This window comes from Equus asinus, chromosome 14 (assembly GCF_041296235.1).
Source record: "Equus asinus isolate D_3611 breed Donkey chromosome 14, EquAss-T2T_v2, whole genome shotgun sequence".
NCBI classification, from domain to species: domain Eukaryota; kingdom Metazoa; phylum Chordata; class Mammalia; order Perissodactyla; family Equidae; genus Equus; species Equus asinus.
This window is the reverse complement of record NC_091803.1, coordinates 16,943,774-17,192,210: the sequence shown is the minus strand read 5'-3', so window position 1 is coordinate 17,192,210 and position 248,437 is coordinate 16,943,774. Positions and strand designations below refer to the sequence as shown.

The following is a 248,437-nucleotide window of genomic DNA, read 5'->3' as shown; positions in this document are numbered from 1 at the left end:
ATGCGGTGGTACTGTTCTGTTCTTCTGCTCTCTCTCATGAGACTCCATGGTGCAGCACGGAGGGCCCAGGACCGGGAGCTCGGAGACCTGGCTTGGTCACTGACATGACATGCTGGGTGATCTGAGGCAAGCCCCTGATTCAAACTGAGCCCCAGTTTGCCCTCTGAGTGACACAAGGCCTGTTGCTTTTGCTGAGTTCCACAGCTCATTCCGGTTCTGACACACCTGACGTCCTAGGGAGTGGATGTGAGTGCAGAGCCATTGGCGAGACCCTGCTGCTCACATCCCCTCCTGGAGAGCACAGGGAGTTGGACTGGCCAGACCTTCGTCTACTCGGGAAGTATTCACAAAGTGCCTACCATGTGCCAGCAGCCCCCCACCCCCACCCAGTGCCTGTCCTGAGCTCAGTCTTGGGTGGGCTCACCTGACATGCGATATTTGGGGGAGGAGGTGAAAGGGACAGTTCCTCCGAGCAGCCCTATGGAAGGACACACTTGGGCTCTGCCATCAAGCACAACTGGGTTCAAATCCGAACTACACTACTCATCAAATGTAAGACCTGGGTGACTGTGCTGTACTCTCTGACGTATGCTTACTGTGTGGGAGAAACAAACTAACAAACTCTCTGAGCCTTGGTGTGCTCCATAAACTGGGGACAGTCAGTCCTGTGTGACACGTGGTTGGGTGGATTGATAAGAGAGGACAACAAATACACAGGGCCCGGCAGCCCACTGGGATGCTTGGTTGTGGTACAAAGGGAAATACATATATTTAGTTTTTATCCCTGGTTTATAGCACACAGCTCCTAAAATCCTTGGAATCTCCAGAGTGATAAGAGTGTCTTTTGTATGCAAATGAGATGACTGGTGGCTTGAGGGGCCCCTATTAGCTTCAGGATGGGAGCTGGTCACCAGGAAGATCAAGGCTGGTCAGAGGGTTGGGACTTTCAACCCCACCCCCATCTCTGGGGAGGGAAGAGGGGCTGGATGTTGAGTGCATCACCAATGGCCAATGATTTAATCAATTGTGCTATGTAATGAAACCTCCATAAAAACTCCTAAATGGAGGAGTTGGGATGGCTTCTGGGTTGGTGCACACATCAAGGTGCTGGAGGGTGGTGCACCCGGGGAGGGCACGGAAGCTCCATGCAACCCTCACCCCATCCTTTGCCCTGTGTGTCTCTTCCATTTGGCTTTCCTGAGTTGTATCTTTTATAAACTAGTAATTGTGCATAAGTGTTTTCCTGAGTTCTGTGAGCCTTTCTAGCAAATTACTGAAACTGAGGAAGGGGGTCATGGGATCCCCCAATTCATGACCAGTCGGTCAGAAGTACCGGTGACAACCTGGACTTGTGATTGGCTTCTGAAGTAGGGGGCAGTCTTGTAGGACTGAGCCCTTAACTTGTGGGATCTGACACTATCTCCGAGTAGATACTGTCAGGACCTGGCTGGTGTCAGAGAATTGGAGAAGTGGTTTTGGAAAAGATATCATACATTTGGTGTCAGAAATGTTGTGAGTAAAAATTATCCACCGGCAAATGGTGGCCATTGACATTTTTACAGACTGACAGACTCCAACGTAACAGCTCTTCTTGGTGAAACACCAACTCCAGGCGGACCCCCAACCCTTGCCTTGCTGTGACACTGGTACACATTCTCCTCCCCTGGCTGTTCACAACATACCAAGAGGCTGGGCTGCTTCTGTCCATGTTACAGGAAGGGCAGCTGAGGCCCAGAGAGGGTGAATGGCTTGCCTGAGATGACACACAGATCCCTGATGAACCAGCCCCTGGGCCTTGTGCCCTAAAGAGAAGGCATCCCCCATTGGGTCTTTGGCCCGGCAGAAGGAGAATGAGTGTCCAGAGAGGCTAGAGTGGAGGCTGTGCCTCCATCTTCCCCAGTGTCCGGTCGGCCAGCCAGGGAGCCCATCGTCTTGTTTGGACAGCCATGATCTCTGGACTTTGGAGTCCTCAAGAAGAGGGGAGAGGGTTCCCAGGCCGTCATCTACCCCACTGTCTCCTCTTATTTTCCTTACTTTTTTGGAGGATTTATTTTTTCTGGTTTCAAAAGCAATACACAGGCATTATACAACTTTAAAACTAGTAGAAATTTACAAAGTGAATGTCTCTGTTATCCTAACCCCAAAGACCACCAAAGTCATAGCTTGGTGCCTATATGTCCCAACTTTTCTTCTCTTTTCGTATGTGAATGTTTACTATTATAAATTTTCACTCAAATGGGATCATACTTCGCATAATTTTCTGTAACTTTCTTTTTTAATCGGCACTGCATCTTAGCTGCCTTCCTCTGTTTCTACACCTATGATGATAATGATCACTAGCATTTACCATCTAAGTGCCGTGCAGGTATTAATTTAATTAATCCTCATACAAACTGTGAGAGGTGGATTCTGTTATTATCCCCATTTTACAGATGAGGTTGTTAACAGCTCCATAGTATTCCACTGTAGGGATTTATCAAAATTTATTCAACCATTCTCCTGTTCTCAGCGTTATAAACAGTGCTGCGAGGAATATCCTTGTACATCTTTGCACGCTCATGGAAATATTTATAGGACAAATTCCCGCAATTGAACTTGGTGGGTCAAAGAGTACCAACATTTTTGGTGTAACAGATTTTACCAAAGGGTCCTCCAAAAATATAATCCCGTGTTACCCTCCTACCAGCAGAGTAGGAGAAAGGCCTGTTGCCCCTCCCGTGTCATTCCTGCTTCTCCCTGGCCTGGGATGGGGTTCTCAGGCTGCCCAGGAGGCAACCAAAGTGCTCGAGAAGGGAAAGTTTCTTGACAGATAACCCTGCTGGTCATGCCATGTGCCACTGGTTTTCTTCCTGCACAGCTGGCCTCGCACACCACCCACCCTGCTCCAGCCCCACCATGAGCTGCACCCCAGGGCCCTATGGGAATGGCTTCCCTCTCTTCTCTACCATTTAACCCTACTAGTCAAGAAGTCCAGGGTCGGGAATTAGAGTCTTAGATTACTCACTCTGTGACCTCAAGCAAGTGACTTAACTTCTCCGGGCCTGTTCCCTCATAGGTGACAAGGAATAATCATAATCCCTGTACATCTAGTCTCCCCAAGGGACAAGATGAGAGAATGTGTCTGAAAAGGCTGTGGTTCCTGCCAAGGGCCAGGCAGAGACTGGTGGTTTTGCTGGCTAAAGTTTGGGCTGCCTTTGGGAGCACAGATGGATGGGCCAAGGCCCTGGCCTCGGGGAGCTCCAGGCTGCTGGCTGGGAGCAGGAGGAGAGGAGGGAAGAAGATGGAGAGGAATGGAAGTGGGCTGGGCCTGGAACTAGCCTCACTGCGTGTTCCCAAGCGGAGATCCCAGTGGGCCCGCCTGGTTCTTCTAGGACCATCTGGGGCAGCCCAGGCTGACCCTCAGCCTCTCTCCTCTGGCCTCCCTCAGTGCCCACAGACACTCTAGGACAGTCACCTCACTCCCACCTTGCCTTCTGTTCTCTCTCCAGTTGCTTCTCTCTTCCTCTTCTGGGCAGTAACCACCCCTCCCCAGCTCAGCCTAGCCTGGGGCAGGAGCTCCTGGGAAGCTGCCTGATGTGGAGTCAGCCCTAAGTTCACATCTCAGCCCTGCCGTTCACCGTCTGTGAGAACCTTGGGCCAGTCATGCTATAAAATGGGGATGAGAGTCCTCGCCCTGCCCGCACTCAGGGAAACGAGATAATGATCGGGAAGCCACTTTGGCAAAGCGAACATGAGCGTGAGCTGTGCTGTCTACCGTGTTTCTCAAACTACCTGCAGCCCAAAGGAAACAGGCAAGGGGCCCATTTTCATTTTCAATCTGCCACAAGTACGCAAAATACAACAAAAAATGAATTATTAGAAAAATTAAATTGAAAAAACATACAAATTATAAACCCAGTTTTTAAATTATATTCAACTCTGTTAAATTGATATAAATATTTCTAAACACTCTCAATTTATGTATTTATCTTGTCACTAACTAATAAAGGAATCCACGGCCTGGCGCTGGTCCACGGTCCACACTTTGAGTGGCACTGGTGTAGACACCACAGTGCCCACTGGAGCCAGGCTTAGGGGCAGGGCCAGAGGGTAGCTGCCCGTGTCCTGCCCCAAGGGAGCTGGGGAGCATGGCAGCTCTGTGGGCTTTGCCCCTGCTGTTCCCTCCCAGAACACCTTCTCCCCTCTCTGCATGGCTAACTCCCGGTTTGTCTTTCGAGGCCCACCTCAAGCACACCCTCTTCTTGAGAGCCTTCCCTGATGCCCAGGCTGCAGGTCAGCCCTCCCTCCACTGACTTCCACAATCCCAGGCACTACGTCCGCCCCCTCTGCGTTGCTGGTGGGTACACTTCATTCTCCCATGCTGCGTTGCTTGGAGGCAGGAGGCAGGTTATAAGCATCCGAGCATCCCCCTACTCTCCCACCCCTGGCTTAACCGAGGGTTTGAGACCAACGGGCAGTTAATGTGCGTGCTGGATGGGCAGACAAGTGGGCATGTGGGTGGGTGGATGGATGAAGAAATGGAAGTTTGGGGAGATGTATAGATGGAAGGATGGATGGACAGGTGGACAGATTGACTGATAGGAACTGGATGGATGAATGGATGGACAGAAGAAGAGACAGATGAATGGACTGACAGATTACGAAGGGATAGACAGGTGGATGAACAGACAGATAGGTGGACAGATCGACTATCAGGGGATGGATGGACGAGTAGGGAAATGACTAGATGCACAGATGAATGGATGAGTGGACAGATAACTGGGTACTCACTTGATCTCTACTCTGTTGTGCTTCCTCCTCCCTCACCTCCTCCTCCACTCTCACAATCTCAGGGCACAAAGATCAGTGGTTCCCATCTAGACCAGACTGAGTAGTCTACATATGATTTTTTTTTTACTTGGTATTTTCATAATTTAAGAGTGTTTGAACAATGTGACTGCTACTTGTAGTATCGCTAAACATGAATAGAGAAACAGAAAGTCTATAAAGGTGACGTGTGCTTCTTGCAAAGGGAAGTGATTTTCTTCATTCCTAATAGATCGAGACTCATATTTTTTGATAAACAATTGGGTGCCTCTGATATGAAAACTAATCTGGTCCAACTTCCTCACTTTAATGTAGTCATGTTTAATGATTTTTTCCTTCATGATTCTGTTCATCCATTTTACAGATGCAGAAACTGAGACCCAGATAGGGGAAATGACTTCCCAATATGCTGCCAGTTAGCAACAGAGCTAAGACTCCTCTTCCTCACTCTTGTCCACCTCTCCATCCTCTACTTCCTCCACTCACTCAACGATCTCCCCCTCTGCCAAATTCTCCTCTGGGGCCGATGCGTCCTCTCCCTCCTCCCCCCACCTACATGCCCATCCACCCCCAGCCATGGCAGGCTTGAGTGAGGCTTCCTGACTGTCCAGCCTGGTAACGGGATCTGAGGTGACTCCAGAGGTGGAGTGGCAGATTTTGTGTGTGTATGTGTGTGCGCATGTGGAAACTTGGTTTCTCTTTTAAAAAACTTTTAAATCTAACATACATATAAAAAGTGCACGCATCATAAGTATGCAGCTCAATGGATATTCGCAGTGAACACACCCATGTAACCTGAACCCAGAGAAAGAAACAGAATGTTAGCAGCACCCCAGAAAACCCTTCTCTAGCCCTTCTAGTTACCCTGAGGCTAAACACAGCCCTGACTCCCAACACCATAGGCCCGCCCACTTTGGAGCTTTAGATAAATGCAGTCTTACAGCAGATACACTTCCATGTCAGGCTTCTTTTGCTCAACATATTGTCCATGAGATTCATCCATATGGTTGCATTTGGTTGTAGAGTGTTCGTTCTCATTGCTGTCTTCATATTCCGTAGAGTGACTGCACGGCGCTGTAGTCGTCCGTTTGCCTGTTGATAGACATCTGGATTGTTTCCAGTGTTGAGTCAGTAAGAATAATGCTGCTATGAATAGTCTCGGATGTGCCTTTTGGTGCACATAGGCACACATTTCTGTGGTACTGCTGGGTCGTGAGGTATGTGGATGTTCAGCTCTGGCAGATACTGACAAATAGTTTTCCAAAGACATTGTGCAGAGTGACACTGGCAGCAGCCCTATCCTGGCGAGGCTCTGCTCGCACCACGTCCTCGTGAATGGTTGCTAGTCCTTCTCATTTGAGGAGGTAGGTACTTGTGAGGCAGGCAGGCATCAGAATGCCTGCATCCGAATCTCAGCTCTCTTCTTACCTTGTGACCTTCATTAAAGCCTGTTTCCTTGTCTACAAAATTGGTTGAAAATCATGGTGCTGTTATGAAGATTCCATAGACTGGTTAGGTTAGGCTCCATAAATATTAGCTATTTGTAATTAACTCTCACAATAACTCATTTCACCTCTCAGAGCCTCAGTTTCCTCTTCTGTAAAGTGGCGATAAAAATACTAACACACCCACATGCACACACAGTTGAGAGGATTACCAGTGAAGGGAATAAGGTATTAAAGTGCCTGATGTGAGATATAATACACATATTACAAAATTCACCTTTTTTCAGTGGCTATTAGTATACTCACAAAGTTGTGCCACCATCACTGCTATCTAATTCTGGAACATTTTCATCCCCCAAAGAGAAACCCTGTGTTCATTAGCACTTACTCAGCATTTCCCCACACCCAACTACTCCCAAACCCTGGCAACTGCTAATCTACTTTCTGTCTCTATGAGTATTAAAAGTGTTGAATCTTTGCTTTCTTATATTTTTTAACTTTTGCAAAAGTGAAATACCTTGCACTGGGACAGACACATAATATGTGCTGAATAAATGTTATCTCTGCGTGTGTGTGTTTGGATAGATGGATAGGCAGATAGATAGAAAGAATGAGCACACTAAGTAGACAGATATAATATAAACTCATTCACTCAACAGTTACCCATTTGCACGTTTGCACATGGAAGGAAAGTGGTCTATGGAGAGAAGTAGGATGTGATTCTTGCTTTCACAGAATTCGCCATCTAGTGGGACAGAGAGGCATATGCACCACTCACACGAATGCAAAGCCCAATGAAATCAGAGTTGTGTCTGAATCAGGGTTGTGGGAACTCAGGGAAGATGTCAGAGGTGGAGGTGGCGCTTCTAGGATGGGTGAGCTCTCCTGACGTGGAGGGGCAGCCTAGGGGAGGGACCTGAGAACAAAGGCTGGGAGACAGGGATGGTGTTGCGTGAGGCGGGATCGCCGCCGGGACAGCCAGGTCTTCACACCCCAGTCAGGACCTTGTGCTGCACCTCCACGAGAACAAGACTTGTCTGTAGAGAAGTTATAAGCACCAGGCAGCGAGTGAGAGGCTGAGTGGGAAAGGGAGCTAGAGGGTGAGCCGGGCTGGCTCACACAAGCCTGCACTGCCATCTGGGCAAGGGCACCCTGCATGGGCTGGGCCCACGGCTAGGCACGCCATGGTCCTCGTACCACCAGCTAGTTTGACTATGGCTAGCATCATATTTAAGAGGAGAAGGCGGCAGTCTCAGAGGTGAAGGAGCCTGGACTTCAAAGTCAGACCTGGCTCTGGCCTTTCTTGGCTGGGGACCTTGAGCAAATGTTCAGCTCTCTGAGCCTGTTTCTTCAACTGTAGACAGGAGGTAGGTGTTACCCCAGTAGGATTACAGATGAGGCTGCCAAAGAGTTGGACACAGTGCCTGGAATGAGAAGTGCATGCTTCCTTAGACGGCCGTACGGATGCCTTGGGGAGACTGGACAAGGCAGATGAAGCACACATTCAAGGCCCCAGCAAGGTTGGGGAGTTAAAACTTTTTTTTTTGGAAAAAAAATTTAGTAATTGATATATGTATTTTTTTAGTTGAAGATGTCATCATGGGAGAAATCAGAATTTCTGGACTTCCTTGCATTTCTTGTACAATGTAGTGCTGTTTTGTTTTGAATGACACATGGAGGGATTGTCTTTTCAGTGCTTCGGCCTCCAAAGGTGTCACTTGGCCCTGAGGAGGGCAGAAATGGGGTGCAGATGCCTGTCGAGGCCAGCCGATGGCAGGGGAAAGGGAGCCTCATGGAGCGAGGGAGACAATGCACCCAATGAGGCCTGGCTCAGGGAAGAGTCTCTTGAAGCGCAGGAGACAATGCTGAGAGTTTCTCCTGGGGACAGGAGGCCTGGGGGAGCACGGTAGGGTGAGCTGGGGACACTGAGAGCAGAGACACAAGGGTGGTGAGAGTTGCGGGACCCTAAGAAATCACTGAATTCAACTTCCCCATTTTACAGGTGGAAAGACAGAACCCCAGCAAGACAGCGATTTGCCCAGGGTCCTTCATGGAATTAGGGGCAGAGCAAGGATTAATTCACGTCTCTGCCAGCTAGGAGGTTCCAAGAGACCCTGCTTCCTCTCCCCGCCCTCCCCCCCACCACCGTGGCCACCATCTCCTCTCAGTGCACTAAGCACCCCCTGCTCCAAGCATCCCCAAATCCCTAGTGACCAGTGTGGGGGTTCAGACACTCTAGGGCCCACAGGCTGGGGGAGAAGGCAGACAGGCACCTAAGGGATAAGTAGTCATCCTGTTGGTCTCTGTGCCATGGGTCCCAAAAGGGCCACTTAGGGATGGCTCTCTCTCCAGAGGAGGCAGGCTGAGGTGGGCACCCAAGGGCCCCCAGAATTCGGCAGAGATGAGCAGGGGGAATGCACCCCCTGCAGAGAGCAGCAGGGAGCAAGTGGGGGAGAGCAGCTGGGGTTCCTGGGAACATGAGGTGACTGTTTGGCAGGGACAGAGGGTACCTGGCCAAGGGACATGGGTGGGTGGAAGCGCGGGCCTATCAGCAGCCTCTGGTAAGCATTTCAATATGTCAGGAGTTCCCCGGGCCCTCAGGGCACTGCTGTTTGAGTGTGGGACTGTGTGGCCCTACCATGGAAGAAAATGCTGTGTGGGACCCTTTTCCAAGCCTCTAGCCCCCAGCTGACCACCTCCTCCCCTTTCCCTCCTATGACCACACATGGACCACACCTTGCAAAAGCCAAGGAAGGTTAGCATTGCCTCCAGCCCTCCCTTGCCCCCTACCAGGGACAGCCCTGGGTGGGAAACCTCGAATCCTAGATCCGGCTTTGTTACTGTCCCTCTGTAGATCCTTGGGTGTGTTTCCTCCTGTGGACTCTGGTGTCCCCTCGAAGTGGGGCAAGAACCCCACCTCTGAGGGTTGTTAAAGGTGCCAGTGAGGGGACAGGTGTGAATACCTCAGACCAAACAGTCTGGTTTGTATCCTCAGGCTGAGAGGAGGGCCTGCAGAGCAAGAATATAAGCTGAACCTCATGGTCGGTGAGAGGACGGGTCCAGAGCTCCTGAGCAATGGCCTGCCTGGGGATGTCCAGGGCAGGGTGACCAAGGCTCCACCCTGCCAGCGTCACCCATCACCACTGTACCGAACCCGCCGGCGGCGCGGGATTCATGTAACCCTCTGGGGCCTCTGTGCAGGCGTAGTGATGATCATAATGGTAACTGGGGGTGCTGAGACCTCCCTGTGTGCCACACAAGACTCGGGAGAGGTGGGTGCTTCCAGCTTTGTGGAGGACTGAGAGGGGGTGAATGTGAGCCGGAGATCGGGGAAGTCAGGTTGGTAGTAATTAGGTGAAGGGCCTCACCGGAGGGCGCCCCTGGAAGCAGGAACCCCAGGCACTGAGGCGCTTCCAGGCTCAGGGGTGAACGACTGATAGTTGACTCCTCCAGAGACCCTTTTTGAGCGAAGTAGGGGCGGTTGTACCGGGACTCGAAGTGGTCACAGCAGAAGGAAAGGCGGGAGAGGAGATAGGGACCTCCTCCTCTTCCAAACTCCAGACCCGCGGGAACTCCCCGGCCCGAGCGCGCACACCTGGCGTATTGATTATGCTAATACAAGCCCCGCCTCGTCCGCTCCCTAGGCGGGGTCGCCCCGAACTGCCAATTGGGATTGTGGGGCGGGGCTATGCTAATGAGGCTGGTCTGGCCCGAGGAGCGGTGCCCGGGGCCCCTGCGTGCCCAGGCGAGGCGGCGGCAGCAGCGGTGACCATGGCTGGAGCGCTGGCAGGTCTGGCCGCGGGCTTGCAGGGCCAGCGGGTCGTCCCCTGCCCGGACTCGGACTCTGACACAGACTCGGAGGGTCCGAGTATCCGGCGCAGCGCGAGCGTGCTGCTCCGCTCGCAGGTCATCCACAGCGGTCACTTCATGGTGTCGTCGCCGCACAGCGACTCGCTGACCCGGCGGCGCGACCAGGAGGGGCCCGTGGGGCTCGCCGACTTCGGGCCGCGCAGCATCGACCCCACACTCACCCGCCTCTTCGAGTGCATGAGCCTGGCCTACAGGTGAGGGCGGCTCCGGGGCCCGACGGCCTCGGCCCTCCTTGGTGGGACGGCGCGCTGGGGCCCCGGACACCCCACCCGGCCCCGAGCCTTGGTCCCTGGCTGCCCTTGGATACTCCAGCCACACCCTGGACAACCCCTACCCAAGCCCCGAGCGTCCTCTGACCCTGGCCCAGCGCACCGGCCCCCCGACCGGCGTGCATACCGCCTGGTTCCCATTCCTCCCTCCCGAGGGCGCGCACCACCTTCCCTCCGCCTCGACCTCCACAGGCCCACCGCGGGCCCCTCTCCGCGATCCCGACTCCTTTGCCCCTCAAAGAAATGCAAGGGCAACTCTCGCGCTCCCAGGACCCTAGGCCATGCTGTTAACCCCACTCTCCACCCCGGGGCCACTCCACCCGACCACCTGCAGCCCTCTTCTCCCTCCCCTGCAGCCCCGGCCCAGAACCACTCTATTCCTGCACCCTCGAGATACTCCTCGTGCCCCTGGTTGTCCTAATTCATAGCAAAGTCGACCGAAACCCAGCCTCTCGTCCACCCCGCACCCCCTAATTGCCGGGACACCTGTTCTTGACCTACTAGGTCGAGGGTGGCGGGAGGAGGGTGCCCTGGGCGGACCCAGGGGGGCGCAGCTTGCAGAGGTTCCCAGCCGTGGCCCGGCAGGGGGTGCTGCAGGCGCTCGGGGCTGGTACCCGAGAGGCCTGGGCTCGCCTACCCGGGTCGCCGCGCGGGGCCGAGCGCCTAACGCAGCATGGGACCCCCGCCTAGCGCGTTGCAGAGCGCGAGGGCCGCGCCCGCCCAGAGCTCCACACCCGCGTCCCTGGGGAGGGCGCGAACCAGGGTCCTGGCCCAGTGCCCTGGAGCAAAGTTCCCTGGAGCGGAGGGGCCAGGATAAATTATCAACGAAAACCGTAGGGGAGAAAGGAGGATCGGCCAGCCTTGATCTTTTCTCTGTGCAAATATTCCTCTTCCTCCGCGGCGCCTCCTCCCCTTCTGAGAACTGCTGGCTACGGACTCGCACTTGTAGCTCTGACTGGGAGCCGGAGCCGGGGTGGAGATTGCGGGGGAGTGCGGCCCACCCCCAACCGCGGCCGCCCAGCCGCGACCCCATTGGCTGGAGCGGTGTAACCTTGGCCCACAAGCTCTGGCCCCAGCCCAGGTCATGTTGCAACCTGATCGTCCAGGGCGCCGGACGATGTGGAAAGTTCAAATTCCCGTCCCTTTCCTCCCTCCCCCACTCGGGCATCACGGGACGCTCGAGACAGGGCATCCAAGGTTCTGGTACACCGGATGCGGGCACTTCTCCACCCCAGGTCCTCCCAGGGCCCCCCATGTCCCACCCACCCCCAACTTCAGCTTCCTGCTTTATACCACACGCCGCTCCACCTGCGCTGGCTCATGCCCACCCTCCACCCTGGACCCTGGGTGACCAAAAGGCGAGGAGGCTCAGGGGAGGTGGCAAGGGAGGGGAGGGAGCACACTGCGAGAACGACCCCCACTAAGAGGCTGACTGGGGGCTGAGGTGACCCCAGTCGGGGCAGCTGAGGTGAAGGGGGCTGTGCTTTTCCCCTAAACCCCCGGAATATCCCATCTAGCTGTCCGGCCCTGGCTGGGGGCCTAAGCACAGGGCAGGGAGGTGGCTGAGTTCTAGAGGAACTTTCGGATTCCCCCATTTGGTAGAAGAAAACACAGGCTAAGACTGGAACAGTTTTAGCCCCTAAAGACCCCTAATTACAGGGGTTCCCGGGAGGGGAGAGGATTGCAGAAGCCAGGGTGTCCCAAGAGAGTGACTGGATGGGAAGGGGACAGCAAGGCAAGGTGCTGGAGGACTGGCCAGCTTTCCCTTCAGCAGGGCAGTGTGGCTGAGGGGGGCCTTCTCTTCTAGAAGCAGGTCCATGTTCCATGGTTCTGTGGGTGGAAGCCCCAGGGAGGCAGGTTCTGGAACCTCCAAGAAAACACTTACTCATGGCCTCAGGGATGTGGGGGAGCAAGCAAGACCCAGTCAGGGAGACTAAAGGAGTTCCTTAGGGAGATAGGGAGACACGGGGGCGGAGTGGGGGGCTGAGCTAGTTCTGAGTCTTCCCCATCCCATCCCATCCCCAAGATTCCCGGATTTTCTGTTGGTCTAAGAAGATCTTGAACCCTGGCCCCAGGCTTTTGCTCCAGGCTGGACCCCTCCACTCCCCTCCCCTGCCTGGCCCAGCACAGCCCAAATCTTTTCCTCCTGGGCCTGGATGTTGTCACTGTCTCATCTCCCCCAACCCTGCCTGGCCACAAAGCCACAGGCTCAGCAGGGAAATGGAGGAGAGAGGGCAGGCAGGCTGGGGGTGGGGCACTGAGTGGTCAGAGTGGGCTGGGAGGTTGCTGGGATACAGGCAGGCGCAACAAACTCAGGAGTCCCCCCAGGTGCCACAAAAGAAGCTGGCCCAGGAGGTATCAGAGTGCCCCTCCCCTCATGTCTCCCTGCTGGACAGATGGTGTTTATCTCATTCGGGAGGGAGAGGGCCGGCCAGCAGGCCTGGGTGCTTAGGCTGTGTACTCGATTTGGGTAATGAGGCCTGTTGTGCCCTGGGTGGCAGTCCCCCCCACCCCCCATCCCCAAAGCAAACACAGGATCCTGGAGACCAGAGAGGAGAGGGGATCCAGTGACCCATGTACCCAAGGGGTTGCAGAGTCAGACTACCACCCAGTCACCCCTCACCCCTAGGATGAGGGAGAGGTCCCTGGAGAGAGCAGGCCTGGCTTTCTGCAGCCTAAGCCTTGGGGCCTCAGCATTGCATGTGAGCAAGGGTTGGAGAAAGTGGGCCAGAGGAGACTTGGATACACCCCCGGCCTGTGGACCACGAGGAGGCCGGGAGGGAGGAAGGGACCGGCGGGGGTCTAAGACCCTGAACATCATGACCTAGGTCAGCTCCCGGCGGGTGGCAGGCTTGGCCTGTGCCTAGCAAGCTCCTCACCTGTGTGGAGCCCTTCCGTCTGGTGGATTTGATTGACTGCTAGGGTCAGAGTCAGGGTGCTGTCTGTCCACTGCCACCACTCCACCATCCTAGCTGCCTTCCTTTGGGCCCTGATTACCATTGTCTTGTGCATACCCCTGAGACAGGGCACACCTTCCTGCTTGGTCCAGATTGGCATCTTGGGGTTTGGGACTGGACAGACAGCAGAAGGGCAGTGAAAAGGCTCCCTCTCCACCTGGACAAACTTTATCCATCCCCTGGGCCTAAGGGGCCCAGCAGGACTGATGGAGAAAAAGCCACAGGGCCTGAGTGAGTCTCCCCCATGTGACCTTGGGCATGTCCCTTACCCTTCCCGAGGCTCAATTTCCTTTAGTAAGAAATGGGTCCCAGAACCCTCCCTCGCCAGCCTAGAAGACGAGGCCTGTGAGGCCGCTGGGCATTGTGGGTATGAGGACTGAGCTGATCAACAGGGTTCAGCCCTGGCTTTGGTTCTGGCAGCAGATTAACAAGCAGGTCTCACCAGAGAACACAAGGGCCCCTAGTGGGGACCTGGGAGGGTATTTTAAAGGTCTGAGTCTTGGTAGGAATCTCAGGTCAGTTAGAGTGAGGGGGTCCCTCAAATGGCCCACCCTAGGTGAGTGCCTGGTGCAGGGGAAGAGTGTGGAGCCAGCCCTGCAGAAGCGCCCTCCCACTTTCCCCTTTCTCCAGCACCCCCTGACCCAGCCCTCTCCCTCTAACAGCGGCAAGCTGGTCTCCCCCAAGTGGAAGAATTTCAAAGGGCTGAAGCTGCTCTGCCGAGACAAGATCCGCCTCAACAACGCCATCTGGAGGGCCTGGTATATCCAGTGTGAGTGGGCTGCATGTGGGGCTGCCCAGGAAACCCCCAGGGCCCTCGGGGCCGGCACCAGCAGAGGGCTGCTGGTCTTTTGGGGAGACCAGGCCCCCAGCACCAGGACAGCTTTGGACCCCCAGAGGGCCTTGGGGAATGTGAAGTTGGGCACAGCAGGGGTCACCCCTTGGAAGTCCTAAGGTGGGCTGAGATTTGGGGAAGAGTTCAAGACCCATTCCACATCCCATTAGTGCAGTCAGGCGCCTCCAAGGCCGGGGCGGAAAGAGGCGTCAGACAATGTCTGGGCCGATTGCATCACTTTGCAAATGGGGAAACTGAGAATCTTCCACTGGTCTCCACCAGCCTTTCATTGAAGTCCTTTCTGAACACCCAGTAGGAGCCCCCCGATGGAGATTTTGGGGAGGGCGCCCAGAGAGGTCATGTGGTATAGTAGAAGGGACTCTGGACTTGGAGTCACCCAGAGCTGGTTTCCCACCCTGTTTCTGCCTCTTGCTGGCTGTGTGACTGCAGGCAAGTGTCTAACCTCTCTGAACCTATTTCCTCATCTATAAAATGAGGCCAGTAGTCCTACCTTGCATGGTTGGCACAAGGATAATGGGTAGGAACGGGCCTGGCACAAAGTTAGTGCTCAATAAATGATGGTTGAATCCAATGTACCCTTGAGGAGGTCACGGTCATTTATTTGGGGATACAAGACTCACTCACCCCTGTGGCAGGGTAGCAGAGGCTGAGAGGGCTTGGACTGTCGGCCGTGTGCTGGGACCTTGTCCAGCTCAGTTCGGTGCTGCTGCAGGATCAAAGGCTGCACTGCAATGGGAAGCCTGGCCCAGGACGGTGCACACAGGGCATTCTCTGTACTGTCCCCCCTGGGTTCCATCCAAGCAGAGAGAGGGAGTGTTTTCTCGTCTCTGTTCACCTATGTGCCTGGCACTGTCACAGATCATCTTCTCTAAGGCTTCCTAGCAACCCGGGGAGATAGGTATTATCACCCCCATTTCATGGAGGAGTGACTGAGGCCCCGAAGGTGAGTGACTTGTTCAGGGTCACAGGGCATAAAAGAAGCAGAGGTGTGGCCAGCCAGTCAGGGCTCTCCAGCTCTCAGCCTGGCACTCCTTCCACAGCTCCCAGCTGGCTGGCTTCCCGTCCTCATCTGAGAACACGCAGGTCGCCTGGCCGGGCAGTGGGAGCTCTGTGCCTTTTGAATGTTTTCTTGGGTCTCTGCCATTTCTGAGAACTTGCAGGAGGGCCCTGGCCAAACAATAAGGCTTTTAGGCCAGGGGGAGTCAGTGTCCCCCCACAGAGTTTCACCCTGCCCCCCCAAAGCTGGATGGGACACAAATATCTGTCTCTGCAGAATAAATTTCTGATGCCACCGGGGGTCCTGGCCCAGACAGACAGACTCTGGTCTCCAGCTAGTGCATAGGGTGCTGGGAGGACTCCAGATTCTGAGACAGATGGAGGTGGGTTTGAGGCAAGTTCTAGCATGCGCTAGCTGTGTGACCTTGGGAGAGTCCCTGGCCTCTGCTAGCCACAGCCTGCTCACTTGTAAAATGGGAATAATAGGAAGCCTGCTGCTGAGGTTTGCCGTGGGTCTTCAGTGAGAGCATCCATGCCTCAGCCCAGGCCCTCATGCTCAGGGGCCCCCGGAAGGTGCGCTGCTGGCATTTATTGTTATTACTGTGGTCGCAGGGGCAGCACACGCAGGCACACAACAAATGTCAGGACGCCCCCTCCTCCCTGAGCACCCAAGGTTGGAGGGTGGGCTTCAGGAAAGGGAGACAAGGAGACTGCTGGAAGGCTGACTGGCCCCGCCTCCTCGAGCCTGCCACCCCTCCCCAGGCTCCTGGCCTCCCAGACGCCTTCCTTTCCCACATCCCAAACTCGTCTGGGTGTCCCGTGAGCCCCCCCGAGCACTGTGCGCCTCTGGGGGCCGACTCTCCCCATGCACTCGCTCATGTTGTATGTGTGCTCTCATTAGCTCTCCCACCTAAGCTCGGAGCGTCCTGACCCCCCGGGGCTACCCTGCCCCAGCGTGTATTAGGTGGCTGCATGGAACGGATGAACTTATCAGTGGTGAACTCATCGATAAAGCCCGCCCCAGCTCCAGGAAGCCACATGGTCACTGCCCTTCCGTCCAGAGTGCAGGATCCCTGGCAGGGGAGGGAGAGCCCAGCCAGGCCTGCTCAGCCCTGTCTCAAGAGTATAAGCCAGGGGCAGATACTCTTGGAGACCCTTCTTGCTCTCACCCCCTGGGCCCATCCTTTGTTTTCTGTCCAAGCCATGCTCAGCCACCAGGACAGACCCCCTCCCCCAATCCCATGGGAATAGTTTCGGAAATGTCCTTTAGGACAGAACTTTGTAAATGATGCTGAAGGTCCCAATAAATTTGATGTTTGGGTGGTCCTCCTCCTCTGTGTCCTCATTTGTCCCAGAGGAAGTTTGCCGAGGGCTGAGGCAGGATGGGCCCCCACCAACACCCATGAAGGGTGAACGATTGTCCTCTTTGTCAGGACTGCCAGGAAGAGTCACTGCTTGGGGGTTCCAGCTTTTCGAAGGCCTGCTGTGTGCCAAGCTCCGTGCCAGATGCCGGGATTCGGGGCCAAAGGACACAGCTCCTGCTCTCCTTCCCAGCGGGGGCCAGCACGCAGAGAAATGGCCAGGGCTGGGCGGAGAGTGAGGCAGACAGGACCATGGGGTTTCAGAGAAGGGAAGGCTTCCTGGAAGGGGGCTACCCCGGGCTCTCCTGACAGATGGGCAGATGTGGACAAGGCAGAGGAGGGAAGGGCAGTGCCGTGTAGAATAAGACCAGAGTGTGGGTTGTGTGGGGCAACAGCAAGACACTGTTTGGCTTCAAGGTGGCGCATATGAAGGAGAACGAAAGGGGAGGAGCAGGCAGGGCCAGTCGTGGAGCCTTGGAAGCCAAGCTAAGGGATATGGACTTTATCCTGGAGGATTCAGGAGCCGTGGAGGGCTTCAGGCCTGAAGTGCGCTTCAGGGGGAACTGGCCTGGCCACAGCAGGAAGAAGAACTAGAGGGTGTTGAGGCTGGAGACAGGGAGGTCAGGTGAGAAATGACACCAGACCAGGGGGTGACAGGGAGAATGTGGAGGAGGAAATGTCCCAGGTCCTTGGAACTGAGAGAGTGCTGGGATTAGACGGGAACCCCGGGCGTCATGGGGAGTTCCTGTGACTGAGAGGCTGTGTTGGCAGGGAGGCAAAGGCTTGGGAGGGATGCTCCCAAACATGTGAGAGGAACACATTTTGGGACATCCTAGTGGAGGTTCCCCAGGCAGCTGGGAAATGGGTCTGAGACTGGACAAGGGCAGGATGAGAGAGGCCGCGAGCTGGGCCTTGCAGAGGGGCCGGTGAAAAGCGGTCAGGGAGGCTGGGAAACAGAGGAAAGGCTCCCGGGGCTGAGGCAGGAGAGGGGTGGTGAGGGAGGAGGGGGCTGCTCAGCAGTTGAGGTCCAGGAGGATGGGACTGGGGAGGGCCAGGGCCCTGAGTTCAGGAGCTGGGTCGGTGGGACGGGCGTGGGGGTGGAGGCTGAGCTACAGGAGGTGAAGGTGGGACTGGGAGATGCAGAAGTGCAGGTGGTGAGTGACACTCTGCCAGAGTCTCAGGGGAACCAAAGAGGTGAGGGGAAGAAGGTGAACTTGTTCAGGGAACAAGGGAAGGGAAAGTTTGGGAGGTGACAGAGAGCCTGGCATGTGTTTATAGGTCAAAAGGATTGGAGAGGGGAGGGGAGTGGAGGAGGTGGAAAAAAGGCTCAAGTAGGTGGCCTGAAGGACAAGCAGTGGTTCTCTGAGATGAGCGAGGGCCGTACTAAGGAGCCTGAGTCAGGGGACCCCTGGCCTGCCAATCTGACCAGAACCTTCTTGGGGCAGCTCAGTTCTTGTGGCCTGCCCCACAATCCCATTCAGCAAGCATTGCCTGTACACCTACTAGGCTTCCAAGGAAGGCAGAGGAGGTGTGGGGGGTAGGTTTCACAGAGGGGCATAGAAATGGGAGATATGGCAGGGCTAGAGCAGGCAGGAAGGCTTCCTGGAGGAGGTGGCACTTAATCTGAGGATCCAAAGCCAGGCAGGATTTCACAGTGTGGCACTTGAGTCTTAGTCCCCTTTGGGTGCGAGACGGCGGAGCTGGGCACCGCTGACCTGGCCCCCTTCTCTTAGATGTGGAGCGGAGGAAGAGCCCCGTGTGTGGCTTCGTGACCCCCCTGCAGGGGCCTGAGGCTGATGAGCACCGGAAACCGGAGGTAGCTGAGACTGAGGACCACCGCCCACCTGCCTCCCCACCAAGCCTGCCCCTACTTTCCGTCACTCCTCGCCCTGGGCGGGAGGGTCTGGCCCAGACGCGGATTGGGCGCGGCGGGGGGACGACGCGTTGGTGTTGACCCTCGCACTGAGCCTCTCCCCGACCCTCCCCAGGCCGTGGTCCTGGAGGGGAATTACTGGAAGCGGCGCATCGAGGTGGTGATGCGCGAGTACCACAAGTGGCGCATCTACTACAAGAAGCGGGTCAGTGGGGGCCCGGGGGAGGCTCCGGACCTTTCCCCTGCGGCCGCTGCCACCGCCTCTCTTGGAAGAGCGCTGGAGGGGCTCTCCCCGACTCCGCCCTCCATTAAGATCCAGGCCGACAGCGCCACCGTGTGGCCACAGGGGCCCCTTGCAGCTCCTTACCTCCCAGGGCAGAGGAGCTCCTGAGGGGAAGTGGGGGATCTCCTTGATCTGTGGGAGCTTGTGAGTAGGGGAGGCCTTGGCGGGAACGATGGAGGAGGGGTCAAGGGACACAGTGTCCACCTCTCTGTGTTCCTGCAGCTCCGTAAGTCCAGCAGAGAAGGGGATCTCCTGGCCCCCAAGCAGGTGGGTGCTCCCTGGACCCAGAGAATTGACAGCTTCCTTCCTGGGGGGGCGGGGGCGGGGCGTGGCGGGAGTAGGACAGTGGCTGTGGGTGAGGATGGGAAGTGAGGGAGTGGGCGAGGCTGTTGTCCTCTGACTAACTGAGCCCTTCTCCCCTTGGGGAGGGAAGCCTTGGCGGGCACAGTGGTGGAAAAACACCAAGGCTTCTCGTTGACTGAGCAAGGGGTGGGGAGGCACGGGGGAACGGAGGGCCCTAAGAACTGGGGTCCAGATGGGAATAAGCACAGGGGCAGGAAGGGGACCCTTGTGTCTTCAGCGGGCCATCCCTGTCTGTCGCCTGGGGGGCGATGTTAAGAGGCCAGTGGGGTGACCCTAGCCTTCCAGGCAGCAAACTGGGCCCACCAGAGAGAAGCGAGGAGGGTCTGTGCAAAGAGAGGCCTTCTAGCCAGCTGATCATTTCATCTCCCAGGCCGGGGCGATATGGAAGGGCCTGGGGCAGTGGGTGACCCCTGTGTCCCCAGATGGGGAGGAGCGGGGCTGCTGATGGCTCTGTCTCCTAGGCGGAAGGCGGGTGGCAGCCACCGGAGCGATGGTGCGAGCAGCTCTTCTCCAGCGTGGTGCCCGTGCTGCTGGGGGGCCCGGAGGAGGATCCCGGCACGCGGCAGCTTCTGGACCTCGATTGCTTTTTGTCCGACATCTCCGACACACTCTTCACCATGACTCAGCCCAGCCCGAAGCCCCTGCAGCTGCCCCCAGAGGACGGTGAGGGCCTGCTCCCAGGAGAGGAGGCCTGTGGGAGTGCAGGCCGCCAAGAGGGGACAGCGGGGGATGGGTGCCCCTACTCCACCCTTCCTGCTGTTCCTGACGGCACCACTGCCCCCTCCAGCCTACGTCGGCAATGCTGACATGATCCAGCCAGACCTGACACCTCTGCAGCCCAGCCTGGATGACTTCATGGAGATCTCAGGTGGGGCAGGCCCCTCCCCCTGGGTGGGGTGGACGGGCAGGGTCAGACAGGGAACCTGGGCAGGGAAGAGGGGACCAGGGCATTGGAGCTGCAGGCTCTGGGAGTTCCCAGGAAAGCAATGGATGCTGGGACTCTCTCAGGGACTTTGATTTGTTTGGGCCTATTTATTATTTACATAATTAATTTTAAAAGCTATTTATTAAAGAACATTTCAAACATACACACCAGTAGAGAGAGAGTAGTTCAATGAATGCTCGTGGAACCATCACCAACTTCAACATTTATCACTCTTGGCCAGTCTTGTTTCTTCTAGACTTCACACACTTCTCCCCTGCTATATTATTTTTAAGAAAATCTCAGGTATCGTGTCTTGTAAGGCACTTTCTAAAGTGGTGTGTTTCCCTGCCTCCGTCTTCTGACCCCCAGGGCACCGGGTCACTCATTTCTTCCATCCCACCAGAGGTACTGATGTCTGTAATAGCGCATGGGGACAGATATCTCTTTCTATTTTCACAACCAACTCTCCCACGTTGCTTTCTTCATTCAGCCGCGGGTCTTGGAGACTGCTCCCGAAGTTCATACACTTTGGGGACTCCGGAGCCATTCTGGGGGTCAGGTAGACATCGGGGCTCAGCCTGTCTCAGCCAAGACCCAGGGGACAGAAAGGAGGTCCTGGCGTAGTTTCGGTGACCCCTCCACTCTTTCCCCACAGGGTCCTGGGCCCATCAGTCAAGAGGTGGAGGCCTGTGGGGCGGGAACTAGGGAATGAGGAACCACCCCCACCCCTGCCTCAGCCCTGGGCGGGAGTGGGGACTGTGGGGGCAGAAGTGTTGATGGCAGTGCCCTGGGAGCAAACCGGCCTGGGAGGGCAGCGGCCCTGTCTGGGCACACAGACCCCTGCCACAGGTAGGAGCCCAGCCACCCCCACCCCCGGCTCTGGGCAAACCTGGGGCTAGGAAGCGACGTCTCTCAATCCGGGGTGGCTGCTGGTGGGGGCGAGCATGGGCAACCTGTGGTAGGGGATGTCATGCAGAGGAGGTGGCTGGTGTGGCCCCTTCAAGAGCTCCATGCACAGGGAGGGCAGGAGCACAGGGGCCACCGGGGCTGCCTCTGATTTTCCCCAGGAGCTCCTCACTTGAGAGGAAACCCAGTGAGGGGGCCGGAACTCGAGGGAGGGAGGAGGCTTAGTGAGGGGAGGGCTCGGTGAGGTACAAGTGGTCTGGTGAGGGGTGCCGAGGGAAGGGGAAGGGGCTGATGATGGGAGAGGGGCTGGGGAGAGGACGGCAGGTCAGTGGGGGGACAGCGGCTAGGAAGGGACTCAGGCTCAGCGGGTGGCTAGGACTAGGAAGCGACTTCTCTCAAGGCCAGTGAGGACAAGTGGGCAATCTATGGTAAGGGGATGGTGGGCCTCAGTGATGGACCCAGCAGCTCATTGCACCATGAGGCCTGTGACACCTGGGGAGTGGGCAGCAACAAGAGCAGGGAGCTGCTCTGTGGCCGTCATCCTGGGACTGGGCTGAGTAGGCAGCTGGTTCTAGAGCCCAGACCTCAAGGGGCCTAGTGACGAGGCTTATCGTCCTGGGGGAGTGGAGGATCAGTGACTGCTCACCCTCTGCCACCCAGTCCTTCTGTTAAAGGGAGGCAGCAGGACAGCAAGACGATCCCTACCTTCTAACCTTGTGGCCGAGAAAGACACGCATACACACACACTCAGACACACAGACGTGAGCATAGAACACCTCACATCAGGGCAGGTGCACACAGACAGAGCTACAGACCATGGGACAGACACGGGGGAGACCACACACTGACACGTAGAGCCAGCTGCCCAGCGACACCCGAGCCCCAGAGTCACACAAGAGGCACACACTGGTTTAACCCTGTCAGGCTGGAGGTTCTGTGTGGTCATATCTGTCCCACTGCTGGGTCTCCTTCGAGGTGGCCCCTGGGAGAGAGACCTGACCAGCTCTGTTGGCTTGGGGCCTGGGCCCATCAAAGGCTGGTGAGGTCAGATCTGACCAGACCAGGAGGCCTTGGGCGCTGGTGCAGACCGAAGGCTGGTCAGGGTCAGAGAAAGGTGCCCGGAAGGGAGCGGGTGGGCGGGTGGCGCCCGGGCCGGGATGTGGTTAAGCCGCGGGCAGCTGCTTCCCCAAACCAGAATAGCCTGGGGCTCACACAACCCGCACCTCAAACAAGCCGTCGGCCCCCACCCCGCCAGCTCTTCCAGGCTTTCCAGCCCCCCACTCTGAGCCCACTCTCTGACTCCTGCTGTCACCCCCTCAGCCCCTTCACTCCACGCCTGGGCTCCATCCTTGTAGCCCCATCTCTTGACCTTCCAACAAAGCAACTTGTCCCAGATTCGCTGACTGCCTGCCCCCTCACCCCTAACTCACCCCTTGAACTCCTGTCACCCTGGGGCTCCTCCCCGTCCCAGACCTCCTCCCTTGGACCCCACCCCTTTCCCTCCCTGGCACTTTTACTGCCCTTTATGTCCCCAGCAGGGCTGGTAACAGGAGCAGACACGGGAGTGCCCAGGGCTGGGGATGGGGAAGGGGGCCTCATGAGTCAAGTGTGGGGCTCCATGGGAGGGCTGCTGCCTGGGGTCCTGCTCACAGCCCCACACAGTCCCCCGTTGTCTCCCACTCAGGCCCATCCCATTCGAGCCTCTGTTGCTGCTTCCCCTGAGTGAGACAGAAACTCTCCCAGTTTCACAATCTCCTGTGGAAGCCCCCCCTTCCCCCGCTGGCCCCCACCCCACCACCACTCTGGCCTGGGGACAGGGCACGAGGCCCGCTCTCCTCCCCCTGCTTCCAGACAGGCCTTAGCCCTGACTGCTGCTGCCTTGTGTGTCTCAATCACAGATTTCTTCACCAACTACCGCCCCCCACAGACGCCCATGCCTTCAAACTTCCCAGAGCCCCCCAGCTTCAGCCCCATGGCCGACTCCCCCTTCAGCAGTGGGATCCTGGGTTCAGAGGTGCCCCCTGCCTCCTCAGCCATGACCCACCTCTCAGGGCATAACCGCCTGCAGGTGAGCTCGCCACACACCCACCCCCCAGCCCTGTCCCACTCACCTGCCTATGTCCAGGAGTTTTTCAGGGTACTTCCCAGGTGCTAGTCCTGTGCTTGGTCGACCAAGAGGCTGGAGAAAAACCCCATCTCTGCCCTCCAGGAGGGTGCAATTCAGCTGGGGAGGAAAGACCCTGGTGAAGCAGAACTGACAAGATGGTTGTGGGAGGGAGGCTGAGGGCAGGGGAGCTTGGAGCAGAGCACCACCGAGGGCTAGGTTGCTTGTGGAGGGCTTCCTGGAGGAGGGGGAGTTCTGGGCCTTAGTGAACGGGTCAGGTTTGGACAGAAGAAAAGACCAGTAGAAAGCAAGCCAGATGGGAGGAGAAGCATGAATGGGAGCGTGGAGTCAGGAAGCTGAGCAGGCATGCTTAGGAAACAGTGAGTCTACCATTTTGGCTCAGGAACTGCCACACCCAATTCAGATGTTGCCTCCCTGCTGCTAGGTTAGATAGGTGCCATTTCCCTCCATCATTAGACTTTTCAGTTCATTGCTGAGGGGTCTCTCTCCTGGACTAGACAGTGAGCTCCTTGCTGGAAGGGCTGTGTTTTCCTCACCACTGCACTTCCATGCCTAACACAGTTCAAGCACATTAACAGCACTGGGTAAATGGTGACCCAATGGTTGAGCAAGTGATGAATGAATGAGTGTATGGATGGGTGTGTTGGTGAATAGACAGGTTGTAGATGGGGGTAGATGCTTACATGGGTTGGTGTGTATACATAGGTGGGTGAGTGGTTGGTTGGATGGATGGGCTGGTAGATGAATTCATAAATGAGTTTGGTGAATCAATGAATGGGCTGGTGGGTGGATACATGGCTGGTGAATGTATAGATGGTGGATAGATGGATTATGGATGGGTTGGTAGATGAATGAAGGAAGCATAGATGGTTGGATGGATTGGTGAATGGGTTAGTATGTGGTGGGCTGATGGAAAGATAGATGAGCTAGCTCATAGATGAGAATAAATATGTAGATGAATGGATAGAGGAGGGATGGATGGATGGGTAGGTGGGTGGATGGAAGGATGGATGGATGGATGGGTGGGTGGATGGAAGGATGGATGGATGGATGGGTGGGTGGATGGATGGATGGATGGATGGATGGATGGATGGGTTAGTGAACGGATTGGTGGATGGATGGATAAATTATTTGGTGAATGAATGGGTGGGCAGGAAGATTGATGCTCTTTCTTATGCCTAATTTGTGCATCAATGTATTCCATTCCCTCTTCTTATTAAATTATAATTTCCCTGGTGTGTGTGATGGAGGGCAGGGATCATTTCTCCTCTCTCTCCTAGTGCCCAGTCCAGAGTTCAGCCAAAGCAGGAGGCTGCCGGGGTGGCCGCAAAGGCCAGCTTTCTCCCCTGCTCTCTATCTGTCCTCCCAACCAGGCTCGGAGCAGCTGCCCTGGCCCCCTGGACTCCAGTGCCTTCCTGAGCTCTGATTTCCTCCTTCCTGAAGACCCCAAGCCCAAGCTCCCAGCCCCTCCCCCACCCACACCCCTCCTCGAATACTCTACCCCTGCCAAAGGGCCTGGCCTGGAGCCCTGTCCCCCACCCCACTTCCCTCCCATGGCTCCGCCCCCTGCTGTGCTTCAGGAAGAGTCTCTCTTCCCTCCCAGATTCTCCTTCCCTACTGTCCCTCCTGCCCCGGGAGTGTCCCCACTGCCTGCTCCCACTGCCTTCCCACTTGCCCCACATTCCACCCCCTCCTCCTTTCCCCTTCTCCCCTCTGGGTATCCGGAGCCCCCACTGGGGCCTCACTTCACAGTGCCCCAAGGCCTGCGGCCCAGAGGCAAGCCCCCCACCCCATCCTCTAGGGGGCAGAAGCCCAGCCCCCGCACCTTGGCCCCTGCCACTGCCAGCCCCACTGCCACTGCTGGGGGCAACAACCCCTGCCTCACACAGCTACTCACAGCAGGTGAGGCGCAGGGTCGAGAGAGGGGCAGATGGGGACCAAATGCAGAAGCAGGGATCCTGTGGGAGTAGAGGAGAAGGTTAAGGGGCAGGCTCAGCTGGGGGGCAGGGTGGCGAGGAATTAGGGACGTGGGCTCTGAACCCATAAGGAGTGTGGGTGATGATGGGGTTGGGGCCAGCCCCAGTGGCCCTCACAGTTCTGCCTGTGCACAGCCAAGCCTGAGCAAACCCTGGAGCCACCACTTGTGTCCAGCACACTCCTTCGGCCCCCAGGGTCCCCGGTAAGATGGCCGGCACTGGGAGGTGGGGGCGAGCCCTGGGGCTTCACCCCAACTCTCCGCCCTTCTCCACCCCAGCAGGAGACGGTCCCTGAGTTCCCCTGCACCTTCTTTCCCCCGACCCCGGCCCCTACACCACCCCGGCCACCTCCTGGCCCAGCCACACTGGCCCCTCCCAGGCCCCTGATTGTCCCCAAAGTGGAGCGGCTCTCGCCTCCAGCACCCAGCGGTAAAGAGGGGTTACAGGAACTGGGGGGCTCTCGGGGACAGAGTGAGGGAAGGAGTGGGGGACTGTATCTGGGGCCAGGATGAAGGGACAGACAATAGGACCCTCTCCCCTGTGTCGGTCTGTCTGTGGGTCTGTGTGTCCCTGCCACAGGAGGTGAGCGGCGGCTGTCTGGGGAGCTCAGCTCCATGCCAGGCCCGGGAACTCTGAGCGTCCGCATCTCTCCCCCTCAACCCATCCTAAGCCGGGGCCGTCCAGACAACAACAAGGTGGCACCATCCCCCCACCCCAAGATTTGTGTGCACCCCCAGGGCCTCCCGCACTCCCTCCTAGGCTCACCCTACTCGCTGTCTGCCCTCAAGACTGAGAGCCGGCGCATCACACACATCTCTGCGGAGCAGAAGCGGCGCTTCAATATCAAGCTCGGATTTGACACCCTGCACGGGCTGGTGAGCACGCTCAGTGCCCAGCCCAGCCTCAAGGTGAGGCCCCACCCAGGCTGGCACTCCTAGAACCCAGACCAAATCCCAGGGCCCTCCACATGCACAGTTGCCTCCTCCGGCCCCAGTGCTTCAGTGGGTCCCGGGATGAGGGGCCTCCAGCACCTGAGCCATCCCTGGTGATGCCCGCAGATGAGCAAAGCCACCACACTGCAGAAGACGGCCGAGTATATCGCCATGCTGCAGCAGGAGCGGGCAGCCATGCAGGAGGAGGCCCAGCAGCTGCGGGACCAGATCGAGGAGCTCAACGCTGCCATTAAGTAGGTGGAGGACGTGCAGGCGCTGGGACGGGGGGCATGCTGCCTGACTCCCAACCCCACCCCCCATTCCCCCAGCCTGTGCCAGCAGCAGCTGCCTGCCACCGGGGTGCCCATCACACACCAGCGTTTCGACCAGATGCGAGACATGTTTGATGACTATGTCCGGGCCCGCACACTGCACAACTGGAAGTTCTGGGTGGTATCCTCACCTGCCAGTGGCCGGGTGAGCACTGCAGCCGGACCAGGCTACGCCCGACTACAGGCTTGGTTCCACAGCCAGGCAGGGTCTCAGAGCTGCTCCCAGGGGAAGGGGCTCCGGTTCTGCCCCCTCCTTCTAGGCCCTTGGCATTGTGGCTAGCAGGATTGCCCAGTGACGGGCTGGGAGCAGAAAGAAACCAAGGGGGGAGCCCTTGGGTGAGGAGACCACAGCCCTTCCCTCAGAAAGTTCCAAGGCCGGTTTGGAAGTGAGCTGGGCCCTGGGGAGGACGTGGAAACTCTCCCTCCCTTACCTGGTCAAGCTCTTGACTGATCCAGGGCAGGAAGCCCAGGGATGGGGGATAGTCCAGCCCAGAAGAAGGGTGGTGGAGGGGCTGCGGGAGGGGGCTGAGAGCCAGAGAGCTGCAGGCCTTGGCAGGGTGGAGGGCAGCTACAGTAGGGGTCCTACGGGTTCAAGACTCCACACCGGCCAGGCCCTCCCCCTGCTTTGGGCCAGATGTCAGGCCTACATGTGAGGTGTGTGAGGGCATCGGCTGGACGACAGGCCTGCTCCTTGACCTGGGCCCAGTTCAGCATCCTCATCCGGCCTCTGTTCGAGTCTTTCAACGGGATGGTGTCCACGGCAAGCTTGCAGAGCCTCCGCCAGACTTCGCTGGCCTGGCTGGACCAGTACTGCTCTCTGCCTGCTCTCCGACCAAGTACGTGAGCCACCTCCCTCCCACCAGAGTGTCCAGGCCTCAGAACAGGGGGTTCCACTCTCTCAGCCCCAGGTCCAGCCTGTCTTTAACAGCCTGGAGTTTCAGCCATCCCACCATGCCCCCTCGATGGTCCTCCGGCCACCAGGACACCTGCAGACAGAGGTCCTAGGAGGTGCTGACGGTCTTGCCAACTAGTACCTCCCCCATCCTTTTGTCTTCCGCATCCAAGGGTGGGGCCCTAACCCCAGGAGGTGTCTCTCTCTTTCCCCAGCTGTCCTGAACTCCCTACGCCAGCTGAGCACATCCACCAGTATCCTGACGGACCCGGGCTGTATACCCGAGCAAGCCACACGGGCGGTCACAGAGGGCACCCTTGGCAACCCTTTATAGCTCTGGCCAGACCCTGCCGCTTACTCAGCTGCCCTGGGGCTGCTTTCCCTGGGTGTGGGCTCCAGGGACAACTTCTGGGCCCTCCCTCCTGCCCCAGGCCCTGGCTGTCCCCTTTCCTGAGGGTTGAGCCAGGCCCAAGTCTCTTCCCGCGTCCTGGAAGCTGGGAAGAACTGAGTTGCAGTCCCTGCTGTACTAGTGACTAACGCTGTGACCTGGGGGACTCATACTCCCTCTTTGGACCTCCATTTTCCAGTCTGCAAAGGGGGGATGGGAAAGCTTCAACCAGAAGATGATCTGGAAGCTTTAGCAGCTGTGACACTCAGAGGCCTAAGCCGGCAACTCAGGGAGCTTGAAGGAGGGACGTGGACAATCCTGTTTCCCTGTCACTCCCCCTGCTCCCCGGCCGGTGGGGCACAGGCCCCTGTTTCTGAGCAGATAAGCAGAAGAGGAGGTTCCCTCTCTGTGCCTTCACTGGTAGCCTGGAGGGGCTGCAGGATGGCGTCCCTGGGTGAGGCCAGGAAGGTCTGATCCCAGGAGAGACCTGGGCAGGGGGTGGCCAAACCAGGGCAGGCATCTTGTGTGTGTGGATGCGTGTGTATGGATTTTGTAAAGAACTTTTGACCAATAAAAACAAAAACTGTTGGGGGCTGTCAGCACGTCTCAATCTGGGAGGGAGAGAGAGCTGGTTGGCAGCAAGAGGTGGTCTTGCAGAGCGCCTTGCAGGCCATGAAAGGGCCTTGGCTTGTCCTCTGAGCTGGAAGTCACTGGAGGGTTTTGAGTAGAGGTGGGACAAGATCAGACACAACTTCTTAACAGGATCCCTCCAGGTGCTGAGTTGAGAACAGGCCACATGGGGCAAAGGCAGAAGCAGGGAGAGCGGTCATAGGCCGCTGCTGTCATCCAGCTGAGAGATGACAGATACTTGTCCTGGAAATCCTCCCTCCATGGCCAGGAGAGGGTTCCGAGAGGCTCACCACCTTCCAGGTTGGAAGAGGGCAGAGCAGGACCAAGGAGGGGAAGTGACAGGGTCTTCCATCAGAACTATCCAGAAGGAGAACATGCTGCCACAGGGGCTAGTGATCTCCCCACTCTGAGATGTGCAAGCAGAGGGTGGATGGCAACTGGTTGGGATGGCTTAGAAGGAACTGAAACTCCAGATGGGAAGTCGGGATAAATGGCCCCAATACTTCATTGATCCTTTCATTGATCCATTTAACAAATATTTCCTGAGGGAGTATTATGGACCAGGCGCTGGTCTCGGCTCTGGGATTCCTCACTGCTGTACCCTGTCCTCATGGAGCTGACATTCAAGCTCCGCGAGGCCGGTCTTCTCACTTCTTCTCAGACTTCTGGAGACGTTTGCAGGATATAAACAGGAGACGGTCTTCCGTGGGCATTGACTCTCCCTCATTCATGTGGATGATAATAATAACACACTTATCTAGTGTTTACTTCGTGCCAAGCACAATTCTAAGTGCTTTATGTATATTAACTCACTTACTCCCCACAACACCCGCCTCTCCAGGCCTGTTATGAGGATTTAAGAGTAAATGTACATAAAGCACTTGCAACAGTGCCTGGCAAATAGCATTATGGAAGAGTTATCACAATATTACTATCATCCTCTTTTTATAGAGGAAAAATTGAGGCACAGAGAGGTCAACTAGCCCAAGGATGCATCGTTGGGGAGGTGCGCAGCCAGACTGTCTGTCTCCAGAGCCTCTGCTTTCAGCCACTTTTTACTGTGTGGGTGACAGATGCACCCAGCCTCTTAAGTGCTCCTTGCTGCTGCAGACACAGGTTGTAGTGGCTCTCTGAAAGGTGAAATCCTGGCAGTTTGTGCTCTGCTGTCTTCATGCACTCACACCCTGCCAGGAAGGTCCCCATAAGACACCCCTTGACCCTGCGTTCCCTTCTAGATGCCATTTGCCCTTGAGAGGGTCACCTACAGTTGCTGTCTGTCCCTCCTCCCCTCCCACTTACCTCCAGCCCCCTGCCTTTGGGCTCCTCCTCCCCCCATGCACCCCAGGCTCACTGCTGCACAGACTCACTTGCCTCCCTAGTTTCCAAGTCCAACACTTGCTTTCCAGCGCTCTTCTTGCCTTCCCCTCAGACCTCCTTCTTGAACCACTCTTTCTCTGCCAATCCAGAATTCTCACCAGACTCTCCTTCTTCCTCGACAGTGCCTCTTCCTTTGCCTGTCCCTCATCGGCCTGCTTTCCTTCTACCCTATGGCAAGCCCCAGGCAATGCCATCCCCTTTGGCCTCTGCTGAGGACCCTCTATCCTCTATCTGCCCTGCCTTCCCCCAAAGCTACACAACCACATATCGCACTGCCACTCGACCTCTCCCTCTGAATGTTCCACAGCTCCCTTAACCTTGAAGGAACTGAAACAGACCTCATCATTTCCAAGACTGTAGCCCACAGTCTTCCTCCTTCAACCTGACCCTCATGCTCCCCATCCCCAGGAAAGGCACCACCATCCAGACACTTTGCAAGCTGAAAACAGTCATTTTCAGCTCCTCCCCACTCCGCACTGCCCTATGATATCTGTTACAGAGGCCTGGCTGGTTGACCTTGTAAGATCAATCCCCGTGGCCAGTGCCTGGTCCAAAGCCCCAGTGCACGGTTGCATATTCTAGCTGTAAGTCCTCTGGTTCTTCTGTGTGAGCTCCTGCCACAGCATGGCTACTGACAGACGGGTGGTGTGGTTCTACCACCGGGAAGCGAACCTGGAAGTGAGAGTGCCAAACTCTAACCACTAGGCAATCAGGGCTGGCTCTCAGAGCATCCCCTTTTATATATCCTCTTGCATTAGCTTCCTGTATCCCTTACAGCTGCTTCTCAAACTTAAATGTGCATTTGAATAACCTGGGGGGGGGGGGGACTTTAAAAACTCTTCATGACCAGGTCCAACATAGACCAATTAAATCAGAACTCCTGGATGTGGGGTTCAGACATCAGCATTTTTTAAGGTGATTGCAACATACAGCCAAGGCTAAGAACCACTGTAATAAAGACTTTGAGCTGCAAATAACATGTCTGGGGCTCGAGTTAGGTCAATCAGTGGCTCTGAAACTTTAGCATGCATCAGAGTCACTTAGCGGGCTTGTTACAATACAGATTGTCAGGCCCCCACCTCCAGAGTTTCTGAGTCAGCAGGTCTGGGATGGATTCCATGCATTTGCAATGGTGCTTGTCCAGGGCTCACACTTTGAGAACCAATGCTTAAACAATGAGGAAATTTATGGTTTCACCTAACACAGATGCAAGGGGTAGGGAGGGCTCCAGTTAGTGCAAGGTGGATCTTCAATTGCAAATTGAAGTTGTGCTTCCATTCATTCTTTGGCTCCTGCTTTCTGGTGAGGCCAAGTTTCCCAGCAGATGTTCAAGGTGCTTTGGGGCTGGGCCCCGCTACCCCTCCAGCCTCATTTCTCTCCACAGCCTCCTTCCCTTCACATTCCAAGGAGTCCTGAATCTCCAGTGGTTCTTGGGATGTTTCATTCGGCTTTGCCTTCGCAAGGCATGATCAGCCCAGGAGGGAGGCGGCATAGGTTTTTCTGTCTCCCAGCACATGCCCCCTCCCACTGCATCCTTTCCTATGGCACCATCTGCAACACTCACCCAGACCAGCTGGCACGGTCACTCCCTTCTGCACAGGAATCACTTACTTCTACCTCCACACTTTTGTTCATGACTCACTTCCCACCCAGAATTCCCTCCTACCCTCTGCTTCACCTTTCTAAATACTCACCCTAAAGGGACAGCCAAGTCTCACTGTCCCTCAGGATCCACCAGCACATCTCTTTCCCTGATCTGCCCAGCTTTCCCAAATCCTGCTTTGTGTCATTAGCTGTCCTTCCGAGTATTGGCCTTGGCCTCCAACTGGGCTGTATGACACTTGAGGGTGAGGGCAAGGCCTTTCCACAGCCCAGTGGCAAGGTGGGAGGAGCATGGATCTTGGAGTGTAGCAGACTCCAGTTGGACTCTGGGTTCTCTGGCTGGCTTCCTTGTTGACCTTGGGTAAGTTACTTGACCTGAGCCTAGTTTTTTTTCACCTGTTTACGTTAGTTCATAGCATCACTTGTCTTAAGGCCGCTCTAAAGATCAACTGAACTCATAGATGTGAAAGAATCTTGTAGTCTCAACTGAGCTGTACAGAGCTGAGCCCTACTCTTGCTTCTCCTTGTCCCCACATCAATAGATTGGAGTCACAGACCTGCATGTGTCCCTAGGTTCACTCTTCACCCGCACAACCTCTGGAAAGTCACTTAATGAGCACCTCCTAGAGCATCAGTCTCCTAATCTGTGGGATGGGAATGTGAGAAAATGCAATGGAATGCAAAGCTCAATAAATGTCACATGCAAAATGCTTGGTGAATGAAATTCTTCTTAAAAGTACAGCTTCGTCTCTAGGTGGTGGAGAAACTGGTCCATCATTGGGCCTACAGTTCTGAATAGCAAATTAAGGAGGAAAAATGCCAGGATGCTCTGGATACCTCCTCCCAGCCCTCCCCACCTCACTGCCCACAGCTGAGTCAATGCCAATCTCCCCTTCCCTCCAAGGACAAAAGGGAAGGAAATGAGGCCACTTTACTTGCTCTCTGACTGGATCTGTTTCCTCAGCCGGGGTTGCTGGCGTGTCTGTCTGTCATCTAGTCTCTGCAGCAGCCTCTCTCCTCAGAGAGTCCTGCACCATCTGGAGAGGCGCCCTCGTGGACATGGAAATGTTCAAATCTGGAATCCCTGGCCCTGGTACTTCCACTCGCTCTGGGGTGCGGGGCTGGGAAGCCCAAGGAGCATGCCTATTCTGGGAACATTCCCTCTCCAGTTAAGCAGGTCTAATCCAAATTCTATCAAATTAGTCTTTCAGAATAGCTCCTTTATGGTGAAATCCGAATAAGCTCTGTAGATGGTATCAACGCCAATTTCCTGATTTGGATATTGTGTCACAGTTATGTAAGATGTTAGCATTGGGGGAAACTGGGCGAAGGGTACATGGAACCTTCCTGTTCATTTTTTTCAACTCCCTGTGAATCTATAATTAGTTCAAAGTAAAAAATGTCCTGTTAAAAATCTCATTTTCAACTTCCTTTCCACTCCCCAGCCACCCATTATCACTTCCCTCTTGGATACTTGCGACCACCCCCTGGTTTTCCTCCTGTCTTTAGTCTTGGCTCACGCTGGCCCTCCCAGAGAATCTCTGAGACCGGATCTTGCCCTGTCTTGCCCTGTAATAACCGGCGGGGGCTCCTCTCTGGTTGCGGGAGTGAGCCGGCACTCAAGGCCCTCCAGACCCTTCCAATCTTATCTGCGGCTGTTTATTTTGCTGTGCCCCGATTCCCCACCGTGTCTCTCCATCTCAGGTCTTTGCGGAGAGAGTCCCGCGCTCGAGCCCAGGACTACCCTTTCCCTCTCCATTAACTGTAAAAGCCCCGGAGTTTCCCGTTAAAGAGAGTAATAACGCCGCCTTGCCTCCCTGAAAGGATCCAGTCTGTGACGGCTGCAACAACGCCTTTAATAAACGATTATCAGTAACTTGTTCAAGGGAAAGCCTGAGCGGGGCCTGCACATCTTCGCCCCAGCCCTCGGCGACAACAAGGCCTCAGCAGCCAGGCCCCTCTAACGAGCAGGCCCCGCCCCTCAAGACGCTCCAACAGCCAGGCCCCGCCCCCGAGGCGCTCCTAAGGCCAGGCCCCGCCCCCGAGGCGCTCCTAAGGTCAGGCCCCGCCCCCGAGGCGCTCCTAAGGCCAGGCCCCGCCCCCGAGGCGCTCCTAAGGTCAGGCCCCGCCCCCGAGACGCTTCAACGGCCAGGCCCCGCCCCCGAGACGCTCCAACGGCCAGGCCTCGCCCCGCGTGCGTGCGCGGCCCCGCGGAGGCGTGCAGGCGCCCGCGTAGCCAGAGGCTGAGGTGGCAGAGGCCCCGCCAACATGGAGCTGCCGCAGATCCCGGAGCTGATGGGGCTGTCGCTCTTGCTCGGGCTGCTGGCCCTGATGGCGACGGCCGCGGTAGCGCGGGGATGGCTGCGCGCGGAGGAGGAGACATGCGGCGGGTCGGCGGGTCAGTGGGGCGGGGGCGGGGAGGGGCCGCCGCGGGGACCGCGCTCCCGCCTCCGGGGTGGTCCGACCTGCGAGGGTGCCGGGGACCGCTCAGTTTCTCCTCGGGTGAAAGGAGCTTCGCTTCCCGGGACGACGTGCCGCCTCGCGCGCCGTCCGGAGGCCCAGTGGGAAGCGGCGTCCCGCGCTGCCGCTGTCGGTGGCCGAGCCCCGGCCTCTGCCCGGGCCCTGCGAGGGCCCTGCGAACTCACAAGCGCGCTGCTAGGTCGTTACTTCATGAAAAAGGGGGGCGTTCATTCATGAGCGCTCGGACTAGCTCCCCGACATGCGGCCACCTCCGTGGGCTTTGAGGTCTTTTCCTTTAGGGAGTCCACTGTCGGGGAAGGAGAGGAGCATCTGAAAGTGTAAGGGAAAGGTAGAGCGTAAGAGGGTTCATAGAAGAGGTCAGTACCTGAAACGGGAAACCCAACGGTGGCAGGTCAGGAAGTCTTCACTAAGAGACGGGAACATGTGAGAGGGGGTCCTGAGGAAGGATGTGTGGGAGTTTCCCCGGAGGCCGAGGAGGGAAGAACGCTGCTGGCAGGGAAGGCAGGGAGCCCTGAGACAGCACGTGGTGTGACTCCAGGGTGAGAGCAGAGGAGGGGGCTCAGCAGAGAGGGCTGGACAGGTAGGCAGAGGGCAGGTTGTGGCCATCTTTATGTGGGGGGCGCAGGAGTTGTTTTCCTGTAGGAATTGGGGAGCATCTGCAGCCATCTAACACATGCCGACTTTGTGCCTGGCCTGATTCTCACTTAAGTGAGCTATCTTATGCAAAAGTGACAGGCACTATTCCTGGCACAGGCTAGGTGCTCAACATGTTGACTACCTCTTGGTCCTGAATTCTCTGGGATTCCTTTGAGCCTTGAATGCTTGTGCTGGTACTCTGCTTGTCATTTTTGTGTATATTATCTCATTCAATTCTCCCAACTTCTCTTTAAGGAAACCAAGGCCCAGAGCAATTAAGTAACTTACGCATGGCCAGGGCCACCAGATTGGGTTGTGCACATTATTCCCTACGTAGGGATGACTGGCCAAGGATCTCTACTCCCCTGGCCATGCCATGTACCCACTGAGCTGCCCCAGCCCAGAGATGGTGCCTTTTCTAGTGTGCATCAAGGTTCTATATGGACTAACAACATGCAGCCTCCTTAGGATCACTCAGTGGTAGAGACACAATCCAAGCCCAGGTCTGATTCCAAAGCCTCTGTTTTTGCCCACATCACTGTCTTCTCGAGGATGGGCCACATCTTGTCATTTCTTGCTGCTCCACTCAATGCCTGGCCAATCAAAGGTGATCAGTAAATGCTTGTTGATTGAGTGAATGGATGGCTGACATGGCCTTTCTTTATAGGCCAAAAAGCAAATGGACTTCCCCTTGACAAGTCCTCGAGATCCAAGAAGCAGAAACAGCATCAGCGAATTCGCAAGGAGAAACCTCAACAACACAACTTCACCCATCGCCTCTTGGCTGCGGCACTGAAGGTACATGGGTACCCATGCACAAACACTCACACCCCTGCAGACTTTTCCTTTGTAGCATTCTGTGCATGTTACAGACCCCTCTGCTTCTGACCAAAATCAGTGGGGATGCCTCATACTGTCTCTTCTCATCACATCCCATCAGCAGCTTGCTGTTAATCCAGGCAGCAGGGTCCCAGAGTCATGGCTGCAGGTTGGGCTTTCCCATCTAGCCAAGGGGTCCCTGTTCACACTTCCTGCAACCCCTCCCCTAGAGCCACAGTGGGAACATATCTTGCATGGACTTTAGCAGCAATGGCAAGTACCTGGCCACCTGTGCAGATGACCGCACTGTCCGCATCTGGAGCACCAAGGACTTCCTGCAGCGGGAGCACCGCAGCATGAGAGCCAATGTGGAGCTGGACCATGCCACTTTGGTGCGCTTCAGCCCTGACTGCAGGTGGGACAGGATGGAGCCTCAGGTTTGCCTGCAGAAGCCCAGCTCCAGGCTTATGTCTTTCCCATTCCTGGTTTGGGATAGTGAGCGGGGGTACCCAGAGTCTCCCTTGGAGTGGCAGAAAGAGAGCATCCAGACGGCCTAAGCACTGCCCGGGGCTTCCTGAAGGGCTAAGCAGCTACACAGCAAGGAAGCAGAGAAGGAAAGATCTGTTCCCACCTGGGAAGTACCAAAGTCTGGGTCCCAGATTAGTCTTGGGAGCCATAATGGTTTTCTAAACCCTAGAGAGAAACCAAAGGAGCCAAAGCTATGAGAACTTTCTTCTGATAGTTCTAAGAGATTTTGAACCCAGGGGTTAAGTTCTGAGGTTGGACTGTAAGGCGTGAAGGGAGGTTTGGTTTTCCTCAGAGCCTTGCATAGGCCCTGGCACACACAGGCCTCCGTGTCCAAATGAGTGACTTGTCCACTCCCTGTCCCTAGAGCCTTCATTGTCTGGCTGGCCAATGGAGACACCCTCCGTGTCTTCAAGATGACCAAGCGAGAGGATGGGGGCTATACCTTCACGGCCACCCCAGAGGACTTTCCTAAAAAGCACAAGGCACCCATCATCAACATCGCCATTGCTGACACAGGTGAGAGGCATTGAGAGGGTGCAGCTCGCCCAAGGCAAGAGAGAACTGCCTCAGTTATATTTGCTGAATGAGTTCATGCTGCCTGAGAGTTATGCCTAGCCTCAGTATGGCAAAGGGGGTCTGCCTCTGGGCTCCCCTGGAGTCCTAGGAGCCACAGCAAGTCCCCAGGGGAAGCAGGTAAGAGCCACAGTCTTCAGCAAAGTCCTCATCTGTGGTGACCCTTGGCCTTGGAGGGGAGCATGCATACTTTGGACAGCAGAGGGCTTCATAAGCGTCTCCTTGGAGAATGACAGTTGGTCAGGTCATTGACCTCAGCTCCTGTCACTCCCCTCCCCACTCAGGGAAGTTCATCATGACTGCTTCCAGTGACACGACTATCCTCATCTGGAATCTGAAAGGTCAAGTGTTGTCTACCATCAACACCAACCAGATGAACAATATACATGCTGCTATATCCCCTTGTAGCAGGTGAGGAAGGAGAGATTTGGCATCTGGGACGGGCGAAGGTTGGGGCGAAGGTTGGGGCTGGGGGCCAGAGGCAGAGCGGAGAGCTAGCTTCACGTAGTGGAAAGAGCATATAATGTGGAATCAGGACACCTGGGTTCAAGTCCTTAGTCTCTATTTCTTCATCTGTTGTTTTTAAAAGGTTGGGCTGGGGGCTTGGGTACTGCGTATCTTATAGCATGGCTGTGAGGATGAACTGAGGTTGTGTATAAAAGCACTTTTAAAAGATACAGTGTCATTTAGATATAAGATTATTAACTTTCTCAGGAAAGAGGTTTAGTGGGTTTGCAGGAACAAGCTGCCTTTAAAATTAAGTTTCAAAGGAACCTGGGTTGTATGGCAGGTTTGTGGCCTCATGTGGCTTCACTCCGGATGTAAAAGTTTGGGAAGTCTGCTTTGGCAAAAAAGGGGACTTCCAAGAGGTTGTGCGAGCTTTTGAACTGAAAGGCCACTCAGCAGCTGTCCTCTTCTTCGCTTTCTCCAATGATTCCCGGAGGTGAGTGAATCCTCTCTGACTTCTTACCTGATTCCTGGCCCTCAGCCCCTCTTGGCACCCTGGGTCCTTCTGCCTGTCTCTTTGGCAGCTCTGAAGTGGGTGGGGTGGCCAGCCCTCAGCAGGAAGTAGACACAGCAGTGGAGCTGGCTTCCTAGCTGGAGCCCCTAGTGCTGTCCCAGCACCCTCCCTTCCAGGGTGTATTGGGCCTAGAGCTGTGATTTTCCACGCTGCAGGATGGCCTCTGTCTCCAAGGATGGCACATGGAAACTGTGGGACACAGATGTGGAATACAAGAAGCAGCAGGACCCCTACTTGCTGAGGACAGGCCGCTTTGAAGAGGCAAGCACCATGCCATGCCGCCTGGCACTCTCCCCTGACGCCCAGGTCTTGGCCTTGGCCAGTGGCAGCAGTATTCATCTCTACAATACCCGGCGGGGTGAGAAGGAGGAGTACTTTGAGCAGGTCCATGGGGAGTATATCACTGACTTGTCCTTTGACATCACTGGCCGGCTTCTGGCCTCCTGTGGGGACCGGGCAGTGCGGCTCTTCCACAACACCCCTGGCCACCGGGCAGTGGTGGAGGAAATGCAGGGCCTCCTGAAGCGGGCGTCCAATGAGAGCACCCGCCAGAGGCTGCAGCAGCAGCTGAGCCAGGCCCAAGAGGCCCTGAAGAGCCTGGGTGTCTTGAAGAAATGACTCTGGGAGGGTGTGGCAGGAAGGATCTTGCCTGCTGCCACTTTTCTTCCCAGGTGCTCCCCAACTGGAAACCTTTTGAAAAGAGTATCCTGATTTTCTTAATGGTGGCCCCTCTCTCCTTTTTCCCGTTGAAACTGTTCTTGCCTACTTAGATCTCTCTTCTTGCTGGTTGTGACTCCTGGCCTTACTAGACCTCCCAGGCTAATGACCAAGGTGCTTCTTTTTTTCCCGGGCCCAAGAGGTGGAATCTGTCTTCACCAGGCGCTGAGGAGAGTGGTACGTAGAAGAGAGAGAGAATGTGGTCTCTGACCTTGTGGCAACACACACCCTGGTACCCAAAGAAGTTTGTAGTAGTGGAGGCAAACCATAAGGAACACTTGAGTACTGACCAGCGCTTCTGCAGGGATGGGAACTGGGCTATCTTCCAGTTACAGGACTGCGGGATAGTGTCAGGGAAAGGCTAGACTTAAGCCAGGCAAAGCTCCTAACTCCATCACAAAGTAATTAAGGGATTTCATTCAGTGCCTCAGTTTTCTTATTTGTAAAATGGAGAATAGTCCTCTCTTGACCTCCTTACAAAGATGTTATCAGGGTAAGAGAGTATACAGTCCCTAGATCTGGAAGACAAGTGGAAAAGAGTAGTAATACATGTTATCTGTTGTCCACTATCATTTATTAACTACTGGGTGAAAATGGGTCTCACACAGTGTAGTTTGAAACTAAATTAGAAACACATGCCTTGAGAAGGTGAAGTTTCTGGAACTTGATCATGCATTTCGTATCTGGTTCTGCTTTAAGTTGTGTGGAGCAATCATAGAACCTGAAGATGGGGCTGCTCTCTTCCAAGAGTTATATCCTGTCTTCAGCTCCTCAAACATTTGAGTGCCTGTTCTGTGCCCATGACTGCATTAGGCACCGGAGAGTGATATGAAGAAGACGTGATCTCTACCGTCAGAGGTGGCTGGTGGGAGAGAGGGACACGTGTCTGTTAAGTGATTTCTCTTCACTTACTCATAGCTGTAGAAGGCTGTCGCCAAAGTCAGGGCAAGGGAGGGGTCTAAATCAGGACAGAGGCAATGGGTTTGAAGTTGAAGGGACAGGTTTGATGAGAGATTAGGTATTTAGAAGTCTGAACTTCTGGATATGAGGACTGCTTGGATGTGGGAGGTGAAGGAAATGAGGGATCTAGGAAGACTTGATTGAGTCTAGGCAAAATTTAGTCATCCAAAATCAAATTCTTATTCCCTCTCCCTAAAACTGGGACTTCTCCTAGTTGCCTCCAACTCATAAATTGTGGTTTGAACAAGCCACAACCTTGGAGTTCTCCTTAATTACTCCCTTTTCATTACTCCCTCCGCCCCACTGCCACTACTACTGTCCACCCCATCAGAAAATTCTTTTGGTTATAGTCCAGATTATATCCTGAATCTGCTACTTCTCTCCATCTCTCTGTTACCAGCCTGGTCCTAGCCACTAGCACCTACTGGGTTGCTATAACATAGCTTCTTGGGCTCTCTGCTTCCTCTCGTGCCTCATTAAATCACTTTTCTACATAGCAGAGTGACCATTTGAAAATATAAATCAGATTATAGTGGTCCCACACCCTTCAAAGGCTTCTCATCACACTTAGAATAAAATCCAAAATTCTCACCATGGCCTTCAAGGGCCGTATAATCTGGCTTCTTCCTTACTCTGTAATCTTGTTACTGCTCTCCCAGCCACCCCAACCTTGCTGTTCCTCAACCAAGCCAAGTTATTTCCAGCCTCAAGGGGGACTTGTGCCCATGCTGTTCCCTCTGCCTGGAAGCATTTTGCTTTTAGGTTGGCAGACTTGTCGTGCATGTCATAATTCAGTTCTCAGTTTCAGTTAGACTTCAGAGAGGCCCTCCCTGACCACCCAGTCTGAAGTAGCCCTTTCCACCAATCATATCACATCCATCACGTTAGCTTGCTTTATTTATTTTGTACTACTTAATGCTAGCTGAAATGATCTTGTTTGGATATTTGTTTGCTTCAGGGGTTTCAGCTTAAATGCTGTGGATATCAAGTGGGTAATGTAAATGCATGAATTGGGCCACAGTTGTCCGATATAAGACAGTAGGAAATGGGACTGAAGTGATCTCTGGGGGGGCGTGTGTCCTGGGTAAGGGGCAGGAGTGGCCGCTACTTACTATTAAGGAATCCTGCACAAGTTGCCAGTTGAGAGAAGCTAGGAGTTGGCAATTATAAAAGGAAAAAATTAAGCACCGTGTTGACCAAACAACACTAATGTGGGCCAGATGCAGCCCACCAGTCTCTCCTTGGCGGCTTCTGGATTGTTCATTAACCCACTGGAATGTGAGCTCCATAAGAATAGAATGCTTGTCTGTCTGACTTGCTCCGTATCCCAAGCACAGTACCTGGGACAGAGTAAGCACTCAGTAAGTGTTGAACTCAAACCAGGGGCAGCCGACAGACGTTTCAGTGCCCTCTGTGTATCCTCCCACTCCCGGTTTGCACTGTGGTTTTATGTTCCTGGTAAGAGGCTTCTGATTGGTAATGCTATGTGTATGGCTCCTGGTGAATATTTGCTTTCTGGTTGTCAGATTATGAGACTCAAACACTTCTTTGCCTATCTGCTTGGCTCTGGCTTTACTCTCACTGTAGATCCAGGAGAGCAAGTGCCCAGAGAAGGTTGAGTTACTGGAGTCAGAAGTCTTCAGTTTCAGTTTCAGCTGGGTCATTACTCGCTTGAGACCTTGAGCAGATCACTTGACCTCTCTGAGTTTGCTTCCTCAACTGTAAAATGGGAATAAATCCTGTCCTGTGTACCTTGCGGGGCTGTGAGTTTCTAATGAGCTCAGTGAAAGCACTACAGAGAAGTCATTATGGAGACTTCCTGAGGACAGAGCTCCTCTCACTAAAGATGAGGCTGCTGCTCTTGTAAGCAAGGAGAAGGCACCTGGGTATTAACATAGAGCTGAGGCTGCCGTAGGTTTTGATCAGAAATCCTTGTGAGTGAAGGCAGCATTAATATTTTAATATTACTGTTTCAACGTCTGTGGATTTGAAATTTTTCAAAATAAAAGTTGAGAAATATTAAAAATGGCGGTATATAGCCTATTTTTACCAGTCATCAAAAATAGAAAAAATAGGGTCCCGCCTGGTGGCACAGTGGTTAAGTTTGCATGTTCTGCTTCGGCAGCCCACGGTTAACTGGTTCGAATCCCAGGTATGGACGTATACAGCACTTGTCAAGCCATGCTGTGGTAGGAGTCCCACATATAAAGTAGAGGAAGGTGGGCATGGATGTTAGCTCAGGGCCAGTCTTCCTCAGCAAAAAGAGGAGGATTGGCAGTGGATGTTAGCTCAGGGCTAATCTTCCTCAAAAAAAAAAAAAAAAAAGGAAAGAAAAGAAAAAATAGGGGCTGGCCTGGTGGCATAGTGGTTGTTTGGCAGGCTCCACTTCAGTGGCCCGGGATTGGCAGGTTCATATCCCAGACATGGACCTACATACTGCTCATCAAGCCATGCTTTGGCAGCGTCCCACATACAAAAAATAGAGGAAGATTGGCACAGATGTTAGCTCAGGGACAATCTTCCTCAAGCGAAAAGAGGAACATTGGCAACAGATGTTAGCTGAGGGCCAATCTTCCTTACCAAAAAAAGAAAGAAAATATAAGCCATGAAAGTACATTTAGAGACCTATTGATAGTCAGTTTCCATCAAGGTAATAAGAATATCGTATGTAAAAGATTGTTCTATAATGGGAAATTATAGGAGGTAAGTAGGAAGGAAGCACATAGTACTGTGATGAGTTATCAGTGATGGTAGGTTATTTCATATAGCATTAGATAGACCCAACATTGCCCCAAATTAGCCACATGTCTAGAAACTTAACAATTTGGAGATTCATATACTCCTCCACAAAATTCCAGAAATATAGGCCTTCCAGTGAGCATGGCTTGGTTTCAGCACACAGCTCTTAAGACTGAGTCACACTGATGGGCACTGGTTGGCAGTGCAGAGCCAGCCACAGCTGCTGAAAGCATGATTCATACAAACCTCTGAATGTCTTCTGAGATTGTGACTGCATTTCCAAATCTTCATTTCTTCAAGCTTCCAGCTCTGATTCAGAATTCAGGGCACTTGGAAAATAAGTGCAGTTTCCACTTGCTTTCTATTCAGTATCCATCCTCCAGTTTGAGTCCATTTGGATTTTCTTGATCACATTAATAGCAGCCAACATTGAGTGCTGAGTGTTTATTTAATCCCTACCAATTCACTGGTGCCTCTGCCTCAGCCATTCTCCCAGTAACCACATCTTTGTTTTTATTTGGTGAACTACACTTCCCCAACTCTTAATCCATGTGATGTAAAGAGGATAGACCCAGACCCTCCTGGACATTCAATCAGCAGATCCCTGGACTTTCCTAGGACTTTAGGAAAGTGAAAATCTCTTTAATTTTCTGCTGGGATTGCTTAGTAAGTAGGATGTAAGCTTGTTACTATGTGCGGTCTTGCCTGAAAATGAAGCCAACACGGGAAAGCAGGGCCAGAGATGTAAAGAGACTACTTGCTAAGGATGCTGTTTACACTGCTGGATCCAGACACTCCTGAGGTTTCCACCATTGGTCTTGTCAGTTATAAGAGCCAATAAATTCCTGTTTCTGATTAAGTCCATTTGCATTGGGATATTCCTGCAACCGAAAGAACCTTAACATCAGTATTATTAGAGAGTCCAAGTAAATGGCCCAAGGCACATAACCAATAACCGGCATGCCCAGATATTTAGGTTTATGCCTATCTGGTGCTAAAGCACATGCCTTTAACCACTAGGCCCATCTCTGACATTTGTAAAGCCAGAGGCAAGACTACAGATGGAGGCCCACATGCCATGTCTTGATATTTAAAAGTTATAAATCAAGCTGAGCTCAAATGTGTTCTACCCTCCTATCTTGATAGAACATCCAGGAAGGCCAAGTTCGAATTTAGAATTCTCAGACTCAGGTCTGTGCCACAATACGGTGTCAAAGCAGGCCATCCCATGGCTCCACTTCTCTTCCCTCCTCATTCTTTCCCACATTGCGAGGGACACTCCAGCCCACACCTCCAAGTGCCATCACATCCTTGCAAACCACCACCCCTTGGCTGCCCACCACTCGGGCCTTAGGGTGTGCACCATGGTGGCATCACCTCTGTGAGAATGGACCTAGGGAGAGGCTCATAGAGGCTCTGGAAGCAGGTTTGAATCTGGACAGGGATTCCAGGGTCATGGGTACCTGGCCTGTGGTCTGGTGGGTGAGGTGGGGACACAAGCTCTGGGTGTCACATTTCCTTGGTCCTGCAAACTCTGTGCCTCATGGAAAGAGGCATGGCAGGAGAAGGGCCAGGACAGCTCTCTCCAGAAGTCCTCTTCCCACGTGGAGCCCTGTCAACCTCTCTGTTAACCACACTTCATCTTTTCCCTGCAGTTTCAAGTGCAGTATACTGAGCTCTTCTTAACACATCCAAAATTAAACACAGTATTTTATTGTGAGTTCCTGGGGGTTTGGCCAGGTTGTCTCAGAGCTCTTCTGAAAGTTCTGGATATGTGGGAGCAGCCTTGTATATTTTCTTAACCAGTATCTGGGTCCTGATTCTTGGCTCTCCATTCTCGCCTTCAAGTTCTTCCGAGTATGCCAGAGACCCAGCTGCAGCCAGGGTACCATGCAGAAACCGTTCACACTGTGGTCATTCCTGCATCGCATCCCGGGATCCATCTGACACGTTAGGAAGGAAGCCATGGGAGCTGAGCTCGCCAGCTTTCTCTCTGACACGCTGATAGAGCTTTTCCTCCTGCTTTCCTCGTAGATGTCCTCTCTGCAGCAAGTGAGCTCAGCTTTTTCATGCTTAAATGTCTCAGACTGCTTACTGGCTGGTCGTGTATGCCAGCTAATCGAGTGGGAGGTTTTTTGTTTGTTTTTGTAAAAATCTCAAACTTCTTATGGAAGACCCTATTTTATACTCTAATCTTCTGCGTTACTTTCTTTTCTTCTTTAATGGCACCTTTCTCCCACAGCTCAAACAGAGTTGATAATAGTGGCTAACACGGAGCACTCATTATCATGCAGACACTGTTCCCAGTGCTGTCCTGATAATAACTCGTTTCATCCAGCATTTCCATGAGATAGTTATGTTATAATTTCCATATCACAGATCAGGAACCAACAGCATTGCCCAGGTCACTTCTTAAGAGGCGTGTGGCTGAGCTGAGATTCAAACCCATAGAGTCTGGGTCTATGTTCTTAACGGTCCTTAAGCTGTGGCAGGTGCCACAATCACCTGGGACCTGGGTATTGCTACAAGGGTACGGGTCCTGTCCTGCCTCAACAGGCCCAGGCCTCTGTGGTCTTTATTAGCTCTCAGGTGATTCTGATGCCCAAGTCTGGGAACCACTGCACCGAGCTGTTCAGCCTTGATTTTGAATATTATCCACACGCCACTGCCCTGTCTGAGGCTGTGTTCCTATTCCTACGGGTGAGTGTTTTCTTGCTTGTGCCCAGGAGAGGAGAAACTGCAGGTGAGCCATCCAAGGAGCCTCTAGCGGGCTGTTCCACTCCCTGCTCAGCACCGAGAAATCCCCCGGCGCTTGTCCCTGGTCACACGGGCCATCACCTTGGCTCTTTCAGGAGTCTCTCTTTGGAAACTGCCTTTCCCCCATTACCGCAGACTTACTTAACGGCTCCTCAGCGCTTTCACGAGCCTTAGCATTCCTCCATCGCTACCCCACGTTGTACTGTCATTTATCTGTGCTACAGTTCTCTGGAGGGCAGGTGGCATGTCTGACTAATTTCAGTATCCTCACAGCCTGATAGAGGGCCAATCAGTCAAAGAAAAGAACTTCCGCCTCCCTGGAACCTTCCCCAGTTACGCCGGGCCTCATGATCCCTGGGTGCCCACTTGGGTGCTCGTTCTGGATACCTCCCTTCTGAAGCGCCCATTTCCAACACCTGATGCAAGGGCAGCAGGCCTTTACCAGCCTGTGGTTTCGGGCACATCCTTTAAACTCCCAGAACCTGAGGCTGCTGTAAGATGAGGGTCAGAAACAGACTTGACTTGTAGGTGTTTAAACCACACAATACACAGATTAAGATGGCCTTCCCATCCTAACAGGGGGCTCTTCCGTCCCAGGGACTCTTCCCTTCCTTCTCCCTGCCTCAGGCTGACTACTTTCCCAGGGGCAGCAGGGTCTTCTCACCCCTGCACCCAACCCCTCAGGAGCATCAAGGACACCAGCTCCTTCATTTGCTGATCTTTCTCTAATTCTTGAAGCCCTGGATAATGTCTTGCATGTGGACATATTTTTATAATTACAGCTACCCCAGTAAAGTGTTTCAGAGACTAACATCTTGGGAAAAGGTGCATAAAGTTCTGTGTCTGTGTTGTCCATGTTTTCCACAATGAACGTGTACTTCTTTTATAAAATCAGTAAGATCATCACATGATATATGGAAAATCCTAATAATAACCTCTCGTGACATATATTTTCTCACTCACTTCATGGCTGCTCTAGTGAGGAAGCAATTATTACTCCCATATTGCAGATGGAAAAACTGAGGCTTGTTGAGGTTAAGTGGCAAGCAAGAATTCAACCCTGGGATGGAGTATAGAGTTGAAGCTTGTTTGTGGTGCTACCACACACCGCCTCTGACCTTGCATCCGGAGGTAAGTCCCTTGAGAGCAGGGACTTTATAGTCTTAGGAGTGTGTCTTGCTCCTCTCTCTATCCCTAGTGCACCCACACAAGTGAGCACACAGCACCACTGCGTATTTGTTGGTTAACATGATGAACGCGTATACTTACTGCTCAGCAGTGAATGAGCTCACTATGGCTACCACTTACCCCATCCACCATGCAACTGTGCTGCCAATAGAAATCATTCCATCACTTTCTGGGGTCTCTCCGTCCTCTGTGTTTACACACTGGAGCATGATCCTCCCAGCGACTGACAGCTGCTGAGTGAGATCATTAAGGCTTCAGAACTGAAACGCCAAACCCTGGGGTTGGAGGCTACAGTCACCTGAGTACCTTGAGGACTTCAGCTCACCTTCATCACAACCAGACAATTTGAACTCTGCACATGGGCAAGAAAAGGCAGCAGCTACCAAGAAGCCTTTGCAGCTGTGCAGTGGGGGTGGGGCAGGAGCATCTGCAGTTGCCAGACCCCTCAGACCTGTTTGCTCCCCTGGTCTCTCCAAGACTGCCTGGAATCCTTGCAACCCAGAATCATTGTCTCCCCATGTGGTGATTCTGGGGAATCAGCTGATGGAAGCAGAGGGCAGGGGGGCTGTTCCACATCAATGACAAAGCTTCCAGAGGCCATTGTGATGTTGCAAGATTCAACAGCCCACACCCTGGTGTTTGCTGACAGCATCATCTCTTTTCCCTCTGTCCAATAAGTGGTCCCCCTTCTCACTTTCTCTCAAGTCTTTCAGATCCAACTAATCAGATTTTTTTTTCCCCTGAGGAAGATTTGCCCTGAGCTAACATCTGTGCCAATCTTTCTCTATTTTGTATGTGGGTCACCACCACAGCATGGCTGTCAATGAGTGGTATGGTTCCGTGCCTGGGAACCAAACTCTGGCCATTGAAGCAAAGCGCACCTAACTTAACCACCAGGCCACGGGGCCAGGCTTGGATCCAGCTAATCAATCAGATCTTAAATGAATGCTAAGTCCTCTGCCTTGGCATTAACAGTTTATAAAATGATGTTTAGTCTGAGACACAGGCATGCACACAAACCATCCCCATAGAGCCAGCAGGTTTGACAGCCCAGGTGTGTTTCAGAGGCTTTGGGAGCCCAGAGGCAGGAAAAATAGCAACCATAACAACAAACCCAAAATGAAAGAGGTGTTGATGATGTTGGAGGTAATGTTGATGACTGTAGTAGTCTCTGGTCCTTGAGTGCTTCTTTCATCCTAACAACGTGGCCTCTGCCCTGCATGTCTTTAAGCCTTTTGTGATCTGGAGCCCAGGGCAAACATGAACTTCCTGTTGTGCTGCATCCCAAGTTTCCCCAACCCCATGTTCATTCACTGGGAGTGGTAGTGATGCAGGCTCAGTGAGCTGAGCAGTCAAAAGAAAGATTTCTTGGACTCTCAAGGTCTGGCAGTAGTGCTCTTTTATTCAGAGAATAGCACGGAGCAGCATGGGGACAGGACCCATGGGCAGTAAAGAGCTGCAACATGGGGACAGGACCCATGGGTAGCAAAGAGCTGCAGCATGGAGACAGGACCCACGGGCAGCGAAGAGCTGCAATGGGTTGAGGGTTAGGGCTAAACTTATAAGGCATAGGTATGTGAGTTATTTCTTTACAAGACAAAGGGAAGATCATGTAAAAAAAAAAAAAAGTCGTTAAAATGGTATCAGAGCAGCTGGAGTCTGGTTATTGGGTGGCCCTATAACTTTGGATAAAAATCAGATCAGATCAAGTCAGGATGTCCTATGCTTCCCAGAAGATGATATAGATGAGTATGAAGGGCAGACATCTTGGGGTTCTCTTCCCGGGGCAGCCTTGATCCTCATCAGTAGGACTGCCAGGGACTTGCCCACTGTGGCAGAGATTGCTAGTTCTCATCGGTGTCCATGCTTCTCTTTCTCCTGGATACAAGCCTAGACTTGAGATTAGGAGAGGCCAGGTGCTGAGTCCTGGCATGTGTGCGGAAGTGGTCTGTTGAGTCTGGGACTGCTTCTAGAAACCCTCCTGTGGTTCTCCAGGCTCTCTCTTCTCTTCTCTGCCAGCTGGGAGCAGAGGATGCAGTGGAGATTGCTGAGGCTCTAGATGGACGAGCCAGCAGATGGAGGGAACCTGGGCCCCTGAATGACTAGGTGGAGCAGGTCCTCCCCGACCCCAGCGTTGTGTTGTGACCACGAACAGGAAATAAATTTGTATTGTGTTAAAGCCATGGGATGTGTGGGAGTTAATCTAGCCTATCCTGACTAATACACTTAGTAGAGAACACCTCTTCATTTATCCTTGTGATGTGATTTATAAGAAGAAACGCAGATTTTGGTCTTTTTCCATGGTTCCTGGCTCACAGGTCCCATACATATTGCCTGGTAATTTTCTAAGTGATTGGAGCAATAGGGGCAACTTTTGTTATAATATTTGGTTTTTGTTTGCTGCTCTAGAAATAGCTCCAAAGGTAAAATAAAGGTGAAATGGGTATTTTTTGTTATTCATAACGAGATGCTTTCAACCATACCTGAGTTTATGTTAATGAGGTGATTTTTGGAAAGCCCCCAGATAACCACAGGATGGGGGCTGGTTGCCAAGGGAACCAGCCACAGGATGAGAGGGTTGGAACTTTCAGCCCCACCCTACCCAACCTCCGGCTAGAGATTAAGGTAACCCTAATGGCCAATGATTTGCTTAGTCATGAATATGTAATGAAGCCTCCATAAAAATCCCAAAAGGAGTTTGGAGTGATTCTGGTTTGGTGAACATGTGGAGGTGCTGGGAGGGTGGTGCACCCAGAAAGGGCATAGGACTTTGTGTCCCTTCCCTGACCCCTGCCCTGAGCATCTCTTCTATCTGGCTCTTCCTGAGTTGCATCTTTTTATAATAAACTGGTAATCTAGTAAGTAAACCGTTTTCTTGAGTTCTGTTTGCTGCTCTAGCAAATTAATCAAACCCAAGGAGGAAGTCATGGGATCCTCTGATTTATGGCCAGTCAGTCAGAAGTACAGTTGACAACCTCGACTTTCCATTGGCCTCTGAATTGAATGGGGACTGGTAGGGGTAGAGGCAGTTTTGTAGGACTGAGCCCTTAACCTGTGGCATCTGATGTGCTAACTCCAGGTAGAGAGTGTCAGAACCGAATTGAATTGTAGGACATCCCACTGTTGTTGGAGAGTTGGTTGGTGTGGGAAAACCCCACACATTTGATGATCAGAATTGAAAGCTCTAGAGGAAGAAATCGAAGTGTTTTTCCTAAACAACCCCTGAGTCTGGGAGACTGGAAATGGTGTGGCAGCCAGATTTCTATATATCTAAACCATGATCCCTAATACCTTACTCTACCCTGAAACTGAGAACGAAGAGGTTAAAAACTCTTCCCTGGGCTAGAAGAAGAGGACAAAAACTTTGAGTTAAGTTTTGCTAACCTCAGCCGTGCATATTCAGCAGCATCAACTGTTGTTTGAAACTAACCACGTCTTTCTGTCCGTCCTTAGTATAACAGCAAACTGTCTTTCCTAGAAAGTCAAGGTCCAGACATCAAGATTCAGCCTCACAAGGCCAAATGCAGGCTGAAGAGGAAAACTAACCAGAAAAACCCAGACAGTCAAGGAAAAGAAATTCAGTCTTCAAGGCCAAACACAGACTGGTGGGAAGATGACAACCAGCAAGGCCACATCCTCCCCCTTCCCTACCTAAAACCCCAGCACATGCTCTCCCTCTCCTACCTAAAACCCCAGACAAAAAAGCCCTGCCTTTTTCCCCTCGAGGAGGAGGATCTGAGTTCTGACTCCCATCTCCTCATCTGGCTGCCTTTCGATAGTAAACCTCTTTCCTTGCCACAAGTCTGATGTTTCAGTTATTGGCCCTATTTTGCAGCAGGTAAAAGATCCTGTGTTTGGGTTCCCCACCCCAACTGTGATCGTGTTACTTACACCTTCTCTTCCAATTCAGGGGTACTTACTTTTGCTGCTGTACAGGCAGCTACAGCAGGGGAAAGACTTGAGTTCTATTTTGGCTCTGCCCCACACAGGTTATATGCAACCTTGTATAACTCATTAACCTTTCTGGTCTCAACTTGTTCAGCTGTTTCACAGTTCTTTATATCTAAGAGGCACTCAAGAAGTGTTGTTTTGTTTGATAAATTAACCAGAACTATATTGGGATTCCCTCAGTTTCAAGTGTCAGATACTTGACTCATCTTGTATTAAGCAAAGAAAAAGAGTTTGTTGGTTCATGTAATGAAAATTTTAGGTCTTCAGGCATGGCTAGATCTAGGCGCTCAACAGAGACCATCCGGAATCTGCCCATCTCCGTCTCTTAGCTCTGTTTTCCTGTGTGCTGACTTCACTATCAAGAAGGCTCTCCTCAGATGGTGATCAATATGGTTCAGTGGCTCCAGTCTTACAATCTTCCAGTTTAGCTGCTGGTGGAAAGAGAGTGACTCTTTCTAAAGACTTCCAGAAAAAGTCCTGCAGAGGACCCTGGTTAGTTCACATATCCATCCCTGAGCCGATGCTGTAACTGATGATATGCAGTGCTCTGACTGGCCAGACCTGAGCCACCTGTGTCCACCTGGGCCATCTGTGTCCATCTTGGAGGCAAAGGGCAGAGTCAGTCTCACCCAAACTCCAGGGACAGAGGTAGGGGAAGGTGGTTTTCCAACAAAGAAGAGAGAAGTTTGGCTACAGAGAGAGAGCTGCTGAGCAGTCAAAAGCATCAGATGACCACCACTCATAGCTACCTACATACATGTGACAAATGAAGGCTCTTGATGATCATTGTCAAAGACTCAGTGTGTGGACTCTGTTGAAGAAGTGTGCTCCCCTAGTACGTGGCTCGCCACACGTTAATTCAAAAGCCATCTTTTGCATAGTTTTTGCACCCCATACTCAGTGCTTGCCACTGGGAAGCAAAGATGGATGGATGGCATTCCTTCCATCCAGAAGGAGCCTGATCTAGCATCAGGAAATACAACAATAGCAGTAACATTGTGAATACTGATTATGGGGTAGGCAAGATTCGAAGTGCTTGATGCACATTAGGCTACTTAAACTTCGCCACACAGTTGGGTGGATCTTTCTGTTTCCGCCTTACAGATGGTGAGACTGAGAAACAAAGAGGTAAGGGACTTCCCCAAGGGGCAGAGTTAGGACATGAACTTGGCTCCAGCACTTGGGCTCTTACCCCCCTCTGCTCTGCAGCCTCCCAGCCATGCCTGTACCCAGAACATGGGCCAGAATGTGGTTACCTGCCATGGGTGAGGCACAGCCCTCTGCCCAGTATGGTACCTGGCACTCAGAAATGACAAAATGAGGACATCCAGGGTGTCATAGAGTATTATAGAACCCTCGGCTGGAGGGGCTTGGAAGTAGCAACAGGGCTGGGGAAGAAGAGAGAACAGGCTCAGTCAGAGGCAGGTGGGAAGCCGGCACACCCAGTGTCAGGAGGCGGGTAAGGAGAGCTCCCTCCTTCCCTTTTTTCTTTCTTTCCTTCCTGCCACAAATAGTTGCTGAGCACCTTCCATGGGCTGTGTGGAGTATACAAGATATTTCCTCCCTGTGGCTGTGGGGAGAAGGCAGGCCTGGCTGTACACACCTAGGTTACAAATAAAGGATATTTTTGTTGGTTTGGTTCTTGTGTAAGGCGAATATTTAAACAAATAGTGAAACCGGATCAGAGCTCCCTACTCAATCTTGCATACTCTTTCCAAGGAGGGCCCCAGCATTTGCTTGAAAACTGGGCTACACATAAGATCATCTTTTAAAAAAATACATTAAACGCATTTTCCCCGGGTATAGACAAATCTCTACAGTGTGGTAGCAGAATAATGCCCCCACCCCCAAAGACATCCACATTCTAATCCCCGGAGCCTGCTGTCTTAGGTCAGGTTTCCTGCGCTCTCAGTTCAGGCTGCCATAGCAAAGTACCATAACTGGCTGGCTTAAACAAGAGAAACTTATCTCTCATGGTTCTGGAGGATGGGAAGTCCAAGATCAAGGTGCTGGCAGATTTGGTGTCTGGTGAGAGTTTGTTTGCTGGTTCATAGATGGTCATCTTCTTGTTGTGTCCTCACATGGCAGAAAGAGGGAGGGCGAGTTCCCTGGGGTCCCTTTTATAAGGGCACAAATACCATTCATGGGGGCTCCACCCTCATGACCTAATTACCTCCCAAAAGCCCCACCTCCTAATTCCATCACACTGGGGTTTAGGATTTCAATGTATGAACTTTTGAGGGACACATTCAGTCCATCGCACATGCCAAAGGGGAGTTAAGATAGCAGACGGAATTAAGGCTGGTGATCAACTGGTTTTAAAATAGGGAGATTATCCTGGATTATCTGGGTGGGCCCAATGTAATCACAGGGACACAATGTCCCTAAAAGTGGAAGAGAGAGGCAAAAGAGAGAATAGGAGAGATGACAGTGTGAGGAGGACTCCACCTGATGCTGCTGGCCTTGAAAATGGAGGCAGGAGCCATGAACCAGGGAAAGTGGGCAGCTCCTAGAGGCTAGAAAAGGAAAAGAAAGAGATTCTCCCCTAGAGCCTCTGGGAAGGACTGCACCTTGATCTTAGCCCAGCACCGTCTGAGTCAGGCTTCTGATCTACAGGATAATACACTCATGCTGTTGAAGCCACGAGGTTTGTTGTAATTTGTCACAGCAGCAACAAAAAACATATGCAATGATATAGTACATAAAATATAGAAATTCAGGGGCCGGCCCGTGGCCGAGTGATTAAGTTTGCGTGCTCTGCTTCGTGGCCCAGGGTTTCGCCAGTTCGAATCCTGGGTGCGGACATGGCACCGCTCGTCAAGCCATGCTGAGGCGACGTCCCACATGCCACAACTAGAAGGACCCACAACTAAAAATACACAACTATGTACCATACCAGGGCGGGCTTTGGAAGAAAAAGGAAAAAATAAAATCTTTAAAATATAGAAGTTCAGAATAATGCATAAGTGTACTACAATTTGAATATGTATTTTTGTATGTATGTTTGTAAATGTGTAGACCAGTAGTGCCCAACCTTGGCTATACATTAGAGGGATCTGGAAAGCTTAAAAAAGAAGTCCCAATGTCCAGGCTGCAGGCCCCTAAATCAGAACCTCTGGGGCTGGAGTAAGGGATGGGGGAGAGAAGAACCCAGGCATCAGCATGTTTTGAAGCTTCCCAGGCACAGCCAGGTTGAGACCATTGGTGTAGACCATCTCTGGAAAGGTAGGCAGTGGGGAACAGGGCGAGTGCAGGACCACGGAGGGAAAGAGGGAGGGACTTGCTTTCTTTTCTTTAACCTTTGAACTTCACTATATACCTTAAAAAAATTTTTTTTTATTACGGAAAATTTCAGAGTAGTATATGAAAGTAGAGAGAACAGTGGAATGAACCCCCGTGTATCCATCAGCCAGCTTCAACACTTGCTAACATTTTGGTACCCTTTTAATTTTCCAGCACATGCATGTGTTATATATTAAGATAAATTTCAAAAATATGAAATAGAATACACATGCCAAAAATAAAATCCACAGAACTGTGGAGACAAAACCTTGGGGACAGGGCCCAGGAACCTGCATTTTAACAAGCTCCTCACAGTTGGGGGCAGCACCAGGCTCTCTCTGCCTCCGACTGGCCCTCACTGACTGTATTCTGGTTTCTCACTTCCCAGCACTCTCATTAGCAATGCATCACGGACCCACCTGTGAATGTTTTGAAGGCCTCCTTGAACCATTTCCATTTTCAGCCCATACAACCTCTCTTAATGAATTCCAGAAAGTTCGCTGTTGCTTAACAAGGCATGCAGAGTCCTTCACAACCTCTTACAGGTTTCCTTTACTCCTCAGGACTGTTTCTTGGGCCTCTGTGGCCTTACAAAGTGGCTTTCCTGGAAAGAAGGGGACCCTGATCCTGGTCTTCTGTCTTCTCTCTCAACAGGGCTTTTAACAGAACCCAAGAAGGAGGAAAGAGACAGGAATTTCAGCACAGCTCAGGCCCTTCTCTCTCCTCAAGGCTTCTCTTCAAACAGATCTTCACAGATACCAGTGTGGGAGCCGAACATGCAGGACTCCAGGCTCGAACCACCAGGTTCCTCAGGGCCTGTTGTCCGCTGAAGCAGCCCAGGTGAGGATCGCAACTTTTTGAGAGGTAAAATAAAAAGGGCTGAGAGGTGAACTCAATGCTCTGGGGGGCCTAATAAGGGTGGGATTGCATGCTTTTGGAACAATTGTGGAGGAGGTTGAGTCTTGAAAGATGGGTATTTCAAAAGGAGGGTGGTGAGTGGGTTAGGAGAGGGAGCGGCATTCAGGGGCAGAAATGGCGTGAGGAACAGCCCTGAGGCAGGATGTGCGGGGTCTGCTCAGGGGACACGGGACGGGTCTTGTTCAGTTGGAATTTAGAGCACAGGCAGCAGCAGCGGCACTGGAAGCCAAAAAGAATATTTCTGCCTGTAAGGCACTTTGCAGGTTACAAAGCTCGTCCACTCCCTCCCTCACCAGGTCCTCAGGTCAACTCTGTAAAGTACAGAGCCATTGTTATTGAAGTCATTTCACAGGAAAAAAACAAAAACAAAACAAAACTGGGATTCAGAGTGGTTAGGGAACCCACGCAAAGCCGCGAGACAAGTAAATGGCTGAGCTGGGATGCCAGCGCAGGCTTTCTGTCTCCCAGCACCCTTTCCCTGTGACTGGGATCATACTTGGAGCCCTAAGTCATACTGGGCTATGGTATCTGTTTGAACGTAGGCAATGGGAGCCACGGAGAGGATTTTAGAAGAGGCGTGAGAAGTTATCAGAGATGTGCTGGGCCTTGGGCAGGTGTGCTGGCTGGGGCAAGGACCGAGTGCAGCCACGGAGCTACATCGCTCTGACAAAGAAAGTGGGACGATTTACAGGCCACGTGGACAGGACAGAAAGGGAGACAACAGCTGAGGGTGGGCCCTAAAGAGAGCCCGTGGAGAAGAACCATATTCATGCGTTCACTCATTCATGTGATAACTTTTTATTAAGCGCCCCCCTCTGTGCCCAGCGCTGTGCTAGCCATTGGGGATGTAAAGGTGAACTTGACGACAGGGTCCCTGCCCCCACAGGGCTGACATTTCAGGGGGTGGCAGATAATAAAGAGCAAATGAAGGAAGAAAAGAACCTCAAATTGCGATTAAGCAGGAACATACCACGTGATCTTCAGGAACATATGAGGACATACACCCAAAGTTATGTGGTCTTTCAGGTGGCTTCTCCTGCCTGCCCTGGAATCCTCACCTCTGAGTGTGATGCAGACTGTATTCGGGGTCCTGTGGGGGTTCAGCGGAGGGAGGCTGGGGAAGGCCTCCTGGAAGGGCAAGCATTGAGGTGGAACATTCGACAGATATTTAATGAGCCCCCACTGGGTGCCAGGTTCTGTTCCAGACTAGGGATAATCAGTGAACAGAATAAAATAGGCCATGTTATTACCTTCATGGAACTACTGGAAGGAAGATAGATAATAAGCAAGACAGACAAATAAAATAGTATTTCAGATGGTGATGAATGTTCCGGAGAAAAATCAACTGGGGAAGGGGGATACCGAGTGTGTGGCGGCAGAACTGCAGTCTTCGAGAGGGTGGCCAGGAAGGCTACATTGAAAAGATAACATCTGGGTAAGACCTAAAGGAGGTGAGAGAGTAAGCCACGCAAATATATGCAGGTGGATGTTCCAGATAGAGGGGCCTACAGTGCAAAAGTCCTCAGGCAGGAGCTTGACTGAGTGTTTTCACGTGAGCGAGGAGGCCAGTGTAGTTGGAGCAGAGACAGCAAAGGGTAGAGTTGTAGAAGGTGAGGTCACAGAATTAATGAGAGGAGGTGTGGGGACAGATGGGGCATTGAAGGCCACTGTAGCTCTTACTCTGAGAAGGGAAGCTACTGCCTTGAGAGCAATTTGCCCAAGGCAGAGGTCTGGCCTGGCTCATGCTGGTTCCGCTCATCCACTCCCGGGTCAGGCAGATGCTATTCTTCCACCTCTCACCAGCAAGATGACATTTGCTATCAAGCCATGATGTTGGTAGATCATGAAAGGCTGAACAGTCGTAGTCAGAGGCTGCGTCAAGTTCAGGCTTAGCTAGGCATTTCTCTAGGCACACAGAAGGAAGTTTCTGTAGAGGTCAGAGAAGTAGCCACTACCAACCGATGCAAGCTGTCTCCTGTTTCCTTTATGTCTCCCGAAGCAGCTGCTACAGGCCCCTCCCTGCATCCTGCAGGCATCAATAAATGCCTGTGTGGTAGTGGCAGTGGTTGGGGGGAGACAAAGAGAAAGGACGCTGCACTGAAGATTCAACATTCCCCCGAACATTTATTGAGTGTCTTCAATATCTGAGGGCACAGTCAGGCCTTGGAGCAATTACATCTACCTGACTTTCAGAGCTCAGCTTCAAGGTCATTTTTTCCCAGAAGCCTCTGGACACTCCTCATCTAGCACCTTGTACCTCCCTTAGTCTAGCATTTATAAAATGGCATTTTAAATGCCTGTTTTCTGGTCTGCATGTTCTACTAAACTATAAGCTCTTTTAAAGCAAAAGCCCAGATTTTGTTCTCAGTACTTAGCACAGAGTCTTGCACAACGCAGGCATCATTTAATCAATAACTGCTGGATTAAATGAGACAGTGATGTAGCGTGCTAAGTATGAACGAACAGAACCCCGGGACATCAGGGGAAAGCTTCTCCGAGTTGAAAGAGCAAGTGGTCACTTCATCAGATGAAGAGGTAAGAGAATTCCAGGTGGGGAACAGGTGTGTGCAAAGGCCCAGAGGCATACTGAAGAAACGTGTGAGATTCTCTGCGGTTGGTTGGAGCACAGCAGTATTATCTGGGGAGGTAGGGCGCCAGACAGGACAGGAGGCAGGACAGGATGGTGCAGAACCGCGGTCCCATTAAGGTCAAACCCCTAACATATAGGTTACGGCCACGGCCCTGCCCAGAGGACAAAGGTTCAAACCCCCCGGGAAACAGCCAGGGACCTGGCAGGGCCTCGCACCTCGCCCTGCCCACAGCACGTGCCGCCGCTCTCCCCGCACCGGGCCCAGCGTGCCGGCTGAGGGGACTCCCGGGGCGCCCAGGGAGGGACGCCCGGGGCGGGGTGCGCAGGCGCGCTGAGGCCTCGAGCCCCAAGGGGCGGGCGGGTGCGCGCGCTTCCTCGCGCACGCGCGCAGGGAGGGGGCGACGGCCGCGGTGACGCTGCTGCGGCGGGCGGGCGGCGGCGCGTGAGGCGCGCGATTTCCCGTCTTGGGAGCAGTGCCCCGGCCCCCGCCGCTCCTCCGCCGCCATGTCGGGCCGGTCGGTCCGGGCCGAGACCCGCAGCCGGGCCAAGGACGACATCAAGAAGGTGATGGCGGCCATCGAGAAAGTGCGGAAATGGTGAGGGGCCGGGGCTGAGGGCGCTGGCCGGGGTCGCCGGCCCAGACCCTGAGGAGCGCCGGACTGGCGGGCGGGGCGGGAGCCGACCGGCAGACGCTGGGGGGAGGGGGAGCCGGAGAAGGCGGGAGGAGGGTGCAGCTCGCGTCGACGTGAGGTCAGAGGGTGTGCCGGCCGCGACCAATCAGCGGGCCGCCCGGCTCGCGGGCCCGCCCACCTGCCCGCGGCCTCGCGCCGCCGGGAGGAGCCACCGGGTTTCGGCCGCCCTCCGGCCCGGGGTCTGGCTCCCACGCGCAGCCGGCCGCGGGCTTCGTCCCCACGCCGTTCCCCCGGCGTTTGGATCCCTTAGAGTCCCGAACTTCCCCTCGTAGTAGACTGGCATCTCTGAGTGTCTCCCGCGGGCCATACTGAGCGCTCCACGTACCACCTGGGCTGAGTTTGCGGCGAGGTTCTCTGTGCCCCCGTCTGCCGCGGGAGTAGGCGTGGTCGTCCAAATCGGAGCCCTCTCTTCCCCTCGTGCCGGCCCCCACGCGGCGCGCTGGGTCGGCGTCTTCTTAGGGGGCCCTGGAGCCGTGAGTAGGGTCGTCTACACCTGCCTCGTTTGGGACCGGCTCCCGGAACGTGCGTTGCCGGCGCCGGCTGTCCGCGCATCACGTTAGACTTTCACGGCCGCCGGTGTGCGCCACCTTCTTGGCTGCTTTTCTCTAGTTGGTTACTACTGCTGATTTCAGAGCCCGGGTGGGTGTTGGCTCCCTCCGGGGAGCCTACCGCAAGTCCTCCCGCTGCCAGCCCTCCACCCCGTTTGGGGGCATCGGTACCTTGGACTTGATTTGCGTGTTTACTTGTCCGTTTCCCTACAAGACCAAATTCCTTCTCTCTTTAAGGGCTTCATATATAGTTGGGACTCATAAATATTAATGAGTGATAAGTTATTAATGATTTTCCCCCTCCAAATCGAGTCGTCCTTGGGTTTTGGTGAAACCTAAGAATTGGCAGGCGTTTCTTTCTCTTCTGGCCATCTCTGCGGGGTCAGCAGCCTAGGCCAGAGGAGCATCCATCCTCTCTCAGCTGAAACTGTGTACCAGCCTCCCTGCCATCTCCCTGCCTCAGCTCCTGTTTGTTACCAGTCCGTCCATGTTGTACTGAGTGATTTCATTTTTCTCAAGTGTAAGTCTGCTCACAGCACTCCACTGCTTAGGCTAATGCTTTAGTGACCTCTTGCTCTCAGGAAAAAGACGGAAGATGGTCCTTCCTGCCTCAGCAGCCTAGCTCAAACCACCGTCTTTCCCAGGATGCCGGCCATCTTTCAGCGGGAGCCACACTACTGCTCTGCTGCCTGGCCTCCTCCCTCTACCCTCCCCTCCCCCTTGCCTGGTTAACTCCCAGCTCTGCTCAAAAGTTGCTTCCTCAAGGACACCTTTTAAGATCCCCAGTCTAAGTCAGGTCCTCTTCATAGAACTTTCCACAATTGTATTAAGTTGAATCGCATGACGTTTCTTGTATTTGACTTTGTAACCTACACTAAAGGCGATTTGATATGGGTAAACCTAACGGTTGAGTGGCTGTGAAGTGAGTTGGTTGATGTCTGCTTCCAGCTGGAGCGCAGGCTCTGTGAGGGTAGGGACTGTGCATCCTGTTCCCTGTGTGCCCAGGGCCTAGCGTATGGTCTTGAATATTAAATATTTGTTGAATAAATGAGGAAATGGAGTGGCTTATCCAGGAATTAATTCCAGTTTCCTAAGTCTTTAGTCCATTCTTCTTTTTGTTACATCACAGTCTCTGCATTTCTGTGAAATCATTATTTGCTGAACACCATCGGCAATAGCAACAGTAACAGCCATTACTCTTTTTTTTTTGCTTTTTTGTAACCTCAAATTTGGACATGAAACTTTCAGAAATCATGTTTCAAGCTCCCCAGCCCTACTTGTCCATAAGCTACTCCTCTGTTCGAGGATATCACTTGTCTTTCCACAGGAGAAAAAAACTACTCATTTTTTTAAAGCTTTATTTCAAAAGTAACTTCCTCTGTGAAATAAAGCCTTAAAACAGTCTTTCCGTGGCTCATCCTTCACCTCTTCCTGAAACCAACGTAAGGCTCGGTTCTGTTAGCTGCAAGCATCCTATCCCGCTCCTGCAATTATTGTTAAATGGAATCGTGGTTCAACCCAGAGTTCCACAGGAGTCACAGGAGTTCTCCACATTTCCGTGGTATATCCTAATCTTACTCTGTCTTTCAGCCTCCTTCTCACCTTCCCTGCCGCCTTCATGTGTTAGAATGATTTGCTTACCTACCTTTTGCATTCTTATGAGCTCCCAAGGTACGGACCATATCTTACATATCCTTTACCTCCCGCAGGGCCCTGTCTCATAGGGCTTTATGAGTATCAATGGAATTGAGTTAGTTTTTGGAAAATAAATGATGGCCGGGTCGATACCTGAGTGTGAAAATGTGCTGGTACTCTGTATTGGTGCAGTCTTTGAGGAACAAGGCTTTGGTACACTTTACGTAAGGAAAGGTGGTAAGCAGAGGCTTCAGAGTAAAGGAGCTTGGTAGAGAAGTCTTCTGGAAGGGGTGATTTTGCACTGAAAGTTAAGGTATGATTTGACAGAGAGGAAGTTTGGAAGGCGTTTAGGATTGAATGGTCTGCTGAAAAGTAGAAAAGCACAAGTTGTGAACAGAAAATCAATTCTATTATTTGTCAGTTCTAAGAAGTGTCTTTCTTTTAGGGAGAAAAAGTGGGTGACTGTGGGTGACACGTCCCTTAGGATATTTAAGTGGGTTCCTGTGACAGACAGCAAGGAGGTAAGTGTGGAAGAAAATCAAAACAACAAAAAGGTACCGTTTCCTTTTTTTCTTTCTTTGATCACCTCTTCATTTTAAAGGAATTTATTTCCCCAGAATTGCGTTGAAAATACTTGAAGGCACCCTCTGTCATTGGTCCACGCAAAGCCTCTCTCACTTTATTATTTTCCCCTTTGTTCCCTTTCCTTAACCCATTCCTCTTTTCCAGGGCTTGGCGAACTCCAGCCCAGGTGTGCCTGCTCCCTGTGATTGTCAGTATAGTTTGATGGGAACACAGCTATGCTCTTGGGTTTCCCTGTTGTCTGTGGCTGCTTTTGAGTTGTAATGGCAGAGTTGAGTAGTTGCCCTAGACCTAATGGTGGGCAAAGCCTAAAATATTTATTATCTGGCCCTGTGAGAAGAAGTTTGCTGACTCCTGTTCTTATCCACTTAGCTACCCACTGTAGTGTATTTTATGTGTTTATTAAGCATATATTCCTTTCTAATTCCTCTTCCCTGGGTTTATTTGGACACCTGTGTATTCTTGAAAAATACATAGGGTTGTTTCATGTTTGTATTTTTAAAAAATTTACTTCTATATATAGCTTTGTCCTATAAACCTCTATTTCTTCTCTTTTGTTCAGCGTTGTTTTTGAGAACTCTCTGTGTTTCTGTAATTGTAAATAGAGTTGTTAACCTTTGACCCTTGCATTGTATTCTCTTATCTGCAGCGACTACATTTATCTACACATTCCCTGGGTGATCAACACCCAGATTGTCTCCACTTTTTTTCTCCCTACCTATTTAAAAATATCTCAAATATAAAACACATATAGAAAAGTACATAAAATATAAGTGTACAGTAAAGTGAATAATTATAAAGCTAATACCCTTGTAAAAGCCACCCAGGTCAAAACGTTGAGCATTGCCAACTCCCGCAGAGGCCTCTCTTGGACTATTCCCAGCACCCCTGCCTCCTTTCTAGAGGAAATCACTGTCCTGCTTTTGCTTTTCTTACCACTTCTCTGGTCATTCGTAAACATTTGTCACCTTATATAAACAGCATCATGAAGTATCTATGTTTGTGTGTCTTGCTTTTTTGCTCAGCATTACATTTGTAAAATTCATCCGTTCGTCTTCGGAGCTGTTTGTGCCTTTTCCTTGCTGTATGGAATTTTATTACAGGACTGTACCGTGATTGATCTTTCCAACTCTCACGTGGATGGATATTTGGGGTGTTCCCAGTTTGGAGTAATAGGACCAGTGCTCCTGTGAACATTCTTATTCAGTATGTGGGTCAACATGTGCATGAGTTTTCCCAGGATATATTCCTAGGAGTGGAATTGCTGAGTCTTTGGTTATGTATATTTTGACCTATACCAGCTATTTCCCAAAATGATTGTACCAATTTATATTTCCACTAGAAATATGAGTTCTCATTGCTCCAATCCTCATCAGCAGTTGGCATTGTTGGACTCATATGTAAAGATGTCTCGTTGTGGTTTTAATTTGATGGCTAATTGTGTAATTACTAATGAGATTGAGCACCTTTTCGGTATTTATTAGCCTTTTGGATTTTGTCTTTTAGGAAGTGCCTGTTTAAGTCTATTTGGTTGTAGTCTTTTTCTTATGACTTACAGGAATTCTCTCTGTTCTGGACACAAATCTTTTATTGATTATACTTTCTGTATCTTTGCCCATTCCGTGGCTTGGCTTTGCACTCTGTTTATGCTGCCTTGAGTAACAGAACTTTTTAAATTTTAATGTAGACAAAATAATCTTTTTCTTTATAATTAGTACTTTTAAATGTCTTAAGAAATCTTTCACTTTTTGAGGCCACAAAGATATTCTTCCTGTAATCTTCTACAAGCTTATTATTCTGTAACTGTTTATAACACACCTGGAGTTGATTTTTGTATATTTTGAAGTAGAGGGCCCAATTTCATTTTTTTCCATGTGGATATGCATTTGTCCCAGAACCGTTTTTTGAAAAGACTATTCCTTTCCTCCTGCCCTGTAGAACCACCTTTGTCATATTTCAGGTGTCTGTCTATGGGTCTGTTTCTTTGTGTTGTCTCCAGCTTTTTACTAGCACAGATGACTGCAGTGGGCATCCCTTAAACCATTCTTCTTGAGGACTTGTGGGAGGTGTTCTCTGAACTGGATGCCCAGGAGTGGGATTGCTCTGTTACAGGGTGTACGTATGTAATTAGTTTTACTAAATGCTGCCAGATTTCTCTCCAGAACAGCTGCACCCATTTTTTTTTTTTTAAAGATTTTATTTTTTTCCTTTTTCTCCCCAAAGCCCCCTGGTACATAGTTGTATATTCTTCGTTGTGGGTCCTTCTAGTTGTGGCACGTGGGATGCTGCCTCAGCGTGGTTTGATGAGCAGTGCCATGTCTGCGCCCAGGATCCGAACCAACGAAACACTGGGCTGCCTGCAGCGGAGTGCACAAACTCAACCACTCGGCCACGGGGCCAGCCCCACAGCTGCACCCATTTTTGCAGTGCCTTTCACGTCTTTACCTTTCTGATTTGCATGGATTCTTTGATTGATATTTTAGATATAAAAAAACTGGTCAGTTTTGTACATGGCAGATGTCTTTGACATGTCACCTGTCTGATAACTTTGTCATAACGTCCTTTAATTTTTTTGTGTCAAATTAATGAATTTGTCCTTACATTTTTTACCTTTTGGGTCTTGTTTCTAAATTATTCTCTGTTCCATGGTCATTAAGGACTTCTGGGGCTGGCCTGGTTGCATAGTGGTTAAGTTCACATGCTCCACTTCAGCGTTTGGGGTTTGCTGGTTCGGATCCTGGGTGTGGACCTACACACTGCTCATTAAGCCATGCTATGGCAGCATCCCACATACAAAATCGAGGAAGACAGGCACGGATATTAGCTCAGGGACAATCTTCCTCAAACAAAAAGAGGAAGATTGGCATTGGATGTTAGCTCAGGGCCGATCTATCTCACCAAAAGAAAAAAAGAACTTCTGTATCTTCTGTTAGCTTTTCAGTTTTAACTTTCACATTTAGATGTTTAATCCATGTAGGTTTCTTGGGTTTTTTTCAATAGTGGAAATATGGATCTAATTTTCTTTAATACAGTGAGCCATTTCCCCAATATTGTTTATTAAGTAATCTATCCTTTCTCCACTGATTTGTGATGTCATCTCTGTTGTGTACCTGTTCCTATCTATATCTGTTTGAACTCTATATTCTGTTTTGTTTTATCTGTTCCTGCACTGGAGTGACTGTTTTATGTACTGTCAGTTTTTAGAATGGCTTAATGTCAAGTAGAGTGAGTTTTCTTTCTTGCTGTAAGTTTTTGGGAAGGTGGCCTTTATCAAAATAAAAAATTCCCTGGGATGGGGCTGGCCCGGTGGTGCAGCGGTTAAGTTCACATGTTCTGCTTTGGCGGCCCAGGGTTCACAGGTTCATATCTCGGGTGTGGACAGGGCACCATTTGGCAAGCCATGCTGTGGCAGACATCCACATATAAAGTGGAGGAACAGGGCCAGTTTTCCTCAGCAAAAAGAGGAGGATTGGCAGCAGATGTTAGGTCAGGGCTAATCTTCATCAAAAAAAAAAAAAAATTCCCGGGGGCTGGCCTGGCGGTGTGGTTGTTAAGTTCGCACACACTATTTCTGTGGCCCAGGGTTCACAGGTTCGGTTCCCGGGTATGGACCTAGCAGTGCTTGTCAAGCCATGCTGTAGCAGCATCCCACATACAATAGAGTAAGATTGGCACAGATGTTAGTGCAGTGACAATCTTCCTCAAGCAAAAACAGGAAGATTGGCAACAGATGTTAGCTCAGGGCCAGTCTTCCTCAACAAAATAAATAAGTAAGTAAATAATTCCTTTTTTTTAGTTTTCTAAGATTTATTCAATTTTATGAATAGGTGTTGGTCTTTATCCAGCTGCTTTTCCTGTATTTACTGAAATGTTCATGTGATTTTCCTTCTCTAATCAATAATCTATTAATATGGGGAATTATATTAATAAAGTTTCTGATGGTGAACCATTCTTTGATCCTAAGACAAATTCTATGTGGACATGCTTTGTTTTTGTTGGTTTTTGACACTTTTTTTAATACAATATTGCATTCAATTCACAAATATTTCATTTAAGATTTTGCATCTGTTCATTAGTACAATTGGTCTGTAACTTTCTTTTCTTATGCTGTCTTTACGTTGATTTGGTATTAAGATTACACCAGCCTCCTAAAACAAATTAGGCAATTTCTCTTCTTTTTTGATTTCTGGAACAACTGGTTTAAAATGAGAAAGTTTAATGGAACTCACTTTTACTCCTGTCTGAGTTTTTGGTGGGGGGAGTACAGTGGCTTTAATGGTAATTGATGTATTTAGGTTTTCTCTTTTTTTTGATACTTGTTTTGCTCTTTTATGTATTTTCCAGAAATTTCCCCACTTCACGTGTGCCATTGGTTCTTTAATAGAGGGCAGTGCTGGGTCTTCCCCACTTTCCCTGCCTCCCCAGGAGCGTTTAGAAATGAGGCAGGGTGTTTCTTCATTGGCCAGTGATGCTGAACTGTTGGCAGTGTGTCATTCAGTCCTGTGCAGTGAACAGTTAATTGGCCTGTCCGGAATGTCGGCAGTACCCCTGCTGAAGAACGCTGGTCAGAGCTTCACGTGTACTGATACATAGTTACTTATCATATTCTTTTGTACTTTGAAGTCCCTGTTATATTGGTAATTATTTTGCTGTTTTCACATTTGTTATTTGCATTTTTTTTCCTCAATGTGATCTGTCTTGTCACCTCTTCTAAAATCTTTATGAAAAATCATCTTGTAATTTTGTCAGTCTTTTGTTTGCTATTTCATTAGTTTTTACCATCATTTCCCTTTTTTGTGTTTTATTAGATTAACTCTGTTGTTTTCCTAGCTTCTTGTATTGAACACTTAGATCTTTTTTCTAGTTTTTCTTGTTTTTGAAATACATTTCACTTCTTTAGTAGTTTCCCATAACTTTTGACATATATGAATGTCAAAATATCATTGATGGTATCATCAGCTAAATTTTTTGTAAGTTCCTCTTTGGTTTCCTCTTTAACCCAAAGATTATTTGATAGAAAGATTTTTAGTTTCTAGATATGTGAGGTTTTTTTAGCTATCCTTTTAAAATTGGTACTCTGTTTTATTAAATTGGTAGGATATTAGTTCCTTGGGATTAGTGGGACTTTTTTTGTGACCTAGTTCATGATTTATTTTTGGACCATTTACTTGTGATTAAAACAAATATACTCTTAGGTATGAAATGAAACAATTGAATCATTTATCATGATATCCAAATCTTCTGTATCTTTGCTTTTTTTTGTATGTTTTTTTCTATATGTTTCTGAGACGAGTGTGTGAAATTGTGCGTTTGTTTGCTTCTTTGTGGCTAAGTCAATTTTGACTTTATGTCGTTGACACTCTGTTTTTGATGTGTGTATGTTTATGTCATGGTTGTTATATCATCTTGATCTGTCATTCCTCTTACCAGTGTATAATGTCTCTCTTTGTCCCTTATGTCCACCTCTTTTTGGCCTCAGATTCTATGTTGTCTGGTATTATAATTTCTACCCTGTCTTCTTTTGATTTATATTTGACTGCTATGTCTTCTAATTCAGTTTTTCCCCCCTTTTCACATTTTCTGCTTTTTGGGCACATTAGGATTAGGTTTAGCTGTGGGTGACAGAAAACTCAAAATGACAGTGGTTTAAGAAAGAAGTTTAGGGGCTGGCCCAGTGACATAGTGGTTAAGTTCACACGCTCTGCTTTGGTGGCCCGAGGTTCGCGGGTTCAGATCCCCAACACAGACCTAGCACCGCTCGTCAAGCCCTGCTGTGGTGGCATCCCACATAAAATAGAGGAAGGTTAGAACAGATGTTAGCTCAGTGACGATCTTCCTCAAGCAAGAAGAGGAGGGTTGGCAACAGATGTTAGCTCAGGGTCAGTCTTCCTCACAACAAAAAGAAGTTTATTTTGTTCTTTTTCTTAGAGGAACAGAAGTGTACAGTCCAGGGCTGGTGTGATGGTTCTGCTCTAAGAGACCCAGGTTTCTTCCAACCTTTCTACTCCTTTTTTTTAAATTTAATCTTTCAGAGAGTAATGACTATTCATGTTACTTTATTTTTAATTATGGTAAAATACATATACCATAAAATTTACCCTCTTAACTATTTTTTAATTTTTCTGCCTCTTGTTCCCCCCAAAGCCCCCCAGTCCACAGTTGTATATCCTAGTTGTAGGTCCTCTGGTTGTGCTGTGTGGGACGCCGCCTCAGCATGGCCTGATGAGCAGTGCCATGTCCGTGCCTGGGGTCTGAACTGGCAAAACCCTGGGCTGCTGAAGTGGAGCGTGCCATCGTAACCACTCGGCTATGGGGCCGGTCCCTAACCATTTATTAAGTGTACAGTTCAGTGGTGTTAGCTACGTTGACCTTGTTGTGCAGCCAATCTCCAGAACTCTTCATCTTGCAAAACTAAAACTCTTTACTCATTGACAGCTCCTCATTCCGTTGCTCCATTTGTTTTTTCTGAACCCCCTTCCTTCTGCTTCATTTTTGACCTTGTATTCCAAGGTTGAGCCATTCATTCAACACATTCGGGTTGCAGGCAGCAGGAGAAGTGGAAGGACGGGCAAATAGTATTTTCGTGAATTTAAGGAGTTTTCTAGAATTCAGTTCAGGATATATACACTCACTGTATGTGCTCATAATAGCTCGTGGCTCGCCTAGTGGCCAGGAAGGCTGGGAAAATGTGACCACCTAAAAATTTCATTAATATAGACAAGAATTTCTGCCATGATACACTTTCTTTTTTTCTCTCTCTTCACCTCATGATGACTAGACAAATTTTCTTATGATTTGAAAGTTCTGCATTCTACTTTTGTTTTTCTATTCGCTACCTCTAACTTAGTAAAACTTATACTTATTATTTATCCCTATCAATGTATAAAGCTTATCCAAATCTGTGTTTTCCCTCTGAACCTGATAACACTCATAACACATTTTAATTAACTCTGGTCTCTGCCCCTTCCCACGTCCATCCTTACGCTGTCCTTAGTTTTGACTAGGATTTCAGTTCAGATATTTCAGTTGTTACAGATATATCTTGTTTTAGTCATTGTTTAATTAGACAAAATAAACATTACTAAGTATTTACTATCCCTTTATGCCTATTTGTTATTGCTTTCTCCTGGATTCGTTTCTCTTCTTGCTGGAATACATCCTTCAAGAGTTTTGTCAAAGGGGGCTTTTGTGGAGAAAACTTTCTGAAAATATCTTTGTTTTACTTTCACGTTTAATCATTTTACCTGTATATGAAATTCTAAGTTCAAAATTATATTTTCTAGAGGCCGGCCCCATGGCCGAGTGGTTGAGTTTATGCGCTCTGCTTCAGCGGTCCAGGGTTTTGCCAGTTCGGTTCCTGGGTGCAGACATGGCACCGCTCATCAGGCCATGCTGAGGTGGCATCCCATATGCCACAACTAGAAGGACGCACAACTAGAAATACACAACTATGTACTGGGGGGCTTTGGGGAGAAAGAGAAGGAAAAAAAAGGAAGATTGGCAACAGATGTTAGCTTGAATGCCAATCTTAAAAAAAAAATTATATTTTCTGTCAGCATTTTGAAACTATTGCTCAGCTGTTGTGCTTCTTGTGTTGCTGTTGAGACTCTGCTGTCAGTCTAATTCTGGATTCTTTATAGGTGATCCTCTTGTATTCCTGGAAACTTTTAGACTACTTCTCTATCTTTGATCTAGAACTTTTGTAAGAATATCCTGTGATGTTCACGTCTAGCTTCTTTGTTTCTTAGCTTTCTCTCATTTGTTTCATCTCTTTGTTCTTTCCTCATATATTCTGATTTCTCAGCCTAGTTTTTGCGATTACTCTTTTCTTCAGCTGTATCTATATCTACTACTAAACTCACTCAGGTTTTATTTTGAACAATTAGATTATTCATGCCAAATTTCCTTAATTGATTCTTCTTCAAAACAGCTTTCCACTATCATCCTTATCTTTCTGAGGAGACTTGCCATGTTTTATTTAAATTCTTCTGTCTCATTAGTCTGCTGCTTCTGGTATACCTTGTTCTGTTTATTGTCTTTCATGGTGCTAATTTCCCTCTAATGTCTGGTTCGCTTTTTCTGTGCACTCATCTCTTACTCCCTCTGAGCTGCCTTGGCTAGTAATATGTAACTGAAGGGAGGATGTAAGCCTAAACTCTGGTTGCCCTCCTCTAAATGAATTCAGAGAATGGGGTTAGCCTCAGGGTTCAGCCTTTCCCATTCTCCCTCTCCTATCCTCCCCTGCCTGCCAGGGAACTCCCAAGTACTGGTCTTACACGTGCTACCTTTATCTGGGAGCAGCCACCCTTCCTGGTCATTGCCAAGCCCAAGGAGCTGGTGGATGAAAGTTGGGGGGGCTCTGGAGCCCCCCTTTATTCTTCATCCAGCCCTGGCTCCGCTGGTGCCATTACCCAAAGGTTGGACAGTTAAATCTCTTGGGTAGTGTGTGTATATTTGGGGGAAGGACAGTGCTGGAAAGTCTCCCTCAACCGACTTCTCACATAATAAGCCCCTGGCCCTTTCCTATTTCAAATTCTCCCTGCCCAGGGCTCAGGTCCCTTTGTCTCTCCCAAGGGCTTCTCACAGTGTTTGTGTTGATTTCTGAGCTGGGCACTGAGGTCCATCAGTTTATCCACCCTCCAGTGGTCCATGGTAGTGTGCCATCTCCTAAGGTACTAGCATAGACCTATTAGATTGGGAAAAATGGAAAATGGTGATCAAATTGGTAAGGAAAAAATGTGAAGGATACAAGGGAGTGGGACCCTGCTGATGGAAGAGTAAATTGGTGCAAACTTTCTACAGGTTAAGTGGATCATATATGTATGTTTACAAGCTTTCAGTGATGGATGTATTAATTGACTGGATGATAAGAATCCTTTCACAATGGATATGTGTATCAAATCACCACAGCATACACTTTAAGTGTCTTACAATTTTATTTGTCAAGTATACCTCAATAAAGCCGAGAGGGAAAAAAAGCTTTCAAAATATTTATCCCTTTGATCTAGACGTGTTACCTCGAGGAATTTATCTTAAGGAGATAATCATGATGTGTGCAAGGTACATCTATGGTGTTGAGCATTAGAATATTGTTTGTTGTATTTATAAATTGCAAGCAAAATAAAGATCTTATTGTAGAGAATTCATTAAGTTATTGTGTACCTGTATCTTGTAAAGGTTTGTAACCATTAGAAAAGATATGTAGAAGATTACTCAGTGGCATATGAAGATGTTTTTAATGTGGTGAAGGGGAAAAGGGAAGCAAGCTATAATACTGCATCATGATCCATTTTTATACAGATATCTGTATAGATTGTCTCTGGTTGTGTGGGCGGTTTTCATTTCTTTTTCTGTATTTTCAGCATTTCCTATAATGAATTACGTATTTTACCTGAACACAGAACATTAAAATAAAGATAAGTCAGAGATCAGAAAAAGAAAATGGTAAAGCCAAATGTTGGCATGACTCTTAGTGAAACTAGTACATCAAATATATTGCCATCATCCTTTAGAGAGTGGTGAGGTACAGTGTTTTACAAGAAAAATAATGTTTATACTTTTTGATCTAGAAGGAATATTCTTTTCTGAATTTATTCAAATAAAATAATCCAGGAAGAAGTAGAAGTTGAGCAATGGGGCTTTATTCCTAGTAGCAATAAATAAACACAATCCTAAATAAATTAAAGTTAAATGCCCCGTAGTTGAGAAGTGATTGAGTGTATTATGTTGTATGGAATGTTATGCAGCTGTTAAAAATCATGTTTATGTAGCTTGTGTAGTAAAATGGTGAAGTGTTATTACATTAAAATTATGTCTGCATGTGAAAGAATGAAGGGAAGGACATGCATAAATGTGTACAGTTGGTTTATTACAGAGGTAGGATTGTAAATTGTAATGCTAGAATGATGCATGTACAATAAATAGACATGTATTAAAGGTATGAATTAGTAATTTTTTTTTCCACCCCAGTACATAGTTGTATATTCTAGTCATAGGTCCTTCTAGTTTTGTATAAGCTGCCTCCACAGCATGGCTACTGACAGATGAGTGGTGTGGTTCCACACCCAAAACTGAATCCAGGTCACTGAAGCAGAGCGTACCGAACTTTAACCACTAGGCCATCAGGGCTGGCCCATGAATTAGGAAATCTGAGATTACCCAGATTTGAACGTTTTGCCTTTTGGGATGGTCTCATTTGCAAATGCTTAGATTATGTCCTTTCCCGGGTTGTTTGTTGCAAGTTAGTGCTTACCTTCCCACTGTGGTTCCCCTACATGTGTAACCTGCAACCTGCTTGAAGGAAATAATATTACAGGCAAAGGTGGACACGGGGTGATCATTTTGAATGGATGGGGTTGATTGGTCAGGAATAGAGCCAGCAGGGGCCCGTTTGTCCTGTCACTGCTTGCATTACGTATAAAGTGACTCCTTCCTTTGTCCAGTTAGAGGGCTGTTCTTTCACTTTTTTTTCCTGCTGTGGTACTAAAACAGGAATCTTTCTCAAAGGGGTATTTCATGTTTCTCACCCATCGACATAGTGAAAGGTTGGATAGAGCATTCTGATCAGGGCAGAAAGAAAGAGTACCACAGGGAGCTCGAGTAGAAGCTATGTCACTGCCTCTCACTTTTGAGTCATCATATTAGTTCTGGAAGGGTTCAGTTTATAGATAGAGACACTGAGGCTTGGGGGCACTTTGTCCAGGATTCTATTGTTCCTTGCGTCCTGGATTCTCAAACTGCTCTCATTATTCCTCTTCAGTCCTAATCCAGACGTCTGTGGTGTCTCAGCACCCTTCTCCCTCTCTGTGAATCTCCTGCTTGGCTCTGTCATATTCCTCTTTTTTTCCTTTTCTAGAAAGAAAAGTCAAAATCGAACAGTTCAGCAGCCCGGGAACCTAATGGCTTTCCCTCTGATGCCTCAGCCAATTCCTCTCTCCTTCTTGAATTCCAGGGTGAGTTGCATCCGTATGTCTTCCTTGCAGGAAAATGAAAACTTAGAGGAACCAATTAATAATAAGAGGAATAGTTGTATGGATCATTTTAGTGCCTACTATTTTGCTGGTATCTTGCTAGGCACTTTACATAAGTCTTTTCATTTAAACCTTACAATAACCCTGCAAGATAGATGATAATATCCTCAGTTTCCATTTAAGGAAACCTAGGCCTAGAGAGGTGAAGTTACAGATTGAAAGTCACGTAACTAGTGAGTGACAGACCTTGTGTTAGGTCCTGGTTTTCTGGATCAGAAGCTCTTTTCTTTAGACTGTATATTATAATAGCGCCTTAGAGGAGGCCACACAAAGCCGGGGCACCTGCTGTCCACTGTGAGCACAGGTTGTGCTCCTCAGCCATCTCAGTGAACGTCCTGCCTGTGTCAGCGCTGCCGGCCTCATACCACCTTTCACGCCGACGTGGCAGTTACTGTTTTGGAAGCACTTTCACTTCAGTTTCTCATTTGTATCCTTACATCAGCCTGTGATGTAAACCAGGCAGTTATCATTATCCCTATTTAAGGAAACTGATGTTCGGGGGAGAAAAGTGTTTGCCTAAGCTCAAAAGTGATGGAGCTTTATTCTTTTTATAATAAAATGCTACTTCCACCTAGTGTAGAAGGTAGTGGTCTTGTAGGAGGAAAGACTAGAAAGGACTTACAGTTGTCTCTTTGAAGCTAGACTGAGAGCCTGCAGGTAGCCCCTTCCCACCTTCCCCCGGCCCCCAAGGTCAGGGTGATACAGGAAGGAGAAAAGGTTCTCTAGCTGTGTGGAGGGTGTTCACAATCATAAGGTTCTGGGAGAGGTAGGAGGCTTCGTTTCCTCAGTCTGGCCACCATCTCATCCTTTTCACGAGTGAACATTTAATGAACCCCTACTGTGTGCCAGGTGCTGTGTAGTGCACTGGAGATTCAAAGACCAGTCAGGCACAGAGCCTTCCTGCACAGAGTATAGTGGAAGGAAACTGGTGTGTAAAATAAATGCAGGTGTACACAGGATACAACAGGAGCAGAAATGACAGGATGGTCATTTCCACCTAAGGGAGCCTGGGACGCAGGGCTCTGTGGAGGAGGTGATGCTTGAGCTGAATGTTGGCATGTATGGGGCTTTTCAGAAAGCCTGGACAGAGCGCGTCATACCAGACATCTGTGCACGCAGCATCTTTTAGGTCAGGGTCCAGCTTGGCTCGAGCCAAGGGTGTGTATAGAAGAACGCAGGCAGTGAATGAGCCTAGAGGTCAGAAGGGACTTTGTAGGTCGTGATAGGGCCATCTCATGCCTGCCTGGAGAAGCACTGGAGTTTGAATTTATCCTTTAGGCAGCAGGGAACTGTCGAAGGATTTAGAAAGGTCACTGTGGCAGTGGTGTGAAGTACAGTTGGGAGTGCATGAGACTGAGGAAGGGCAGTCAGTGGCTGTTGCAGGAGGCAGGCCCGAGATAATGAGGCCTGACCCAAGGCAGTAGGAGAGGAAGGAACGAACGCAAGTGCTGTCAGAGCAGTAGGGTAGAGCAGATCTGGTGGCTGGCCGCTGGAGATGAGGGAGAGGAAGGAGTCCTTGACTCCTGTGTTTTTAACTTAGGTGGTGACTATGCATTCAGACAGAGCTTTCCAGGTGGGAATCCCTTGATCCTCGAGGCACTCGGGTGGAGCCTGGGCAGCTAAAGAGCTGACCACCACCACACACCACCACCCTCCTTCAGATGGCCAAGAGTACCAGGCAGATTTGATCATTTTCTACTCATCTTGTGTTGTGTGGAAGGTTGAGAGGCACAGCTATGTCCCTCCTTTCCGCTGGACAGTGAGAAAACACCAGGTCCAATCTATAATTGGCAGGTAATAAAGAAGGGATTAATAAGCAGATCCTGATCTTCCTGAAATACAGATGTTGTATACACTTAAAGATTCTGGCTGCATCTGGTGCTTAGAAATACGTTGTGAAATAGAAAATGCTGAATTAGTTGATACAGACTCTGTTGATAATGTGCAGTGTGTAGAAGCCCCGTAAGTGCTGCCTTCGGCTCAAGGGGTGTCTGCAGTGATCCTGGTACCCTTTGGTGTCTGTGGCTGCCTAAGGAGACACCAGGCCCCTGGTTCTGTACTGAGTTACTCTCAAGGAAAGTGACCACCCTCAGCTGTTGCCTTTGTGTCATGTTTGGTTTTCAGATGAAAACAGCAATCAGAGTTCTGTGTCCGACGTCTATCAACTCAAGGTGGACAGCAGCACCAACTCGAGCCCCAGCCCCCAGCAGAGCGAGTCCCTGAGCCCCGCACACACCTCTGACTTCCGCACAGACGACTCCCAGCCCCCTACTCTGGGCCAGGAGATCCTTGAGGGTGAGTCTCAGTTGACCCCGGATGAGCATCTTGGAGGGACCTTGCCTCTTGCTCTTGATGCTTCTCTTTAAAGTAAGAGGTTAGAGGAGGTGCCTCAAAGCCTGGCAGTCTCAAGCCATTTGTTAGCAGTTTGGGCTGTTTTGAGGAATGGTTGCATTTTCTCCTTTCACAGAATAAAGGAATCAGGTACTCTTCATATTTGATGCCTGGGATAAGTCCCTCAAAAACCCTATGAAATGGCAGCTATTGTCTCATTTTACAGATGAGGAATTGGAGTCTTAGAGAGGTTAAATTGCTTGTCCAAGATCACGGAGCTAGTGAGTGGTGGAACTGGTTGTCTCCAATTGCATTCCGTCTAACTTCGGAGTTGATGCACTTTGCGTTATGTCTTACGAGTTTCTTATAATATATGTGGCTTCTCCGGCCAGTGTTGCCTCTTCGCCACGGCGCCTCCACATAGCTGGGAGGAAAGCTCCCCCAGCCTGAGGCAGAGATTCCACAGGCGTCTCCCTCAGGAGGCCCCGCAGTGACGCTGACCTTGCTGCCTTTTCAGAGCCCTCCCTGCCCGCCTCAGAAGTTGCTGATGAACCTCCCACCCTCACAAAGGAAGAACCAGTTCCACTAGAGACGCAGGTAAGGAGGCACTGTGGGTTTCCCAGTGTCTAGGAAGAAAGTAAGGGCTCTGCTGATGTGAAAGGATCTGCGGCGGCGAGTGTGCTGTAGTAGGGTGGGGAAGCAGCAAGGGGAACTGGTGTCTCCAGGTTAGAAGGTAGGAGAAGAAGTTTGGTTATCTGCGAGCAGTTGGGAGTGGGCTTCAAGGTTGTAATTAGGGTGGATGGGGAGGTTCTGGTCCAGAGGGGTGGCCCTATAATTTCATTCTCTGGCTGCTCCTAGATTGCTGAGGAAGAGGAAGACTCAGGTGCTCCGCCCCTGAAACGCTTTTGTGTGGACCAACCTGCTGTGCCGCAGACAACGTCAGAAAGCTAGCACCATCCTGTGCCCTTCACCTCCTGACCCCCTGCCTCTATTTATTGCATTCTGGTTCTGGCCGTGCTGTGTTGCTGGGGTAAGGGCAAGCCCTGGGGCCCAGAGCCTGCACATAGGAACCTTCTGGGCTGGAAGGCCGACACTGGACTTGGGTGGTAGCGTCATCTTCCTGTCCCTGGCATCTGTGTCTGCTTGCTCTTGGGAAGAGGAGCACTCATGTCCTTTTTCCACCTCAAGTAGGCTGGAGGTTCAGCCATCCCAAGCTTCATCTGTCACCTCCAGCTAGCAGTCTCTGCTCTAGAACCTCTGGATGGAGCTGCTGGCGCTTCTACAAGAGGAAGGAGATGTGGAAGGCGCCCTCTAGAGAAGAGAGGGCTTAGGGCTACTTGAACTTGAATGGAGATTGTAGATTCATGGACTTTCCCTGGGGCTAGGGGCCCTGTAGGCTGCTGTTGAAGGCCTGGGTAGAGATTTTGGAGGGAAGGGCTTTTCTCTACAGGAGGGCAGAAAAGTCCATATAGATTTCTTGCTGTCCTGGCGCTTCTGCCCATTCCTGAGGTTATCCTGCCTCTCGTGGGCTGTCTAGCTGCTGACAGTTCTTTGTCCCTTACCGTAACCATCCCCTTCCCCCAACACACACACATGCACACATGCAGCCTTCCCTGTTTTCAACTGCACATTTCATTCCGGCCTCCCCTGCCTCCTGCCACAAACTCCCCCAGCAAGAATTTGAGGTTCTGACAACAATACCCATCCCCCACAGTACTCCTTCAGCTCAGACTTTCTAGAAAGTTCCCTTTTCTTTGAAATCTGCATGTTTAATTGAACTTTATGATTTTATTTTTTGTTTCAAAAATTTAAGAAAATGGAAATGGGCAACAGTGAGTGAAGACATATTTTAGCACTGAATAGAATATTTTTAAAATTAAACTATTTGAAATATGTCTTGTTGGTATCTGAGTGCTTCATTCTGGAAGATTGTGGGGGCAGGGGCTGGGGGGTGGTGGCTGAGTGCTTATGAAGTCGCTGGGGGCTGGGCCCTGTCAATTCTCTTACTCCCACAAAGTGACTTTCTGATGAAAATGATTTGGAGACTCCCTTGGAAGTTGTCATGTAGTTTGAACTATACTTCTGTCCCTGTGTTGCTGAATGCACCCACTGGACATGTTTTCCTCAGCTCCAGGTCCTTGGGAGGCATTCATGAATTCTTTCTTATTTTTTTACTTATTTTTTTATTATGGTAAAATACACACAATGTAGAATTTACCATTGTAACTACTTCCGAGTGTACAGTTCAGTGGCGCTAAATACATTCATGATAGTGCGCAATCATCACCAGTGTCTAGCTCCAAACTTTTGATAGTAAAAAAGAAAGAGAAACACAAACTCCATACCCATTAAGTGCTCAGTCCCCATTGGCTCCTCCCTTGAGGCCCTGGCAGTCACAAATCTGTTTTCTGTCCTGAGTTCCTTTTTGCTCCTGATTCCTAGGAAAAACAACAGAGTCATGGTTGAAAAGAATTCTACATTGTATATGTTCAAGAATTTCATTTCAGTATTCCCTAAAATGATTCCTCTCATTTCTTTCTTTTTTTTTTTTTGAGCAAGTTTAGCCCTGAGCTAACTACTGCCAATCCCCCTCTTTTTGCTGAGGAAGACTGGCCCTGAGCTAACATCTATGCCCATCTTCCTCAACTTTATATCTGGGACACCTGCCACAGCATGGCTTTTGCCAAGCGGTGCCACACCCGCAGCACCCAGGATCCTAACCGGTGAACCCCAGGCTACCGAGAAGTGGAACGTATGAACTGAACCACTGTGCCACCCAGCCGGCCCCTCTCATTTCTCTTAGAGGCTCCAGGTGTCACGGCGAAGTCAAGAATCCAAGTTCTGCTGCCCTGTTTTGTCATCCCTAGTTTGCTTTTCCTTGAAAGTTTTAACGGGCTGACCTGTTGGTATAGCGGTTAAGTTCACATGCTCTGCTTCAGCAGCCTTGGATTCGTAGGTTCAGATCCTGGGTGTGGAGCTAGCACCACTTCTGAAGCCACACTGTGGTGGCATCCCACGTAAAATAGATGACAACTGGCAACAGATGTTAGCTCAGGGCCCATCTTCCTCACCAGAAAAAAAAAATAACATGTACTATCAAGTTGTCAAATGAATTTCACAGATACTGGAGTTGTATGTGGTACATAAAATAAGCATGTTTTAATGTGTTTAAACAAAGGAAATTATTGAAAGTATAATGACTAAGAGACCATAAAAATGACCAGGCAGATTTGGAAAAGGACCAAATAGAGTTTCTATAAATGAAAAACAGAATTATTGGAATCAAGTGTCACAAAAGGTACGCAGGAGGGAAAACTAACAAGAGGAGATAGCAGTTGGCATTCGTGGTTACTTTGTGACTAGGTGCTGGGACTTGGCACACAGGAGCCTAGTAGGCCGGCTAAGGAGCTAGACCTCTACACAGCCACTAGAGAATAGTAGTAAGTGCTGGACCAGAGGCCACAACGGAATATAGAGGATGATGAAAAAGGTGCACTAGAAACCATTTTCTTCTTTCGTTGACTTCTACTTTAACACCACTTCATTGATATTCTAAGGGATTCAGGCTAGCAGTCTCCACCATCATCTGAGGATCTTGATAGGGTAAGTTTTAGGAGGATGAGAAGGAAAAGAGAAGAGGAAAAGTCAGGAGATGATCGCAAGTGATTCGCAAATAGCTTGTAAATGCCCTCTGGGGAGTGGTAGGCCCAATGTGTAGGCACGTTTGAATTACTAAGAAAAATACATGAGTGGCTTGCCCATGGTCTAGTGGTTAAGTTCGGTGCTCCACTTTCACAGCACAGGTGCAGATCCTGTGTGTGGACCTACACCACTCGTCAGCCGTGCTGTGGCAGTGACCCACATGTAAAGTGGAGGAAGATTGGCACAGATGTTAGCTCAGGACTAATATTCCTCAAGCAAAAAAAAAAAAAAAATACACATGAGCCTGCTAACTCAATTCATTGAATATGAGTAAGCACTAAAGAAGATCAATAGAGCTTGAGGGATTTTGCCCAAGAGAATTTTGGAATATGCAAAAGGTGAGTGCATGGGAGGATTTTCATGCCCAAGTCACTCACCGTCTTGGAAAGTAGCATTCATTTATTTTACAAATATTTGTTGAGAACCTTCTGGGTTCTCTGTAAAGTACAACTGGTAGACGTGTGGTCTCCACCTTTCAGGAGCTGATGGTCTGGTGAGAAAGAGAAGGTAGACGGGAGTGTGTGCTGGGAGGTGGAGAGGGTGGAGTGTGTCAGCGTCCAGGGGAGAATCTGGGGGGACTCGAGGTCAGAGAAGGTTTATGGAAGAGGTGGCATTTGAGGCTGGGCCCTGGAATACCTGTGTGGTATTAGGAGAGACTCCTCGGGGCAGGTTTGCACGAGCTAACAATGCTAGGCCGTGAAGCCCAGGGTTGTGTGGGGAGTAACCAGGGAATTGAGTTTCCATTTTCTCCAACTTTTTATTTTGGGAATTTTCAAACTACAGAAAGTTGAGAGAATAGTTCAATAAACTATGTGTACCCTTCACACAGATTCACCAATGATTAACATTTTGCTGTATTTGTTCTATATCTCAATACACGTTTTTCTTTTTCTTTCTTTTTTTTTTTTTTTTTGAGGAAGATTAGCCCTGAGCTAACTGCTGCCAATCCTCCTCTTTTTGCTGAGGAAGACTGGCCCTGAGCTAACATCTGTGCCCATCTTCCTCTGCTTTATGTGGGACGGCTGCCACAGCATGGTTTGCCAAGCGGTGCCATGTCCACACCTGGGATCCAACCAACGAATGCCGGGCCGCCGAAGCGGAACGTGTGCATTTAACTGCTGTGCCACCAGGCCAGCCCCTGGTTTTTTTTTTCTGAATTATTTGAAAATAGGTTGTTGTCATTCTGACACTTTAGCCCAAAATACTTGAGCTTGTATCTCCTAAGTACAAGGACATTTCCCATCATGACCAGAGTATCGTTATCATATGTTAAATAATATTATTTAACACGAACATATTCAGATTTCCCCAATTGTCCCAATAAGGTACTTTATAGTAGTTCCTCTCACCCCCTAGATCCAGGATCTAATCTGGGGTCTCACATTGCATGTAGTTCTCATGTCTCTTTAGTCTCCTTTTAGAATCTTTTTTGGGAGGTGAGTGTCTTTCATGTCATTGATATTTTTCAAGCATCCAGTCAGTTATTTGTAGAATGTCCCACAATCTGGATTTGTCTCTTTTCTTTTAAGGGTTTCAGGTTAAATGGTTTTGGTTAAGTGATGTGTACATCTCATTGCCTTCTATCGAGAGCACATATTGTCAGTTTGTCTCATTTTTGGTGATGCCGAGTTTGAGCACTTGGCTGAGGTGGTGTCTGCCAGACTTCGCCACTGTTGGGGTGCTTTTACGTAAGTAATCTCTGGAGGTGATCATTTTAAACCATTCCCCAACAACATTTTTGCCCAGTGATTTTACAGACAAACAGATTGATCTGTTTCTGAATCAGTTACTTTATTGGAGGTTGCAAAATGGTCATTTTTCTAAATCTATAATTCTTTGTACATTCATTCACTGGCAGCCTTCTGTAAATACCAAGTTTCCCTTCTGCTCTCTGCATTTGCATTTCTTTTTTATTCTTTTTGAGTATTACTCCAAGCTCATGGATTCCCTTTATATTTAATGTGTTATAATACATCACTGTCATTTTTTTATTATTCATATTGTCCTAGGTTCAGCCAGTTAGGATCCCTTTATGCTGGCTCCTGTGTCCTTTTGACACGTCCCCATCATTATTTGAGCAGTTTCTTACTTTCAGGCACAAAGTGTTCCTGACTCACCTTGGACTTTCCAGCACCAGTCATTTTTCCAAGGAGCCCTGGATCCTTTTAGTGGGGAGTGATATTTGGAAATCTAGATAAACTAGTTTGTCTGCAGAGTAAGGAGTCAGAGGAAAGTAGCAGAAAGACTGGGGAGAGTGGGGAGGGCCTTGAAGGTCAGGCCAGAGAGTTTGGTTTTACTCTGTTGGCTTTAGGGAACTGACCATTGGCAGCCAAGAACAGGGGAGTGACATAGTGTGCAAGATGCCATGGAGAGGGAAGCAGGGGGACAAATTGGAAGGGCATTGCCCACCTTAGTGTTCGCACACGTTGAGGGGAGACTTACAGTTCTATTAGTTTGGGGATAGAGCAGTGATAGGTCCATAGAAAACGAAGTAAAAATAGACTGAAGCAAACCAGGGAAAACATTAGAAGAAAGGAAATGCCCCCAGTTCACCATGTGGATTATTTGTGAATAATACACAACCATAAGTCATACACTGAATATTGATTTAACCTATTGCAATATGATTATTTAGAGAATATGCTTGTATCTGTGTGTGGTGTGTCAAACTTGACTACACAGGAGCCATTTTAAAATGGAGTCAGAGCTGCCTTTCCAGAGAAACTGCTTTGCTGTCCCAAACCTTTGGACTGGGCCAAAATGATTTATTTTACTAGCAATTGTTTGAGAAGTCAATAGGAGAATGGACTTGCCAATCACAAAGACTGAGGATTGGGGACTTCCTGAAGATGGAATCAATAGTCAATCACTGTTTAGCCAAGATTAGCTCTCTGCCTCCAACTCCAATTAAAATTTTTTTTTTTTCTTTTTGAGGAAGATTAGCCCTGAGTTAACATCTGCCACAATCCTCCTCTTTTAGCTGAGGAAGACTGGCCCTGAGCTAACATCCGTGCCCATCTTCTTCCACTTTAAATGTGGGATGCCTGCCACAGCATGGCTTGATAAGTAGTGCGTAGGACTGCGTCTGGGATCCGAACTGGTGAACCCTGGGCTGCCAAAGCAGAACTTAACCACTGCACCACCAGGCCAGCCCCTCTGGTTAAAATTCTTTGTAGTACAATCTCCTTTCTTGGCCTTTAAAAGCCCCTGCCCTTCGGGGCCGGCCTGGTGGCACAGCAGTTAAGTGCACACCTTCCACTTTGGAGGCCCAGGGTTTGCCAGTTCGGGTCCCAGGTGTGGACATGGCACCGCTCGACAAGCCATGCTGTGGCAGGCATCCTACATATAAAGTAGAGGAAGATGAGCACGGATGTTAGCTCAGGGCCAGTCTTCCTCAGCAAAAAGCGGATTGGCAGCAGTTAGCTCAGGGCTAATCTTCCTCAAAAAAAAAAAGCCCCTGACTTTTACTACCTAGAGGGACACTGTTTGGGTTTCTACCTGAATTCATGCTCCCTGAATTGCAATTCTTTGATCCCAAATAAATGCTTTGTTTCTTAAAATGGCTTCTGTTTTTGCAGGTTGACAGGTGTTTGTGGGGGGATATAAGAAAGCAAAGGCCTCCTCTTCCACTGAAGAAAGTCAACAGCTAATTTTAAAACTGAAAAACTGAAAAACAGCAGAATATATGTTACTTAGAAATATGGAAGTAAATACCAGAGGAAAGAGCTTAACAAATTGAAAATGGATGCTTGGGGGGGTGGGAAGAGGATGAGGGAAGGGTGCTGCAGGGCTACTTTTTGTAGAACTAGTTGAGATTTTCAATTACTTTTTGCTGACGAAGATTTGCCCTGAGTTAACATCTGTTGCCAATCTTCCTTTTTTTTTGGTGAAGAAGATTGTCACTGAGCTAACATCTGTGCCAATCTTCCTCTATTTCACGCGTGGGTTGCTGACACAGCATGGCTGCCGAGTGGTGTAGGTCCACACCTGGGATCCGAACGAACCCTTGAACTTATCCACTATGCCACAGGGCTGACCCCGAAATTTTTTTTGAACTATGTTTATATGTGTCCTTTTTGGAACTATGTTCATTTTACCATGAAAAATACGTAATTTTAATGTAGTTTAAAACATTGTAAAAGAAGAAAGTCATTATAGTAGTTTTGGCCAGAAATAATAAAGGCCTGAAGTTGGATGCTGTGGGGATGACAGGAAGGAGAGAGTTTAAGATTTAGGCAGGCAGAATTGACAGTATCTGCTCGACCCTATGGCTGTGGAGCTCAGGAGAGGTCCAGGCTGAGCCTGTGAGGTTGTGAGGAAGCTAGGGCCAGTAATAGAAACAAAAACACCCAGATAGAGCAAGTGATGGAGGGAAGGAAGATAAGAGACTATGGGTTTGGGATGTTTTGAGTTTGAGGAACCAAGAGGACAGGCAGGAAAAGACCAGCCAGAAGCTGAAACTGTCTAAGCAAGGGTTTGTGTCTGCATCAGTGAAAGATGAGTGTGTGGCAGGGCACGGCTCCACATGACACAGATCACAAAACAGGCCCTGCTGACTGAGCTCATGTCATCAAACTACCCGGCGGAGCGCTGCACAGGGAAATGTACTCTGTTTCTTTAGAGAGTGCTACTCCTGGCGCTGGGCAGCCACAGCTGACTCTGAGCAGTGGCAGGTCTGGTACAGATACCTGGAAATCACACATTTTAATCTCTGCCCTTTATTATTAATTTGTTTATTCAAATGTTGGGAGAGAAAACACATTAAACAACAAACGTTGCTAAAATTATGATTTAAAAACTTGGGAGTTCAGTGAAAGCAGATGTGGAATGGAACAATTAGGAAAAAGCATTAGGAAGAAAGTGTGGGATTCAGACGCACAGAGGAGAAAGAAGCACACTTCTGGCAGTGGGTAGGAAGAAGTGTAGTGAATTCTGGAACTTGGGAGGAAATGGTCCACTTGGGGCTAGCTGGGAGTTAGGAGATGGCTACTGGACAGGAAGAGTGAACTCAGAAAGGATTTTCCCACAACAGGAGTCAGTGAAATTATTAGAGCAGGGAACTGAGAGTTGTGTTAACTTAGTCTCTCCCATTGTTTTTTTGTTTTTTTTTTTTTGACATTTTCAGGATGAGATGTTAAAATCTTGTTAATCAGCTCCATTGTTTGTAAATTTGAGCCACAGAAATGGAGGAAATCTACCAAGCAAGAGTCACATTAAAGTTTATTATTTTTTATATTGTAAACCTAACATATAACCAGTATAGAAAAACAAATTGAAAAATACAGAGATGAAAATAAAACCAACCATAATTCCATCTCTCCAAGGTAAGCCCTGCTCTTTATTTGAGGAGGCCCTTCTCAGCTCCTTATTGTGGGGCCCCAGCTGATAGGCCGTGCTCACAAAGCTCCGCCTCTAGCTTCCACTTCCGGCTGCAGAATTCCCAACAGTGTTCTGGATGGCTTTCCAGGGTACCTCCGGTTGTTGTTGCTGAAACTGAGCCCATCACTGACTCTCCCGTTTTAGATCTCTGCTTCACCAACACCAGGGCTGGAACCCAGGCCACAGCCGCCCCAAGTGCTGAGATGATGATGGTTGCCCATTCTCATGTGCAATTAGATGCTTCCTTTGAAATATCAACTTTTTCCAAAAAATTGTTTCTGAGTGTTTTGGAATCCTTACTCTGTGTGTAGTTACGTATCTAGTCCTGCAAATGTCCATCTCATTAGTCACCCAGTCTGTGCCTCTCAAATCTGTCTGCCTCTCTCCACTGATCTTGATCTATTTGAGGCCTTTGGAATCACCGCCACAAACTAGTGCCATTCCTTCTCAGTGGTCACTCTAGTTCAACCATCACATGCTGTGGTCATGATGATCACTTCCTTTGCCAGTCTCATCTCTGGATACTTTCTGCCTCAAAACCCCCATGTTTTAGGCATATTGTCCTGAATTTACCAAGTCTGCTGCAGCCCCCTCTGCTTAGAATATTCACCCCTCATTTCTCTTCCTAGTGAATTGCTACTTACCTTTTCATAATCAACTCAAATGCCATATCCTCTGAGGTTTCTCCTAATCCTCTTAGAAGAAATGTCTACTGAAAGAAGATGAGTTCCCTTCTCTAGTAGGTGATCAGAGGAGGCTCCAGAGAGGTGGCATCTGACCTAGAACGTACCTTTTAAGGGGGGTATACTTTTGACAACAAAGTGGGAAGAAAAGGAGAACAGGTTCTGGCACTGGCCTGCTGCATTCAGGGCCACCTAGCAGTCTAGCCCTGTTGAAGAACAGGCTGGGAAGGGATGTTCTGTGGCCACTGAAGATCTTTGAAGTGAGGGAGACAATTAAAATAGGGAGAGAATTTTTGATGAGTGTGTTTCTTATTGGACTGGATAGCCAAACAGATTTTGGACTATGTGGGTGTAGTCTGCTTGGAGAAGCAACTCAAATGTCCTCACTCCTGGCACAGTAATTGCTGTCTTCTTCCTGCGCACTTTTTTTTTTTTAAAGATTGGCACTTGAGCTAACAAGTGTTGCCAATATATTTTTTCTTCTGCTTTTTCTCCCCAAATCCCCCCCAGCATACAGCTGTATATTTTAGTTGTGGGTCCCTCCAGTTGTGGCACGCGGCATGCCGCTTCAGCATGGCTTGATGAGCCATGTCTGCACCTAGGATCTGAACCTGCGAAACTCTGGGCCATGGACCCTGAGCGCGTGAACTCAACCACTCGGCCTCGTGGCTGACCCCTTCCTGCGCACTCTGTACAGCACTCATCACATAGCATAGTGATGATCCGTGTCTCTTATTTTTTCAGGGCAGTCTTTTTTTTTTTTTGAGGAAGATTAGCTCTGAGGTAACTGCTGCCAATCTTCCTCTTTTTGCTGAGTAAGTCTGGCCCTGAGCTGACATCTGTGCCCATCTTCCTCTACTTTATATGTGGGACGCCTGCCACAGCATGGCTTGTCAAACTGTGCCATGTCCACAACCGGGATGTGAACCGGCCAACCCCCCACCACTGAAGCAGAACCCGTGCACTTAACCGCTACACCACCTGGCCGGCCCTGTTTTTCCTTCTCTATCTTATTTTTTTCCCCTATAGCACCCAGCACAGTGCCTTGAACATTGCAGGTGCTAGTAAAGACTACTGGAATGAGTGGGTGTATCTTTAACACTTAAGTCCTTTAATGTATTTTTCCAAAGAAGCTTCTGTATTACCCTTTCTAGCAAGCCCCTAGAAACAAGCATCAGACTAATATCCGGATCTCAACGACACCCTCATAAAGAAGAAGTTAACTTTGGGTGAGCAAGGCTGGGGCTCCTTGTCCTTCAGTGGAACCTTTGCTTGGGCAAGGTCTTAGAGTTGCTTCCCGCCAACCCCTCCTCCCATCCGCCCCACCCGCGCATCCCAGGGCGTGGCCGAGCGCGGCGCCTTTAAGGAGGGGGCGGAGCACAAGTGGAAAGACAAAGCCCCTGGCCGCGCGCTCCCCCTCCCCCCTCCGGCGCACCACACGGACACTGGTGCCCGGATGTCGGTGTCGCCGTCGGTGACAGATGGCGCAGAGTCTGTATGCTAGGGGGCTTCTCTGGCTTGACCTCCTTGAATTCCCGGCATTTCGGTCTCCGCTGTCCCCCACTTTCAACTCCGCCGCTGGAGGTCCGCACGCCTGTCACCGGCGCTTACATAACGTGACCTTTCACCTCTTCATACTGCCCTCTGGTGCGCTGCAACGCAACTGCGCGGCTGGGGAAGGGGGCGGGACCCAAGAGGAGACCGGCAGCTCCTCCGAGCCAGTAGACTGTGAGCACTGACCAGCTCTCCGCCTATTGGAGCATTCGCCACCGGCGCCACAGGGGAGCAAGTTAGTGTGTGCGCTGGCCGGGCGAGGGGGAGGAGGGGAATCTCCCGCCATTTTTCAATAATTTCCTCCGGTGCAGCTGAGGAGGAGTCGTGACTGCCGAACGCGGGGACCCGTAGCGAAGGTTGGCCGGAGGCTGCCGGGCGGCGCGGCGGCGTGCGCGGGAGCTCTGTGCCCCGGCGTCCGGTTGCATGGCCCTCGCGCGGCCGCGCCGGCAGTGAGGGAGCCGAGTTCGCGCCGCCCTCTCACCCCTCCCCTCCCCCACCCACCCCCGGGAGCCTGCGCTCGCTCCGGGCCGCGGGGCCTAGTGCCGCGCCGCGGGCTCGCGAGGGGCCGCCGCCTCGCCGCCGCCGCGATGGCGCCACTGCTGGGCCGCAAGCCTTTCCCGCTGGTGAAGCCGCTTCCCGGCGAGGAGCCGCTCTTCACCATCGCGCACACTCAGGAGGCCTTCCGCACTCGGGAGTATCCTTTCCAGCCGCGCCGGCCAGGCCGCCCGCGGGGGGCGGGGGGATGGGGGTCCGGGGCCGGCGGCGGCGCGGCCCCGCGCGGTGGCAGCTGTCAGCGCGCCCGGCGCCGGCGGGCCTGCGCCCGAGCCCGAGCCCGAGCCCGGCGTTCTGGGGGCTGGCCGGCCCCGCGCAGGCCGCCCGGAGCCCCGCGCCCTCCATCCTTGCCCGGCTCCGCACTTTGTCCCCGGGCCTCGGCGGCCGGCAGCGAACCCCGCGTCCCCCTCCTTTAGGGCGGCAGGCCTTCGGGCCCGGGGGGCGCGGGGCTGCCTTCGCTGCTGCCTTTTCCTTTTTAATCACACCGTCAGCTGAAGTTTTTGAAATGGGACGCGCGCGGCCTTGTGATCCGCTTGCACCGTGTCGGCTGCGTTTTACCCGGTCTCTGCGGGGGCACCCGTGTTTCTGTTCTCCCGGCGGGGCTGGAGGCCGGTGATGATCTGACAGGATCGGGAGGTGGGGGACCGAGAATGGGTTTCCAGACTCAGAGGAAAGGGAAGAGAAAGAGTTCCCTTGGAGGAGCTGATGCCTTGCTTCCCTGGGCATGCACGTTTGAAATTTTGACGATTTAGAAGATTGGGATTTGTTTTTGAGTAAAATTAGGCACGACGTATAAGTAGGAAGCATTGTCTTTTAAATAAGCATCCTCTCTTCTAATCGTTGTTTAAGATTTCTTGCGCAAGCTGAGTGTTTTAGTTATCAGTTGTATGACTTTTATTTACTTACCTTATGGATGCCAGATGAGTCCTTTTTGAAGTTAAAGTGTGAAAAAGAAGATTTCTGAGTTAAGCTTTCTTTAGTGTACGGGCAGCTTCAAGAGGGAAGGCGAATGTATTAGTATTTTGATTTATCAGCTTTTTCCCTTTGGAAGGTCTTGACTTCTTAGTAATTTCTGCTTGTTTGCTTCTGCGAAGGAAGTGCCCATGTGAGCGATGTCATTTCATTTCATTTCTCTTTGCTTCCCCCCTTCAACGTAATACTTTATAAGGTAACCTCATTCATGTTTGAGTGCAGTTTGTGAATATTGGGTGTTTACGTACAGAGAGACCTGGAAAGTAAGTCCATGCTGTAGGAATGCTCTTGAAGAAATAGAACTGTAGCATCTCAGAGCTGAAATGGACCTTGGAGGTGGTTGGGTTCTCCTGCCTGCTTTGCCAGGTGGGCCCAGGAAGTTGAGGTTGACTTGTTAAAGGTCACACACTGTAAGTGACTGGAGCTCGGAGTAGAATCCAGTGCTCTTCCTATCTCATCCCTGTAAGTAAATCAAAAAGGAATTTGAATGATGTTAGTGCATTTTTCGTATCAGTTTGTGGTCTAAGGTGCATTTAAGGGAGGAGTGCGGGTGGTAATCTGGTTCTTTTTCTTGTCTTGTTAGGACTTTTGGATTGCTTTGGAGAAGTACTCCAGCTCTACTAAAAACATACAGCATTATTCTAAAGGTGCCCTACTTTAAAAAATTTTTTATAACATTCGAAAACATTAGTGGAGTAAAAAATTACTTGTGGGAAGCTGCCATATCCTTTTCAGATGTCATCTTTTGAGCAGGTGATGGTTACTCACATACTAATATCATCGGACGTTAATTTTTCAGGTCTGGTTCTAGTGGAGTGTGGAAAACATGCGGTAGAGAAGAGGCAAGTTCTGAGTCTGTCGTAGGCCTGGAGCCATGTAAAAAATGGCCGTAGATAGCTAGTTTAGAACTGGCAGCACAGGCGTATTCATATCATTTACCAAAATCATTGAAATACAACGAACTATGTGAGCAGTTTCTCTTGATGACGGTTGAAAACTGAAACCTGAAGCTTTTTAAGTGGTATGTATTTAATAAAAATCTTCATTTTTTACATTTCCCGTACCATTATTTAGAACCCTTTTAACAAAGGAGTTCTTAAATGTGTTACTTATTGGGGGGAAATTGCTCCCTGGGGAATTTCTACAAGTGGAAGCACTTTGAGGATCGTTTTTAAACAATTGTACTGTGTGGTTGGCAGGTTGGCATATTTCTTTATTAGGCTATTAGTGATTTTATAGAGGAGAACAAGTATGTGGTTGGGTAACAGCTGCGTTTGAAGTATTGTTATTTCCAGTTCTTAATTTATATTTACTGTTATGTTTTTAATCAGATTTGATACTTTAATTTTCTCCTAATACCTGCCTTTTGATTGCATGTATATTCTATAGCAAATTTGTATGATATTTTATTGACTTAAAGAAAGTATTGTATACCTTTATTAAGCTTACAGTGGTGTGACAGTGATGCACACATTTAATGATTGGGTGTTATATATGGATGATTATGTTTATTGTACGGTAGCTTTGAGTCTGTGGTACATTACTTCCTAGGGAAGTACTACAGGCAAGACACTAGACATAGTTGGAGAAATTAACTATATCAAAATCAATTCTTGATGTGATTATTTGACAATAGGATGATAACACTGACTGTATTTTAAGTCAAGATGGATTTTAAGGAGGAACCAAACCTACATGCAGCCTGCTGTAGATTAGTATTTTTGTTGTATTGCTTTAACTCCTAGTTTGTAAAGCTTAGAAACAACTAGTTCATAGTCTTTGTAGCATCAATATATGAGAACTTTTAGAGATGTAATGTGGAGGGGCTGTTAGAATATACAGTTATTCTGGCTCTAGGCAAGAATAATTTGACTTGCCTAGAAAAACATGTCTAGAGCATGTCTCCAGAGTTGGAGTTAAGTTGTAGTTGCAAGACAGGATTTTATTGGACAATGGGACTACTGAGCTCTTACGTTGATTTTTATAGTTTAATTTCTTTAAAGTAACAAGTTATACCAGATTAGAGTTATTTTTAACTTAATGATAAACTGGTCCAAAGAAAGAAAATAGGATAAAAAGCAAATCTTGAGTTGGCACTTTGTCACCTTACGTACAACTCTTAGGGTTATAGTTATGCTTATTTAACCTCCATACTTTTCTGGGCCATTTCCTTTCAGGCTATCAAGTACTTTATTGAAAGAAACAATCCTTACAAAGCTAAAGAGAACAAAGCAGCAGCATATTGTGGTAAGGAGGTAGCTCTTGAACTCATGAAAAAGTAGATTCGTATTGAGATAGTCTAGGATTTGAAAATATCTTATCATTTATAGCTTTCACAACCTTTGGAGAATTACTTTGACATTTTGTCTGCAATATATGTGCAGCGGTCTCTGGAACACTGAAACCTCAATTGGCATTTGCTCTGAGTGGTTATTTGAGAGTGAGCGAATTATTTTGGTAACCTAAAATCTGAAATAGGATTTAGAGGCAGCTGACTCAGTGTCCTTCTAGTGGACTGTTTTTACTCCTTTCATTTTCATTTTTTCTCTCGCTTTCTTTTAACATAAGTCAAAGTAGTAACCAGAACATAGTTACATAAACTTAAAAATACCCAATGTTAGGGATTCTTGCAGGAATTTCAGTTTCAGACTTGAAATTAATCTAATTTAGATGACTAGTCAAACATTTTGTGTTATTGTCAGAGGACGTACATTCCTAGATGTAAACCTTAGGTTTATAGTGCTGTCCAATAGAAATATAATGTGAACCACATATAATTAAAAGTTTTCTAGAGGCCACATTTGGGGGAAAAAAAGAAAACAGGTGAAAAAAGCGAAGGACACATTTTTTCTTATTCCAAGATCCAGGCTGAAGGAGCAGTCCCTGTCTGCAGCGTGCTTTTCTAGTGAAAGTAAGAGCTGGAGGAAACCAGGATTGCTTTTTCAGCTTCTTCCGGGAGGTGGCATCTGTCACATCTGCTCACATCTATTGGTCACAGCAAGTCATGTGGCCAAGCTCAGCATCACTGGGAGGGGATGTATGTTCCTCTTCACAGGAAGCATTGCAGGCCCCATGGCAGTGGGTAGAGATGTAGAATTCTTTTAAGAAGGGAGGTGAGTATTTGGAAAGAATAATACAGTCTGCCATATTTCAGGGGTCAGGGAATGTTTCCTGGGGGAAGTTACTTTTAAGTTGAGATCTAAAGGATGATTAGAATTTAGTTAGATGAAGGATAGGGGACTTGGTTTTTTGAAGAGTTTGTGAATGTGAAAGTTCTTGATTTTGAAAAATTGGAACAAGTTTCATATGGCTGGAGTGAAGAAGTGGGAAGGGAGATGGAATTGCCTAGTCGTGAGAGATACAGAAAAGGGCTGCATCACACAGGTCCTTGTGAGATGGGCTGAAGAGTGTGGACTTTGCCTTAAATTTAGCAGAGGCTGTTGAAAAATTTGAACAGGAAAGAAGCAGTCTTTTAGGTCAGAAAGATCACTCTGGCTGCAGTGTTTAGAATGGATCTGCAGCCTTGAGACTAGCAGCAACATAATCTAGGTGATAGATAATGGTAGTCTGAATAAATTTACCAGCCCTTGGGGTGGATTTCAGAAATAAATTAGGTAGATTTGACAGGATTTGGTGGTTGATTGGGGGAGGAGTCATGGATATTATTTTGGTTGTCACTTGGTTAGTGGTGTCATTCTCTGATTTAGAGAATCCTGGAAGAAGAACAAGAGTTTATTTCTCTTTGTTTGACTGAGAATGGGGGGCATGGGAAGCGAAGTATTTAGTTTCAATGTTTTTTTTTTTTCTTTTTTTTGAGGAAGATTAGCCCCTGAGCTAACTGCTGCCAATCCTCCTCTTTTTGCTAAGGAAGACTAGCCCTGAGCTAACATTGTGCCCACCTTCCTCTACTTTATATGTGGGATGCCTGCCACAGCATGGCTTTTGCCTAGCGGTGCCTTGTCCGCACCTGGGATCTGAACCGGCCAACCCTGGGCCGCCGAAGCAGAACGTGCACACTTAACTGCTGCGCCACTGGGCTGGCCCCTAGTTTCGATGTTCTTATATTGAGTTGCTGTGCATATTCAAATAGAAATGTCTGTATTACTAGTGGATATATGGGCCTGGAGTTCAGAGAGAGACTGAGCTGGTGATAGAAATTGTTAGCATATAGGTAGTAGTTGAAGTGGGAATGGATGAGGTCACCCAGAATGAGAATGCTATGGTGATAGCAGTGATTTTACTTACTTATTTTATTTTATTTTTTCTGAGGAAGCTTCGCCCTGAGCTAACATCCGTGCCAGTCTTCCTCTGTGTTTTAGTATGTGGGCCGCCAGCATAGCATGGGGCTAACAGAGCAGTGTAGGTCTGCCTCCAGGATCCCGACCCAGGCCGTCTAAGCCGAATTTGCTGAACTTAACCAATAGGCCACCGTGGCTGGCCCTTTTGGCGGTGGTTTTCAAAGGAAGGTGGGAAAGATATGTTTCAGGGGAAAAGGGACTTTCATTGTTTGAAAAACTATGATCAATTTAAATATATTTTGTTTGAAAAAGTTTCCCCTTTTTCTCTTCTTAAAATAATACAAATCACAGGAAATAAAGCTCAACAAAATCTTGACTGGTGAAGTGATTTTCAGTACTATGGGAGCCAGAGGATTGCTTCCCTGTGAACATATTTGTATTTCAGGAGGCCTGAGGGCAAATGAGATTTTTAGGTACTCAAAAAAAGAAATGGGTTTAAAAACAAACAAAATTGAGGAAAAAGGATGCTAGGGTGAGTAGCACAAAGGACTAGAGAAGACAGGAATTACCAATGATGCCAATTAAAATGTTCTAAAATCTTATGACTGAGTGAGAAATGAGAATCTGAGGCTGGATTTAGGATCTGTTATTGGAGTGGAAGGACTGAATTGAGGAAAACATAGATGGTTGCAGTTAGGGACTGAAGAGATGAAGATGACTCTGATTTCTGACTTGGGCACTAGGGCCATTCAGTGAGGTTGGAAATATCTGTTAAGGAGCAAATTTGGGAGGGGGGAGGGATAATAAGAGTTGAGTTTATAAAAAGTTGGATGTGAGGTATCACTGAGGCATCTAGGTGATACCTGTCTTGTATGTTGTTGGCTATATGGGTCTAGGTATGAGGGGAATAGTCTGGGCATCTTATTCCTATTTTTTAAAATAACAGCTAATAGTAAGAACTTAATGTTCTCTCTTTAGGACATCTTTGCTAATCTCACATTCTCTCTGATTACACAGTGAATTTCTTCAGTGTAGCTAAATAATGTACTAGAATGTTATCAAGCTTTTGAATGTTTTAATAAATCCATGTACTGATTCTTTCATTGTCTTTATTTTACCTCCCCTCCTCCAGTGCAAACAGACAAACAAAAGGAGAAAAGGAATCCATGTTGTTGGTTAGTTATGATAATATCCCTCCGGAAGCCATACTGTTTCCTTTTCTCTCTCTATAGGTTTTTATAAATTTTCAGTGATTGGATTTACATAGCTTTGGATGGAAGTCTGACTCCTGGTTTTTATTTATACTCTCTTTTGTTGAATCATTTAAATATTAATACCACCCCTGGTAATGAAATAGACTCACTGCTTTGGTTTTGGCAGATCTGGAGAGTGATGTAGTCAGGGAAGGTGCTTATACTATTGGCTAAAACTGCTGTTTTGGATTACCTGTGGATTTGTCCTTGTCGTTTGTCTTTTCACTGATGATAACCCTGGAAAACCAAGAATCTCCATATATTAAAAATGAATTACTTGTTTAGTTGTGAGGTAATATTCCAGAGGGAGCTGTTTGAATACTTTTAGTTCAACCACTATATTCTGTTTGTTTTGAGGAAGATTAGCCCTGAGCTAACATCGGCTGCCAATCCTCCTCTTTTTGCTGAGGGAGACTGGCCCTAAGTTAACATGCGTGCCCATCTTCCTCTATTTTATGTGGGACTCCTGACACAGCATGGCTTGACAAGCGGCGCATAGGTCCGCACCCTGGATCCAACCTGACGAACCAGGGGTCACTGAAGCGAAATGTACGAACTTAACCACCGGGCTGGCCCTCAACCACTGTACAAAGTGTCACTTGGAAAGTACAGAGATTGGCAGCTAATTCTCTATTTGTGGTGTTAGTTTATTTTCTTGCATAGCATCTGTTGCTGTGCATAAAAGCAAATTAGTTACTTGTCACTTGAATTTGAATGTGGCTTGCTGGTAGTGAATTCCAGTTGAGATGTGTGGAAGGTTACCATATACCTGGCACTAACTTATAGGATCTCTTCTTCTATCTCCCTCATGAAGACTGAACAATGACTGGTAAATGACTTGTGAATGTAGTATTATTGGAGACAATATAAAGACTGGATCAATATTATTATATCAAAATTATTTTAAGACTTTATGGCATTTATTTATTTATTTTTTTGTTGAGGAAGATTAGCCCTGAGCTAACATCTGTGCCGGTCTTCTCCATTTTATTTGGGGGTCAGCATGGCCCAGAACCTGAACCCGGGAACTGGGCCGTTGAGGCGGAGCGCGCCAAACTTAATCACTATGCCTTGGGGCCGGCCCTTGGAATTTGTTTTTTAAACCTTACGAATCAACATGTGTTTCCAAGGTAGACCGGAAGGCTTTTAGTAACTGGATCAGAGCATATGCGCGAGGTTATTCCAAACCGCCTGTAGACTGTGGTCTAGTCATCTCCTCTCACAGCGGATCTGATCCTAAACTTGCTGGCCATCTGACGCCTGTGGTGATTTCACATACCTTAGCTTCTCATTCCTCATGACTTGTGTTGTGTTTTGCCTTTATTTTTCCTTACAAATTTTTGTACTGTGTAAGTCTCGTGAAATGAAACTTGAGTGAATTGAAGAAATCACATTTGTACTGAAATATTAACATTTTATTTGTAAAACAAGACAGACCATTCTAATCGTACTTTAGTCTTAATCATCTCATTTAGAGAATCTGATTTCAATTTTATCTTCTCATGCCATCCATACATTATAGAAAAGATACTGTAGTTTTATTTATATATATATAAGTATTTTATGGATATGGATTGGTTGTCTCTGTTTCTTGAATATTGTTTTCCTGAGCCACTGTTAACAGAGAGTATGAAGCCCGCTTGGAAAGATACAGTGAGCGCATTTGGACGTGTAAGAGTACCGGAAGCAGTCAGCTAACACACAAGGAGGCCTGGGAGGAGGAACAGGAAGTTGCTGAACTGTAAGTAATGGCAGCATTGCCCTTCTACCACTGTCTTCACCTTATTAGGAAAGGGGGAATGTTAACCATAAAGCAAACTTTATGTTTAAATTTGTGGGGCGTAAATTGGAATACATTACATTAGTATAATGTATTGGTGTCTGAGTGCCTTTGCCTAGTGATATTTTGCTAGTAACAGAGTGTTTGGAATATATAGTTGTATGTATACTCATTTAGGCATTTTCCAGGCTTTTGAGTATTCTTGCTCTGTACTTTTACCTTGTAAATACTCTGGAGATGTGGTTCTAAGCAAAGGAACCTGGTATAATCTAGCAGTAATATGGAGGCAGCAAATTAGCAGAAAGTTTTCTTTATTTTGTGGTCGTTTGAAATTTAGGACGGTATTTACAGCAGCTATCAAAAATAAATACACGGTTTGAGGACAGTTTATCTAAGTCGGGTGGTTGAATGAGGTCTTTGAAAAAATCCTGTGTTCAAAGTGCTTACTTGTCTGGATATTCTCTCAAAGAAAACATTCAAAATTTGTGCAGTAGGAGCATGCAAAAGATAAGTAGAAACTAGGGATGATAAAACAGTACTCTGGGGAATTTGGAATAGAAGCTTTTTCTGTGGACTTCTCATTGACTTGTCTTGTTAGCAGATAAGCAGAGAGCATACAATTTAGTAATCTAATACTGTTCTGCTGTTTGTCTAGTGTAACAGCTCTAGGTTCACTTGAGACCTGAGTTCTAGTAATGGCTCCATCACTGACTAATAATTAGTCAAGACTGTTAACCTGCTGCCTGTTTCTCCTTGGCCTGGGTCACTTACATCGTTCCATTTTGGATTAGTGTTATTTATGTGTATGCCTTGTTTAGTATACTAGACCAGGGGTTGGCCAACGTTTTCTGTAAAGTGCTAGTTAGTAAATGTTTCAGAGTTTGTGGGCCATGTGGTTTCTGTCTCAGCTATTTAACTGAGGTTGTACAGTGAAAACAGCCATAGATAATACATAAACAAGTGGGAGTGACTGTGTTCCAATAAAATTTTATTTGCACAAACTGGTGGCAGACTGGATTTGGCCCATGGGCTGTTGCTGACCCCTGTGGTGGCCTGTCAACTTCTTGAGGGCAGGTCTCATATTTGGCTTATTCTTGAATTGGTTATAGTGCCTAGGAATAATCCTCTGTACTGCATAAACACTAACTGTTTGTTCTTTCCAAATAGAGATTACACTACCTTCTCTGGGTGTCTTTTTGGGACAGAAGGATATGTGTGTGAAAATTCTGTGCAAATAAAAGATAATAGCCATTAGCCTACAACTAATAAAGAGTATAAAGAGTAGTAAGGAGGAGGTCAGTTATTGTTGCACGTAATATGATTATATACCTGAAAAACCTAGAGAGAATCAAGTGAAAACTGTTAGGAACAAATAAGAGAATTTGGTTTCAGAGTGAAAATAAATTGCTTTACTGCACATGAAGAGATAAAGTACAGTGGGAATTTAGAGGCTAGAGAGACTAACCTGGGGTTGTTTGGGAAAACTTCATGGGATTTCATGAAGAAGGTGCTGCTCGAAGATAGTTTGTGCCAAATTATAGAAGACAAGATGAGACTTTTGTATTTAATTCAGTAAACAGTGAGAGGACAGCAATAATTTTTGAACAGGAGAGGTGCATATGACAGTTTCATTGATTGGCATTGGGCTTTGAGAAGATGAATCTGGAAGCAGTGTGTAGGATAAGTTAGAAAGGGAAGAGGCAAGTGGGAAGTCTGTGTAGGCTAGCTAAGAGAGTATTCAGGTAGGGAATCATGGCATTGTTAGGAATAGAAAGAATGAGATGGGTTCTCTCATCCTTTCTGAAGAGAGAATTTTTGGCCATAACTTTGGAAAACCACTGCAAACTTTGTTCTTGAAAAGTCATAATACACATAAGCGTATTAAAGATTTTCAGAAGACCTATAGTAAAGAAACTTTAGCATGGTTTAATCTTGTGGGTTTCAAACTTATTTGGCCTTAGAATCCATTACATTGAAGGGGAGTTCTGAAGAACACACTTGGGGAATGCTTTATGTGATTTGATAGCTAATAATATAGGAGGTGATGGGAGCAATTATTGAAAAAGACTGAGGTTTTACAATTTTTATTCAAAGTAAAAATCTTTTTTTCTGATTATAACAGCAATGAATATCTGTTAAAGAATGTAAACAGTACAGAGTTAGTAAAAGAATCTGAATATCATTGTCCAACATCACTCCCCGGAAATACCACAGACAATGGAGTTTTAAAGCTGAGTGATTGGGAGGCTTAATAGAAAGAGTGAGTGAATTTATAGGGGCCAAGAAAGGCCTAATGGAATTAAGGAAGTCTGAGGGCATCTTGGAAGTATGATTAGGCTGGGAAGGAGGACAGTGAGGGGAAGACAAAGGTAACAGCCTTAATAAAGGCAGGGAGACTAGAAGCTTATTGATTGTGACTGGGGAATAGCAGATAACTTGGTATGTTAATTAATTGTAAGGGAGTATGATAAGATTTTAAGTCTAGCAATCAGTTAAAGGAACATCTGTAGTTATGAAACCTACAGAGAGTGATTGAGAATATTGTAATATGACAATAAACCTAATACTTGCATTCGATGAATGTTCTTGTGCCTGATCCTCTCCTCTGCCCCACAACACAAATATTAAACTATCTGGTCAGAATTGAATCTCTAACAGCTATCTGTTTAGGTTGCTTCCCATTTTCTGCTACCGTCAAGAATCCAGCAGTGAATATCTTTGTGCCCATTGACGGTTTTGATAATTGTTGTCGGACTGCCTTCCAAAAGACTTGAAACAGGCTACCGAGCAGTGTGTGTATGCTACTTTGCACTAATCACTTGCTCATATTGAGTGTGATAATTAAAATTCTTTTTGGCTAGTTTAATTGGTGGAAAGTGGTACTTCATTCTTTTACTTTGCCAAGGGCTTTGGTGTTCAAGTCATGGTTCCAACATGTTAACCCTTCCTACTTTATTTTCCTTACCCACAAAATGAAAATTCTAGGCATCTCACAAGACATTGTGAGAACTATTTGAATGAGTGCATGTGAAAGCATGTTATTGATTGAGACGTAACACAAATATAATCAAGTTCTGGTCTCCTAACCGAAAAATGGGCAAAGGATATGAATAAATAATTCATACCTAAAAAGGGAAGTCTACTGCGAAAACAAACAAATGAGAAAATGTGCAGCCTTACTAATGATGTGCCTATTATTTTCACTTTATAGATGAGAAAATTAACTTGGATAGGTCAGTTTGACAAAGCTATTTAAAAGTTCGTTCTTTTTCCTGTGTACCACATGGTTTTTAATCTTTTTATTCCCCAGTGCCTTGCGTACATTTGCTAGAGAAATGTTTAAATTGACTTGGGGTAAATCTCTGGATAGGTTTTTCTGCATTTTCTTGATAACTAATAACATATTTGTTTAGTTTGAAGGAGGAGTTCCCTGCCTGGTATGAGAAACTTGTTCTGGAAATGGTTCACCATAACACAGCTTCCTTAGAAAAGTTAGTAGATACTGCTTGGTTGGAGATCATGACCAAATATGCTGTGGGAGAAGAGTGTGACTTTGAGGTAAACGCCTTTTTTATTAATGTTATTTGACTCACTAACTATATGTCAGGATTGGAGCTTCCAACATATATGACAGAATGTGTTTCTGTGTGTGTAAAATTGTGTTGTATATGAAGATGGCTTTACTTAATATCAAATATTATGAGGACCAAACTTTTGAACCATATTCATTATTGGAAATGTTTAATATGATGATATTTGTTACACAGTGTACCATTGCACCCTTGTTTTCCCTGTTTTGTCCCTTTTTGATAACTCTCTGCTATCTTGGCTTTTTTTTGTTTGGTAATTTTTTTCATACTTTGTTTAAAAGACTTTCAGATTTATTTAATCCAAATCTATGGTACCAACAAGCAAAAGTTTCACAGTAATAGTGAGCGAGTTGACTTTTTTCTTTTTCTACTTAAATTTGTTTTTTAATTTTCTAGCCCAGGTAACTCAAGGATAACTGTTACTAAAGTGATAGCTAACATTAAAGCAGTCCGTATGTAATCCTTTGAAAGCTTAAAGTAAGATTCAGGGGGAAGGGTGCTAATATTTGTTAAATATCTGTGTGTGCTGGATATTGGGCTAGTCGCTTTACATAATGTCTTGCAGAATCTGCACAGGAAAGTTGAGGTAGTAAACAGTAAGATATTTAGATAGCTTGTTCAGGTTGATAGAATGTGTTAGTTCTGAGTGATTTCAGCTGTGTATAATGAAATAGCTGACTAACAGTGGCAAGTACTTCTCAAACTTTAGCTTAAATAAAATCATTTAGAGGGCTTGTGATACACGTTGTTGGGCCCCATACCCTGAGACTTTGGTTCAGAAAGTCTAGGGTAGGGCCTAAAATTAGTTTGCAGTTCTAATGAGTTCCTGGGGTGGTGATGCTAACACTCTGGAGACAACACTTTGAGTAGCATCAACTTAAGCAGTTAAGACATTTGATTATCTCACATAATAAGTCTTAGGGGCAAGTAATTCCAAGTTTGGTATAGAGGCCGAATAATACTGTCAAGGACCTAGACTCTGTGTCTTTCTTTTTTTTTTTTTTTTTTTTTATTCAAAAAATGAAAATTGGCTTCTCATAACCCTTATTTTAGTATATTTTTTGTCTGTCTATCCGTATTTGTTGAGTCAAAACACCTGATAATCTAAATGTGCTTAAAATATGTAGATCAATTTTAATTATATGTTAGATATTTGAAAAATTTTAGATATTAAAAAACTTTGATTCATTTACTTAATATCGAGTCAATTGTATGAAGTCTGTAAACCCAATTTATTTTTACTAGTAACTTATCTATAATTAGTGTTAATATTTAGTAGTCTCAGTCTCTTACTGACTTGGCTTTTTTTTTTTTCTGACTTGGCTGCTTTTTTTTTTTTTTTATTAATGTTATGATAGATTACAACCTTGTGAGATTTCAGTTGTACATTTTTGTTAGTCATGTTGTGGGTACACCACTTCCCCCTCTGTGCCCTCCCCCCACCCCCCCCTTTTCCCTGGTAACCACCGATCAGATCTCCTTATCAATCTACTAATTTCCACCTATGAGTGGAGTCATATAGAGTTCGTCTTTCTCTGACTGGCTTATTTCGCTTAACATAATACCCTCGAGGTCCATCCACGTTGTTGTGAATGGGCCAATTATGTCTTTTTTTATGGCTGAGTAGTATTCCATTGTGTATATATACCACATCTTCTTTATCCAATCATCAGTTTCTGGGCATGTAGGCTGGTTCCACGTCTTGGCTATTGTAAATAATGCTGCGATGAACATAGGGGTGCAACGGACTCTTGAGATTTCTGATATCAGGTTCTTAGGATAGATACCCAGTAATGGGATGGCTGGGTCATAGGGTATTTCTATTTTTAACTTTTTGAGAAGTCTCCATACTGTTTTCCATAGTGGCTGTACCAGTTTGCATTCCCACCAACAGTGTATGAGGGTTCCTTTTTCTCCACAACCTCTCCAACATTTGTCACTCTTGGTTTTGGATGTTTTTGCCAATCTAACGGGTGTAAGGTGATATCTTAGTGTAGTTTTGATTTGCATTTCCCTGATGATTAGCGATGATGAACATCTTTTCATGTGTCTATTGGCCATATTCATATCTTCTTTTGAGAAATGTCTGTTCATGTCCTCTGCCCATTTTTTGATCGGGTTGTTTGTTTTTTTGTTGTTAAGCCGTGTGAGTTCTTTGTATATTATGGAGATTAACCCTTTGTCGGATAAGTGGCTTGTAAATATTTTTTCCCAATTAGTGAGCTGTTTTTTTGTTTCAATCCTGTTTTCCCTTGCCTTGAAGAAGCTCTTTAGTCTGATGAAGTCCCATTTGTTTATTCTTTCTATTGTTTCCCTCAAGTGAGGAGTTACAGCGTCCGAAAAGATCTTTTGAAACTGATGTCAAAGAGTGTACTGCCTATATTTTCTTCCAAAAGACTTATTGTCTCAGGCCTAATCTTTAGGTCATTGATCCATTTTGAGTTTATTTTGGTGTGTGGTGAAAAAGACTGGTCAATTTTCAATCTTTTGCATGTGGCTGTCCAGTTTTCCCAGCACCATTTGTTGAAGAGACTTTCTTTTCTCCATTGTAGGCCCTCTGCTCCTTTATCGAAGATTAGCTGTCCATAGATGTGTGGTTTTATCTCTGGGCTTTCAATTCTGTTCCATTGATCTGTGGACCTGTTTTTGTACCAGTACTATGCTGTTTTGATCACTGTAGCTTTGTAGTATGTTTTGAAATCGGGGATTGTGATTCCGCCGGCTTTGTTTTTCTTGCTCAGGATTGCTTTAGCAATTCGCGGTCTTTTGTTGCCCCATATGAATTTTAGGATTCTTTGTTCAATTTCTGTGAAGAATGTTCTTGGGATTCTGATTGGGATAGCATTGAATCTGTATATTGCTTTAGGTAGTATGGACATTTTAACTATGTTTATTCTTCCAATCCATGTGCAAGGAATGTCTTTCCATCTCTTTATGTCATCGTCAATTTCTTTCAAGAAAGTCTTGTAGTTTTCGTTGTATAGATCCTTCACTTCCTTGGTTAAGTTTATCCCAAGGTATTTTATTCTTTTCGTTGCGATTGTGAATGGGATTGAGTTCTTGAGTTCTTTTTCTGTTAGTTCATTGTTAATGTATAGAAATGCTACTGATTTATGCACGTTAATTTTATACCCTGCTACTTTGCTGTAGTTGTTGATTATTTCTAATAGTTTTTCTGTGGATTCTTTGGGGTTTTCTATATATAAGATCATGTCGTCTGCAAACAACGAGAGTTTTACTTCTTCATTACCTATTTGAATTCCTTTTATTTCTTTTTCCTGCCGAATTGCTCTGGCCAGCACCTCCAGTACTATGTTGAATAGGAGTGGAGAAAGTGGGCACCCTTGTCTTGTTCCTGTCCTCAGTGGGATGGCTTTCAGTTTTTGTCCATTGAGTATGATGTTGGCTGTGGGTCTATCATATATGGCCTTTATTATGTTGAGGTACTTTCCTTCTATACCCATTTTACTGAGGGTTTTTATCATAAATGGGTGTTGGATCTTGTCGAATGCTTTCTCAGCATCTATTGAGATAATCATGTGGTTTTTGTTTTTCATTTTGTTGATGTAGTGTATCACGTTGATTGATTTGCGGATGTTGAACCATCCCTGTGTCCCTGGTATAAATCCCACTTGATCATGGTGTATAATCTTTTTGATGTATTGCTGTATTCGGTTTGCCAAAATTTTGTTGAGGATTTTTGCATCTATGTTCATCAGTGATATCAGCCTGTAGTTCTCCTTCTTTGTGTTGTCCTTGTCAGGTTTGGGGATCAGAGTGATGTTGGCTTCATAGAATGTGTTAGGGAGTTCTCCATCTTTCTCAATTTTCTGGAACAGTTTGAGGAGAATAGGTATTAAGTCTTCTTTGAATGTTTGGTAGAATTCTCCAGAGAAGCCGTCTGGTCCTGGACTCTTATTTTTGGGGAGGTTTTTGATTACCGTTTCTATTTCCTTACTTGTGATTGGCCTAGTCAGATTCTCCATTTCTTCCTGATTCAGTTTGGGGAGATTGTAGGAGTCTAGGAATTTGTCCATTTCTTCCAGGTTGTTCAATTTGTTGGCATATAGTTTTTCATAGTATTCTCTTATGATCTCTTGTATTTCATTGGTATCTGTTGTGATTTCTCCCCTGTCATTCCTAATTTTATTAATTTGCGATTTCTCTCTTCTTTTCTTGGTGAGTCTGGCTAGGGGTTTGTCGATTTTGTTAATTCTTTCGAAGAACCAACTCTTTGTTTCATTGATCCTTTCTATTGTCTTTTTTGTTTCAATATCGTTTATTTCTGCTCTTATTTTTATTTCCCTCCTTCTACTGACTCTGGGCTTTGTTTGTTCTTCTTTTTCTAGTTCTGTTAGGCGTCGTTTGAGGTTGCTTATGTGAGCTTTTTCTTGTTTAGTGAGGTGAGCCTGTATTGCAATGAATTTCCCTCTTAGGACTGCTTTTGCTGCATCCCAAATGATTTGGTATGTCGTGTTCTCATTTTCATTAGTCTCCAGATAAAATTTGATTTCTTCTTTAATTTCTTCAATGATCCATTGTTTGTTGAGAAGCGTGTTGTTTAGTCTCCACATTTTTGCACCTTTCTCTGCTTTTTTCTTGTAGTTGATTTCTAGTTTAATAGCATTATGATCAAAAAAGATGCTTGATATTATTTCAACTCTCTTGTATTTATTGATGTTTGCTTTGGTTCCCAAAATATGGTCAATCCTTGAGAATGTGCCATGTGCACTTGAGAAGAATGTGTAACCTGCTGTTTTTGGATGAAGTGTTCTATATATATCTATTAAGTCCATCTGGTCTAATTTTTCATTTAATTCTATTATTTCCTTGTTGATTTTCTGTCTGGATGTTCTGTCCATTGGTGTTAATGGTGTGTTGAGGTCCCCTACTATTATTGTATTGTTGTTGATGTCTTCTTTTAGTTCTGTTAAGAGTTGCTTTACAAATTTTGGTGCTCCTGTGTTGGGTGCATATATATTTATAAGTGTTATGTCTTCTTGGTGGAGAGTCCCTTTTATCATTATATACTGTCCCTCTTTATCTTTCTTTATCTGTTTTACTTTGAAATCTACCTTGTCTGATATTAGTATAGTGACATCTGCTTTCTTTTGTTCATTATTAGCTTGGAGTATTGTTCTCCATCCCTTCACTCTGAGTCTGTGTTTGTCTTTGGGGCTGAGGTGTGTTTCCTGGAGGCAGCATATTGTTGGATCTTGTTCTTTGATCCATCCTGCCACTCTGTGTCTTTTGATTGGAGAGTTCAATCCATTTACATTTAGAGTGATTATTGAGATGTGGGGGCCTACCACCACCATTTTGTGTCTTGTTTTCCGGTTTTCTTCAGTTTCCTTTGTTTCTCGTCCCATGGTTTAATCTGTTCTGATGTAGAGCTGCTACTCTCTGTTGTTGTCCTTCTACTTATCTCCTCTGCTCTTGGTTTTGTAGCCCCTTTCCTTTTTTGGATTTTTCAGGAATGAGGGTTTTCCTGAGGATTTCCTGAAGAGGAGGTTTTGTGGCAATGAACTCCCTTAATTTTTGTTTATCTGGGAAAGTTTTTATTTCTCCATCGTATTTGAAGGATATTTTCGCTGGGTAGAGAATTCTCGGCTGTAGATTTTTGTCCTTCAGATTTTTGAATATATCATTCCACTCTCTTCTAGCCTGTAAAGTTTCTGCTGAGAAATCTGCTGATAACCTGATGGGGGTTCCTTTGTAGGTTAGTTTCTTTTGCCTGGCTGTCCTTAGTATTTTCTCCTTGTCGTTGACTTTTGCTAGCTTCACTACTATATGCCGTGGAGTTGGTCTTCTTGCATTGATAAAGTTTGGAGATCTATTGGCTTCTGTCACCTGAAGATCCATCTCCCTCACCAGATTTGGGAAGTTCTCAGCCATTATTTCTTTGAATAGGCTTTCTGCCCCTTTCTCCTTCTCTTCTCCCTCTGGTATACCTATAATCCTTACGTTGCATCTCCTAATTGTGTCTGATAATTCTCGGAGAGTTTCTTCATTTCTTTTTAGTCTTGCTTCTCTCTCCTCCTCTGCCTGCAGCAATTCTATATTTCCATCTTCCAAATTGCTAATTCTTTCCTCCATATTATCGGCCCTACTGTTCAGAGCATCTAGATTTTTCTTAATCTCCTCTATTGTGTTCTTCATTTCCATTATTTCTGTTTGGTTCTTCTTTATCGTATCAAACTCTTTTGTGACATAGCTTCTGAACTTGTTGAGTTGTCGGTCAGAATTCTCTCTTAACTCATTGAGAATTTTAATGATGGCTGTTTTGAAGTCATCATCATTTAGGTTATATATCTCATTTTCTTTGGGACTGTTTTCTGTGTATTTGTTACTTTCTTTCTGTTCTGGAGATTTAATGTATTTTTTCATATTGCTTGATGTTGTTGATTTGTGCCTCCGCATGGAGATAGAGTTTAGTTGCTCCTTTCACTTGTTTCAGCTGCTGTGGTAGGGGAGCAGCTGTTTATACTGCACCAACCAGGACCTCTGTCTGCAGTTGCTAACTGGGCCTGGGCCCCTCCTCGTAGCCACAGTAGCCCTTTGGATTCCCTCCTCTGCCGTGGGGGCCGTCACAGGGGGGCTTCAGGCTGCTGGTGCCTACTGTTGCAGCCCACCTAGATGTGCTCTCTCCTTGGGGTCTGCAACGGTGTTATGGGCTTTTCCGGCGGCCAGGGGTGGGATCACTTATATTTGTCTCTCCGTTGCTGACGGCACCCACAAAATCTCACTTGTCCTCTATGGGTCGCAGGAGAGCTATTGGCATCTTCTACAGTCTGTGGTTAGTTCACCTAGCTATGCTGCTTTTGCCCTGGGGTCTTCCAGCCTTATGGCTGGCGGCTGGGTGCCTCCTACTGGTGCTGTGCAGAGGCTTTCCCTAAGGCTGCTGTGAGCCTGTAGGGTTTCCCCCTAGGCTACGAAGCTGGGTCTCTGGAACTCCCCCCAGCCCCAGTCCTCTCCGAGATCTCCGGCAATCCCTACTCCCTCAGGGCGGGCACCGGCAGCTGGGGGTTGCCCCGCCCTCTGGGATTCTCCCTGGGCCTCTCCCGGAGCCGTGAATGCTCGGAGCCGTGAATGCTCGGAGCGGTGAATGCTCGGCGTGGCCCCTCTGCTAATGGCAGATAGAGAGTTTTTGTCTGCTGCCCGGGCGGAACTCCGGCGCTTCCCCTCCGGGTCGCAAAGCCGGCCTTTGAAACTCCCCCCAGCCCCAGTCCTCTCAGAGATCTCCGGCAATCCTTACTCCCTCAGGGCGGGCAACGGCAGCTGGGAGCCCTCCGTACCCCCAGCGACTCTCTCTGGGACCCTCCGGGCGCCGCGAACACCAGGTTGGGTCTCGAACACCAGGCGGGGTCTCCCCGCCAATGGCGGGGAGAGACTCTCCCCGCGGGCTCAGGTGTGCAACTCCAAAGTTTCCCTCTTCGTTTAGGAGTAATTGCGGGGGGTTTAGGTAGGGTTCTGGTCACCTGTTTCCACCGTTGCTCCTCTGTTGTGTGCTTGCTCCTGCCCTAGATGTGTGTAGATCCTCTGGGGGCGTCCGTTGGAAGAAAGCCGCTTGCGGGTCTAGGCTGCTCGTCGGGGTCAGAGAGTTTTCACCTATTTCCACATCCTCCCGGAGGAAAGTCTGTCCGCCTTCCGATGTATAGTCACGTGGGTATCTCAGACGTCCTGAGATGCTGTCTGGATATCCTTTGTCAAGCGATAAGTGTCCAAATAGTTGTAGACTCGAAGGGGGAGAAACAAAGAGGACTACTCACGGCGCCATCTTGGATCCCACTCCAGACTCTGTGTCTTTCTGCCTTTCTGGTCTGCTCTTCTCAGCGTGTTCGGTCTGGTCCTTAGCTTTGTTGCCTCTTGGTTGTGAATTGTATTCAGAGTGAGGAAATGCTTATCTAAGCATAGTAAGAAACTCTTTACCAGGAGCATATTCTCCCCCACCCTCCTTTGTCTTTTACATGTTATTGGCAAGACCATGGCTTATATAACCACCCTTAGCAGTAAGGAGGCTGAGAAGGTGAATACTGCCTTTCATTTTTTTAAGCCTCAAAAGAGGCAAGCTGGCGCTGGCGTAGTGGTTAAGTTTGCATGCTCTGCTTCCATGGCCTGGGGTTTGTGGGTTCGGATCCTGTATGCGGACCTACACACTGCTCATCAAGCCATACTGTGGCAGCATCCCGCATGCAAAATAGAGGAAGATTGGCACAGGTGTTAGCTCAGGGCCAATATTCCTCACTAAAAAAAAAAAACAAGCTGGCAAGACAAAAGAGGGAGGGATATGGCTTATGTAGCCCAACAATAGCCAGTAAGTGATGGGACAAGGATTCAAACTTTTGTCCTTTGTCTGGTTCCAAAGTCTGTCTTATTTTCTTAATTTACTTTGACTCCCTGTATCTGCTAGCAACTTCTTTTTGTATTTGTGATGTCTGTGGGATCACCAGTGGGTTTTAATCACACACTTTATATCACTCAGCGTCCTGGCAGGAAACAGATGGCATATTCAAATGGTGTAATTGAATTGAGTTTAATAAAGGGACTCTAGATAACAGACAACATCTGATCTAGGTCAAGGAAAACTAACAAGGAAGGGTTAAGTACTCTCTGGCTGTCAACAGTGGAGAGACTTGACTACTTCTAGACCCCAAGGGAACAAGGGGAAGGTGTAGATATTGGAGCTAGAAGAGAGTAGTGTAGTTGTAGAAGAATACGTGGTAGTAACATATAACCAACCTGCTAGGAGATAGGGGAATAAATACCCCAGTGTCACTTTTCTTCCACTGTCTCATCTTTTGCTGATACTTCCTATGGGCTAAACTCGCTCAAATCTAGAGGACAGGGGAGTGAGCCCTTTGGTGAGGAAGATTGGCCCTGAGCTGACGTCTGTTGCTAGTCTTCCTTTTTTTTTTCTCCCAGTACATAGTTGTGTATCCTAGTTGTACGTCCTTCTAGTTCTTCTATGTGGGATGCTGCCTCTGCATGGCTTGATGAGTGGTGCTAGGTCTGTGCCCAGGATTTGAACATGTGAACCCCAGGCCACCAAAGTGGAGCATGCGAACTTGGCTACTACACCACTGGGCCGGAAGGGAGCCCTTTGATGTAGTCCATAGAGGTCAGCCTATTTAAGCACAGAGCAAGGCAGAGAAGAATGGAGATAGATTTGGAGCAAAAGGAAAATACTCTGCACACCTTTGCAAGGTGGAAGATGAAAGGTTTGAGGAAGGGAGAAAGAGATTCGGGAGATATGCCCATAAACATGTAAAAAGATGTTTAAATTCATTAGTAATCCTGAAAATCAAATCAAAACCATAGTGAGATCATTTTGTACATGTCAGATTAGTAAATATGAAAAAGTCAAAATAACACTAAGTTTTGACAAGAATGTACTACTGCTCATTCACTGCTAACTATTTTGGTAAAAACTTTGGCTTTACTGAATACAGTTGATATGCACATACTCTTTGACTAAGGATTTTATTCTTGAGTATTTACTCTTTTTAATAACTAATAATGTTGAGCATCTTTTTGTGTGCTTCTTGCTATCCTTTTATTCATATTTTCTTTGCAGTGTCTGTTTTAATCTTCGTCTTTTTTGTTTGTTTGTTTTGAGGAAGATTAGCCCTGAGCTAACTGCTGCCAATCCTCCTCTGTTTGCTGAGAAAGACTGGCCCTGAGCTGACATCTGTGCCCATCTTCCTCTACTTTATATGTGGGATGCCTACCACAGCATGGCTTGACAAGCGGTGCCATGTCTGTACCCGGGATCCGAACTGGTGATCCCTGGGCCGCTGAAGCGGAACATGGGAACTTAACTGCTGCGCCACCAGGCCAACCCCTTCATCCTTTTTAAATTGGCTTGTTTTCATGTTTTTCAGTTTTGAGAGTTCTTTATATATTCTGGATACAAATCCCTTATTCAAAATACGCTTTTGCTTTTTCTTCCAGTATAAAGCATGTGTTTTCCTTCTCTTAACAATGTCTTTTGAAGTACAGAAGATTTTAGTTTTGATGAAGCTGAATAGAAAGCAAATACACCTAACTGTTATCTATAATTACATTTAATATAAATGATCTAAACATTTTAGTTAAAAGGTAGGGATTGTCAGATTGGATAAAAAAGCAAAACTGCTGCCTGTAAGAAAGACACAAATAGGATAATAGTAAAAGGATGGAGAAAGAGATACCGTCCTAACATTAGTTGAAGGAAATCATTTTGGAGTGACTATATAAGTATCAAAGTAGATTTCAGGGCAAAGAATATTACCATGGATAAAAAAGCATTTCATAATGACAAAGGGGTCAGTTTATTAAGAGGACATAGCACTTCTTAATGTTTATGCATTTACTAATGAGAGCTTCAAAATATATGGAACAAAAATGGACAGAACTACAAGAAGAAATAGTCAAATCACAATTATAGTTGGAAATTTCAACACCCCACCCTTCTCCCTGAGAGAAAAAGTGGACAGAAAGTCAGCAAGAATATAGAAAACTTGAATGACATCATCAACCAGCTTGACCTAATTGTTATTTATAAAACGTTCCTGGGCCAGCCCTGTGGTACAGCGGTTAAGTTCGCACATTCTGCTTCTCGGCGGTCCGGGGTTCGCCGGTTCGGATCCTGGGTGTGGACGTGGCACCGCTTGGCAAAAGCCATGCAGTGGTAGGTGTCCCACATATAAAGTAGAGGAAGATGGGCACGGATGTTACCCCAGGGCCGGTCTTCCTCAGCAAAAAGAGGAGGATTGGCAGTAGATGTTAGCTCAGGGCTAATCTTCCTCAAAAAAAAAAACCCAAAACATTCCATGTAATAACTGCAGAATACACATTCCTTTCAAGTGCATAATTTACCGAGGGAGACCATACTCTGGTCATAAAAAAAGTCAATAAATTAACAGAGTTTAAGTCATAGAAAGTATATACTCTGACCAAAATGGAATTAAATTAGAAATCAATAACGTATCTGGAAACTGCACATGATTGGAAATTAAGCAACATACCTTTAACTTACTCATAAAGAAGAAATCAAAAGGGAAATTAGAAAATATTTTGAATTGAATGAAAATGAGAACACAATATAATTAAGAGTTTGTGAGATGCTGCTTACAGTAGTGCTTAAGAGAAATGTGTAGCACTCACCACTAGAAAGATCTTAAATCATTGATCTTGTCTTCTACCTTAAGAAATAAGAAAAAGGAGAACAAATTAAATCTAAAGGAAACAGAAGAAGAAAGGAATTACTAAGATCAGAGCGGAAATCAATAAAATAGAAAATGGGAAAACCGTAGAGAAAATCAGTGAAACCAAAAGCTGGTAATTTGAAAAGATCAATAAAATTTATAAGCCTCTCGGCAAACTCAGGAAAAAAACAGAAGACACAGATTAACCAATATGAAGAATTAGAGAGGTGATATCATTACGGAGTCTACAGATATTGGCGGGATAATAAGGGAATATTATGAATACCTTTATACCAGTAAACTTGACAGCTTAATGAAATAGACAAATTCCTTGAAAGACACAAACTGCCAAAGCCCACTCAAAACAAAATAGAAACCTTAATAGCCCTATATCTATTAAAGAGATTGAATTTGTATTTAAAATCATCCCACGAAGAAAACTCCAGGCCCAGTTGTCTTCCCTGGTGAATTCTACCAAACATTTTGGGAAGAAATAGTACCAATTCTATAAATACTTTTCCAGAAAATAGAAGAGGAGAGAATTCCTTGCAACTCATTTTATGAGGTTGACATTACCCTGATACTAACACCATACAAGCACGTTACAAGAAAAAACTACAGACTAGGAAAAAAGTCTTTTCACAAAACTTCCTTGTAAACATGGATTAAAATTTTAGCAAATGAAATCCAACACTATCTTAAAAGGACAATACATTGTGATGAAGTGGGGTTTATCCTAGGAATGCAGGGTTGTTTTAAATTTGTAATTCTCCTTATTGATAAATAAGAAGAAAAGCCATATAGGCATCTCAATTTACACACAAAAAGCATTCGACAAAATCCAACATCAATTCCTAATGAAAACTCTCTGGAAACTGCGAAGAGAAAGAAACTTCAACCTGATAAAGGATATTTACAGAAAAACCTCCAGCTAACATCATACCTAATGGTAGAAGACTGAATGTTTCCTCTCCCGCTCTATTTGGCATTGTATTGGAGGTTCTAGCCAGCGTAGTATGTCAAGAAAAAGAAAAGGCATCCTAATTGGAAAGGAAGAAGTAAAATTTTCTTTATTTGCAGACAACATGATTGTCTATGTAGAAAATTTCATGGACTCTACCATAATACTTAGTAGAACTAAGTGACTTTAGTGTAGTGGCAGGATACAAGATAAATATACAAAACCAATTTGTATTTCTACATGTTAGCAATAAACAGTTTGTAATTCACATTTCAACAGATCAGTACTATTTACATTAACATCAAAATATATGAAACACTCTATAGTAAATCTGACAAAAGATACAAGACCTATACACTAAAAATTATAAAACATTGCTGAGAGAAATTAAAGACCTTAAATAATGGAGAAATATACCTTGTTCATGAGTCAGAAAAAATATTAAGATGTCATCTCTTCCCAAGTTGATGTATATATTCAATACAATTGCAGTAAAATCTCAGCAGCTTTTTGGTAGGAATTGCCAAGCTGATTGTAAAATTCATTTGGAAATGCAAAGAATCCAGCCAAAACAACTTAGAAAAAGAACAACACGGGGCTGGCCCCGTGGCCGAGTGGTTAAGTTTGCGTGCTCTGCTTCAGCAGTCCAGGGTTTCGCTGGTTCGGATCCTGGGCATGGACATGGCACCTCTAGTAAAGCCATGCTGAGGCGGGATCCCACATGCCGCAACTAGAAGGACCCACGAGTAAAAATACACAACTTTGTACCAGGGGGCTTTGGGAGGAAAAAAAGAGGAAAAATAAAAAAATCTTTACCAAAAAAAAGGAAAAAGGACAACAGAGTTAGAGGCCTAATACTTTCTGATTTTGAGCCTTATTTTAAAGTGTTAAGATGGTATGAAATTGTTGTAAAGATAAACAGATCAGTGGAACAGAATAGCATCCAGAAAAAGACTCACATGTGTATGTACATACATATACACACACACTACTGATTTGTTTTTCTGCTTTTTCTCCCCAAATCCCCCTAGTACATAGTTGTATATTTTAGTTGTGGGTCCTTCTAGTTGTGGCATGTGGGATGCCGCCTCAGCATGGCCTGACGGGCAATGCCATGTTCACGACCAGGATCCGAACCAGTGAAACCCGGGGCCACCGAAGCAGAGCACGTGGCTTAAACCACTCGGCCATGGGCCCGGCCCCTACTGACTTTTGATAGAAGTGGAAAAGTAATTAAGTGAAGAAGAGGTAGTCTTTTCAACAGATATTTATGTGTATGGTTGATGTTTTTAAAAATGGAAATTCTTGAACATCTCAGGTTTGTGCAGTGGTTGCTGTTTGGCCTTAGTACATTGGTATAGGAATTATGAACTAGATTGTGATTTTATTATTATTTTTTTGTGAAGAACATTGATTTTGAGCTAACGTCTGTTGCCAGTCTTCCTCCTTTTGCTTGATCAAGATTGTTGCTGAGTTAACATCTGTGCCAATCTTCCTCTATTTTATGTGGGATGCCACCACAGTGTGGCTTGATGAGTGGTGCTAGGTCCACGCCCAGGATCTGAACCTGTGAACCCTAGGTCGCCAGAGCGGAGCGCGTGAACTTAATTGTTACGCCACTAGGCTTGCTCCCTCATTTTACTTTTTGAGAGTCAACCCATAAGTCTGAGAAATAAAGTTGGAAATAGGTCACTACTTGTCTACATTATGGCTTTAGTGAGTTTTTGTTAGGTAAAGTGGAATGTCTATCAGATAATGTATTTTAAACATCATCTTTAGGTTTCTAGTTCTTATCTATTATCTTTGATTCTCTCTACTATCTCCTTTATAGGTTGGGAAAGAAAAAATGCTCAAGGTGAGGATTGTGAAGATTCATCCTTTGGAGAAAGTGGATGAAGAGGCCGCTGAGAAGAAATCTGATGGTGCCTGTGATTCTCCCTCAAGTGACAAAGAGAATTCTAGCCAAATCGCTCAGGACCATCAGAAGAAGGAGGCAATTGTGAAAGAGGATGAAGGAAGGAGAGAGAGTCTTAGTATGTATGATGCTAGCTCTCCGTATTGAGTTATGCAACTCTGTTCATTTTATTATACACAAATCTTTTTGAGTTCTCTAGCGACTAAATTTGTAATTGAGTTTTGTAGATAGACATGCTTTTGTTCATTTATGATGCAGAAAACAACTAAAATATCCACAAAATGAATCAAGACTTAGATCTCCCTACACAGTTAAGACCACTGGGAAGTCATTTCCTCTAGTTACTTAGAAATCTCTGTGTACATACCTAGCTACTCAAGATGGCAAAGAAAGTTTACTTTATTTTTCTTTTTAAGTTGGAAATATGTATATATGTGTGGAGGGAGGTTTCAGAGTAGGAGGGCCAAATTCTAATCTCTGTTTCTCTTGGCAATGCACGCCCATGTGGTCGTTTTAAGATATTTCCTTTTATTGATATTCTTTAACTCAAGTCCCTCTCATATGGGAACTGCTAGAATTCTGAAACTTATGATGTCTAAAAGTAATTTTTGGGGACCTGGAGACTCTAACAATAATGTTTTGAAAGTTGAAGAACTTAGACATTCCCCAGTGGGAAATTTATTCAGCTTCTGAGGCCTTCATTTTTTTAAAAAAGTCTGTGTAAGTAAGGAATAGCATAGATTCCTTCGGTCTCAAAATGTGAGTGCTCAAAGGGTTTGTGTATATTGACCCCCCTTCTCATGACTGTTAGAGGATCAGATATTTTTACTTAATTATTAAACTGTTACAGAGTTTGAATTGGAATGTTATGCTGTCCTTCATTCTGTTTTGTATTTCTCCAGATGTTTTGGATGTGCAGATGGTTTTCAGAGGGACGTCCTTATCTGGTCCCAAGGAAACTTCAGAGACTTTGTTGTAGCTAGCCCACCCCAGTTGTTGATGCTTCGGTTTTGTTTCCCACTCTGTATTATGAATGCTAATGTCTATGTTTTTCAGTTTCTCTCTTCCTTCTTTTTGATACTGAAGTTTTTTATATGTGCATGACTTGTAATTCCCGAGACTTGAGGTCAATAAATGTTTTGGTTAGGTATTGGCTGATGATGTCTTTTGACACTTCTTTTCTTCTAAAATCAGATCATTGGAATGCCAGTGATATGTTAGAGTTGTTACTTATATGCCTTAAGCATTGTGTACCAGGAACCCCTAGTTTGAGGCTTTGGTTTTTTTGGAGTGTTAGGTGCCATAGTTAAGGTTTTAATTACTGGGACATAATGTTATTGTTAGTATGTGGAAAGAGTGCTGGCAGGCTAAAGAATTAATGGTATGATGTCCTCTGAATGTTTTCAGGGGAAACTTGATTAGAATTTCCATAGAAATATGATAGACAAATTCTAGTACCGTATACAAAATATTTTCTCACCAGGTGACCTTGCTTTCTTTCAGAGTTTTGTTCTGCCGCCTCCTTCTTTTTTTAGTACACATGTGCTGTTCTATTTCATTCATGCCCGTAGTTTAAACTCTTAATCTGTGTGTAGGCTGATGATTCCCAAGCCGAGATGAGTTTACTTTCTTAACTTTCAGCTAGTTCTCACTTGTATGTCCCAAGCAATTCAAATTTAACATGTAAAGCTAAATTGATCATCTCACTCTTTGTGTTGTCTCCCCAAGCAAGTAAACAAGAGCCCTCCTATTCTTTCAACATTCTCTTACTCAGTTAATGACACAATCATCTACTAGGTCTCTAAGGCAGGAAACTTGGAAACCTGTAACATTTCCACATCCAGTTGGTTACTGTCTTCTAAATACCTTGACTCTTCTCCGTTCCAGTTATATTAATTCAGATGTTAGTGTTGCCTCTTCTGATTTCCTTATCTTCAGTCTCACCTTCCCATTTTATTTGTTTTCTAACTGCTGAAAGTGTTCTTCCCTTTTTCACACTAGTGATCTTTCTGGAATGTACATCTAGTCAGTTAGACCAAAAGTCTTTTGTTTCTCTACTGTCCATAAGACAAATTCTAGTCTCTTTAAACCATATACAGGTTGTTTATAATTTGGCCCCTACTTCTTTAGTCTGATTTTTATTTTATTTTATTTTTTTACCATACTCTAGATCATATTCACCCATACCTCATTACATTGTATAATGACTTGAATAAGTTATTCTTTCTAGGCCTTTCCTACCTATCTTCCAGATTAAGTTAGATGTTGCTTCTCTCTGCTTTCATATTATTTTTCTGTACCAACCTCTATTTTAGTATTTACCACATTATATTATAATTATTGTTCACTCCTCCCATAGACTTTAGCTGTTTGAGGTAAGAACTTTATGATTCATCTTGGTGCCCCATCACTCAGTGCCTGGTGCAGGATAGATGTTCAATAAGATTGGTGTTAATGAATGAGTAGATAGAATAAAAAGAATTATTTTTTTTCTCACTAATTTTCTATTGATTTGACTAGATGACAGAGCACGTAGATCTCCACGGAAACTCCCTACTTCATTAAAAAAAGGAGAAAGAAAATGGGCTCCTCCAAAATTTCTGCCTCACAAATATGATGTGAAACTACAAAATGAGGATAAGGTTAGTCGGCACTTTATATTACACCTCTTACATGTAGTAGATGTTGTTTAAGAAAATATCCTGGGGCTAATTTTCTCAGAGAAAATGTGCTAAAGAAAAATGTAAATGAATGTTTTTACAACAAATTCTGAGTCTTAGTAATTATGACTTTAAGTTAAACTGTATTTTCTTTCCTAGGAGATAGCATGCTTTTTTTCTTTTTATTAGGAATCATTAGAGTGTAAGTAATTTGTATTTAAGCTTCAAACTCAGTTTTTTGAAAAATAAGAATCTGTTCCCAGTAGTTATGGACTTCCTGAGGAAATACCTCTTCTCAGTTAAAAGTAGAGCAGTTTGTGGGTCCGGCCCCATGTCTGAGTGGGTTAAGTTCACGTGCTCTGCTTTGGCGGCCGGGGGTTTCGCAAGTTCGAATCCTGGACGCAGACCTTGCACCGCTCGTTGCGCCATGCTGAGGTGGCAGCCCGCATGCCACAACTAGAAGGATCCACAACTAAAAATATATGCAACTATGTACCGGGGGGCTTTGGGGAGAAGAAGGAAAAATAAAATCTTAAAAAAAAAAAAAATAGCGCAGTTTGTAATATAATTAAACTCATAAACTGAGTCAACTCTAACCAGTGCTTTTACAAGGAATCTGTGGAGCTCTAATAATCTAAGATAGTAAATACCCTTGAAATAACTTAGTGTTATGTTTTATTGATTCTAAGATGTTCATCTTTCATATTTTTTAACACGTCCAGAATCAGAATATATCTTAAAATCAGTTGGCAAAAATTTTTCTCTTAGTGGTGCATATAATAATGTCTTTCATTAATAGCATCTTTGCTTCCATGAAGTAGGGCGTACTACTTCCAGGTACTCATATACCTGTATGTGTGAAATCTTAGAATTAGAAAGAAGCGGGATAGGAGGCTGGGTGTGGAAAGCAGCAGCACTTCTTTATGTTTAACTGGTTTATAGAAGAAACAGCTAAGGCCTGAGAAATTTAATAATTCTATCAAAGTTCCTAATTTAGTAAATGAGGTTGGGAAGGATTATATAACTCAGATGTTTTGCCTCTTCAGGGTGGTGGTTTTTTTCCCCCACCTCAGAATGTTGACTAGTCTTATTCCATTTTGACTTACTTGTTTTATAGTTAGTGATCTGAAGATGTGGCTGGATTTTTAGGATTTCTTTATATTTGAAAATTGGATGTTAAATACAGTTTTTCACTAAGTTTCTTACCTCCCATTCAGCAAGGTAGCTAGTTAAAACATTATTGCTGGGGAATCTCAACTACTTCCCTAATTATGGGAATTCTTATTCTTAGTGGGAATTCGCATTCTTATTGATGAGTGTAAATTGCTTTGTACACAGGTAGTAAATATAGTTTATAGGAAGATAGAAAATACAAATAAGAAAAAAGATATGTCTAACCCCGTACTCAGAGATGACAATTGGGTGAATATAGATGTGGTTAATGGTGGTTAGCTTTTAAGTGACTTTTAAAGGAAGGAATAATGTATGTACTCTTTTGTAACTTGCTTTTTTTGTTTACATTTCAGATGTATGGTAAGCATCTGTAATGTTATTAAATTTTCTTGCAAACAGTATTCTCAGGGTGTAGCATGTATGATAGTCGCCAGGGGAGTTTATTGAAAATGTAGATTCCCATGCTCTACCTCCAGGGGTTCTGTTTCAGTAAGTTTGGGATGAGGCCCAAGCACCTGCCTTTTATTAGCACCCTAGATTCTGATAAGTTTGTCCTGATTGAGAAACATTTTTCTCCCACGTCTGCTTAGTGTTCATTTTATGAATTTATTTTAATTTAAAAAATGAATCCCTTATTGATGTACCTTTATGTAGTTTTCCCTTCCTTTGTTTTTTTGCTTTTATAAACACTTGATGATGATTGTCCATTTACTTGTAAATTCTTAATAAGACGACTTTCTGGTTCAAGGGGTATTCACATTTTTAGGACTTTGATACGTATTGACAAATTGCCTAGCGATATCTTTAACATTCTGTCTCTGACAATTAGTCTACTTTTTCTTCCATCTAGTTTGTAGCCTTATTTTATAGATTGCATTATACTTTTTCTGGAGAGAACATAAATCTTTGTTCTCATTGGTTAATTGCGTTTTATCCCATGGTGACTTATTTATATTTGTTAACCTAGATCATCAGTAATGTGCCAGCAGACAGCTTGATTCGTACAGAACGCCCACCAAATAAGGAGATACTTCGGTACTTTATACGGCATAATGCGTTACGGGCTGGTACTGGTGAAAATGCACCTTGGGTGGTAGAAGATGAATTGGTGAAGAAATATTCCTTGCCTAGCAAGTTCAGTGACTTTTTACTTGATCCATACAAGGTAAGATCACTATTAGTTTTTGGACAGCAGGGTAGAACACTGTTAGATGCATTTATTTTCTCAGATGACTCTGATAGTATTAGATTTATAGCAGATTTGGAACTCTAATGTTAGGTAATGAATTAAAAAATTTTCAGATATATCTATTTCATCTAGGTTGTGATGTGGGGTTGGTAGGGGAGAGGCCACATTGATTATCTCCCCTAGTTCAATTTATTTTTTACTCTGGTTGCATAATTAAAAAACAAACTACATACATTTGCTTTTTTGCCCCAGTTCCTCCTTGGAATGAGGTATGGTATAAGTACAAAAAATATTTTGTAAATTGATTTCCAAAAATGAAAACTGATTTTGTATATCAGATAAGATGACCAAAAGGACTTGGAATAAGTACTACTTTTTAGCATAGGTTAGTAAAAAATCTAGCATTTCCCTTTTGAGATGTTTGTTTTTCTTTAATCATCTCATTTGATCTTCAAAACATTCTTGTGAAGTTGTATCTTATTTTCCAGATGGGGAAACTGAGGCTAGCCTAATTAGAACCAGCAGAAAGTGAATGACAAAAGCCAAGGCATTAGCCCTGGATTTCTTTTCTTTTCCTTTCTTTTTTTTTTTTTTGAGGAAGATTAGCCCTGAGCTAACTACAGCCAGTCCTCCTCTTTTTGGCTGAGGAAGCCTGGCCCTGAGCTAACATCGTGCCCATCTTCCTCTACTTTATACATGGGATGCCTACCACAGCATGGCGTGCCAAGCAGTGCCATGTCCGCACCCGGGATCCAAACGGGCGAACCCTGGGCTGCTGAGAAGTGGAACGTGCGAACTTAACTGCTGCGCCACCGGGCCAGCCCCTGGCCTTGGATTTCTGATTGTGTTTTCCATCTCAGTGTTTCTCCAGTAAGATTTTTTATGTAGGTTTTGAGAGTATTTATGCTTCCTTTGTTGCTAAATTTACTTATTTGCATACTGATGTTTTTCTCTTGGTCTCTGGGTCAGAATGGGCGAGGGCTGCTGATTGATTGAAACTAAGTCTGAGTTCCAGGATTTCTTTTTACCCCCTTCCTTTTTCTTTTTCTTTTTTTTTTTTTTTGAGGAAGATTAGCCCTGAGCTAACATCTGCTGCCAATCCTGCTCTTTTTGCGAGGAAGACTGGTCCTGAGCTAATAACATCCGTGCCCATCTTCCTCTGGTTTTTATGTGGGACGCCTACCACAGCATGGCTTGCCAAGCTGTGCCCTGTCCGCACCCGGGATCCGAACCAGCGAACTCTAGGCTGCTGAAGTGGAATGTGTGCACTTAACTGCTGCGCCACCTGGCCAGCCCCGCCCCTCTTTCCTTTTAATTGTGTAAAACAAAGGACATCTTGAGTCATAAAACTGAATTACCTTAGTTATCTTAGTTTGATTTTGCTGACAAAAGTATATTAAGAAATAATTTTATCTCTCCCAACATTGATAAAGACTTCCAACCATAGTTCAGCGTTTCGCTTGTTTTCTTATTCTAGACCAGCATGATCAAGCATTATCTTCCATTATGCTCTTTAGATTTTTATTATTTGCGTGAAAAGGAAAATTTAGGAATTAGTTGACTTTTTCTAGATCAGAACTGAATTTTCCATGGAACTCTAGTGGACCTAAATTTTTTCTTAAATATTTTTATTTACTGAGCAGAAATTGTAATTCATCGTTATTTCATTGCTGTAGAATTTTGGAACTGTGATATGGCTTTTGGTGGTTATAACATGAGATTACTATCTTTTATGAGAATCCTGTATAAAATCATCTCTGAATGGATTTTTAGACCATTGGATCATATGAGTCCTTAAATGTTTTCCTGTTTTTAAATATGACATCTGTCTTTTTTGTGTTTTAGTTTAGTGATTCAAGTATATGAATAATATGAAAGAAAAGACTGAGTATTATTTATGGGTAAAAGGTCTTTGGAGTTTATTAGAACAAAAAAGCTGATCCACACTTTTTGTAGGAGCCAGAATCTAGAATTCCAGGAACTTATATCTTGTGATTGCTGAAGAAATTAGCTACTCTCAAATTTTCTGATGAGGGCTGAAAATATTACTGAAATCTGGCTGTGATTCAGATTGAGGCTGGGAAGTGCAAGCTTGTTTAGACTAAACTGCTGTGAGAAGGCAGTGACTCTACTTAGAGAAATTGAGACTCAGGTAAAGGACCAGTTTACAACATTAAGGGAGTATACTTATCTTTTTGTTTATTTTCCCAACCTTAAAGAATAGTTGCTTATTCCCTAATACTATTTGACATTTCACTGATTTTTGTCTCCTGAGTTTTGCATAAAAATTGTATTTTTCTATTTCGTAAAATTAGTTTTCTTTTTTCTTTCTTTTTTTTTTAAATTGGTTTTCTTAAAGAACTTTTGGCATCTCAGCCAGGACAGAATATAATAAAGGCACAGATAAGCAGACCATAAAACATGGCTTTGGATTATATCCTCATGTAAAGGAAATTTTAAATAGTGCCTTGAGGATTAGAGTTGATCACATTGATCCACCTATCCCAAAGGCAATAAGTTAAAACAATTTTTTTTCTCTTTGTCTTCTCTTTGGTTTTTATAGAAATAAATGTTCTACTAGGCTGTTGAGTACAACTACTGCAGAGAGAGATGAGACCTGGAGAGAGGAAGCAAGGTCTGAGTAATACTTTTAGTAAAGGACTGATGGGGAGAGCTTAGATGGGAAGATTATTTAGAGATAATAGAAGTTTGGAGTGTTATCTGAGGACGGTCTAGTGTGATGATGAGGGCGTGTTTGTGGTCTTGTAAACTCTAGAAAATAAATTACTTGAGAATAAGAACTATCTTACTCATTTTGTATCCTGTGCTGTTTAGCGTAAGTATAACAGGTGCATGTCTAGTGAATTCATTTTTTTTGTTGTTTTGAATTCATTTCTTTAAGAAGTTCTATTCATTGAGGAGAAAAAAGCAACTGACAGTTTAGGGGTAACATAATTTTTTGTAGGCCTTAATGACTTGGAAGAATGATTTAGAAGGCAGTTGGGTGATTCGTAACTGTCATCTAAGCTGAAATCAGCCATCTGAGCTCATTTGCTTCTTGTGATACATCGCAGCTCTAGAGTTTTGTTAGTCTATCTGTAATGTCTGAACTCTTATTTTGGATTGGTGTATCCTAGTAGGGCAGCTTGTGGATAGAGGCGTAACAAAAAAATAACGCTTTTTAAGATATTTGGAATCCTGAAGTGATTTGGACTGATTTAATATAGTTCTTACTACATTTAAGAAACATTTTATTTTGAAATAATTTCATACAGAAAAGTTGACAAAATAAAGAATTTCCGTGTACCCTTCAAGTAGATTTCCTCAAATGTTATCAATACCACATTTGTTTTATTATTTTCTCTCTTTACAAACACAAATTATTTTTTTCTGAGCCATTTGAGGGTAGCCTGTAAGGCAGGATGCCCTCTTACAAAATACTTGAATATGTGTTTCCTAAAGACAAAGATATTTTCCAGCATAACTGTAGTATAGTTATTAAAGTCAGGAAATTAACATTAAAAGAGTACTATTATCTCACCTACAGTTCTTTTTTTTTTTTTTTAAGATTTTTTAAAATTTTTTCCTCCCCAAAGCCCCCCCGGTACATAGTTGTATATTCTTTGTTGTGGGTCCTTCTAGTTGTGGCATGTGGGACGCTGCCTCAGCGTGGTTTCATGAGCAGTGCCATGTCCGCGCCCAGGATTCGAACCAACGAAACACTGGGCCACCTGCTGCGGAGCGCATGAACTTAACCACTCGGCCACGGGGCCAGCCCCTCTCATCTACAGTTCTTTCTCAACTTTGGCCACTTGTCCTAATAGCATCCTTTTAGCCAAAAAAAATTTATTTTCATTTTAAAAGAATCCTGTGTAGAATCATGTATTGTATTTACTTATGTCTCTTCAGTCTCCTCTAATCTGGAACAGTCCCTTAGCTTTTCTTTGTCTTTCAAAAACTTTGACGTTTCTTAGGAATACAAGCCAATTATTTCGTATAATGCTCCTCAATTTGGATTTGTTTCCTCATGATTAGTTTCAGGCTATGAATTTTTGGTAGAAATAGCACAGAATTAATGTTGTATTCTTCTTAGTGAGTCATATCAAAAGGCACATGATGTAATTTTGTCTCATTACTAGTGATATTAATTATATATTTTAAAAGATGTTTCTTATCTCTCCTAATAACTGATGTTTCAAGTAAGTATTTGTAGCCCTAAGATTTTTCTTTAAATAAATTTTGGCTCTTGAAGTTTATGAGTTAGAGACTAGAGCAGAAGTACTTTTAAAAATAAATTACATTAATTTTCAAGTCACTTAAAAATAGTTTATAGTAACACATTTCACAAATTTGCTGATAAAGGCATCTAGAGATTGAGATAAGCCTGCTATGTGAATGTGTGTGTTGCCTTGAAACTCCTAATACGGTTTTTTGCGTGAATGAGAAGAGTGAAATGAGAATCAGAATATAAACTGCCATAGTTTTCTAATTTAGGTTTCTGGCTGCTTACTATTAAGTTAAATTTAGCATCTAAATGAGCTGCTATAAATAAAGTTTCTTCATTTTTATCTTGTTTATTAGATTTCCTTATTTGTGGTGGTGGTTTGTTCCAGATGACAGGGAACAAGTACAGAATTGTGTACACTTTTTCTTACAACCTCTTATGTTGCTGAGACGTTCATAAATATTTTTTTCCTGTTTAGCAGTTAGGAAGGGCCTTTGCCAAAAAACTATAATGCTGCTATTTCAGATACCCATTCTTTTCTCCCTCTACTCTAGTAGATTACTTATGCTGAATGGGGGAGGGGGGAGACCCTTAGCACATAAGTGGTTTTATACTTTTTCAGATCCCCCTGAGTCCAGCCATGCCGGCTCCCATTTGGCTGTGACTGCCCAGTATGCCCTATGCTGAGATGATCCAGTTACTGGAGGACTGCTCACGCGGGGAGCCGGCCTGTTGGGAGGGGGTTGGGTGAGTTAATTTCTTTCATTTTTTAAGAAAAACAAAAGTTATATGGTGTGGCTTGGCAAAAAACACACCTTATAAATAAAACTGGGTTGCTGGACCCTCTCGTGGCTAAGCCTTCCCACCTCTTTCTTGCATCATTTCTGCATAATACAGTGCTTCTAAGTAGAAGAAATTTAAAGAACGTTATGCTAAATTTGAGTGACTTTTTAAATAGAAAGATATATAATCAGCAAATTAAGAAGTGGCCCAATTATAATAGACCCTATTAAAAGATATCTATTTAAAATGGTAGAAATGAAACAGCTTCACATTAGTCTCCTGTTTAGTGATAAATTTCATTTTAGAATGACTTTAAATATAACTTGTTATCCTGAGTATTAGAAAAAGTATCAATTGGTTATGTCTATCCTCTAAAGATTTTCCAAGCTATCTGAAGAGGAGAATGGTTAACTTTTGGAAGACAGTTCTTGCCAGGGTAGTGTTGGGTCTTATTCTATGATTTGTAGGATGTTCTCTGAAATATTGTTCTCTTTGGAGTCTTGGTACTGTTACTGTCCACGAGGAGAATGGAATCTTACATAAGTTATCTTGGCTTATTCTTTTTAACGTTTTTAAATTTAGTTCTGGGGAACTAGAATTGGGAAATTCTGCTGGGGAAAGTATCCTCTGATTCATTGGTAGTGTTTATATTCTGTAGTCTGTGAAACCTCTTTCTCAGCCTGTACTGAGGATAATTGGGGAACAAAATATCCAGTTTTAGTCAGGCAATAAAAACAGCCAGTTAGAGGAACAATAACCTGCAATCACTTGTATTTCTTAAAAAGAAGATTGGCCTTTAAAGTTAGAGAACTTAGCCAGAAGAAGGATTTAGGCATAGCCCGCTCGTTCATTGCAGACCGTATTTCTGCTCTTATGCTGCGTTGGTTCTGTGAGTTTGTTTTTTTGATGGTTATATCCTTAATGTTTAAATCTTATTTGGCATTTTAGTACAGCTTATTAAATTAGACTGCACCTGTTTGTTTACTCCTAACAAGAGCATTAGATGTTCCTCTGTATCATCTCTGGGATTTATTTCACCATAGCCATTTCCTGATACAGTCTTTTTAAAGGGGCTCATAATTTCATATTCGATAGTCTTTAGTTTTTTCCTTGCCTCCAGTGCCATCCCACACTAATCTGTCTTGCCCATTGCCTGCAGACTGGTTCTTTACTGTTGCTTTTATCAAATTAGTCGTTTACACTCAAAAACCTGAAGTTAAGTTCAGCAAGTCTGTCAGTGCCCTCCATGTGCCCTCCAGCTGCTTTGGGTAATAGAAATCAAGTATTCTAGAGGTTATCTAGGCTTCCTCTTAATACTTGAAACAACAAATTTTTGTTTGTTTTTTGAGATTTTACTTTTTCCTTGCTTGGTTATTATTTTGTTTAGTTTGCATTTTAGCTGCCAGGCTTTTTTCTTTGCTGATTTTGATGCTTTAAAGAATATAATTACAGTGTGAATTTGTTTTTTTAAATACAAATTTAAACAGAAACAATGGTATCATGACGAATTGACTGAGTTCTAGCCTGTTTTCTAATTCTACATAATGGGGATAAAGTGGAGGTTTGAGGAGACAGAAGATGTATGTCTGGGAGACTGGGAAAGTGAATGGTCTAAGGGAATATACTGTGATTACTGGGGGGTGTTCAAGACCTACTTGAGGTACCTGGTGCGATGAATGTAAAGTAAGACCACACACTGTTGTTGTATCCTTTATTCTAGTCATGCTTAAGCTGAACATGTGTAGGCCAGGATTAAGTAGATACAATAGAGCAAGAGAGGCAAAGAAAGCACAGGTTTATGCAAGATTGATTATAATGATGGACTATGCAATTTAATCTGGGTAAAGAAAGATAAGGAAGTGAGCTTGGTGAAAATGTGATAGAATTAATGGATTTAAGGTTCTGGTGGGATTGAAGGATTGCAGAGTTGGGGTACTAGAGGGGGTGAATTTGAAAGATGTGAGGGGATAGTCAAAGAGAGAATTGTATGAAATTGAGAATTTAGAGGGCTTATAGTTAGTAGTGTATTCATCGGAATGAGTTCTTCAGGCATGGGGAGAGGAGAAAGAAGAGTTTGAGGAACCAGGAGTTCAGAGTCGGGAGGGTTCCTTATTTGTGAGCAGTGTTTTTGTTGTTAGCATACTCATGGATACTTTTAATAAGAAAATATGCTTCTGAATTTGGAGAAAGATATTTAAATAGTATACTTTTTACTTAAAAGCATAGAATACCCCAAGTTGGAGCAAAGTTTTAAAGAACAAAAGTCCAGTCCTGTCTTAGGAGCAATACTTTAAAAATTCCTCAGAGTGGGGCCAGCCCTGTGGCTGAGTGGTTACGCGTTCTGCTTTGGCGGCCTAGGGTTTTGTCAGTTTGCATCCTGGGCCCGGATATGGCACTGCTCGTGAAACCATGCTGAGGCGGCATCCCACATGCCACAACTGGAGGGACCCACAACTAGAAATACACAGCTATGTACTGGGGGGCTTTGGGAGAAAAAGGAAAAAAAAATAAAATCTTTAAAATTCCTCAGAGGTTGCCATTATCTAGATCCAGTATCCTTAATCTGGGATCCATGGATGGACTCTGAAATTGTATGTATACTTTTGTATGTTGTTTCTGGGGGAATGCTTCACAGATTTCATTAAAGTATTTAAGAACTGCTAATCTGTATATACAGAAAACTGTTTGCATAGCAAAAATAGCTAATATTAGAGTATAGATTTTTAAGTCTGGGTATCAAGAGAATTTTTTCTTGATATGGCTAAAACATTAGCTAACATTCATGTCTTTGTTTTTTCAGAGACATAATGTCTATGAGGAGAAGTGAATATATAGCTTCACCTGGGTAGCTGGGGACCAAGTCCTTTAGTTTGTTTAACTAGTGCTTCTTTAAATTAGTTTTTAAAATTAATTTTGCCCCTCTTCTTAAATTCTAGTACATGACTCTCAACCCTTCCACTAAGAGGAAGAATACTGGATCCCCAGACAGGAAGCCCTCAAAGAAATCCAAGACAGACAACTCTTCTCTGAGTTCACCACTAAATCCTAAGTTATGGTGTCATGTACACTTAAAGAAATCCTTGAATGGCTCACCACTCAAAGTGAAGAACTCAAAGAATTCCAAATCTCCAGAAGAGCATCTGGAAGAAGTGATGAAGATGATGTCACCCAACAAACTACATGCTAACTTTCACGTTCCTAAGAAAGGCCCACCTGCCAAGAAATCAGGGAAGCACAGTGACAAACCTTTGAAAGCAAAGGGCAGAAGCAAAGGCATCCTGAATGGCCAGAAATCCACAGGGAATTCCAAATCTCCAAAAAAGGGCTTAAAAACTCCTAAAACCAAAATGAAACAGATGACTTTGTTGGATATGGCCAAAGGCACTCAGAAGATGACACGAGCCCCACGGAATTCTGGAGGTACACCTAGATCATCTAGTAAACCTCATAAACATCTGCCTCCTGCTGCCCTACACCTTATTGCCTACTACAAAGAAAACAAAGACAGGGAGGACAAGAAGAGCGCCCTGTCCTGTGTTATCTCCAAAACAGCTCGTCTTCTCTCTAGTGAAGATAGGGCTCGTCTCCCAGAAGAATTGCGAAGTATTGTTCAAAAACGCTTTGAGCTTCTGGAGCACAAAAAGAGGTGGGCCTCTATGTCTGAAGAGCAACGCAAAGAATATTTGAAAAAGAAACGAGAGGAGCTGAAAGAAAAGTTGAAGGAGAAAGCCAAGGAGCGGAGAGAGAAAGAAATGCTTGAGAAACTAGAAAAACAGAAGCGGTACGAGGACCAAGAGTTAACTGGTAAAAACCTTCCAGCATTTAGATTGGTGGATACCCCTGAAGGGCTGCCCAACACACTCTTTGGGGATGTGGCCATGGTGGTGGAGTTCTTGAGCTGTTATTCTGGGCTACTCTTACCAGATGCTCAGTATCCTATTACTGCTGTATCCCTTATGGAAGCCTTGAGTGCAGAAAAGGGTGGCTTTTTATACCTGAATAGAGTGTTGGTCATCCTCTTGCAGACCTTATTACAAGATGAAATAGCAGAAGACTATGGTGAGCTGGGAATGAAGCTGTCGGAAATCCCTCTGACTCTGCATTCTGTTTCAGAGCTGGTGCGGCTCTGCTTGCGCAAATCTGATGTTCAGGAAGAAAGTGAGGGCTCAGACACAGATGATAATAAAGATTCAGCACCATTTGAGGACAATGAGGTACAGGATGAGTTCCTAGAGAAGCTAGAGACCTCTGAATTTTTTGAACTAACATCAGAAGAGAAGCTACAGATCTTGACAGCACTCTGCCATCGGATTCTTATGACATACTCAGTGCAAGACCACATGGAAACCAGACAGCAGATGTCTGCAGAATTGTGGAAGGAACGGCTTGCTGTGTTGAAGGAAGAAAATGATAAGAAGAGAGCAGAGAAACAGAAACGGAAAGAAATGGAAGCCAGAAATAAAGAAAATGGAAAAGAGGAGAATGGGTTAGGCAAAACTGATAGGAAAAAAGAAGTTGTGAAGTTTGAGCCCCAAGTAGATATGGAAGCTGAAGACATGATTAGTGCTGTGAAGAGCAGACGGCTGCTTGCCATTCAGGCTAAGAAGGAGCGGGAAATACAAGAGAGAGAGATGAAAGGTAAAGTCTTGTGTTGAGAGAAAAGGAGAAGCCCTTTAGAAGATAGTAAAAGGAAGGAAATTACTAAAGTACTGCTAGAGTCTCTATTTGTCATAACTGTCTAGTTATTTTTGTGTAATAACCCATACTCTATTAAGTATGTCATATAGCAGGAGCGTTCAGCCTGGCATTCTGCAGTTAATGATAGTTTGGCTTAGGTTAATGTGATGTTGGCATCTTTTGGGTTTAGTAACAGACCAAATCCACAAATAGGTGTGGTGGAAATAACATACAACTTGGGGAATTCCTGACATGGGTTCAGACTCTGCCTCTGCCTTAGCTGTCTTTCTTTGGGCAAGTTAGTTTATCCATGCCTCAATTTCCTCATAAGCTTGTTAAGATTGTTAGAACAATTGAATGACGAGGTATTTGAAACCCTCAGCACACAGCCAACTCAGATATTAGTGTTTGTCTTATTAAGATGTAAGAACATAAAAGTTTTAGGCTTTGATACACCATCACATCTTAACTTTTGGGGCCTGGCCCCATGGTCAAGTGGTTAAGTTCACTCTTTCTCTCTCCGCACTTTGCTTCGGTGGCCCAGGGTTTTGCTGGTTCTGATCCTGGGTGCAGACATGGCACCATTCGTCAGGCCATGCTGAGGCAGTGTCCCACATGTCACAACTAGAAGGACCCACAAATAAAAAAGATACAACTGTGTACTGGGGGGACTTGGGGAGAAAAAGCAGGAAAAAACAAAAAAAGATTGGCAACAGTTGTTAGCTCAGGTACCAATCTTTAAAAAAAAAAATCAACTTTTTTTGAAACAGCTTTATTAAGAAATAATTCATATATCATACAAGTCATCCGTTTATAGTGTACAATTCAACTTTTAAAATATATTCACATATATGTGTAACCTTTATTACAGTCAATTTTAGAACATACTCATTACCTCAAAAAGAAACCCCAAACCCTTTAGCTGTCATCACCCATCCACCCATCCTCCCCAGCCCTAAGCAATCAGTCAACTACTGTCGATAGATTTGCCTGTTCTGACAAATATAAATGTAATCGTATAATAAATATGTGATCTTCTGTGATTGGCTTCTTTCTCTTAGCATAATATTTTCAAGATTCATCCACGTTGTAACGTGTTTCGGTACTTCATTCCTTTTTATGGCTGAATATCTTCCATTGTTTGAGGCCGGCCCTGTGGCATAGTGGTTAAGTTTAGTGCTCTCTGCTTCTGTGGCCTGGCTTCGCGAGTTCAGATCCCAGGCGTGGACCTACACCGCTCATCAGCCATGCTCTGGTGGTTCCCCACATATAAAGTGGAGGAAGACTGGCACAGATGTTAGCTCAGAACAAATCTTCATCGGCCAAAAAAAAAAAATCCATTGTTTGGATAATACCACATTTTGTTTATCCATTCATCAGTTGACAGACATTTGGTTTGTTCCCATCTTTTGGCTACTGTAAACAATGCTGCTGCAAGCATTGGTGTACAAGTTTTTGTGTGGACATAAATTTTCATTTCTCTTGCTTATATACTTAGGGATGGAATTGCTGGGTCATATAGAACTATGTTTCACTGTTTAAGGAACTGCCAGGCTGTTTTTCAAAGTGACTGCACAGTTTTACATTCCTACCAGTAGTGTATGAGAGTTTTGATTTCTCCACTTGTCTGCATCCTTACAACACTTGTTATGGTTCTCTGATTTTAGCCATCCTAGTGAATGTGAATTGGTATCTCGTGGTTTTGATATGTATTTCCTTGGTGACTAATGACGTCAAACATCTTCTCATGTGCCTGTTGGTCATTTGTATGTCTTCTTTGGAGGAATATTAATTCAGATCTTTTGCCCTTTTTCAAATTGGGTTGTCTTTTTATTATTGAGTTGAAAGAGTTCTTTAGGTAGTCTAGATACAAATCCTGTATCAGATATACGGTCTGCAAATTTTTTCGCCCATTTTGTGTGTTGTATTTTCACTTTCTTGATAGTGTGCATTGAAGCACAAATTTTAAAAATGTTGATTAAGTCCAATTTATCCATTTTTTTCTTTGGTTGCTTTTGGTTTTAGTGTCATGTCTAAGAATCCATTCCCAAATTCAGGGTCATGAAGATTTATCCCTATGTTTTTCTTCTAAAAATCTTAACGTTTTAGCTGGTATGTTTAGGTCTTTGATTCATTTTGAGTGAATTTCTGTGTATGGTCTGAGGTAAGGATCCAACCTCATTCTTGCGCATGTGGCTGTCCTGTGATGTCTCAGTATCAATTGTTGAAAAGACTGTTCTTTCTACCATTCAATGATCTTGGCACCCTTGTCAAAAATCATTTGACTATAGACACATGGATTTATTACTGGACTCTCACTTCTATTCCTTTGATTTATGTGTCTGTCCTTATACCAGTACCACAGTGTCTTGATTATTGTTGCTTTGTAATAGTTTTTTTCCCCTGCGTTTATCTCCCCAAATCCCCCCCAGTACCTAGTTGTATATTATAGTTGTGGGTCCTTCTAGTTGTGGCATGTGGGATGCCGCCTCACCGTGGCCTGATGAGCGGTGCCATGTCTGCACCCAGGATCCGAACCAGTGAAACCTTGGGCCACCAAATCAGAGCATGTGAACTCAACCACTCAGCCACAGGGCCGGCCCCATGTAATAAATTTTGAAGTGGGGAAATGTGAATCCTCTAACTTGTTCTTTTTTAAGATAGTTTTGGCTATTCTGGGTTCCTTGTAATTCCACAATAATTTTAGAATCAGTTTGTTAACTTCCACAAAAAAGCCAGCTGGGATTCTGGTACAGAGTGTGTTGAATCTGTAGATCAGTTTTGAGTATTGCCGTCTTAATGATATTTTGTTTTCTGATCCATGAACATGAGTGTTTTCCATTTATGTAGATTTTTAATTTCTTTTAACAATGTTTTGTAGTTTTCAGAGTATACATTTTGTATTTCTTTTGTAAAATTTATTCCTAAGTAAATCTTGACACGCAAGGATTCTGCTTTGCTATTTCTTATTCTATATTTGTATGTCCCTTCTTGTATCCTGAGAACCTTGGCACCCATCAATATCAATACTTACTTGTGTGATCAATCTTACAGTGTACACAAAGTTCTAGTTGCTATTACCCACAATAAACCAACTAAATTTATTAGGGTTTTTTTTTTCTTTAAGACTGAACTATTTTGATCATGTTGTAGTTTCCAACCTTATGAAAGTTTTCAGCTTATGAAATAAAGATGGTAAAAACCATTTATTTGTCAAAGTTGGATGCTAAGTATTAGACAGATAGATACCTAGAAATAGTCTTAAATTATGTGAGAGATTTTAGGTTAAGTCAAACAACTTTGTTGTTTTAGTAGTTCTTTCATTAGAAAATACATATCTTTTAAAACAAATTTTAGTTTACACTACTTGAGGCCATTGAAATGTTTAAGTATCTGTATATGTGCATGCACAGTGTGAGTATGTATATATGTGTACTTTTCGTTTTTTTTTTTTTATTCTTTTCCCCAAAGTCCTCTAATACATAGTTGTATATTCTAGCTGTGGGTGCCTCTGGTTGTGCTCTGTGGCCTGATGAGCGGTGCCATATCTGCACCCAGGATCCGAACCAGTGAAACCCTGGGCTGCGAAAGCAGAACGTGTTCACTTAACCACTTGGCCACGGGGCCGGCCCCTGTACTTTTCAATTTTAAAGACAGTATAATTGCATTCCAAATAAAACAGCATGTAGATTAACTTTGTATATATCACACTTCAGCTGTGTTTTACCTGAACTGTAATGTTTTCTTCTTGAGTCCCTGAAGTGTCCCTCTGTGTGTTGTATTTATCTTAATATAGGAGAAAGGAAAGGTGTATCATATTCTATTATTGATATAGAGAAACAAGGGACAGAGAATATTAATATTTTGCAAAGACCAGTATTTGACTTAGAGTTCAGGTCTTTCCATATCTAGTTCAGTGCTGTAACCTCTGGAACTAAATTTGGTCTTCTTTTGATGACTTGTCTTAGATTGCTTTTGTTTCTTGGTGGCCTCAGGAAAAGGACTTTTTCTTTATTGTAATTTATCCATTGCTCTTGTCATTTACCTTTGTACTGATCTCTACTGTAATCATTGTTGCAAACATGCAGTTCATTCAGGCTAGAAAACTTTATTAAAGGTAACATATATCATGATGGTTTTAAATAAGAGAGATTTGTCTTAATTTTGTAAAGTAACATCTTTAAACTGATGCATTTTCCAGATCCTCACCATGTTGTAGATGTTGTCGTCAGTAGAAGATCAGCATGAAAAATTCTGACATTGTAAATAGCAGTGCTCTGTACTTATAGTAACAAAATTTGTGACAGTTATGGAAAAACTTAAAAGGCAAGATTACTGGACTTCTTTTGTTGTTGAGGGAAATTTGTATCTGGATAGAATAAACCCATGTAATGAATGATCGGCAACAAATTGATTATAAATTTCTTTTTTGCATCATTAACAGTAGTAACTTGCTAAGTGGGAAAATAGTATTCAATATGCAATAATTGTTATTATCCACAAGTGCTTCCCTGCCCTTTTTCTCAGTTCTTTTTTCTTGTCACCAAGGGTAATAGGCTGAATTACTGTCAGATTCCTCAGGACTAAAATATGTTAGTGTTTCCTTCCTCAGGAAAAAAAAATCAGTAAAATTAATTATTAAAATTAATAAGTTAAATTTTGGAGAAAAAAGATTTTGCATTGAGTTGATGATGAGACATCACCAGATTGCAAAGAACATAGGAGGACCAGATAGAAATTGCTGCTTTGTATGTCATTTTTTTAAATAACAGATTGGAATTAGGAGAAGGAAACTAAGGTCTGATGAAAATTATTTTATACCAAGCACTTTTCACTTCGTATCTTGTTTAATTTGTAAGAGTGGAATTTACTAGAAAAAAATCTAGTTGATTCTTTTTTATCTTTAACAGTGAAACTGGAACGTGAAGCTGAAGAAGAACGAATACGAAAGCACAAAGCAGCTGCCGAGAAGGCTTTCCAGGAAGGAATTGCCAAGGCAAAACTAGTCATGCGTAGGACTCCTATTGGTACAGATCGAAACCATAATAGGTAAGTTATTAAACTTAATTTTGTCATCTTTTAGGGCTATTATATTGTTAATAGTTATGAAATGGTCTCAAGTACTAAGAATAGACAGGCTTTCCTGTTTGTGGATTTGGGAAACAGAATTACTTAGCACACATTTATTGAGTATTGACTGTGCCAAATGCTAGGGTTACAGAGTTACATAGGACATGACTCTGTCTTTGAAGATACCACAGATATGAAGCTCAAATTGTGGTGATAAGTGAAATGTAATCCAAACAGAGGTCTTTAAAAATGGTTGTATATTTTAAATGCATACTTTGTGTAGAACCTACAGGAGAGAAATATTAAAAGTTACAAAAATTACAGATATTAAATGAATCTCAAATTCCAAAAATTGTGGTATCCTATGCTTTACTTTATAATATGTATCTGACTGAATGTTCAGTGATAGTCTATAATCATCTTCTCCAACAGTAAAGTCATCTTGCGCTCATGATCTATCAGTATCTTATTAATATGTGGTTGTGATTTGTAGATACTGGCTTTTCTCAGATGAAGTTCCAGGATTGTTCATTGAAAAAGGCTGGGTTCATGACAGCATCGACTACCGATTCAACCATCACCGCAAAGACCATACAGACTCTCCTGATGAGGACTACTGTCCCCGTAGTATGTACATCTATTAGTTATTCTACCCTGCTCAAATAGGGTCAATATTAAGGACTGGCTTACCTTTGTCACTTTTTCCATTTGCAAAATTTCTTTATTGCCTTCTTAGGTAGATATATTAGAGTGGGGTAGGAGGATGTGAAATGCATAGAAGAAGGAAGGAAACTAACCATTTGATTACCAACTTTGTTCTAGTCATAGTATGAAAAGTTAAAGAGCTTGAGTGTCAGCATGTTTGGGTATTAGATTATATACAAATAGCTTTCAAACTTTGTTCCTTGGAAATCTCTTTGTTGTAGGTCCCTCAGGGGCTGGAGTTAAGATAAGGGGGCCAAGAAGGCAGTTATGTGTTTTCTTCCTCCACTTTTAAATTCATTTATTCAGTACTTATGGAGCATGTCTTATGTGGCAACCCATTTTTCATGTGCTGTGATACAAGATAGCAAACAAGACAGAAAAGGTCCTGAGTGTCATTTTAAAATCCTAGTGAGCAGAAACACAGCAGATATCTGGCTAAAAACAAGTGACTGGGGATGGGTCATGAAGGGGCACTGAAAATGTTTTTTTTCTTGATCTGGGTTCTGGTTACATGGATGTGATCAGTTTGTAAATAAATACATAAGCATACTTTTCTAAATGTGTATATATATTGTTGTTTGGAGTATATATGTATAGTCATGTGTCACGTAATGACATTTCAGTCAGTGACAGAGACCGCGTGTACGAGGGTGGTCCCATAAGGTTAGTACCATAGAGCCTAGGTGTGTAGTGGGCTATACCTTCTAGGTTTGTGTAAGTACACTCTGTGATGTTTGCATAATAATGAAATCGCCTCATATTGCAGTTCTCAGAATGTATCCCTGTTGAGTGACACATGCATGACTCTTGAATATATATGTATAAAGTATTTCAAGAAAGAAATTAAAAGAAGAATTTTTGGGGGCCAGCCTGGTGGCTTAGTGGTTAAGTGCTCACGTTCTGGTTTGGCGGCCTGGGGTTCGCCGGTTTGGATCCCGGGTGCGGACATGGCACCGCTTGGCAAGCCATGCTGTGGTAGGCGTCCCACATACAAAGTAGAGGAAGATGGGCACAGATGTTAGCTCAGGGCCAGTCTTCCTCAGCAAAAAGAGGAGGATTGGCAGCAGTTAGCTCAGGGCTAATCTTCCTCAAAAAAAATAAATAAAATAAAAAAAGAATTTTTTTTAAATTAAAAAAATCACATGTTTAGGTTGGATCAGATTTTCTCAACCTCAGTGTTAGACATTTTGGGCCAGATAATTCTTTGTAGTGGGGGGTTGTCTTTTGTGTTGTAGGTTATTTAGCAGCATCCCTGGCCTCTACCCACTAGATACCAATAGTGACAACCAAATGTGTCTCCAGACATTGCCAGATGTTACCTGGGAGGCAACTTGACTCCGTGTTGAAAACATGGGTTTAGATGATCCACAAGCTTCCTTCCAGCTCTACTTTTTATAACCTAAAGAAAATTGCTTCTTGAATATTAGATCATTATATTTCTTTGAGAAATCTTTCTTTTTTTTAAGTAGTTTTCTTTCATTTTGGAAAAACTCATAACCCAAACTTCAAACTCACAAAAATATTAAATAAGGATATTAATATATAGCTCAAAACTTCAAATTTAAGGCATTTTCGTGTTGAATTATATTAAGTGTTAGATTGTAGCACTTAGAAAAATCTAGTTTTGGTAGACTTGGTAAATACCCAGGTGAGGGCAGTTATGTTTGAGAGCAGTAAATGTGAAGTCAGGATCTTCAGACTTGGGAGAGAGTCCAGCAGGATGAGGGACTATGATTTTATAAGGTGTTTTCAAAGTTTAATGGTTGTTGTTAGAAATCAGGTCCACTCTGTGACCTGAGAATCTTCTGAGAGAAGATGGGCATCTAAATCCCTTCACTTCTAGAGCATCCTGGTGGATGTTGTTGCTTCACGTTTTCTAGTTCCAGCATGGCGAGTCTCTTCAGAATTGCCTGACTGAAAAGACTAAACAAGGTTATGTGTTATTACAGAGAAGATGCTGTAGGATAAAGGGAAGAGAGTAGGAGCAGGGGAGAGAACCAATTGTAGTATTACGTAGGGACTCAAATATTGGCTTAAGATCTATCTATTTTAATGTCATATGTTAGTATATAGGATCTGGTTTACAAAAAAGTTAATCGTATTTGACATTTGAAGCCTCCAGGGGTAAGTTTGTAGAAAATATTTCAGTTGTCTCTCCTTCACCACAGATGCCTTTGGCTAAACATGGTACAAGGAGTAAATTTTTTATTTGCTTTGATATAAAGAGTTTAGTCATCCCTCTCCATTCTAAGTTGCAGTACTCTTGAAATTTGTACAACTATTCTACTGTACAGAGAGCAGGTATCTCAGGTAATGTGCTGTGTGTAATTTATTTAAGAGAAATTAGCATTTATTCTACATGTGGGTATATTTAATAGGCAACATCTGTGCTATTAGTTGTTGGATTTGTCACTATGTACTGCTTAGGTTTGAAACTAGGAATTGGGTATTTACTGTATTCAACCTGATGTATAAATTTTTCTTAGGTAAAAAACCAAACCTAGGCAAAAATGTAAGCATGAACACACAACATGGATCAGCAACAGAAATTGCTGTAGAGACCACCATACCCAAACAAGGACAGAACCTATGGTAATGTGAGCATTCATCTGGTTGCTCTTTCTGTTTCGTTTTCAATGTGAAGAAAATATTTAATGTAATGATACCAGTGTGTTAGTGATTATCTATCAAGATCATTTTGTGTGACTTTGATTTCTTGGATATGTAGACTCGTTGCTTTAAAAGCAGACTTGAGTTTTTGGTAAGAATATGTTTGTTTGTTTGAGCTTGAAATTTTATCCACCCCCAGCCCTCAGTGTTACTTTGTGTAATATATGGTAGATCTTACATAGAGTTGGAAATGCTTTTCAGTCTGTTTGGGAATAGAAGTGTTTAGGATTTTCATCTTTATTGATTAAAGAATAAAAAATTGTATACATAGCCATTAATCTTCCTTTATGTCACTTCTGCCTTAGGCAGGGAGTTAAGTTTGGAGAGGGTCCCTTCTACTTTGTGATTGCATTGACTGTTCTAGCTGGGATCACCCTTGACCTTTTGTCTTTTATTTTTGTATATAAGTTTACTCTTTGAAGGTGTATGGACAAATGTGCCTATTAACTTTATGAAATTTGTCTTATACTATATTTTAGTAGGAAACATTGACTCCAATGTCCTAGGTTAAAGTTAACATTAGACCTCATGGAAACAATAAATTATTTGTTGTACTTGTGAACGAGTATGAAATTCTGCTCTCCCATCTCCCATCAGCAACCCTCGATCCCTTCCTTAGTGTTTTGAGTTTTTTCAGATTTTTAATCAGATGTGTTTTGCCTCTACAGGTTTTTATGTGATAGTCAGAAGGAACTGGATGAGTTGCTAAACTGCCTGCACCCTCAGGGAATAAGAGAAAGTCAGCTTAAAGAGAGACTAGAGAAGAGGTAAGGATTTTCATCTTGCTGCTTGCATCTCACGTTTAGCATTAGATATTAGAAATATCTTAGGGTTTTTTTATTTAGCCATAAAAGCTATTAAAGTAAATTTTTTTTTTAAAGATTTTATTTTTCCTTTTTCTCCGCAAAGCCCCCTGGTACATAGTTGTGTAGTTTTAGTTGTGGCATGTGGGATGCCGCCCCAGCATGGCCCAATGAGCGGTGCCATGTCCGCGCCCAGGATCTGAACTGGCAAAGCCTCGGGCTGCCGAAGCAGACCGTGCGAACTTAACCACTCGGCCACGGGGCCAGCCCAAAGTAAATTTTTTAAAGTGTTTGTAACTCTTTTATCTTCTTTTGCTTGATATTTTCTTGACACATCATGCGTGTTTGGAAAAATAATGCTTTTAAATCATGTATATACAAGGTAGCAGAATTATTCAGTAAATGATGCATGACATGCATCAGGCTGAGAGCTTTATTGTAGTTAGGCAGCCTTGCAAATGCAGTTCCACATTGGTTGGTATTCAAGAATATCCTTTTAGTATTCAGAATAGTTAAAAAGTGAAAACATCGTAAATGGCTGTCAAGTGATGGATGGATAAACAAAATGTGGTATATCCATAAATTGAGCCGTAAAAAAGGAACAAAGTACTGATATATACTATAATGTGGATGAACCTAGAAAACATTATGGTGAGTCAAAGAAGGCAGACATAAAAGGCCACATACTGTATGATTCCATTTATATGAGGCATCCAGAAGAGGCAAATCTATAGAGACAGAAAATAGATTAGTGGTTGCCAGGGGCTGGAGGAAGGGGAGAATTGGGAGTGACTTCTAACGGGAATGGAATTTCTTTATGGGGTCGTGAAAATGTTTTGGAATTAGATAGTTTTGATGCTTCCATCCACAACATAAAAACCACTGAAAGTATATGCTTTAAAATGGTGAGTTTAGTGTTATGTGAATTAGATCTCAAACCAGCCCCCCAGAATAAAAACTGTCTACAAAATTAGCATCAACTCCATCTAGATTTGCTAGTGTCTTTCCAGTCCTAGCCATTGTTTCTATCAAAGCGAGCACAAGGTTTTGGCTTAAGGCCACCTTTAATATCTGGCTGCACGCTTTTGTGGTTGAATTTAGGTTTGATTGAAGGGAGAAGGAAAATACCATTCAGTACCTTCTCTACAACTTGGCCAGACTTTTGTGAATAATAATGGGTAAATCATACTGGTTTTCGCCCACTGCTTAATGTGTAAATTAATTAAAATTATATTTAGAATCATGCTGTCTAAATTCAGATGTGACTAGGCAAATTAAGAAAGACAAGGGAAAATGTCAATACATAGAATCACAAAAGAATACATTTTTTTTTTATTTTATTGAGTTATTGATAGGTTACAATCTTGTGAAATTTCAATTGTATATTAACGTTTGTCAGTCATGTTGTAGGTGCACCACTTCACCCTTTGTGCCCACCCCCCACCCCACCTTTCCCCTGGTATCCACTAAACTGTTCTTGGTCCATAGTTTTAAATTCCTCATATGAGTGGAGTCATACACAGATTATCTTTCTCTTGCTGGCTTATTTCACTTAACATAATTCTCTCAAGGTCCATCCATGTTATTGCAAATGGAATGATTTTGTTCTGTTTTGCAGCTGAGTAGTATTCCATTGTATATATGTACCACATCTTCTTTATCCATTCGTCTGTTGATGGGCACTTAGGTTGCTTCCACATCTTGGCTATTGTAAACAGTGCTGCAATAAACATTGGGGTGCACAGGACTTTTGGGATTGCTGACTTCAGGCTCTTTGGATAAATACCCAGTAGTGGGATGGCTGGATCGTATGGTAGTTCTATGTTTAGTTTTTTGAGGAATCTCCATACTGTTTTCCATAGTGGCTGCACCAGTTTGCATTCCCACCAGCAGTGTATGAGGGTTCCTTTTTCTCTGCAACCTCTCCAACATTCGTTGCTATTAGTTTTAGATATTTTTGTCATTCTAACGGGTGTAAGGTGATATCTTAGTGTATTTTTGATTTGCATTTCCCTGATGATCAGCGATGATGAGCATCTTTTCATGTGCCTATTGGCCATCAGTATATCTTCTTTGGAGAAATGTCTGTTCATGTCTTCAGCCCATTTTTTGATTGGGTTGTTTGATGTTTTGTGGTTGAGTTGCGAGAGTTCTTTATATATTAAGGATATTAAGCACAAAAGAATACATTTCTATGGTGTTACATCTGTTTGGTTAAAATATTTGATAGACACATGCGTTGGATTGAAAAGACTTGTTCCATTCACTAAATGTGAACAGATCAAATCCTTCCCTTAGAAGAGGTTAGAGATTGTCAGGATTGAAAGCAAATCTTACACTTCTTCCTTTGGTTTTACTGAATATTTTTTAAAAAGCCTTCTTTTGTTGTGCTTGTTTTTTTTAACTTGTTGAAGGCTATCAAGCAGGACATAGTCTTTTGAGACTCACTGGTCTTTGCTCAGCATTATTTTACTAAAGAGCCATCGTGTTTTCTATAACTGAACTCCATCATTTTCTTTTCTCTCTACTATTCCATGAATCTGTGCAATATTGGTGAATCTATCCCAGTTTGTTTGTCTATTTTCTTGTTGGTTGAGTTGTTTCCTCTGGGGATCCAAGGGGATAGGATAATGTATCACAAACCATTTGAGGTTCAAATTTATAAAACAAAAATATATATGTCCTTGACAAGAAAATATGTAAAGTGATGAAGGATATAAATAAAAGGATGTGCCGTCAATTATATCTCAATAAAAAAATGTTTTTTAAGTACAAAAGGATACTAGGTCAGTTGGAAACATAAAAAGAGTTTTTTTGTTATATCCATTGAACATTTATAAAAATTGATCATATACTGAGCCACAAAAACAATCTCAACAAATTTAAAAAGTAGAGAGTTTCAGGATATGTTCTCTGATCAGATTGCAATAAAATTAGAAATAAATTCTTTGAAGATGACCAAGAAGATCCTCACTGGTAGTAAGTTAAATGTATTCCTAGATGACACTTAAATCAAAGAAGCAAATAAAAGGGAAATGATGTATCTAGAAAGCAATAAAAGGAGAATCCTTTATAAGAAACCAGTGGGACACAGTGAAGTTGTACTCAGAAAAATAATATTAAAAACTCTTATTATTGAATGAAAAGGCAGCTTAGTACTCAACTTAGATGACCTTGAGCTTTAGTTTTCATCTTAGTATAAGAATCCGACAGTGAATCTTATGGCCCACCCAGGATGGAGAGTCTTACTGGAGTCTTTATTGCTGAGACCTCGAAGGGTTAATAATCTTGAGTGTGAGAGTGAACTTGAAAGTCTTTGTGTAGGTTTTCAGCTCAAATTCTTGCTGCTTTTGTGTTGTGAAGAATTCCAGGCAGATGATTTAAAATTGTCTCACGTTGGTTGCAGTTTCTGGCAACTGACATAAGCATATGCACATTCTCTCTGGAGGAGCACAGCCTCAAACCAGGCCTCAAAGAATTTCCACAGATAAAATTCCAAGAAACTCATGGTAAAAAAGTCACAAAAATACACAAACCAGGTAACATGAATGAGAACTAGGAAAAGCAACACACTTCAGATACTGGAATTATACAGAAAAAAATGTGTGTTTTTAAAATGAATGAATAATAAGAGAAATTTCAAAATTTCTGAAAGAAACATGAGACTTAAAAAACACCAAGAAGGGGCCGGCCCGGTGGCGCAGCGGTTAAGTTCGCATGTTCCGCTTCGGTGGCCCGAGGTTCGCCGGTTCGGATCCGGGTGTGGACTTGGCAATGCACGACAAGATGCTGTGACAGGCGTCTCACATACAAAGTAAAGGAAGATGGGCATGGATGTTAGCTCAGGGCTAATCTTCCTCAGAAAAGAAAAAAACACCAAGGAGAGATGAAAGAGATCTAAATAAGTCTTCTAAAAATAAAACATATCATTTAAGTAATTGAAATTTATAGACCATCCTCAAAAGTTCCTTTATCTCTCTTTCCTTTTGCCCCAACTTGTCTAGATACCAGGACATTATTCATTCTATTCATCTGGCCCGGAAGCCAAATTTGGGTCTAAAATCCTGTGATGGCAACCAGGAGCTTTTAAACTTTCTTCGCAGTGACCTCATTGAAGTTGCAACAAGGTTACAAAAGGGAGGACTTGGTTATGTGGAAGAAACATCAGAATTTGAAGCTCGGGTAAGAATATAAGAAAACACCCTTTGACATCTCTTACTCAGGAAAACTCATGAAATTGTTCCCTGATAGTGTTCTTGACTTGCCCGGATAACCCTGGAAATCATGTTTGGGTGTGTCTTGAAAGAGACGTATGGAACCAAAAATTCTCTATGTACACATGATATTTTTCCTTTATTGTCTTCTGCTGGTATCCAGAAAAATCTAATAGTTGACTCAGAACCTTTGGTCAAAAAGAGCTTTTCTATTAAGTTGAGTGAAAATCAGTCTTGAAGTCCTAGTCACATAGCATTATTTAACATACCTGTTCTCATGTGATGCCCGTGCTTTAAGGTATGAAACATGTTTGTGTGTCCTGCTTTTGTCCATTACTTTACACCTGAGCAGCTCAGTGGTTATGCTTTTGTTGGGTAACACTCAAGCTGTTAAATGGGTACCTTTCAAGGCCCATTAATAGTCCTGTCATTTACTGCTCAGAAGGACCCTTAGGTGATATAGTTGAAACAATTCGAGATCCGCCCCCCAACCTCCCATCTCAGAATCAGGAAGGTTTAGGTATCAAAGCTGGAGAGAAGATTGTAGAATACTTTCTCTCAGTTATTATTGTAAAATGTTTTTCTACTGATTTTAAATAATAAAGTCCATGTAACTTTAAACATACTCATATTTTGGGTCGTTTTAAATTATTCATATGCATTATAGCATTGTATTAATAGTTGTATGATTTTTGTGAGCAGTTGCATCTTTTTCCTCCATTTTTCCTAGTTTATAAATACTGTCCATTTCTTGTAGTCTTTATATCACTTTGGGGTACAGAATAACCCGTGGGGTCGATAGAATAAATCTTTTACTGTCAGGCTTTTGTATTTCTATTTCTTTACTAATAGAATTAGCAAATTATGTAGCAACCTTTTTTTTGTTTTTAATTAGTTTGGTGAATTCTCGGTACATTTCCTGAGAAAAAGGATTTAAATATTTTTTTTAATGATTTTTGAAGAATTATGCAACCCAAGGAATTTTGCCAATTTCAAATATTACATTTACTTTTTTGTTTATCAAATATTTATCAATTGCCTGCTTTGTGCAAAACCCAGGTCCATACCTTACTAACATTGAGTTATCATTTTTCTTTGTTTCTCTTTCTAGTTATAAAATGGTATCTTTTAATTGGTATGTTTTGTGTGACTGAGAAGGTAGTGGTCATGATTTGGATCAAAGTGATTTGGCCTCTGTTTCCTCATCCATAAAATGATTATGAGGCTTAGATGAGTTCAGGTCTGTAAAGCATATTACCTGGCATATAGTTTGTAAGCCAGTAGATCAGTAAATTTTTATTTTCCTTCTCAGTTTTTTTTTGCCTTGAGATTGTGGTTTGCACATAGTAGGTACTCAATTACTGAGTGAATTAGTGAGTTCTGTAACTTCTCTAAGTAGAGCAAGTTTCAGCATCTAGGGGATCCCTTCACCGGGGAAGTGGAAGTAGCTGGCTACTTTTAAAGGCGTTAAAGGCGTAAGCCATGCATTGATCTGAGGAACCCAGTTAAATTAATGCTATGAGACCCATTTGGGTCTAGGTTGACTTGAATTTAGTTGAGAATAGCCTCCTTTCGTCTTTCTCTTGGCCTTTCATTCAATCTGGTTTTTAAATCATACTCTGTAGGTGATCTCATTAGAGAAACTGAAGGATTTTGGTGAGTGTGTGATTGCCCTTCAAGCCAGTGTCATAAAGAAATTTCTTCAGGGCTTCATGGCTCCCAAGCAAAAGAGAAGAAAACTCCAAAGTGAAGATTCAGCAAAGACTGAAGAGGTGGATGAAGAGAGAAAAATGGCAGAGGAAGCAAAGGTATTTAGTTATGAAGATGTAGTTTTATGACTGAGTAGAAGCGTGTGATCTACTTTTAAAATAGTCCGACCTTGTGCTTCTTAGCTACTATAAGCACTGTTCCTGAGCCGTTGCTCCGTTGTTATCACCTGGACTAAACTTTGTGGTTTCCAAACTGGGGTGCGGGGCACAGCCCTGCCTCTAGGGCTGGATAAAGGGTCAGAGTGCCCCCTCTCCCTTTACTCAGCTGATTCCTTTTTTTTAAGAGGCAGTGGTAAAACATATGAAAAGAATAATTTAACTTTTTAACCATGTTCATGTCTACAGTTCTGTGTCCTTAAGTACATTCGTACTGTTCTGCAACTATCACCACCATCCATCCGCAGAACATTTTCATCTTCCCAAACTGGAACTGTGCCCATTAAACACTAAGCTACCCATTTCACCCTCCTCCCAACCCCCAGCAACCAGCATTTTCCTTCTGTGTCTGTGAATTTGACTACTCTAGGTACCTTATCTAACTGGAATCATACAATATTTGTCCTTTTGTGACTGGCTTATTTAACTTAGCATAATGTCTTCAAAGTCCATCTGTGTTGTAGCATGTGCCAGAATTTCCTTCCTTTTCAAGACTGAGTAATACTCCTTTATGTGTATGTACCACATTTTGTTTATTCATCTGTTGATGGACACTCGGGTCAATTCCACCTTTTGCTCATTGTGTGTAATGCTGCTGTGGACCTTGAGAGCTTGTAGCAGAGGAGTGCTGTTACTTGTATACCCTTGACCGAAGAATGGTCCTCCTCTATAGGTGAAGGTCACCCTCTCTAAGTGCACAACTTTGAGAGGGATGCACATGGAGTGGTGAAGGACGAAGGGGATAGCCAGCTAGATCAGCCAAATCAACCCTGGTGATCAATGGGGTGACAGATGTTGCAGTCAGATTGCCCTCACATTTAATAACACTGCTGTGAACATGGGTGTACAAATACCTGCTTTGGTCCCTACTTTTGAGTTCTTTTGGGTATATACCCAGAAGTAGAATTGCTAGATCATAGGGTAATTCTATTTAATTTTTTGAGGAACTGCCATAACATCTTCCACATTGGCTACCCCATTTGACATTCCTGCCAGCAGTGCACAGGGTTCCAGTTTCTCCACATCCTTGCCCACACTTACATTCTGTTTGAAAGTACCCTGGGTCCTAAAGGCTGTGAATTAGTATCTTCTGGTTTTGATTTGTATTTTGCTGGTGATTAGTGGTGTTGAGCATTCTTCCACGTGCTTACTGGCCATTTGTCTATCTTCTTTGGGGAAATGTCTGTTTGAGCCCTTTGGCTTTTTTTTGCTGAGGAGGATTAGCCCTGAGCTAACATCTGTACTAATCTTCTTCCATTTATATGCGGGTCACCACCACAGCTTGGCTTACAAATGGAGTAGGTCCACGCCTGGGATCCAAACCCACAAACCTAGGCCACCAAAGCAGCATGCTGAACTTAACCACTACACCACGGGCTGGTCCCCTGGCTATTTTTTAATTGGGTTGTTTTTTTAGTTGTTGAGTTGTATGGGTTCTTTATATGTTCTGGATATTAATCCTTTTATATATATGATTTACAAATATGTTCTCCCATTCTGTGAGCTGCCTTTTCATTCTATTAATAGTGTCTTTTGATGTGTACAAGTTTTAAATTTTGATCAAGTTCAACTTATTTGTTATTTTGTTGTCATCTCCAAGAAATTATTGACAAATCCAATGTCATGAAGCTTTTCCTCTGTTTTCTTCTATAAGTCTTATAGTTAGCTTTTATGTTTAGATCTTTAAGGCAGTGTGAGTTAACTTTTATAGATTGTATAAAGTAAGGGTCCAACTTCATTTTTTTGCATGTGGATATCATCCAGTTGTCTGTTTTTATAGTTTTAAAAGTAGCATGCACAGGCCTGGCCCTGTGTCCAAATGGTTAAAGCTCTGTGCACTCCACTTTGGCAGCCCAGCTTCATGGGTTCGGATCTTGGGTGCAGACGTACTTCACTCACCAGCCATGCTGTGGCAGTGTCCCACATACAAAAAAATAGAGGAGGATTGGCACAGATGTTAGCTCAGGGCAAATCTTCCTCAGCAGAAAAGAAAAAAAAGAAAAAGCACGCTCATTATAAGTAAATCAAATGTGAGAGGTGGGTAAAACATGAAACAACTCCCATCCTAGTTTCGCTCCCCAAGGATATCACTCTAATAGTTTGATGTGTTTTCTATATACATACAAAGATAATTTTGTTGGAGTTTTACAGAATGGAATCCTGTGCATAATGTTGTGCAGTTTTTCACTCAGCAACGTATCCTGGGCATTTCTCCTCCTCCCTGTCTGTCCATGTAGATCTACCTAATATTATGCTTGCTTGTTTTTTTTTTTTAAGATCCGCACCTGAGCTAACAACTGTTGCCAATCTTTTTTTTTTTTTTTTTTTTCTGTTTTATCTCCCCAAATCCCCGCGGTACATAGTTGTATATCTTAGTTTCAGGTCCTTCTAGTTGTGGCATGTGGGACTCCACCTCAACGTGGCCTGATGAGTGGTGCCATGTCCGCACCCAGGATCCGAACCAGTGAAACCCTGGGCCGCCAAAGCAGAGCGTGTGAACTTAACCACTCGGCCATGGGGCTGGCCCCTATGCTTGTTTTTTTAACATCTTGATTCCTTACTGATGAACATTATGTTGTCTCCGGTTCTTCTTTATTAGAATAATTAGCAGCTCCATGTTTTTCTGTTTTGTATATTAAGATAACTTGTGCAGAAAAGAATTTGAAAACAGTACATTAAGGGAGAAGTCCTAGCCATTACCCAGTGGAATACTTTCCTATATTTTTTATTTCTCTCTCTCCCTTCCTCTTCCTCTTTGCTTCCTTTTACAAGCATCTAGTAAAAGCTTACCCCTGTCAGCCAGTGTGGTTAGTCTGGAGGTTATAGTGGGGAGTAGAAGCCAGAAATCTTTGCCCTCAGGAAACTCAGTTTGAGGGTGAGAGATGGCTACAGTAGTGTGGAAAGTACTGAGGAGAGAGCAGTGTGAGCCATACCTAGCGCAAATAGAGACGACTTCCCAGAGGGGAGAATGTATCAGCTGGGTTTTGTAGGGTAAGTAGGAATTAATCAGGTCATGGAAAGGGGGCATAGGCTTTGTTAGATTGAGCTGAAATTGGCCTTCTCATCATTGACAGCTGGTCCTTGTTTTGCTCTTCGAGTTTACACAGAGCCAGTTTACTTTCTAAAGTTCCTCAGATGTTTGTACACAGTTGTCATGTTTCCCCTAAGTTTCTTCCTGAGGTCAAGGGTGATACGTGATAGAAGAAAGATAATTTTGGGCAAGAGGTAAGCAGATCAGAGAATGAAGATTCAGTTAGATAAAGGTTTAACTATTAATTCATGATATAAACTCAGAGACTTCACACTTATGTCGTTGTCTTTCTGGGATTTAGTTCTCACCTTCCTCTGTGTTCCTTTTAAATGGCCATAGGGCATCCAGGTAGTCTTCTAGATGAAGTCGAAGGCCTGAGATAGTTAATAGTGTCCTTTGCTAAATCTTTTTTCATTAGGCACACTTTTTAGCCTGACTGAGTACTACATGGGTTTTGTTTTTTGTTCAGTTCTATATGGAAGAGTCTCTTGATGTGATCTTTCCTTGCCATTTCTTTACTGGTAACATTTTCTTCTCACGAGGAACTAGTAGCTGTAGAATTCTCATTAAGTTCTTTTTTAGTACTCAACCTCATAGCGAAGTAACCTCTTTTTAGCTTGTCATATGAGACTTGATTCTTAGCTTAGTTAGGGAGGAAAATGTGAGCACTTTGCAGGTTTAACCTTGGGGCCCAGACATGTACACAAATGGAAAGCATGGAAGAGTTTCTTGGAAAATCAATTAGGTTGCCTACTAAGTAGTTCAACAATGTTCTCCATTAAAATGGCATTATGCCCCGCAGTTCCCCACCAAAGGTCAACTTTGCCATGGCTCTGAAATTTTCCACTGTCCTTTGCTTTGAAGGTTTCCACTTAGCACAGGCCAGGGCTTTTTCAGCTGGTGCTAGGTTGTTGCATGAGCTAATATCAGTCTCTTAATCTGGGCTTCAGTTTCCTTATTTATAAAAGTAGATTCTCTCTCAAATCCCATTTTGTAATAGTCGATGATTTCAAATACTTAATGCTTATTTCATTTTCTTGCATTAAATGAGAAAGATGTATAATTTGGCAAATTTCTGGCTTCTGTTAGGTTCTCTCTTTACTTTGGATGCGTTTGTCCTGACAACCTGATTATTTGTTTTTGCATTTTAAATGTTCTTTTGTGGAAGAATGTGATCTGAAGCCTCATTATATCCTTGCCGAGATATGATATTAACCTTTATACTGTTACGTAAAGGGATTAATGGTGACTTGCATGTAAGCTGGCTTCCCCTTGATTCTGTTATATCCATTTCTAACTAACCAACTTTATTTAACCGTGCTAGAGAATTTTAATTTTTCATCAGAGTAGTGTGTCTAGACAGAGAGCCTTTACTGGATGCCACCAGTGTTGAATATCAAAACTTTATCTTGCCACTATTTATCTGTTTTTAAAAACACTGTCTCGAATATGGTAGGAGTTTTGTGTGTGTGTGTGTTTTTTCAATGTGCTGGACGGTTTGGAATTTTGTACAATGGGAGGAAACAGGATGTTCTTTCAAATCTTGTGTGCTGAGTGTTTTTGCCCTGAAAATTAGAGGCTGGTTAGAGTCTAGGCTGGTTTGGATGAATAACTCAGTGGATAGTAACAGGATGCTAATGACTATCCAGTATGTATAATGCCAAGAGCATTGGATTGAGGATCTGGAGAACTGAAGGAGACCTGGCCCTAAATTACTGTGAGAGCTTGGGCATACTTTTTTTCCATGAAAAGTAATAAACAAATGTTCATAGCAGTATTATTCAAAAGAGCCAAAAATGGAAACAATCCATGTGTCCCTTTTTTTTTTTTTATTTTTTTTTATTAAGTTAATGATAGGTTACAGTCTTGTGTGATTTCAGTTGTACATTAATGTTTGTCATTCGTGTTGTAGGTGCACCATTTCACCCTTTGTGCCCACACCCCACCCAACCTTTCCCCTGGTACAGCCACTAATCTGTTCTCTTTGTCCACATTTTTAAGTTCCTCATATGAGTGGAGACATACAGAGATTATCCTTCTCTAACTGGCTTATTTCACTTACCGTAATTCCCTCAAGGTCCATCCATGTTGTTGCAAATGGGATGATTTTGTTCTGTTTTGCAGCTGAGTAGTATTCCATTGTATATATATACCACAACTTCTTTATCCATTCATCTGTTGATGGGCACTTAGGTTGCTTCCATGTCTTGGCTATTGTAAATAATGCTGCAATGAACATTGGGGTCCATAGGACTTTCGGAATTGCTGACTTCAAGCTCTTTGGATAGATACCCAGTAGTGGAATGGCTGGATCTTATGGTAGTTCTATTTTTAATTTTTTGAGGAATCTCCATACTGTTTTCCATAGTGGCTGCACCAGTTTGCATTCCCACCAGCAGTGTATGAGGGTTCCATTCTCTCCACAACCTCTCCAACATTTGTTACTATTAGATTTAGATATTTTTGTCATTCTAATGGGTGTAAGGTGATATCTCAGTGTAGTTTTGATTTGCATTTCCCTGATGATCAGCGATGATGAGCATCTTTTCATGTGCCTATTAGCCATCCGTGTATCTTCTTTGGAGAAATGTCTGTTCATGTCTCCAGCCCATTTTTACATCGGGTTGTTTGATTTTTTGTTGTTGAGTTGTGAGAGTTCCTTATATATTATGGATATTAAGCCTTTGTCAGATATGTGACTTGCAAATATTTTTTCCCAGTTAGTGGGTTTTTTTTTTGTTTCAATCCTGTTTTCATTTGCCCTGAAGAAGCTCTTTAGTCTGATGAAGTCCCATTTGTTTATTCTTTCTATTGTTTCCCTTCTCTGAGAAGGCATGGTGTCTGAAAAGATCCTTTTAATACTGATGTCAAAGAGTGTACTGCCTACGTTTTCTTCCAGAAGCCTTATGGTTTCAGGTCTCACCTTTAGGTCTTTGATCCCTTTTGAGTTTATTTTGGTGAATGGTGAGAAAGAATGGTCAATTTTCATTCTTTTACATGTGCCTTTCCAGTTTTCCCAGCACCATTTGTTGAAAAGACTTTCTTTCCTCCATTGTATGCCCTCAGCTCCTTTGTCGAAGATAAGCTGTCCATAGATGTGTGGTTTTATTTCTGGGCTTTCAGTTCTGTTCCATTGATCTGTGCACCTGTTTTTGTACCAGTACCATGCTGTTTTGATTACTGTAGCTTTGTAGGATGTTTTGAAGTCAGGGATTGTGATGCCTCCCGTTTTGTTCTTTTTTCTCAGGATTGCTTTAGCAATTCGGTGTCTTTTGTTGCTCCATATAAGTTTTTGGATTCTTTGTTCTAATTCTGTAAAGAATGTCATTGGGATTCTGATTGGGATAGCATTGAATCTGTAGATTGCTTTAGGTAGAATGGACATTTTAACCATGTTTATTCTTCCAATCCATGTACATGGAATGTCTTTCCACCTCCTTATGTCATCATCCACTTCTCTCAGAAAGGCCTTGTAATTTTCATTATATAGGTCTTCACTTCCTTAGCTAAATTTACCCCGAGGTATTTTATTCTTTTTGTTGCGATTGTGAATGGTATTGTGTTCTTGAGTTCTTTTTCTGTTTGTTCTTTATTAGAATGTAGAAATCCTACTGATTTATGCAAATTGATTTTATACCCTGCAACTTTGCTGTAGTTGTTGATTACTTCTAAAAGTTTTCCAATGGATTCTTTGGGGGTTTTCTATATATAAGATCATGTTGTCTGCAAACAGCGAGAGTTTCACTTCTTCCCTCCCTATTTGGATTCCTTTTATTCCTTTTTCTTGCCTGATTGCTCTGGCCAGGACCTCCAGTACTATGTTAAATAAGAGTGGTGATAGAGGGCATCCTTGTCTCGTTCCTGTTTTCAGGCAGATGGTGCTCAGTTTTTGCCCATTGAGTATGATGTTGGCTGTGGGTTTTGTCATATATGGCCTTTATTATGTTGAGGTAGTTCCCTTCTATGCCCATTTTGTTCAGAGTTTTTATCATAATTGGCTGTTGGATCTTGTCAAATGCCTTCTCTGCATCTATTGAGACAATCATGTGGTTTTTATTCCTCAGTTTGCTCATGTGGTGTATCACGTTGATTGATTTGCGGATGTTGAACCATCCCCTGTGTCCCTGGTATGAATCCCACTTGATCATGATGTATGATCCTTTTGATGAATTGCTGAATTCTGGTGACCAAAATTCTGTTTAGAATTTTTGCATCTATGTTCATCAGTGATATTGGCCTGTAGTTCTCTTTTTTCGTGGTGTCCTTGTCAGGTTTTGGTATCAGCGTGATGTTGGCCTCATAGAATGTGTTAGGAAGTGTTCCATCCTCCCTAATTTTTTGGAATAGCTTGAAAAGGATAGGTATTAAATCCTCTCTGAAAGTTTGGTAGAATTCCCCAGGGAAGCCATCTGCTCCTGGGGTTTTATTCTTTGGGGTGTTTTTGATTGCTGTTTCAATCTCTTTCCTTGTGATTGGTCTGTTCAAATGGTCTGCTGCTTCTTGATGGAGCTTTGTGAGATTGTAGGAGTCCAAGAATTTATCCATTTCCTCTAGGTTATCCATTCTGTTAGCATAGAGTTTTTCGTAGTATTCTCTTAGAATCCATTGTATTTCTGCGGAGTCTGTTGTTATTTCTCCTCTTTCATTTCTGATTTTGTTTATTTGAGCTTTCTCCCTTTTTTTCTTTGTAAGTCTGGCTAGGGGTTTGTCAATTTTATTTATCTTCTCAAAGAACCAGCTCTTTGTTGCATTGATCCTTTCTATCGCCTTTTTCGTTTCAATAGTATTTATTTCTGCTCTGATTTTTATTTCTCTCCTTCTGACTTTGGGCTTTATTTGTTCTTCTTTCTCTAGTTCAGTTAGGTGTAGTTTAAGATTGCTTATTTGGGATTTTTCTTGTTTGTTAAGATGTGCCTGTATTGCGATGAATTTTCCTCTTAATACAGCTTTTGCTGTATCCCATATGAGTTGGTATGGCACGTTATCATTTTCATTAGTTTCCAGGTATTTTTTGATTTCTTCTTTAATTTCTTCAATGATCTATTGCTTGTTCAGTAGTGTATTGTTTAGTCTCCACATCCTTGTGCGTTTCTCAGCTTTTTTCTTGTAATTAATTTCTAGCCTTATAGCATTATGATCAGAGAAGATGCTTGTTATTATTTCAATTTTTTTAAATTTGTAGAGGCTTGCCTTGTTTCCCGACATATGGTCTATCCTTGAGAATGTCCCATGTGCACTTGAGAAGAATGTGTATTCAGCTTTTTTAGGATGAAGTGACTTATATATGTCTATTAAGTCCAATTGTTTTAGTTTTTCGTTTAGCTCCACTATTTCTTTGTTGATTTTCTGTCTGGATGATCTGTCCATTGATGTGAGTGGGGTGTTGATGTCCCCTACTGTTATTGTGTTATTTTTAACATCTTCCTTTAGGTCTGTTAATAGTTGCTTTATGAACCTTGGTGCTCCTGTGTTGGGTGCATAGATATTTATAAGCGTTATTTCTTCTTGATGAAGTGTCCCTTTGATCATTAATATGTCCCTGTGTGTCTCTCTTTACCTGTCTTATTTTGAAATCCACTTTGTCTGATATAAGAATTGCAACACCTGCTTTTTTTTCCTTGCTGTTAGCTTGAAGTATTGTCCTCCACCCCTTCACTCTGAGCCTGTGTTTGTCCTTGGGGCTGAGGTGTGTTTCCTGGAGGCAACAAATTGTTGGATCTTGTTCTTTAATCCATTTTGCCACTCTGTGTCTTTTTATTGGAGAGTTCAATCCGTTTACATTAAGAGTGATTATTGAAGCCTGTGGACTTAAAGCTGTCAATCTGTTGCTCATTATCTGGCTTTCCTGCTTTTCTCTTCCTGTGTGCTTTATCCTACCCATTTGATACTGCAATTTCTTATGCTGGGTTTCTTAGATTTTTGCTTATTTATGATTTGTGTCTCTGTTCTGTTATTTAGTTTAGTGGCTACCCTGAAGTTTGTATTTAGAATCTCGTGTATAATATAGTCTATTCTCTGGTGGTCTCTTACTTACTTGGCCTAGACTAATTTAGTCCCTTTGCTCTTCCCCTCCTAAATTATTATTTTCACTTCTTGTTCCAACTTGTGTTATGAGTTTGTAGTTACAGTGATAAGATCATCTTTGCTTTGGTAGTTTCCTTACCTTTATCCTAATGCTATAATTGAATATTTGTTATCCTATTCTGGTTCTATTTATCTGTCTCCCTACTCTGTGGTTTGTGACCCCTTTCTCCCTTTTTTCTTTTTTCAGGCATGACAGCCTTCTTGAGGATTTCTTGTAGTGGAGGACTTTTGCTTACAAATTCCCTTAACTCTTGTTTGTCTGGAAAAGATTTACTTTCTCCCTCTTATCTGAAGGATATTCTTGCTGGATAGAGTATTCTTGGCTGCAGATTTCTATCTTTTAAAGCTTTGAAGATGTCACTCCATTCTCTCCTAGCTTGTAAGGTTTCTGCAGAGAAATCCACTGAAAGTCTGATGGGAGCTCCTTTGTAGGTAATTCTCTTTTGCAGCCCTGAGTATTCTTTCTTTGTCATTCATTCTTGCCATTTGTACTACTATATGCCTTGCAGTAGGTCTTTTTACACTGACAAATCTAGGAGATCTGAAAGCTTCGTCTACACACATTTCTCCCTCAGTCCCTATATTTGGGAAGTTCTCTTCTATAATTTCATTAGGCACACTTTCTGCTCCATTTTCCTTTTCCATGTTCTTGGGAATTCCCATGATCCTTAAATTCTTTCTCATTGAATCTGCTGTCTCTCTAATACTTTCCTCATTCCTTTTAATCCTTAGTTCTCTTTCTTCGTCTGTCTGGAGCCATTCAGCCTGTCTGTCTTCGGTTATGCTAATTTGCTCTTCTATGGAGTCTACCCGGGCATTCAGGGAATCCGTATTCTGTTTTATCTGGTCCATTGTGTTTTTCATCTCTAGTAATTCTGTTTGATTCTTCTCTATGATTTCAATCTCTTTTGTGAAGTAACTCCAGAACTTGGCTTGTTTCTCTTTCTCTCTACCTCATTGAGTTTTTTGATTATAGCTGCTCTGAATTCATTCTCACTTAGTTTACCTAATTCCAAGTCCTCAGGACTTAATTCTATGTTTTTATTGTTTTCCTTCTGGTCTGGGGCTTTTATAAATTGCTGGATGGTAGAGGAGCGGTTTTTTGCATGGTGGTGGAATTCGGTTGCAGTTACAGCCTGTCGCCACTAGATGGGGGTCGAGTGCCGTCATTCTGAGCTCTCCGACTTCGGGCAAGATGGCGGTGCCCAGTGCGCTTTGCTGGGGCGGGGGCAGGGGCGGTTTCTCTTGCAGACCTATCTGGATTCGATCAGTTCTGTTCTCTGGTCTCCCGGGGCCCTGCGTTTATGGGGTCCCCACGCCCTGAAGCTTTCCCCCCTCAGCGGGTTTCCACTGTACCGGCAGCGGGAGTCCTAGACAATACCCTGGTCGTGCGGCCCCTCCCCTGCTCCTTCCCGGACCCGTGTGGCGATCCCGGTTTCTAGGGGATGGAGCGATGTTCTCTCCTACCGCATTCCGGCTCCTCCGAGGCGTCCTCTGTCTTTTGATACTGTAGGTCTCTGAGTCCTGGCATTAGGTTCATTAGCTGAAATTCAGTTTTTTTTTTCAGTCCTTTGTTGTACTTTGAAGGGGAGAGTGTCCCAGGTCAGCTCACCCTGCCATTTTGCTCCACCTCCTTCCCATATGTCCCTTAACTGATGGATAAACAAAATGTTCATAATTATCCATACAATGGATATTATTCAGCAATTAAAATATGGTGAAGTACTATTACATGCTACCATGTGGATGAACCTAGAAAATATTAGGCTTGTAATAGAAGCTGGTCACAAAAGGCCACATGTTATATGAAATGTCTGGAATAGGTGAATCTATAGACCAAAGGTAGCTTAGTCGTTGCCTAGGGCAGGGAAGTAGGTGGGTTGGGGTAGGGAATGGGGAATGACTGCTAATGGGTACAGGATTTCTTTTGGGGTGATGAAAATGTTCTGTAATTAAGATTGTGTTGATAGTTGCACAACTCTACAAATATATAAAAATCATTGAGTGTACACTTTACAAGGTGAACTTGTTAATATATAAATTATATCTCAATAAATCTGTTTTAAAAATGAGGTTAAGCTTATTTCCAAGATATCTTTCTTTTTTTTTTTAATTTTAATGAGGCCAGATAAGCTGTTGAATGTTGAGTTTTGTAATTTATGGGAAATAAAGTAAAAAGCAGTACTAGTATATGCTGATACGACTTTTTCTTGAATACTTGTGTGCATCTGACTATCCACTAGAGGACAGCAAAGCCTATTTTGGCCATTCCCTGCCTGTTCTCAATAGCACTCTTTTTAAGAATGGAACCTAAAATTTTAAAATTTATGAAGAGATTCGAGTTGTTATGGCAGTAAGTGAATGTGTGGTAGTCATATGTCAGCTCTCCGTTACATCAGGGGAGAAGACCAGCAAGGTAGCTGTGATTGTGGACCTCACTTTTTACTGAGGAGCTCTGAAGAGGGAAGGAAGGAAATTGTGTTGTATTTTGAAAGCAGATGTTGAAATATATGCACTGGAGGTTGGAGTAAGGAATGAGTGTTTCCACGAGAACTTTAGCAGTCTTTTAAATAGATTTTTTATGTGTTTATATTACTTAGTCTTGTTATTCAAAAATTTATAGACACAGGGCTCTCTGTGGTCCTCTATTTCTGTAGGAAAAAGAAAAGACAGCCTTTGTTTCCCTCCCTCAACTCTCACACTGCAGCTTCAGAAGTAGCTCAGCTGTCTCTGTCCCTTGGCAGCTGTTTTAAAGCCTGTGGCCTTCCAGGCTAACTGCCCTTTCCTATAGGAGGAAGACTATATTACTTAAAATAGACCTCTCGGCCCAGGTCAGGGCATCCCTCAGTGGTGTTGTCATTTAGCTAGAGCAAGCCAGGTTGTAATGGTTGTAAAAGTGGTAGGCATTGCTGACTTAACGTTAGTTCCGTCGTGACTGAGTTAAGCAATATGACCTCCACAAGGTAGATGATAATAAGCCAACCCAGTCTCTCAGCTTCTACTGTGTTGCCTAAGCTTTACCTTATCCATCTCTGTTGTATTTTCTGACTGTCTGATGTATTTTCTAACTGTCTGAGAATGATAGCCTGTATTGGCATTTGTTTACATGGATGCTCACCTAATCATTTAGGCAAGAAGTGCTCTGAAAACATCCCCCAAATCACCTTTTGACTAATAAAACAGTAAAACAAATAAGTGAATTATCCTAAAATGGCATTTCTGTTCTTCCTTAGAATGTATATTTTATAGGAGAGGGTTTATCATTGAAATGTCTGATTATATCTTGCTCCATCCTAACCGTGTTTTGCTTGGCTAATTCAGAATTAATTTGCATTTTCTGATGGTGTGAGGCGGCATTGCAGGCTGTGCGGAGAGTAACTGCTCAGAATGAAGTCAGGCTAACCTCTTGGGATTCGAACATTTTCACTTAAGTTAGAAGGTGGTGATAGAGTCATGAGGAATATTTCCTATCAGTACTTAATACTTTTAAGGGTTGTAGAATGCTGTATAGATTTTATTTACTATTTCCAGGCCCTGTAGTCTGGGATTGTGGCACCTATTAGTGCAGAAACTGATAATCTTGTTAACTGAATTTTTATTAGCTGCATGACATTGTTGCATCTTAGCACTTACACAATACAAGTGTTTCTGCATTTAAATGATATGGAATCTTTAAGTGGATTTCACTAGAAGAGACCTGTCTCTAGTCATTTCCCCACTTTAATTCTTTTTTTTCCTTCTTCTTCTCCCCAAAGCCCCCCAGTCCATAGTTGTATATCCTAGTTGTAGGTCCTTCTGGTTGTGCTGTGTGGGACGCCGCCTCAGCATGGCCTGATGAGCGATGCCTTGTCTGCGCCCAGGATCCAAACTGGCAAAACCCTGGGCCACCGAAGCAGAGCACTCAAACCTAACCACTCGGCCATGGGGCCACCCTCCCCCACCCCCCACCCCCCACCCCTCTGCCCTTAATTCTTTGTGTGATCTCTGGCAAGTTTTTTTTTTTTTTTTTAACCCTTTAGAGCCTTGATTTCTTCTGTAAGATAAATGGATTAGACTGTAGGAGCTCTAGGAGGTGAATGTACTCAGAATTCTCTTGTCTTTACCTATTCCTAGTCCTCTCTCAGTGTATACTGTTAGTATTGCATGAAAAATTCACATTTCATGTTCTTTGGGGTCATTGTAGTAATGCTGTCCTGGTTTGGTCTCTGTTTAGGTTGCATCTGCTCTGGAAAAATGGAAGACAGCAATCCGTGAAGCTCAGACCTTTTCCAGAATGCATGTTCTACTTGGGATGCTTGATGCCTGTATCAAGTGGGATATGTCAGCAGAAAATGCTAGATGCAAAGTTTGTCGAAAGAAAGGTATATTTAGATCAAAGTTGCTTATCTGAGTCTATTAGGGACTAGGACTTCCATTCCCAAGATCTTTTCTCCCCTAAAGTATTCTGTGTACAGTTTTTAAATGTGGTGGGACAAATTTTACCTTTTCCTAGAAGTCTGTAGAATGCTAGTCTTTGAATCACATGCCAGCAAATCAAAGCAGACCCTTTGTTCCTCTATTTTGAGTATAAAGTAAGAGCAGTTGAACTCTCTAATCTTTAAATTTCCCACCGGGAACAAAATTAGTTAACCTAAAATTTTGAATCTCTCTTACCATCTCTCAATTTTAGTCATCTGTGAAGTTAAGACGGGTGCTACCAGCAGAGGGCAGTATTTATACATTGTGAAGAATACTTGGGTTGGGCCTTCCAGCACTGAGTCTACAAAACAAGGCATTTGGGACTGTTTAATGCTGAGAGCTTTCAGGGCCCATACGTGTAACAGGAATTTCATGGCTGAAAGCCTCCCGGTGACTGACTTTTCAGTGGCTCAAGTTATCTTGTGAGTTAGGTTAGGATTTAATTCCCAAGGATGAAAAGACCTGTGTAAAATCATTTGATTGCTCTAAAAACTGATTTAGAATGAAAGTTGGAGAGGAGAAATATGACCATGTTAAGTTGGTTAGTACACCAAATGTAGGGAAACGAAACGGTTTAAGAGAACTGTATCAGGTATGAGTTGTGAATAGTTTGGGGAGTGAGGGAGGCAGACGAGCCGAAACTGTAATACATCATGGGGATTCATTTCTTAGTGGGAGAGGAGCAGCAAAATTTCCTGCTTTCACTTGGTCTTGGCTACTTCTTAGTAAATGTTAACTGTCCTCTTATAGCCTTAGGTAGGTTTGGGGATGTGAGTCAGAAGACCTGAACCCTAAATTAGTTATCGTCTAGTTTATGCTACATTTCTTTTCAGAAAATGACTACATTTAAAAAAAGGTGGGTATGCTAGAATGTTTGTTCTTCCATGGCGTTAATTGAGGGTGAGCTGCTTTTTCTTACAACTCATTGACTGTTGCCATGCTCCCAACAGTGCTATACAAGTTATCTCCTTGCAGGTGAGGATGACAAACTGATCTTGTGTGATGAGTGTAATAAAGCCTTCCACCTGTTTTGTCTGAGGCCGGCCCTCTATGAAGTACCAGATGGTGAGTGGCAGTGCCCAGCTTGCCAGCCTGCTACTGCCAGGCGCAATTCCCGTGGCAGGTGAGAATTTCTTCTTTTAAAAACAAATGAATAAATGTTATAATTAAGCTTCGCTTGTTCAAACTGAATGACTCTAAGGAGTTTTAAGTTCATCTTTGGATACAGAGTCTTATCATTTAAAGTATTATAGTAGCTCAAAGGACTCTGATTTAATTTTAGCTTAATATTGACATTTTTAGTTTTCACCACCAGCCGTATTCTATATTTTCTTGATCATACCTTCTTCTCAAATAATAATATATCTCCCTCTGCCTCTTGCTTTCATTTTGCCCACTTCTTAATTCGTGATTACTTCTGCAACCACTCACTGGTTAGAAATCCGAAACTCGTTACCTTCATTACCCATAGCTATTGTTTTCTTCCCTTATCGTGATTAGGACTGTGGTGTCACCTTGGACATCTTCCTCTCCCTCATCTTCCATATTCATTCGTTTGCCAGATGTTTTCATTTTAATGTCCAGAAGTCTTATGAATCAGTCTCCTACTGTCCATTCTCCATGCTCCCTGCTGTCATTTGGCCCTCCTACGTCTCTCACCTGGGCTCCTTCAGTGTCTCCTCAACTTCTTACCTCATATCTTTCCCCCTCTTATCCATCCAGCTTTTGTGGTGATACCAGAATGGTTTACGTAAATCAAAGATCTGCTTATGTCACCATCCTGTTCAAAGACTTGAATCTTCTTGTTGCCTCTAGAATAGCGTCCAGACTCCTTATCTAACTCTTGAGGCTCTTAGTATACATTACTAGCTTGTGTTTTGATGAGCCTTCATTCCTGTGTTTATGTGCTTATTACAGGCTGTTCACTGTGCATCCTTGCCTGTTATGCTTTCCTCCCAGCTGGGAATATTTCCTTTCCTCGGCACTCCCACCTGGATAAATTGCCCACAGCCTACCTAAAATTGCACTGCTTTCTTGAAATTTCTGTACATCCTTAGGATTACTTGTTCCTCCTCTGTGTTCCAACTGAGCTTTCAATCTCTAAAACAGTATTTGTTGCATCTTGCCTTTATGGTTAGATTTTTACATGACTGTCTTCCCATGAGATTGTTAGTGCTCTGAGAGTGGAGTTGGTGCTTTGTTCTTCACTCCAATCCCAATAAAGCCAATCACAGGGCCTTTTAAAGAGGAGACTCTTTGTATTTGCCAAGGGAATACCGGTGTTTTCCACGTTGAAGTTTGAGGTTGTAAAAGGGCAGCTTATAGGCACTCTGGCTTGTTCTCTCTTTGAAAGGGCAGAGCTGTTTGATCCTGACCCCACCTAACAGTATTACTCGGTTATTTCTCACTCCATTCCAGCTACACTTAGAGAGATGAGGCATACTGCTCTGAAATGGTGGGGCTTTGGACCACCTGTTCTGAGCTGGGATTACCATTGCTTTGATGTTATGGTCATCTGCAAGCTGTTTCAGCTCCTGGAAGGGGGCCATCAAGGTGGAGTAACACCTGTCTGGGCTGTTTATCCTTTCAGTCCACCCCAGAGTTGGGGACAGCTTTTAATACCTGAAATGTTACATTATCTGGCTATTTTTGTGAGATGAAAAGGAATAGAGTTTTGTCTTGTTTTGTGTGAGGATGAGTGGGGTTGCATTTTGGCCTTGATTTCTGTTGCTGTTGGTGTCTTACCCAAACCATTTGGGGCCTGGTGGAGGAGGCATGCTGTCGAAGCTTAATTTTTTATTCTGTTTCCTGTGTCTTGGCCAAGATTCAGGTTCCCTCTCCTCGTCATCAGATCTTTCTAATCCGTGAAGAGGAAGAAGTTGCCGGGACCCCTGTGGGACTTCATCCTTTCTAGGACCACTTGGGCCTAGAACCCTGTTTCCTATGCTCTTTCCTCCCCACAGGAATTATACTGAAGAGTCTGCCTCTGAGGATAGTGAAGATGATGAGAGCAATGAAGAGGAAGAAGAGGAAGAAGAGGAGGAGGAAGAAGAAGATTACGAGGTGGCTGGTTTGCGATGTAAGTATTCAGTTTGTCTTCATAGTTAACCTCACCACCTTCCAAGATGACTGGGAAGACTGGGTTGGCAGTAGATACCCAGCATTGCAATCATGCCATCTTCCTTTTCACACGTGTTGTCGCTGGGGGGTGACTCCACTGCCATGGTTTTAAATGGGTTTTCAAGGTGCCATTTAACCACCTTCCTAGTAGGAGGCCAGGTGGCCTGGTGTCAAGAACATTAACCTATAGCAGATCCACTTAGTCCAAGATTTAGTGGCATTCAAGGCCCCAAGTATGTTTATGACACGTCTGCTGGTTCTGAACCCCTTGGTGTATTGGGACAATGGGTAAGGAAGGGCTAGGCCCATTACCATCTCCAGCAGTTCTCTTGGCCTCTGGTGCAGTGCTCCTTTCACAGCAATGAGTTTTCCTCTGGTTACAGTGATTTTCTCTTCCCTGTAGTGTGCAGGGCTATTGATTTGCTAGTTTGAAAAGAGAAGATTGGTTTTTCCATGGCTTAGGCATAGTTGTTAGGAAGGTACAGATCTGTTTCTCACTAGATGCCAGTAGGGAAAAAAGAGCCTCATCATTTACACTCACCTCGTTGATTCTTACTCTCATGTTCATTTTTCATGAGTCTGAGAGTCTTATCAAATTTTTTTTTGTTTTTTGGTGAAGAAATTTGGCCCTGCACTAACATCTGTTGCCAGTCTTTCTCTTTCTTTTTTCCCCCAAAGCCCTGGTATTTAGTTGTATATCCTAGTTGTAAGTCCTTGTAGCTCTTCTGTGTGGGATGCCGCCACAGCATGGCCTGATGAGCGGTGTGTAGATCTGCACCCAAGATCCAAGCTGGCAGACCCTGGGCCACTGAAGCAGAGTGCGTGAACTTAACTGCTTGGCCACAGGGCTGGCCCTGAGTCTTGTCAAATTTTGATGGTTAAACCTGAAGTCCTGCAGTCTAGCCTCTTTTTTTTCTTTTTGAGGAAGATTAGCCCTGAGCTAACATCTGCTGCCAATCCTCCTCTTTTTGCTGAGGAAGACTGGCCCTGAGCTAACATCCATGCCCATCTTCCTCTACTAAAGTGGGACGCCTACCACAGCATGGCGTGCCAAGTGATGCCTTGTCCGCACCCGGGGATCTGAACCGGTGAACCCTGGGCCACGAAAGTAGAACATGCGCACTTAACCGCTGCACCACCAGGCCGGCCCCCAGTCTAGCCTTTTAACAGCCTCCCTCTTGGCAAAATACACCCTTCTTTGTAGGTTAGTAAAAGAGACCACAGAGGAAGGTTTTGATGAGTTTTTGAAGAGATGGTGTAGTTCCCAAGGTCATAGCACTCTGACCAATTGTACTTGATATAAGGAGAGAGAGGATGTGTGGCATGACCGGTCTCTTACTGCAGTGGTGCTGCCAAAACCTGAGGGCTTTGGGCCTGCACACCTGCTCCCATCTCCCCAGTCCTGCAGGGTTTTAATTTGGGACACCTTAATTTCTCTTATTCCCGTAGGCCTCCTTTTGTTTGTTCAGTGGGCATGATTTCCCAGATACCCAGGGTATACAGACAAGTAAGTCCATTAACCCTGCGTTACAGAGACCGTTGTCTGCCAGCTGGAGAGTCATGATTTAGATGCATGGTTGTCTGGGAAAAGATTCTGAATATAGCAATGTATTGATTTTATTTTCAAGGTAGTTGCTTTTCACTTTTGAGTTATTGCTCTTTCCAAGGAATTGTTCCCTCTCCAGGTTTCTAGGGACTTGTCTGCCAAAAGGATCTAGGAAGTATTTGGTGCTTCAGAACCCTTTGTCTGCCCTGCCTTTTAGGCCACCAAAGAAGATGTTCTCTAGTGCAACTCAAGGCCGTAGGTTGGTGGCTGTCCCTAGTATTCCGAGTTTCATCCATGGCATCAGATTCTTACTTTCTCTTCCTAACCTGGTCTTGAGCTTAGAGACCCTAAAATAGCCAACGAAGGGTTATCATGGTCCAGAAGTAGAATATAAAATGTTGCTCATTGATTGTATCATTGCCTTTGTATACCCATGTCTCTGTTCAAACAGCACCTCCCCACTTTCTAGGGAAAATTTTAGTGGAGAAGTTTTGAGCTAATCCTTCCTGGAACTTTGCTCCCTGAGGGCATATGGAAGAATGCTGATTTGTCTGACATTGAGCACCTGTTGTAAACCTGAGACACAGTAGGTCTTGGGTGCCTTTGTGTGGGGATCCTGGGCAGTGGCCTGGCCCACTGTCTGTGGTTTTCAGAAATGTAAGAAAACAGGACTTGGGGCTAGCCCTAAATTGGATTCAATGAGGAATACTTCACATAAGTATCAGTTTTACTCTGAAAAGATTGTGATGGTGAGTGTAGGATAACTCTGGGAATTATGAAACAGGATCTCTTCTACAGTTCCATCTCATATACACTCTCTGAGGCTGAACTTGGGCTGCAATTCCAGGCAGACTTATTAGCAAATGGCCTCTCCTCCTGAGGGAGTCCATTTACAACTGACTCCTTCAAGGGCCTCATTCCTGGGAGTAACTGAACAGGGTGGGGACAGAGGATAGATGTACTAAAGGACTGGCCTTCTGAAGAGGCTCTTAAAAGGTCTTTGGCAGTTGATGAGAGGTATCTATTCCTCATCTACTCCTGCTACCTTTAAAGTGTGCCGTTAGGTAAGGCAAGAGATAAATGGCAAGAGCACCTTATAACCAAAGGAAGCAGTTGCTTTGCTTGTCCAGACTATCTCCCCATTCCATAGACATGCTCCCTTCATCCTCAGTTGTTTGCTCTGAATCCATATTTTTTATTTCAGTGAGACCTCGAAAGACTGTCCGGGGCAAGCAAGGTGTCATCCCCCCTGTAGCAAGGCCAGGCCGACGACCAGGTAAGAAGCCGCATCCTGCCAGGAGGTCTCGGCCGAAGGCACCACCTGTGGATGACACTGAGGTTGATGAGCTGGTAAGAATTCTTTATTGTCCTCTGTGACGTTTCTCTTCCTTATTCCCTACTCCAGCATTGGGAATTCATCAGGCGACAGGTGGGAGGCGCCCCCCGCTCGCTCCTCCCTAACTTTGGAGGCTCATTAAGCAGATGGGTGGGCCTCTAGCAGATGGAGGCAGCAGGTCCTCCAGGAACAGCTATGGCCGGCATTCCCCTGCTAGAGCCTGCACACGTCTCCTCTAGTTAACAGGCAGCCCTCGACTTGGGAAGGATTTTAAAATAGTATCCATGTGTCTCCAGTGGCTCAGAGGGGCTGGGTCTCTGTTGTGGGAATGTCAGCAATTTGGAGCCTTGCTTACTCTTGGGTCTTTTGCCGACAGTTGTTATGGGAGGGACGTTACCCTCCCCTCTGCTCCTCAACCAATGTAATTGTAGTGGTTTTGCTTTAGATTTCACTTGAGCTTTAAAGAACAAAAAGAGGCTCTTGAAAACTTGCTTGTTTTGACAGGTCAAATTGGGGTTAGGGGTGGGTTGGGAACATAAAGCAAGTCATTACAGAGCTCAGAGGGCCTGGAGAGGTCCTCCTGCTTGCCCAGCCCTGACTCCTTCAACTCTGTGGCTCTCCTTCTGCTGTGTGTCACAGCTGTCATGGCTACCTGCAGGGGAGGCCCCACCCCCTTTCTCCCTAGCCAGTTAGTTCCCACATACCTGCAGCGGGAGAGCCCAGAAAGGACATTGTACCTCTTGCTTTTCTTCCCTCAGACACCCCGCCCCCACAAAATTGGCTGTGCGTGGTCCCTATAACCCATCTGGCTTTCTGCAGTTGCTTGTTTATCCTCATCCACTGTGTTCCCATAATCCCAGGTCCATCTGCTCTCAGAGGGCTAGTGTCCGGTTGACAGTGGCCCTCTCTAGCTGACCTCTAGCAGGACTGCTGTAATATGGCAACTGCTGCCTGCTCTCTGCTTCTTTGATCACCATCCACGAGGGAGGAGGCAAGTGGGCTGATGGGAAGATGCTTGCCCCTGGCTGAGAGCACTCCCTGACTTGAATGTCAGATGATTTTGACTGTCTGCTCCAAGAAAATGGTTGAACTCGTCTTTTCTTTTCTTTTTTTCTTAAGTAGATATACACATTTTCTATTCTGTTTTCTCTTCTTTTTTCTTGGACCTATAATAACATGACTTCTTTCTTTGGCATCAGGTGCTTCAGACCAAGCGGAGCTCCCGGAGGCAAAGCCTGGAGTTGCAGAAGTGTGAAGAGATCCTCCACAAGATAGTGAAGTACCGCTTCAGCTGGCCCTTCAGGTGAGCTTTGTGTCCTCAAGCACGGCTTCTAGGTTCTAAGAGCATTCAGATGAGCCGCTGGCAGAGGGAGCGCTAAGCTGAACCCCGGGGAACAACCCTGATCCTTTCCTTTCAGAACATGTCTCAGTGGCAGGGGAATTAGCTTGCCAAACTGATAGAGACAGCTCGTAGTACAAGGTGACCACACCTTCTCTATGCCTGCCAGTTGGCTTATCCCAGCAGAGGTGGCATTCTGTGGCTGGTGGTTTGATAAGGTTTCTGTCGGTTACATTCAAGGCTGGGCTAATATCTTCATTTGGTTCTTCTCCACAGGGAGCCCGTGACTAGAGATGAGGCCGAGGACTATTATGACGTGATCACCCACCCCATGGACTTGCAGACAATGCAGAACAAATGTTCCTGTGGGAGCTACCACTCTGTGCAGGAGTTTCTTACTGACATGAAGCAAGTGTTTACCAATGCCGAGCTTTACAACTGCCGAGGCAGCCATGTGCTAAACTGCATGGTGAAGACAGAACAGTGTCTGGTGGCTCTGTTGCATAAACACCTTCCTGGCCACCCATATGTCCGTAGGAAACGCAAGAAGTTTCCTGATCGGCTTGCTGAAGATGAAGGGGACAGTGAGCCAGAGCCCATTGGACAGTCCAGGGGACGAAGACAGAAGAAATAGAAAGGCAGGGCCCTGGTAAGGGAGCTGAGGTTGGGGGAATCAAGGGAGAGAGCAAGGGAGGGTGGGAGGGTGGCCGGAGAGGAAGATGGAGAAGAACATGGAAGGGAGATCACAGGGAGTCCAGAAATCCCTGTCATTCCAAGCGTGGGCTGTGTTTCCACAACTCTCCACAGGGCCTTCATCAAGCAGAGCTCTTTGGAGAGCCTAATGTTGGGTTGGTGGTCTCTGCCCAGAAATGTTATGGGCAGTAGATGGCCTTAACCCCCCTTTCTAAGAACTTCCAGGAAGAGTCTAAGGGTACGGCTTTTCTTGTGAACCCGATTCCTTTTCCTTTCTTCTTTCAGAACTAAGGTCCCTCCCAGTTTGGCCACCAAACAGTGCCAAGCCCTCTGGTCTCCAGAGGAGAGATTACTGTATTACATAGAAGGATCAAGGGTAATCAGGCCAATTGGGGCGGTAGTGTTGGTTTTTTAAAATCTATATTTATACCCAGTCTTGTTTCTTTAAGCCCATACTCTGTCTCTTCCTCCCTGTCCCTCTCAGGTGACGGTATCAGTGAGTGCCATACAGAATTCTGTATTCACCAGCATCATGAAACAGTTTTGGTCTTTTGAGTTGATCTTGGCAGAGTAAAGGGACATGTCCTGGAGTCATTCCTGAATACCCCTCCCCTTTGTGACAGTTCTCTCCCCACTTCACCCTCTCAAAAAAAACAAAAACAAAAAACAAAACCTAAGGCACTTCATTTAGAGACTGGAGTCCTGCTTATAATCATGCTTATAACCTTTACTTTGATGGATCTGGCCAGAGGGGTGTTGGAGCCCAGCCCACCCACATACCAGACAAGCTCTTAGGGGAGCAGAAGAAAAGCAGGAAGAATTTCAATGTTTAATTTTTTTTAAATTGACTTTTCTAGTTATTAAAAGTTGCTTGTCTCAGCAGTGATATTGTATAAAGAACATCTTGTAAAATATTTCTGTCATCTTGCTTTGGCACATGTACAGTACAATTTATATGATAATGTGTTTGCTTTACTTTACCCCATCTCCTCCCTCAGCCCGTCCTCTCTCCTTCAGAGAAGTTGGGCTGGAGGCTCAGCAGGGCAAGCAGTGGCGCCTGGTGGTGACGGGGGCGTCCCTCTGCCTGCTGTGGTGGCTGTTTCCGCCTCCTTCCGCGCCTGTTCTGGCCGCAGACTTGGAATTCCCTGAGAACCTGAATCTTTGAGTGGCCCGTGTCAGTGGGGGATGGGAGGAGGGTAGGGAGGGGCTCAGACAGCCCCCTCCCACAGTGAGTCTAGCGCTAGTGGTTAGATTTAGGCAAAACTTTGTAGTCTTCTTTCCCTTTTATGGCAGATTTTGATAAAAATGCAAAACAGGGTTTAATTTTCTTTTCTATCAACTTTTAATTTGGAAGATTTGAGCACCTAAGCTCTTCTGTATCTATTTGAATTAAGGGAAAAAAAGTCCACCAAGGGGATTGCATCTCATAGGACCTGAGAATAAAGCCTCGTTATATTAAACTTCAAGGTGTGGTCCCTGTCTCTCCCCTGTCCTCCTCGCCCAGGGACTTTGGGGATTTGTTCCAGTGGCTGCTGGATAGGTTTACCGTCCCTTCTCCCACAGGCTTGGAGTTAGCACTGACATTACAACTTCGTAATCCCAGCCACCAACACCTTCCCGTTTCTACCCTAGAGCCAGTCTGTTCTTGTTAACAGTGCGAAACCCGTGTTCCCACTTCAGTGACACCTGAATTGTTTGTTGTTTTTTTAATGGTCTTTAAGGAGGAAGGACCCCATTAAAGGGTAAACTTGTAATAAATTGGAATTTCAAATAAACATTATGTACTTGTGTTTATAAAGAAAAAACAATTTTGGTGAACCTTTCTTTGTGCTCGTGGGGGTGGAAGTGGCTAGTGCAGTCCCGGCACGGGTTTCCCGTTGACTCTTGGAACCAGTTCTTCTTCAGGATTGAGAGGACCCTCTGACTTGTCTTTTTAACCACAGGTCAGATCCATCTACTGCATTTCTTTGCTTCCGGGAGAGATTTCTGATGCCCTGGGTAATTGAAGCGTGACCTTTAAGCCTCCTACTTGTCTCTGTCTAAACTCCCCCAAAAATTTCATTTGAAACTTGTAGGAATTAGGGGGAAGTATTTTTTAAGGCTTCACTATGGGAATTTGTGTAGTCCTTGAGCACATGATTTTGGGGGAACTCCTGACGTTTTAAAACACTTTCATTTTGAGGAAAATTTCAAACATACACAAAAAGAGAGTGAAAATATAATGAATTCCTGTGTACTCAGCCTCAACAATTCTACCATATAGCCAATTTTATTTTATTTATGGCTTCATTTATTTTTTATAAAGTCAGAGTGGTTGATTCGAATAGGTCACTGCTAGGTGGCAACCTGTCTATGGAATTCAAAGATTTTGCAGCACCCCTCCATGACCCCATGTACGGAGAAGTGAAATGTCCAGTTCCTGACCAACTGAATCGGGGACAGCAGAAGGTAAACAGGAAGAAATGCGAGGAGAAACCTAAGCCCTGGGTGTGTGTTCTGCCACTGACTCGCTTTGTGGCCTTGGTGAGGGTGGGCTTCGAGCTGGTGCTGAGCACTTGGGGATTTTCAGTCCTGCAGGGGAGGAAGTGGATTGCCCCAAGGTCAAGTCGAATTTGACCAGCCCTTAAGTTCTGGAGAAGGGGAGCTGTGGTACCTCTGAGCATTTTCTACACAATCACTGTTGGACTCGGGCTCCCAGCCTGCATCTGTGAAACCCTTTTCCTCGCGTGGGTTTCTTAGGCTATAAGGATAGTGCCTGTGGGGCCATGTCACCTCATCTAGGGTCTATCCCGGTCCTTTTCAACCATCTCAGCCCCTTTCTCCCTACCAGGGGTGTTACCTAGGGGGAGCCACCTAATTTGGGTTGACTACTGCGAATGGGGATAAGAGAACCTTTTCCTGAGGACAGGGTTCTGAATCATTACTTCTGGGAATCAGCTGAGGGCTCCCCCTCCCATGTATTCTTCCTTCTCCTCAAACCCTGTCTCTGGGGAGAGAGCACTGTTGGGTGGCAGTGAAGTGGTGTCTGGATTCCAAACAACCACTCAGGGGCAGGCCCTCTTCCACTAGGAAACCATGTCTCCAACTTGCCAGGGAGCCAGGGTCTCCTTAGGATGTTGAGTGAGAAACTCAAGGCACGTAGGAAGAAAAGCTTGCCCTTTGGTTACCGCTTCCATTGCTACCCCTGCCCGGGGCCTTCAGGCCTTGGTACATGCTGGACTGCCCCCACCTCTCCCGGGGCCTGGAGCTGCTTCCTTCAGGGGGGGACTGAGAGCAGGGACTGACCCTTGGGGCCTCTCCTCAGTCTGACCTCAGTCAAGATCATCCCTGCTAACTCCTGTGAACTCTGAATCGTGTGCCTGGAACTAAATAGGTCAGAGCTACAAAGTTCCTAACCCTGGCCCTCCCTCGCACAAGCTCAGACCACACAGACAGGCTAAGCCTGCATGGACATGCGCAAACAGCCACTGTTCTGAAGATCCACACGCTGGGCCACCAGGCCAGTGAGGGGAGGGACTGGGGTCACACTACACAGGCCAGCAGATGTTGGTTTCTGAGGCGTTTTTCTTGGGCTCTGGGATTTCCTTTCTGGGGGTGGGGGGAGGTCCTGCTGTGGGAGGGGTTTCTTTGGACAAAACCACCCAGGTTATAACACCTGCCATCCCCCCAGGATGGAACCTGTGGTGTGGTGGGAGTCACAAAGGCTCGGAGGCCGCAGACTGCCTGGCTCTGATCTGGAGCCAGCCAAGCCCTCCAAACACTGCCCTGTCTGTAAAGTGGGGAGAGGAGGATCAAATGGAGAACTTCTGTACAAGGTCTTTACTAACTTCCCTTCCTTTTCCTCCAGGGTCTGGCACTTTTCCGTAGTGTTTTCCAGTGCTGAGAAGCCTTAGCTGGCAAGGCCTGCACGCCCTCCCTCCCAAGTCCTGGCCCATGTGAACCATCCCAGCCTCAAAGCAGAGTCCCCTTTGGCGCATCCCAACTACACTGCCCCTCCTCCCTCATCCCTCCTATCCAGTTGTTCTGGAAGCCAGTCTTGTTTCCGCTGAGCGGGACATAGCCAAGCACCACCCCTCCCCCATCCACCGACTGGCAAGGAATAGGGGTGAACTGGTGCCACGCTTGATGCTCCCCTCCCCTCCCCCCTTCGCCCATACACGCAGCACTTGCCTTCCCTTCCCCAGTCTCTGGAATCCTCTCCTTTTGCTCCGGCTGCCCCTGCCCTGGTACAGGCCCTTAGCAGCTTCAGCTCCACTCCCCGCAAACCCGGCCTGTGAGCCCAGCACAATGCAGCCGCTGCCTCTCCCACCCCCAACTGGGCCCCAGTCCCCTTGAAATATGCTCATTCTGTCTCAGTCTAGGACCCTCACAGGGAGCGTTACAAGGTGTGAGGGTCACTGGGCTTTGCTGGTCAAAGAATACACGGGGACTTACTCTGTGCTCTCTGGAGGGGAAGCAGTTAGATGTGGAAGACATTCCACGTGCAAGAAATGCACAAGCAAAGGGTGCAAACTGTTCCTCGTGGTGAGGGACAGCCCATAACCTCCCTCAGGTGAGGAAGCTGTCTTCTGGGGATTTGACACCACCTGTTTGATTTTCGTCTGGTTTCTTTCTTGTCCCTGTGAAATGGGTGGCTGGTGTAGGGCAGAGCTCCGGCCGAGAGGCCCTGGGTTCGAGGGCTCAACCCCACTACTGATGTGGAGCAGTCGACCGTGGGCCTCCCCTTGGCTCCAAAGCAAGGCTGGCAGCAGGGCTGGGCCCCTGGGGCCTTCTGGCAGTGACAGTGAACGCTAGCTCTGTGTATTATGCACCCAGGGACAGTAACCAAGACCCTCACCTGGCTGGAGTCATCACAGTGGTCAAAGCAGAGGCCAAGGTGGGGCTCTTGGGTCTGACCCCAGCCTGATGGCCGCACACACCTGATAGTGGACAGAGACAGTGCAGGTCCCAGCAGCCCTGGGCTCCCCCAGCATACATTTACACACAGTACCTTTTCCCACCACCGGTACACAAATGTGCCAGCAGCCTCTCCTGCACCTGTCCCATTTCTCACTGCTGCTCAGCACCTCACACCTTCCCACAGCCCTTCAGGCGGTGGGACCCCATTCCCACTATACTCAGGGGCTCCCTGTCTCTGTGACCATGTTGTCTGTGCTACCAAGATGCCCAAATGCCAGTCAAGCCCCATATCTCTCCACTGAGAGAGATGAGGGGGTGGGGTGGGCGCTGACTAGGGCCCCAAGGAGTGAGGTGGACACACCAGCAATCTTCGAAAGCAATGAGGACAGTCAGACTCCAGCCTCAGCCCTCAGGCCCCAGGGAGGGGACAACAGGAGGGGTCAACAGGAGACAGTGGGAGCTGGTCCTGAGCCTCCGAGGGAACCTCTGAGACAGGCTGATGCCCTCATTTTCTACACAAATGAGAGAAGCAGAGTCTTAGCCACAGCTCCCAAACAAGCTAGACTCCCCAGGGTTAGAAGTGGGGGTGTCATCCCAGGGGACTCCCTGAGTATGCCGGCAGGCAGCCCAGTCTCACTTGGGGAAGCAGGAACCCAGGACTCAGAGACAAGCAAGCAAGTTGCCAAAAGGAGCGAAGACAGGCGAGAGGGGAAACACATACACCCAGAATCTGGGACTCCTGCAAAATACAGCTGTTCCACAGGGGATGTTCTCCTGATTGGTGGGGAGCCAGAGCGCCCACCCCCAGCTCTGCTCACAAGGGAGACTCCTGCAGGGCCCTCACCCTCCTACCTTCCCCCTTTCCAGCCCAGAGAGGACTCAGCACTGCCACACGGGGGTTTATTCCAGTCACAGCTTCCAGAGAAACTCAACAATAAATTACATCATTAAATAAACTCCCTGCTGGACCACGCCCCCTTCTGCCCCTCCGACTCTCCACATCCTCCCCCAGGACCCTGTAGGGACTCAGCCAGGCCCACTCCCTGCGCCACGCGATTTGGGAGTAAGCCTCACTGGGTCCTGACAGTAGGTTGAAGGAGAGTCTGCCCGCCCTGGTCCTCTGCCCCCTCGCACTCACTTGCCTGACCTTGACAGCTGGGCAGCTGCTAGTCAGCTGTCTCCTCCGGAGGGGGGCTAGAAGGGGACAACAGCCGCCCCTGCAGGCCTGTGTCCCTAGAGGTGTGTGGGGTTCTCCAGAGAGGGGTCCGTCTTAGTCATGTGCAAGACCACAGTGGGGGCCTTATAGTGGCAGTGGGTGCCACGGCCATAGCCCCCAGGGGCCCGGCAGGCCTTTGCCCGGGCCCGGCCAGCTGCCATCTTGCGGTGGCACAGACTCTGCCAGGTCTGGAAAGTCTTGGAGCTCCATACCCAGACACCACTGGTGATGCCCACCACTAGCGACATGAAGATTTTGAGCATAAAGACAGCCACGGTGGGCACGGAGCCCCCTTGCAGTGAGCAGTCCCTCCGGCCTCCAGGTACTGCGGGTGCTGTGCACGGCTGCTCCGTGGCCCGAAGGTGCCAGAAGTCCATGTTGAGGCGTTCATAGACGTAGCAAACAATGACGCAGGTGGCAGGCACCGTGTAAAGGATGGAGAAGACCCCAATCTTGACCATGAGCTTCTCCAGCTTCTCCGTGTTGGTGCCGCCTGTCTTCATGATCTTGCGGATGTGGAAGAGGGCCACGAAGCCGGTCAGGAGGAAGCTGGTGCCTAGTACCAGGTAGCAGGAGAGAGGCACCAGCACGAAGCCCGTGAGCGCAGCCGCATCCATGCTGGCCACGTAGCAGAGCCCGGTCAGTTCATCCCCCGCCACTTTGCGCAACGTCAGGATAACGATGGTCTTGAGGGCCGGCAGGCCCCAGGCCGCCATGTGGAAGTAGCTGCCATGGGCCTCGATGGCCTCGTGGCCCCACTTCTTGCCGGCCGCCAGGAACCAGGTGAGTGTGAGCACCACCCACCACAGCGAGCTGGCCATACCAAAGTAGTAGAGCAGCAGGAAGACGAGGGTGCAGCCCGTGTTCTCCAGGCCCTCCTGGATCACGTAGAGCGCCCCTGCCTCCTGGTCGCAGGCCACGCTCTGGGCCCCAGCCACGGCGCGGATGAGGAAGGCCAGCGAGTAGACGTTGTAGCACATGGAGAGGAAGATGATGGGGCGCTCGGGGTACTGGAAGCGGTGAGGCTCCAGCAGGAAGGTGAGCACGGTGAAGGCCGTGGAGAAGAAGCACAGCGCCGACCACACGGCCATCCAGACGAGCGCGAAGTCCTTATCGCGCCGCGACCAGAACACCTCGACGCCGGGCCCGCAGCGCGGCGCGCACGAGCGACTCTTCTCCACGTACTGGAACTTCTCGGGATTCTCGCAGGTGCCGCCGCCGCCCGGGCCGGGGGCGGCATCGCCGGGGGGCCGCGCGGGCCGCGGCGCCACGGGCAGCATGCCCAGGCCCTTGTGGGGCTCGGCGGGGCCGGCCGTGGCATTCTCCGGCGCCTCCATGCAGAGAGCGTGCGGGTCGTTGCGCGTGGGCAGCCTGGCGCAGTCCAGCGAGTCCGGCCAGCCGAAGTTGAACTGCTCCATGATGGGCGCGCAGCGCAGGCGCGCCTGCTCGCACATGGGCCGGCAGGCTGGGATGGGCGTCGAGACCTGGTCGGTGCACATGGGCGCGTAGAGCGAGCACAGGAAGAAGCGCAGGTGGCTGTGGCAGCCGTACTGCACGAGCGGCGCGAACTCGGCCAGCTCGGCAGCCGCCTCGCCCTGCGACGTGTGGCCCAGCAGGTTGGGCATGCGGGTCAGGTTGTAGCCGATGCCGCGGCACATGGGGATCTCCACCGCCTGGCACGGCGCCGGCCCGCGCCCGCGCTCCGGGTCGAAGCGACCGATCTCCAGCGCCGCGCCGCCCGCCGCCAGCAGCTGCCACAGCAGCAGCGCCCCGCGGAACGGCGGCACGGCCATCCCGGGCGGCCCCGGCCGAGGGCAGGAGGGCGGCCTCGGCTCACTCGGGCCGCGCCATCTGGCGCCCCCGTGCCCACCCGCCACGTCGCGGGGCGCGGGCCATTGCCGAGCCGCCCGCGTGCATCCGGGCGCCGCCGAGCGCCCTGGGCAGCGCGCGGGGAAGCCGCCCGAGGGAGAGGAGGCGCCGAGCCCACCGAGCCGCCACCGCCGCCACTGGAGCGGCCGGGGAGCCAGAGCGGGCACCGCCTCCCGGGGCCGCGGCTACAAGCCTCGGGGCGGGGCGCCCGGCGGACACGCCCAGGGGCTGGACCCCCGCGCGCCGGGCACGCCCCCCCGCCGGGCTTTAAAGGCGCCGCGCCTCGGAGCCGAGCAGGGGGAAACAACGGGCAGCGGTCCTGGGGCCCGGGTGTGGGCGCGAACTCGTCTGCCCGCTCACACTCGATTCTTCCCCATTGCTTGCCCACCCTCTCCCCGCGACAGGACAGCCAGCCGCAGGATTCCCTTGTCTCCCTATACGGGGTCACCTCTCTCCTCCCGGCTGTGAGACTATTTCCAGGGTTTCCACGCGTGGGAAGCCTCGGCTTTGTACTCAGTGACAGTTCAAGTGCAGCCTCTGCCTCTTCACTAGTTGTTTGTGACTTTCGGCTCTTCTCTCTGAGTCTCAGTTTCCTTTTCTGTAGAACAGGCAGATAATCCTACGGTAAAAATTAGCAACTCATTTGTTGCTCACGTGCTGCTGACCAGTCATGCTACACACTTGACCTCATTGTCTCGTCTGGCAATCCAGGAATGATACGCTAGCCCTCTCTCAGATGGGGAAACCGAGGCTCAGGGAGGAGTGACAGATCCAAGGACATAAAGCTCTTAAATATTCCGTTTGTGATTGTCTGACTCCGGACCCCGTACTCATTTCACAAGGCTGCAGTCCTCCCATCGGGAGGGGTGTTGTCACCCTATCGGCTGGGAGGGCCTGTTCTCTCTAGGGCGCCCCTTGGGCACCTCTTGGACCTGCTTAGAAACTGCTTCCCACAGAGCTGGAGGACTCGATTTCAACACCCTCCCCCCACCCCCTTGTTCTCTGAGCTCCCTTGGCAAAGGGCTTTCCCTCTGAATTCCTCTCTGCCCTGGGAGCCTGCAGTTCTCTGGTGCTGCCCACACCACCCAGCCCCACCAGGCCCCCAGAGAGGCCTGTTCTCCTTCCTGTGCCCACTGACCCCCCGGGGGACGTACAGTGACATCCCATGGAATGTCTCAGGAGTGCACCTCACACCCTCCTCACCTAAACCTGATAGCCATCAGAAGGATACCAGATTATTACTCCCCCAGCTCCCTACACCGCGGGGAGGGGCAGACTGGCCCTTCCGATGTACGAATGGGACCAGCGAGGCACCACACAGCAGTAACCATGACTCCCTGGGGACATGGCTCAGCCTGCCAGTGACAGCTGACAATAAGTGAGTGAGGCTGAGACTGAGGTATGTGAGCTGTGAGCAGCACGGCTGCAAGACCCTGAGCTTCCCAGGGAGGCAGGATACCTCAGGAGCAGGGTACCTTTGGAAAAAGGACCTGGTTTTGACCACCTGGTCAAGGATAACGGAGGTTCCTAAAATGCCAGTGACAGCATCCCATTGTCCAGGGCGAAGCGCACCTGGGGATGGTAGCAGAAGCCCCTCCGGGCACAGTTCCCCACCTGCCTCCTCATTTCCTGCTACGTCCCTCCTGCCTCCCATCTCCCCAGCCCAGAAGGCTGTCTCTTCTGCTGTCTGGCACACCAGCCTCCAGCATTACTTCCTAGGGGCAGCCCCCCAGCTCTCCTGGGCGGGGCTGGAGGCTCTGTTCTGTGGGCTCAGGGTCCTCACCCACTCACTGTCCCCCCACGTGTGCACTCACATACTATTAGCCCCCCATCTGTACCCCCTCTGCCCCAATACCAGCAGCTGCTCAAGGACCATGGGGACATTTTACTTCTCCCTGTATCTTGCTCCAAGGAGGCAGAGGTGCGTGGAGGATAGTGGAGCATGGCCCTGCCTCCCGAGCCCCCACATCACGGTTTCTGTAGGAGGTGGGGGCTCTGGAGCTGCCCCCTCTGCTGGCGGCCTCACCGGGCAGCTGAGAATGGTGGAGGCTCCCCGCTGCTAGGACTGGCTTGGGAGCCAGGTTTTCTGTGCCCCTGCCCCCCGTCAGGGTGGAGAGGGGTTGAGGGGCCCTTCCTCTGGCAGCCATAGTGGGGAGGGTGCCCCAGGAACTGTGGGATGCCAGGCCTGTCACCATGGCAACAGCTGATCCTGGGAAGCCAGAGGTGGGGGGTGTGGAACAGCCTCTCCCCCGGCAGATGCTGCCTAGGAGAGAAGAGGCCTCTTGGGCTGCCTGCCCACCCACCCGGCTTTGTCACTCGATCCCCCTCTTTACAAAGGTGGAACAATACTCGAGGCCTCACTGAAAGGGAGACTATGAGGAGGACCGGAGGGGACCGGGGGGAGGTGGGAGATTACCATCAATGCCCACCCCCATCCCTGCTCCACTGGGTGGAGGGGGCCAGAGATGGGGGCGAGGTGGGAACAGAACCCTCTCAACTGCTCTTCTCTGGGGAGATGCTTCCCTTCCTGGGGGCCCTTGGCTGTGGGCCAACGAGTTGCCCTGCACGAATGGGAAGGGACGCTCTCCTGACCTGTGTTCTCCCCGCCCCCCCCACACCCCTCTAGACTCCCCGCACTCCCAGAGGCCCTTCCTACCACGTCCTCCCTGACTGTAGCCCCACTCACCCCACTGGACTCATGCTGCCTCTCCCTTCCCCACCTTGGCTCCGATATGGCCTCCTCCAGGACGACCCTCCACCCGCCTCTGGGCCTTCCAGCCACCACACCTGTGCCTGTCTCCCCACACGCCCAGGAGCTTCTGGAGGTCAGGGGCCAGGCCACACTCCTGGGTGTCTTGGCACCTGGCCTGGAGTAGGCTCCCATAAATGTTTACTGAATGAAAAAAATGTCGTAATGAGGAGGGGCTGTAGATCCTTCTGGAAGAGGCTGAGTGCAAGTGGGGCCCGAGGTTGGGGAAGGGGTGTTGATTGGACCCTGGGGGACAGAGGTGTCTGTGTGAGCAAATAGGAACCAGAAGGAGGGCTATCAAGCACCTCTAACAGGCGCCCAGGACACCCTCAGGAGGGGCTGTCGCTGGTGATGGAGGATCCAGCAGGTACAATGACACACCTGCTCCTGTGCATGGAGTGTCATTGCAGCCTGAGCAGATGGAGGTGGCGCCGGCACTTGAGTGTGCTGTGTGTGGGGGTCAGCAGCAAGTTAGGTGTGTGTGCACACTCGAGGACACGCAGGAGCCAGGTTATTCCCGTGTGCACGTGCACATGTGCCCACACACAGGGCGGGCTGGGTGAGGCACTCAGGCGCAGCTCTGGGAATGCGCCCACCTCTACCAAGCTTGAGCCCTGTTTCTGACTCAGCTTCCCTTTATGAGGATGTCAAGGGCTGCACTAGACTTCGATTCTTACTAAGAAGCGTTTTAAAAATTCCTTATTAGGGGGGCTGGCCGCGTGACGGAGTGGTTAAATTCACACGCTCCGCTGCAGGCGGCCCAGTGTTTCATTGGTTCAAATCCTGGGTGCGGACATGGCATTGCTCATCAAACCACGCTGAGGCAGCATCCCACATGCCACAACTAGAAGGACCTACAACAAAGAATGCAGCGTCCCATATGCCACAACTAGAAGGACCCACAAAGAAGAATATACAACTATGTACCAGGGGGCTTTGGGGAGAAAAAGGAAAAAAATGAAATCTTTAAAAAAATTCCTTATTAGGAAACCAAATATATCAAGAACTCACACAACTCAACAACAAAAAAACAAAGAACCCGATCAAAAAATGAGCAGAGGACATGAACAGACATTTTTCCAAAGAAGATACACAGACGGCCAATAGGCACATGAAAAGTTGTTCAACACCACTAATCATCAGGGGAATGCAAATCAAAACTACACTAAGATATCACCTTACACCCATTAGAATGGCTATAATTACCAAGACAAAAAACAACAAATGTTGGAGAGGGTGTGGAGAAAAGGGAACCCTCATACACTGCTGGTGGGAATGCAAACTGGTGCAGCCACTATGGAAAGCAGTATGGAGATTTCTCAAAAAATTAAAAATAGAAATATATGACCCGGCTATCCCACTACTGAAAGAACTTGAAATCAACAATTCAAAGAGACTTATGCACCCCTATGCTCATTGCAGCATTATTCACAATAGCCAAGACATGGAAGCAACCCAAGTGCCCACTGACTGATGACTGGATAAAAAAGAGATGGATATATATACAATGGAATACTACTCAGCTATTAAAAAAAGACAAAATTGTCCCGTTTGCAACAACGTGGATGGATCTTGAGGGTATTATGTTAAGTGAAATAAGCCAGACAGAGAAAGACAAACACTGCATGATTTCACTCATTTGTGGAAGATAAATACATGGATAAGGAGAAGAGATTAGTGGTTACCAGAAGGGAGCAGGGTTGCGGGGTGGGCACAAAGGGTGAAGGGGCGCATATATATGGTGACTGACAATAATGTACAACTGAAATTTCTTAATGTTGTAAACTATTATGACCTCAATAAAAATTTAAAAACTCCTTATTAGGGTTTTTACAATTTTCACAACTAATTCAACATTAGGTGAGCAGTGAAATAAAATGATCATTGCTCCCTCCCCTTACAATCCTAGCCCTCAGGTAATCGGTATTAAGAGTTCAGGCATCGCTTTTAATACTTTTTCTAGACTTTATAAACACATGAAGTGCAGTCTTATCTTTCTTTCTTTTACTAAAATGGAACTAATGTTGTACATTTCACACCTAATTTTCCTCGCCTAAAAATCTATCATGAATAGATGGATGGATATATGATAAAAATAAGTGAAGAAAAATGTTAATGGTAGAATCTAGGTGGCGGGAATTCAGGGGATCACTAAAATTTTGGTCAACTTTTCCACATATTTTTTAATTTGCACAATAAAATATTTTTTAAAAAATCTATCATGAATGTCTTTTCATGTCAACACACAGGCTCCAACTCCTTCTTTTTGCTAGTCACTCTGATTTCCACAGTGTGGATTTATTATAAATTATTCAGCCAATCCCCTATGCATACACATTCAGACTGTTTCTCTTATGATCTGTATTACCCACGCAGATGCATGGGCGTATGTATCTATATTCAGGGTCTGCAAACTGTGGCCCACAGGTCGCGTCTGGCCCACTGTCTGTTTTTGTAAATAAAGTTTTATTGCAACACAGCCATGGTCATTGGTTTACATAGAATCTATGGTTGCTTTCAAAGGCAGACTTGAGTAGTTGTGACATATGGCCCACAAAGCTGAAAACAGTTACTATCTGGCCATTTACAGAAAAAGTTTGCCCACTTCTGAATGTATTTTTGCTTTTGTTTCTATGGTGCATAGTCTGAGAACTTTCTGGGTCAATGGGTGTGTGAATTTTTTACAGCATTATTGAGGTCCGTTACTAACATACAATAAACTTGCACATCTTTAAAGTGTATAATTTGATGAGTTTTGACACATGGGTATACTTGTGAAATCATCACCACAATTGATCCAGATAATAAATATCTTCCAATTAAAACACAGCTGTCTTACTGTGAAGCGGTACATTAAAATGTTAATAACTGGTACATACATAACTCATATATATAATAACTGGTCAGTATAGTGTGCAATGAGCTTAATAATAACTACCATTTATTGTTAATTTACATCTCATTTAATCCTCATACATCTTATGAGGTGGTTCTTATTTACTCTAATGTTTAGATGAGGAAACCGGCTGAGAGAGAGTTGAAGCAAGTCGCCTAAGGGCAAGACATAGCACCAGGATTTTAAAAAAAGATAATGAATATATTCTTCACCCCAAAAGTTTTCCCTCCCCACCTTCCCCTCCCCAGGCCACCACTAATCTGCTGTCACTATAGATTAGCTTGCATTTCCTTTATATTATGGAACAGTAATCGATGTTTTTGGGAATTTTTGGCAGCAAGCATGCACCCAGCACCTCCTCCGTGAGACCTGTGGCACAGCACAGACCAGGCTGGGTGCTGGGGACACAGAATGAACGAGCCAGGGCACCTGCCCTCTGGGTGCTCATGGTCAGCTGGCATCACCAATAGTGACCGCCATGGTGTCAGCTGAGCTCTGTGATTAGAGAGAGAAACTGGGGGGGGGGGGGGGGGGGCGCGTCCGAGAAGATGACCCATGAGCAGAGTCTCAAAGGCAGGTGGGGGCCAGGTAGAGGAGAAGGAAGGATGTTCTAGACAGAGGGAACGGGCTTGGCAAAAGCGTGGGCAAGAGAAAGGAGGCAGCCTGCCAGGGGCGTGTGGAGGGTGGGAAGCCAGAACTCACCCTCGGGCAATGGGGAGCCTGGAAGGTTAGAAGGCAGGGAGTGCTGTGGGGGCGAAGGAGGAGTGGGCTCTGCTGGGGCAGGCGGGGATGGAAGAGGTGACAAATGCGTGAGGCCTGGGGAGGGAGGGCTCGCACGGAGCCTGGGAAGGCGGGCTTGCGAGGCAGAGGGACAGGGACGCGCGGACGCGGCAGGAAGCAGGCCCCTGCAGGGCAGGCTCTGGGGGAGCTGCTGGGAAGGGGCGTGGCGCCCGCGCGCCGGGGCGAAAGGGCGCCCAGCTCCGGGCGCCCCTCTGCGTCCAGGCCGGCCACCCTGCGGCCACCCCGCGGCCACCCTGCGGCCAGCACGGCCCGGGGGCGCCCGCAGCGCTGAAAGCCGCTTTTGTGCGGCCGTTCAACTCCTGTTTCGTTGACGTTGGAACCTGCTGCTTATTTATCCAACTCGAAGGGAAATTCAGCAGCGGCCGAGGGAAAAAAATAACCTCAGCTGCCGGGCAGGGAGGCAGGAGGCCCCCGCCGCCCCGCCCGCCGCCCGGCCGCGGAGGAGGCTCAGGCCCGCGAGCAGCTGCGGGGCCCGCGCGGCCCGAGAGCGAGAGCGAGGCCGGCCGGCCGCCGCAGCGCCCCGGCTGGGACCCACCTGCTCCGAGGCCGCTGGCTGGGGTCGTGGGGGCCTCTCGGGGGCTTCTCCGGGGGACAGTCAGCCGCCCCCTGGGCAGGGGGCCTCCCCCAGGGCCTCCCCTCGTGCCTGTGCCGCGCCCCAGCCCCGCGCTGCGGCCCACGCGGGGGCCTGGCTCCGGGCCGGGCTGGCCGCTGAAGATGTGCGGGCAGCAGCCCAACAGGGCCCGTCAGATGTGGAGAAATGACCTTTAGCCACTCCAGACGTGTCCTCCCGCCGCCAGGGGTGGAGGTGTGGAGGAAAAGGTGTGGACGATGCCCCCAGGCCCGGCCACAGCCAGGGAGGGCCGCCCGGATCTCCTGGGCACAGCGGCTCCCCTTCCCTGCTTCGGCCTTTTCGGATTGCAGTTGGTCCAACAGTCCCTGTGTCCTGCCTGCCGGGCCCTCTCGTACCCATGACCTTATTTGCCCGCATTTTACAGATGGGGAGACTGAGGCTGAGAGGTGGAGCTGGACCCCAGGCCTCCTGACACTAGGCCTGTGCCCTGCCTGACTGCCCCACCTTGGGTCTTCCCACCAGACGGTCCACTCAGCGTCCCTGCTTCCACAGCCTGGTCAGCACGTCTGAAACCTGGCTTCTCTCTCTCCCACAAAGGGTGCACCAGGAGCTCCCACCGGCAGGGAGCGTGTCCATCCATCTTGGCATCTCCTGCTTCTTGTTGATTCCTGGCCTGTCCCAGGTGTGCAGTGGGGGGGGCGGGGGGGGGGAGTTGTTCCATGTGAAGGACAGAAGCCCCCCTCCTACCCACCCCCGCACACTCCCATGTGTCTTTTTTGTTGTTTGTGTTACCATCTCCCGAGTCACCCATACGGGGGAACACAGGTATATCTCGGAGGCGTCAGGCCTCGCCTGGGAGGCGACGTCACAGGCTGGTTCGGAACAGTTCCTGGACTCAGCTGCCTGGGTTCAAGTCGTGCCTGTAGCTGTCATCTTGAATCAGCTGTGGAACCGCCCTGGGCTTCAACGTTCTGAGCCGCTAGGAATGCTCTGGTGGTGCCAGGGTCCCAGGGTGGCGGGAGGGTTTGAGACCTGCGTGGTGTGGGGCCAGGACTCTGCACGCCAGCGAGGTCACAGTCACTGTCAGTTCACACCCAAACCTTCCTCCCACGCTCTCTCCTCCTCTCACTCCCTCTCTCTCCCGCTCGCAGTCTGTATTCGGTGTCTTTCCAGGACTCCGGGGTCAACTGTTGTCTTAAGGTGTCATTTGAGGCCCCGTGGTCATCAGGATAGCATTTTGACTTTCTTGGTCCTTGGGCACTTTCACCCTCCTGGGCCCCTTCTTCTGTTAAAAAAATATTAAGAATTGTATCTTATGACCACTAGTATAATGATGAATATAGTGATATTATATATGGATACACTTTTTGACCTAAAAGGTCTTTTTTCTTCTGATTTTAAAAGAAAGCATTTTAGTGGGTCCCTGAAAGTGTTGTGGGCCCTGGCACGGTGCCCACCGAGCCCGGCTTCGTCTCCTCTGGCGGGACAGCTATGCTGTCCCTGGCGGGGCGTGTCCACCCACAGGAGCGTCTGTCTTTCTTTTCTAGCCTGGCGTTCCCTTCCTCCCCTCTTGTGCCTGAGCAGAGAAAGTTTTCTCCTGTGAGAGTGGGAGGGTTGGCCTAGGACAGCCCTATAGGTCTTACCACATCCTCTGCCGACAAGAAACACCAGGATTCCACGCTCAGGGCCTCCTTCCTGTCCGGATGGGCCGAGCCAGCCTGGGGTGCCTCCAGCGTATTTTGCTGCAGCCCCCTCCCCTGTCTGCTGACCCCAAGCGGCTTCCCTCCAGGAAAGCCCAGATCTTCCTGATGCACCACATCTGCTCTGCTCCAGAGCCTTCACCAGCTCCCATCTTCTGTACAGTGAGACCCAAAGGGCTCAGACTGCAATTAAGACTCCACATCCAGACTTCCTGCTGCACTCCTGGAGCCCGGGATCCCCGTACTCATGCCCTCCACTGGCCCCAAACACACCCTGCCACCCTGTGCTTGGGCCACACCTTTGCTGAGGATGGTCCCTCTGCTGACTGTATACCCTTTACCACCCACCATTGCTTTCTGTCTTACTTTTTTTTTTTTAAAGATTTTATTTTTTCCTTTTTCTCCCCAAAGCCCCCCAGTACATAGTTGTGTATTCTTCGTCGTGGGTTCTTCTAGTTGTGGCATGTGGGACGTTGCCTCAGCGTGGTTTGATGAGCAGTGCCATGTCCGCGCCCAGGATTCGAACTAACGAAACACTGGGCCGCCTGCAGCGGAGCGCGCGAACTTAACCACTCGGCCATTGGGCCAGCCCCTGTCTTACTCTTTTTAAAGTGAAAGAAATAGAATATATATAATTTATAATCACATGTATTTTAAAATAACAAGCATTGTCCTCTGTGCAAACTTCAGGCTATATGTGAGTTTAAATAATAAAAAGTGAAAATCCACACCCCCCCGCCCCCCCAGCTCTGGAAGGGGCCCCTGCTGGCAGTTGGGGGTGTGTCCCTCCAGACCTTTACAGATGTGGACTTGTCCACCTGCTTACAAGTGAATAAAATTAGGGTGCTTTCATTTATTTATAATTAATTTTGTAATTAAATATATGCATATAGTTTGGTCTTTTTTATCAAGACATAATTTTGTGTTAAAATACACAAGTCTTAGGTGTTTAGCCTGATGAATTATTAACCAAGTTTACCTGCCCGTGGAACCACCACTCAGATGAAGAGCCAGAGCATGGCCACCTCCCCAGAAGGCTCCTTCTGTCCCCTTCCAGCCAGATGCTCCACTGTCCTCACGGCCTCCAGCTCGGCTTAGCTGCACCTGCTCTGGACCGTTGTATAAATGGAATCATACGGTATTTGCTCTTTTATGTCTGGCTTCTTTCGCTCAACATGCTGTCTGTGGGACTCATCCATGCTGTGTGTCTGTCTGTTCCCACGGCCGAGTGCTGCTCCACTGCGCGGGCATGGCACAGGTTCTTCATTCTGCTGTTGGTGGGCATTTGAGTTGTTTCCAGTTTGAGGCTTACAGACTGAATGTCTGTGCCCCTTCCACATCCCTATGGGGTGGGGCTTTTGGGAAGTGATTAGGTCATGAGGGTGCAGCCCTCCTGAACAGGATTAGTGCCTTTTATAAAAGGGACTCCGGAGAGCTCCCTTGCTCCTTCCACCATGTGAGGACACAGGGAGAAGATGGCGGGCTCTCACCAGATACTGAATCTGCTACGGCCTTGATCTTGAACTTCCCAGCCTCCAGAACGTGAGAAATAAGTATCTGTGTTTATAAGCCACCCGGTCCATGGTGACTAAGACAGGGCCGTCATGAATAAGGCTGCCATGAACCTCCTCGAGCTTGTCTTCTGGTAGACACTTCTGTGGGGTGTGAACCCAGGAGTGTGATTGTCGGGTCGTAGGCTCTACAAGGAGTTTTAACAATTCAGATAGCTCTATGAGTTCTAATAGTTCTTGCTCCTTCCCCACCTCAGAGGTGACCATTTTCAACCTTTCAGTCCTGTGCTTTTTCTTAATAATAGGCCTCTTCTGCTTTATCTCAATTTAGCAATTTTGGGCATTGCCTGTCGCCTTCCTATTTTGGCAGGAGAGGAGGATTCAGCTTTCTCGTGGCTCTGTCCCTTCTCCTTCCCCTCCCCCAACTTGCTGTTGTAGTTACGTCACAATCTTGGATTAAATGAACACTTGGTGTTTTATAATGTTGTGGCCATGGCTGCCCTGCTGAGCACACAGTGTAGGATTACCTATCTTTTCCTATATAAGTTTTGTTTCTTCTGAACTAAATAGTTGTGGCTTAATTTTTCGTGAATATATTGCTCATTCCTCTCAAATGCTCCAAGAAGTCAGCAGAGCCTCATGTGTAGCCATTCGATAGCCTGTCTCACTTTCCCCGGGCTCCTCTCCCCGGCCCTCTGTCCTGCCCCCGGGCCGGGGCAGGCTTGCGATTCTGGGGTTTCCTTGCTCGCTCACCGTTTCAGTGGGTCCCTGAGCCACTCTCCTGTGCTGGATCCCACAGCATCCCCTTTTTTTGCATATTGCCTCAGTTTGGAGAAGTATATCCTCCAGTAGCTTTCTGAGAAGGTGCATGGGAGGTGACATTCTTGAGAGCTCGATTGTCTGAAAATAACATTTGTATTCTATACTTCCATGTGGTTGGTAGTTTGGCTGGGAATAGAATTCTCAGATGGAAATCTTTTTCTCTCAGGATTTGAAGGCTTTGCCTCCACCGGCTTCTAGTTTCCCAATGTTGCTATTCCTGCTCCTTTGTTTGTGACATTCCCCCCATCCCCCTCTATTCTGGAAACTTTCAGGTTCTTGTCAGCCTCTTCTCAACCAGGCCTCAGCCTTGGTCTATAAAGACTTGGACAAACATTAACGTAGTTTCTAACAGCTCAAGGCCACACCCCCAGGATGATCCCAGCCCCTCTTAAAATGCCTGCCTGAGAAAACTCAAGGCTGCTGACAGCACCTACTGTCTGTTTCAGCAACACCTGAAGGTGGGGCCTGTCTCCCAGCCTCTGCGGAGGGGAGGATGAGCACCACTTAGCAAGCCCAAATGGGTTTCACATGGACCAACCCCCTCCCCTGTTTGTAATTTTTCCCTTCCCTGACTCTCCTGAGCCCCTGCTCACCCCCTCCCGCCTCCCTCACTCTCCCTTTAAAATGCCCAGTCTCGTCTGTGCAAATTGAAGTTCAGTTCAGTTCACGCTGGACTCTTTTCCCTATTGCCATAGAATATTACCGATTAAAATCTGTCCTCACCGTTTTCCTAATGTCTGGCTTCGCTTCTCTTTGACAGTGGTCTCTGCCTCTGAGGTGGCAGGCCCTCATCGAGCCCTTTCAATCTGGACACTCGTCCCTCAGTTCCAGGAGATTTTCTTCAATTATTTTTTTGGATGATTCCCTCCCTCCCTTATTCTCTGGGATTCCAATTAAGTGAATCTTGGATCTCCTGGATTGACACTAACAGTCTTATCTTTTCTTTCTCATATCTACCTCTTTCTCTTTTTAGCTACTTCTTGGAAATTTCCTCAAATTTATCTTCCTATCTTATATTTCTTCTTCCTTTTTTTTTACTTTTAACTACTATATATATATATATATATATTTTTTTTTTGAGGAAGATTAGCCCTGAGCTAACATCTGCTGCCAATCCTCCTCTTTTTGCTGAAGAAGACTGGCCCTGAGCTAACATCCATGCCCATCTTCCTCTACTTTATATGTGGGACGCCTACCACAGCATGGCTTTTACCAAGCGGTGCCATGTCCACACCCGGGATCCGAACTGGTGAACCCTGGGCCGCCAAAGCGGAACGTGTACACTTAACTGCTGTGCCACCAGGCTGGCCCCAAACTACTATATTTTTAATTTGCAAGTGCCCTTTCTTTTTCTTTTTTACATCATCCTGTTCTTGTTTCATTATACAAAAATGTTTTTGAGTACATAGAATAAGAATCTATAGAGCAAGAGAAAAGTATGAATAAAGCTACGTATACCAACGTGTGGAGAATTTAAATCATAAGGCTGAGCGAAAGAAACCATCCCAACAGAGCACACACAGAGCCCTACAGAGTTTGTTTATATCAAGTTTGGAAACAGGCAAAACCAAACTAGATTGATATTTATGATAAACATTAAAGCACAGCAAAGACGCACACGTCCTCATGGGTCAGGAGATGTGGTGGTGAGGGTCGGGGCAGGGAGCGAGGTTGGTCTGGCAGGTGGGGGCTTCTAGGGGCTGGCACTGGTCCTCTCCTGCACTGGGTGGGGTCACACAGGTGTTCAGTTAATAGCAAGTTTTAATATGAACACCTATGTTTTGTGCACTTTTCTGTGGGTTATATTTTACTATTTAAGAAGGAAACAGCATGTTAAGTATGTGAAGCAGAAAGTGAGAGTCCCTTGCAGAGGTGACACTGGGGCTCTCGATTCCTTTCCTTCCAACACTTTTCCATACACTTACGTCCCGATACACACACGTAGACAGGAGAGGCATGTTCTGGTGATTCCCTTAAATGATATGTATGGTTCTGGAACTTTTTTCACTTGATGGGTCTTAGACCCATGTCAAGCTCAATCTGCCTTCTTTACAGCTGTGGCACAGCAGGTCACACAGGATTAAAGTATTATAGTTGGACTGAATTAGTAATAGTACCTACCGCATGGGGTTGTTGTGAGAATTAAATGAGATACTAGATGCAAAGCGCATAGAACATGCCTGGGGCACACAAGCTAGCCTTGAGCCAGACTTGTGCCTCAGTTTCCTTCTCTGGAAATGACAGTAGCTGTAAAATGGGATTCATGTGAGGTTCAGATGGGTCAACACAGGAAAAGCGTGTCCCCACAGTGCATGACACTGTTGGCTATAACAGCAGTAAATGTACAGGAAATGCTCGTTTTAATTCTTGTCAACATGTGTTTCGCTTTCCTACCTGGAAGGGCAGCCTCCTTGTCTTTGTTCTTGATTTTGATCATCATCTTGGTTCTTCTTGCTCATTTTCATTCTAGGTGAACTTTGCCATCTAGTTCCAGAAATAATCCTATTGGATTTAGAGATTCATTTAGTGAAGTTATAGATTCATTTAAGGAGAACTGACATCTTGACAATATTGAGCCTACCCATCTGGAAGCAGATCATCTTTCCTTATTCCGGTCTATTCCTTCCTTCTGCCCTCCCTTCCTTCATCGATGCGCATTGATTGAGTGCCTGCTATGGCTCACATCTGGGGAGACGGTGAAGGAGACAGACCTGGTCCCTGCCAGTGGAGCTGATGATCCGGTTGGGCGAAGAACACCAGATAAACACATACACAGTGCCACGTCGGGCTGTGAAGACAGCAGGAACGATGCCCCGAGTAGGGGCGGGAGGTGGTAATTCAGCTGGGAGGGCCTGTCCTGGAAGGACATAGAAGCTCCAGCCAGGTGACTGCTGTGCACATTTCTCGTCCCAGGTCTTCATCCCAATTCTGAGGTCTTTCGGACTCTCTTCCAGTGGGAAGGACATCTCCATCTGGAAGCCCCACTGAGGGCTGGGTGGGAGAACTCCATCTCACTTCCGATGCCCCCAGGTCCCTCACACCCAGTCACTGGTGTTCTGAGGCCTGAGGGGCAGGTGGGGCTGAGCCCACAGGGCCTTTGTCTTTCCCCAGAAGGTAGTAGGACGTCTCTGAAGCCTTTTGGGGACAGGAGTGACAGGATCGCATGTGTGTTTCTCAAGCAGCATTCTGGGAACGGGGTGGGGAGGGGCTGGGAGGAGGCTGTTGCCTTCATCTGGGTGACGGGAATAGAGAGGAAGGGAATGTAAGGCCAAGACAGGGAGCTGTGTGTTGAGTGAATGAATGAATGAATGAATGAAAGATCAGCCCCTGTGGACACCAGCCTGTTGGTAAGGAAGAATCTAGGGCTGGGGAGGGGTCAGCCCTCCCCAAGTGCCCACATGACGCCATCAAGCCCCACACCAGCCTGGGCCTTGACAGCCAGGGCAAGGCTCTGACCACAGGACTCTCCAGCCTCCAGCCCCACGCCGGGCAGGGAGGCCCGAGGATGGGCGAGCTGCCTGGCAGGAGTGTGGACTGGGGAGGGGAGGCAGAGGGCAGGTTGTCCCCCCACAGGGGGGCGGCATCTGCCCAGGAAAAGCTGGGGGCACCAGGGCCGGGCAGCTCCCAGGTCTCCCCTCACCCTGGGCTGGCAGGTTGGTGCCAGGTGAGCCCTAGGCCATGCCAAGGGGCCATCCTCTGCCGGCGTCCTTGCCTCCTCCACTCCCAGGCAGGCGGGGACACGGCAGCCCCCATCCCACTCCTGCACAGAAGCCCTTTTTCGGGGGGGTGCTGGCTGGGAGCGCTGGCAGCCCTCGGCCCCACGCCCCCTTCCTGCCGGGCCCCCACGCAGATCCCCCTGTCCAGGCTCCCGCGGCAGGCCCAGGGTGGGGAGCGGCTGCCCCAGCACAATGTGGCTCCTTGTTCCCCAGCCCGGCCGAGCCTCCTGGAATTGGCCCATTTCCTGCCTGGGCTGTGGGGCCTTTTCCAAGGTAAATAAACAAATACAGAGAAGTTGGGGCCTGGGCTGGAAAGCGGGGTGTTGGGGTTTTCTTCCCCCAACCCCAACCCCATAACCATAGGTGATGCGTCACCACAGGGGCAGGTGGGGGAGGCTGAGACCCCCGCCTTCGAGTTTTGTTGCCCCCTGGGAGAAGAGGACCCACTGAGGGCTTGGGCCCCACTTGGTCCCCACCCTCATCCAGGGGCTGCCCCCAGAGAGGAAGCCCGGGAGCCAGGGACCCCCGGCAGGGATTTCCAGGCAGGGGAGACAGCAGCTGACGGGCGGAAGGGCTCTGGGGTGCCTGGCAGTTCCCCGGGCTCCTGTCCCAGCCATGCCACCTTGGAGGACTGTGACCTCGGGGAAGGAAACTCGCCTCCAGCTGCAGAAAGGGCTCGGGAGGAGCTGCCTGCCTGGAGGGCCCCTTGCCCCAGCTGCCTGACCTGCACAAGTCACGTGAGCTCTCTGGGCCTTAGTTGCCACTGCTTTAAAATGGGTCATCCGCTTTTCACAGGCGCACCGTTCACTCGGTGGAGTTAGGAGTGGACGCTCAGTGTCTGCCCCAGCCAGTTCTTCTCCTGGTTCTCCGGTCTGTAGAATGAGGGACATGGGGAAGCCCAGACCGTCAGCTTCCTCCAGGGCTGAGGTTTCAGACTGAGCTCCCCACTGCCCCTCTGTCAAGGCCCCGGCCACCCTCCGGGTCCCGGCTGAGCCCGCCCTGGGCTGTGGGTGTGAGAAGGGCACGGAGCAGTGAATGGGGGACTGATAAAATGCCTCTGGCACTTGTCCCCTTCCTCTCTTCCCCCCGCCCCGACCCCACTCCCATCGAGAAGGCCTGGTCCCTCCGTCCATCCACCCGGCTGCCCAGGCTTCACGACCTTCAGCGAGGGGCACTTTCTGAACTGATACCTTGCATTTGTCTCCACCCCCAAATCCTCCCTTTCTTCATTTATTCACTCCGTGGACAATGTTTGCTAAGAGCTTGCACTGTTCTGGACCACATATATGTACCCTGGGGGGCTTGCTGTGTGGGTGTATGTTTCCCGGTGATGTCTCTCAAAATAGGGGTCTGAGGACATATTTGGAGAGAACAAATTCCTTGGGAATTCACGTTTTTAATTTTCATTTCAATGACAACTTTTTTTTTAAAGATTTTTAAAAAAATTTTTTCCTTCTTCTGCCCAAAGCCCCCCAGTAAATACTTGTGTATTGTTAGTTGTGGGTCCTTCTAGTTGTGGCATGTGGGACGCCGCCTCAGCATGGCCTCATGAGCGGTGCCATGTCCGCACCCAGGATCTGAACCGGCAAAACCCTGGGCCACTGAAGCGGAGCGCGTGAACCTAACTACTTGGCCACGGGGCCGGCCCCTCAGTGATAACTTTTAGAGATGATCAGTTACAATGAACAGTCTCTCTCACAGTAATCCTTCACAATTATAATACATTTGTGTAAACTAAGGCTTTAATCTCTTAAGTCCGCGTCCTCCAATCTTCGGTGTCATGGGAGTTTGGGGTGTGGTTTTCACGGTTTCTGATGATGCTTTTCCTTTGAAAGATGTTTACACTACAGCTAAGCATGTCTCACGCCAAGGCAGAGTGCTCTGGGCGGGGTCGGGGTCAGTACCACCCCCAGGGGTCTGGAAGGCTCCCCAGGAGGGCCTAGGTAGGGGAAAGGGACAAGTGACAGGGTGCTGCCCCCGTGAGCTGACATTCAAGTCCCTGAAAAGGCACTTGGCTCCCTGACCTGGCCCTGCGATGCTGCACTTTGTGAGCGTGCCTCAACTTCCCCAGTACTTCCTGAACGCTCGGAGGGCGGCACCATTTTTCATTCCCGTCAGTGACCTCTCTCTTCTGTGTGCCAGTGGCTGCCAAATTCTCATCTCCCACCTGACCTCCCCTCTGAGTTCCGACATCCAGTTGTGTGCCTGACATCCATCTCCTCTTGGATGTCCTGCAGACATCTCACAGGTGACGTGGCCAGAGCAGAATTCTTGCCTTCCCCGGACCCCTCCTGCCCCTCCCCCTCCCTTCTTGTCCTCGGTTCTGTGGATGACATCACAGCTGGCCAGTGGTTTGTGTTTGGAGACCTGGGGATCCCTTTGACTCCCCACTGCCAGTCCGGCAGCCAGTCCTGCAGTCTCTGCCACCTCCAGGGGACATTGGGAACCCATTCTGTTCATTGCAACCACATAACCTTATTGGACCTGGTTCGTTTGCCCAACTAGTTACTCTGTAAGCACCAGACAGTGAAAAAGAAATGTCCGGGACAGATAGATTTTCTCTCTGGCATACTGACTTCAAGGCAGCCCCAGGCCAACACATTCAGACTGGAAGGGTGAGGTCGGAAGTTGGGGTTCTGTCTGTTCTCAAGATGTGTGGCCCCGAGGCCAGCTGCCAGGTGCCCACCCTCCTGGGCCCTTCTCTCCTTTCCTTACAGGGCTAGTCCTCTGAGTGGGGCACCTGCTCTCCGGGCACAGAGAGAGGAAGAGGCAGGGAAGCGAGCATCCGGGAGGGGCCCAGCGCTCTGATGGTGTCTGATAACATCACTGCTATGAAGTACACTGGCTTCAAGGAGGACTCCCTTGTCAGTCAATACCTGGAAAGCTGGGAGCAGACGAGCCAGCCGGGAGGCCCTTCCACGGCTGGAGCAACGTCCTAGCATATAAGGTTCTGTGAGTGGAAGCCATACTTTCCTGGAGTGTCCTTTCCTCTCCCTGCAGGCCTGCGCCCATCACCCACTCACCTTGTCTGGGGCCCTTGGTCTTCTCTGTCCAGAACCTCTTCCCAGAGCCTTTCTGAGGACACAGTGGAGGCCGCCACCTGGGGCTCCCACCGCCCAACACTGTTTCTGGCACAGGCCAGGTGTGTGGCCCGCCCCTGGCCTGGGCTTTTCTCCCACCATTTCCCCACTCTCTTGCCAGTCTGGGATGGGTGTGAGGGGGACAGAAGGACAGAAAAGTCTAGATTGGGACTCAGAACAACTCCCACGCTGCATCTTACCCACCAGACCCCACGGATGAATTGAACTTCGTGAAGGACCAAGAGGATAAAGACACAGACTCTGCCGAGGAGCGTGCTGCTCGCCTGGAGAGAGGCCTCTGAACAGTGCCGAAGATGGGTGAACCCGAGTAGGGGACCCACAACGGGGAGCAGCTAATTCTGTGAGGGTTGGGAAGGCTTTGCAGGGAAGAGGACGTCTGACATGAGTTTTTAAGGATAAATGGGAGATTTTCAGGTTCTTGGGTGGTAGTGGGGACAGGGGAAAATGCATTCCAGAAAAAGGGAGGAGCATGTGCAAAGACCTGGAGATGTGAAAGAATATGGCTCGTTCTGGGAACCCTGAGAAATTCAATGTGTTTGTTACAGACATGTGAAATAGCAGTGGCTTCAACAAGATAGAAGTTTCTCTCCCAACCCTTGCCCTCCCTTTCTCATGCAAAAGTCTGGAGGTAGGCAGGCAGGCCTGACTTGGTGGCTCAGCTCCATGAATTCCTCAGGAACTCAGGCTCTTTCCAGCTCCCCACACACCCCTGGAATGTGCATTTTGGCTTCTTGACCCAAGATGGCAGTCAGAGTTCCAGCAATCATGCCACATTCCAGGCAATGGCATGGAAGATGTGAAGAAGAAGGGGGCAAAGGGTACACATCCCTGTATTGAAGGAAGCTGGCAGGTGATAGTGTTTATAACCTGTTGGCCAGAACTTGTTTGTAATTACCCAGCTGCAAGGACAGCCAAGAGATTATTCCGGGTGGCCACATGCTCAGCTAAAACTCAGGGGTTCAAATGTTATGGAAGAAGGGAGGAGAGATATTGAGGGACTACCAGAGGTCTCTGCCACCTTCAGGGGCTGGAGCTGGCTGTGGGGTAGGGTGGGGGAGAGGCAGCCCCATGGACAGCGGATGGCCACAAGTGTTAATTAAGCAGGAGAGTGAACTGCTCAGACTCATTCTGGGGGAGGATGACACCGGTGGCAGCAGCAGCGTGTGGGGTTTAGAAGGGGCTGGAGGAGCGGGAACCTTGTACGTCCACTTGGGTAATTTGTCAAGTTCCTTTTAGTTGGCTCTTCGTCTCTCCTGGATTCCAACAAACCCTGGCTCTCTGAGAACCACCCCTCACACACGCCTCTCTCAGAGAGGGCAGCCTGGATGTGGGGACCAGCGAGGGGTGAGGGGTCCAGCTTCCCGCTTGCCCAGGTTCTGCGCTGGCACCTGCTGGTGTTTTCCAGTCTCCAGGACACAGGCCTGGCGTCGCTGTCTGCCCTCCCTCTGCTGAGGCGGCACCTTGCCCATCACTGCTGTCCCCGCGGCTGGCCCGCTGGCCTGGAGCTCAGGGACTCCTCCCACAGGACCCAGCATGAGGGGCCTTGGCAAGCTCCGGGTGGAGGGCTTCCCGGCCGGAACACTGGCCACGGTCTGCTTTGCTGTGGCTGAGCCCAGGATGGCCTCCTCCATGGTCCCGATGGGTAGCAGGGCAAGAGCCCGCTGTCTGTGGTGCCCTTTCCATTTATCCCCCCCAACTGCCCCTCCAGGGGCACAGGTGTGGACGCCCGAATCAGGACCCCAATCCAGTCGCTTCCTCTCCACAATTCCCACGGCCGGGAAGTGGAGGACTCCCAACTTGTCAGGCTGGTTTTCCTCATAATAAACTCTATGGTCCGGTGTAGGTCACCAGCTTGGACCTTGGCGAGTGACAGTGGGAGACACTGGTGTTAAGTTTGTTCTTTTTCAAGATGGCAAAATTGTATATTTGAACGTCAGAGGTCCCCTCGTGTCTTCTCTTTCTCTTTGCGTTGCCTTCCCTAACAAGTCCTGGTCTTCTCCAGGCTGACTAGGCAAATGACGCGGCTCAGCAATGCACACGAGGAAAGCACACGGATAACGTGGCATCTGCCTAGCCACAGTCACTCCCTCCCCGCCAGCTCCCCTCCACGCTCTTCAGGTTGGGCTTGGCCATGTGACTTGCTTTGGCCAATGGGATGTAAGCAGAGGTGAGGTGAGCAGAGGCTTGAAAAGTGCTTGTGCATCTGGCTTGCCCCTGGCTCCCACCTCAGCCCCAGCTAGCCGGCCTGTCCAAGGAGGTTGAGAGACACGTGGGGCAGTCCTGGACCCAACTGGGCTGGACCCAAGCCCAGCCACCCAGCAGAAGCATGAGCAAGAAATAAATGCTTGTTGCTTTAAGTTTCTGGGTATTTGAGTAGCGTGTTATGCAGCATTATCGTGGCAACAGCTGACTAGCACCATTAGATGAACTCTGAAGCTCATGTGGCTCTTGGTGGCTATGAGGGGACCCATCCTGGCCCTTGGTCAGCCAGGTTTGAATCCACGTCTCTGGTTTGCATGCTGCCTGAATAATCTGTGCCTTCCATGAGCAAAGGAGCGGAGCGTCCCAGGAGCTCTGAGAAGCAGCCAGGCCTTCCCCCGGGCAGAGCAGGGCTGGGGCCTCTTATCAGTATTGTGGTTGTGCCCCTGCTTCGCAGGTGAGGGACCAGGGTTCCTCAGAGTAGGAGGGCGCCGTCAGAAAGGGGCTGCCTGCCCCAAATATCTCCCTTGTCGGGCCAGTCCAGCCTGATCTCACGCACGTCAGTCCAGAAGCTATGCATCTTTGCACCCATTTTCAGAAGAAAAACTTGAGGGTCAGAGAAGTTGAGGGACTTGCCTAAGACGACGCATCTGGTAGGTGGAACAGCCCAGCCCACACTCCCGAGGCTGGGATCTTTCCATGACAGGGCGCCGCCTGCCTCCTTGCAGCTGGAGGAAGTGGGGTAGGGCAGGGACCAATGCTGGGCCCAGAGAGGCCCCAAGCACAGGTCTACGGGCACCCTCTCCTTGTCTGCGACTTCCCAGGGGGAGGCTCTGGTCAGATGGGTGCATCTTGGGAAAGATGCAGATTTTTTCCTAGGCTCGCCTCTCCCGTCTGTGCCCCCACCCCCTCCTGTTACCCAGACCGTTGAAGGAAGTGTGAACCCCACATTCAAGCCTCTCTCCTCTTCCCCTCATCCAAGCACATCCCAGACAACTGTCACTCCTGAGAGCATCTGATAAACCCACACACACCGGGGCCCTGATGACTGAGGAGAGTTGGGCCGTCATGTCGGGGGATGCCCTGAGAAGCCACACAGGCATGGACACGGCTGAGCGAGGCCAGGAGGGAGGCAGGAGGGAGGCCACTCAGGACAGGGCCGAGCTTCCTCTCCAAGCGAATGAGAGTGTGGGGCCAGGTGTATTTATAACACAGCCCTGAAGGGGACCAGGCCTCACATAAATCACGCTGTTTCCTCGGCAGGAGTAAAAATAGCCCCATGGCATCCTGCACATGCTGGTGCACGGAACAGAGCTGGCCCGCCAACCCCTCCGCCCCGTCCCCGCCCTCTGGCCAGCCTTGTGTGACCATCAGGATGAGGTGTGCACCTCCTCCTCCCTACCAGGCGCCGGGCTTGCTGCCTGCCCCTCATCTCCATGGAGGGGGGTGCCCCCAAACAGAGCTGCTGTGTGGGCCCCCTGCGGCTCTGTCCACTAGCTGCAGAACCGTGGACTGGCTCAGGCCGGCCGCAGAGGACACAAGACAAATCCTTGGCCAAGTCGAGCTGGGGAAAGAGTCAGAGCTGGGCAGCGGGGGAGGAACAAGGGGCGGGGCAGGGGGACTTCAGCAGGAAACCCCAAACGAGCATCCTGCGGCACTGTTGGGCCTCCCACTAACTGACACCAGGTGAAACTGAGGCAGGATAGGAAGGAGGAACTTAGGGCGACCCTGAACCAGGGCTGGTGCTGGGGGAGACCCCTCAGCTGGTGCACCCCAAATGCAGTCTGAGGCCTGCCTCAGAGTAATTTGGGGAGCCCCTTGCAATGGAGATTCCAGGGTCCAGACTCTTGGGGGGTGGGGCCAGAACTGCATTTTAAGCAAGCCCCCTGCAGTCTCTGAGGCCACTGTCCCTGCCCTAAGGCCAGGCCTCACATCAGATGCCCGCCCCCCCAAGACTGGAGCCCCCGGAGGTGGGAGGCAGGGCAGGGTCAAGGCCCTCGCCTCACTGCCCTCCCTTCTACTTCCCCTCCTTGGCCAAGCCAGTTTTCCAGCAGTCTCTGGGTCAGCAACAGCAGGAAAAAGTGACAGCTGGAAAAGTGACCTATTTGAGGCATGATCGAACCTCACCAGTGTTCCAGCTTTTCTCTGGGAAATCCACTCCCCTCTGGGGGTGGGGGAAGCAGCCCTCCTGGGGATGAGGCCCTGGGCTCAGGTTTGGGGGGAGCCCCACGGGGGCAGGTCCTGCCAGTGCCGTTCACAACCACATCCATCTGTCTGCATGATGAGCTCTCCCAGGAGGTTGTATCTCTGTTTTTACACTTGAGGAAGCAAGACTTGGGATTTGAACCTGGGTCTCTCTGACCACAACCCACGATCCAGGGCACAATGGAAAACCCCAGATTCTTCCTCATGTCCAAGCTCAGTATTGTTGCAGAGCTGCCTCCAATGTCCATCACTTGTGATGTCCAGGATGTGGGCAGATGGCCTCGACCAGACTGGGGTGGCCTCCCGCACCCTCCCTGGGCACTGCCCCCTGCAACCCGGCCCTTCTTCCTGGCCCTGGCCTCTGCCTGGCAGAACCTTGCTTCGCCCTGGGCGCTGAGGGGCGAGGTTCTCGCTCTGGCGGGGACCGCTGGCGCTTAATTCATCAAATTAGACTAGGGCAGTGGTTCTGCCACTCCATGCCCAGGGAGACCTCGGAGGAGGTACTCTTCTCTGAGCTCCTTTGTGCAACCAGTACTTGCTGAGCCCACATCCACCAGACAGGCTCTGCTTACCAGCTCCACATTGGGAATCTTTCATTCATTCTGCAAACGCTTATGGAGTATCTCCTATGGGTAAGGTTCTCTTCCAGGATGGGGGTACAGCAGGGGGTGAGATGGGCCAGGTCCCTGTCGGCATGGCACTTACGTTCCAGAGAATATCATAGTGCCACAGTGACAGGGTTAAGAGCAGAGATTCTAGAACCATCTGGGTTCAGATCCTGGCTCTGACTCTTAACTAGCTGTGTGACCCTGGACAAAATACCCAAACTCTCTGTGTTTCAGTTCCCCCATCTGTAAAGTGAGGGTAATAACAGTACCTGCTTTGTTGTTGGGAGAACCACAGGAGTTAACGGGTATGTGACACAGAATGCCAGCTGCCGTCACTGTCAGTGCCTGACCTGAGGACTTCACAGGGAGCACTGGGAGGATTATGACAAGATATTAGGCATCAGAGTGTGAAGTGCCATAATTTATACTATGGCAGTCCCAGCATTCTTTCCCTCCTATGATTCAAAGGGACCCATCCTTGCCTCTTCCTCTTGGACCACAGCATCCTAAACAATTGAAAACTGGAAGAAGTGCATGGAAGAAGCAGCGGAGAACATGGACACCCCTTCTCCCTGGCTTGGTTGAGTTCTCGTCTTCCCTCTTTACATAATCTGCTTACAAGGAGGAAATCTCCCATTTGTTTATCTTCTTCTCCCTTCCCATTAGCATCCCTTGGGGGTCTTGTACTGGGTGCTGCTGATTCACCAAAAAGGAGAGCTCTTGCTCCAGCCCTGGTGGGGATGGAGAGGGCTGCAGTCGCAAAGCCCAGGCACCTTCGTGTATGGAGAGGAACCGAGCTGCCAGCCTGGAGAGGTGAGAACGATGAGAGAAGCAGGTAAGAGCGTGGTGTCTAGTGCACAATCCTGCCCGAATGACTGTCTTTCCTAGCAATTGGTCTGAGCTATAAGTGGATCTAGAAGTAATAAAAAGAGACAGCTGAAAATGCTGGCAGGTCCAGTCATCTGGGTGATTTCAGTAACAGGTCATGCAGTATTAAAATTTAAACACCTGAGGAAATCTTTATATTAAGAAAACCGTGGGACATCTTAATAATGGTACTAAGGCTGTCTGGGTGCCAGATAGCATTCTAAATGTTTTGCAGACGTTAATGCAATAATCTTTACAACTCTCTAATGAGGTAGATACTATTGTACTATTATTTATGCCCAAATATCGCAAAGGATGACTGGAGCAGCGGTTCTCAAAGCGTGGTCCCTGGATCAGCAGCATCGCCTGTACCTGGGAGCTGGTTAGAAATGTGAATTCTCTGGCAGCAAGCCAGATCTGCTGAATTAGAACTCAGGGGGTGAGGCCCAGATCCCTGCATTTTACCACCCTTCTGGGCGATTCTAATGCATGCTCAAGTTTGAGAACCGCTAAGCTAGATTTGCTGTGGTAACAAAAACTCCCTATTCTCAGGGGCTTAAAACATCAAAGGAATGTTTCCCCCTCACACTGCCTCTCCACAGGGGTGAGAGTGGGACTCTGCTCATCACAGCACTCAGGCACCCTTTAGAAATGGCCCTAAAGTCATGTAACAAACGAAGGCACATTTATTCCAAAAATTCTGCTAAAACGTGGTAAGAACAGAGACAGTCTGGTATTTGAACAAGACTCTCCCCCACCTCCACCCCCGGCTCACGAGATGGAAACTCCACTCCAGACGGGTGCAGCCCAGAACATAGAGGTCCCTTTCCCTCTAGCTCCCAGCCAGAGGGCCGTCTTCCCAGAAGGGGCAGGACATCAGCATTTCTCAGCCTGCCCCCAGCTAACTGTTGCTGAGGCATTTTTCTTGGCAAGTGTGGCTGAGAGGTGGGGCTCCCTTCTTCTGCCCAGTCCCCACTTTACTGTGGGCATGCTGCCACTGAGAATACAGGGCCCCAGTCTCCTTGCCCTAGCTTGCAACACAGAGGTTCCATCCTGGGAAACACGAGCTAAGAACTGAGGCTACTGCCTCCCCTCCACTGAGCACTGAGCTCCTGAAGCAGGTATTATTCAGAGAGAAGCACATCGTTGTCAGATCCCCAGCTCCAAAGTCATGGCACAGAGATTTTGCCCAGAGGAAGAGGCAGGCTGTAGAGCAGGGAAGTCCCAATCTCTTCCTAAAGGAACTGACATCATTTGGAACAGACTGTGGAGAAGTTCAAGCCTAGAGGTGCTCTCAAAAACAGTGTAGGTTGTAGGGAAAGGCAATTGGGAGGAGATTGGTACATTCACTGGAGATAGAGGTTAAACTGTAGGCTGCTAGTTTGTCAGAGAGAACCAGGGAAAGAGACTACTGGAAGGAGCCCTTGTGGGGTCAGAACAAATCTCAAACACTGACCCTGAGAACTATCCTTTCAAAGAGCCCAAATTTGATTGGATCAGTCTGGGAACAATTTATGTCAGAGGACATTGTTGAAAACAATAGAGTAATTAGCCAGCAATTAATGGAGCTTATCCAATGGATGTGGTCAGGGAAAGAGACAGTCAAAGAAAGTCCTGCCAGAGCCACTGTCACTCCAGGGTGACTGTGGGCACACCAAAGGCCACACGCCCTGAGGAGCAGCATCAGAGGCCATACACTGAGGAGGGGAGAAGGTGGAGTAGACTTCACTAAATAATCCATCCAATCAGTAACAAATAAATAAGTAAATAACAATAACAAGCCCCAGGGGAGGGGTATCATACCAAGTTGTTATAATGTATTATCTAAAATGTCCAGTTTCCAACAAAAAATATGAGACATGCAAAGAAACATGAAAGTATGACTCATACACCAGGAAAAATGCAGGTAACAGAAATTGCCTTTGAGGGTGACCAGATGTTGGATTTAACAGATGAAATCTTCAAGGTAGCCATTACAAAAATGATCAAAGAACCAAATAAAACCATGATAAAAGAAGTAAAGGGAGATATGATGACAAAGCTGTGCCAAATAGAGAATAACAATAAAGAGACATAACTTATAAAAAGAACCAAATGAAATTCTAGAGTTAAAAAGTACAATAACTAAAATGAAAAACTCACTAGAGAAACACCACAGTAGATTTGTGCTGGTAGAAGAAAGAATTAGTAAACTCGAAGAACGGTTGACAGAGATTACGCAGTCTGAAGAACAAAGACAAAAAATGAAAAAGGAATAGAGCCTCAGAGAAATATGAGATGTCATTAAACACACAACATACGTATAATGGGAGAACCGGAAGGTGAGGAGAGAGAAAGGAACGGAAAAAACATTTGAAGAAATAAGGGCTGAAAACTTCCCAAATGTCTTGAGAAACATTAATCTACACCTTCAGGAAGCTAAACACAAAGAAATCCACAAGCAGACACTCGAGGTATAAATAATGAAAGCCAAAGACAAGAGAAAATCTTGAAAACAGCAAGAGAAAAACAACTCCTCACTTACAAGTAAGATTAACAGCTGATTTCTCGTCAGAAACGTTGAAGGCCAGAAGGTGCTGGGATAGCATGTTCAATGTACTCAAAGAAAAAACTGTCAGCCAGGAAGCCCATATTCAGCAAAGCTATCTTTCAAAAATCAAGGCCAAAGAAAGACATTCCGCCAAACAAAAACTAAGATAATTTATTGCTAGCAGACATGTCTTATAAGAAGTACTAAAGGAAGTTCTTCAGGCTGAAAGCAAGTGACCTTGAAGCAAATGATGGTAATTCATGTGAAAAAAAACAAAGAAAACCCATAAAGGTAATTTTGTAATTATAAAAGACAGTATAAATGCATATTTTTTCTCTTAAACAATTTAAAAAGCAATAGTATAAAACAATATGTATATAATATATTGTTGGGCCCATAACATATAGAAATGCAATATTTTTGCCAATAACAGCACAAAAGAGATGGGTGGGAGCAAAGTGATATTGGCTAAGGAAATGACTCAAGATGTAACCCAAATCCACAGGAACAAATGAAGAGATCCAGAATAATAGTGCTAAGTCACAGATTGGAACACTCAATATTATTAAGTTGCTCTAAGGATTCAATGCAACCCCTATAAAAATTTCAACTGCCTTTTTTGTTCAGATATGAACAGACGGATCCTAAAATTATATGAAAATACAAGGGGCCCAGGATAGCCAAAACAATCTTCAAAAAGAAGAACAAAGTTGGAGAACTCATACTTCCTGATTACAAAACTTACTACAAAGCAATCAAGATAGTATGGTATTAGCATAAGAGTAGACATATAGTCATGCATCACTCAACAATGGGGTTATGTTTTGAGAAATGAGTTGTTAGGCAATTTCATTGTTGTGTGAACATTAAAGAGTATACCTACACAAACCTAGATGGTATAGCCTACTACATATCTAGGATATAGGGTACTAATCTTATGGGACCACTGTCGTAGATTTCGGTTGTTGACTGAAGGGTTGTGTGGGGCATGACTATATAGATCAGTAGAATAGAACTGAGAGGCCAGAAATAAACCCATGTGTCTATGGTCAACTGATTTTGTCAAGGGTACCAAGACTATCCAATAGGGAAAGAATAGTCTTTTCAACAAATGGTACAGGAACAACTGGAGAGCCACATGCAAAAGGTCGAATTTGGATCCTTACATCACACCATATACAAAAATTAACTCAAAAGGGACCAAAGACATGAGAGCTAAATATGAGAGCTAAAACTATAAACTCCTTAAAAGAAAATATAGGGATCCATCTTCATGATCTTGATTAGGCAATAGTTTCTTAGATATGACACCAAACGCATTAGCAACAAAAGAAAAAATAGATAAATTGGACTTCATCAAAATTAAAAGTTTTGTGCTTCAAAGGTCACTATCAAGAAAGTGAACAGACAACCCACAGAATGGGAGAAGAGTTTTGCAAATCATATATCTGAAAAGGGAGTTGTATCTAGAATATATAAAGAACTCTTACAACTCGAAAAGACAACCCCATTTAAAAATGGGCAAAGGATCTGAATAGACGTTTTTCCGAAGAAGGTATACAAATGGCCAATAAACACTTGAAAAGATGCTCAGCATCATTAGTCATGAGGGGAGTGCAAATCAAAACCACGATTAGATACCACTTCACACCACTAGGATGGCTATAATAAAAAAGTCAGATAATAACAAATGTTAGTGAGGATGGAAATAAATCAGAATCCTCATGCACTGTTGGTGGGAATATAAAATGGTACAGTCGCTTTGGAAAACAAACGGGCAGTTTTTAAAATAGTTAACCATTCAGCTACCCTATGATCCAACAATTCTACTCTTGGGTATGTACCCAAAACAAACGAAAATATACGTCCACAGGAATACTTGTATACAAATGTTTATAGCAGCGTTATTCATAATAGCCAAAAGAAGGAAACAAACCGTCAACTGATGAAACATCCATTGACTGCTGAATGGATAAACAAAAGAGGTTATACAAATGGAATACAGTGGACTATTATTCAGCCGTAAGAAGGAAAGAAGTGCTGAAACATGCAACAACGTGGATGAAGCTTGAAAACATCATGCTAAGTGAAAGAAACTAGTCACCAAAGGCCACATATTGTATGATACCATTTCTATGAATGTCCAATACAGACACATCTACAGATAACATAATTAGATTAGTTTTTGCTTAAATCTGGAAAAGATGGGGGATGGGGGAACAATAGCTAAAGGTTATAGGTTGTTGTGATTTTTTTTGAGGTGTTGAAAATGTTCTATAGTTGACCGTGGTCATGACTGTACGTATCTGTGAACATACTAAAAACTATCGAATTGTACACTAAATTGTATATTTTGTGAATTAGATCTCAATAGAGATGTTTTATGATGCAATTCCTAGTAATATTTTATAAAAGTTTTTTTTGTATAAAATTCTCAATACACAGAACAGATGGAAGTGGTATTTTATTAGTATATTTTTATAGTGTCAAATTTATTTACTTATAATAACAGCAGTCACTTATTGAATTAACCTTAGTCATAAGTTTTGCTTTGGTGATTGCAAATGTGTAAACATTTGGCATAAAATACATCTGAATACGCATGTTGCTTTTTTGTAAATGGCTAAAAATTTTTTTTTTTAAAATAAATGTGTCAAGCATTCAGAAAGGGATTCAGAAAACAAATTATATAACCAACAGCTAATACAATCCAGCTTTGTCAAATTTTGCATTATTTGCTTCAGATTTTTCCTTTAAGAAACGAAATATAACAAAACCAGTTGAAGTTTCCTGCTTACCTCTCCCTATCCCATTTCTCTCTCTCTCCCTCCCTGAATTTAGTGTTTATTACCCCCGTGAATGTTTTTATTTTTTCCACCTGTATATATATATATATCACTATACAACATACAGTACTGTTTTGCATGCTTATAAACTATGTAAATGCTACCATTTTGAATATATTGTTCTTCAACTTGATTTCTTTTCACACTGTGTTTTTTCCCCAAATGTATATAAAAGAAGAGATATAATGAGCCCCCATGTATCCACATCCCAGCTTCAACAGTGATTGGTTACGGCTATGCGTGCTTCATTAAAACTCCTACCCACTTCCTCTCACTCCTCTGAATTATTTTAAAGCAAAACAGACATCATGTAATTTCCTCTGTAAACATTGCAGTATGTGTGTCTAAAGGGCAAAGACACAAAACACCAACACTGTATTGTAGATCTGTCCATGTGGTGTGTGTAGCTCCAGTTCTGTCATTTTAACGGTTATGTAAAACTTGATCCTGTGGGGAAAATACTTTGATTCATTTAACCATTGGCTTATTGGTAAATGCTTAGCTTGATTCCACATTCTCACCAAAAACAGTCATGTAATGATGTAATGAACATTCTTGTACATGTCTCCTTATGCATGCGTGCAAGAGTTTGGGTATTTAACCAGGACCAGAATGGTTGGGTCATAGGTAGGAAAATCAGATGATTCCCCTTCATCCTGGAACAGTATCACATTTATTTTTCTTGTCTTACTGCACTGGTCAAGAATTTCAGTATAATCCCAAACAGAGGCTGTGGCAGTGGACGTCTTTGTATCGTTCTTGATTGGAAAGGAATTCCTGATTTTAAGGTAATGTTTCTAATTTTCCACTATCAAGTGTAACAGTTGCTTTAGGCTTTTGGTAGACATACTTTATCAGGTTTGTCCATTTGGGATCAATGTCTTTATGGTGTGGCCCTGGTCCTCATGGTCCAAGGCAGCCTCTGAGTTCTACACAGGATAAGAAGGGATGAGGAAGAGGCAAAGGAGGCACGTTGGCTCTCTGTTAAGGAAGGCTCCCCGGAATTTGCCCTTATGATCCATTGTGACAGAGGCCACACCTGCAAGGGCAGCCTTACACTGTCTTAGCCCTTACCTGGTAATGCAGGTGTCCAGTCAAAAATTCTACCACCAAGGAAGGCATGAACGGATTTAGGGGGATGGAGATCAGTCTCAGATTAAAGAAATACCCTTGTGTTTGTAGTTTATTGAGAGTTTTTTTTTAAAAAAACACAAATGGATTTTATTTTATCAACTGCTTTTTCTGCATTTATTGAGAAATCGTATGAGAAGATCATATGGTTTTTCTCCTTTAATCTGGCAATATGGTGAATTACAATAATAGATTTTTTTCTAATATTGAACAATCTTTGTATACCTGGCACAATTTGCAACTTAGTCATAATGTCCTGGTTTTTTAATTGCTAAGTTTACCTAGCATTTTTGCATTTGTGACATATTCCGTGCTATTAAGAGAGACTGATTTATGATTTCTTTTTTTCCTATTGTGCTTGTCTGGTGTTGAGTTTAATACTATCTCAGCCTTATAAAATGAGTTGCTAAACATTCCCTCATTTTTTCTTCTCCAGAATATCTTTTTCAAGATTAGTATTTTATGTTCCTTGAACATCTGGAAGAACTCACCTAAAAAGTCACCTAAACCTGGTGTTTTATTTTGAAGATGTGAAACTACCAATTATTTAATGATTATAGGTCTATTGAGCTTTTCTATTTTTTCAGGCATCAATTTTGCTTCCAATTTTTAGTTATTATGAGTAATGTTGCTATGAATATTCATGTACAAGTTTTGTGTGAACACATGTCTTCACTTCTCTTAGTGATATACCTAGAGGTGCTGGGTCACGTGGTCTATGTTTAACTCTTGAGGGACCATCACGCTGTTACCACAGAGGCTGCATGGTTTTACATTCCCAGCAGCCAAGTACGAGGGGTCCAGTTTCTCCACATCCTTGCAACCTTGCAAGCGCTTGTTATTTTCTTTCTTCTTCTTTTTTTATTATAGCCACCCTAGTGGGTGTGAAATGGTATCTCATTGTGGTTTTAATTTGCATTTCCCTAAAGACTAATGATGTTGATCATCTTTTCATGTGCTTATTGGCCATTTGTATATCTTCTTTGGAGAAATGTCTATTCAGATCTTTTGCCCATTTTCTAACTGGGGTGTTGGTCTTTTTTTGTTGTTGAGTTTTTAGAGTTCTTTATGTATTCTAGATACAATTCCCTTTTCAGAGATATCATTTGCAAATCTTTTCTCCCATTCTGGGGTTGTCTTTGCACTTTCTTGACAGTGTCCTTTGAAGCACAAAAGTTTTTAATTTTGATGAAGTCAAGTTTATCTATTTTTGTTGTTATTGTTCAAGCTTTTTGTGTAATTTCTAAGAAACCATTGCCAAATCCAAGGTCATGAAGATTTATGCTTATGTTTTCTGATGAGAGTTCTATCATTTTAGCTCTTTCATTTGGTTCTTTGATACATCTTGAATTAATTTTGACTGTTTTTTGTTTGTTCACCCACTCATATTTTTGAGATAAATCCAAGTTGGTCATGCTGTATAATCCTTTATAAATGCTATAAATCCTATAAATCAATGCTGTGAGATTCAGTTTCCCAGTATTTTGTTGAGATTTTTGCATATCAGGATATTAGTCTGTAGTTTCCTTGTATGTCTTTGTCTGGCTCTGGTATCAGGGTAACACTGGCCTCATAGAATGAGTTAGGGACATTCAGATCTATGGATTATTTAGAAGTATGCTCCTTCATTTCCAAGCGTTCAAATATTTTCCTATCATTTTATTATTGACATCTAGTTTAAGTCCACTATGGTCATACTTTGTATGGTTTTCCTTCTTTATGTTTGTAAAGGTTAGTTTTATGACCCTGGGTATAGTCCATCCTGGTGAATGTTCCATGGGCGCTTGAAAAGCATGTGCATTCTGTGGTTGTTGGGCACGGTGTTTTCTAAATGTCAGTGAGATCCAGTTGGCTGATGGTATTGTTCAGTTATTCACTGGCCTTTCTGATTGTCTGTCTACTGGTACTATTACTTACTGAAAGAAAGGTGCTATAGTGTCTATGATTCTCGATTTGTCTATTTCTCTTTTCATTTTCGACAGCTTTTGCTCTATGTATTTTGAAGCTCTGTTTTTAGGTGCATACATATTTAGGATTCCTTTGTCTTCATGGTAAATTGACTTTGTCCTTTGTAATTTTCTTTGCTTTGAAGTCTACTTTTCTGATATTAATAGAGCTACTCTAGCTTTCTTCTGAATGTCTTCTGCATGGTATATCTTTTTCTATTCTTCTACTTTTAACCTATTTATATCATTTTGTGTATATATATATATATAAAATATATATACTTTTTTGATATATATACTTTGATATACATATATACTATTTTTTCCCCCTGAGGAAGATTCGCCTTAAGCTAACATCTGTTGCCAATCTTCCTCTTTTTGCTTGAGGAAGATTTGCCCTGAGATAACATCTGTGCCAGTCTCCCTCTATTTTGTTTGTGGGTCGCTGCCCCAGCATGGCGGCCAAGGAGTGGTGTAAGTCCATGCCCAGGAACTGAACCCTGGCTGCTGAAACGGAGTGCGCCAAACTTAACCACTGGGCCACAGGGCTGGCCCCAATATATCATTATGTCTGAAGTAAGTTTCTTGTAGACAGCATATAGTTAGGTCTTGTTTTGTTTTTATTCACTCTGACCATCTTTTTCAATTGATGTGTTTAGAGCATCTCCATTTAGTGTCATTATCGATCTGTTTGGATTTAGGTCTACCATTTTATTAATTTTCTGTTTTTTTCTTATTGTTTCTCTATTTCCCCTTTTCCATCTTCTTTTGGGTTATTTGAATGTCTTTTAGTAGTTTGTTTTAATTCATCTATTTTTTTTTTTTTTTTACAATATCTCTTTGCATGTTTTTTTTAGTGGTTGCTCTAGGGAGCATAGTATACATACTTTTTAAGTCTACTTACAATCAGTATTTTACCACTTCAAATGGAATGTAGAAACCTTACCACCGTATAGGTTTCTTTACTCTCCCCACTTTATGTTCTGGTTATTATATATTACATCAACGTACATTGAAAATCCCACCAAATAATGTTAGAATTTTTTTCCTTTCAATCATCAAATATAGTTTTAAAATTTAAGAGAATAATAGCCTATTGTGTTTTCTCAGATGTTACCATTTCTGTTGCTTTCCCATCGATCCTAATATTCTTTTTCCTTCTGGTATTATTTCCCTTCTGTTTGTCTTTAGTAATTTTTTTTGAGCAGGTATGCTGGGAATGAATTCTTTTAGTTTTCCTTCATCTGAGAATGTCTTCATTTCACCTTAATTCCTGAAGGATATTCTCATTGGAAATAGGATTATGGGTTGACATCTTTTCTTTCCATCCTTTAAAAATGTTCCACTTCCTTCTGGCCCCTATGGTTTACAATGAGAAATTTATAGCCATTTGAATTTTGTTCTCCTCTAATAATGTATACTTTTTCTCCAGCAGCTTTCATAATTTTCTTCTTTGTCTTTTGTTTTCAACAGTTTAATTAGAATGTGTCTGGGTGTGGATTCCTTTGGGTTCATCTTGTTTGTTTGTTCACTGAGCTTTTTGAATTTGTAGGTTTATAGCTTTTGCCAAATTTGGGAAGTTGCCAGCCATTATTTCTTCAAATATGATCTGTCCACATTTTATAGCTTTATTTTGTGGGAGATAATCGGCAGAGTATGTTGCTCCATCTTATCTGCCACCTTATCTGGAAACAGAAGCTTAAAGTCCATTTTGATTAATGTTAATATGGCTACACTATCTTTTTTTTTATTGGTTAGAATTTGACTAGTATAGATTTTCCCATTCCATTACTGTCAATATTTCTGTATCCTAATATTTATGTGTCTTTGGCTTTTAATTATTTGACACTCTCCTTTAATCAACGAATTTTGTCCATTTACATTTATTGTGATTAATTATATGTTTTGGATTGTACTATTTATTTATATTCATTTTCTCCTTTATTGTTTTCCGTTAGATTGGTTAAGTTTTTTGTTTTCTCTTCTCTCCGGTCCCCACTCCATATATTGCTTTGGAAGTTATACATTCTATTTCATTCCCTTTGTAGTTTACTCTTAAAATTTTAACTTGTATTCTTGAACTAACAATGTCTACAGTGTATGACTGCTCTCTTGACTAATACAAGGAACTTAGTCACCTGTTGGTGTCCAATACTTTTATTGCATCTTTATATATTCTAAAATTGGTTATTGTTGTTATCAGTAGATTTACTTACATTTACTCATTTTTGTTTGAATTTTTTCATTTATTATTGCTTCTTTCTTCTCCACATCCTCTTGGATTATAATATACATCATATGATATACAGGATAAATATATATTGGCTATATATCTATGCACAGATATATACATTGATATGTATTCAGTCTATAGCTATCTGTTAGCAATAAACTCTCTGTCTTTGTCAAAAATGACCTTCTTTTTAGTCTTGCTCTTCAATATTAATTTAGCAAAATAAAGAATTCTAGGTTCACTCTTATTTTCTCTTAGAACTTTGAAGATACTCTTCAAGATAATCTTCTGACTTCTTTTTTTTTAAAGATTGGCACCTGAGCTAACATCTGTTGCCAATCTTTTTTTTTTTTCCCTTCTTCTTCTTTTTCTCCCCAAGTGCCCCAAGTACATAGTTGTATATTGTAGTTGTGGGTCCTTCTAGTTGTGGTTATAATCTTCTGACTTCTAATGTTGCCTTTGACAAATCTCTTGGCAGTGTAATTGTCATTCCTTTGAAGGCAAACTGTCTTTTCTCTCTGATTGCCTTCAAGATCTTCTTTATGGTGTTTGGCAGTTTTTCAGTGATGTATATGGACGTGTATTTACTTATCTTGTCTGGAATCAATGCTTTTTGAAACTGAGGATTTATATTTTTCACAAAAGCTGGAGTTTTGTAGACATTATGTCGTCTCATCATCTACCTATTCTCTTCCCCATGGAGCTCCCTTTAGATATATGTTGCATCTTCTCATTCTATTCATGTCTCTCTCTCTGTATCAGTAAGCTTTTGCTACATGACAAATCAGCCCAAAATGTAGTAGCTTAAAATAACAACTGTTTGTTAGCTCATGATTCTGTGCATCACCCATTTGGGCTCGGCCCAGTTGGGTGGTTCTTCTGGCCTTGGCTGAGCTCACTCATGCCTGTGTGGTCGCCAGCGCCTGGCTGGCTCGGATGGCCTCAATTGGGTTGGCCATTTTGTGCTTCACATAGTGCCTCATCCTTCGGCAGACTAGTCTGGGCTTATTCACTAAGGGTTTCAAGAGAGTGAATGGAAGCACAAAAGACCTCTTGAGGCCAAAACTCAGAACCAACATCACTTCTGCCACGTTTTGTTGCTCAAAGGAAGTTGCAAAGGCAGCTTAGATTCAAGAGGTGGGGGGCAGACTCTGCTTCTTGATGGCAGGAGCTGCAGCTGCACAACCACACGGAGGAAAACCGAATTTCATAAAATTAAGAGAGTGATAGTTATTATATCCCTGTATTTGTAGCTTGTAGATGATAGTGGTTTAGAGAATAAACCACTGTTTCAAGGAATAGGCTGGGATCAGAGTGGAGTAATTTTGACTATTTTTTCAAGCAATCTACAATATTCCCTGTCATGGTCACTGTTTGTTTGTTTGTTTTTTAAACTCTGTACTTCTCTCTGGAGAAATGATCTAGTTCACTAAATCTCTCTTCAGCTATGGCTAATTTGCTGTTTAACCACTCACCAAACTTTTGATTTAAATGACCGTATTATTCATTTCTAGAAGTTCTATTTAATTTTTCTCACATCTGCCTGTTTTTTTCCTAGGAGCATTTTTCTCTTATGTTTTTTACTCCTTCCTTTATCATTTTAAACATACTTATTTTATAGTCTCTATCAGATTATTCTCAAGTGTTTAATCTTGCAGTTTGTGTACCTCCTGACTTCTGATCATGGTTGATAGCTTTCTTCTGTGCACAATGAACTTATCTTCAGCAAGGCTATATCTGTGGGAGTCCTGCATGGCCTCAGTTGAAGATCTGTTCCCTTAGAGCAAGTTTTGAGTTTGTTTCTGTTAAGTATCTCAAAGATATTGCTAAGCCTGGCACCAATCTCCAAGTTTTAGGGTTACAGGATAGAGTCAATTTGAATCTAAAACTTGTGTGAGCACTGGCCCATGGTAACAAACTCTCAGGAGAGGTTTAAAAAAAAATTCTACCAGCCAAGGTTGAGACAGACAAATTTCCTTTTTGTCTTTCTGTGCCTAAATGTTTTTTCTTTTTTTCCTAGCACATTATTTCACTGAGGGTATAGCCCTAGACAGCCCCAGCTTTAGTGGGGGTCTCTGTTTCAATCCCCACTTTGGGTAGGTCCAAGGCCTCACCCTCTCTGGGTGACAACCTGCCCCCATTTTCTGCCTGTGCCCTCCTCACCCTCTTCATTTCTGGCTCTAGGGGATTTCCTTTTGTTTGTTGGTGCGTTTTTATTTGGATGTTTTCTGTTGTTGTTGTTTTAACTTAGCTTTCCCAGGTGACGGTTTTTAGGTTATCCAATCTATTATATCGCACAAAAAAGAAGTCCAAATATAAACAAATACTAAATTGTTTTTTTTTTTTTTTTTTTAAGAATCAGAATCATCAATTTTCAGGGCCCTCAAAGCAGGTAGAAGCTCTGCAGGGCACAGTTTGAAAACCACTGATGCAGAAGGGAGAGCCCAGGCTTCCGGCCGCCTGCTTCCACAATGCCAGCCCTAGCACCCTCAGGCTCTGTGACTTGGGATAAGTTACTTTGCTTCTCTGAGTCTTCTTTTTCCCTTCTGTATGATAATCATACCTAACTCCCAGGGCCACAGAGGGCCTTGCCTGGGAACGTGTATGGAAAGCCCTGGCCCTGTGATGCTTGAGGTGGGGGGGGGGGGGGGGGGGGGTCTCTCCAAATGGCAGTCTCCAGTATAATCTGGAACATTCCCCTAGACGTAACCGTCTGCCCAGCCATTTGGTTGGAGGACTGGATGTGACAGTGTTCCAGGCATTGTTGCAGGCTGTTTTAAGCCACACGCAGGGATCAGTACAGAGTATGGTCTCCACAAGCGGAAGTGGGACCCAGAGGTCCTTTCCTATGCATTTCTGGGAGGACAGGCCGGGTTGGCCACATCTGATGACAGTGCTCTGTGACCAGCTCTGGGCAGGGACCCCTTGAGAGGGCATCCCACCCCCTCCCCACTGACCTCCGTTTCCAAACATCTCGTTCATCCAGGGGTTGGGGTGTGGCAGTGGTTGGCGAAGGACCCCCACCCTCTTCCCCTAGACCCCGGGGCAGGGACGGGGACATCCCAGAAGAGGCGGCACTTCCCCCCCCCCCCCAACCGCCCCCCGGAGGCCCCTGCACGGGAAGAAAGGCATTTCTGTCTCGTTCTGAGTCCGCCTCGGGTTTCGCACTTCCCTTCTCCAGGACAATCCCGACCTTCACCGTGGAGGAACTTTTGCAAACACACACACACGCATATGTATTTTTGGAAGAAGGGGAAAAATTCCAAGAGAACCTCTGCTCGGTTAAAAATGAAGTGAAGATTATATGCAGAATGAAAGCCGAGCGGGGCCGCTGGGGCGCAGACAGAAGGCCCTTTCATCGCGCCGGGCCGCGCGCCGCCGGCAGCTGCCAACACAAACGCGGGCGGAACAGAACCTGCGGAGCCGCCCGCTGCCAGGCCGCGTCCCCGCCGCGCCGGCTGGCGCCGCGCCCGTTTCCGCTCTGCTGACGCGCCCCGATCGCCGGGGGCGGGGACCCCGGGGCCGCACCGGGAGCGCCCGCCTCAGGGCCGGGCTGGGTTCATCTGCGCGCCGGGAGCCCCCGGGCGGGGCCCAGAGTCTCCCATTGGGTTCACGCCACTGCCTGCCTCCCCTCGCTGGGACAGGCTCCTGGGCTGCTCGCGCCTCGTGGGTGCGCAGAGGGCTCAAGACAGCCTCCTCCGGGAAGCCTGCCTGGGTTATCCCTGCGCTGGACTCCCACAGGCCATTCCTGGGCCTTCGTCGCGGCCCTTGTTGGGCCCGAGCCCCCAGCAGGGTCTGTGTCTCTCCTGCAGTCCCTCACCCAGTGTGAACCTCTTCTACCGCCCAGACATATTGGTGGGGCAAAGACATGGTCCATGCCTGCCGCCGCCCTGGACGCGGCGTTCTCTCGCTGGAAACCCCCTTGGAGGATGGGTGGCCTTATGGTTTGCTAACCTGGGACTCTAACTCCCATTAATGTTGGGAGAGCCATTCAATCCCACCTGTTAAGTGGGCGCAGTCAAGTCCCCTTTCCCCGTTTCTCAGGACTCATGCGAGGCTGAGGAAAGAGGCTGTGGAGGGCTAAGGCAGCTCGGGAACTGCAGGGGGCCGGGCCCTTCCCCATGAGACACGCGCTCCTGACCACCGCTCAGATCGGCCCTCCCCTCCTTCCCCCGAGTTGCCTCCCCCCAGCCTCACAGGAGGATTAATCACTCTGTTCAGAAGCCCCAAGACTCCCTGTAGTGGGAGAGGCTGTGTCAGCCCACAACCTGGCCCCTGAGGACCAGTTCTTCCCAATTCCGCCACATCACTTGGCTGCGCCCCAATGGAGGAGGGCGCTAGTCCTGTTGGCCAATCAAAGAACACCACCCACTTTCCTGATTGGTTCAGAGATGGGCAGTTACCCACCCTGAGCCAATCAAAGTTTTCCCTGTGAAAGCCAACGGCGAGGCCCTGCGTCTTGGTACCTGGAGGGAGTGAGGTTGAGGCTGCCAGGTGTCCCTGGTCCCCAAGAGGGAAGGTGAGAGATGCAGCGGGTGAGGGGGCAAGCGAGAAAGAGGAAAACCCACAGAGACAGAGACACCATCCTGGGTCCCCAGGATCCAGCTGTGCTGCAGACGGAGCCTCCCTGGACCACCCAAGACAACGGCCAATCCGTTCTCTTTGGGTTCGGGCCAGTTTAAGTTGGTCTCTGTCCGCTGGAACTGAAGGAGTCCCACCTAATATCCTCACCCTACCTGAAAGGAGAGGCCGAGTGCCTGCGCTTGCTCTCTGTGGCCTTCACAATGTGTCCCCTGCTTCCTTTGCTGGCCTCGGGCCGCCTTATGCATGTCCAGCCCTTCAGCACGTGCAGAGGACTTCCACGAGCGTGATCGGAGGAGATCCCCACCACAACCCGGGAGTCAGATAAATAACCTGAGCTTCAGAATTAGTGCCCTACCCAAGGTCACATAGGCATAAGGGATGTGGATGAATTGCAGCCAAATCCTCTCACACCGCAGCCAGTCTCCCAACAGCACCCATCTGCCCTCCTGTGCCCTCCCCTAGGACTGACTGCTCTTGAACTACATTTGGACGTCCCCACAGCACGCTGTGGCTCTGGTCCTGCCTCACCCTCTCTGCTGACCTCAGCCCTTCACAGCTCAGTGTGTGCCCGCCTCCCCGTCCTCTGAGCCTGCAGTGGTCATTGGGCATTTGGCACTTGTGCCTCAGATGCTGTGGGCTGGGTGGCTGCATTCCCACTTTGCTCCCCCTCGTGCAGTCAGGGGCTGAGGCAGGAACCTGTCCTATGCCACTGTAGATCTGCCTTTTGAATATTTTCAGGGTAGAAACCACAGGATGTGATAATGGATGAGATTTGGGAAGTGAAAGCAGGAGAGGAGAGAGTCAAGCATGGTGACCCCTAGGTTTGTTTCTGGCTGGGGTATTATCACTAACCAACCTCAGGAACGTGAAAGGAGGCCCAGGTTACCCAGGGGAAACCAGGGAGGGGTGGTTCTAAGGCTCCTGGGGGTCCAGTGCTGCAGGTCCAGAGAGGGCAGGGCTGGAGGTGGAGGGTGGGGAGGCTCTGAGGTCAAGATGGAGGCTGGGGCCTTGGGAGCCGATGAGTTTACCCAGGATGAACTTATTCCTGTGGAAGAGAAGATGATCAAGGACGACCCCAACATTTAAGGGACTGGCAGAGGACGAGGGAGCGGAGGAAGGGAGGAGAAGAGGAGGAGGAGGAGAGTCAGTGAAGGAGACTGAGAGAGCAAGGAGAGTGGTTTGTGAGAGCCACATGAGAAGGAATTTTAAGAAAGGACTATTCCAGAGCAGAATGATCTCAGAGGTCCTGCAGAGAAGACTTCTTTCCAGAAGGAAGGTGCCCACTGGACAGTCAACTCAGGGGCCACTGAGGACCCAGGTCAGAGTCGTGTCCATGGAGTGGTGGCCCTGAGGTCTGACAGGAGTGGGCTAAGGAGCAACCGATGGAGGAGATGCTGAGAAGCAAGCACAGACAACTTAGCCAAGACTGGCAAATGGGGGCTTCCCAAAGAGGAGGAAGACACACTGACAACTACGGAACAGCACTGAGAGAAATTAAAGAAGACCTAAATAAATGGAAGGGTGTCCATGTTCATGGGAGAGAAGACGTAATGTTGTTAAAATGGCAAGAGTCCCTAAATTGATCTACAGACCCAATGCAATCCCCATCAAAATCCCCCCAAAGCTGCCCTTTTTGCGAAATTGACAAGCTGATCTGAAAACTCGCGGAAAAATGCAAGGAACCCAGAATAGCTGAAACAAAATCGAAAAAGAAGAACAAAGTTGGAGGACTCACAATTCCTTATTACAAAACTTACTACAAGGCTACAGGAATCAAGGCTGTGTGGTAGCAGCATAAGGATAGTTGTATAGATCAGTGAAATGGAATTGAGAGTCCAGAAAGAAACCTGTACGTCTATGGGCAACTGACTTTCGACAACGGTGCCAAGACCATTCAATGGGTCTTAAATAGTCTATTCTACGAATGGTACTGGGAAACTGCATGTCCACAAGCAAGAGAATGAAGTTGGACCGTTAGTTCATACCATATACAAAAATTAACTCAAATTGGATCAACAACCTAAATATAAGAGCTAAAACTCTAAAATTCATACAAGAAAACATAGGGATAAATCTTCACGACCTTGGATTTGGCAATGGTTTCTTTTATATGACACCAATAGCATAAGCAACAAAAGACAGGTAAATCTGGACTTCATCAAAACTTTTGTCCTTCAAAGGACATCAACAAGAAAGTGAAAAGACAACCTACAGAATGGGAGAACATTTTTATAAACCATAAATCCGATATGAGACTAGTTCTAAAATATATAAAGAACTCTTACAACTCAATAATAAAAAGACAAATGACCCAATTAAAAAATGGTCAAAGTCTCTAAATGAACATTTCTCCAAAAAAGATATACAAATGGCCAATAAGCACATGAAAAAATGCTTGACTTCAGTTGTCATTAGGGAAATGCAAACCAAAACAACAGTGAGATACCATTTCACACCCACTAGGATGGCCATAATAATAATCACAATAAACAGAAAATCGTAAGTGTTGGCGAGGATGTGGAGAAATCAGAACCCCCATATGCGGCTGGTGGGAATGTAAAATGGTACAGTTGCTGTGGAAAACAGTATGGCTGTCCCTCAAAAAATGACATGTGGATTTACCATATGACCCAGCAAGTCCATTCCTAGGAATATAGCCTAAAGAGTTGAAAATAGATGTTCAAACAAAAATATATACAAATGTTCAGAGTAGCATTATCCATAATGGCCAAAAAGTGAAAATAAACCAAATGTCTGTCCACTGATGAATGGATAAACAAAATGTGGTCTCTCCACACAAAGAATATTATTTGGCCATAAAAAGGAATGAAGTTCTGATGCACGCAACAACATGGGTGAAACGTGAAAACATTGTGCTAAAGTGAAAAAAGCCAGACACAAAAGGTCACATATTGTATGATTCCATTTATAGGAAATGTCCAGAATAGGTAAATCCTTAGAGGTAGAAAGGAGACTGACGGTTGCCAGGGCCTGAGAGGAGAGGGGGATGGGGAGTGGCTGCTAATGGGTGTGGCATTTCTTTTTGGGGTGATCAAAATATTCTTGAATTAGAGTGATGGCTGCACAACTTTGTGAACAAGCTGAAAGGAAACCCCACAGAAGTGTGTACCTTGAAAGAGTGAAATTCATGGTATGTGAATTATGCTTCAACTTTTTTGAAAAGGAGGAAGAATACATGAAGACATCCTCTTCTAAAAATTGTTAACTCTTCTGGAAGGATAAACAGGAAACCACCAAGAGTGCGAGGGCCTGGGGGGGGGGGGGAAGGGCGGGAGGGAAGTCCTTGTACATCAATTTCCAACCATGCGAATGGAATACATTTTCAAAAAGTAAGTGAAGAGAACAAAACAGAGGGGCCTGGCTGGGGGGAAAGGAGGAGACAGGATTGGAGAAGGTGGGGCCCTGTTTGGAGGTGGAAGGGAAGAAACCCATGTCAGCAATAGAGGATGGCTGATGAACCAACCGGATGGGGCCACAATCGATGGCACAGAAAGGGACACTGCTACCCTAAGGACCCAGGGAGGAGGTGAGGTGGGCAAGGACACGGAAGAGGTGGGGTGAGGGGATGGGGGCCTTATTTCACGCCAATGGCCTTTATTTTCTCCATGGAGGAGGCGGCCGGGTCACCGGGTCTGGGGAGAGGAGTGGGGGCGCTTGGAAGGGAAGGGGGCCTGAGATCCCAGGGCGAGGTTGGCAAGGGCCTCTTCATGGACTCAAAAAAGGAGCCGGTGACTCAGGAGAGGGCTGCTGAGTAATTCTGAGGTTGGAATCGCACCGTGGTGATTTTCACATCCATTCCACGGAGCCTGAGTAAGGCTCTTTGTGCACTGAGGGACACTGTGCTATTGATGGCTGGTAGCTATCGGCTGTGGTCATACGGGGGTCGGCCCACCTAGGCGTCTGCTTTACACTCCAAACACCGAGTGGGGTGGGGGATGTGGGCCTTCCAGTGCCCGTGGGAGGGAGGCCCATGTGGGGCCAGGCCCCTTGCAGGGATGCGTGAGAAGTAGGGGCGGAGGCGCACTGCCCCAGCAGGGGAGCACAGTGTCGCTGGTGCCCTGGGGAGTGACCCCTGGCCTGGGCAGTCATGCTGTCTCTGTGGTGGGACTGAATCGGTTGGGGCCACGAGAAGAGGTGGCTGACATTGCTGTGGCCTTCAGTCCTCCCAGTCAACTCTGAGTTTTCTGACAACCATTCACAACTAAGTTGGAAACCCTCCCTGCATTGCCAGCCAACTAGTTGCTGTCTGCTGGGCTCTTCTGACACCTGAGGACGCCATTGGATTTTCTCAACCAGCATGGAGTGAGCTAGCCCCATTGTGAAGGTGGAGAAGCAAGGCACGGAGCTTGACTTTGTCCACGAGCCCGGGTCCTTCTCTGGGTTGGTGACCATCCTCAGATCCGCAGCCTGCAGACGTGCCTGGGGTCCTGTGGCTGGTGTGTGAGCCAGCACAGACCAGGGCCCCCACCTTCCCTGATGGATGCTGCCCCCCAGCCTGCCCCCCAGCACTCGCTCTGCCCTTTTCAGCACTCACTGTACCCCATGGCTCCTACTGAGCTCAGTCAGTCACCTGGGTTTGTCCTTTTTCTTCTTCATCAAGGGCCCTTGACCCAGATTTCCTTGACACAGCAGACCAATGCAGACCTCATACCCAGCCACCTAGTCTGCATTATCTTTCTGATTTGTCCATAAGGATTTCATGAGGTTTGTGGACATCTCTTATAAATGAGATCCATGTATTCCTTCAACAAACTAGGGCTACTGTCTATCAGGGGAAGGGAGGACCAAAGTCAGGTGAAATATTGTCCCTGCCCTCGAGGAGCTCATAGCCTTGGGGAAGTGGGGCAGACCATCTAATTGCTATGGTGTGATGGAACCAGAGGCACGGGCATCTTAGAGGCAGCTAAGCCAGGGTGCTCAGGGAAGGCTGCCTGGAGAAGGTGGAACTTAAGCTAAATTTTTTTTCCACTCCAGGTTTATGCATGTATTTTCAACTATCTTATATGTGTGGGTTTTGTAGAAAGAAATTAAAATGGTTTTTAAAACACGAGAAAGAAATATTTTATACTAAGTAAAGAGGAAAGTTTCTGTGATTTGTATTTGCTGGATTGGGGACAGAGAAATTCACTCTTGTGCTGAGTGGCCCCTTCTCCATGATTGTTGGGACAAGCGATGGTTAGCTGGGGACACATGTGTCTCGACTCCCAGTCCTGCCACTGTAGCCTGTGAGCCTTGGGGTCTTCGGCTCAGCATCCCGTCTTAAGCTAAGCTTTGGGAGAGGAGTGGAGAGGCAGTCTGAGAGAAGCGCTCGAGGAGGCACGGAGGTATGGAATGGTGTGAACATTTAGGAAACGCAAGCAGCTCAGTGTGGCTGGAAGGCAAGGAGCCTGGCAGAGAGCGGCTGGAGAGGGGCCAGGCCTTCTGTGCTAAATCAGGGAGTTTGAACTTTATCTCAAAGGCTGCTGGGAGCTACTGAAGCATTTAAGCCAGGGCAGGACAGGACGAGCAGGCAAGGAGGGATGGTGGAGCCCAGGAGGGGGTGGGGAGCCGGTTGGAGGGCGTTGCAGTGATCAAGGGGGACGTCATGGGCGTCTGGTCCAGGCAGGGCACAGAGATGAAGAGTTAGGGGTGATACCAGGGACAGTAGGGAGGCAAACCCTCCTCCTCAGTGACATAGGATGAGGCTGAGCTGGGGGAGGGACGGCAGATCCCCGAGAGCCCGGCTCTAGGGCCTGGGCAGGGGGATGGGAGCAGCAGCAGCTTGAGGGAATGACTGTCACTTTCCTCATGTGCAGGGTGTTGGGGTTCACTCTGTGCACGTGGGGTCTCGTGAGCCACACTGGAGCTTCCAACCCAAACCAAACAAACAAGAAGAGCGTGGCAAGGCTGTCTTCAAGAACAGACAAGGGGCCCAGCGTACCTCCGCTGATTCATCCATCTCACAGTTTACCACAAAATGTTCTCAGAAACCAACATGAGGTTTCCTGTCGGGAATCTGGGTTCAGGCTCAGCTAGCATCCGGTGAGCTCTTCCCTGAGTGAACCACCGCTCCTGGCACGGCCCCCAGGGTCGCTGCAGAGACGCTGTCACCTGACAGGAAAAGTGTGAGGCTCCTTCGGGAGCCATGTGGCCCCTTTCCTAGAAGCCATCTTTTCCAAAGCAGCCATTGTCTGGAGTCTGTCTCCTGGTGCTGCTTTTGTTTCCTGAGATTTCTCAAACAGCCACAAAGCCACACCTGCTCCCCAAGTCCTTCCCTTCTTGGATGGCGAATTTTCTGGGTCTCCACATTTCTTCTCCCCGGAAGGGCATTTGGACCTTGACCTGAGCCATGAGGGCAGGCTGGCAGGAGGGCACTGGTGACAGGCCAGCAGGATGGGGAAGTGCAGATGGGACCCAGGTCCCTCTCCACCTGAGCTGTGCTTCTAGATTGAAGGGTTGTGAATTAAGAATATTACGTTTATAAGAAAGATAAAACATTTCTTGGTTTATGACAATATTTCTATCATATTGTATTGTTATCTATCTGCTGACATTTCCATCTGTCTCTAGAATGTTTGCCTCCTAGGCCCAAAACATGAGTGTGTGTACACACACACACACACACACACACACACACACGGGCATTTCTGTTTAGTGCCTTAGCTTGAGTTTGACTGCTCACCAGTATTGTGTCATTGTCATGACTGAGCTGACCAGCGCGATTGGAGAGGTCAAGGTGAGCTTCATACCCAGGTCAGGAGGGAGGCAGAGCACAGCCTTCCCCGCACCGGCTGGCTCCTGAGCCCCAGGGAGAAGCGGAGTCTCCAGGGCCGCTGTGCTCCTGGTGGGGAGGAGCCTGCAGGGCTCCCCAGGGCCGACAAGGAGTCCCATTTCTCAGCCCTCTGGGATCAGGGCGCCTGCCCACCTGCCGTGCACACGGAGGACCTATCCTGTCCCGAAGGCACAGGCGGGGCTCCCTGCGCCTTCCGCTCTCTGCCTGGGCGGTTCCTCAGCCTCCCTGGTTACGATGCTGCTCGAGTCACCTCCCTCAAAGCCTCCCAGCCCCTTGGGCTTTGACCTTGGGACTGACCACCTGCGGCCTTTTCCAGCTCGTGGCGGTGGGTCCCGACCCCCAGCCCAGATCCATCCTTCCTGAGGGACTGTGACCATCAGGTGGGGAGACAGGGAGGCTGGGCGCCCTTCTTGGCAGGCCTCCACTTCCTGTGAGAGGCGCTGCCCTGGCACAAGCGCAGGTCACTTGCTGTGGCTGAGCTGGGCCACAGTTTCTCAGGGGCCACTGGGCTTGCTCAGAAAGCATAAAGTGGGTTATGTCGCCACCTACTGCCGGCATACTCAGCAACTGGCAGCAGGGCCTCGTGGCCTTTGTTGAGAGGGAAAAGAGCTCCAATCCCCTTTCGGGAGACAGCAACCCCCGAGGGGGTGCGGCAAGGGGGCCCGCCGGCCCGTGGAGCTGCCCCAGTGAGCTCCCCCTGCATCACCCAGCCAGGCCTGCCTCCCCGGGCGGCACCCCCACCTTCTCCCACAGGGGACAGTGACCCATGGGTGCCGTGGATCCATGGCGGGGGAAGGCGGGGGTGAGGAGAGCAAGGCTCCTGGAAGACGGGCTGACACCACGGCCGAGTGGTGACCACAGCCAAGACTGTTGGAGAGCCAGAGGCACCGTCCATACCAGTGCCACCGCGGCCAGTGAGGGAGAAAGGCAGTGACGACGGCCGGGCTGTGACAGGAAGAACCGGCAGCTCTGGGTCAGGTCCTCAGTTTGCCAAGCCAGCCGCTTCCTTCCTTCATAAGTGGGGTGCTACTGCTGATTCAGAGTTCTTGTGAGACTGAACTGAAGCGACGCTGTGAGGGCCCCACCGATGGCAGCTGTCATTACCCTGACACCACGCTCTCCAACACGCTAGGGGAGGCCGGCTTCACGCCACCTCACGATGTAGACGTTTTGCAGGAATGCATTCAAAGAAAGATACACATGGAGCACAGTAACAGGGCTGCTTGTGGGAGAGGATGCGGGGACACGCGGAGCACATAAATTAAACAGGAGCGCCTTGCGCAGAGGGGGCTGCTGAGGTGCCATGAGGAGGGGCATAACTCACTGTATCCCCTGCACCCGAGATTGAAACGGGGGCACACCCCCCCCAAAACTCACCCCAGGGGAAAAGTGGTTTACAGAGGCCAGACTGTCTCACGTGGCTAGACAAGGCCAGTGCCACCTGAAAGCCACCTTCTCTTTTGGAGATCATCAGTATACACGGTGGCTTCCTTGTTCTCCAGGGGCCACATCCCCCTGACAGAAACAGAAGGCACCATCGTCCCACTCAGACACACGCGCATGGTGGTTTGGGGGCAGCTGGCTGGTCTTCCTTCAAAGTGCTCCTCACGTGTGCCAACCTGTGCCCATCCCATTGCCACCTGTCCTACCCCTCCAATTCATCCTCCACCATCTACACTGCAGCCAGGTACCACTCCTTCTAAGTCTTTAATTACACTAATAACACGGATACATCTTAAACCACATAGAAGCCCTCAGAACAAAACAGGGAGTCTTCCTTGGTCTCCCACGCTGCGCCTGCCAGAAGCGCCACCAGCAAGTTTGGAGGTCATCCTTCTAGTCCTTTCTCTTCATTACACACATATATGTACTCAGACCCCATGTATTTTTCTCCAGATTCTTAGTCCTCAAAGCCACAAAGTGTCCCCAGGACAGCTGTGCTGTGACGTCTCTCACCACTTCCCTTTGAAGGACTTACAGTTGTTTCCATTTTGTCATGTCACCAACTGTGGGGCGGCGAGCACCCTTCTGGTCCACAGTCTACACAGTTCTGAAGGACAGAGTCATACCAGCAGGACTACCAGGTTGAACAGTGTGTATTCTTGAACTTTTAATACTTTCAAAGTGCCTTCCCTAAAGGTTTACCCCAGAGGGATCTTCCTGAGGCGCCAGTCCCATGACTCCTCTGCTGAAGTGCTTTCGGCAACCATCCGCCAAGATAAAGCGTGGAAAGGAGGCGGAACGGAGGCCGGGCAGCGACGGGTCAGGTCCCACCAGTGGAGGGTCCTGTGTGTGTGTGCACGTGTGTTATGCGTGTTGTGGGGCCGGAGGCAAGGCAGGGGACAGGAGTCAAGTGGCAAGAACTGAGGCAGAGGAGGTCAATGAAGGCTTAAGGAATGAAGACACCAGAGCAGCACGCAAGGACAGCAGGACTGACCCTCAGATCATTTGGGCTGTGTGGCCACAGTGAAGACCCAGAGAGGAAAGGGCAGTTGGGTGGGTGACCTTGGCAGAACGGGTTGGTGGAGTGTGGGTGTGGGGGAAGGCAATGGTTTTGGTCTGGGCCCTCCTGAATCTGGAGGGACCGAGGGGCATCTGACCCCAGGTGAACCCAGGCGGTGGCCATAAGGTCTGGAGGCGCAGATCTAGGAACCATCAGCAGGGTCTCACGGCCTTTCAAGAAAACCACTCTTCTGAGGCTATCACCCCAGGCTGAAGGAAGCACCCAGGAGGGGACGGGACTCTCCTGGGGAGGCCTCTCAGCAACACCTGGCAACACCCCCTGCCCTCTTTCCCTGGGCAGGGAGACAGGCCCAGCCTGCTCCGGGAGCTCTTGGGCTCTGTTCTCTAAGCCAGTCCTGTCAGAAGGTGAGGCACTGGCAGGGGGAGGGCACAGGCGGGAGCCTCTCAGGTCAAGAAGCACACCCAGCCCTCCAGCGAGGCCCGCGGTCACTGACTGTCTGAATGGCAGGTGAAATGCTCTACAGTGTTTTCTGAGGGGTAAGGGGCAGGAAGGGGCTGTGAGAGGAGCGAAACCGAAGGGTGGCCCCAGGGGTGGAGGAAATCCCAGCGCGTGGGACTTGGAAATGCGGGGAACATAGTGTCTCAGGAAGAAGGATGTACGATGCGAGTGTGATGAAGTGAACAACGCCCCCTGGGTCAGCCGGCCATGCGGGTGAGGGGAGGTGGCGGGAAGGCAGTGGGCCCAGGAATAACCGAATAACCGGCAGCAAGAGTGTGGAGAAAGCTAGTGTAGACAACACCCTTGCAGGTTGTCCAGGAAGAAAGAAGAGGGTCAGGGAGGGTAAAGAGGGCGGGCATGGGGCTGATCAAAGGATCCAAGGGCAGCGTGGGTGCCGTGGGAAAGACCGGGCAGTTTACATGTGATGGGAACACACAGCGGGGCTGGAAGCAGAACCGGCCCACAGAGCGGTGGGGGCCGAGCCCAGGAGGAGGGCGCCTCCCCCTCCTCCTCTGCGCCAGGAGGGAGCAGGGGACACAGGAGAGGCCCTGAGGCCTGCCAGGGCGTCAGGGCCAGCGCCTGAGCGTCCTGGGGGGCAGGGAGCCCCGGGGACACAAGGTTTCCGATCAGCTCATCTGGCAATAGCTCCCCACAGAGAGGGGGTTTCAGGCAGCCCCCAACCCACACGCATGGCATTTCATTGCCAGGTACCTGGAAAAGAACTGCTCTGGCTCTAGAAGATAAACCCAAGGCCCACTCTCGCTGGCATAAGGAATGGCTGCCCCTCCGCCCCACCTACTCACTTTACAAGTTCAGTTGATTTCACACATTTAATTTACACTGGGTCTTGCAAGGACAAGGAAGTGTTTTATTTATTTACAACAAAAACACATGTAACACAATTCCCTCTCTTCAAAACAGAGAGCCCTATAAAATACACAAAGCAATCTCTATTTGTATTTACCCAGGGACATTAGCAGCCAGAAGGGGGTTGGGACCAGGAGAAAAGCCAAGGACTAATTCCATCTAAAAAAAAAACAACACAAACTCCCTCAAAAAAATTAGCATTTTTCTACTTGTCAGTAGCTACACTTTCCCCTACCCTGTGTATGAAAATGTGAAACAGAAAACAGCACCTATGAAAACATCTCAGTGGGTCGGTCAGAGGCAGCAATGCCAGGGCTGTGGAGCTCCAGCCCGCGCCCCCAGCAGGTCACAGCAGCTGCCTGCCTTGGAGGTTCGTTCTTTCTACAAAGTACTCCAGACTCGTGACAACAGGGAGCTCCAGCAGCCTTGCTTCTCCTGCTTGTAGTTAGCGGAAGAATCTAGAAATCAAACACAGCAGTTAGAAATACAAGATTCAGTCGTTCCAAAGCCAGGTGACTGCCACCGAGGGTGCCATGTGCAGTCACAGCTATGCATACAAGGAAGCCAAAGCCAGTCCTGGGTCTGGGGCGATGACACCAGATGGCAATCAGGACAGATGCCATCGCAGTTCAGCTCCTACTGGATGGGCTCTGAGAAATGGTTACCAATTAATATGGTGGCTTTGAACCTTGAAATCAAGAACACAGGATACAGTCTCAAAATCAGAAAGAAATAACTCTAAGATCAGCTAGTTCAACTTCATTTTTCAGACAAGGCCCCAAAATGAGTGGCTAATTTCTGAGTGCAGGTAGAGCTTTATTCATTAGACTTTCTCAACTGTTCCACAGGGAGTGACACTTCCTCAACCATTTAAGGATGTGAAAAACACCCCAAACAGCCAAACAGCTCAGCAGCTGCTCTTCAGTGGGGCACCAGAGCCCGGCGACACATGCTGAGGCAGCACCAGCCACGCGGATGTGACGGATGTGACCTGCAGGAAGGCCAGACGACCTCCACAGGCTGCTCCACGCCCCACGACAGACTGCGGGCGTGTGCTGACAGCAGAGACAGCGAGCTACTTCATCCAGAACCAGAAGAGCCGAGGTGACCCTGGGCTCCACTGCTTCCTGCTCTGTGGTCCCGGGCAAGTCACGCCTCCTTGGTTTCCTCACCTACACAACGTGCCAGTGTGTGCTAACACGTCCTCACTGAGCTGTCACAGGCCCAGAGTGACAGTTATCTCAAGAAGGGTGCATTTGAGAGCTGTGACAACAGCCTGCCCACCCCCTTCCTACCCAGTCCCCCTGGAGCCAAACACTGGCTCTGGCCGGACGCGCCTCCCCACGCTGGTACACTGGTGTGAGCAGCTGTGCGGCCGTGCTGGGGGCCAGGGGCTGAGTGAGAATCCTTCCTTCACTCTCTTCTTGCAGAGCAGCAGTGTCTGAGGTGAGGCGAGAAGCCTGCACCGCCCACGCTGCCCGACGGGCAGCAGCCGCCGGTGGGCACAGCGCAGGGCTGAGGGGAGGCCAGCGCTTCCTCGAAGTTGTCCATCTGGCTTCTCATTGAGATGTAGTATGAAGAGTGCTTTTTTTGGTTGCTATAAATACTGAGGCACTCTGCTAGGTAAGCCTTTGTTGGCTGCCCCTTATAACAAACTATAGAAAAAGATGGCACCAGTGAAATTCAACTTACAAATTTCAAAGTTAGCACCCTTATGGAACCCTTTAGTGGGATAAAGAGATGAACAAACAAAAAAATATAAGTGCACTGAAGTAAGTGGGATATGAAGATGCAGAATGACACTGGTTGCTATTTAACACAACGTAAGCAGAAGGGCCCCCTGAGGAGGGACATTTAAGTAGGCTGAGCCCTGTGGCTAGTTAGGAGAAGGGCTTTCCAGGCGGTAGGGACACTGATGCCAAGGCCAAGGATCAGAAACACGCTTGAAGAGCACGGCCAGGGTGGGGGAGCGCGGGGCAGAGGGAGAAGCTGCCCCGGGCACTGAGAGCCTCGTAGTGAAGGTGAAGGCTGGGGAGGGCTGGGGAGGGCTTCAGGTTTTCCTCGGAGTGACGGGAAGCCACTGGCGCTTCCGAACAGAGAAATGACTTTAAAAAGAAAAGATTAGGGGCTGGCCCCGTGGCCGAGTGGTTAAGTTCATGCGCTCCGCTGCAGGCAGCCCAGTGTTTCGTTGGTTCGAATCCTGGGCGCGGACACGGCACCGCTCATCAAACCACACTGAGGCAGTGTCCCACATGCCACAACTAGAAGGACCCACAACGAAGAACATACAACTATGTACCGGGGGGCTTTGGGGAGAAAAAGGAAAAAATAAAATCTTAAAAAAAAAAATAAAGAAAAAGAAAAGATTATTCTGGTTGCTTCGTAGGGAAGAGGCCGCAGGGGCGTAAGAAGAGTGGCAGGGCGAGTGGCCCCCTCACTGGGCGGGTGGGCCCTCAGGCTGCTCTGCCCCAGGCACACGGGGGACGTCGTGATGGGGGCCAGCCGCCTGGTCCAGGCTTCCGGAAACGGGCAGCTTCACTCTTCATTCTGCAGCACCTCACTTCCCATTTATTCCTCCATAAACCCAACTGCCATGTAAGTCGAATGATTCTAGAACCATCATGCTGGAGAGGCCGTGTGGGCTCCAGCTGACAGTCCAGTCACACGCCTGACTGCAATGAGGGCACCCCGGCCACTGAAGTGGGTAACATTTCCTGTACTCTGTCGGGCATCCAGAAGCGGATGGGATGGAGCAGAGCCACAGAGCAGCTGGATGGGGCACAACCACACAGGATGAGTGGGGGCAGAAACAGAAAAAAACTGTAAGTATAAGAAGGAAACAAGACAGGGCTTGTCAGTTAAGATGAAATGCAAATGCACAATAAGCAAATGAGAAGATACTTAACTTCACTGGTATCAAGGAGACAAACATGAAAACATGGAAAAGGGACAACGAGGCCCCTCCCACGGGGGATCCCACTTCCTGACCTCACTAACAGGAGCAGAAGCACTGGCGCTGAGCCGTGAACCTGGGGAAGCTGCCGTGGCGGCGGCTCGGGAGCGCTCCACCAGCATGGCGGGCTCAGGCTCCCTCTGCCCCTCGCCGGGCTCATGGGCTCTCTTTTTGCTTTCTTCCCAAGCCCAAAAGTCCCCCCAAACTCTTCCCTCTCAAGCATCAAGCAGCTGGAGGAAAACGAAAAATTTCTGTTAACCTATGATGAAGAGCAAATTGAGTTCCCTTTTGCCTCAAATTCTCCTACTGACTTTAAAGGTTATTACAAAGTGTCCCATTAACACGTTTTCTTAGGGAAGGATTTGTTCTTTTGTGTGAGAGAAACTCTGCTGCTCTCCCAAAGCAACCAATTAAAAATGCACAATATTTCTTCCCTGCTACATCAAATATTCGATGTTGTAAGCCATGATAGGTCAAAAGGTAAAAAAAAAAGAAAAGTGTCTCTTTGTGGCATTTGATAACAATCATTCCTGATAAAAGCCTTTAGTAAAAAAACATTTCCTTAACATGAAAAAAGAATATATCTCAACCAAAAGTCAGCATCATGCTTAACTGCACACCAGCAACAGTTTCATCACAGTCATGAAAGCTGCGCGATGCTCAGAGCGGCCCTGCTATTTAGCACTGTTCTGGAAGCACTAGCCCAAACGCTTAGATGGGCCCTGAACACAACAACAGATGTAAGTGGTGGAGAGGAGACAACAATTTTCCCATTATTTGTATATGATGATCATATGGCTAGAATATTCAGGGAAGCAACTGACATAACTATCAAAAAACTAAAAACTTCAGAAAGGTGTTTGGTTACAGAGGGAAAAAACAGGCAATTTACAAAAAAAAGTCACCTGACTCTGTAACCATGTGAAAAGATGCTTGTCCAGGGACATGCTAATTCGAACAATGAGATCCCACTTCAGACAAACCAAACTGGTAAAGGTTAAAAAGTCTAAACGCACCAATGATGGCAAAGCTACGGAACGGACTCTCGGACACTAGCAAAGGGGCCGTGAGTGGGAACAGCGACTCGAGAGATCAATTCAGCCACAGCTAGTCCAGCTGAAGATACACATATCACCACTGACACCGAAATTGATATGGTACTGAAATAAGTCACAGAGAACTCAGGCGGGGGGACAGCCCATCACCTCCTCTCTCTCTATTCATTACTATTAAGAAGATGACATACCCTCCTAGGATGGAAAGGCTACTCAGTTACTTTGTTAAAATGAAGCAGTTGTTTATGTGCTTAGAAAACACCCCAAATGCATTAAAAACATATTATAGTATCAAATGTATAATTCCATTTCTGGGGAAGATTATATATACACCCACATTCTCAAATATTCACAAAAAACCCTTCAGGAAGGAAATGAAACATCAACAGTGGCACCTCTGGAGAGGGGGCTCGGGCCTGGGAGCTGTCACTTTCTACCTTTCTTGTTTAAACTTTAAGCATGCAGCGTTTTTATAATTTAAGCTGAAATACTGACACAAAGTTGCCGGGAGGGGTAGAGGAAACAGAACAGCACAATGCTGCTAATCGTCACATGTGGGTAATGCGTATGTGGGCAGATCGTCATGTTATTCTTTCCACCTCTGAATAGGTTTAAAAATGTCCATACTAAAATTTCACTACTAATCAAGTGAAAAACAGAAAAACTGTTTCAATCTACTCTGTGTCCCACGAAACCACTTGAGAAATAAATCCTGTAATCAATATTCACGCAGCATGAACATGTTCCCGGGAATGCAGACGGCTAGAGATGACCTCCAAGGTCAGACACTGGGATTTTATGAGGTTCAGTTAGTTGAATTTTCAAATTGAAACCAATAAAAAGTAACACTTTAGTATAAATGAAAGTGTAGCAAAGTAGAAAAATTCACATTTCATTTTGCAAATTCAATACTCTAGCACAAAGAGGTGCAAAGTCAGAGAAAGCAGCTGTCATGTATCCATGGCTCAAGGAAAGATACGCCTGGAGACCTACAAAGACAAAAGAAGTTAGACTCGGGCAGGAAACGCAGACAAAGGTCCGTGAAGGCAGACTCCAGCGGAATATATTAACGCTAAACAAGCTGCTTCCAATGAGAGTAAACCCCAGGCATGGGGAAAAGGCGGAGTCGATGTGAAACAGAAACTCAGGCAACAATATGATCGGTGTCCACAATAATTGCACAACACAATGAGCAGTAATCAAAGAAGAGTGTGAAAACGTAACCGAGAAGACAGAGAAGTGATGGAATCCTGGCCCCGCGAGCCGGAGGCTGCAGAGCCCAGGATGTTTACGTTGGAAATCCGAGGACAGAGGGCTGAGGATCAGGGCAGGGTGAGCAGAGTTCCCACGGCGTCGTGTACCAGCCCTGCCTTGTCTCGCAGCCCTGTCCCATAGCACTTCCCTCTAGTCCTACAATAGCGAGCCAAACTGTCAGACGTGAACATCATCTGTGAGAAAGCTCTGGAACAGTGGGTCTTAACCTTTTTTGGGCCATATAGTCCTTCAAAAAAAACTGATGAAAGCGATGGGTCCCTCTTCAAAATCCCAGAGAATGCACAAATGTTGCACATAAAGGCGAAGATTCACAGACTCTCCCGGAAGCCATTATTACTCAGTCAATTGGAAGCACCTAGTCTGGGTATCTCAAATAACTCCAACTGAGGCAGAAGAACTTTATAAGGAGCCCAAGCCCATTCACACTCTATGACGTGATGTCCTGGCTACCCACAAGCTGCTGTGTCCTCTGGCCTGTTTGGTCCTTCATCCCAACACCCCACTCCCGCCACCCCACCTCGCAGCTGTCAAAGCTGACTCTCACTGCTGGGCCCTCCATCTGCCTCAACCCACCCTGGCCCTGGTTCCCCGCTGGCCCATTCCACACTGACTTCCTGTCACAGCCCCGCAGCCCCCGTGTAGTCCTCGAGCCTGGCAATCTGCTCCCTCCCTTGGCCACATCCCTCTACCTCTTTTCACCACAGGCATGAGTCAGGCCTCACGTTGTGGTGCTCCTTATCTACTGGAATACACGTTAAGCTCTGAGTCGACCCTGAAGCCCACCTTTTCCAGGCTTCAACTGAACCAGAGCAGCCAGGCTCCTCTCCCCACTTGGGGGTGGGCCAGGACTCAGCACAGCCCTGCTGCCCTTCTGCCTATGACAGACAACTGTCTGAGTTTATGACAGTTGGCAGCCACAGTGAAGGCAGCACGATATGTGGTCAAAAAAGGGGCAGAAGTGCCACCCAACTGCCACCCTTGTTTCAAAACAAGGTTTACATTATTTAACATATTACGTCTCCAGTTACCATCCAACTCCTCTCCTCATGGAGACATGCTGAGAAAGCAGTCTGTGTTACTGTGGTCCACACAGCAGCTGCATCCACAGCACCTAGGAGTTTGTTACAAATACAAATCTTTGGGCCCCACCTGACCCGCTGAATCAGAATCTCTGGGGAGGGGCCCTACAACGTATCAGGATGCCAAGAGGAATTACCTAGCAAAGGCCTGCATTTGTCTTTCATGGCCTTTTCTTCACAGTGTGACAATGACCACTGTGGATGCTGTCACAGTGATAGGGCAGGCCACACTCTGGTGAACACACACTTGTCCTACGTGGCAGAGATGATTTTTGCTCACAGCCATTCACTTCCTTTATCTGATAGATCTGAGAACCCTTCTCTGGGTTCTTGAAACTCCTAGGCTCATCCCAGCTCATTTCCGCTCCACCCTGGGTCCGTGACGTCCCCAGCAGAAGCCCACGGAGGGCGGTGAGAAAACCAGGCCGGGCTCCTCATCTTCTCCCTCAAGCATCTCAAGGCAGTGAGATTCTCACTTGATGTTAATTCCTTATTGCTTAGGCTCAGTTCTTTCACTGTTTGTACCCTTGTTTATCTAAATCGGTGTCTGGGATGACATATGCTTGGAGGCAGAGTTTATATACCTAATTATGAACACAAGAAATTAAAAACAGACTGAGCCAACATCTGATGGAAGCTAAGGAAGCACACAGCGAACTGAAAGATCCGATCGCTTTACCCTCCAGATGCTGACACCGAAGCCCAGAGGGGAGATGATGGGGCTGAAGTCACAGCAAGAGAGCTAAGACTGAGAATCCAAATTTCCCACTCCTCAGCCCTGTAATGAATGGCAAAGGGCACTTCAATCATCACTGATTTTGAAGTTTAGAAAAAGGCACCTGGTTATCTCCTGAAATTCTCGCCGATACCTCAGCGCAAAGAACACAGACTCCATCAAAGTAAACCTGAGGAGGAGGCAGCTTTGGGGCCCATTCTGGCTGCCAAGAGAGGATGCAGAGAGAGGTGAAGGGGCCAAAGAAACTCTACCAGGGGAAATGCTTTCCCAGAAAGGGGTATAATGAAAAGGTGCCAACCCAAGTAGAGTTATTTATAGTCACACAACAAAGGGATGACTTCAATGACACCTCCTGAGCTGGGAGAAAAGGCATTTCACAGATATCCAAAAGATCAAGAGACTGTCTAACAGTTTGCCTGGAGAATGACATGGCCCTCATCGGACAACAAGCACATGCCTGCCTGGCCCAGTTACCCTCGAGAAAACAAAACTCCATTTTGAGCAGAAAAAAAAAGTGGAGGTGTTGGGAGAGAAAGAAAAATTAATAAAATATAAAATTAGAAAAATACATTTAAGCATGTTATTATTCATTTAGGACTCAGATAAGTCTAACCGGAGACATGAAATATCTTTCGACTCAATGGTAGATTTGCAAGTCTCTTCTTAATCTCTTTGGGAAGAAGGGATCAAAGAGATTCTCTGTGCAGATCCAGTCACAGACCGTGCGAGATGATGAGCTGCTCCTAGGGTTTCCTGGCCACCCACCAGCCCGGCTCGGACACAGGAAGGCTATTTTGGAACAAGGGAACCTCTGACCCCAGAGGACACCTCTAGCCTCAGCGTTGGCAACCAGGCTCTGTGTGGCGTGCTGCTCCAGGGCTCACTTTGCGCCAACTCTTTGAAGCAGGACTGAGTCCCGGAATCTCAACCACAGGCGTGTACTCTCCACAGCCTGGCCTTTATTTCCACCTGAGCCCCTGAGAGCTGCTTTGACGTCGCAGAAAACATTTTTAAAGTCTGTTAAGACACTCTTTCCCTGGAGCTGGCCAAGCAACATGGCTCAGTCCTCTTAATTCTATCGCTCAAAGGCTCCAGCCTCTCTCAAGCATGGAAAGCAGAGAAGAGGGAAGAAATTCCTACACATCTAAGAGAGAGAGAAACATCCATGGGCACCCAGTGGTAACACTCCAACTGAAGAAAGAAGCTGAATGTATCTCAAGCTTCACATCTCATATGGAGTTTACACTTCAAATCAAATGAAAGTGGTCACAGCTGGTTACACATATGCACAAAGACCTCCACAGGGACAGGCTCTAATCCTCTCAGCTTGATTCCCTCCCCAATCTGTAAAATGGAAATAATTTCTCCCTCAAAGGAACGTTGGGAAGATTAAACAGGTTTACAGACATTACGAAGCACCACAGACACGGAACGATGCTCAGCCTCTAGGAAGAACTGTTAAGAAACCCTTCACCCTGCACACTCCTGCTCACTCATTACAGACCCTGCTGACTCCCGAGGGTCAGATGTAGGCATAACGTGAATTCCAGAGACCATACAGAAAACACTGACGTGTAACTATGTAAATATTCAAAACAAATGGAAGAAGATATTCTAACTTACATAACAGACCTTAAATTCGCATCCTTCACATAAAAAAGTTTTTATAAATCAACAATATAAAAGACCCAAAAGAAGAGTGGACAAAGAATATCAAGAGGCAATTTGCATAAAGGATACAGCTGGCCATTATGTACAAGATGCTGCTCAACTTCACTAGAAATTGGGGATATGCACACTAAAAATGATACAGCACTTGTATCCACTATTTTATTTTATGGGGAAAAAAATCCACCCAAGGAAAATTTGGGAAGCTAGGGTAAGAGACGATACCCAATGCCAAGCCCCTTCCTTCTGGTATTTAAGGATTCTACCTGCTCAGCCTGAAGAATGAGTCAAGCAGCTGCGCCCAGGTACATAGAGCACCTGGTCAACTTTTCCACCTGTTTCATTCTTACATGTGAACAGGCAACCAAGAAACCCCAACCATCTGTGGGAAGTCTACAACAACATGGCAAAGGGAAAGGCCAAAGCAAATAAGCAGAAAAACAGTTCAAAGAAATGTGCAAAAAGGGTCCTTACCTTTCAGAGATACATAGGGAAATACTTGTGGATGAAACGATTTGACTACTAGGATTTGCTTCAAATTAATCCCGCAGTGCTGGGTGGGAGGGCATGGGTGCAGTCAAAGATGAAAACACTGGCTTCATGCTGTTAATTGTTAAAGCTAAAGGGTGAGTCCATGGGGCAGTCACCATACTAGTCTCTCTACTTAAGACTGGGATTTTTCATAATACGTAGAATGTGAAAAGAGACTGGGATACTATGAAAAAGGGAGATCCGAAAAGAGCTTGTGGATTCAAATATTTGATTGCTGAAAGGAAAAAGCCCATGTAAGATTGGAAAATTAAATACATGTCCAGTGGGGGCGGGATTTAAAGAGGCAGAAAAGATAGAGAGGCCCCTGCAGGAGGACCAACAACAGCCTACAGGAGTCCCAGAGCCAGAGGACAGGGAAAGAGAGGGGAAAACGCCATCACAGAAACATTATCAGGGGCCAGCCCTGATGGCCTAGTGGTTAAACTTCAGGGTGCTCCACCTTGGCAGCCCGGCTTCAGTTCCCAGGCGTCACACCACTTGTCTGTCAGCAGCCATGCTGTGGTGGTGGCTCACATGGAAGAACTAGAGGGACTCACGACTAGAGTATACACCTACGTACCGGGGCACCGGGGAGGGGAAAAAAGGAGGAAGATTGGTAACAGATGTTAGCTCAGGGTGAATCTTTCCCAGGGGAAAAAAAAAGAAAAAAGAAATATTATAGAAGAATTCCTTAGCTCTTAAGAACTTGAGCCTCTAGAATTAAGGTGCCCTTCTAAAGGACTTGAGCATCTGGGGGGGCCTGGACACATTATTGTTGTTTCATCTAAAACTTCACAGTAAAGAGATATTAAAAGATTCAAGGCAGAGCAAACAAACCAGATTTCTCAGACATGACATCCAACAGACAGTCTGTCCTCAGACTTGTACCCAGCATCTGGAGTTGACGAGAGGTTCTAGGAGGCGACAGGAAGACTGACGGGAAAGATGAGTTCTGGTGGGGTGCGACAGGAGGGGTCGGAAGGGGGCTGTGAGGCAGGGAGGTCTGAAGGGGAGGCAAGGTTTGAGGGGGCGAGATCTTGTAAGTTGGGGCAGGTCCTAATAGGGACATAGTTCTAATGGGGGAGGGAGCTTCTGACTGGGGCATAGGTTCTAAGCTGGGGGAAGGCTCTTTTCATTTTAAAATCTAGGGGCCAGCCCTGTGGCTGAGTGGTTAGGGTTGCACACTCCACTTTGGCAGCCCAGGGTTTCACTGGTTCGAATCCTGGGCGTGGGGCTAGCACTGCTCATCAGGCCACGCTGAGGCAGCATCCCACACAGCAGAGCTGGGAGGACATACAACGAGGATATACCACTATGTACTGGGGGGCTTTGGGGAGAAGAAGAAGAAAAAAGAAAAAAAAAAAAGATTTGCAACAGATGTCAGCTCAGGTGCCAATCTTTAAAAAAAAAAAAAAAAAGATAAAATCTATACCCAGCCTACATATTTTTAATCAAGTGTGAAATGGCTATATAAAAGCTGGAAAATTTCTCTCTTATACATACAATTTTTATATGTTACTTAAAAATATCAGAACAATGAGGTAAACCAAGAAAAGGGATCCAGGAAATAGTGGATTCAACCCAGGAGATAAAAGAGCTCCCAGAACGGCAGCTGTGCACCAAGCCCACAGGACAATCTGTACCGATGGTTACACAGATAGGGAGATTTCCAAGGGGGAGATCCCTGAGAAGAAAGGAGATTCACAGACTATATGGTACCACAAGTTTTCAAAGAGATAAGGATAAGGTAAACAGTTCAAGAAGAAGAAGAAGAAGAAAAAAGAAATGCAATTAGAAACTGCAGGAAAGACAGAAGCTTAAAAAAAAAAAAGCACGGAGGCCAGCCTGGTGGCATCGTGGTTAAGTTCATGTGCTCTGCTTCAGCAGCTTGGGGTTCACAGGTTTGTATCCCCAGTGTGGACGTACACACCACTCATCAAGCCATGCTGTGGCGGCGTCCCACATACAAAATAGAGGAAGACTGGCACGGATGTTAGCTCAGGGCCAATCTTCCTCAAGTAAAAAGAGGAAGACTGGTTACAGATGTCAGCTCAGGGCCGAGCTTCCTCACCAAAAAAAAAGAAAAAAAAAAGGAAAGCAAAGCATAGCCCTGGCTTTTCAGTTAGTAATATTCTCATCATGCAAAGTGGAGCATGGGAAATATTGTCTTCAGCTTATGAAATCAGACACAGATATAAGTATTATTTCCATTACAATAATTAATAGAGATTCTAAAAGTAGTAATATAACCATAAGGGAGGAAAGAGATGGCATCATATCATATCACAGCAGGAAGTCAACAGATACATGTCCAAAACTGGTAAGAATCCAGAAATGGTGATAGAAACATAGTATTTGGCCATATGGAATACAGAATATTCAGCTATACAGAAGAATCCTCAGAAGAAACAAAAGTTAAAATTGGTTTCCTCTGGTGGACCCTTTGCATGGATTCTTTTTTTCCAGTTGGCGGCTCTGGGCCAGGTGGCCAGAGTGTGAATCCCCAGCTCTAACGCTTACTAGCTTTGTCACCTTGGCAGGTTACTCAGCTTCCTCATGTGTAATTCATCACCCAAAAAACGGAGATAATATCTACATTATAGAGATGTTATGTTAACAATCCACAAACATGTAAAAGAATGCCTGGCATATAAAATGTTTAATAAATATACTTTGATCAAAGTTAATAAAAATAAACTAAGACAAAAATGGTCAGCAATGTTACTGAAACAATCTAGAAGCAAAATATGACAAACCAAAAGCAAAAAAAATAAAACTACGTGAAGGTAAGAGGACCATGTCGGTGAGTCCCCTCGGTCTAACGCTACCAATTGCCTCGTGAGCTCTGTCCAGCTCCGCCTCCTCCGGGAAGCTTTCCCCACCACTCTCAGTGTGTGACATCATCCTGGAACTGCTAATTCTGCGCCGCTCCCCACCACGCCCTGCTCCCCCAACTTAAAGCTGCTTTTCTTCATAATATATAGCTTCGGTCCCTTCCTCCATCACCCACAGGTCACCTTGTAGACCCTTTGGCATTATGGTCACCCTCCTTCAGCTAGATTCCCGTTTGTCACCAGAATTCTTGTGAGAGAAAGCGTTCTCCCGTCTGTCCCACCTGGGAGGCCTCATGCTCCTGCCGCCTTTCCGTCCCTGCTGGTGCTTCTACCTCCAGGCTGTCATCACCTCTCTCACACTTGCCACCTGCCAGAACTTGCACCTCCAATGTGCCCTCCCCAGCCCCTTGAGAACTTTCTTACACAAGCCTGTCAGATCACCTCAGCTCTGAACGCATCTTTGCCCTCCTCTGATACCTGCAGAGCACAGACTGTACTCCCAAGAAAACTGAAATGCCAGGACAATGACCTCAGCTCTGAGCCCCTTGTCTTCTCTGCTCCCCTCCCCCACCCCCACTCCTCCCTCCCTGGGCCCAGTCTGTCCCTCCTTCAGGACTGGCTCAGCAAAGCTTTTCTCTGATCAAGGTATTTCCCCTCATGCACTCCTCTTGTCTACTCTGATTCCACTGATTGTCCTGTCCCCTCCCCCAGCAGAGCACCACCCCCTGCTGACCAGATCTCCTCACCACCGCACAGCACCCCCCATGGTGCCTGAAAACAGGCAGCTCTCAAGGGTTCTTGGGGAAGGCGTGGGTAACGAAGGCGCCGTCTGTGGTGCAGCAGGACCTCCTCCACCCTCCTTCAGGGCACCATTTTCTTTGGAGCCATGCCTTACATTTGGCACCTTCTGGACCAGTGGGCACCAACAGCTTAGCTCCTGGGCCGGGTCTCTCCCACTTCTTTCCCTGTGTGGTTGTTTTCGATGCTGAGTGTAGGACTTCGTACTTCTCTCTACTAGAGGTGCTTTAAGGATGCGAGCTGCCATCCTCTGCAAGTCTGCAAGGGCCTGATGACAAAACATTCGAGTTGGAAGGACAAACAAGGTCATCTAACCTCATACGTCACCCACCTCTAAGGGGCCCTCTAGAGCTGCTCAGACAGAGCCTAACAGGGAATGCCCCAGCTCCCAAGACGACCGACACCCAAACAGTGGGAAAGCTTGGTCTGGGAGCAGGTGCTCCCTGCAAGGCCATTCTCCACAAGCAGCCAACAGCGGCACCTTGTCTGTGTGCTCGCCATGTTGGAAGAGCTTAATGTCACTATGGTAAGACATTTAATTAGTAAATCTTTCATATCAAGCCAAATTTTGTCTTCCTATTAGGTGTTCTTGCTGGTCCCGCCCTTTGGAAACCACAGAATAAACTTCACCTACTGTACATCAACCTCTTACATGGTTGAAAACAGCTGAAGTGCTCACTTTCTCTCTCTTTTCCAGACATCACAAAAGCAGGGCGAAGGTCTCAGACACTAGCATGCCGCGATAGGAAGGACACAACTCAAACACTGAAGATGACAAAGGCACGGAACAGAATTAAGGAAAACGTTAGCACACGACTCCAGTGTTTCCAAACGTGACGGCATCTGTTCTAAGAGCTCCTTGGTGGCCCTGGTGAAATTGCTACTACTGTGGACGGAGCTCGATGAGGTCTCAACCGCGCAGGTAGGTAGAAGATGCCCACTTACGGAAGTCTGACTGCAGCGTACACACACACAGGAATGCTGCCTCCACCGCACTGCAAACCACAGGGAAAGCAGCTTCATGCAGCTTATCAAACATTAGCATGGCCTTTGCTATAAAAACGTTCAAGTCTTCTGATGCACATGAGTTAAAACACTGACCTCTGCCTTGACCTTTTAGATTATTCCCAAGAATACTCCCATCCAGAGGTGTGTGTGTCTACCACGCCCTCTGGAAATCCAAACTAAGGAAAACGATGGTGTGGCAGAACTAGGGACGCGACTGCTCCTTCCGCTGTCGAGAGCCAGCAGCAGGAGGTGCAAGAGAGGCCCAACTCCCCAGGCTGGCAAGTGACCTACTGCTCCGTTACGGCAGGACTGACGGTCACACTCGACAGGGCAGCGAGGGTGGCAACAGCTAAACATCCTCAACAGGCAGCTCCCCATCGTCTCCGTGTGCTTGCTGTTTGGGAACAGCAGCCTTCCTACTGCGGACGATCATGCTCCCCCAGTTCCCACGATGCGGTGCTAGGAAGGGGTGTGCCACTCAGGGGTCTCCACACGCCCCAAACCAGGCCGGAGTCCTGCCTCAGGATCCTGCAAACTGGAGCTACGGTTGGTACAAGAGGAGGAGGGAGACGGGGGCAAGGAAGAGTCCTCTCTTGAGTGGAAAGGCTGTGGAAATGGACGCCTGGCCCTCCTTACGGTGGGAGAGAATTAAGCAGAGAGGAGACTGAGTCCCGGAGGCACTCAGAGCCTCAGGTCTCTAACTGCCTGAGTACTGGATGTTCGACACCTCCTTCGATTCTGTGAGCCACCCCAGCATCCCTTCAGCAAATCTCTTTTTCAGCTGACACCAAAGATGGGTTTCTGTCACTGGCAATAACAAGAGTCCTGCCAGCCAATACAAGAGCTGGCCCGGAAGGCATGGTTTCAAAGATGCTGGTCTGGCATCTCCGCTATTTCATACTTGATCCAACCAGCATTTACTGAGTGCCAATCACGTGCCAGACATGGTTCCAAATGCTCGAAAATACAAAGATGAAAAAGAAATGGCCTCTGATCTCAAAAAATTCAGTCTACTATAACCGAGGCTTAAAGAACAGACTCAAGAGCACACGTGTTCCACCAGAAGTGTCCAACATCTTAGAAGATGAGATGAAGACAGGTCAGCAGTATCGAACATCTTGGAAGACAAGAACAAATTTTAAATGGCTCTAGTTGGTCAAAACTAAGTTGTCAAAAGAATCTAGAAACCTGGACATTTTAAATGACGACCTAGGCACAAGTACAACAGAAAAAAGGGCAGCAGAGAGAATCCCAACAAAACAAAAGCCAAAGTACGTTACAACCTCAGCAGTGGTGGGAGCACGCTCAAGGCCATGTGAGACCCCAGTACAGTCACTGCTGGGGGCAAGAAAAGAGTCCAGACTTAGGAATAGATGCGAAATCATCAGGCTCCAAAGAACCTGACAAACTTAGAAAGCTGAGTAATGACGACGGAGAGGAAGCGCGTTGCCCTGCTGGGTTTTCCAAGGTCTGTTTCTGACACGGAGCTGGAAGAGCTGGATCTTCATTAAATGGCAGAACATGCCAGATCACAGCGCCAGGCCTCCACTTCTAGGGGATCTTAACAGTCGCCAAGCAAGAGAAGTCCTCTGGCTCACGTCTCAGTCCAGAAGACCTGCAAATACTCCAGTGTCCCCAAAAGACCTGAAGGCCAGGGCACAGGGTCAGGGTCAGTGATGAAGGCGACATTTACTTCTGAGACCGACTGGGTGTTTCTGACAGGGCGGGGAGCCGCGGTTTGCAGCCCACTTGTGGAAACATCTGGGATGAATGGGCCTTTTCACTGCCCTCTCCCCTCAAGCCTCTTTTGTGGAGAGATGAAGGTGGCAACAAAGGAGAGATTTATCACCAAGAGCCCATTCGGCAGCTGTTTCCTTGTTGTCCCTTGTTTAACTTCTCTCAAGAGAGCGGAGTTATCTCGCCGGCTAAGCAGGTGTTTAAGGCAGGTGATTTTGTTTCCATTAATTTTCTGCAGTAACAGTAAACCAGACCGGAGAGCTAGCTCAGGCACCGCGGGGAACCTTAACCCTGTGCCTGCTGACTCAGCGGGCAGCACTGAGGAGCGGCGGCCCACCGCAGCCCTCGACCTCTAGATTTTGTCTTTAACAATCTGTTAAATGTAAAGTGAGGTTGGAGGCTTCCAGGTTTTCAGGAAAAAACAGATTAAGAAAAGCATTACTCTTCATTTCAAAGCCCAGATAAACCATCACATTAATGACCATATTCATGGTTTCATGTTCCAAGCTACTATGAGGGAGAGGTTAACAGAAATTTCTTTTTTTTTAATTGAAAGCTTAAGGCTTCCCAAACCTATACATTTAACTCCAGCTCTGGATGGACTTTCTGATCTTCTCCAGGAGAAGGCCCCTGTCTGTGCCTTCTGCACTATAACTGTGTCATTAGCTTCAGCAAGGAATTTGTCTACTCTTCTCGCCCATCCTCAGCTGCAGACAGGTACCGTTCACTAGCGCTGAGGAGGACCACCGTACTTCTACAGACTGCTCAAAACCCCAAAGCCTTTTATGCTCCAGCCCTTTGGTTACCTTCAGTTTTCTCCTACTGCAGAGTCATCATCACAAGGGGCAAACATTCGGTGGCACATTTCTTTCTCTTTATCCGTGTAGTCCTTGTAACAGCTACAGAGAGAAACACACTGGTTAGAGAAGGCCTGTGTTTGTAGGAGGTGACACCTGGTGGCTAGAATTCTCCACTCAGGACCAAAAATGCTGAAAATCCAGCAGGCCTTGAACTGAGTGAGGAGGGGGTGGAAGCCACGCTGGGGGGGTCGGGGAGACAGGCCAGGCTCCCCAGGGGTGCTCAGGAAGCCCTCAGACAAGCAGCCCACCATCAGAAAAGACAGTAGCCTTGATGGCGGGGAGCCACTGTTGGGGAGGCTGCCAGGCTGAATGTCGCCAAGTGACCCTCACACAATGGCCTCTAACTTATCTTGAGATTTTCTTGCTAAAGAAGGGTCAGATTTCAAAATTCCTACATCTAACCTGACGGGATACTTTTAAATACCAGAAAGGAAACTGCTGGACAGTCCTAAAAGGCCTGACATGTAACAAAGGAATCCAAATACATGAGGCGCACACACTTCAGACTTTTTTAATGTCAAGAAAGCAATCTGGATTGAATATTTAATGTCAACAGGAGCAGAGAATCTCACCAATACAGAATAACAAAGAAATACCTAAAAAACAATAGAAATATTACAAAGGTCACTGCATTATGGGTGACTCCTGTGTGTGTGTGGATATTTTCAAAGTTTTCTACAACGAACACAGAACTGCTGTAATCAGAAGAGGTTACATTACCAAAGGGCCAGTACAGATGTCACTTGGGTAACAAGAAAGTCCCCTCTGGGTGTGAATCAGACCTGAATGACCCATTTCAGATCAAACCAGGATCTCCAAGACCCCCTTCCGCGCTCAGCTGAGAACAGTGCTTCTCCGCTGGCGGTAGGTAGGGAAGAGTACCCAAAGGCCCTTTTTAAGCAGTTTGCTGGCTCACCCTTTGAGATGTGCTAATTTGGGGCACGGGAAGAGGGAACAGGGAGGCGGGAAATGATCCAGGCGTGTAGTTTGGACATTTGTCCCACCTTGCCTCTGCCGCTGGGAGCTGCTGACTTAGAGCACTGAGAACTTCCTGAAGCCAGCTCCAGGGGGCGCCGCCTCACAACGCGCGCCGGCCACACTCCCAGACAGCCCTTCGCCCAGGTGGACGGACGGACCTGCGGGCGCATCACACCTCTCTTCCTGTTCGCACTCCCACAAACACATATCTCACCTGGCCAGTTTCTTCAGCTCATTATTGATGTCATGATTGAAGGGCTGTGCCTTCTGGGCTTGGACTAGAAAATCCCGGGCCTTCTGATACTCAGTCATCAGGAGACAGGCCTGTCAAAGGTCAGAATCTTAACAACACACTTAAGTCAGGAAAGACAGCATTTCTGCAGTGCCCAAATGCAGCTTTCATTCCCAAGTCCCTGCCCTCCAACGCACCTGTCCACAGCGAAAGAGGGCCTTGGCATTCTTCTGGTCAATGACCAGAGCCTGCTCCCCATAGCGCAGGGCCGTGGTGGGTCGCTCCAGCTTCAGGTACGTAAAGGACAGGTTGAGGAGAACAAGAAGCTTGGCGGCCTCCACCAGGTGCTGCTCCTCAGGGGGTGCCGACCGCCGATGGAGAAGCAACAAGGCCTGCGGAGAGGAAGGACGGGTGGCAAGGTTAGCGACACAATATTATGCACAGAAAACTAAGAATCCACCAAAAACTATTAGAACTAAAAAATGAGTTCAGCAAAGTTGTAGGACACAAGCTCAAGACATGAGAGTTAGTCATATTTGTATACTCTAGCAATAATCCAAAAATGAAACTAAGCAAATAACTCCATCTACAATAGCATCACAAATAAGTAGCAATAAATTGAAAACATATGCCTTGTACACTGAAAGCTACAAACCATTGTTGAAAGAAATCAAAGAAGATCCAAATAAATGAAGACATCTCACATTCATGGATCACAAGACAATGTTGTAAGATGGCAATATTCCCCAAATTCATCTACGGGTTCAACGCAACCACTAGCAAAAGTTCAACCACCTTTCTTGCAGAAATGGTCAAGCTGATCTGAAAATTCAATGAGCTACCACTTCACACCCACTAGGATGGCTCTAATTTAAAAAATAGAGAATACATTTTGGTGAGGAACCCTTGTATTGGTGGGAATGTGAACTCCTGTAGCCATTATGGAAAACAGTTTGGCAGTTTTTCAAAAAGTTAACATGGAGTTACCATATGACCCAGCAACTGCCCTCCTAGGTACACACCCAAGAGAACTGAAAAGTCTACACAAAAACGTGCATACAGATGTTCATGCAACATTATTCACAACAGCCAAAAAGAGGAAACAACACAAATGTCCACCAAGTGATAAATGGACAAGCAAAAGGTGGTCGGATCCACACAACAGATTATTCAGCCTTAAAAAGGAATGCAGTTTGGTAGACGCTACAACATGGGTGAACCTTGAAAACATGCTAAGTGAAAGGAGCCAGTCACAAAAAGACAAATATTGTATAACTCCACTTATGAGTATCTGTGATAAGCAAATTCACAGAAAGCAGAAGAGAGGCTACCGGGGGCTGAGGAGAGGGGAATGGCGATTATTGTTTAATGGGTAAGGAGTTTCCACTTGGGACGATAAAAAAGTTCTGAAAATGGGTACTGGTGATGGTTGCACAATATTGTGAATGTACTTAATGCCATTGGGTATATACCTAAAAATGGTTAAAATGGCAAATTTTATGTTACGTATATTTTACCACAATTAAAACACAAATACTTTTTAAAAAGGAATGAGGTACTAATACACGCTACAACATGGGTGAGCCAGACACAAAGGACCATATATTTGATGACTATTTACAAGAAATAGCTAGAATAGGCAAATCCATAGAAAAAGAAAGTAAAGCAGGAGTTGGCAGTGGGTATGGGGAAAATGGCGAGTACCTGCTAATGGGTACGGGGTTTCTTTTTGGGGTGATGAAACGTTCTGGAATTAGATAGTGGTGATAGTTGCACAACTTGTGAATATGCTAAAAACCACTAAACTATATACTTTAAAAGTGTGAAATGTATGTGAATCATATCTCAACAACAACAGTAAAGGAAAAGAGCCATGAAGGCAGAGTCTGCGTAGTGTGAATGTGGCTAATAGAGAAGACTCCACTTGGAAGATGCTGGAACCTGGAAATATGTCAGAAGATGGTATTTTAGGCAGACAGTGATGAGCCCTCCTTTGTCTTCCCTTTCATCTCTCCGCCTGGGCATCCATCACACAAGTTCCTGTCAGTCGCCCTCACACCATCTGCACTGATTCAGGTCCCCTGTCACCAACCAGGCTCCCACCGCACCCTGCTCCCACATCTAAGCTGAGTCATGAAGCAACCTGCCCCCGGAGACGGTCTTCCACAAGGCACCGGTACCAGCCATTCTCATTAGTAACCAAAACTGAAATGAACACTTTCTCTCTCAGTTATTCCTGTTTTTAAGATTTTCTCAGACCACAAAGCATGAAGCAATGCCATTCTTCATTTCCTTCGTTACTTATATATAAAACTTCATCAAGTCTAATCACGCATTTTTAAAAAATATTTCCAGAATTTTCTTCAATTTGCACAACTCACACTATCTTAAACACATTCCTGGATCCCTGCAAGGCTGTCAGCTGCCACCCACCTGGCACAAGGCCTGACACGGTCAGACACTCACTAACGGAGTCTGCCCCTTCGACACGTCCTGCACGTGGCAGTGTGCTGGCGAGTGTGCAACAACCAGCTCCTGTGGGAGAAGGGGCCCGGTAGTGTCTGCCTATTCCTGTGGGGTCATTGTTCCCACCGTGGCCGATTTCAAGCTCCCAAAGTAACACTAACCAGCGTCAAAAATTCCTGAACGTTTTACAGCTGGCTCCCGTGAACCCAGCACGCCGCGCCCAGCATGCTACTAACTAGCGCCCCTTCCCCAGATATTACTTTTATCAACTCCCTCTCCTCCAGTGGGTCCCTTCTATCCTCTTCATGAAGTCCAAAGCCACCCATGTATGTTTAAACACCTTCCCGAATGCAGTTCCCTCGCCTGTTTCCCTGCTACGCTTCCACCGTAAGCTGTGTTTGAGACGAGGTCTCCACCGGGCCCGAGGAGGCTCTGCTCACCTCTGTACCTTTGCTCATTCTTTCCTCCTGCCCGGAGTTACTCTCCTCCTCTCTGTCTGTCTGCCATTTTATCCCTCTAGATTCATATCAAGTGCCATTTCCTCTAAGAAGCCGCTACTAGATGCTCTAGCCCCAAAAAGCTTCCTCTTCTCTTAAAAGCTCCAGCACTAGGTACCACAGGTATGCCTTAGTTGTCTGGGCTACACTTTGTCTTCCTAGCTAGATCAAAATCCTTTGAGACAAGGACCCTGCCTGATACTTGTGTGTGTCCCACACAGGGCTGAGCAAAAGCCTGGAAACAAAGTGGCGCTCAATCAATGCTCATCTGCTTCTCTAAAGACTGAGGACATTTCTAAAAAGATATGCAAAGCTTCTGGCTGAGCGAGGCTGACTTCACACACATCCTCTGCTCTCTCTTGCCCTAAGGAGCAGAAAGGCGTTGTCCAAGAACAACCGATGGGGAGGGGACCAGTAACGAAGCTGACATGTCAGGGCGACGGCAGCATCGTGACCCACTTGGCAGAGCCAAGCACCAGCATACGAGGGGCTGGTCTGCAGCTCGGAGCCCTGACAGCTCTGGGAACCAACGGAACTAGGAGTCAGAGCTTTCTGAGGGTAGAAGCGGGGCTGAATAAAGGAGGACAGGGTGAATGTTCCCTCCCCCTCCCTGTCCCTATGCGTCCAGATGGCCACCCCATCCCAAAACTCAGGAATCAGGAAGTCTATTTTCTGGAGAAACGGAACCCAAGGGCTCTCGACTCAGGGAGAGCAGACAGAGCAGAGGGCAAGAAGGAGGAATACTGATAATGGGTATTAGAGGACAGTCTCAATGACAGCCACTGTGACCCTCTCTCCTGTTCCTTGGCTCAGCTCCCAGAACACTGGTAGCCAGGCATTTACACTGAGCAGACGCAGGAGAGGTGAGCGCCCCCCAGAGAAAACGCTGCACACGCATGCATGCTGACCCAGTGCTATCTGACAGCACTGCTGTCTGCCCCACCAAGCCCCAGAGTTTCCAGTCTACTTCTGATGCTCTTTCAAACCCCAGAGGACAGTCAGAGATCACCAGACATTTGAGGAAAGCTCCTGTGGGAGAGGTGGCCTCCTGTCTTGTAGAAGCAGTTCTCCCCTTCTTCCACAGGGAGAGGATTTTCTTGCTGGGCACAAACTCAACCAGAATATAGATATTTGCTAGCCTTCTTTGCAGCTGGTTCTGGCCAGGAGAAAAGCTTCTGGAAAACATAACTCAGTATGAGTGTCATAGATACATGCCTTCAGCCCTCTCGCCCCTCCTGCTGCTTGGAACTTAGAGGCCCCCATCCTGACCCACAAGCGCAGGGTCCCCCACCAGAAATGGGAAGACAGTAAGACAGAAGCAGCCCGGGGACCTGAGAACACTGCGGAGCACAAACCAACCAGCCCCTGTGGGTACACCTCAAGCACTTCACATGAGAAAGGAGGACCTGTCTTTAGGTCACTGCTGTTATCAGTCTCTGTGACTCGCCACCAAACCGAATATAAAAAGACAGTCTCTAATGGACAGAAAAATCAAGCATAAAAAGAATTGAGATTTTAAAAAATCTCAGATGCAGAGGGAAGAAAACAATTATAATCAATGTCTAAAGAGATAAGATAATGTACGCATGAAAAAAGAACAGAAGGCTGGAAAAAGAAAACAAAGAGCCCTTCAAAGTTAAAGAAAAACTCAGAGATGGCAAATAAAGTCAAGGAAAGCTCCCATACAGTGGAACAAAAAAGAGAAAAGATGAAAATTGGGAGGGAAAAAAAAAGGAAAACTAGAAGGTCAATTCAGGAAGTCTGATAGTCAACTAACAAGGAGTTCCAGAAAAAGCAGAAAACAGAAACGAGAGTAAATTATCAAAGAAATAGCTCAGGAAAGTATCTGAGAGCTGAGGATGAATTTCATGAATGAAATGATTCACCAAGGGCACAGTACAAGTTTAAAAATACCCTCACATTCCCCACTGAAAAATTTAAGAACACCATAGGAAAAAAGATCCTTAAATCTCTACTGAAAAAAAAAGGTCACATATAAAGGAACAGCAACCTAAATGGTAGCAGACTTCTTAATAGCAATTCTGAAAGCTAGAACAGAATATTCTTCCTCAAAATCTGAGGGATGGTGACAGCATCCTAGAATTCTATACTCAGTTTTATGCTACTTATTAAATGTGAGGTAAATACAAAGTATAAGAATATTTTTAGACATGCAAGGGAGTAAACTGAGCGAAACAACAGGAAATCCACAAAAGAGAATCACAGGGCAGCCCCAGGACAAGAGCTGTGCAGGGCCCAGAGCGCTCCCATCTGACTCAGGGCTCCAGTGGGGACATCCCCCAAAAAACATGGGACTGTTGGACACCGAGGCCTGATCACATGGAGAATAGCGGGGAAAGGGGCTTTCCACTACTGTAGGAAAGTTCTGGAAGAAACAGTGATAGGTACAGAGAAAACTAGCCCAAAAAGAGGCAACTCAAGGGCAAAAAGGGGATGCTGCGCCTGGAAGAGGTGTAAGCGGAGGACGCGCGGCTCAGGCATCCATCATACAACCTCAATAACGTGAAACAACAGTGACTTTCAAAATGATCCCTTAATACTGGGAAGACAGAAGAAGTGAGCGCGACAGTGAGAACTGAAGACTCACCTTCTATCACGAGAAACAAAGACTGTTAAAAAGAGCAACTGAAGCATGCCATTTATAAATGGAGAACACAGCAGATACAGTTAAAAGTGACTGCCACAGGGAGCAAAACTAGGAAACGGGACTAACCCTGGAAGGAGTAAAGGGGTCTGTTTTTTATGGGAAAAACTTTTTTCAAGTGAGCAGGTGCTCACTCAAGCAGCTTTGCAAAGTAATAGCATCCGTGATTCAACCTGTGAGCCAGAACCTGTACCTTCCAAGTGGAAGAACCTGATTTTGTCAGCATTCCAAAAGAGACAAGCACATGCACGCCCCCACGCCCCCCGCCCCATCTCTCAAGCAGGTTCCCATAAAGCGAATGTGGCAGATATGCTGTTAGCTGCTTACCCAGTACCCATTTCCCTCCTCCTCTAACAGAGCCTCCTTCCACTCAAAGCAGTAACGTACTAATTAAACCACATTTTCCAGCTTCCAATACAGCTAAGGGCGACCCTTTAACGTGAGTCTGGCCAATGAAGTGTAAGGGAAATCACCAGGTGAAGGAGGTACTTCTGGAAAGTTCTTAACATAAATACATCAGACTCCTCTCCCCTCCTTTCTTCCTGCCCAGATGACCACGTGATGCTATAGCCTGAACGACCACCTTGGGAGAAAACAAAGACAACAGGAACACATTTAAGGGTAGCTGAGCAGAAAGACGGAAGGAACCTGGATTGCTAATGGCTCTGGAACTGACACACCCGCCTTGGCTGCCTCCCTCCTCATGTGAGGGAAAATTAAGTCTCTAGTCGATTTAAAGCACATGCGGTTTTCAGGATTCTGCTGCTTGCAGCTGAAAGCAAGTCATGAATGATTTAGGCTCAGTATGCAGATGAGACAATGAGAACGCCCCTACACTCTAAACTCCGTCCTGTTGGCTTCTAGAACCAGGGCATGGAGTTTGGCACACTGAAAGTGCTCATAATATTTGCTGAAGGAGTTACAAGGCAAACGGTGAGTTCCTGTCAGCATAACCTGCTCGAGAAGCCACGTCACAATCAGAAGCTGAGTGAGAACGGAGTCACCTCGGAGAGCCAGGTGAATCTCCACTGTCAGAGAGACATGAAATGAAGAGGCAAACGAAGGGAGAAATCAGCTGGCAGAGGACCTAACACTGGGAAGATTTTTAAAAACTCTTTATTGAAGTATATGTGTATATACATACACACAGATACGTGCAAATTTATACACACACACAAGTACAAAAATAAGTGTACAGCTCAACAGCTCAATGAATTTTCACTGCCTGAGCACGCCCATGTGACCACATCCAGATCCACACCCAGAACATTACCAGGCTCCTTCAAATCCTGGGTCCCCTCTCTTAGTCATTAGCTCTCTGGCACAAGGATTTTTTAATGAGATTTTTCTCAATGGCTGCATATGACCAGGGAAGACCAGGGAAAGAGACAAAGTCTATCTTTCAAACAAGGAAGTTTCAGGGTCTAAACCTATCCTTTGAAAGTCTTACCCGTTTATACCTCACTTTGGCGTCATAGAAACGATTTTGGCGGAAAAGGTAGTTGCCAAACTCCCGTTCAGTAGCTGCCACTTTCAGGACCTTCTGAAGTGGAAATTGATCTTGTTGCTCCTGAGGACCAAAGACAAGGACACCAGTGAGGAAACAAAGCCACAAAACCACGATGCAAGCGTGACCACAGCTCTAGTCCTCCTACAGATTGTGGGCTTCTGTCTACTGCCGTGTGTGCGCCAGGTGCCTCTGCAGAGGTCATCTCCGTGAATCCCAACAGAGGCCACAGCAGGTCGGTGTCATTACTGCCCCTGTTATACAGACTAGAGCCAAAGGGAGATCTCCTTCTGTAGTCCTCCCAGAGGTGCTCCCTAAAGCGGCAGTTTGCCATGGGTTTAGGAACTGATCGAACTTGCTGAGCACAGAAATCAGGACTCACGACTACCACTTATCCAGCGGGCATTTACCAGGTGTGGTCTGCCCAGGGCCCTGCTGGTCCTTACGGCCATGATGCTCTACACTGGGTATACGTGACAATCACCCAAACCACCTCTTTTTACACACAGATGTCTCAGCACCACACGCCAAGGACCTCTGTTTTGTGGGAAGATGAGAAAAGGGTAAGATCCTTCACTTGGGGTGCGACAGTTTAGCTGGGGAGGCATCATATACAGATGTCATCCTGAGGTGGACATCTCAGGCCACATATACAGTCTGTGTGAGACAGCATGACAAAGAATGCATACGATGCTGATGAGATGAGAAGCCCTGTCTCTATGGGATGTCTTAAGGGAAAGGCTACGAAGAAAAGGCAACATTTAATTTATGACCACAGAGGCCATATATCCCAATTTGCCTGAGACTGTCCCAGTTTACACCTGATGTCCTCATATCCCATCCAGTTAACAGTCCCTTTTCACTCACAAGCGTCCTGGCTTGGACAGCAAATTATATGGTCACCCCAGTTCAGACCTACACTTGACTTGCTGGAAACCAAACAGTGTTGGGAAGGAAACGTTCACTGACTTGCAGGAAGAACTAGGCAAAGGGTGACTGAAAGATCGGCTCAAACTGCTGGTCCATAACAAACCTACAGCTTGACCTTGGCCTAGAACATTCACCCACGTGCAAGAGTCATTACTAAGCTGGACAGGTACTAGAAAGTGGGGGAACTCCTCCACCACCACCACGCAGGAGCCTGGGGATGGACCCTGGGGCAGAGGGCCCTCAAAGGACAGGATAATTATCAAACACACAAACCCCTCCCCCTCCCCCCGTCTCTAAAGGGCTGTCATCTGTGCTCCAGAACTTACGGCCGAGAGGGCACAGAACTTGTCTGACTCAGCAGAGTCCAGGAAGTCAAGCAGCTCGATCTCGAACAGAACGGTGGTGTTTGGGGGTATCAACGGTGGGCAGCCCAGCGTTCCATAAGCATAGGTCGGTTTGAACAGAAACCTGGCCAGCTCCCCTCTCCGCATGCTCAGAAGGCCCAGCTCCATGCCCCAAAGGGTAATATCTGCAGGAAGGGGTAAAGAGCCGGAAGCTTGCCTGCGTCCTGTTCCGATGCTATCGATTGCTTCCCCCTTCAAGTCCAAATCTCTCCACGATATTCCCAGCCTTCTGGATGGTGGTCCTAAGTTGCTTTCCAGGCTTGTTTCTGACGACCACCACCATTCCTAAACTCTCCCTTCCCCGGGCTCTGCACCATTCTGGCCTCACCATCTTTGCTCATGCAGTTCCTTCTTCCTGCAATGTCTTCCTCACCCCACGCCCAGTTCTACCCTGACTGAAATCTTATTCAAACTGCCTGGCTCATTGAAAATGCCTCCTCTTCCACGAAGCCTTCCCTGATCTTCCCAGCTGGAATTAACTGTGCCTTTACTAAAGCACTCCCACAACACTGCTTATACCTCCCAGGCACTCATCCAACTCTTTCAGGTTAGTCCTGTGGATGCAGATCAGTCTCCTCCACCACAGTGGCCAAGATGTTCTAATCACTTGATTATCCTCTTTTCATTGTACATTGTAGGTAGTAAGCATTCAATACATGTCTACTTAATATATGAACATAGAAAAACGCAAGGCCTGATGCTCAAGTCTGGAATGCAAACATAAGCTTGCCAGGTGGGCCATCTCCCAAATACCTAGGTCTCCAAAGAGAACATGGGAGAGAACACAGCTGGTTTAGCAAAAACCCAGCCTCAGACAAACCAACTCCAAGAATCTGGGCTCTGGCCAGTTTTTCAGTCCCGGGGCACCGTCCCTCATCAGCTCCCCGAGCAACCCCTTCTTTTCTGGCTTCTAACCGGAACTCACCCTCTCCAAGCTTCATCAGCCGAGGAGTCTTCCTGAAGCAATTGGAATCAAAAGGCTTGTCCATGTGCTCCAGATAGCCAGAATATTTCACTAGGACAGAAGAGAGACACACTGTGAGGAAGATGGACCAAAGATACCCACATCTCTATATCAAATCTAATTGTCACAGAAAAAAAATGGACTTGGATGCGCTTAAAACGCCCCTAACCTCGAGGGATAGAAAAATCCTTGCTCTGCATTTGGATGCCTGCCCTTTGGCTCTGAGGATGGAGAGCCTGGCTGCTGGGCCCCGGAGTGTCCCTTGCTCACAGTGGCCTCACGCAAAGGGAAGATGGGTTCCCTTGCTTTCTCTTAAGTCAGATTTTAAGAAAGCAAGTTCCACCCTATAAAATATATACACATTTTTGGAAACACAGCCTTCCCTCCTTCCCTGGATCAAGGGCAGGGAAGCTGGCTACCCGGTGACCCCAGTCTGTCTGCATCGCCAGCTTCCCGAGGACAGAGGTCCCAGGCGCAGGGGGTACCTAGCACTGAGGCATCCGGCGTCACCAGCTCGCCGGCCCCCTCTCGGATGACGTCCTTCAGCACGCCCCGGTCCCCGGAGATGTCCAGCATCCTCTGACTCAGCCGCTGGTACGGAGACTTGGGGGGAACGAAACAGCAGACCTCAGAGCCCTAGGGTCACGCCCCGACTGCGGCGCCCCCACCACCTCCCCGGCCCTGGGGCCTCACCTGGCCGGGGGCGCTGCCCCCCATCTCCGCGCGGTCCGCGGCCCAACCCCGGCGGTCACTCGGAGGTTCCAGAAGGTGTGACGCAGCTGCCTTTTTATACCCGGCCGTCTGCCTCCGCCGGCGGCATTCCGGCCGGGAGCGCGAGGGGGCGCGCAGCCCTTCGCTCCAACCGCCGCCAACGGCCGGCCAACGGCGGGCGCCCGAGCACGTGACAGCGGCACGAGGAGCCCTGTGTGGCACTTGCCGGAATGCTCGGAGGGTGATGGAGCGCGTGAGAAGCACGGCAGGAGCGTGATGGGGCCTGTCCCGAGAATATGCGCAGCGTGATGGGGCACGTGGC

General features: G+C 46.8%; 6 protein-coding genes and 1 long non-coding RNA gene across 15 annotated transcripts; 5 read left to right on the top strand and 2 right to left on the bottom strand.

Moving 5' to 3' along the window:
* The first annotated feature begins 9,927 nt into the window (after window positions 1-9,927).
* On the top strand, window positions 9,928-28,141 carry MLXIPL (MLX interacting protein like). Of its 8 annotated transcripts, none has more exons than XM_070484433.1 (17): window positions 9,928-10,315; window positions 14,010-14,116; window positions 18,291-18,373; window positions 18,546-18,635; window positions 18,936-18,980; window positions 19,538-19,739; window positions 19,864-19,944; window positions 22,806-22,975; window positions 24,406-24,934; window positions 25,144-25,211; window positions 25,290-25,437; window positions 25,588-25,703; window positions 25,797-25,916; window positions 26,067-26,194; window positions 26,270-26,393; window positions 26,979-27,108; window positions 27,380-28,141. In XM_070484433.1, the coding sequence occupies exons 1-17, from the start codon at window positions 10,023-10,025 to the stop codon at window positions 27,496-27,498; spliced, it is 2,553 nt and encodes an 850-aa protein (XP_070340534.1). In that variant the 5' UTR covers window positions 9,928-10,022; the 3' UTR covers window positions 27,499-28,141. The 8 variants fall into 8 exon arrangements, with proteins under 8 accessions (XP_070340534.1, XP_014705937.1, XP_070340533.1 ...); XM_014850451.3 differs by having other exon boundaries at window positions 25,287-25,437; XM_070484431.1 differs by having other exon boundaries at window positions 9,949-10,315; window positions 24,313-24,934.
* Window positions 28,142-33,285: 5,144 nt separating this feature from the next.
* Window positions 33,286-40,922, top strand: TBL2 (transducin beta like 2). Of its 2 annotated transcripts, none has more exons than XM_014850444.3 (7): window positions 33,286-33,559; window positions 34,946-35,076; window positions 35,328-35,512; window positions 35,990-36,141; window positions 36,483-36,609; window positions 36,989-37,141; window positions 37,375-40,922. In XM_014850444.3, the coding sequence occupies exons 1-7, from the start codon at window positions 33,430-33,432 to the stop codon at window positions 37,835-37,837; spliced, it is 1,341 nt and encodes a 446-aa protein (XP_014705930.1). In that variant the 5' UTR covers window positions 33,286-33,429; the 3' UTR covers window positions 37,838-40,922. The 2 variants fall into 2 exon arrangements, with proteins under 2 accessions (XP_014705930.1, XP_070340530.1); XM_070484429.1 differs by having other exon boundaries at window positions 33,400-33,559; window positions 35,328-35,489.
* Window positions 40,923-56,654: 15,732 nt separating this feature from the next.
* Window positions 56,655-75,034, top strand: BCL7B (BAF chromatin remodeling complex subunit BCL7B). Its single transcript, XM_014850443.3, has 6 exons — window positions 56,655-56,917; window positions 59,642-59,717; window positions 70,634-70,730; window positions 72,933-73,103; window positions 73,657-73,736; window positions 73,998-75,034. Exons 1-6 carry the CDS (start codon window positions 56,826-56,828, stop codon window positions 74,088-74,090), a joined length of 609 nt encoding a protein of 202 aa, XP_014705929.1. The 5' UTR covers window positions 56,655-56,825; the 3' UTR covers window positions 74,091-75,034.
* A 9,304-nt stretch (window positions 75,035-84,338) lies between these two features.
* Window positions 84,339-164,071, top strand: BAZ1B (bromodomain adjacent to zinc finger domain 1B). The gene is made up of 19 exons (XM_044746398.2): window positions 84,339-85,151; window positions 93,097-93,213; window positions 96,666-96,810; window positions 110,821-111,022; window positions 113,425-113,546; window positions 115,705-115,902; window positions 123,871-125,572; window positions 130,522-130,660; window positions 131,175-131,308; window positions 133,873-133,978; window positions 134,725-134,823; window positions 138,864-139,041; window positions 140,699-140,881; window positions 154,327-154,474; window positions 155,547-155,694; window positions 157,535-157,650; window positions 160,442-160,587; window positions 161,773-161,876; window positions 162,189-164,071. Exons 1-19 carry the CDS (start codon window positions 85,045-85,047, stop codon window positions 162,544-162,546), a joined length of 4,452 nt encoding a protein of 1,483 aa, XP_044602333.1. The 5' UTR covers window positions 84,339-85,044; the 3' UTR covers window positions 162,547-164,071.
* On the top strand, window positions 85,258-87,002 carry LOC139040164 (uncharacterized). The gene is made up of 3 exons (XR_011494153.1): window positions 85,258-86,443; window positions 86,565-86,628; window positions 86,781-87,002. It is a non-coding gene; the product is annotated as an uncharacterized lncRNA (long non-coding RNA).
* A 4,319-nt stretch (window positions 164,072-168,390) lies between the features above and the next one.
* FZD9 (frizzled class receptor 9) lies at window positions 168,391-170,652 on the bottom strand. The gene has a single exon (XM_044746399.2). It carries the CDS (start codon window positions 170,511-170,513, stop codon window positions 168,738-168,740), a length of 1,776 nt encoding a protein of 591 aa, XP_044602334.2. The 5' UTR covers window positions 170,514-170,652; the 3' UTR covers window positions 168,391-168,737.
* Window positions 170,653-236,709: 66,057 nt separating this feature from the next.
* On the bottom strand, window positions 236,710-248,121 carry FKBP6 (FKBP prolyl isomerase family member 6 (inactive)). The gene is made up of 8 exons (XM_070485393.1): window positions 248,098-248,121; window positions 247,890-248,007; window positions 247,366-247,455; window positions 246,363-246,565; window positions 245,050-245,169; window positions 238,169-238,363; window positions 237,954-238,063; window positions 236,710-236,800 (listed from the first exon to the last, which is right to left on the bottom strand). The coding sequence occupies exons 1-8, from the start codon at window positions 248,119-248,121 to the stop codon at window positions 236,710-236,712; spliced, it is 951 nt and encodes a 316-aa protein (XP_070341494.1).
* Between the last annotated feature and the right edge of the window lie 316 nt (window positions 248,122-248,437).

What these genes read in the sequence shown, in the direction of transcription:
- BAZ1B (XM_044746398.2), top strand. Translation starts at nt 85,045, where the DNA reads ATGGCGCCACTGCTGGGCCGCAAGCCTTTCCCGCTGGTGAAGCCGCTT. An exon ending in GAGGCCTTCCGCACTCGGGA is followed by an intron (nt 85,152 to 93,096) that starts GTATCCTTTCCA and finishes CACTGTTAACAG; the next exon opens with AGAGTATGAAGCCCGCTTGG. An exon ending in ACACTGAGGTTGATGAGCTG is followed by an intron (nt 160,588 to 161,772) that starts GTAAGAATTCTT and finishes CTTTGGCATCAG; the next exon opens with GTGCTTCAGACCAAGCGGAG.
- TBL2 (XM_014850444.3), top strand. Translation starts at nt 33,430, where the DNA reads ATGGAGCTGCCGCAGATCCCGGAGCTGATGGGGCTGTCGCTCTTGCTC. An exon ending in CATCGCCATTGCTGACACAG is followed by an intron (nt 36,142 to 36,482) that starts GTGAGAGGCATT and finishes CTCCCCACTCAG; the next exon opens with GGAAGTTCATCATGACTGCT. An exon ending in TTCTCCAATGATTCCCGGAG is followed by an intron (nt 37,142 to 37,374) that starts GTGAGTGAATCC and finishes TCCACGCTGCAG; the next exon opens with GATGGCCTCTGTCTCCAAGG.
- MLXIPL (XM_014850447.3), top strand. Translation starts at nt 10,023, where the DNA reads ATGGCTGGAGCGCTGGCAGGTCTGGCCGCGGGCTTGCAGGGCCAGCGG. An exon ending in ATCTCCTGGCCCCCAAGCAG is followed by an intron (nt 18,981 to 19,537) that starts GTGGGTGCTCCC and finishes TCTGTCTCCTAG; the next exon opens with GCGGAAGGCGGGTGGCAGCC. An exon ending in GTGCCCAGCCCAGCCTCAAG is followed by an intron (nt 25,917 to 26,066) that starts GTGAGGCCCCAC and finishes TGATGCCCGCAG; the next exon opens with ATGAGCAAAGCCACCACACT.
- BCL7B (XM_014850443.3), top strand. Translation starts at nt 56,826, where the DNA reads ATGTCGGGCCGGTCGGTCCGGGCCGAGACCCGCAGCCGGGCCAAGGAC. An exon ending in ATCGAGAAAGTGCGGAAATG is followed by an intron (nt 56,918 to 59,641) that starts GTGAGGGGCCGG and finishes TCTTTCTTTTAG; the next exon opens with GGAGAAAAAGTGGGTGACTG. An exon ending in GGGCCAGGAGATCCTTGAGG is followed by an intron (nt 73,104 to 73,656) that starts GTGAGTCTCAGT and finishes CTGCCTTTTCAG; the next exon opens with AGCCCTCCCTGCCCGCCTCA.
- FZD9 (XM_044746399.2), bottom strand. Translation starts at nt 170,513, where the DNA reads ATGGCCGTGCCGCCGTTCCGCGGGGCGCTGCTGCTGTGGCAGCTGCTG.
- FKBP6 (XM_070485393.1), bottom strand. Translation starts at nt 248,121, where the DNA reads ATGGGGGGCAGCGCCCCCGGCCAG. An exon ending in GGGGCAGCGCCCCCGGCCAG is followed by an intron (nt 248,008 to 248,097) that starts GTGAGGCCCCAG and finishes GTTCCCCCCAAG; the next exon opens with TCTCCGTACCAGCGGCTGAG. An exon ending in GAGCTGAAGAAACTGGCCAG is followed by an intron (nt 236,801 to 237,953) that starts GTGAGATATGTG and finishes TTCTCTCTGTAG; the next exon opens with CTGTTACAAGGACTACACGG.